Source organism: Petromyzon marinus, chromosome 11 (assembly GCF_048934315.1).
Source record: "Petromyzon marinus isolate PM22_M1 ecotype Great Lakes invasive population chromosome 11, UKy_Petmar_22M1.pri1.0, whole genome shotgun sequence".
Lineage (NCBI taxonomy): Eukaryota > Metazoa > Chordata > Hyperoartia > Petromyzontiformes > Petromyzontidae > Petromyzon > Petromyzon marinus.
The window spans coordinates 3,211,701-3,489,654 of record NC_133677.1 but is presented as its reverse complement, the minus strand read 5'-3'; the positions used below and the strand labels follow the sequence as shown (position 1 = coordinate 3,489,654).

At 45.1% G+C, this 277,954-nt stretch overlaps 10 protein-coding genes across 45 annotated transcripts; 4 read left to right on the top strand and 6 right to left on the bottom strand.

Annotated features, from left to right (window-relative positions):
- Positions 1-15,715: 15,715 nt before the first annotated feature.
- NHLRC2 (NHL repeat containing 2) lies at positions 15,716-60,624 on the bottom strand. Its single transcript, XM_032952328.2, has 12 exons — positions 60,432-60,624; positions 49,319-49,471; positions 46,374-46,638; positions 45,432-45,637; positions 42,741-42,862; positions 42,065-42,197; positions 38,311-38,404; positions 34,912-35,146; positions 29,738-29,860; positions 25,658-25,873; positions 22,332-22,536; positions 15,716-17,491 (listed from the first exon to the last, which is right to left on the bottom strand). Exons 1-12 carry the CDS (start codon positions 60,592-60,594, stop codon positions 17,226-17,228), a joined length of 2,181 nt encoding a protein of 726 aa, XP_032808219.1. The 5' UTR covers positions 60,595-60,624; the 3' UTR covers positions 15,716-17,225.
- Positions 60,625-65,076: 4,452 nt separating this feature from the next.
- LOC116941337 (uncharacterized) lies at positions 65,077-82,991 on the top strand. The gene is made up of 10 exons (XM_076066285.1): positions 65,077-65,541; positions 67,930-68,311; positions 68,751-71,704; positions 72,259-72,392; positions 74,430-74,548; positions 75,308-75,451; positions 77,515-77,660; positions 78,829-78,983; positions 80,912-81,053; positions 82,444-82,991. The coding sequence occupies exons 1-10, from the start codon at positions 65,199-65,201 to the stop codon at positions 82,629-82,631; spliced, it is 4,707 nt and encodes a 1,568-aa protein (XP_075922400.1). The 5' UTR covers positions 65,077-65,198; the 3' UTR covers positions 82,632-82,991.
- TDRD1 (tudor domain containing 1) lies at positions 80,388-103,165 on the bottom strand. Of its 17 annotated transcripts, none has more exons than XM_076066286.1 (23): positions 102,616-103,165; positions 101,428-101,469; positions 100,888-101,055; positions 100,093-100,189; positions 99,289-99,380; positions 98,739-98,865; positions 98,126-98,178; positions 96,651-96,708; positions 96,360-96,458; positions 95,913-96,101; positions 95,377-95,520; positions 94,315-94,480; positions 93,465-93,536; positions 92,506-92,742; positions 91,668-91,772; positions 90,683-90,853; positions 89,419-89,664; positions 88,436-88,555; positions 87,618-87,731; positions 86,824-87,024; positions 85,577-85,996; positions 85,341-85,471; positions 80,388-85,143 (listed from the first exon to the last, which is right to left on the bottom strand). In XM_076066286.1, exons 2-23 carry the CDS (start codon positions 101,451-101,453, stop codon positions 84,994-84,996), a joined length of 3,186 nt encoding a protein of 1,061 aa, XP_075922401.1. In that variant the 5' UTR covers positions 101,454-101,469; positions 102,616-103,165; the 3' UTR covers positions 80,388-84,993. The 17 variants fall into 17 exon arrangements, with proteins under 17 accessions (XP_075922401.1, XP_075922406.1, XP_075922405.1 ...); XM_076066291.1 differs by having other exon boundaries at positions 85,356-85,471; XM_076066290.1 differs by having other exon boundaries at positions 85,341-85,459.
- Positions 103,166-107,136: 3,971 nt separating this feature from the next.
- On the top strand, positions 107,137-114,313 carry FNTA (farnesyltransferase, CAAX box, subunit alpha). Its single transcript, XM_032952334.2, has 9 exons — positions 107,137-107,392; positions 109,268-109,353; positions 109,666-109,780; positions 110,213-110,317; positions 110,419-110,545; positions 111,185-111,333; positions 112,330-112,392; positions 113,254-113,443; positions 113,867-114,313. The coding sequence occupies exons 1-9, from the start codon at positions 107,289-107,291 to the stop codon at positions 114,008-114,010; spliced, it is 1,083 nt and encodes a 360-aa protein (XP_032808225.2). The 5' UTR covers positions 107,137-107,288; the 3' UTR covers positions 114,011-114,313.
- A 227-nt stretch (positions 114,314-114,540) lies between these two features.
- Positions 114,541-126,323, bottom strand: FHIP2A (FHF complex subunit HOOK interacting protein 2A). 2 transcript variants are annotated; one of them, XM_032952330.2, is made up of 18 exons: positions 126,012-126,323; positions 125,383-125,461; positions 124,272-124,441; positions 123,485-123,589; positions 123,214-123,336; positions 122,931-122,963; positions 122,413-122,715; positions 121,790-121,986; positions 121,063-121,177; positions 120,832-120,908; positions 120,236-120,428; positions 119,186-119,355; positions 118,431-118,574; positions 118,167-118,257; positions 117,882-118,025; positions 117,341-117,481; positions 117,087-117,190; positions 114,541-116,564 (listed from the first exon to the last, which is right to left on the bottom strand). In XM_032952330.2, exons 1-18 carry the CDS (start codon positions 126,153-126,155, stop codon positions 116,459-116,461), a joined length of 2,439 nt encoding a protein of 812 aa, XP_032808221.2. In that variant the 5' UTR covers positions 126,156-126,323; the 3' UTR covers positions 114,541-116,458. The 2 variants fall into 2 exon arrangements, with proteins under 2 accessions (XP_032808221.2, XP_032808222.1); XM_032952331.2 differs by lacking the exon at positions 122,931-122,963 and having other exon boundaries at positions 126,012-126,322.
- A 3,051-nt stretch (positions 126,324-129,374) lies between these two features.
- BRD8 (bromodomain containing 8) lies at positions 129,375-147,125 on the bottom strand. Of its 4 annotated transcripts, none has more exons than XM_076066284.1 (25): positions 146,982-147,125; positions 144,806-144,902; positions 143,967-144,036; positions 143,787-143,836; positions 143,336-143,458; positions 143,147-143,227; positions 142,998-143,062; positions 142,746-142,879; positions 141,934-142,134; positions 141,024-141,144; positions 140,307-140,480; positions 139,843-140,111; positions 139,427-139,708; positions 138,783-139,244; positions 137,999-138,442; positions 136,893-136,992; positions 136,119-136,162; positions 135,551-135,726; positions 134,228-134,320; positions 133,992-134,060; positions 133,586-133,763; positions 133,271-133,375; positions 132,785-132,884; positions 132,384-132,428; positions 129,375-130,670 (listed from the first exon to the last, which is right to left on the bottom strand). In XM_076066284.1, coding segments are annotated over exons 1-24 (3,462 nt in total). In that variant the 5' UTR covers positions 147,004-147,125; the 3' UTR covers positions 129,375-130,670; positions 132,384-132,426. The 4 variants fall into 4 exon arrangements, with proteins under 4 accessions (XP_075922399.1, XP_075922397.1, XP_075922398.1 ...); XM_076066282.1 differs by having other exon boundaries at positions 132,789-132,884; XM_076066283.1 differs by having other exon boundaries at positions 132,789-132,884; positions 139,427-139,705.
- Positions 147,126-150,814: 3,689 nt separating this feature from the next.
- On the bottom strand, positions 150,815-204,534 carry FAM184A (family with sequence similarity 184 member A). Of its 3 annotated transcripts, none has more exons than XM_032952339.2 (22): positions 203,775-204,534; positions 172,250-172,488; positions 171,461-171,590; positions 170,175-170,557; positions 169,490-169,640; positions 169,221-169,356; positions 168,811-168,947; positions 167,900-168,106; positions 166,231-166,350; positions 165,428-165,589; positions 163,970-164,091; positions 163,206-163,356; positions 162,438-162,479; positions 161,881-162,093; positions 161,389-161,542; positions 160,622-160,749; positions 159,148-159,332; positions 158,806-158,952; positions 157,897-158,014; positions 157,669-157,773; positions 156,982-157,244; positions 150,815-156,436 (listed from the first exon to the last, which is right to left on the bottom strand). In XM_032952339.2, exons 1-22 carry the CDS (start codon positions 203,928-203,930, stop codon positions 156,370-156,372), a joined length of 3,516 nt encoding a protein of 1,171 aa, XP_032808230.2. In that variant the 5' UTR covers positions 203,931-204,534; the 3' UTR covers positions 150,815-156,369. The 3 variants fall into 3 exon arrangements, with proteins under 3 accessions (XP_032808230.2, XP_032808229.2, XP_032808231.2); XM_032952338.2 differs by having other exon boundaries at positions 150,815-155,185; XM_032952340.2 differs by lacking the exon at positions 162,438-162,479 and having other exon boundaries at positions 150,815-155,185.
- LOC116941342 (E3 ubiquitin-protein ligase TRIM7-like) lies at positions 174,880-187,992 on the top strand. Of its 3 annotated transcripts, none has more exons than XM_032952343.2 (8): positions 174,880-174,961; positions 175,803-176,483; positions 176,606-176,701; positions 178,419-178,655; positions 180,565-180,587; positions 181,781-181,896; positions 182,478-182,701; positions 185,031-187,992. In XM_032952343.2, exons 2-8 carry the CDS (start codon positions 175,854-175,856, stop codon positions 185,454-185,456), a joined length of 1,752 nt encoding a protein of 583 aa, XP_032808234.2. In that variant the 5' UTR covers positions 174,880-174,961; positions 175,803-175,853; the 3' UTR covers positions 185,457-187,992. The 3 variants fall into 3 exon arrangements, with proteins under 3 accessions (XP_032808234.2, XP_032808233.2, XP_032808232.2); XM_032952342.2 differs by having other exon boundaries at positions 174,881-174,961; positions 175,814-176,483; XM_032952341.2 differs by having other exon boundaries at positions 174,897-174,961; positions 175,265-176,483.
- A 6,257-nt stretch (positions 204,535-210,791) lies between the features above and the next one.
- ARHGAP19 (Rho GTPase activating protein 19) lies at positions 210,792-220,237 on the top strand. 5 transcript variants are annotated; one of them, XM_032952352.2, is made up of 11 exons: positions 210,792-210,949; positions 211,689-211,951; positions 213,224-213,307; positions 213,647-213,856; positions 214,402-214,628; positions 214,725-214,811; positions 214,923-214,988; positions 216,641-216,922; positions 217,443-217,592; positions 218,164-218,247; positions 219,315-220,237. In XM_032952352.2, the coding sequence occupies exons 1-11, from the start codon at positions 210,807-210,809 to the stop codon at positions 219,369-219,371; spliced, it is 1,653 nt and encodes a 550-aa protein (XP_032808243.2). In that variant the 5' UTR covers positions 210,792-210,806; the 3' UTR covers positions 219,372-220,237. The 5 variants fall into 5 exon arrangements, with proteins under 5 accessions (XP_032808243.2, XP_032808241.2, XP_032808242.2 ...); XM_032952350.2 differs by having other exon boundaries at positions 216,614-216,922; XM_032952351.2 differs by having other exon boundaries at positions 213,221-213,307.
- Positions 220,238-220,487: 250 nt separating this feature from the next.
- On the bottom strand, positions 220,488-273,456 carry LOC116941344 (cytosolic purine 5'-nucleotidase-like). 8 transcript variants are annotated; one of them, XM_076066279.1, is made up of 19 exons: positions 273,146-273,454; positions 264,447-264,561; positions 262,868-263,035; positions 241,378-241,451; positions 239,233-239,350; positions 237,638-237,733; positions 235,414-235,505; positions 234,659-234,716; positions 234,263-234,356; positions 232,588-232,641; positions 231,695-231,778; positions 230,068-230,112; positions 229,038-229,145; positions 228,711-228,777; positions 228,228-228,398; positions 227,065-227,116; positions 226,437-226,497; positions 225,577-225,753; positions 220,488-224,918 (listed from the first exon to the last, which is right to left on the bottom strand). In XM_076066279.1, the coding sequence occupies exons 2-19, from the start codon at positions 264,539-264,541 to the stop codon at positions 224,619-224,621; spliced, it is 1,914 nt and encodes a 637-aa protein (XP_075922394.1). In that variant the 5' UTR covers positions 264,542-264,561; positions 273,146-273,454; the 3' UTR covers positions 220,488-224,618. The 8 variants fall into 8 exon arrangements, with proteins under 8 accessions (XP_075922394.1, XP_075922393.1, XP_075922395.1 ...); XM_076066278.1 differs by having other exon boundaries at positions 273,162-273,453; XM_076066280.1 differs by having other exon boundaries at positions 230,071-230,112; positions 273,162-273,452.
- Positions 273,457-277,954: the final 4,498 nt, after the last annotated feature.

The following is a 277,954-nucleotide window of genomic DNA, read 5'->3' as shown; positions in this document are numbered from 1 at the left end:
TAAAAACATTTCGTTTTAAAATTAAGCAAATTATTTGGCGACGCTGCATTGGCAGTGGCGCACAAGCACGTTTAATAAATAAATACTCGATACTTTCGTCAATAACAATGAAGCTAAAAAAGAAAAATCTATGACAGGCATGCGCTATGAAGAAGGCCCATTGCCCAAAACGTCACCTGTTATGTATATTTTCTTTTCTTTTAAGGCAATGTCATTGACGAATGCGTTGAAATTTGATTGCATCATTTTTTAAGTGCAACTGAAAATGCACAGAGCTTCTTTATTCAGATTAACGGCGCTTGAATTCTCAACGCTCCACAGCGTTGCGAGCCGGTCCAAGAGTAACAGAGAGGAGGAGATTACGCAAAACTCGGATCACGTTAACCCCCCCCTCCCCTCCACTTTGAAGCCGCCTGATCGCGAACGGTCCAAGTGCTTCGCGCACCGTGCCAAGCGTGAGCGACGCGGAGAACATTCGACGAAACATTCGTCAAATGTTTCGTCGCGAGCCACTGGCTTTGCGGAGACTTGCCAATGTGCCCTAGAGGGACCGTTGGCATTGTGGGGGAGGGGGTGTGGGGGGGCGTGGGGGGCAATGGTAAGAATTTCAGAATGCGCATTATCAGACGTGCGGGGGGGGGGGGGCGCTGGGACGCTTTAAAACCGTGGCACTGATTGTGCTCCTGAATGGGGGGGGGGGGGGGGAGCGTGTTACGGTGGATTACCTAAGCCACGCGTTACATCACTCGGCCTCGCCGTACTAAGATAGTTACCAGACTACCCCGAATTTGCTTCTCGTCTCAAGAGTCGTTGCCACGGTGTTAAGGGTCTAACGCACAGGGGGAGAGGAGCGGCGGGGGAGTCGCCGGCTCGAATCGATCTCCCGGCACGGCAGGTGAAACAACGGCGAGACTTTATTAGCCCCCCATCTACACCCCGCCTTCTCCCGCCCCGCCCCCCCCCACCCCGTCTTTGTTCACCCACGACAAAATACAATGGGCACACCACAGTCACTCGATCGACGGGTCACGCGTGGCGAGGTAAAGTGTGGGTACCTCCCACCTTTTCCAAGGCGTCTGAGCGAGGGTGGAAGAGTAGGCGAAAATACCCCCCCCCCTTCCCCTCCCAGAAGGACTCTCTGGTTTGAGACTCTCCCAGAAGTATGGGGAACGAGCGAGTAATCGCAGGGCTTAGCCGTAACCATCAGGGGAGAAGCGTTTGATGGGTTTTACCCAACGCTCGTCCTGGTGGTTGACGGTGGTGGTGATGGTGATGTCGATGATGATGATGATGGAGGAAAAATCTCGAGGCGACCGCGCAAATGAAAGCGCCGCGCCCTTTCTCGACAAAGCCGCGGGAGCGAAGCCGCTCTCTGCGTGCGGAGCGCGCGAACGCCGCCGAGACGTTGATTTGCACGGAAATTGGCCCAAACAGGACGTTCGCCAGCACATTCGAAACAATGGCAGAAATGGGCACCGTTAACGTACCACCACGGTCGGGGGGGTAGGGGGGGTTGGAGGAGCCAGGGGGGGGGGGGGGGGTAGAGGGGGTAGAGGAGCCGGGAGTTTGGGGAGGGCTACAGCGTCAAATTCAATATAGCAGCGGTAGTGGCAGCGGTAGTGGCAGTGGTAGCGGCAGCGGTAGCGGCAGTGGCGGGCGGCAAGGTCAGCCGTCAAGCCACGAATGTGGACGCAAAAGATTGTTCCGAGAAATGTCACCGATCGGCCTCCTTCTTCCACCCGGAGTCGCAACTTCAGTCTAGACAATGATATTTGATCATGTGCGATAAAATTGCGTTATCGTGTTCCCCCTGTATCAACATTTAGCATTTTAACCATGGCGACGTCGCGTCGTTCATCACCGTTTCAGAGTTTCGTTGCTTTTTTTCCCCCCTTCGAGTATTTGTTTTAATTTCCTGTCACATATTACGTGACCTTAACAAAACATAATCGTGACAAAAGGTATGCAATTTTACGAAATGTCTCTCTTATATCACTGTTTAATATTAATGATGCAATATACAATCTTGACGATTCATATTTTTTAAGATACAGCTGGAAGAAATGTCATTTTATTTCAAAGTGAACTTTCTCTTTGAGGGAAAATCAAATTACTTGAGAGGTTTTTTTTGCCCCCACGAGAGAACAAAAAACACTTGGGGGACGATGACAAGAACGGCAAAAACAGACTGCGTGTGCCAACCGCGATCGAGGTGAGGGTACGTGGAGAACTCTGCAAAAACAAAACCACCGGACAAAACTATTTGTAAGTGATCAAATTGAACCTGCAGCAACGTGCAAATAAGTCTGCGTGTCGAAGCGGGAGGAGGGGGGGTGGGGGTAACTCTAGAACTAAACTATTTTGTTTATCAGTTAAAGAGACTTTTCAGACGCCACCCGGCTACACATGATAGCTAATCGCAGTGGCTTTTATATCAACACACACGTGGGAATTTGTATTAGCAGCCAAATAAGCTAAGAGCATGTATCTGAATGCAGGCATTGTCAGGGTCTGGATTGAACCCACGATGTCCTGCACACCAGGCGAGGGAGATGACATCTCGCCATCACAGCAAGATAGGAAGGCAAGATAGGGAGGCTGCACTGAATAATCTTCCATGTTTAGAGGCACGGTCAAGAAGACTCCTTTCTAGGGAAGAAGGTGATCTCCAGGCATGCGGCAATGTATCGATTCATCAATGGAAAAACATCGATTCTTCCACTCACGATGCTTGCATCGAATTGTTCGCGTAAGCGCCGATTGTTGATGATTTATGCAAATCATCTGCTGTTGTCGCACTTTGCGTATTGGGGGGAGCTGTGCAACATGGGACAGGGGAGAAAACAAAACAAGAAACGATACAAACGAGGTGGTAATAATTAGATGAAACAAGTGAGTCTTGATTAGTTTTGGGTTAGATCGTGTCGGTGTAATGTCAGAATTCGTTTTACTGTACCCCCTCCACCACCCGACAGCGCGAATCCTATCATGCTAACGTGTGGGAAAATAAAAGGTAGAATGAAAGCAAAGCACTTGATTAAAATCATCCTCGTTGGGCCTTGGTTAATTATGGTAGCGGAGGTTTTTAATGCCATAGCGGGGAAATTCAATTTCGACGGCAATTGTTTTGTAAATGAAATTGAGTCAACATTTTTAGAGAACACTAACTTAGATTCTTGGTTCTTTCGGTAAAGTCACGTTGAAGGGAAACAATAAAATAATAAAATATATATAAAACAATTAAATTCTCACGACGTTTCGACTGCAACACAAGCAGTCATCATCAGGTGTGAAAACCAACGTCAAGAACATGTTCTTGCCGTAGTTTTATATATATTTTATTATTTTATTTTTTCCCTTCAACGTGACTTTACCGAAAGAACCAAGAATATGAATAACTGCAGTCACGAAAGCTTTAAATAAAAACACTAACTTAGTTTACTGGCAGACAAAAGAGCACGTCCCTTGAGCACATCTCTTGAAAGAGAAAAAAAATGAAAGACAAAGCCACTGAATGTGCCAAAGTTGGGCCAACATTGGCACGCGGATGGAAACGTTGGCCCAAACGTTCCACATTCAATGGGAAGGCATTTAAAATAAATACGCGGGCTAATCCTCCCTCCCCGAGACATTCAAATTTTCATTAAAACATTTCGATGTCTGCACTTGTTGAATGATGCGTGTTTAACTTTGCAGTTAACCCTGACATTTCGTGCTGGAATTAAAAAAAGTAAACAGCGAATGCTCATTTATTCACTTATCACATGATGAATAATGCAGGCGTTTGCGTGCTCGTGCGCGTGCGTTCGTGAGGGAGGGAGTCCGCACTGCTTGAAGGCCTTCATGAATATTTAAACCACGACTGCCTGTTCGTTCCTCAGTGGACATCAAGCTGATTTATGAGACTGGATTTGCGAAAGGTTTGTGGTAAATTGTCCTCCCTATTTTTTTCCGCTTACCGAACACGACCTCATGAAACCTTTATACAGCCGCGTTTGAACGAGGGGATAAAGGAGCAAAATCATATTTCTTACGCGTGCGGACCCATGGGCTCTTATCTAACACTGTGGGGCCCCCGTAGATAATTAATGACTTTCTCTCTGGAGAATGGGAAGCGTTAAGGCAAGTGGTTGCCACAACAGATACATGAGTGGCATAAAGAAACCCTATCACATACATAGGAAGCGTTATTCACCGTGTCGGAGTGATTCCGTTTTTTGTATTTTTTACAAAAAAAATTGGGCACGCGAACTCGGGAAGAGATAAAATGATCAAAGCACGAACGCCTCCACTGGAGGTGGACGTTCAGGACCACAATGAACGTCCTTCACGACAGCAGACCAATGGTTGTGACGGTGCACTCTTCTCTCGTGCAACAGCTAAACAAGTCTCGGATAAGCTCTCTCACACGACCGAGTCGGGCAACTTACCGTGGCTGGAGCTGAAAACACAGAGCAACGCTAAACTTTCATCAAGACCGTTCGGTAATAAGTCTCGAAAGCTTCGAATGACCCGAGATATAACTCCGTCGCGAGGATAAGAAGGTTACTCCGGTACTTTCAATAACCGGCTTACGGCACCTATTCATATTTTATTTCACAATTACATCCCCGAAATAACAAATATCCCTTGCCTTACATAAGACGGGCATTCGCAGCGGCGACCGACTTTATTGACGCAGGAGATCCCAGGACCGTGCTCCATCGCAGGCTGGAAGGCAAAGAATTACTCTCGTGACATTTCATGCTCATTACAGACATTTGGAAGTGTAAAAAGTCGCGGTATTTTACTGGAAATTTTTTATTTCAAAAACGATAGAACGGCGGGCGCACATTGACGTTGCCGTTGGTAACCGAAGACAATGGAGCGGCGCGCGTCGGGGCAGAGAACGGTGGGTAATGGAGAATGGAGACGTCTTCGTAAATTCTCGAGCACGCCGAATGAACATTACAGCGACGGGCAAAGTACGTGGCAGGACTCGTCTTGGTCGTTCACGAAACAACAACAACAACAACAACAAAACAACAAGAATGTTTGTTCTAGATTTGAAGCTTTCGTGACTGCAAGGATCCATACTCTTTGGTTCTATTCGGTAAAGTCACGTAGGTGTCCTCGAGACAGTCTGGTCCCTTCACCTGATGAAGGCCGCTTGTATTGTGGCCGAAACGTCGTGATTTTTGTGGTTTTATTTTTTACCTACGTGACTTTACCGAATAGAACCAAAGAGTAAGAATGTTTGTGTTTGCACCGGACAATCCAACATTCACGTATTGTCGTGTTTTGCTGTTGTTGGAGACTTGCAAACAGATGGCAATTGTTAATTGTAATATAATAATAAAATTGTAAAATACTAATGCTTTGCCATTTAATGGGGAAAAAATACATTAGGTGTAGCTGTATAATGATGATGATTATAACGATGATGCCCAATGTCACCAGAAAAGGTAAAACATTTCGATTCTCGAAAGTAAAATAAATAACGGAGCGCCGCGGGAGAAATTTGGCGTCTTTACGAGCAGAGTTTGGCCACAGCTTTGGGCTTTTCCCTCCACATTTAGAATCAACACGCGTTTAGAGCATTTGGCTGCTATAAATTTCCACATGATCGCATCTGAAAAAGAGCTATACAGCTCAGTGGGCCTTACCTGGTAAAATAAAAAATATATATCGTTTCATCGTTTAGTTTACAATTTCAATGCCAGCATCGGAGGCTCTGAACGGAAGCTGCTGCATGAAGCTGAGGCAGTGAGGCCGCAGCCAAAGGGCTTCCAATAATGAAGAGGATCACCGCCCGAAATGCGAGCGCGTTGATACTATTGCCGCCCTCTATGTATGTTGAACTTATTTTGCACCTTACGTGGCTAACCGTGCTAATAATCGGAGGTGATGAAAGCGAAACACGTGGTGCTTAACCCGAGGCCGTTGCACCACCGAGATCCTCTTACAATCGCTCGTTCAATTACCGACCTGATATTTTCTGCTCACAGGAGTATTTCTGCTCACAGGAGTATTTATGACAAGTTAAGGAGGGTCGAGCCTAATTAGTAGTTGGATGGGAGACTGCTTGGGAATACCAGGTATTGTAAGCTTCGGCTGTGGCGTGCCCGGGAGATGGCAAAAGAGAAATTGATTCTCGAATCTATTAATGTAGAGCTTTGAGTGTGACATCTTCACACGCCCGGGGTTTCTCAGGGTACTTCAGTTTCTCCCTGCACGCCAAAAAACACTTTTTTATCGGAATTGGCCAAGCATCCCGATGCACGCCCCTCCTCAATTGCCTTATCTTCTCATTTTATATTTATAGAGCTCCTTTGATCAATTTAGAATGGACGGAGAGTATTATCATTATTACCCATGACTACCCACAGAGCCACCGAAACCTCCCCCACCCCCCGGACTCACCCCCGGATATTTTGTGGGGCCTCCTTCACAGGCAGTGGAATCCAGCCCGAGGCATCACGAGAAGCCCGAAGCCTGTAACGCCAAACTTCGCGCGACACACGACACACGCGCGCGCAGATAGCAAACAAGCTCCACAAAGGTCACCATAAAGAGTAAATAATGAATGAAAAATAGGTCAGTGAAAAAAATCACACGATCAAATATATATAATGAATGCAAGCCCTGCACGGTGCTTACAAAGAGGCCTATGACAAGTAGAATAAAAAAATAAAGAGGTTGTAAGAGGCATGAAAGGGCATGTTCTGCAGCGTGGGGGTGGACTGCGAAGGGGGGAGAGAGAGAGGAAATAATAATAATGTTTTTAAAGTCCAATCCGCAACAATTCCCACATGCACGTCACCGCCTGAGGAAGATACATGTATATTGAACGACACGCTCCGCCCCTGCGGGCGTGGTACGGCAGCCGGGAAAATGTACACAGAGTGGAGACTGACTTTTGTGCCCTTCTCACCGAACCCCCCCCCAAAAAAAAAAGGTCGCTCGGATACAAACACCAAAAAAAAACGCCCCAAAAACAAAAATCATCGCCCGAGTACGCAAGCACGCACGGCAAAATGCCAACACCGCCGCTTTTCCTTACCCCGGAAAGTCGTCGCTACTCGGCAAGCTCGCCGTGTCACCGCCCTGCCCAGGGGGCATTCCAAGAGTCGAACGGGCACTTTCGTCGAGTGTTGTCGTTCCGACCTTCCATTCCGTCACCGGATTTGTTTGAGAAGATTTCAGGTCGAACTGGTGGTAATATTTAGTGCGCCGCAAAACGTTTTAGGCTCGAATCGGCACGTGCTGGCCGTACCAAACGCTCCGGCAATATCCGCAAGGCGCCCATGTGGAGGGAATTATGGTGAGGCCAAGCGGGGAATTATTACGCAATTGTTTTCCGAAACTTTCTTTCTTCGTTTTATATTCACTGATTTTTTTAATCATTATTATTAATCCCAGCATTTTCCAAATGACGATGTGCTTAGTAGATACTGTACGTATCTCGCACCTCCGATGAGCACGGTTGGCTTCGTACGGTGAGAAAGAAGTTCAGCGTGCATACAAACATGCGACAAGAGAAGAGGCAAAGAGGGTAGAAGCACGTAGAATAACGTAGAATAACGTGCTGTACGTCTATGTATGTGTATGGGTTTCTATGTAAGTCTATGCCAGTGTATATGGGTCTCTATGCAAGTCTATGTATCTCTTTCTATGCCTTCAGGTCCCTATGTGAGGGCAGTGGACGTGACTATTGGACATCTGTGAAAAATAGCTTTATAGCTCATCGGATGCCTCCAGTATAAAGATTATGATTCCACGATTCCAGAAGAGGCAGGGAATATGAGCGCGTGAAGAAAGACAATCCGCGATACCCAATCTCCATGCAGTCGTGGGACATTTGGCTTAGAAGAAACGCATCTAGGTACGGACAATGACTATCTAGGATGTGATTGGGTAAAAGGGACCTGGCCTAGATGGCTTGCTATGATGGCCTTAAGAGGGCTTGCTATGACCGTACCAACATAGTTTCATCTAGCGAAGCCGTGATTCCACTTTAAGCTCTGTGCCAATGTGCGCACCTGGGCCCAATGGTTCATTAGAGGGTTGGCTGCTTCCAGATCTGAATTGTTCATATGCTCCTTTCACACGGTGTGGTATTGAGATTAATTTTCAGGCTTTGTTTGGCAAGGCACTAAAGGCAGCGTGAGAGTATCATCATTCCTGTAGATTGAGAGCAGATTTAGTAGTGGGGCTGATTTATTGCGAGGTTGTGGCTCCAGTGACACAGCTATCATCAAAGTCATCCTCACACGAGCCATTTGTTATTTGAATTCTTTAAATATCTGTGTTTTGTGCCGTTTTTTTTCTACAAAAAAGTAGAAATTTTCATTTCCATTGGTTGTTTTGACTGTGCCATCAGAAAAAATGAGATGTTAATGTGTTTTTGATTAACTTAATCTATCACAAAAGCTGCAAAGTTGGGCTCCAGATAATAAACAGGACCCACTGTAGTGGACAGCAAGTTCCCAAAACAAATAAAAATATCTATTTGATGGACACAACTGAGAAGGACATCCAGCGTCTGTGTGCCTTGGGGGAGTCTTTTCAAGATGAACCAGCACTCCAAAATGATCAAAGAGAAAGGTGGGAGCAGGCGGGAGTTAGTTTGTAAAACTGATCTTAATAATGAGAAGCAACGTACCAACGTCTATAAAGTGGAACGATTTTTTATCAGTGTATATTACCCGCTGTTACGTACAAATAAGAGATATGGACAGTGTTGCAGGGCAATGAAACGAGAGGTTATGAGTGTGAAACGCCGCATGGAGTTACACCGGAGACATCGGGAAAGGAATACAAGTATGGCAGAACGAATGCCGGTCGGAGGCGTTATTATTATTGATCGTTATGAAGAACAATCAGGTTTACCCGCGACAGATCACTCGAACGGATGATTGCCGATTGAGATGAATGAAGGCATGGCAGCCACAGGAGGACCAGTAACCGTTGAGATGGAGGGATGAGATCGGCTTGTGTGCAGGGAGGGTCTCGTGGGATATTTGGCAACGCAAGACCATGAGAGACGGCCACAGCTTGGGGAAGCAGCAGTGGACTGATCATGGCTGACAAATAAAAAAAACACCAACGGAAGAACGGTTATTTATTTCAATTAAATTACGTGCGTACAGATGTACAAATATACTGCTTCATGCAATGTCAAACTGTTTAAAGAAAAACAAATTTAAAATACAGCCCAATCATCAATTTCACTGCCAATTGACGAGCAGTAAAAGCGATTTACCAGTAGAAATATGGGTTTATCGTTCGTTTTAGTATCCGGCGGTAAAAAAAATGGCCAACAAAAATGACTTGCGATTTTCACAGCCCAAAAGCTCTCCCAAAATAGGACTTGTAATCACAGCAATTGAACTCTAACCCAGCCGAAAGCCTCGACGGGATTTTAACATTTCCGTGACGGCCACACGAAGCGCGTTGTGGAAAGCGCTGGCTCCGTTTTTAAACCGGTGAAATCCTTCATTAGATCGCTGCCCCATTAGGTCGCGAGAGGCCATCCCTCTGCTAAGAGCGAGCGACTGCCCCCCTGCAAATTACGGTCATTATAATTAGTCCTTCCAAATTGGGCACACGTAAATGCGAGAAAGCAACCGCCTTAAAGTGACCTCCGTATTTAATAGCGCTCTTTGTTGTTTTGTTTTGAAGACTTGTCCACGTCGCGAGCGCGCGCACGGCGCTCGCGACGTGCCCGCCGGCGGAACGATGCGTAGGTGCGCAAGCCCCCCCCCCCCCCCCGAAAGAAGATCCGCTCTCTGTCGTCTCGCGACGAGGACGAGGGCGGCACGGGAGCGTGAACCCGGCACGAGGGCCCCAACTGTGGCATGGCAACTGCGGCCAGTTGACGAAGTTGTTTATTGTGAAGTTGTCCTTATCTGGAAACCTCTTGCACTGTATGCCGCGACTTTCGAAACATCTCATGTGCAAAAAAAAAAGCGTAATAAAAACATAAATTTAAATAGCAGACAGGAAGTCTGTGGTGATTACTCGTGCGGGGCTTCTCTGTTTTCCTGCACCGGGCGACTAATTATGCCCCGGAAATAACTTAACGGAAGATTAGATATAGCTTTGTGCGCGCGGCTGCTGTGTAAATGGGGACGGTTTGAATGGGGGAGGAACGCGTTTACATTGTAACCGATTATACTAATCGAAGACCCTGGGTAATTTGAAATGTAATAAATAGGCTAAAGGCGCAGCGCCGCAATGACTTGTTCACGCCACTGCTAGCGGAGGGGGCCTCCACTGTAGAGGGAACTCTAGAGATGGCATCTCTCTCTGGAGGGCGTGTTGACCGTTCCTGCCACCCTGGCCAAACGTCCGAGAAGAGGTTTGGAGAAGCCACTCTTTATTTCGCCACGCAAGACCTGCCTGATTGACCAACCGAATGAAATGTAATATCTTGTTAAATATGGCTTGCATCAGTAGAATTTACAATTAACGGTGTTGGGTCACACTCCGAATGAGTCATCGTGAACAAATTTGCGGGTCTTTATTTATGTTCTGTTCAAAACGTTCCCATCTTTATTTTGCCAAAGCCTCACAAACAGAAGCAATATAGTATCTGGATTATATTGGTCAAAGGATAATTATTGTTAATTCAATTGTTTACCCAGGAAAGCCTCACTGACTCTCATGGAATCTTATTCCAGAAGGGTGTTTCCATGCTTTCGCAGATGGGGGCCGACAATTGTTAGGTATATTCCAAGTGAGTCATTTTTGGGAGATTTTCCGAATTTTTGGACTGGCACGCAACCGCCTACTCTTGCGAATGACCTCATGCGATCTGAAACGGCCACTGTGACGCAGACGGCACGTGATTATTACCGTTAATACACACGCAGTATTAATCAGGGTGGCCGCTGGGCACGAACCGTGAAACTCTGCAGCAAGCGCTCCCGCCAGATCATGTCACCGCCTGTTACTATATATGGACTAAAATATATGTTTATTTTTACGTGGAGATACAGAATGGAGTTCTGCTTACATATTACTTCGCCTATAACGCTCACACAGCAGAGCATAATGAGTTTGTGTACAATATTGCTTTTTTACGATGAACAGAGTCAAATTGTTTAGATGAAGTCCTTTTTTCCAATAACATCAGTAACACAGCAGGATTTTCCTAAACAAATGTAAGTGGGTAATTTTGGTCTGCCAATCCAATAGGCTGATGGACGAAAATGATTTTTTTATCATTTATATGTGGAGCTAAAGAACGGAGTTCTGCGTACACGTACTTGTATCCCAAGAGGCTATTTTACCCGTGTCTTATTCACAAAGGGAGACTCGCAGCACCACTTATATTAAATAGATGAAGCTGTCTCGTCATAAGAAGTCTATTGGCAATAATAGCAACCACCGAGGATTACATATCGGTCATATTTACGTCGGCAGTGTTTACCCGATAAATGTATGCGATGAACAAAAGTTAAACAAGTGAATTAGAAAACTTTTTGCTGTTGTGAACACCTCTGAGTGACACAAAACCTCTTCAGTTCACTGCCTGATGGACCTCAATTCACCGTTATACCTATAACTTTCGTAGAAACGTATCTGCCTGTGAAAAGGCAAGCGCGGTTTGTCGAATTATACAATTTGCACAACTACCAAGTCGCGTCAATGTTTCATGAGAAAGCACGGAGCGCAGCAGCTGCCGCGGCGTGCTCGCTGTTGTCGTTCAACATCGTGAGAGAGTGATATCTGAACCGGTCCCCGACACCTACCCCTCTCACCAACGGACACCGACCGGCGCTTTGATAAGAACGGGGGTCAAAAACCAGAACAGCCCCCAGGACCGACACGGCGTCTTATAGGCCTTCATCCAGCAGTGGATTTAACAAAGGGCCGTGTAATATCGATGAACACATAGCCGGTGATGCCCACACCAACTGCAATGTAATACAAAAAAAAAACAAGCTCCTTGCCATAACAGTTTATGTCACAGGATCTTTACCGCACACTAGAGATGGTTGGAAACTGACAGAGTGCGTGGGATTGCATTTCATGGAGAGAGAGAGAGGTGAGTTTCACCTCCTCTCCAGTGTCAGAACCCGGCAACGGGATCAGCTATTCTACTTTTGTGCGCATGTCACCGTAGCCCCCCTGGCTTGGCTCTCAGAAAATGTTTCAAGAAAAAACTGCTCAGAATGCAATTAGCTACTTGGCAAAACGTTCAAATAACTTGGGGACTTTGTAGACCAAGATTTTAGAAGAAGAAATAGCAACTTACAAAAACAAAGATCCCCCGAATAGCCTTTACAAACTGTTGGGGCAAGTGCTGTTAGCGAGCACCTTTGAAGGCCTGCACTGTACACGAGGGGGTGGGTGGCCAGCACCACGCCCGACCGCCTTTGTTTCCCTAGTGGCGATGTTTACACACCGTGCCAGGTTACTCATTTGAGGCTGAGTCGACCTAGGGGAGGCCCAGGATCGGTTCAGATATTCGTCACCGATGTTGGCCATCAGCGGGAATCGAACTTGAGCCGTTGGTTTTGTAGCACAGCGCGCTAACCGCTGCACTACCGCTCCCACTGCAGTGCCTAAAACACACACACAAAATGGCACTGGCAAAATAAGCTATTTTAGTTCATGTGGCTCGAGCAATTAAAAGCCATAAGTCATGCCTACTTGATAGTTGCCCAGCATCCACTTTGAACACATTACTGTGGACGCAAGTGAAATGAGCACCAATCGGCCTGTCTCTACCCTAATGTCACGCCACCGTTCAGGGAATTGTGCGCGAAAGGTCACAAAGCTCAGTTTGGTCTGGTCCCACGGCCCCGCTCCCGACAAGCAGGGATGAGGCTGCAGCCTTGGCGTACATTTAATCCAACATTTGGGCAAAGCAGGACACTGCATGTTTGTCATTCGAACACGGCACATCTTTAGGATAAAAAAAAAGTCATTTGAATTATTTCGACGATGAATGCAAATCCATAATTTCTTACCCCCCCCCCCCCCCCCCCCGTTTTCGACTGATGGGAGATCAAGAGGCGAGGCCTCGTCTCATCACGCATTAATTTGTCTGATTATTTATGAAACCCCTTGTATGGCCTTCTGAGCTCGCCGCATTTGGCTGGGAAAGTGTTGGGGGTAGAGAAGGAAAGAGCCTTAACATCTCAGTGGATCACTTTTTTATAAACTAAAAGATATTTTGATTTTACCAGGTAAGGTCCACTGAGCTTTGTAGCTCTTTTTCAGAAGTGACCTGGTCATAAATGAAAGCTCAACGAAGTGGCTTATGTAGAAATTTCTAGCAGCCAAATAGTACTCTAAATGCATGTTTCTAAATATGGAAGGGAAAATCGGAAGACCCGGAGAAAAATCCACACGACCACAGTGAGAGAGACACGCAAACTCCAAATATACAGCAGGCGTCAGGGTTGGGATCGAACCCACGATCTCCTGCATACCAGGCGTGGGAGTTAACATCTGGCCACTTGCTTTCACATCGGGCACACACTCACACGCGCTTAAGGGGCACAATGCACCACGGCGCTCGTGCTCAAAATGGGCGGTTGTGTGTATCGCAAAATTTACAGTTAATATGTGAAAACATGCAGGCTTGATGCTGTGCAGATATGGAGCCGTGGCTTTTGGGGGGGGGGGGGGTGGCAGGGGGAGTCTCAGTGGGCAAAAAATACCAAAAGGGAGCCCCCCCCCCCCCCCACAGCTACGCCGAGATGCTTGGTCGACGAGTCAGCTGCGCTGAGAGGGGGCTCCGTGTCTCCACTTGAAGTTTGGAGGCGTGATTGGAACTCCCGAAGGAGCCGGCTGCCATTTCCCATTCGCACACCCATGATTAATTTAAACAAAAGTACTTGTGCGTGCTCTTGTGTGATTCAAACTTCCATGCATAGGCCGTACGAGGCACGGTTGCGTCGAGTTATGCAAAATGTGCGAGTCGGGCAGAAAATGAATCGAACAACGGAGGATAAATCCACTAAATTTCCCTACGATTGCCAACTTAGCGAATGCTCTGCGTAACAATTTACGGCCAAACTCTTTTACAAGAGGCTGAACAAGGAAAGTACTTTAAACACCCTTAGCCATACACGGGACTATGTAACCCGTTTTGTCTGAGGACGAGGGCTTGACCCAAAAGCGAACGTGGAGATCGCTTGCCTCACGCCCAAACGACCGGGCGCACGTGGAAATGTTTACACCCCCAAGAATGTACATTTGTGCGGCATGCCGTTTGGCGAACTTTACACCGGCAACACCACGCAACGCTTCTCACAATCCATTACGGGCTGCTTTTTCAGTTGATTTAACAAGTCAACAAAGCTCGCAGCGCTTTGCTGAAGCGGAGTCAGCCAAACACGAGGCAACGGCACGCCCCCCCCGCCGCCCCCCCCCCCGCCGCCCCCCCCCCCCCCCAAATATACAGTCGTACACCTGGGAATACACGCTGGCGACTTGTTGAAATGCAAAACACCCCACACGGCATGGCGCAGAAGTCGGGCACATGCAGCCGTGCCCGAATTATCCACGTACACGCAGGCGAATGCACGCGCACACAGATCGATGGTGCGTTCCAAGACTGCGTCGGCTGATTGGCCCAGCCTGTGCTGATACGGGGTTGTGTTTACAAATGCGGTTTCTCAAACCTCCTGTAATATTCATAACCGTGGTTCAAAGCCCCCGACAATTTGTTGGGGTCAGTAGTTTTATCAGATAGTTGCATGTGTGTGTATATTAGTGTTTTGTAACCGCGGGGAACGTAGTAGCACACTGGCACGGTTGTTTTTAGCGAACGGCTCGATGAACGCTTGTTCACAGCAGCCAGCAGCATGGTCTGGGAGAGCCTCCAGACAACTTCGTGGTGTTGTTTTAAAACCATGCTAAATCATGAGCCCAAATAATGAGATGTACCATGCATGCGTGTGGTGTTGCGCCATTCCTATATAGCGCAAGGCCGTTAATTTACAAGGGTGTAATTTTTGAGAGACAGGCGTAGCTTTCCAGTAGGGGGTGATGTGGTTTTCCCCATTTGGATACATGAGGTAATTACGAATGCGTTTTTTTATTTAGCAAAACCTGGACCGCAGCGAAGGCACGCACGGGCCTACTCGTTTTCGGATAACGTCGCCCGATCTTTAACATCCACTCTGAAAACAGAGGGCACGTGTTTTTTTTTGTTTACGTTTAACACGCCCGTTGGTATAGGCCGGTGTGTTGGGTGACATGCTCGAAATAAAAAAACACATTTTAATCTAAAATGATCATCAGCCGGCAGGGGCTTTTCCTCATTGACCAAGGGGAATTGAAGTGCAGGTCAATGAGATACGTGAAGCGGCAATAACAACCAACAACTTGCCAAAACAAATTTTACACGAAGGAATAGGGGATTAGGTTTCACCAATGAAATATACATTTTAAAGTGCAAATGCGCTGCGCATGGCGGTTTCAAAGTTTAAACTTCGAAAAGTGGCAGATAGGCGTCACAGCTGGCTCACTTTTCTTTTACCATCACCTAAATGTGTCATTTCCCCAGACAGAACGGGACGAACTGTCGCGCCAACAAGCGTGGCAGCGTTTTTGTGGACGACAGAAAATAAGAAAATGTATTTGGGGGATTATTTTTTTCTCTCTGAGTAAGCAACGGAGTAAGCAGCGGTGATTACGAAGTGCGACTGCCACACGGGACACCTGAAACATCACAATCTATTTAGCAAAATAAATTAAACGACTATTCGCAGAAGACAAACGCCATTTATTTTCACATTTTCCATTACAAAATCCTTTGGTATATTTTATTAACTTAATATACGTGTGAATTCGAAGAGTATATATAAAAAATGGCTAGTGTGCACCGCATATTATTGCAGAATATAGTGCACAGAGAAGTCATACCGTGTATGCGCCCAAAGAAGTATATCCAGGCTCAGGAACAATGCATGCCTGTGCTGGACCCAAGCATAATGAAAGCAAGCTTCAGATCCGAGCAAAGGCCGCAACTTTGCTGGCGTTGCCTTCATCGGCAGGGGGATCGGGTAGCATTCACTCAAGGTTACACTTTGTCAGATAATTTTAATTTTTTTCTGTACTTTGCCACCGATTCATTACGGACATTTAAAAAAAAAACCTGACAAGATATTTGTTTTGGCAACAAAATAGTCCAAAATAAACGTGATTAATTAAGGCACCCATGTCATCGACGTATTTTCTATTTCAGAACTTAATACGGAAAATTGGCTATGCAAACGATCTTTTTTACATGTGGCTTTTGAAATATATATTTGTACATATGATCTGCTTGTTTCTCGGCAAGGTTCGTTGAAAGCTCTAAACGCTGCATATTTTTGTCTAAAATTGTGCTGTGGTAATTGGCCGTGCATTTTAATCACACGTATGTACACCCCAACACATTCGCACAAACACATGCACGCCCATGCTCTCACGTTGGTAGAGATTTCTGCCAACTGGAAGGGCCACCTCCCCCACAAACCACCCACTCGTGAATAGAGGAAAAGTTGCCATACGGACAGACATGCATCGTTCAGGAATTAGCCCGGTCATGAAAGGAATACAATCATCTACCCACACAGACCCTAAAGACTCAGCAGCTTTGCAATCGTTCCAGCAAAAGTATATAAAACAAGCTTCAGTAACAAAGGTGAACTTCTGATAAAATATGAGTGATTTCATTTTAAAAAGTGTATTAGCCCCATTCGTCAGGCTAATTGGTAGGTTATATCTCTTCCAGATGATTGTTGACCATTCTAGTCATTTGGTTTCTGCAATGTGGCAAGTGGCAGCTGTGCTAGACAATTATGTGCATCAACCCTTTCCCATTCTGAGACCACTGCAATTTGCAGAGTAGCGAAAGTGGTTCAGCGTTAACTTTATTTGTTGTTTTTAATGACACTGTACTTACGAACGCACTCCACGACACAAACTGTGTCACACGCTCCCCCGCATGGTCTTGTGTGAGCTCGGTACTGATAAAGTTTTTTTTTCCTTCCGGTTGAAACGGAGCTCGAAGAAAAACTGATGACATACTCGCGCGTACGTCATCGGAACGGGAAAGGGTTCAGAAGTCACACGGACGCTGGCGGTGATACTGATCAACAACACAACCACCGACAATGCTCCCGAGTTTTACGTGTCTCCTGCACACACGGGAGAACCGCAACACTGCAGAACCACGAAGGTGCCCCCCCCCACCACGCCTCTCCACATCAGCCCCGTCCCAACAGGCCAGGAGCTCAGAATTGGTGCTCCAACCTGATGGCGACGTCCCCGCGACCCGGGCCGTCGGCCACCACCCGCAGCGGAATGCTGAACGCCACGCCGCCCATGAGGCAAGCGCCGCTTGCCTCCGCGCAGTAAAACACAGCGGCCTCCAGCGTGACGGTCGAATCGGCACCGTCCTGGCCCCCACGGGCCACCACGAGCAGCGGCACCGTCGTGTCGGCCAATGGACACGACAGCTGGCCCCTGGTCGACTGATTGCTCAGCAGCCACTTGGGACCTAGGAGAGAGACATTGACAGTAATGAAATCAAAAACGTGACTGACTGGTTGTACGGTTGTTTGATGACAGCTGCCTCCTACATGTAATTTTGAGGAACTCAATGGGCAAGCCTCCAAGTAATGTGGGTGGCACTAGCTTCTTGATCTTGTGGGAGGCCACATTTCATAACGCTATTTGCACCATGCCACGCACTGTTCAATACAATTGTTAACGCGGTGTGGGAGTCAGTGGGCATGTCTCGTATGGCGTAGCTAAGTGTGACCCACCCCTCCTTTTCCGAGACCTCTGACCGGTGTGGAAGATAGGGCCAAAATACCCTCGAGAGGAGCTCTCCAGAGCTCGCTCTAGTGCAGACCCGATATAATACCTGTATACGCATGGCATATACGGCCTCTGACCAATCCACACTGACGAGCATTATGAAGTATGGTCAAGTAAGCATCAAGCACTGCACGGTGGGGGGAAGCCCTCGTACAGCAGTATGTTTATATTTCTGTCTTCAGGGAAACGTATGCGCTAAAAGTAAAAATAATAACTGTCCAGCTTACATGATCAATAATTACCGTTGTGCAAAATTAACATCACATACATAATAAAGGTTTTTGGGTTAGATCGCGTTATTTATGAATGTGTCGTAACCCTCCACCACCCGACATGGCCAATCAGCAAAAAAGTGTCACGTTGACAAAAGACAAATAGTTCACTACTTTAGCCCACCGGTGTGTTGAAGAGTGAATCCACAACATTTACACAGCGGTGGGCTAAAGTAGTGAACTATTTGTCTTTTGTCAACGTGACACTTTTTTGCTGATTGGCCATGTCGGGTGGTGGAGGTTTACGACACATTCATAAACAGGGCCGGAGCCAGGATTTCAGGCCGGGGTGACATTCAACAAATTTTAATTTCATGAATGATAAGAGAGTCAGGCTGTTGAACTAAACGCCATCGGTTGGCGACACACTCTGACAATGCAGTTGTACGGAGTCCGCTAGACCGAGTGTCGTACACTTATACTCAGAATGTCACCCCTGTCACCCCCCCTGGCTCCGCCCCTGTTCATAAATAACGCGATCTAACCCAAAAACCTTTATTATGAATAATATTGGTCGCGAAAGCCTGCTACGTGTTAAACTAACATTACATAATATACTCGTACAGCAATGGTATATTCTTCGACAACATTTTAATCATCGATAAACATGATGCGCAGATGAAAGGATTTTTTTTCATGGGAAAGCAAGCAGTGCCCAACGCTTGAGCCAAATTGCTTTCATCAGGACGCAGGGAGAAAAATAAACAGAAACGCCGACTATATGGCAGGATTCGAGTTACACGGCTCAGATGTGGGGGCAGTTCATTGTTGAGAGTTGTAATTGAGACATATGCCCATAATCGAGCCAAATTTTTCAATAATCACAGCTGGAGGCTCCACAATGCTATACACCGAAGGGGCATGTTTAAACAGATAAAATTGGCAGTAATGCTGAAATACGCAATGAGATGCAATGCCGAAACTCTAAAGATGTCAACAGTGTATACCTGAGATGTGTTGACGATTCACCAATAAATGAATCAAAATAAATGTAATGCTTGCGATCCAGGCATCGAATTGTGCGTGTATCAATTGATTAGTTACAATAGATGCATATAATGCAATACGGAATGTTACCTTTGAGCTGATGAAAATTATTTAAACGGAACGAGGCAGAACATACGACATATCGAATATAAGAGAAATATAAACAAGGTAAAAAAAAAAAATTCAGTTCTTGAATCAAATTGACAATTCGTTAATGCACGAATGGTGACAGAACCATGTGTGTACATAGTTCTTATTGCAACCTTAGAGAGTTTACATATGAGTTACGCACAAATACCAATACATACACAAAATTAAATGCAGTACTGGATACATTCTTGCTGGCTGCATGCAGCAATCTTGCGAATGAAGATGCATGCAGTTGTCCAGGCATATATAGAGGTTCCAAATCGACATCGCATTTGCAGTGCAACAATTTCCTGCACATTCGAGAGCTGTGAATGGACCCCTCCGACGTTGCCCGTGCGACTGCCGTGCAAAAGGAATCTATTGAATTATTTTTCGGACAATTTCTGACGCATCATAGTAGCACCTGGAATTTCCACTGGCGCATATATGGTAGAAAAAAAATTACATTAATCCAGCAAAGCCAGGAAGGCGGGCAAGCCACGAACCCAACAGCGAAACAAATTGTTTGGTGAGAATGTATGCAAGGCTCCAACAATGCGGCCAAAGCCAGATGGCTTAATCACATTTCATCAACGCCCATGTGCAGAGCTCATCCGGCACAGCGGCCTCCACTCCCTTGTTCCTACACTACATTTCCATTTGCAGAGACATCCTATCCTCCACCAATGTTTAATTATTTACCCCTTCAGTTTTGTTGTTGTTGCTATTATTGTTTAGACTCTCGCTTCCATACGGCATCTGAACAGCAACCAACAAAAGAGTTTCTGCGTATGTTAGGTATGGTAATCCATTCAATGGGTTCAGGAGTTGCTTCATGTATAGCAATTGTGCCTACAGTTTGGATTTGTTATCATCTTATTGTATTACCGTTATTATAGTATTTTCTATATTAACTTTTATCTATGTATATTGAGAGTCTGTGCTCTTGACCAGAAAGTAAAAAAAATTGTGATTTTGTTTTTTAAAGCTGCCCTTTCGATTTCAGTGTTTGAATTACGACAAACAGCAGCCAATTTTATCACATTCCTTTGCAAACCGCACATTTGTTTTTGTGAAACTGTAACCGAGGCACTCCTAAAGACGCTAAACAATACATCTGATGTACACTATTTGGGCACTCAAAAAGAGGCTTAGCTTACTCCTTTTCGCTCCCTGTGGAGCATAAGGTCGCAACAAGCCCACGCCATGCCGGATGGTCTTTAGCAGCTGAGTTCTCACACCGCAGTATCGCTGAACGGGACAAAATAATGACCGATGTTCAGCAAAACTCCAAAAAGCTATTTTAAAGAAAATAATCAACAGAACTATCGATTTACAATAATATTTTTTGGTATAGAATAATATTTTCAAGTATATACATTTAATTCAATGTGCTTTAGCTGCGGCTTTGGTGCCGTCTCTGTAACGGTAATAACATAACCTTAAAAAACAAAAGTCTCGTGCTTGCACTACCTTTGCTTTTTAAGTTAAAAGGACATGCAAACATTGACATGCATCAGCAGCGGTATCATACTACGGTAATATTCAATTTGGTGGCCGGCACGTGGGCCGGCCCAATACGCGCTGGTGACGTCACCGCATCTATCTGCGTGATGACATCACCCACATCCAACTGCGTTGATACAATTCGCGCTTCGCAGCGCCGACTGTCATAATGCCTCTTCCACGCCCACCCTCCGCCTCAGTCGAGTGCCCCGCACAAATCCGTGGCCAGTCCTGGTTTATGTAATGACGAAAACGTATTTTAAATCAATTGCAGTACCCCACAATGACGATTTTAAAAATACTATAATTGAGCCATCTATCAATAGGCGTCTCGAGTGCGAAATAACAAGCAACCTATCATGCCATTCGACGTTCTTTGCCCGCTGTCCAGGTCGGGTCATGGCCTCTAAAAAATACAAAATGTGTGTATTTTGAAATGGGGAATTTTTTTGAAGGTAATTTTTGGTCTATTGTTAATCCGTCCACTTTTAAATGAAGAATAACAAGCGAAAAAATAGTATTACACCAAGGACTTTTTTTCTCCATAAAAACATACTTATTCTTACGCTTTGCAGCTGCATTGTAATTATGTATAGTTCTAACTCTAGCTGTTTAGATGTGTTAACTCAATACGTGGGATTAAATGCGTATGATTGTTTATTTGATCTAAGAATTGTCTATGTATTTTTTGCTGATGTCTGCTTGTCCCTCATTCCACTGATCATGTTCATTTCACCCCATATCGAAGTGTGTTCAACACAAAGTGTACAGTGTGGTACGCTCTTGTAGTGTGCCCTCAGGATCCGAACGGGTGGTATAAATCGTGGGGCTCGCAACGTTACTGCAAACGCCATGGACAGCGCACACAATTAGCCACGAGAATGGAGCCAAATTTACTTCCATTCAGGACAGAAACATCGACTTTTAGCCACCATTAAATGAAGAAAACTGCCGTTCTTTGGGTGCATCGATAGACCCGGTAAACACGAGCGTCCAACAAGAAACCATTATGGGGACAACAAAAAGAGGCCACTGCAAGGAATACTTGGGTCCACAAACTAACAGACTGGACAGACTTAAACAACTACAGCCAGCTAATCTGTGAGAATCAGGGCAGGGATAGGTGGAGGGAGATAATTATGTATGCGTGTATGTTGAACTTCTTTCGCCCTATACAAAGCCAACCGTGCTAATTGGAGGTGCGGGATGATGATCAAAGCTGCCAACACAGTGCGTCAACAAACTCATTGCTAAAACCCGGAATGGGAGATAGGTGGGGATGGATTAACAAGTGCATTGTAAATCCGGGTAGGTGGCGTGGCAATTAAAGCACAAAGCTCTTAATCGGAGGGTTGTGAGTTTAAATATCAGTCGGGCATTCACTCAGCCATTTATCCCTCCAGAGCTGACAAAACGGGTACAAATTTTGAGCAAAGCCAATTGTGCGGGCGTAGCACAGACTACATGCCATATGTGGAATTTCAAGTAATGGCTCAGAGCGCCGTAGACAGCTGACAAGCGCTGCCTCACGTTCGCTCGAGAGAGGCGACACGCTTGATAATTTGCTACGGGATCACAAAGGTGCGTCTCTCCTTGCACACACGCGCGGGGGTTTCCGCGCACCGAGAAGTTGCCATGCGCTGGGCGCTCCTGCCGTGAGAGCTGCCCCCTCAGGGAGACTCAGCGCCAGCACCAGCGAGACCGCGTGCCCGACCGCCACCACCACCGGCGCCACGGCATGCGTGGTGGCCGATCGCGGCAGCAGCGACCGCACAGGGCCGCTGTCGGACTCCACTTTGTCCACCGTGTCCGGAAAATGAATTGGCAACTGTCGGGGGGGGGGGGGAGGTGGTGGGGGGGGAGACAAATAAAGATTTTAGGGCCTAGGAAACAAATGTACTTATCCTCTTCATTGTTATTATTGTGACCAAAAACAATGTGAATGTTCTAAACAATCTGATAAAGTATTGAGTGCAGTTATAAGTCAGTTACATCTCAACGGGTCTTTTATGGCAAAGGTTTGAGTGATATTGTTTGTAATCACAATGCCACCTCACATGACCTAATATGTGAACTAATTTTTTTTTAAGTATTACGTTGGGAATTGCGTGTGAAATATGAATTATGCTTTTGTGTACTTCGAGGTATTTCTGCAAATGATGATCTAAGCTTGTTGATAAAATGACTATGGCTCGCTCTTTGCAAACAAAGAGCGAGCAGTGGAGTGATTTTGCGCACTGCACTATGAACCCAATTCCTGGTCCATGCAAACATCAGTGGGCAAGTGATATCCGAACCGGTCCTGGGTCCCTCCATCACCAACCCACAATGATCGGTGCGGTAAAGTTTGGTCAAACAACTCCCAGATTCGACACGACATAGAGAGGCCTGTCAATTATCATTATTATTACGAGTGTGCAAGTGGGTTAAGAGGTTATTTGGAGTGAGTGATAATACCGTAAAGAGAAACAACTTAAAACATTTTCAAATCTACACGATACAGGTGGACGGTACAGAACACACCGGCATGTACGTATGTGCACGGGTGTTCATCAGTTTAAAAAAATGATGGGTTCAGGGGAAGGAGGGGGATTAGTCTGCCAGATTTAGAGAAGATTAATGCCTCCAAAGCCACGTGTACAACCTAGATATACAGAAATCACAAAATAAGGAAATTGGTTCTCAAGATACCAGCGATAAATATTAGATAGGGGGACATTGATGGAAGCAAGTCCCAAAACGGGAGAAAAATCAAGCATGAAAACGGACATTTTTCTTGCAAAGGCCGCTGCTTACATTAATAACTCAACCAAAACTATGCCACAGACACCAACGAATACATTTCAAGAATTCCTCAAAGACCGAGCCTTCTTTACTATGTCCATTTTTTTAATGAATCACCGAGACGAGCAAATCCCATTATTCCGCCCCCCCACCCCACCCCCCTTACAATACCCCCCCCCCCCCCCACCAGCCTGCGAGTGATTCATGTCCCGGTATTTTCACAAGAGTGCTCATCTTTCGGTCCAGCACCCTCCTCAATGCCGCCTCACCAGTCCAAGCGCACCATACAAAACGATGAACTCTTTTGTCAAGAGACTTGTCACGCTTTGTAAACACGAACGAGATTTTATACGCCCGACGCCTCTAGCAGCGCGACCGTGATCTGTACCCGAATAGCATAAATAGGTGGCGGTCATGCCGGTGGCCTAGCGTCGTGGTCGGCATGGGCCCTGGTGCGAGGAATGAAACGGGCCGCGCCCCCCTACCCCAATCCTATACATTTATTCCCCTATTCATTTGTACAGTGAGGGAAGAAAGTATTTGATCCCCTGCTGATTTTGTACGTTTGCCCACTGACAAAGAAATGATCAGTCTATAATTTTAATGGTAGGTTTATTTGAACAGTGAGAGACAGAATAACAACAACAAAATCTAGAAAAACGCATTTCAAAAATATTATAAATTGATTTGCATTTTAATGAGGGAAATAAGTATTTGACCCCCTCTCAATCAGAAATATTTATGGCTCCCAGGTGTCTTTTATACAGGTAACGAGCTGAGATTAGGAGCACATTCTTAAAGGGAGTGCTCCTAATCTCAGCTTGTTACCTGTATAAAAGACACCTGTCCACAGAAGCAATCAATCAATCAATCAGATTCCAAACTCTCCACCATGGCCAAGACCAAAGAGCTCTCCAAGGATGTCAGGGACAAGACTGTAGACGTACACAAGGCTGGAATGGGCTACAAGACCATTGCCAAGCAGCTTGTTGAGAAGGTGACAAAAGTTGGTGCGATTATTCGCAAGTGGAAGAAATACAAAAGAACTGTCAATCTCCCTCGGCCTGGGGCTCCATGCAAGATCTCACCTCGTGGAGTTGCAATGATTATGAGAATGGTGAGGAATCAGCCCAGAACTACACGGGAGAAACTTGTCAATGATCTCAAGGCAGCTGGGACCATAGTCACCAAGAAAACAATTGGTAACACACTACGCCGTGAAGGACTGAAATCCTGCAGCGCCCGCAAGGTCCCCCTGCTCAAGAAAGCACATATACATGCCCTCTGAAGTTTGCCAATGAACATCTGAATGATTCAGAGGACAACTGGGTGAAAGTGTTGTGGTCAGATGAGACCAAAATGGAGCTCTTTGGCATCAAATCAACTCGCCGTGTTTGGAGGAGGAGGAATGCTGCCTATGACCCCAAGAACACCATCCCCACCGTCAAACATGGAGGTGGAAACATTATGCTTTGGGGGTGTTTTTCTGCTAAGGGGACAGGACAACTTCACCGCATCAAAGGGACGATGGATGGGGCCATGTACCCAAAACACACGGCCAAGGCAACAAAGGAGTGGCTCAAGAAAAGGCACATTAAGGTCCTGGAGTGGCCTAGCCAGTCTCCAGACCTTAATCCCATAGAAAATCTGTGGAGGGAACTGAAGGTTCGAGTTGCCAAACGTCAGCCTCGAAACCTTAATGACTTGGAGAAGATCTGCAAACAGGAATGGGACAAAATCCCTCCTGAGATGTGTGCAAACCTGGTGGCCAACTACAAGAAACGTCTGACCTCTGTGATTGCCAACAAGGGTTTTGCCACCAAGTACTAAGTCATGTTTTGCAGAGGGGTCGAATACTTATTTCCCTCATTTAAATGCAAATCAATTTATAACATTTTTGACATGCGTTTTCTGGATTTTTTTGCTGTTATTCTGTCTCTCACTGTTCAAATAAACCTACCATTAAAATTATAGACTGATCATTTCTTTGTCAGTGGGCAAACGTACAAAATCAGCAGGGGATCAAATACTTTTTTCCCTCACTGTAGCCCGGCGCCCCCTACAACCTCTGTGCCCCAGCGTGGCCAAGTTCCACAGCACAGCTCCCACCCCCCCTCGACGGCCAACGCCACGCTGGGCGACGCGGACACTCGACGGTGGCTCACCGTGGACACGGCGCTCGTATCCAGGTCCACCACGCACACGCGGTGGTTGTTGGTGTCGGCGACGTACAGCACCTTCCCGCCGTCGCCCACGCACAGGCCGCCCGGCTCGGCCAGCGTGTCGCGTCCCAGCGGGGCGGCCGAGGGGCCGCCGTCCGGGGATCGTCCCGACCCCACCAGGGTCACGCACGCCCTTGTGCTGGGGTCCACGGCTTTAATCTCCACAGAGGTGAATGAGGAACAAGACGACGACAAAAACAAATTGCAATAACAAAAGGATTGGCACGCACTGCCAAGCGAGGGCCTTCCCCATGCCGTGCGGAGTTTGCGAGGTTGTTGGTTCACACTTCACAACGCTGGTGAGCGCGGGTTGGTGAAGGCGGAGAGCGTAGACGTGGGAGCACAGAAGTACAGTACAACGATGGCTTTTGCTGCACTGCCATCTGGTGCCTGCCCATCTAAGCTGGCTCAACTCCGCATAACTTCCAAGATCTAATAAATTTGGGTGCGTTCTGGGTGATTTGGTAATAGGCAATAAAATTATATATTTTCTTTAACCAGAAAGGCTCACTGAGGAGTCTCAACACTCCATTTCAGGTGGATTCTGCATTAGGAGGCTTGGACAATTAAATTAATTAGTGTTTGACACATTGGAGGAAATTCGAGAACCCGGAGAAACCAAACATATGAGGGATTAACACACAAAAGTTCCGCACAGATAGATTAAACCCATCGCAACAATGTCATCTCCTCGCCACGCAGCAGTTCAAGCCTACAACACCAAGTACTAACCAGGCTCTAAAACACTATTTAGCTTCCGAGATGTAAAAACATCAGGTCGTGGAGGGGTATACATTGTTCATCTCAACTCAAAAGCGAGTAACCTCTACATAGCGAGTGTTCCAAAAGTAGCGCAGATCCGAAGAAAGGGTTTGCATGGTAGCCAGAAAATGTATTTTGTGTTGTTGAGTTGTATAGGTGAGAACATCCCGAGCAGACTTTCTGTTAACACATGGCATCAATGAGTTCATTTATAAAGCCACATGTTTAAAATTACAACGATAACAAAGCCAAATTAATCGCACATGCTCGAAAAACAATAAGAAATGAGAAACAAGAATGGGGGAGGGGGTGCGGGTACAATTGAGTTCATCAGCAAACACAATAAACAGAGAACATTCGTTTAGGTTGCATAAACCTCAGCAGAGGATCCCTACAATCACCGTAGAGTTGATGAAGAGACTATAAAAGGTATTAATACAAAATCAGATAAGTGTCAGCACTCATTAGGTCTATCAATGAATCCCACGATCTCTTGAGTCTATGACCATATATTAACCAACCAAATATGCATTGCTCCACACACCCAGTTTATCCTAGGGCTCTGTATATAGCAAAGAGTCACTAAAGCACTGTGGTTTTCAGGCTGTGACATTGAACAAGTAACGACACATCAATTCACCGGGTTTTTTTTGGTTAACTAAACACGCACCGAACGGTGTGAGAATCAATTTACTATGATTTGTACGCATTTTATGCGAAGTACAAACTCATTAAACATTCAGGATAACGGAACAAACGAGATGGTAAAAAAATAAAAATAAAAATACTTAAACGAATCGTGAACAAAATCGCAAAACATTTGCCAGTAACAAAATATGATCATTGGTTTTTTACCCTTTTATCTGGCAACAAAACTGACACTTTTTTTTACAAGTTTACATTGACCACAATACCTGCGGTCGGAACGCAAACAAAAAACAACAACTCTGATAATGTATGCACTGTCCTTGAAATTGATTGGTCCACACCCGAGACAGCTTTCTTTAGAGCCTCGTCTCACATGGTGTTGGACCAGAAGACGCCAAAAGGCGCACAACTCAAAGGCAATGCACCATAATTTGAGTTGTGCGCCTTTTGGCGTCTTCTGGTCCAACACCATGTGAGACAAGGCTCTAAAGAAAGCTGTCTCGGGTGTTGACCAATCAATTTCAAGGACAGTGCCACATACATTATCAGAGTTGTTGTTTTTTGTTTGCGTTCCGACCGTAGGTATTGTGGTCAATGTAAACATGACTCCTTGTAAAAAAAAGGTGTCAGTTTTGTTGCCAGATAAAAGGGTAAAAAAAAACAATTATCAAAATCGCAAAACTTCATCCAATCACTGGCATGGAGGTGGGTGAAAGTGAATAATTAAATGCCTATTTTACATCTACGGTGAGACTGCAACAACTACACGTTTGGCTCTCCGCTGTTTTTTTTTTCCATCGGGCCGAACCAAGCGTGCATTGTTCGGCAAGATGTCTGACATTTCCCTCCTCTTAGCAGCTTACGTTCTCCCTAAGTGGTGCACTCTCATGCAGCAGGGCCCTCTACTCAACCGCCGGCGCCCCTGGCGAAGCGTCCGGCTGTGGCTCGCATCCACCGCAAACCTCGCGTAGGAGGCAAGTGCCGCAAGGCACACGAATGGCCCACCACATCCCAGGGGGCTTTACCCCCACACCGCGTTATCCTATTACGCGCGTCAAACCCGACGAGTGGTGCGGCCTCTCGTGTGAAAATCTCTTGAGCCAAAACGGCGCAGCTTTGAGATTAAAAAAAAAAGTTTAGACAGCGCCACGGGGTGGTCCGGCTCACAGGCCTCTGCAAAACGCTAAGCGTAAATCTTACCTCACATGGGCATGGCCCAACCAATATGAGAGTCTCTGGGTTTAGTGTCTACTTTCGAAAATTATTTTTGTTCATACAAGTGGGCTGGGGCCCAAGGTTAATTTTATCTCCTCACCTACCACAGTGTTGGCCTCAACAAAGTTCATTTTTATTGCACTTCTTTACGGAAGGACTTGTGTAAAATGGTAGCTTGCATTCAAGCAGTGCGTAAAAATTAAGACCTACAGTGCAATTTATAAGCTGTAAAAGCACGTTTACAGTTGTTCTTAAATCACAACATTAACAGGTTTGGAGGACACTTGCACAGTAATGATTACAAACCTTTGCCATGTGTAACTCATTCCCACAGTGCCACAACAACAGCAGTTCAGAAACTCAAATTTAAACTTTCTGCCACAGTCAGGGTTGGGTCTCAGTGTAAAATAACACTTTCTCCTGCCTCCCCTGCATTCCAAACACATTACTGCTTTCCCACTAAATTGAGTTGTATTGAGACTACCCCGTTGGGCACTTCAGTGGGATGACAGTGGGAGGATTAGTGTGACAATATTAAGTTAGCAGTTTTTGAATTGGTTCATGTTAGTTTGAAATTCAATTTTCTTTACATTTTAAAATCACCAATTTTGCCAAATCTTGCAAAACCACTCAAGTGGAAATAACTTTATTTACCGTGTGCATGCAAAGAGGGCTTGTTTAAGTTCCTACGGCAACCTGAGCTTTTACCTGGGCTGACCTCAGAACAAGTCCTGATATGAGAGGCCAGCGACATCCCTCACTTAATTCAACTTCAGGACCATGTTTTGTGTGAATAACACAGCGGGAAATTTACAAAATGGATATATTATAGCTTATAGTCGCCTACTTTATCGCAACCAAAGCCTGCCTTAAAATTGCTTGTAATTATTACTAAGGTCTTTTTTTTTCTATGTACATCGATTCCTCACCCTCCACACCCGCTCACAGTGGGTAGAGAGAGGGAAGTGGTAGGGAAGGGCATAGCAAATGGGGCCAAACCCACAGAATATGCGGACACAGGCCCATGGCCTTAGCGCTGATCCTGTAAGTCATATGGGCAATTCCTAGGTCGACACAGCCTGGTTCGCAGTGGCCATTGAAAAATAGCATTCGAAACCCAGCGTAAAAAGCATTAATGGATCAAAGTAACTCAATAAATAAAGATTAATATTCGCCAGCCGCTCTTCCAATCACTGAGAAATTAACACCCCAGTGCCCCGGGGGGGGGGCTCACTCTCTGATGGTCTTAAATGAGCCACGACGTGGGGACAGCCTTGCCATCTGGCCCGTAATGTACACAGCTTTGTCTTTAGGGCTTTTCTCATCCTTCCAACACGTTTGATGGAAACCGCCGAGGACGCTGGAAGGCGGAGGGTGCGGGACCGTGCGACGCCTCACCTTGTGGTTGTAGGAGTCGGCGACGTAGAGCAGGCGATGCGTCGGGTGCCACGCCACGCCCAGCGGGTGCTGCAGTTTGGCGTCCACGCCCTTCGCATCCACGTCTCCAAACGCAAACAGGTTCTGTTTCCCCCCCCCATCACAGAGAAAGACGGTCGCTCAATCGATGCACCATCGAGGTCATCAAAGGAAATTGTTGCGCAACTTGTGCACACGTGGAGCGGTTGCGTGGTGGTTAACGCGCTTGCGCTGCGAAGCTGCCAACCCGAGATCGATTCTCAGGCACGGCCAACACCAGCTCTGGGTATCGTCTTCGTTGACCCAGTCTCATATAAGTAGCTTGTGCGATGTGTAAACATTGCCACTCAGGAAACAACGATGGCCTGGCATGGTGCTTGCCACCCACCCCCTTGTGTGCCGTGCTGACCTTCATAGGTACTCGCTAACAGGACTTGCCCGAAGAGTCTGTTAAGGCTTTAGGGGATCTTAGTCTTGGCTAAAAATAACATAACGGATACATAGAGCCAACGTTCAAAATCAAATATTAAAAATTTCAGTTTAAATTACTGTATGACCTTATTCTGAAACTGTTCACGTACTTAAATTTAAATGCATCTCCGTTTGCGCTTCCATTCCTGTTCAGCCAAAATAATTTAAAGACAAGATATGTTAAAAGAATATAAAACTTATTTTTTAAATATAGGGTTCCAAAAAGCTTACTAGTATTTCATTTTGCTTCATATTTATATGATCGGTTAAGACTGTTTAATCATGCACACGCTGGAAGAAGATGTACAATATTTGTTTTCAGGTTAACAATGAAGAGTAATTGAGAACTGCAGAAAATACGAATGCACTGCAATAACAAAAACAATATTACCAACGTTATTTCTTCGTGCAATGAATACTGCCTATTTACTCCAATGTTTTTTTCAACAAAATCATGAAAAGAATCACATTATCATTCACAACCCGTATTGCCAGACATAAGGCTTGATAATAAGCGTTACGTATTCATCATTTGTTATGCTGCCGCCAGAAACAATTGGGCATCACATCCAGATGCACACCGAAGGTTGAATTGACCCAAAACACAGAGCCTGACGAAGAACATTTCATTTTTCATTGCTATGAATATGTATGGGTGGGAGGGATAGAGAGGGGTGTTGCAGGGCTTTATTGCATGACTGACTCCGGTTTTAGAAAGCAATTTTTTACCATGTCCCTCCATTACTTGTGATGAAACCATTTTATATAACCATTAGCAACATCTGTATTTTACATTTACCCCTTGCTGTCATAGTACCCATAACCACAGCATTAATCTTTCCACGGCTGTGCAAGAATTATTTTTTTTAAACCCATGCATAAAACGTATAAACTTTTTATACAGGTGGCTTTTACAGCACTTTTCAATCCACTGTTGTAGAAGTCCTCCCCATATCACGTCAGTCATAGGGATTGTTTGACCATACTTAACCATGCTGGTCATTGGAAGTTGGTGAAGCGATGGGTTGGGGGGGCAGGACAGGATCAGTGCATATTTCACAGGGCCACTGCTGTTAGCCGTAGCCAGGAATCGAACTTGAGTCACCGGGGTTCAGCGCAGTGCGCTAAGGACTACGCAACCAGTCCACCAGGCTCTTGCACAGCGGGTAAGAAATCCACAAGTGCAACATCGACCTTAGTACGATGGTCCCCCCGAGACAGCTCAGGGATTACATCAGCAGAAGCATACACTTCTGAGAAATATATCCTTACAAAGATGGCCTCCCTCACGCTAAAAGTGAACAGGCAAATAAATATTCTTGGTTCTTTCGGTAAAGTCACGTAGAAGGGAAACAATAAAATAATAAAAATATAAAATAAATATTGAAATGTTCTGGGTGACTCAGGGTTCAGGGAATTGAACCGCCAGCACTGAGAGCCTCAGTTCAAATCCAGGTTTTAGCCGCCCATGATTAAACCAGGTTCTCAAGTGTAGTGAGATGATGGTCTTAGGCCAATTGTTGATGGCTGCACAAATTCTCACATTAAATTAGATTTTGTTATGCAATGTCTCAATGCCAGCTCAGAGATTTGAAATATACCTGGTTTGAGTGCCATTCCACTAACATTTCTCTATAGCAGCGCATGTGGCAAAGTGCAGTACTTCATTTGTGAGAATTTAATACGTCACTTGGAGTGATCTTAGAAGTAGTTACGCGAGATCTCCATCCCCAGGCAGTTGTCTAACACAGGGGAGGTTGTACCGCTCTGCGAGAATTCGGAATGGATCCTGTATACTCACGTCGTCATACTGCCAGAACAATTTGAATAAACTTGGGGGAAAATAATAATAATACAATTTTGATTTCTTCACGTGGCAAACATCTTGTAGAGTTCAACTACACTTTACAATGAAAAATTGGCCGTACAACTTCACGGTTGAATGTTAAAAATTGAACGTGGCTTAGCATGAAAGGCAGCGAGCTCATCCAGCAGATGAAGATAGGAAGTTTTGCAAACGTCACCATACAGTGCAACTGATTTATTTTTACATTTTAAAGTAAATGCTCGTATTTTTCTCAATAAATAATCTGTTGAGGCTACATTTTTAGCAATTAACTGCAACATGAGCAGACTTGAAAATGCAAACTGGCAAACGTTTATTCGTGTTCTATCACATGTCCTGTTAACTTTAGTTCGAGTACATCATGGAAACGGCTGCTGAACGCTAAAACTCTTCTCAAGTTTATTTGTCTTCTTAACAAACAAAAAAAACTTAAGCGGTAAAGACAGACATTGCCCATGATACTTACAGCACTAGGAGGCATGAATCACCACATTTAAAAGGACATTCAGCCTACATTTTCCTGCTGGCCAGAAAGGTTTCAGTCAACCCAAGCTATCGAAAGCATTCGTTGTCCAAAGCTTATGAGTGATGATGATGTAACAAAATGTTTTTTTTGTTATATAGATACCTACATTTGTATAGTCCATTTATTGACAAAATGTGTGTTGTTTTTTTTACGAATTGGCATGTTCCGTTTACGTGACAACCCTTACTAGTTTGGCTGTGTCGGGTGGTGGCAAATTTTAACGACACATTTATATATTTACACGATCTAACCCAAAAAACCTCTATTATAGAAAACATTTGACATGTCCCATAAAGGCACAAATAATGATACAAACTAATTCAATTGCAATCCTAATCACGTGCATTCTATTACATATGAAGGGTAAAAAAAAAACACAAAACGATTAAGCACATGCTAAAGCACCCATGTTTGTTTTCAGACAAGCTCCAATTCTAAACATTTAAGCGCTCGCACGGCAGGATTGCTTGGGGGAACAACAAAAAAAACTGAGAAAAAAAATCGCTAAGTACTGGGCACATTCATGCATTGGCTCACGACGAACTACTGAGCAGGGTCCCGCTAATGCACAAGGGCGCATTGATATACACCATTATCCCTGGGCCTGTTTAAAATGTACTTGCAGCTCTGTCCAATTTAACCAATCTCTATTTGTTAGCTACTCAGTCCTGTTGTCCCCTAACACAGCCCACGGCTGGCCACAAACCCCCGTGATTGCAGGTATCTAGGGATTGGCAGCCAGCCCAGGCCAATGCTTGCAGCATCACCAACTCAGTGTCACTCTTATTACTGGCCGCTAATTCTTTCACCCACCTGGAGTCAAATTTTCCCGGAAACAATCAGGCTAGACATCAATGTCCAGACAGGCAATCATGGATCGTGTCATTTTTTAAGACTGCCTCCTTTGGGCAATTGTGCAAATGTCCAGGATTTGCAGAGGAAACGGGTCTGTAATTTAAAGTTTTCATTGAAAATAGGACAAAATCATTCGCATATCGAAGGCCTTGATGAAACATTACAGATGCAAAGCAAAAAACTAAAATACAGCCAATTAAATTGCCACCATAATGTGATGTTGAATAAAGTTGGATTTTTAGTAGCTAGGAGCAAAAAAAATCGTGTTTTTTTCCCCTTTATCTATGTAAAATCACAAACAAACATAAAATAGGAAGCTGCTTTATGTATATAAACTACCCCGACGGTATTAATAACCAACTTGTCCTATGGAGACTATGGGCTTAGGGGGCTGTAGTTTAATTACACCACTGACACAGTGTACTTTATTTGTATGAAAAGTAAGAGTAAACATTTTTTTATATATATTGTTGAGAAACATGCTTTACCGCATATGGATTATTATTTTTGTGTTAGTTTTTTTTCTAGACTGAATATTGTTTTGACTATACTTTACTTTGTATATATCCGAGATCTCCCTTGCTTAAGAGACTTGAGCCTCAATGGGCCCTCGCTTAGTTAAAAATAACGGTGATGTACTGAATGTATAATCATCCCATGTGGTAGGTAAGGCATCTGGCCAACACAGGCATGGAAATTAATAAATTATGCAAAGTCCCACGCAGTCAACAATTGCCATCATCAATAACGTATTTGGAAGCAAGCTTAATTTCTCACTGAATATTTTCCATCTCAATAGTAGACTGGAGTAGGAACGTGACTAGTGGCCACAGCCATAGCAAAACCCAAACTGGATGCGGTGTGCCGAGCATGAAAATATTTTATGTAAACTCACCCGGACAGTCCTGGCTGAAATTTAGTCCCGTGTAACATAATTGGATCAACTCAGACTTCAAACATGAGTGCATCTGCATGGGCATCTTTCGCAAGGCCGAGTGGTAGCGCACTTACCAACTGTTTCAGAGGATCGTGGTTCAATAAATACATGCAGTGCGCTTCACAGCAGACGGTCAAAATCCCGTGCTGTTATTCTAAAAACAGTAGGCCATGTGTGCCGGCAATATGGTCCAAAATGTAAACGTTACCCACAAGTTACCTTTTTGTTGAAAAACCACGTCAACATCACCCCCTACTGGCAGACAGTATCTGCTAGACCAGGGCTTGGCAACCTGCGGCTCTTTAAGGACTGCTTCGTGACGTTATTTATTAAGGACCCACCGTCTCGTATCCACATTGCATTGCGGCTCCTGAAATCTTGAGTTCTTTGACCGAATTCGAAAACACAGTCTCCTCATTATTTTGGTTTGCCGACCCCTGTGCTAGAAGAACGGCACGAATACGAAGCGCACGAATGGTCTCGTGGGGAATCGAAAACTCATCTGTGGAGCGCGCAGTTACCATGGGGTCCCTCTCGCCTCCGACGAGCGCCTTGACAGCTCCATCGCGGAGAGACACGGCCCGCACAGTGCTACTCTCGCTGTCCGCCACGTAGAGGCAGCCACCGCCAGCCTCAGGGGCGAACGAGAGCCCCGAAGGCTGTGCGAAACTGGCCTTGTGTGGGTATGAGTTGTTCCGGTTCTCCTCGTTGCCACTTCCAGCCAATCGCACGCAAGTTCCTGCTTTGTGCTCCTGGCTGCGGAACGGGAAAATGCCAATGAACGATGGCGATGCCAAAACACACAAATACAATCAGATGACACACACGAAGCTCCCCGCTCACCCGCTCCCACCCAATTATAGCCATACAAACAGGAGCAGTTAGTGGGTACCCATTAAGGCTGCCATAATTAACACGTACGATTTTGATTTAAAGCTTTCGTGACTGCAGGGAATCATATTCTTGGTTCTTTCGGTAAAGTCACGTAGAAGAGAAACAATAAAATAATATTGTTTCCCTTCTACGTGACTTTACCGAAAGACAATAAAATAATATTGTTTCCCTTCTACGTGACTTTACCGAAAGAACCAAGAATATAACACGTACGATGTAAACTATGAATTAATGTGTCACTGTGAAGTGACACATTAACAAATTGATTTGATCGCCTCATAAAAAAATATCTCGCAAACTAAAACTTAGCGACAAACAACAAGGGAGAAGTCATGCTGGGCACAGCAGCCATGCTTTCAACGAGCCAAAGTGGAGTGACCCATGGGATAGGAAAATGCAAACGGTATCACATGGATGCGAGAGAAGCTGGCCAAATGAATCAAGTGCGTTCTCCCTTCGCGCCACAAAGTCTGAAGCACAAACACACAGCGGTGGTGCACAGATAATCGATCTAGGTGAACGGCCACTCATGCGATTCCCGCTGGGGTTTTAGCGCACATGGTAATAGGTACGCGCTCAAGAACATATGAGTGGTGGCCACCCTTTGTGGGCAAGAAGTTTAAAAGAAAACCAACATAAGACTTGAGCCGTGGCAAGAATAAGAGTCCCAAAACGCATCACATTTGGATGGCTGTGCAGTTTGTGCAAACTCTGACATTTTTAGAACGCTCTTTGCAAGCAGCAGTGATTAAGTTGTCTCGAAACAGCTGTGGGGGTGGCGCGGTCGGTGGAGTGGTTAGTACACTTCACTGTCAACCAGAGTTCGACTAGCAGCCACGACTCACATCAGTGGCGATTTATATCTGACCGATTCTTGGGTCCCCCCGTCACCAACCTGCACTGACCAGCGTGATGAAATATGGCCACAACACTTTCAACCGACAGTGTGGGGGGAGAGGCCCTCATCCCTTTGTGAATCAACAAAAGGCTGTACATTATTATTATTAAAAGCTGTAAGCAGCCACAACAATGTGGACCACAACAAATTGTAGAGAAACAAGCAGTATGGTCTAGCCATGTGTTAACGTAGCTTAACCATGCAGGTGTTTGCTGTTTAAAATCTCAAGGGGACCACACGCATAATAAACTGCATTCCCAGCGTGGCGGCGGTGATCGTGATAGATTATTTAGGCATACAGGGCAGTTGGCCCTTCACTACAAAAAGGCTGCAACGACATTACAGGCCACACAGACACCAAATACGCTTTATTTTTTTTATATACAGCATTAGGCCACCTGCTTCGAAAAAGAATGAAAACACGCAAACGTAAAATCTTATGCCTACCAGACATTTAAGGAGTGTACATTTTTGCAATGTATCTAAGCGTTGGCTGTGACGCTGGGGAAATATAGTCACATGTAGATCTGCAACTCGGAGATCTGAAGAATCATCCCCTGTTGAATAGTTTCCCTGTTGCACTCCCAACGGCACTGTGATGGCCTGGACTGGTAAAGCATTCCAACATGGCAGAGGTTTTTTTTTTTTACCTCGGCATGGATACGTTTAATAATACAAAAAAAATCAATCTGCCTTCATGAAGGTGGATAAAACAATCGTAGATTATGTCTTAATATTTATATGTATTTATTTGCAAATTGTTGAAAACAAAACTTTGATTCATATATCTTTTGATTAAAGGCCCCAACTCATCTCCACTCAGCGGCGAGGTCGTTCCTTTTCCTATGCTGCACCCTTGATTCTTTGGAACTCTTTCACCCTGGCCATCCGTGCTTCTGACTCCCCGCCCTCTGTTCCTTCTCCTCCACCAATGACTCTCTTCTCTTACAACAATAAATATAGTAAATAAATATAGTAATAGGTTAAATATATTCACCTCCGTGTGCCCCGCGATGTGCATGCTACTGTTTTGTACAGAGTCTTGAGATGGTTGCATTTGTCATAAGCATCGTGATCTGTTCACACCACCCCACGTCGTGCCATTCCTAATGGCCTTGCATTGCCACGATCCATCTCGCTCCTTCACTTGGGCTAATTTTAATGCTCCATCTCCACAGTGGTGATCCTATTTGGCATGTTCCCTCCTGTGACTTGCCATTCCATTATCAATAATTTCCTGCAGTTCATTTCCATAGGTTGTAATCATGAACGTGTAATCAGAAAAGCTGAGATGGTTAATATTTTACGTTTTAATTTTTCCACTCCGAGTTTGGGAAAATATCTTCGAAAAGTGCTGTGAATAGCTGAATACTCTTGTGATTTGTATTTTGTTAATTTATTCATGTAGTCTCAGTGTAGCTGTCCTATCTTTATGCATGTTCGATACATCTATGTTTTGATTTAAAGCTTTCGTGACTGCAGAGATTCATATTCTTGGTTCTTTCGGTAAAGTCACGTAGAAGGGAAACAATAAAATAATAAAAATATAAAACAATAAAATTCTTACGACGTTTCGACTGCAACACAAGCAATCATCATTAGGTGTGAAAACCACAGCAAGAAAAAAAAACTGCCACTTTTTTCCAAAAAATCTAAAACAATAAAATGTTAATAACTTTAATAAACAATACATTTTATTGTTTCATATTTTTTCTTTTTTTTTATTATATTTTTTATTGTTTCCCTTCTACGTGACTTTACCGAAAGAACCAAGAATATGAATCCCTGCAGTCACAAAAGCTTTAAATATTGTTGTTTTTAATCAACACATTCGTTTGTGTATGCTTTAATAACTGTGTCAGTTTCCACAGAATAAAATGCAATTTTCATAGTCCACAAAAGCCTTATGTAAACATGATGGTTTTTTGGTGTTTTCGAGACTCTGCTTGATAGTATGTATGCAGTCAATGTTGGACTCAGTGAAGTGAGGAGGAGAAAAAAAGTTGAAATCCCATGCGCTTAAATAGAGGTAGCTATTTCCATCATAGCAGGAGAGTTACGCAGTTTGAGCTTAGGCATCTGCCCCATTTCTTAAGGATTCTAACAAAAGCATTGTGGCCACGCTTACCTACTGCGGGGAAGTTTTCCGTCTGAGAGGAAGTATGCCCAGATCTGGTGTGTCCCAGCCATGGCAATGAACAGGACACTGTCGGGTTCACCATCTGCGGGGCAGTCATGAGTGCAGGAGACGCGGAAAGTATATGGGGGTGCAAGGATTCGACTCGGGAATCTATTATGTAACACTGCGGGGAACGGTAGTGGCCCATAGTGTCTCACGGGTGATGTGAACCCATTACATACAACACATGTATGTAGAGTTTGTTATCAATTTGCAACAGTCATTGAAATTATTAGCATAGAAAAATAAGTTTCGTTTTCTGCAATGGGCTCTTTACTGATCAGGGAGGTAAACAATCCGTTACTGATACATCATTAACATTATTTTTTACGTGTAAGCACAAGTTTAAAAAACGTAAAAGCCAACAAGATTTCAGGAATTTTAAACTAGTGAAATAAGTTACGAAAGTAAAACATTTAACTCATTTTATTGTTTAAAATAGTTGTTTATCCTCAACGCTAATGACAGTTTGTTGGAGGGGTAATTAGGATTGAGAAATTGCACAACTAATTTACATTTTTGGCCACTTAAAAAAAACCACACACTTTTCCCTCAAGCTAGAACACATTACCATTTGCCAGCATTCAATGAAAACAACATGCTAAAGGACGGAGCGACAAATAACATTCCCCATCTGTGCCCAACATTAGGAGCGTAAAAAGGTTAAGGCGGAGGTTTGGCCATGTAGAACGCACCTCCAATTAGCGTGGTTGGCAACGTACAGTGCGAAAGACGTTCAACAGACATTCATACACACGTAGAACGGAGGAGCACGTTGCAACGAAGGGGCAGGACAAAGGGAAGCGTGAAAGAGACTTAAGCAGCTATGGGTGGATACCAGCAGGAAGGACACGGAGGCGAATGAAGTAGACCTGAAAGAAGAGTGGACAGTGAGGACAAGGAGGAACCGATGCACTTGGGATGAATGCCAGAATGAACATGAAGATTTCGTGACCGAGGCAACGTCAACACCACATTGTCCCACCTACAGCGTTAATTAAGCCATCCATTGTCCTTGACAGCATTTAAAATGTTAATGATGATTAAGGGGTTTCTGCTGATGTTTACTTGTGGTATTTGGTCTATTGCTGAAAGTAAAAAGTCTGAAAATAAGTTTTTGGATTCATGCAAGCAGCGGAATTACATAACCATAATGCAAGTGAACATCAGTGCACATACTTGTACAGCTATTGTGGTAGATTTTTAAACTGCTTGCTTTTGTTAAGTTTATTTTATGAATTAGCTTAAAATATCTGTGTATGGCAGATAGGTATATTATTTCAATGTCTGGCTGCCTATTTGCAGGAAGAGACACATTGTGTAAATAAATAAATCAGTTGAATGTCGTTAATATAAACAATTTAAATCGTGTTTGCTACAGTTTAATAAGCATAAGCCGTATCTGTCACTTTACATTTTTGAATAATATACTGTTAAGTGAGGAATTCTATATTTTTGATGGTGACAAATAATCGAAGACTGAATATACGGTTTATTTGGCAACATTTTATTAAAACATTGCGTTGAAACGCCTTTAAAATCTCGAACAGTAAGTCCATTAATAAACAAAAAAAATCAAATGACGGCAAAAACGAATAACATTACAAAATAACAAGCAATAGGGCGCCCAAAATAGTCCCAGGAATAACATCAGATTACAGGCAAGACCCGCACACAAACGCGAAGTGGTACTGGAAATTTCTTAAACCAAAGCCAGAACAGCTTCGCCCACAAAACAGAGGCTGGGGGTTACTGAAACTGGGGCATTGTTAACACATCAATTTACAGCAACTCCAAAATACAAATAGTTCAGGTTGTTCTTCTACTCACATATCTACCAGCGGGGATTTTCTTGGGACGTTTTCGCACTGTATTGTTTTAATTGTAAGGCGACGACGGGAGTGCACGGTGCTGCAAGCAGCTGGAAATAAATAAATACGTAATACTTCCAGTGGAGGTCAAACAAAAAGAAGAGGGCGGGGAAAAAAAAAGGCCGCAGCATCAGCGGCGCGGGGCAATCGTGAAACGAGGAATGCTGCCACATGTTGCCTTCATAACAGGCAGCACGAGGCGGCTACGCAGCCTCTATACTGGTGCAGCCAGTGCCGCGACTAAGCCAATCAACTGTGTATGGATACGTGGCAAGAACAAAAACAATCGCTCAACTACCTTCATTTGTAGGTGCAGTTCGAAATGTGTAATTTTGTAATGAATAAATTCGATATCGCGGATTTCCATACATTTTAAGCATTGCCTTTTAGTCAGGGCTAAGAAGCATTTTGGGCCACGAAATAAATATACCCATACGCATAAGCACAGGTGGAAGATTTCACCCATTATTTAATGAGAACATTAAACCAATAAAGCTGTGACCTTTCTGGAATTACGGAGGCCCTGCTTAAAGCCTTCATAAATTAGCGAAAGTGCAGGCGTCTTTCACAAACGTTTTGTTTATTTTTGAAGTAAAGTACCCTGGGCAGATTTCTGAATTGTTGAGAGGGCGCATGCAATGCCATTGGGTCCTGAGCCAGCACTTTTTTGGAAGCCTCATTCAAATCCAGGCGAAGGGAAGTGAAGTAAGAGTTTCTGCTCAATCTAGAGGGAGATCCTTCTCTCATTTGACAATAAAACTCATTAAATGAATCACTAGCACTGCAGTATAAAATACAGAGGGCTCACATTTTGGGTTAATAACTTCTTGCTCAGTGGATAGTGCAGAAAGACTGACTTAAAATTTGATATGGCACTTTACACTGCGCTGTATAACTATTACTAAACTATACATTTCGATCTCGCTCTCTGTTGTAAAATGGTGCCATTGCTTAAATGTTAGCCTGTGATATATATGTTACAAAGCAGGAATAATGATGTCATTTTGTTTTTATTATTTGTACTGCCAACGCAGCTCCTTAATCATTAATTTGAAAACTTCAGTCATGTCCCATGGTCAAAGTTCCTTCACAAAAGATGCATTTTAATAAGCAATCTTAATATTTGTGGCTGGACTTGATTTCAAATCAAGATTGATCTCACAATCTGATAAGTGCACAAAACACATGTGATGTCGCAAGACGGCCAAAATTTGATGTGCTCGGACAAAGCTGGTGCCTGTGTCGGGAAGGTCACTCAGAGATCAGGTGAGCAAATGAAAAAAACATGCAAACGGCTACTTGTGTTGTGGCCGAAACTTCGTGAGAATTTTATTGTTTTATTTTATTATTTTATTCTCATGCTACGTGACTTTACCGAAAGAACCAAAGAAAATGAAGATTACTTTGGCGGACATCATGCGAAGAGAGCATGTCCAATTTTCCTTGGTTCCCATCGTTCATTAAAATAATAACAAACAAGTCAGTTTCCTCTGTTTTGAACAGAATCAATATTGGATGTTATGAAATATTAACCTCATGAGACAGAAACGTACAACATGTCCTTATGTTTGGTAATTTATATTCCCTGCACGTTGCGGCTAATAAATATATATATGATTCTTCAATTAAGATGAGGAAGGGTTGATATTATTCTAAATGTCAATTACTTTACTCAAGTCATATACTTACTGCTTTATTCATTATTCATCATCAAGGAAAAATGTTGACTTTGGGCTGGACGGAAATAACTGCGTACTAAAAAGAATGGCATTATTAAAGCTATTATTATTATTGTCGAAGTGTGTGCTTTGCTGAGCCTGCATGGAACAGACCTGCAATGCTGCCAAGGACCAGGTCCCAGGGGGAGCTGATTGGCTGCTTTAGAGCAGGAAGGCCGCCCTCCTTGTCCGTGCCTTGCGACCCCGTGCCGACGAGTGTACTCACTCTCTTCTCTGCCATATCCACCTGTCGTGAGAGACGTGGGCATGCAGTGACCAAAACAGTTCCGACAAAGAGAAATCCATAAGTTTCATTTATGTAAATACACGTACAGCCTTTCCGTTAATCCACTGCTGGATGAGGCGCCTCCTCCACGCCGTGTGGGTTGTGGGGGTTATTTGACTATCAATTCTAGATTTGAAGCTTTCGTGACTGCAAGGATCCATACTCTTTGGTGCTATTCGGTAAAGTCACGTAGGTAAAAAAATAAAACTATCCTTCGTCACGATGGTCAGTGCGTGTTGGTGAAGGCGGGGAGCGTGGATGTAAAAGCATATCAGCACAGCACGACTGATTTTGGCCTGTTTATAAATGGGAAGGAAAAACTGGAGGACCCGGAGAAAATCTACATGACCACAGCGAGAGAGACATGCAAACTCCAAAAATACAGGCATCAGGGTCGGGATCGAACCAACGACCTCCTGTATACCAGGTGAGGTAGTTAACATCTCACCACCGCGGCCACCAAACGTAGCTCATAACAAATGTATGCGCATGGGAGGGGCTTACGAGCCGGACGAGGTGGTTGTTCGTGTCGGCCACAAAGATGTGCTGGCCCCGTACACAAACTCCCTGGGGCGAGCTGAAGCGAGCCTCTGAAAATTCCCCATCCACACAGCCCGGCTCGGGATCTGGGGTGGGACCAGGTGGGTGGAGCGCAGTGATGGTAGCATCAGGACAAGTGTAACGTAAATCCAGGCATCATTAAGCGGGGTAGCGGACGGGAAACATAGCACACAGGCTCTCACACCCATTTAAGATTTTGGTTCAGCGCAAGTGCAAGACAAATGAAGTCATCACTGAGCACAAGTGGAAAATAAAGTGAGCGATTTTTTCAATTCCATAATTAAAATCCTGAAAACTGACTCCGAGCTGCATTGCTCCTGTGGGAAAAGGAACGCATACAAAAATGTGAAAAGTGCATTCGAACACTCTTTGTGTTGTGGGGTTTGTAGCAACAATAACAAATGCAGCTACGTTCATTGTGAAGGTGCATACATAACGCAATGGCTGCATGTCCATGGTAAGAATAAACTATTTATTTATAAGTGCTCTGATGTTGTATGCCGGAATGCCCCCCACCGGTCTGCCAAAACCTTCAACAAAAATCCGTCATCACAGAGAGATGTCCCTTCAGACTTTGCATTACACCATATTCTTTTTTACACTCTGCTAAATATACATGCAAGTATATTTAGCAGTAATCTTTCTAACATGATAAATCTACTGCAGTGCCTTTTGTTCACTTGTACCCAAGACTGGTCATCCGAATAAGCGAGGTACAACCTTAGGTTCCATGTCGTTTGGGACTTAATATCTCAAGCATTGACCCTGCTTGAGATGTAAAAATGCCCATTTGAAAGAGAGACAGTAAAAAACAAACAAATAGCTTTTGTCTTGTAGCTACATACCTACACTGGGTGTCCCAAGTTGTCAGATATGACTTTTAAGTGTTGTTGATAAGATTGTGTTTTTTTATATATATAGCCAAGAAAATCATTATGGTACACTAGTAGATATATCACTATGACATCAATTGAATATAACTTAAAAATAAATCAATTCAGTGATGTCACTAGAACCTGATTCAATTGAATGTTTTCTCATTAAAGCAGACTCAAATTCACATCTTAAAACATGGGACAAACTGCTCATTGGTTATTTCCGTAAAGTCACGTAGAAATAAATTTAATTACTTTACCGAAAGAACCAAGGAGTAATTCCTGCAGTCACGAAAGCTTCGAATCTATGGGACACACTGGTTAGACCCATATCTCCCACATCTGCATATTTTTGAGCTGCATCTTCCATTATATTTCCACGACTCACATTCACAACTTGCCTCCACAGCTGAACGAGCGGCAAAATTAAATGTGCACTTCCAATAATTTTATACGAAGTCCTCCAAAAAAAACCTAACCATTATTTTTCCACAGAACTGCTGCAATGGGTAAAGAGTGAAAGGACAGTGGGGGCGGAGGGGGGGAAACTTCATAAGCTATTTCGGCCTAAACTGCACCACTCCAAAGGAAATACCCGGCACCTGCACTGCGGGTACGCCAGCCATATCAAGAACCGCAGGTGTGTGAGGCCACTAACTGCACAGCGCGCTATTGTGCACAGAGGGATCGTTGCCGCCAAAGTTTTTTAAGACACGGCCAAGCGGGCAGGGCCTTAAGCGGCAGGATCGGAAATAAAGAAGAGCGCTGGCGTCGCCGACATGGGGAAAACTGGAACGCCGGGATCCCACGGAAGGAGAAAAAATAAAAAATAAACTCTGAACCAACGCTTAAACGCGTTCATCGGCGATCGGATTTTGTCAACGGGCTAGGCGACAGACACGGACCCCCCCGTACCTTGGCGTGAGACCGAAATCAAACGGGTGCGTACAGTGCGGTGGTGGAAAAGGAACACCGCGAGATTTCTGATAATCCCTCAAGCCTGCGCTTCCTGTTGTGCCGGTGGCACTGGGTCTGCAAAGAAGTGTGACTGACAAAGCGCCGTGAACATTGCGGCATGAAGTGGGACGAATCCAACAAAGATTCTGGCCGCAGTTTCAGCGATTGAGCATGCTGGCGCTTTTTTGTGCCATTCTTTTTTTTTTACTTAAGTTTTGGTAAAAAGAAAGCCATCTTTTGTGAGTAAGAACGGAGCGCATTAAAAAGCCATTAGTTAATGTTCGCAACATGTGGGTGTGCAGAAAAAGCACGCAGGATATTTTAAAATACCAGAGGTATTTTTCCCCAAGCCATAGTTTAATTATTGATGAGCATTTAATGGTATTGTAGTGTGACACTGCCCTCTGCAGATTTCACAAGTATTTCAAATGGCTATAAAAACCCGTCACTGCTAACGATGCTTTAAGATTTCATGATAACATTTGAAAATAATTCTGTCAATGAAAATGATGTAATCATTTTTTGGTGAGGATCATTTTAAATCCCGATGGTAGGGCCTTACGACTGCCCGACTCTTGCCAAAAATCGCACGCGGCCGATGTAATAAATACAGCCGTCTCGATATGCAGATAATCCCTCCGAACCAAACCGGCTTCAACGAGCTTGGGCATTCGTAAAACATGACGCTTGTGCCCACAACCCATTAGCGCAAGTCTGGCAATGAAAGGGACACACAAGCCATGCTGACCTAAATCCAGAAGAGAACTCTCTTCATCAGCCCCTGCCTTGCTCACAGCCTCACCTCCAACGCAGTGCAGCACTCGGCCACTGCTGTCCGTCACGAGGACAGTGTGGTGGGCCGTGTCCGCCACGACCAGCCTCTCCTCGCCATCGGCGTCGAGGCCACGCGTCGCGCACACCTTCCCCGGGAAGAGCAGCAGGGAGGGCGGGAGGGAGTCCTTGTACGGCTTCACTCCGACGCTCTTTGCATTCAGCTCACCCTTTTCTCTAGGGACAAAAACACCAACCATCATCATTTTTAATAAACCACTGTTTAAACCAGATAAGAGTGTATTGAAAGCCAAAGTCTCTTTTTGGGCCCGCAGTGCAATGCAATACAGCAATGAACAATAAACATGGTAAACACAACACATTTAACAACAATTGAGAATAAAGCAGTGTAAATATTATTTAAAGAAAATAATATTACGTGCTTTGAAGGACTTACCTAAGAGTATATGAGAATTGGTTCTCTGACAAGGTTTGTTTTGAAAAGTTCACCAACTAAAGAGCTTTACTGCTCCCAATAAAGACCTGACACAAACATCTGAACCCTATTCTAAAGAAACTCTTAAAGTTGAACAAAAATTAAATCAAATGCCAATAGAAACTCATACTACATAAAAGGCAGCAACAATGCCAGTCCAAATAATACCTCATAAAAGTGTCATCACAAAGATGCAGGAAATGTGTTGTGAACCATCTTTAGAAACGAAAGTGGAAGAAGATTCACCCTGTTTGCGTTTATAAGCGGGCGGATATCACGAGTTTATTTTCAAGCTCAGACACGGAAAACAGTATCCACTAATAGCGCCCCCCCCCTCACCCCCCACCATATCGATGGCAATCAGACATGCTCAAATTACCCTCTCGGTAGGCAGCAACTACCTTACCCAGCACTGCCCGCACAGCGATCAGCACGCCGCCCCCCTTTCTTCCGCCCAGCAGCTGAGTCGGCGCTCACCGGTAGTAGCGCAGCGCCGCCGACACAAACGAGTGGAGTGTGGCCGCTCGGCCCTCGCCGACAATCGCCAGCAGCGGGTTGGCCCGAGGGCCCAGCACCAGAAGCGTGGGCCAGCACGACACGCTCAGGTCCTGCCAGAGGCTGGCCTCTCCGTCACATGCCACGGGGTGGCCGATGGCGTGGCGCAAGACGGCCGCGCGCACGCTGGCCGTCAGCTTCTCGTGCGGGAACTTTGCCGAGTGCACGCCGACCACCAGCAGTCCATCTGCCGGGCGAAGGGAGGCAAGAGGTTAACATCACGGTTATGGCCAGATGTAAGGTCGAAGGTAGGGTTTAACGTCACAACTAATGTTCTGCTTTCTTTGATGCCATAAGATGAGACGAAGGAAATCGTATTCAAAACTCTTCCTGTGATGTGAGAGAATGGCCCAGAAAGATAAAATTCACAAAACTGCTTCTGAAGTCACTCCAATAGATCTATCACACCAGGGGCACAGATTGTTTAATGACCCGCAAAGAGTATTTTTTGCATGTCAAAAAACTAAAATGTTCAAGTTTCTGAGCTGGAATTTGGAAAAAATTTACAAAAAACTAATTTAAATGTAACGGGTTTTTTTTTTTAAGTCTAGGGTAACCAACAAATTGCGATATTTAAGAACCCGGTTTAATCCTGGGCATCTGCTCAGATTCAAACCCAGGATATCAGCATTGCCAGATGAGTGTTGTGATCCCTGTACTATCCAGTCACATCTGATAAGAGTTTAGCCGTTAATTCAAAGTTAAGTTTATAACCTCGAGTGAAGCTGCAATCGCAAGCCTAATCATAATGAAAAACACTCATGCACTGGGTATGCAATGATTGGCTGTCCAAGCAATTTGATCAATTGGCACTTTTCGTGGTAAAGTAATACAATTCAATTCAAGAGCTGATTCTTTTTGTACTACTGTGGTGAACGTATTTACTCAGTGGTGGTAGGGGTCACGTTAATCCATTGTATCGAACGTCAATTAATTGACAATAAATGATCCTCAAACACATGATTCAATGCAATTATCGTAGGTGTAAGAATCGATTATTAAGTAAAACTGTGATCACTGCATCATTACATACCTACATGTGAACACAGTAAGTATTTTTATGCAATTAAATTGAAATGTTTTGCTTTATCCATGGTTTTTTTTCATATATATTCCATGAAAAAAGATATCCGGTGTCAATGGACTTTGACCTGGTGATACAGGAATTCAATCACAAATCTTAAATAGAACTCAAAATCCCCACAACCACTGACATAAATTTTAGTAAAAAAGCATTTACCGTATTGTATGATTGACAGGCACAGACACTTTGGCATTGTTGCTTTAGAGGGTATATATTCGTATCATCCACTTGTGTTTCTATTGCTGACAAAACTTGGGATGCGAGACATGTGCCCACATGCAGCGATAACCACATGTAAGTCCATCCCGTCGAAACAAACAAACCAACCCCGCAATTCATGTTTGTCTTGGTAAAACTACGTGGCTTACCCAACGACATTATGCAACAAAAATTTATCAGAGGGTATTAAAGATCGACTTATTTCGGGGGCTCAAAAACACACCGCGAGACATCACATCATCAACACATTGTCATGTCACAACCCAATCAATTGGAGTTAATACAACCCAATCAAGTGGGTATAATATTTCTGGGCTGGTCTTTGGCGCATTCATCGGATGCTTTTAATAGACACGGGTGACGACTCCACAAAACCCGTCTTTTAAAGAGGGCAGCCTCCCACAACATCAGTCACCATAGCTATGCTTGGCTCCCGTTTGCTGCTGTTATGCTTGGACGCGTTTCACGTTTGCCTCGTCAATGTTTCCCTTTCTAAACATCCCTGAAAGCATCTCACTCAGGACTCCTGCCACCAGGCGAGCCCCTCTGTCAACACTCAGCTGTCACCCTTTGACGAAGAAGCCAAAGGGCCACGGAGGCACACCGCAAACGCTCCCTTTTGCGAATCCTCGCTTATCAACATCATCGCTCTGAATGCAAACGTCACCCTTCTTGCGTGGCGTTTTGAGCAAATGTCACTGCTTAGAAGACCACACAATTTCCACATGGCGCTCAGTACATGTTTACAATAAAATGCGTTGGCCAAATGCTTTTAGTAATTCTCAGCATTTTTTATTTTAATGAAAGTCTGATGGTTTTGTGGTCATATGAGACTGCGACTCATATCCTCGGATTATAGCACGTTGGTTACAAACGGTGGATGTTATGCAAGTCGGCCTCATAGAAATAATTAACCAATTATGGCCTTTTTTTGCCATTTCAATACGCATACCGCGGTCTGACAGGGGCCTTGTAAAAATAAATCGCTGTTTAAATGCCCACACGGTCGAACCGTTGCAGTGAGAGAAATAATAAAACAAATTCACAGAAGAAAAAAGGTAATCCATTTTACAACCACTGCATATTGGGTCTCCAAAAGTCAATTTCATAAAACACTTTACAGTGCATTAAATTACTTACCCTTGCTGAAAAATACATAAATATAAAAAGAGGTCACTGCATCACATCACTAGTTTGAAACGCAGCTGGAAAGATGGCAACTGAACTGACTTGGGTAAATGTGCCAAACTCCACAGCTGCCCTTTTACCATACCCACATTAACCTCACAGTACTCAATCTCATCGAGCAATGCCTGCACAGCAGAATGCAATGCATCAAGGGTCATGGTCACTTAGTAGGCTAGGCTTAAGGGGTCAGACTCAATATTTCACATTATTCCTAACCATATCCACAAACCCTAATCGTGATCTATCAAGGCGGCAATGGGACACACTATTCCCGCAGGCATAAAGGCAAAGGCATATCGCCTCAGGGCTGCGAAGCAATCAGGCTTGTGTGCGGACGTGTGGCGAAGGTGGCGATTGGCTGGGCATTAGGCAGCACCTTTCTCTGAGAACTTCTCCTCCAGGGCATGCAGGTCTGGGAGAATGTGCATGCAGTTGATGCAGCAGAAGGTGAAGAAGTCCACCACCAGCACCTTGCCCTGTAGGTCTGCGTGCAGCGAAAGAGGTCGCTCCACATTGACCCACTCCAGGTCTAAAAGGCGACAAGAAACGCCGGCACGTCAATATCCAGCACGGTCAGGTGGCCCGGGGGAGGGGGGCCCATGCTCATCAAATCTCCTGAGTCAGCAGCTTGGGATTCAAACAGCAAGCTCGGACGCCACGTTATTATGCACCAAAGGAATTATCACTGCCAAGAATACACACGGCGAGTGCTTGCGAGCAATTATTTTACTGCAGAGTGTGAAGCTATAAAGTAATATAGCACTTTTTTTAATATTTGCCGAAAGCCAAACACCTTGAATGTGCACGATCTTGCTAAATCTCAGATGCTAAGAAGATTTTCGAGACCTGGTTAGTATTTAAAAGGGTGACCAACAGGGCTTGCCAGATGTTGGAGACATGGAACTGCAAGGTGGCACAACGGAGTGTCTCTCCCTCGCATGGTTTCTTGCTAAAAATGCAGTGACATTGAAATGCTATATAAATCACTGCTGTATTGTAAAACCGTCCATTCATTTATGTAATTAGCCAAACCTCCCAATGCTGAACCCTATTTGAAAAAAGGACTTCAGACCCCCGAGATATTTTTTTGGATAGATGCTTAGCATTAAAAGTAATTAACAAATCAATGTTTTAACACATTCACATTATAAGCATTGAGATGAAAATGGGATGTTTAAAAAGATTAACAATGTCTTTGAGATGTGTAACAGGCTCTATTTGCTTGGAATAACAGTGAACCTTTACACTGGCTTATAACAGCTTAAGTATGTCAAGGGTGCAAGCGTAACTGTAACCACCACGAGCCAGCGACAGAAAGGCACATGGCTCATGCCCTTGGCACATTGCCAATGAGGCCAGGTTTAGGGTTTCTGGCCAGTGAACCCTGAACTTGATTTCAAAACGTCCAAAAATAAAAACCTACAAGGAATTTTAATTGATGTTAAGCAAGCTAAATGCCAATTAGGCAATATTTCATCTAACTAGCCTTTTTAAGGACATGATACATTTTTGGAAGTTTTTTTGTCTTTGATATTATTTTTACACAGTTAACAGAAGGGTTTTGAGAAAATCCTTGGGGATATCAATAGTGGCGTGACAGGTTCAATAGGAATGTAAAACCCCTTGCACTCTATGTTCTATTTAAGTAGGGGGCTGATGTTTATACTTAAAAAATATGTGGTATAGACTTCCATGATTGAATCCTCACAGCTGGTAAAACTGTAGCCATAAAGTACATCACCAGCAAAGCGAAATGTTGGCAGAGAAAAAAACTAATTGATGAATCAATACCTCTATATACGCACAAGAGTAGCAATATAAATATATACAGATACGAGAGAGGTGTAATTCAGCCAAACTGTCTTGAGCAACACGTCACTAAAAGCTATGTGAATACCCAAGCACATGTTATCGAGGTCAAGCCGTGCTAAAGGTATTTAAGAACACCTCATAATACCAAATCAATACTACCATATTGAAATGACCTTTCCATACACCATCTCCTACAAGGGGCGGAGATAGCAATAGCTGTCCACCTCAAGTCGCTAAGGTATATTCTCGTAACTTAATTTTTCATAGCTGAGCTCAAAGCAATACGATACCCTTTCCAAATTGAGAAAGCCTGCGGGCCAAAGTCTGGAATCGTTTGGTGGTGGGGGGGGAGGTGAGGAGGCGCTTATCAAAATCGTGGCGCGGTCCAACTTTCCACCGACCACGCAGCGACCTCACTGTGAAGACACAAGCACGCGTGCTCAGTACATGCCGTGAAAACCGGGGGAACTTACCCAAAGACATGGACCCGCACCCAAGCCAGGTTCATTAACCACCCTGAAAAATATGGAGCAATATTTATAGATATTTAGAGCAGAGCATTTTTCAACTCGCTCTTTTTTTTTAAGACCCTCGACTTCGATGCCAGTATCGTGGTAACTAATAAAGATTAATGAGCCAACCATTTTTGGGAGATGAAGAGTCGGGGGGGGGGGGCGGGCGGGGGTGCGGAATATAAATGGTAATGATGGCTTGTGTCACGTTGTTAACACTCTCAAGACAAGAAAAATTCCTGTACGTGCGCTATGCGCTGTTGTGCGTTGCACATTCCACCAGCCAGCAGACAAGGTCAAGAGCTATGTCAATGGGGTGACTCTTTTTGTTTTTCATTAATTAGCTCTTAGCTCTGTCGTCTGTCTGTAGTGGGGGGGAAGGACGGGACGGGGGCGAACGCAATAAATCTCGTAAAAAATGACCAAATATGAACTGAAGTTTAGCGTAATGTTTTATTGCTATTAGGGACTTACCCATTGGAAAAAAAAACCTGACAAATAAATGAAACGGCCGCCCAAAACAAGCACTGAAGGGATTCACCAAACAGCACAAAAGGGGAGGGAGCAAGCCTTGTCTCTCTCCTCCCGATGATGGCATGGCAGGTGCTGTCCTCTCGCGACATCAAAGGTCATGCGCCGCGTGACGTCATGTCATTGTGCAGCTTTAAATATAAGTTATCCGGAATGAAACACTTCTTAGGGGACGGTCAGATGTGCAACGTCGTGCTGTAGACACTTGCATTAATAGTTTCTTAAAGCCCGAGTGCTTCTCATATATATATTTTCCATATATTCTTATCTCGCTCTTTCCTTCTGTTTCATTCACGGGAACCCGCACTGAAGGCAGAGGGAACCACAGCGAATGAGGTGAATTAGGACAATACCCTTGTGCACGTGGCTACTACCGGCAGCCGAGGCCCTCGTACTTAAAACCCCTTCACTCTTTAGAATTCACACTGTGTAGGCAAAGCTTCAAAAACAATTACCATCACGACCCCACTCACCGACAGTCCGGGGTCAATAGTACAGTGCACATCACTGTGCAAGAGAGCACGCGTATACAGTATATACGTCATGACTGGCAGTCAAATGGGTTTGAAATATGTATTTTGAAAACTGTGCTAAACTAACGTCACTAATTTTTTAAGTCTTACCGTACCATAATCATGGTACACAGTAGTAGAATTAAGAGGTGCACCATGTGTTGTAAAATGGATTTTACCCATGAGCCTTTGGATGTTTTAAATGTCCTGTTCAACATTTTTACCACCCTTTGTATGAACAGTATTACAGCACCACCATGCATGATCTATCCACTGTTGAATGAAAGCCTTCTCAAGATGTCGCCATCTCTTACGGTCTTGTAATGCAACAATTCATATCCAGCTTTTGCCCACCAGCTGATTTCATCGCTCCACCTGTGTGCAAAATGTCCTCTCGGGCGTGTTTTCTTCTTTGGATAAATGTTTACAATAGATGTTGAGAAAGTACGTACACCGAGGAGATGGAGCAATCTAATCAGCCCATGTGCAACTACGAGGTGGAATGTTACATCACAAACCCATGAGATTTGGCGACGAATTGGGGAGGTCTTCATCCAGCAGTGGATTGATCACAGCTGCATGATGTCGATAATACCATGTCTAAATATTTAATGACTATTGGTACGGAAGTGCAATTTTCGGCAGCCTAAATGGTCTGTGAACTTGAAAAAAAAAGACAAAACGTTAAATGAAAACAAATAAAGAGCAGCAACTGGCATGAAGTAGCCATAGCAGAGAAGACTTTTCTCCAGCATCAACAATAATCCCTCTGTGACCTTTCAGATCGGTACCAGATGTGGCAGACACAAAACCACTCACTCCACCCACCAAATTCCTGCTAACAAATGAACCAGTCGTAAATATGTCTGCATCATAAACAGATCCCATTGCTGTCTCATGCACATGAAAAGAAAAAACTGAAAAAAATGCGTGACATGTTAACAACATCCTTGGGAAGAAAGTAAAAATATTGAAAGAGGAAAATTACAAAAATAAAAAAAACGACTGGTAAAAATGTTGTTCTTTTGAATAACGTGAGATTTTGTTTAAAAAAAAACCCAAATAAAATCTCTTTTTCTAAATTTAAACATTTTTAATTACACCCTCTGGACTGCCCGTACCCATTCCCTTTGAATTTACACAAATTTAACGGAACATTAAAGCGGGGTTGGCAGACTTTCCCAATGTAATTACAGCAATCGTGCCCACGATAACAGCTGCCTGCGTTATCAAACCGTTCATTATTTTATTACAGTTTATTACAAAAATTACATTATAAAATAATTCAAATGATAACAAGCAATGTGCTATACAGCACACAAGTGCAAGAAACATAGGAGTCTACGCCAACATTGCCCATAGTTTCTTTTTTGCCAAAATAAAATGTTAATTTACATTTCTTCAGTAATCCACTGCTGGATGAAGGCCTCCCGATGCAAAATCGTCATCGGGGTTGTTTTACCATACTTCACCGCATTGTACAGTGCAGGCTGAAGGTCGGGGCGCAGGACTGGTTCAGATATCACTCGCCATTGATGCTGGCTGCGGAAATCGGATCGTGCCGAAATCACCGTGGTTCAGAGCGCTGTGAGCTAACTGCTACATCACCGCTTCCCCTAAACTGCTGAACCTTATACTTGGCATCAAAACATAAATGTTTTGGAACTTTTCCACAATGTTTGCAATGCATAAATAATTCAACACTTCGGCCTGTTTTACATATTAAATAAACATGTTCTGACCCGCTTTCGGGAAATAATCTTATTTTGTTGTATATTGAGGGGGGGGGGGGGTTATGCCCTTTACGAGTAAAACACAATCTTCACACGACGAAAATACAACAAATATAATTTCAGATGCGCGCCTACTATTTTACTGCCAATTTTTATTCTGACAGGAAGAAGAAACATTGCCGTGTTTTCGGCACTCAAATACAGCCTTCCGTCAAGCACACCGTGGCAGTTAGTTTTCCGCATGAATTGGTTCCAAATCTGCCCAACTACAACCAACATCTCCGCAAAAAGTGTTATATTTCACTCAATGATGACGCCGCCGGCTCTCACTTTCCCCATTTGCTCTGCAAGCAGGCAGCAGCAGCATTACCTCGGAAATTGTTACGTTTAACAAAAATAAACAAAAACTATATCAATATCACTGTTTCCCTACCAACGACGATCTATTCAAGAGCCTTGGAGCGCAAATACAATTATTATGAACAGCACAACATCCACACAAAGAGACAGCCCCCCTTTGGAGAAGCTATTGAGGCATTCAAGTGCAATTTGTCATCATAGCCAGGATTGCTGTTTCCACTGCATCTTGCCATCTCTCCTCTTCTTGACACCTGACCTCCCAAGGCCTGCTCTTAAAAGTATCCACTTCCAGAGACTGACATTGAGGGTGTGAATGTTGGGCATCCTAAGTGATGCCCCGTGTTTCTTTCTTATCCATTAACATCCCACTGCAGGGCGAAGGCCTCCCCCCAATGTCTTCCACTCTTCACTATCACTTGCCACCTCCATCCAGTCAGTGTACTCCTCTAAATCTTCCAATCTTGCCCCATCCCATTGTCTGGCCCACTGCTCTTTGTCCTTTCTTCCTTGGCCATTCAGTTGTTGTGCACTTTGGAAAAGGTAAAGCCCTGGTCTTACTTTGACATGCCAACTGTTGGCAGAATGACTTCCACTAGAGGGACCTCAAAAAAGCCCCTCTACGGAGGATTTTTGGCCTACTCTTCCACGCTGGTCAGACTGTTTAAATATATCTAAAAGTCACCACTGCTACTGAAGATACGCATATGCGTTGCACGTTAAATCTAATACAGTATCAAACTAGATTCGAAGCTTTCGTGACTGCAGGAATTACTCTTTGGTTCTTTCGATAAAGTCACGTAGAAATAAATTAAATTAAATAATGATAGAATACGACGTTTCGATTGCAACACAAGCAACCATCATCAGGTACAAATGAATGAGAAAACAAAGTAAACTTGGAAATGTAATGCAATACAGCACAGAGAGTCGGCCAACATATGAGTCAACAGAGACAAAGACCCCCCGTATAGCTTTAACAGACTGTAGGGGCAAGTGCTGTTAGCGAGCACCTATGAAGGCCGGAACGGTACACGAGGGGGTGGGTGGCCAGCACCACGCCCGACCGCCTTTGTCTCCCCAGTGGCGATGTTTACACACCACACCAGGTACTAATTTCAGGCTGAATAGACCTAGGGGAGGCCCAGGACCGGTTCAGATAATCGTCACTGGGTGTTGGCCGTGAGCGGGAATCGAACCCGGGTCGCCGGGTTCATAGCGCAGCGTAGCGCTCACCGCTACACTACTGCTCCTCCTGTGTATCTCTCTGTGTAAGTCCCTCTCTGTTTGTCTCTGTGTGAATCTCTTTCTGCTTGTGTGTCTGTCTGTGTGTCTCCGTGTCTATGTTTTGTCTCTTTCTCAAATTTAGCAATCTTTGGAAGAACGTAATCAACCAGGTGGGGTGTTGACTGTTGTGTTGGCCGACTGTGTTGTATTGCATTGTATTTCTAAGTTTACTAGGTTTGTTTTCTCATTCATTTGTACCTGATGATAGCTGCTTGTTTTGCAATCGAAACGTCGTATTCTATTATATTTAATTTCTTTCTACGTGCCTTTACCGAAAGAACCAAAGACTAACACAGTATATTTTCCCTTTATTTAGAAATAGGTGCAGGTATTCCGTGACGTGACTATAGTGGTCTGTCCAGTGCGGCCAAGAATGAATGATTGGATGGGCGCCCGTCATCAATTCGCCACCACCACCGTTGCCGAAAATCTCAGGCAAAGAGCGCCAGCCCAATAAGCCTCTGCCCTCTTCCTTTCACTCGCAAAAACACAGGTCTCCCCCCCCCACAGACATTCACCTCCTCGTTCTCCATCACACTTCCAACACTCTCCCCAAACAAGCCTGCAGGAACAAATGCTCTCCTTATCCTCCCTGCAATACGACTCCCCCCCCCCCCAAGTCCGTGACGCCCTCTCACACTCACAACATTCGCCACAGCACCGAAACGTACTGACCTTACAAATGTGATTCGCCTTCACATCGCGCTAGGCTTGTATGGGAGAGAGCAGTTATGATTCAAGTGCTTGGAATGGAAAGTACCACTTGCAATCTGACAAATGAAGTGTTTTTTTTTGCCATTATTTTAAAGCGCAGTGGAAACAATGCGGAATTAAAGAACGATAAAAGTAATATTATACGGTATAGAAAGGTAAACTGCATCGTGTCTATTTTGTAACACATTTCAATGTGCACTAACCATATACGATTATTAGATTTTAATTGAAACTCTTCAGTTCAGTTTCTTAAGTGTAGTGGAAAATCCAAATCCAATTGTTCATATAATATAACTCATTATGTCTACGCTGTCAAACAATTTAATTTACCATCAATGAAGAAAATGTATAGGGGTCGTCCATAAATGACGTCACAAAGCTCTGCCCCCCCCCCTCAAAAAAAATAAAACATGCTTCAAATGGCTTTAAACTATTGTCATTGTAGTGCGTATTTAATGTGGCGCTGCACTCTGTTGTAGGAGAAAACATTATTAAAAAGTCTATTTAATTAAGTATAACGTGGTGCCTATATTTATTTTAAGTTGCGAATCTTTATGCGACGTCACATTTCTCAACCCCCCCCCCTCGCCCAGGTGTGTGACGTCATTTATGGACGGCCCCATAAATTATACAAAGGGCACCGTCGCGATTGATGTCGAGGGCAGAGAGTCTTCCAGTTTATCGAGTCGGATGTTACTTGGGCCAACTTTGATGCAGACACGAGCAACGTACGTCAGCAGCATTTAATCAGAGGGCATTAACCAGCTGCATTCATCAGCAAGCGTCCATTACTGCCTGGACTGCTGCCCGCTTTGCCAGTGCAGTGCCACGTGCTGAGGGATGTTAAGTTCTTTACGTTAAAAATAAACCAAAAATAATGTTGTACCAATGACAAACGCTGTGTGACTATGATCCAGCAACAACAACAACAAAAAATACCCAACTTGAGAACATCGCCACTTTAATTGCTCGCACCGTATATTTTTAAAAGTGCAACATAATCCATGTCGCTGTAGGAATTCCTTTCCTTATCCAGCAGAGGGCAGGAAAACACTTAAGCGTCCAATCCGGCTAATCATTAGTACTGTATACGTTTACGTAATTCCAGCTGGCAAGACTTGTAGCTGTGCTACATTCAGGGGATAACTATATATTCCTTAACTTGGCAGAAAGCGAAAACAAGTGATATTCTGTAAATAATGTATTTTCTTTAAATATATATTTTGCATATGGTAGTAATGAAGTTTAATAACAATGACAATCTTATTCTTTAGTTCTTTCGGTAAAGTCACGTAGAAAGAAAATTTATAATAAAAAAGAAAGTGAATCAAAATAATAAAAACTAATGTAGACTGTAGTCTGGTTCTTAATCATATTGAGTGTACTGGCAGTCTATAATGTAGACTGTAGCCTGGTTCTTAACCTGAGTAAGCATACTGACAGTCTATAATGTAGACTTATTCTTGGTAAAGTCACGTAGATAGGCTCAAAGAAAATAAAAAAACTACGACGTTTCGACCGCAACAAAAGTGGTCGACATCAGGAAAAGGGGGGTTAGCTTCTAAAGACAACTGCTTATAAAAGTTTGAAATGGGCATAGCCCAAATGTCAGCAGCCAATGACAATGCAAGTGGTGGGCTTTCCACCAATCAAAGGGCTGCCAGGCAAAAAAATTAGCATGTCAATGCAAGATCGCCGACATTCCCCACAGCGAGTGCGCCAACGCGGCGATGTTAATGTAAGAGATTAGCAAGTTAATGGGAGATCGTGAAGCAGCAGCCTCGAGGATGGCGCGCGAGGTAGCTGTGTTAGTGAGAAATTTAATCTGTTAATGTAAAAAATCAGAGAGCCGAAAATAACAACATCGAAAAGTGGTAGGATGGGAACATCACAGCCAGTTATGACTTAAACTGGTTAATAACGTCCTTCCAATGATTGCTCAGTTTGTACCCATCTTCTCAGTTTAAATTGTGCCTGTGTCTATATATATGGATGGCTTCATGAACGAATCTTTGTTGATAGCCAGTGGGTTTGCAAAGCACCTTCGTCTTAGAGAAATCTATTTCGTGTGAGCCCACCGCATTAAAACAATTATAAGCCACAGCCGAGGTATTGGTCCTATCGTGTTTCAGATCTGCCTTATGTTCACGAACATGGTCCTGCAGTCACGAAAGTTTTAAGTCAAAAATGGTCAATCTTCATCATTTACCATAACAAGTGACCAAAATTGGCATTGGTAAAAAAATGCAAAAGGCAAGCAACAGAAGAAATCTTGACAAATGAGACAGAAAACCAAAACAGAGCACTGTGTGTAGACATCATGCAGACCCACAGGAACATCCACCAGAGAGTGGATATCAACATCCGTCCGAGGTCTCAGTGCAGTGGACAATCTCATCCCAGACTCCGACTTGCAACAAAAACATCCCCAAACAGCCAGAGTCCTGCACCCCAGAGTCTAGCATCTCTACTCCTCTACAATCCGCCGCCGCCACAGGTGAGTGCTCTGCGTACCCCATGAAGCCTAGCACCAATCAGGTCTCCACTCACACTCATCAGGCATCTACCTATCCCCAAAAAGGACTCAACTCACAACAAAAACTCAACACATGCCTCTGCTCCTGCCCACCTACCACTCTGTAAATCTAATTCCACTCTTCAACCTACAATATCAATCCCTGTTCATCATCTGGCTAGCCACCCACCCTTCCTCGATAACACACACAAACAACAATAACCGCTTACATTCTAAACCAAATTCTGGTGCACTCTGAGATGATGTTAATAACACCCATTGGCAACAGGTCACGGGACAGATGGAAATGGTGTTATGTAAATTTCCCCCCACACCAACCCACTACACCATCGCAGCACAATATCATACCACACCAGCACACGATACAATGATGGCATACAAGTGGTCTTCATTGGAAGGCCCGTGGGCCACTGAAGTGGCCCCCCACAATATAGAACTATGAAACACCCCATCACTGCTGTCAAACCCCAATGGTTTCCAGGGTGTGGCAGCCCTCACACGGATGTCTTATCCGCGAAAGTGGTCCCCCTCTGAAAATTAGTGAAGAATACTGGCAAACCATCACACCACAGCCTTGACACCACACCAAACCATACTACACCAATAGGACACATCACACCACATTTACACCAAAGTCAATGCAAAACCAAACGTGTTTTTTTTTATATACAGTATATATCTTGAGTTGAAGCTTTGTGTGGAATTGGTGACCGGTCTGAGACTCTCTACACAGGCAGCTGCCTGGATTCAAATCCAGGATCTGCGGTGACAGTTGCGGTGTTATACGGATTGATGGACTTACATGACTGGCAGATGTTACTAAAAGTGCTCCTAAATGTACCAACTTGCTGTGGTTTAGCTGTCCGGCGCTCTGGCAATCTCCGTTCAACTAAAAGGAAAGCTGCTCCGGAAAACAACTGCTCAATAAAGAACTCACGATGAACTCGGGCTCGTGTCGTTGTCAATCAAATCTTTATTTGTTGTTTTGTGCCAATATCGCCCTCAATAAAGTAGGCATCAGCTGTGTTAGTTCGACCGTGGTGTGACAGATATAGTAATCGAGCAAGACCAAACGGCACCAATTGAGAAACCTCAATGTGTACATGTAATCACAGTGTAATGTAACTATAATTATATCCAGGAGAGCCTGAGTTTCAAGTATTTTATCAGGTGGATCCAACTACTTTAGGATGCTTCCTCATTTCCATTGATCAACAGAGTTGAATCACGGACGACTGAAACACGGATATGTTTCTTTCCTCAGAACTATTTTATCTCCCCGAGTCGCTAACTCATCTGCTGCTTTGTTTTAATGTCAATACAGTACAAGTTAAACATTTTAAACATCCAATCGACTTTGCGGTGCGGCCTACGAGCCCCTGCCGAGAAAACCGCAGGCTGGGCGGCAGGGAAACTAGTCGAGGAGGCGTCACGCAACTCCCCTCCGCCATCCCGCAACGTCCAGCGAATCTCTTCTCACGGCCTCCCAACTCACCCGTGCCAAAATCCGCGACCTTAGCGCCGCTCTCTGCGTCCGCCCTTTTAACGAACTCAAACATGAGGCGTTCCCTGTCTTCTTGAGACGCCGCCGCCTCTAAATCCTGCTCGAGCTGCGACTGAGCGCCGAGCACAGAGCCGATGGTCACGGCGGACTCCATTGCGCCTCGCCCTAAACGCGAGGGGAGGGACCGCGGCGAACGCGGAATGAAAAACGAAGGAAAAAAACCGTGCAGGGGGGGGGGGACAGTGGAAATTTTACGGAATGAAATACGAAGGAAAAAAACGTGCAGGGGGGGGGGGGACAGTAGAAATTTTACGGAATGAAAAACGAAGGAAAAAAACGTGCAGGGGGGGGACAGTGGAAATTTTACGGAATGAAAAACGAAGGAAAAAAACGTGCAGGGGGGGGTACAGTGGAAATTTTACGGAATGAAAAACGAAGAAAACGTGCAGGGGGGGGGGGACAGTGGAAATTTGCGGGATGAAAAACGAAGGAGAAAAACGTGCAGGGGGGGACAGTGAAATTTTACGGAATGAAAAACGAAGGAAAAAAACGTGCAGGGGGGGGGGACAGTGGAAATTTTCGGAATGAAAAACAAAGGAAAAAAACGTGCAGGGGGGGACAGTCGAATTTTACGGAATGAAAAACGAAGGAAAAAACGTGCAGGGTGGGACAGTGGAAATTTTTAGGAATGAAAAACGAAGGAAAACCGTGCAGGGGGGGACAGTGGAAATTTGCGGGATGAAAAACGAAGGAGAAACACGTGCAGGGGGGGACAGTGAAATTTTACGGAATGAAAAACGAAGGAAAAAACGTGCAGGGGGGGGGGGGACAGTGGAAATTTTCGGAATGAAAAACAAAGGAAAAAAACGTGCAGGGGGGGGACAGTGGAATTTTACGGAATGAAAAACGAAGGAAAAAAACGTGCAGGGTGGGACAGTGGAAATTTTACGGAATGAAAAACGAAGGAAAAAACGTGCAGGGGGGGACAGTGGAAATTTGCGGGATGAAAAACGAAGGAGAAAAACGTGGAGGGGGGGGGCAGTGGAATTTTACGGAATGAAAAACGAAGGGAAAAAACGTGCAGGGGGGGACAGTGGAATTTTGCGGAATGAAAAACGAAGAAAAAAACCGTGCACGCGGTGCAATGGAAATTTGCGGAATGAAAAAACGAAAGAAAAAAAGTGCAGGGGGGACAGTGGAAATTTGCAGAATGATAAAAACGAAGGAAAACACCGTGCACGAGGTGACGTGGAAATTTGCCGAATGACAAACGAAGGAAAACAAATCGTGCTCACGCAAATATGTGACTTTGTTACACGCTCTTAACAGCTGGGGGCGATTTGTCGATTAATAGTTAAACTTTTAGATCAGGCACTCCTTGACATACGCGATAGATGCGTTATAGATGCGTTCCTGGAATAGCACTGCTATTCAGTGGCCTAAAATAAAATGTTTCTCTCCGGATGACCGCTGCAAAGTATTATCTGTATTTTGATTTAGTGTGCTGATCTTAAAGGTGCATTGAAAAATGTGATACTCCAACTGATGCTCCTGTTGTTTGTGGAGTGACTCATGCAGCCAGCTATGGCTCTAGGGTTTGGTGTTACATGTTATTTATGTAGTTTATTGTTAAAAATTCGGTCACAGTTCCTATGATCACTGTTACATTGCATTTATGGCTTTATTTTGGTGATTTCTAAACGTTTTTTTAGTTTGGCCATGTTTTTGTTTATTGTAGTACGGAGTTAGACTGATGGCCTTAATCTAAGTTTTCTTGTTGTTGTTGTTGTTTGACTTGCATCCCACTGGGATTTTTGCACACAGCGTTGGTGTACGGTGCTATTTCAGAAATATTTTGATATTTTTTTCCTGTATTTTCTGTTTGCACAGTCACATAGTCACTTTAAGATGTTTTCTTGTTCATGTTTTTGTTTTTTTGTTTGTTGCGGTTGCACCCGATTCAAGAACCGAATGGCTCACAGGGCTATACCAAATAAATGAAACTATGAACTAAAATATGAGCGCACGTATCTCAAAATCGCAATTTTCCCGTAAGGAATAATGGCAAAAGAGGGGGGTTAAGGGATTTAACTCACACTCGCAAACATAATAACCTATATTATCCTAACCTATATCAATACAATACATGTACACACAATATGATACTTTAAATGTTTTTTAAATCATATAAACTCTAATGTACTCCCTCTAAAACTACAATAAAAGTAAATAAATACAGTAAGAAATACAAAAGCGGTGAACACAATGCAAGTAAACTTGACAGCGTAGATCCACACAACCGAGAGACGCGAGACAAATGGAAGAGTGCCTGTGGACATGCGACGAGCTGCTGTCCAGTAGAGTACCGCAATTGGTTGCTGGCAACGCTCTTGGGTCACGGTGCCAGGCTTAGGGGTGGCGTACGTCGCTTTGCGGATGACATTCAGAAAATTGCCTCGCGTATGTCAATAAAAGCTCAACATACAAAGCGCGCAGTAATTCCAAAATAGCGTACCAAAAAAGTGCGTAAACCAAGGATTGCCTGTATAAGAGGCCGTCCATAAATGACGTCACGCACCTGCGGAGGAGGGGGGGGGGGTCAGACATTTGTGACGATGTGTGACGAGGGCGGGGGGGGTTGAGAAATGTGACGTCACACCAAAATGCGCAACTTTAAGTAAATATAGAATTGTTATAACAACACCACTAATTGGTATAGCAACACTCCTGCAACATCAGAGTGCAGCACCACATTAAATACGCACTACAATGACAATAGTTTAAAGCGATTTGAAGCATGTTATATTTTGGGGGGGGACAGAGCTTTGTGACGTCATATATGAGGGGGGTCTGACTTTTTGTGACGCCGTGTGACGAGGGGAGGGGGTCAAAAATCGTCCAAAATCACGTGACGTCATTTATGGACAACCCCGAAGGCCAGATGCGACCCAAAGAAAGCAACGTCTGTTATCTTCCGGATGTTATTATTTTATTGGACTGTTTGACGCAAATTTTAAGCTTCGTTCGTTTAAAAAAAAGCTTTGTTTCGGCTATAGTCAGAATGTGATGGCACTAACAAATGTATATTTGAAGCTTCGCTAACTATTAGGATTATAGCCACTGAACTAATGTCTTTAGAGTGCTATGCCATAGTTGCCCCACAGTGATAAAGTATTCAGCAATTACCAGACAACCCATTGAGACATAGCAAAGACACTGGCGGTATATTCAAGACCAAGCTGGTGTTTGCGTTGCACATTCCCTATCAGTGAATGTGTCATCATCAGCCACTGTCTATCCACTACTGGATGAAGGCCTTCCTACGCCGTCGCCATTCCTCATGGTGCAGTGCTGCTGCTGCTGCTACCATCCATCTCACTCCAGCACAAGATTTGATGCCATGGCTCCATCTTCGCGGTGGTCGTGCTCCTGAACGAGCGGTCCTTTGCCTGCCATTCAATCGACAGCCTCATCCATTGGCCATCATCATATGCCGAGCAATGTGTTCTGACCAAGCCCACTTACTTTTCATAATTGTCAAGGTGTTTTTTTAAATTGTGTACGTTCAGTAACCCATGTCACTCTTTGCTCATTTGTGCGCTGTTCATCTTTATTACACTTTTTTGGCAAAAATATAACTGTGCCAGAATAATGTGTTCCTTTTTAGTTGGCATATTCCTTTCAGCGAAAGTATACAATTAATACAATGTGGACTCAAAATCACGTTTTTTTTTGTTGGGTGAGCAAAAGTAATATATTGATGTTACGGCTGAAAAACTTTCTGTAATAAAATATGCCATCATCAATTTGCTTTGAATAATATTCACAGAATAATTTTTATCAGTTTTCACGTGTCTATGTCTCATTAATGCGTTTTCCATATGTTTGCAAAGTATCCAAAGGTGAAAGTGATCAGCCAAGAGTGTGTGCTCTCTCTCACCTTGTCCAAGACGTTAGTCCAGCGTGGGACACAGCATAAGGCAAACTGCCTTCTAGAAAGGCTCTCTGGAGGTACCTGCAGTGGAGGCCTTTCCGCCAGCATAAATGCGTGTTATCTACCAATTTGTAATTTCATTCTAGATTTAAAGCTTTCTTGACTGCAAGGATCCATACTCTTTGGATCTATTCGGTAAAGTCACGTAGGTAAAAAATAAAACAACAAAAATCACGACGTTTTGGCCACAACACAAGCGGCCTTCATCAGGTAAAGGAAGCAGACTGTCTCGAGGACAGCGCTGGAGTGAAACACCGTTCATCATGCTAAGTCGGCCAATCAAATGCTAATTTTTATGCTAATTCCTTTGTCAAGGCACCTTGTTTCTTCGCACACAGCTTAAAGGTCGCGGTCTGAGCGTGGCTGTGTTTCACTCCAGCGCTGTCCTCGAGACAGTCTGCTCCCTTCACCTGATGAAGGCCGCTTGTGTTGTGGCCGAAACGTCGTGATTTTTGTTGTTTTATTTTTTACCTACGTGACTTTACCGAATAGAACCAAAGAGTATGGTAATTTCATATTACGAGAGGCAATACCACTTCAAGAGGGGCTCCTTTTCGTCTAACACGCACATTTTCTCTGAGACTGGATCATGAACCATGATAACGCAGCATGACGTGACATCCTCTTTCCACTGGGCGGGAATTCTTAAATTGGGGGGGGGGGGGGCAGATCTGCAATCCAGTTACCAAGCATTGTGATGCACGGTAGCCGCACACATAACCAGCCATCACTGCTAAACGTCCGATTGATATAGCACATCAGCAATGAACGACGACAGTGATTCCAGCGAAGGAGACATATGGCATTACAAGCCTCTCGTGAGGATAAGAAAAAGGCGCATTGGTGAGACCCACTGTCGTGAAGATCGGAAGAAGCGCATATTCAACTTTGCCACCACCACCACCACCACTTTAAGCCAGCCAAGAGTTTCACACAGCCGAGTGTTTAATTTCCCACCGAGCTGCACTGCACCTCCAGGATTTCTCGAGGATGGCTTCGCGAAAGACCTCAAGGGAAACTCAAACGCGCTTCAAATGCAAAGTGCCCGTGATATGATTAATACCCGCGCTGCACAAATTCAAAGTTCCGCGCCAAGCTCCCACTCAGGTAAGTGTTCATTTATCACAAGCACTTCATTACGAATTAGCATACAAGATGTGTTTTAATAGTATCTTCATATATTTTAGCACCATATATGCAGTATGGGCCATGTATTGGATATTAACCTTTTTATTTGTTCGTTTAGTTTGTTGTCCTTCCCCTGCACCTTCCAAAAGCACGGTTGGCTATGTAATGTGCGAAATAAGTTAAACACACATACATGATGGTAATAACACAGTAGCAGTAGTCGCTAAGTCATCAATAGGCAGTTTAGAATGTTCCTCCTGGTGTAAATAAGAACACAGATTTAACAATAATCATATAATGTATTGTTTCACCAACCCGCACAAATCAACACGGTCAAATGTGGTCAAACAACCCCCAAGGCTGACATGAAGTGAAGAGGTAGTCATCTTCCAGTGAAATGGCAGCGGTGAACATGAATAGCAGTAACATGAATAGCAGACTATCCTCTGACGTTTGTTGTCAGCCAGCAGTCTTAAAGTGTTTACTTTTGATCAGACTGCGGTAATCGCTGTGCCTCTACCTTCCCGCCAAGATGTTATCAACAGAAATAATAATCGGCAAACATTTCCCCTCGCAGCCAGGCAAAGCATTGATCCTACTTCCTCAAAGTGATAGCGTGTTCCTCATTAACAAAAAAAGCTGAACAAAACACAAATACTGTCATACATTGTGATGACGCCAGCACAAACGAGCGAATATGTGGAAGCTGCAAGCACTTAATGACGGTTGCGAGTGGAGAGAGTGAACGAAAGAATGAAAGTAAAATTACGAAGAAAGATGACCCATTTTTTTATTCTCTTGATAATAAAATCTTTGTATCGCTGTCATTGCATCATTCACAGCGACATCTTTATTAGTTGTAATTGTAATACAAATTTGAAAAAAAATGCAGTGACAGTGCGTCTTAAAATGCTGCACTATCACTAATAAAGATTAAATATCTTTCTCCATGTGTTTAACATATATGTTTTTATAAAATATAAAATGTATTCTTACATTCAGTAACATGTTTCCTCTTCCTCGCTAAAGCGTATAATGTCAACAAACTTGCATTTTTGCGTGTAAAATTGACCGAAGGACATGTGTTGTTCCAGGCAAATTAATATAAAGTAAATTGTTGTGATATATATTTTTCTTATTATGAATGATTAACCAGGAAATCCGGACTGAGTCTCTTTTTCAAGAATGTCTTGCGAAGTGATCGCAGGGGAGGGGTGATGATTGCCGTGTCTAATCCTAATCGAGTAATTTGTGGGCAGTTTTTTCTTTAAAATTTTGAACACTGTTTGTGCGCTCTGGCACTAGCACGCAATGGCCTTCGCGTTTCGAATGTTAAGGGACCCGGAATATGCACTGTGAAGCGAACACAGTAGATTTATTATTATTATTGCACACCGCAGTAATAACCAGAGCGACCACTGGATTCGAACCGTGAACCTCTGCAACACGCGGTGAACGCGATACCCCTACCGCCCCACATACAGACAAACTACGTGTACAGCTGGATCAGGGCATCTCCACGCTGTGCGGGGTTGTGGACGTTACAAGAAAAGCCAGGGTTTGTGAAGTCAGGGAGAAGGGACATGGGGGCATAGAAGGCACAGTCCATACAGCAACAATGGATTTTGCTGCATCTGTATACGTTAGTGGAAAGAAAACAGCTGCAGAGAAGGTCGGCAACATCATCTGTGAACACCAAAATATATATTATACGTGTCAGTTTTACTCTTGACTGATTACTGGCAATGAAACCTTTTCACACGTGGCATATCGCCGATATCCTGTGGCTGGGGAGAGTTATTTGTGTGCCCGACTTCGGGAGCCGCGAGGCCTTGCAGCAGTGGACAACGCGCTTGCAGGTGGCCATGCATCGCCTCGCTGCGCTGGTAAAAAAAAATTCAATCTACGTTTGCCTTGCCGTAGATTTATTTCCATGCGCGGAGCAAACTCGGCACGAGGTGCAACTTTGTACGATCGCGGGAGATAAAGCCAGGCCGATCGGCCAGCTGGCCGATTGCTATCTGTTCGTGTTTTTTAGTTTTTTACACGCAACAAACGACGATGAAAAACGTGCAATCGCGCCGTGCACATGAATTGAAAATAATGATGCAAGCCAGGCATGTAATGATTCACACTGCCCGCATCACCAGCGATCCAATGAATTGTGGTGGTTTGGAGTTATTATACCATTTAGGAATCACTTTTTTTGTTTATATCAACATAAACACAAATATGCCAAAACGATATCTCCTTGGTATAATATTAACATGAGTGCTAATAAAATATCAATGCTGAATATATATTAAAAAAATCTAATCTGAGTATTGATCTCATCTGTGGCACCGACGACCCTTGTTTTCCAAAAAGGTATTGAACGGACAACTCCACATCAGATTTCTCAACACAGCCATCATGATGTCACTCACGATTTAGGGGAAGCAAACGTCTCCTCCGACGGCTGGCTGCACGACATCACAGATCAAGGACACCCAACGGAACAGAACATCCACTCAGCGGAGGCCAGTCTGGTGCAGCTACGTGACAGCGCATCGAACGATGTAAACATGCGCGTACAGCTCCGATCAGCAGGGGAAGACTGCTGGAAGCAGTCGCCAATGAATAATAATTACAATAATGTCTCTTATGTTGAGACCCAAAACAGCAGCTGCGAAATGTCCCGAAATGCAACAGCCGATGACAGTGGCTACATGTCACCGCCTCAGGACGCCAGCTTCCTTTCTGTGATCAGGTACGTTTAACCCGGGCTGTGACATGTACAATATTCTATCATATGGCTTTGTATAACGTCTAAATGCGATAATGTCTCAAGATGCTGTCTGGGCAGCTGCTGATCTTTTTCAGTTAATGTTTTAGGGCATGATGCCTTATTTGAGGTGTGTACAATGTAGTTATTATTTTACCCATTTTCACATCTCCATCCAGCAGTAATAACGGCGACACCACGAATTGTATATCGTCAGCTCGCCTGTGGGTACTCGCACCACTGCCAAGACGTCTGGCCAGCGTGGAAGATTAGGCCAACTACCCTCTAGATGGGCTCTCTAGAACTCCGTCTAGTTGAGGCCCTTCCATCAACAGTTGTGCATGGATACAATTGCAGGACTGTACCTTTACCTATTTCGCCTTTACTTTTTTCGTCATTAATTTAAACATTTGTATTTTTTTAGGTCTGGGGGCAAGCACTCTAAACTCAAGAGATACAGGAAAACCAATGCGTCAACAAAAAGCAGCCCTCTCATCACATCTTCTCCAGCTTCAGAAACAAGGGCACTCCTCCCTGACTGGCGGGCTGACCAAAGGCCAGAAGAGACCATCACAGAGATTCCCGAATCTTCAATAAGCGACGAGGATGGCTCAGATGAAGAAGACTTCAGAAAGTTGTTACTAAAACCAAACTTGACTCGGTTAAAACAACATCAGATAAGGGACTTACAACAACAGCTGGTATCTTCTGAAAGGACAGGCTCCCACCTGATGCCTAGTAAATATGGAAATTGCAGGACAGGTGCCTTGGGTGCAGCAGTGTCCTACAAAGACAGTCTACTGCAGCTGCACACCCAAACACAGGGGAGGAATCGCATGCTGCAAGACATCACGGAATCGGTGTATGGAAATCAAAGCGTGGCAAGCTGCGGCCAAACAAAACACTCGGCTCCATCCTCTGCAATGCAAAACACACCGTTGGGACCGCAGATATGCGATAACTTCAGCGACTCCGATGATTTTGAGCAGTCGATGATGCCGAGAAGATTTGGGAGGAAAAATCCGAACGATCGCCAGGCAAACGGAGAGGGTAACCAGCAGCGGTCACCTGGAGCAGAACGTGATGACGAGGGCGCGTCGCAGCACGAGGCATCGCGAGTCGTAGAAATTGTCACATCAAACAGGCCCAATTTGCAGAGGGACAGCAATTCCCCTCGGCGGGAATCTGCAGAGCCAAGCCGGAGGAGCGAGGAGACGATGCCTCCAGCCTTTCGTGAAAATGTGGAAAATGATACATTTTGGCGAAAGGGTGATCGCAACATTTGCTTCGATTTGGTGGTGATGGAAGATGATGAGGAGGAGGAATGCACTCCAATAAATTCCCGGGCGTGCGGCAATCGGTGCACGAGAAAATACGACACGCTGACACAAAGCACCCAGACTTCACCGGACATCAAGAGCTCCATCGTCGGACGCCTAAAGCGACGCGGGCAGCCTGCGCGTGCCCTGCGCGGCGCGGCCACGGGTTCGACTCGGAGAACGAAGGGGGACAGTGCCGAGCGTTTACCCTTCTCTCCCATCTTGTACGCCGCTTCGTCGGACTTTTCATCGCAAGGCGACGGTTGCAGCCTCACGCCAACGCCCCGCGCGTCCGGCGGAGCGGCGCAAAAGACTCTGCCCTTCATTCTCTCGAGCGACCTGGAGCGGTTCCCGACGAGGGGAAACTTGTTTCGCGCGATGACAAACGAGGCCGCGCGGCCCCACGTGGCGACCCGCGCGGCGACCGTAAATTACCGCGGCAGCTCGAGAATGATGCGCGCTCTCGACGCGGCGAACGAACACGGCGGCGGCGGCGGCGGCGAACGCCCGCGGGCCGCCGTTTCGACTGGGCAGCAGCCGGCGTCGCGACGACCGATGGGAAGCGTTCGCGGCCCCCGTGGCAGGCGGGTCTCGCAAAACTGTCCGGACGCCGCTGAATTTGCGTCCTCGGCGGCGACGCGGCAAACGACGACCGCAAACGTCGACGGACGGCCGCGCCCGCGCTCGTCGTCCCGTCGCTCTGGGGCGAATTCGGCCGGCGGTGAGGCCGCGAACGAGCGCGGAGACGCGACCCTGCCGTCGATGGCGCAGGGCGAGCGCGACTCGGCCGACGCGGGCGCTGCGTCGCTCCCTGGCAGCACTCGATCCGCGCAGCTTCCAGGCGGTGCTGCGGTGGACGAGGATGGCGTTGCGAGTGCGCCGCACGCGACGGAATCGCAGGTCCTCAACCAACAGCGGCTGTCCACGTCGACTTACAGCAGACCTGTTCGGCGTGACGATGGGACAACAAGTTCGACCGAAAGCCTCGGTGGCACGGTCGCGCCACAGAGTCGCGGGTCCTCCGTGTCAGATCCGAGTGTCTGTAAAGGCGATGTTCCATCGAGTCCGACACGCGCGTCTTTGAGCGCGCACAGCAGCCGTGCACGGGCAAACGACCACTGGGACCATTCGTACAACGTCAGGGAGTTTGAGGTTGAAACTTGCGTCAATGCGAACCACGGCCAGATGAACACCGCTTCCTTTTATGGGCAAAAACAACAACTGAGGTCGCGTGAACTTTCGGGCAGACTCTCAAAGAACCTGCAGAATCGAACAGACGACAGCGCATATAAAACACCACCAGCTCAGCAGCCGACAGGGGGTCAAGTTGTTTCCCGGCTCAGGGCAATGATAGAAAAGGCCGAAAACAGACAAAAACAGATCAGCGCCATGAGCAGGATAACTCGGGTTCTAGAATTCCCACCAGGTCAGCAGAACGGTGGGCGGCATAAGAGAGGACCTGTGACCCAGCGGACCTGGGACACACGCGCGAACCCTGGCAACGCACACGAAGGCCACGGTAACGCGTCGAAGGAGGGCGCGCTGCTGTGGGCAAGTTACGGCGATGACGGTGCCCCACCGGCGATCGAGCGGGTGCCGGCTGAGGAACCGGTGGAAGAGACCGATCGCTTTGAGCGCGGTGACGCCAGCGTCTCGCCGAATGGAGACCGTGCACAAGTTAGCCGCCGCGCAGGCACCGACGTCGACGGTTCGGTCTCCGAGGTCGCAAACGTGAGGGCACGGGGAGGAACGTCGGCTTGCGGGGCGACGAGCGGGCAAAATGTTCCGGCGAGCGGAGGAGCCACGAGGAGGGCCCGGATCGGTGGCAAGGTGGTACGCAGGGCCCCGAGCAGGAAGGAGGTGGAGCGAAGGCTCCTCCAGAGCGGCATCAGCGTGGAGAGAATGGCGAACGCCGGGAAGGAAATTTCCACGTCGATGCAGAGGAGGAAGCGGGACGCGGCCACCTCTGGCACCTCGAACCGGGAGGGGGCATCCGGAGCCACGCGGGTGGCATCTGGAACGGTTGAAGGGAACGATACATTTACGAGCAAAATCCCAGGTAAAACAACACGTTAGACTTTCTCAAGACCATAAATCTATTACTGCACTTTCCTTCCCAAGAGATAACACACATATATATTTTAAAACATGTTCCCCTTCCATTTATACACAGGGAAGAAAAATATATTCTAAAGCGTATATACTTCAGAAACGTTCGTGCCTCCACCGCAATTGTTTACACAAACACTGCAGTAATGCACGCGCGAGAGGAAACTATTTTCCCGTCAGTTGTGGCCAGGGGTGGAGCCAGGATTTTCAGCCCGGGGTGACATTCAACAAATTTTAATTTCAAGAATGATTAAGAGAGTCAGGCTGTTGAACTAGACGCCATCGGTTTGGCGACACACTCTGACAATGCAGTTGCACGGAGTCCGCCAGACCGAGTGTCGTACACTTATAACGCAGAATGTTTCAGATTTTCGATTTTTAATTTTTTTTCGGGGGTGACAATTGTCTACCCTGTCACCCCCCTGGCTCCGCCCCTGGTTGTGGCGATGGTGTCACTTGTTGTTGTTGTTGTCTCCTTCTCCCGCTCTCTCTCTCGCTCTTCAGGCACGAGTTTCGCAGTGGACGCCTTCTCATGCGAGGCCGTCGCGAGCTGCAGCGCCCACTTCCTGAGCCACTTCCACCCACACGCCTACCGCGGGCTGTCGCGCTCCTTCGACCGACCCATCTACTGCAGCAAGGTGACAGCTGCCCCCCCCCCCTCCCCTCCCCCATGTAGCCTTAAGAGGCTGTTGGGACAAGTGCAGTTAGCGAGCACCTATTGTTACCGGCACGGTGGGTGGCCGACATCACGGCCGGTCCGCTTTTGTCTCCCCGGTTGCGCACGGTTACAAACGACCGCACCAGATACTCATTTGAGGCTGAGTCGACCTCGGGGAGGCCCACGACCGGTTTACAATTATTCCCCCCGACACTGTTATTGGTCGTGAGCGTGAAATGTCTGGCTCGGGTCGGCGGGTTCACAGCGCGGTGAACTCAACGGCGGCGGCAGCGCCGCAGCTGCACCAGAGACGTGGATTTGAAGCGGCAGGCGCCTTTTGATTCATGCATGCTGAGCTGTCTGTGCCTCGCAGGAACACACACACACACAAAAAAACCCCACAAGAATAATAAATAAAACCTTGTTGGCAGGTGTGATTTAAGGAAAACATAAAAAGAAAGCAGAGAAATAAATATGACGTTGTGATGCATAGTGCTGGTTTCTCCATGATGTATATTCACACAGAAACAACATCGGAACAAAGATTGCATCTTCAAAATTATTAAAATATAAACATTTTGAGCCAACTAAATTTTGCATATGTTCCAAGTCACGCGTGTCTTGTTTATTTTATGTTTTTTATTGTTGTTGCAAACACATTTTAATTTAAACACATCCTTTTTAAGTTATGAAAACCCATGCATTCCTTGCTAAATGGGATATTGAATCTCAATTGGCCTTACCTAGTTAAATAAAGGACAGTGAACAAATTAACAATATATGCTTATCAGGATTTGAAGCTTTCGTGACTGCAGGAATCCATACTCTTTGGTTCTTTCGGTAAAGTCACGTAAGTAGAAAATAAAATAAGTCACGACGTTTCGGGCGTAACACAAGCGTCCGTGATCAGGTGGGAAAGCTTTCGCCCCTGATGACGGACGCTTGTGTTGCGCCCGAAACGTCGTGATTTATCTTATTTTATACCTACGTGACTTTACCGAAAGAACCAAAGAGTATGCTTATCAGGGTTGTAAATATGCATGGACACATTCATTATTATCAGTTATTAAGCTCACGCTACGTGCCTCTCAACGCGTGCCTTAGAATAACAATTTTCAACGCGTACATGCCGTATGTAATTGGTTCCCTACGACCCTCTGCAGCCACCGGAGGCCGCTGCATTCGCAATTTGTGTTTACATAAATTATTGCTTTGAATGGAATCGCGAACCTCGATGGCGAAAAAATCCATTAAACCATGGGGGCGAATTGTCACATCCATAGCGTCGTCTATTGCGCCGCTACGACTGGTTGTTTTGCTGCTATTGTTTTTTGCTACCTTACCCAATCTTGACAAAACACATTCCTGCGGAGGGAGCTGGTAGGAACGTTGGGTAGCTCGGTCAATGGCCAGGGTCAACGGCGGCACCACGTGGTGTATTCCGCAAATATGCCCGACTGTGAGGGCGGGCACAAGCCGGCGTGAGTAGGTTAAACGTTGAGTTTTATAAGGGCACCACGGGGTGACCAGCCCCTCCCCACCCAGCCCCTCCCCTCCCACCCTCCCCACCCAGCCCCTCCCCACCCTCCCCACCCAGCCCCTCCTCACCCTCCCCACCCAGCCCCTCCCCACCCTCCCCTCCCCACCCAGCCCTTCCCTCCCCACCCAGCCCCTCCCCACCCTCTCCACCCAGCCCCACCCCTCCCATTTTTGGATACACAACGGACGGACACAATAATCCCCTGTGGGCTGGTGTAACCAGGAGGTTCCTACCAGTATCAACTTGCTTGCTTACCATTTTCTCTATTTTTCACTCCTGTCAATTTCTTTGTGTACTCTTTGCTGTTGTAACTCGGCTGACCTGCCCATACCGGACATCTGTGAAAAAGAGCTTCATAGCTCATCGGATTCCTCCTCCAGTCCAAATGAAGATTCTGATGCTGATCATGCGCTCCATCTCCGTGATGTTCGTCTCCTCCCTTGTCAATTCACTCCCCTGAACCCCTCCCCACCGTAGGTAACGGCCGACCTGGCGAACTGCAAGTTGGGCGTGCAGGATGCTCATCTGCACCGGCTGCCCCTGAACACCGTGTCCGTGGTGAACGGCGTGCGAGTCGTCCTGCTCGACGCCAACCAGTGAGCGAGGCCCCCACGGTCGAACAACCGCATTACCCGTGAGGGTTTAGACTTTAGAACAAAGGGGTCGGTGACCTGCGGCTCTTTAAGGGACTGCTTCGTGGCTTCCGACGCTATGATTGAAAAGTAGAAAAAAAACCCCTCCTAATTATTTTCGATAAACGGTTAACGTCTAAAAGCCCCAAAAAATATTTATAATGCGGCATTACAAGTCAGTGTACGTGTGCTGTTCTTAATACAGGCATTACATAAACAATGGTTTAACGTTATTCATTAAGGACCGTCTAGTATTCGAAATATTTAGGGTTTTTTTACCGAATTCGAAGAAAACTGCTATTTTTGTTATTTTGTTTGCCAAACCCCTGGTTTACAACCACAAGGGGTGCGGCACTTAAGGGCCCATGGGCCAGATTATTGGCCACAAGCATCGTTTCACATTTGGCTCTCCGATCGATGGGGGTTTTTTTTGCGTTGTTACGTACGTATGTCAAACTTTTTTCGCACTGTACGTAGCCAACCGTGCCAATTGTGGTACCCCAACGTTTCGCCAGCAGTGGCGTGAGAAAGTAATCGCGGGGCTTGCAACTCTACCCCCTGGCTCAGGGACCCACCGTCTCATATTCACCATAGTGCATTACAGCTCTTGAAATGTTGATTTTTTTACCGAATTCTAACCAAAAATGTCTCTTCTTGTTGTTTCTGTTTGTCGACCCCTGCCCGAGCTGATTGACGTGTCTCTACGTGCACGCGTGTCCGCAGTTGTGCCGGAGCGTCTATGTTCATGTTCCTGGTGCCCGACGGCAGGACGATCCTCTACACCGGACACTTCCGTGCGAGCGCTGCCATGGAGAGAAGCCTGCAACTCGCCGCTCGCCGCGTCGATGTTTGCTACATGGACACCACGTGAGTGCGTGCTTGCCGCCTGTGCAGTGTTGCCCGACTCGAGTTGCTTGCGAACGCTTTTGTTGGCAAAGCGGCGGCTACGTTCGGGCAATGGCCTGCAATGTTAGCCTTGCGGGCTCACACGCTGCACTGTTGTCGAGCTAACGGTGTGATAAGCCAGATAGATAGCGTGTCATATCACAATGGGTCATGGGACCGACTCTCCGCCCTTCACCAACCCGCATTGACCAGCGTGGTGAAATATGGTCAAATAACCCCATGAATTGAGGCGTGGAGAGGCCTTAACCAATTGGCGGAATGACAAGATTAAGTAACAAATTATTGTGTTCTTCCAGTAGCAATGAAGCAACTGGAAAAAAACTCGTCTGACCTTTGCGTATAGGTGGCATGTGGAGGATGTCAAAAATCTCATGGAAGGATAGGGTAAGGTGTGGAAAGACATGTGGAAAGCGAGTGCTTGTGGGTGTAATCAGGAAGAGAAGGTTGCCATGGGCGCTGGGTAGGAAGGGGGAGGGCAGGTGACCGGGACAAGCAATGGAGTGGCGCCCACAAGTCCGCGACCAAAGGGAAGACCAAATACAGGAGGTGGAACATTGAATGTTGACTGCCAACTTTGCAGCAACTGTGGGGCCGAGCGGTCGAGAGGAAGCAAGGTTGATGTGTGGTGGCATCAACAGCAGTGGCTATAATGACCTTGCTATACTTTGGGAGTTGGCATCCTAAGCGGTGACTAAAAACAGGGACACTTAAAGCGTCGGTGTTGTTGGCTCCAAACAGGCCTCTCACTCCCCAGTTGCCCAAAGCCTCCCGTCGGTGTTGTTGGCTCCAAACAGGCCTCTCACTCCCCATATGCCCAAATCTTCCCGGTCGTCCGTGTCCAACGTGGAGCTGGCAGACACGCGGGCGAGGCTTTCACTGGAAGGACGATCCCCCTGGTGAAAAGATCCCCTTGGAGAAATCCGATCAGCTATGAAGCTTTTTCAGATTACGGGGATTGAGGAGGGGGGGGAAGTACAGGTCACAACCACCGGTCCTCTCTACTCCGCCCCAGCGTGTAACGTTGAGGTGTTGTTGAATCAGACAATAAATGGAATGCTTGTTTTATAAGAAAAACATATATATCGGCCCTATTTAAATAGCTTAACATTTTGAGATTGATCTCCCAACCCCTCCCTCTGGGAAGTTTCTACACCCCCGCCTCTTTGCTAAACGTAGAAGCTCTTTCCATTTTCACTTGACCAAAGCACCAATCCACATCCATGTGCAGTTGCTACTCAATTTATATCGACAGCATAGACAGAAACCAAATCAGCTGCAACGTATCCGATCCCAGCAGAAGCTAAGCAGAATTGAGCCTGGAAAGTGTCTGGATGAGTGGCCCACCGTGCGCGAATATGGTTTGTTTGTAGGTTGCTGAAGGGGGCGACATCATTAGCGGGAAGCGATGCAGAAAAATCCATCGTACGCCCCAACGCACGCGCTCTCCGGCCCCATTGACCCGGCGTGCTAAAGTGTGGTCGAATAACCCCCGGCCCTCATCCAGCAGTGGATTTCATGTTGTGCCCGTCCACCAAAGTTAAATGTACTTCCAGTGGAAGTACACGTGGAGCACCGCCGCGTGGTTCCGGGTCGTATCTCGACCGACCTGCCCACCTTGACCTGCCGACTTGGGTGCAGCGGATCGACAATCGAGGCGCTGCACAAACGTGCGCAAGGTGCACCGCATGAGCCACGTTTGTGGGAATGTCTCGCTCGCCCCGGTTCCGCTAGGAACGCTCCGTCAGTCGAGGTTTTTATGGCTCGTCTGAAAACTAATTTATTTTCTCTTGCGTATATATCCGTCTGTGCAGGCGTTGTTCTCCTCTTAGTTTTCACGTTAGGGTTTTTGTTTTTTACCGGGATTGTGTTGTAAAGCGCTGTGCGAGGCACTGCGTGACCGGCGCTAGAGTTTCACTCACTCACTTCACTGTCATGTATCGCATTGTTGCATCGGGTCCCCATTACCACGGTGTCCTTGGGTGACCTCGGTGATAACCTCTGAACGCAAACGCGCCGTGGGGCAGATGCTTGCACCTGGAGAAGGAGCCGCCGGCACGAGAGGACGTCCTGCGCTTTGCGACGCGTCTGGCGTCCAGCGCGGTGGCCCGGAACCCGCGCACGATGCTCGTCTGCGGGTACCGTGCGCCGGGCGACGAGAAGCTCTGTCTGGGTGAGGTCGCTGTCTGGGTGAGGTCGCTGTCTGGGTGAGGTCGCTGTCTGGGTGAGGTCGCTGTCTGGGTGATGTCGCTGTCTGGGTGAGGTCGCTGTCTGGGTGATGTCGCTGTCTGGGTGAGGTCACCGCCATCGGGGCGTTGACCGGATGAGCGCCCCAGGGCTTTCCCGGCTCTCCGCCATCGCCCCTCGTTATCGCCTCTTTAAATTATCAGGCTGCTTTAAAAAATGTGTTAACACTTATATGGGACTTTCGTTTTCTATGGAAAAAAGAACGGATAATAATACCTTGTAACATGACAACAAATGTAATGTTAATAGCTTCAAAAAGTCAAAGAGTCTCCACTTGTTCGCGATCATTGTCAACACGTGCTGGAATCTTCTCCAGGTGGTCTCCAGAGCCCGGAGGCAGCAGCACATTCCTTTTGGTATTGTTGCAAATTCTCAGAAGTGTTAAAACATTTTTGAAGCACTCTGTAATGCATCTGTAAGAAGAGCACCCAACCTCCACCGCTCCCCACGAAGCGAATCTAGAAACCTCCTTGGAGGGGAGGGTAAAGGCGGATTAAGCTCTGAAATGTCAAGCTTTTAAAGTTCAAGTTTATTTTGTTCGGCCAGGTGAGAGCTCAAAAGAGACTAGGATGAGTCTCGTTTGCAAGAATCACCTGGAGCATTAATCTGCCAGTACGGGGCGATGATTGCTATATATGGTGCCGAGTGCCCATTGAGTAATTTAACAGCAACATAGATTCATGCAAATTTTCAACTTTTATAAACATTCATACAAAAAAATCCCATAATTGTCTGCGGCCTTCAATTAAAAATGTGCTTTTGATCCATCAGGTTATTTGCTTTCCAAATCAATAATTTGACGTTGTCAAGCAGAATTTGTTTAAGCAAGCAAACTCTGGACCAGTTTCAACATTTTGAGTATTATCAGCAGTCAGGCGTGTTAAATATATACTGCTGGTTTACCAGATGTTATTGACAAGGGTACGTATTCCGTAACGTACTAACTTGCACATTCACCTCAATTGACCCTCCTATACAGTTTTCGCTTATAAGTTCGCAAAGTTTCAGTCAACGTCGACGCCGCTGCCAAATAAAGTCTCGCAGCCGCTCCGCTGTCGTTGACGCGAATTCCTCCTCCCGGCCCTCGGGGCCAGCGTTGGCCGAGGCCGTGGGCTGCCGAGCGGCCATGGCGATGGAAAACTACGACACGTTGCAGCTGCTGGGCACGGGGCGAGCGCGGGACCTCGCCACCCTGGACTGGCACGCCACGCGCCTCCACGCGCTCGCCATCACTCAGCTCAGCTTCAAGGTCCGTCATCCCCCACCCTTCATCCCCCCCACCCCTCATCCCCCCACCCCCCCCCCAAAACCCTTTTCCCTCCCCACCGCCCCCCCGTAAAACAAACCCCCATTGGTCAGCATCCTCCAAAACGAGTCACTATTCGTCCCCCGGGTAAAGATCTTGTGGCGTGTTTCAATATCGGGGTTTTTTGGAGTGTTGGCGGGGTTGCCGGCAAATGGAACCAGGCTGCAGGAAAATTTTTACATAAACTCAAAATAATTATGGCATGAGAAAAAAGGGCCCTTCAAGAGTTGTCGTTGATTGATTTTGTCCGTAAAGGAACACGAGCATCGTGCTCAAACTTAACTTTCTTACCGTCTCTCGAAACAAGTTTTCATGAAACCACCTCGTGAACAACAAAAAACGAAACCGGTTGGGTTTTTTTTTAACGGAGCCAAACGAAATTGCGGCGTTCAAAACACTCGAATGAGGGCGCCTATTTCGGCAACGCTGTTTACTTTGAAACCGTTATACAACGAGCGCTGTGCTTTTGGTTGGGATCCAGTCACGGGGACTTTGCTTTTCGTCCGCTCTAATAAATCAACTCGCTGCACACACGAGGAGTTAAGAAAACGTGAAAGTGTTTTACCGAGCTACATTTCTCGAATACTGTAATTTTCGCAACCGCCGCAGACACAATCGAGCGTTCAAACACCGAACTCAAAAGCCAACGCCGCCCTCTTAAGCAACCGTTCTAATTTTACTCTCTGGACACTTTGTTTTTATTTAATGAATTAATATTCGATACGTTTGAGACCCATTAGCCAATTCTACGAGTCAACCGCATGTTGTGTGCCACACTATTAGGTTACCCACCGGGCAGCCTGGCATGAGTTATAGGTCCCTTGCGCTGTGATTTGGCGCAAAAAAAACAAAAACGGTAAGAGGGCATGTTATACACGTTATACACATGTGACTGCATTTGGTGGACGTAACTTTTGCGGCCGGGACGAATACCAGTGCAAGGATGCTGCACTCTGACTCAAGCGCGTGTGTACGGTCAACCTCATGGATCTTAGCACGAACATTACTACGCCTGGTACATCCCAAATGAATTACCTCCACTCAGTCGAAACATTACTTGGGCTGGGTGGATCCGCCGATGTTTCAATTCCACCCGCATGAATGTCCTCTTTCAAAATAATGTGTTTCATGAGTTAAGTCACACGGGGAGAATTTGCCCAAATCCCAGAGCCCTCTCGCCTCATTGAATCGTAGCGGGATTCTTGCCAGTTCACCCTGGTCAACACGACACGTTTCAATTTGTAAGACCGGCAATAGACGTTATATTTAAAATATATGCATGTATGTAGAAAAAACACAATCTCAGCTAAACACCTCATACGGAAGTCTGCACATGTTAAAGGACAGTAACTTCAACACCAGAATCTTTATTTAGACTGCAGGGGGAATCCGATTATATGAAGCTATTTTTCACAGATTTCCAGAAGGGGCGGGTCAGCAAGTTACAACAATGCCAAAAGAAACATAGCAGTGCTAAATACCTGATAACACCACGCTGGGTTTTAAACTTCAATAGTTACTTCACGATTAACACAAGACCACAGTGATGTAAGGACAGGTTTTTTTTTAACCAACGCTTTTTGTGAGAGGCTCCGTTGCACGGTACATCACTCTAACTCAGCGTTCTTCATTGGAAGGCACACGGTCCACTGGCAGGCCTTTGGCGCGGCCCTACAACAAGACACGAATGTGAAAACACCCCGTGAAGGCGGTGTGGCGGGATTCACACCGATGTCTCATCGGCGAAAGTGGTCCCCTTCTGAATATTAGCGAACAACGCTGCTCTAAATCGAGTGGCTCATGGGTGTGTGAACTTCGAAGAGAGTGGCACCCAAGTGCTAGGGGGTAACGGCTCCTTCTCTCCTTCTCAGGGGCTGAGCGCCCACTTGCGGAGGTTCTCTACCCAGTACGACTACCTCCTCGCCTTCAAACCCATGGCGCAGTGGGACTGCAAGGGACACTCTCGCCTCTCCGACATCCAGCCGCACATCGCACAGAACGTCATCATCTACGGTTAGACGATTGCGTAGTTTGGAGAGTTTAATTCATGGGTCTCCATGCCAATACACTAATCGTTTTTTACTTCAAAATAATCTCATTTTCCAGCTTCCTATAGGTTTTTTTGCCTTCGTGTTAAACATGTTTCACCTTTTTTTAATTTAAAGCTTTCGTGACTGCAGGAATTCATATTCTTGGTTCTTTCGGTAAAGTCACGTAGAAGGGAAACAATAAAATAATAAAAACATAAAACAAATACATTTTTATTATTTTGTTTCCCTTCTACGTGACTTGACCGAAAGAACCAAGATTATATTTTGATTTAAAGCTTTCGTGACTGCAGTAATTCATATTCTTAGTTTTTTCGGTAAAGTCACGTTGAAAAGAAACAACAAAATATATATAAAACAATAAAAAATTCTCACGACGTTTCGACCATAACTCAAACGGTCATCATCAGGTGTGTTGGTTTGCATAATTTTTGTATTGTTTTATATATATTTTGTTGTTTCTCTTCAACGTGACTTTACCGGAAAAAACTAAGAAAACCAAGATTATGTTTCACCTTGCAATCTTCACGGGCACGTCGATGTTCGTTAAGGGGTTTTTTTTCCCCCACAAATCAACTGTGAATACACCCAACAATGTGCAATGCTACTGCGTCTCCAAAAAACAATTTATTACGTCCCGTCAAAACACTTTTGTATGCAAGCCTCCCTGCGTCGTGAAGATTACAAGGTGTGCGTTTTGATCATACCTCACCAAGCTGGTCTTGCGGGTTGATGAACATGGGGTGCCCGGGAACGTTTCAGATATCACTCGATATTAGCGCCATGGCCAAGAATACAACTCAGGCCATCGGGTTTGTGGAGCAGCGTGTGAAAAAAACACTCCTCTGCATTAACCACACGTACTCGTGGTAAAACGTGCAAGCATGCTCCGACAACGTATGCATTGTCTTTGAAACCTATTGGCCTACACCAGAGACAAACTTGGCTCACCAGTGTTATATCTACATGTATCTACATATAACAGCTGTAAGTGCTCAAATACGTGCATTGTCTTTGTACCGTTCGCCTTTTGGCGTTCTCTGGCCTGACACTGGTGAGACAAGGCCATGAAGAAGGCTGTCTCTGGTGTAGGTCCGTTTCAAAGACAAGGCCATATTGTCAGAGCACGTTATTTTGCATGTTTTTGCCACGTGTAGTTAATGCAGACTTTAATCCTTGCAAAAGCTGTATCAATTTGGTGTTTGAACAGCTTTACACCTGTTTTATTGCCAGAAAGGGTAAAAACCCCGTTATTTTTCATTATATTTGATACTGGCAAAAGATCCCATAAAAGACACTCCTCCTCCTCTGCCCATCCACCCCAACCCACCCCATGGCGTCCACCGCACACTCAGGCGTGCCCTTCGTGGACCACAGCAGCCGCTCGGAGCTCAAGAGGTTCGTCCAATGGCTGAGGCCACGGAGCCTGGTCCCCGTGGCACCGGCGACGGCCCGCAGGAGCGCTGCCGCCTCGGAGGCCATCCTGCGAAAGTGGCTCTCCGACATCGGAACGTTTCCCGCTCGCCCGACATCGAACCCCTGAGAGGGGACGGCGGTCTGCGAGACAAGGCGCCCTTCTCTCTCTCGCTTTGTCTTGTGCTTGTTTCTGTATCTTTCCGGCTTTCGATTTGAATTGTTTTGTTTGAGATGGCCACACTCACGCGCACTGGCCGAATAACTTTTGTGGTGCTTAACGACAAAAAAGAAACGTGGGTGAGAGTGGGCCCCAGTAACGGGCATCAGTTGTGAATGATAGAATGGCACGTTCAGTTTAATAAGGAATCAAAATGTCCAATTAGGTTTTCACTCCACTTCACACTTGCCGTAGAAAAAAATGTCAATCTCACGTCTTTTTAGTTGACAACAATAATGCTCGCTGCAAATAAAATGTTTTGACATATCACCCTGTTGACATTAGCTTTCGAGACAACTATAATGATGACTTAAATTAAGTGTCCAAATACAAAGCCATCTCCAGCTGCGGTACCGAGACACTACATAATATACAGAGTAAAGGGCACACTAATTAAATTAAATGCGAAAAGCAAAAGAGGGAAATGAGTAAATTGAGCCAGTTCCATGACAGGCCGTGGCCAGGCTGACACAACCACCGCAATTGGTAATTGCATTGAATTATTAAATTGTGGATTAATGCAGCAAGGGGGTCATGGTTTGTATGCAGGAAGGAGGCGAGTCAACTGGGAAAGTTAATTATTTGGGCACTAGTCGACGAGAGGAAGAGGGTCCCCTACGTCCGAACCTACCGAGGGCGAGAGATGAGCGGTGAGAACAGCGAAAGGGGAGAGAATTCCAGACGACAGTGACACAAAACGAGAAGTGGCCTCTTAAGTTTGGGGGGTTGATTTTGTGTTTCACAAAGACGCAAAGGCTACTCACAGCATCGATATTTTTTTCGCGGGTGATCGATATGATTAAATAGCAGTGAGCAAGGGCCGGATGCGGTTCTTTTGAAAAAAGGGAGTCTGATCACGGATATCAACGTAACAATGTGCCTAAATAAGAACACACTTGACATGTATCAATAACATTTTAACGAAAGGAAACGTCTGAGAAGCTCACAAAGGACGGCTAGGGATGTACGCGAAGGATCACATTTATAGGAAGTACGCATTGACTTTACCGAAATAACCAAGAATATGAACACAAATCACTCATCGTACTAAAAGGGGCATGGGCAGGCCACACTGCTACAAGGGGAGAGAGAAGACTGCAGATGGAATGGCAGCCAAAGGAGAGAACACACCCAGCAGGAAAACCATCGCAGAGATTAAGCCATACGATGGGTTAATGGAAGGGAATGCAATGGATTGTTGCATCGCAGCACTGGCGGGGGATGCCAACAGCACGGGTAGCCCTTCATCCAACAGTACCTAGTAAACGGCAGATAGCGATAATAAAACCTCTTATGCACCTGTCTGGTGTATTGTCACATTCAGAGAGTCCAGCATAATGGATTTGTACTTAGCTGCTCGTTACCGGCGTGTGAATGGACCTCAGGTCGCACATTCAGTCCTCAAGCAGGAATGAATGCAGGACGATTGTACACTGCTGTCCATTGCTAATGGCCAGGGAGGTTGCTACCGCATTGACAAATGACAGCACATTCACATCTGCGACTACAGCACCCTCTAGTGGCAACAACAAAAGTGTTTAGCAGCAAAGCACGCCATCAAGACGAAACACTTCTTGAACGTCTTCACGCGATCGCGATGCTGTGTGGGGCAAGCAAGACGGCCCCCGTCAGGTTAAATAAATACAAAGGCAATAACTTTTTTGAACGAGTCAACGCAAATGTATTTTTTTTTACATTTCTGCTTGGCATCGTGCAACTGGACGGCAGATACGCAGGCAGAGGAAACAATGTAAATGGTGACAATACGAGACACCGGCAGGTAAAACCTACGATTTAGATTCCCTTCAACGTGACTTTTTTGTTTCCCTTCAACGTGACTTTACCGAAAGAACCAAGAATATGAATCACTGCAGTCACGAAAGCTTTAAATAAAAATTTAAGATTCTAATCTTTGACGAAACCGCTTACACGTGTCGCCTTGACCATCTGCCGCGTTGTTGGAATGGTCCTTCAACTTTCGGGCGAGAGGAAACAATAACTGGGATGTTAAACACTTGCACACAAACTCATTTGCCGAATCCTGCTTTGGTAAGAATAGTCACCAAATAATAATTTGTTCCCATCATATGTTTTAACAGTGACATAAGGCCCATTTTATTTGAAGTCTCGCACAAGGCAACCCATGTCTCATCCTTGGAATATCATCTCGTATTTCAAGTGCCATTGTTAAGTTCGCAGAATAACTCTCTGCAACAAGTTCAAAAACACGGGCACAAACAAAATGTTAACTGTTAACGATCGACAACAATCACTACTCATGGGCCTCCTCATCCAAGGCTCGCTGGATGAGCTTGACAACGCGTTCAAGTTTCCTCTTCGCTTCCACCAGCAGCTCCAACATATTCACGGCCTCCGTCACCTCGGTGAGAATCTCGGACAGGACCCCTTGAAGTAGGGTCGGCTGGCACAGAAGGTTCCAAACGCAGGTCAAAGGGGTCATGCACAGAAATAACTTAAGGAAAATGTTACCCGTAAAAGAAAAGTTCAAACGCAGTTAAAGCGTACAAATTTTTGATGGAAATCGTGAAAATTAAGCAATTATCAAACTGTTATGTGCGGTCGGTCAAGTGAATAGTCACGCCAGGTCAAAGTACCCACATTGTCTAGCCTCACCGGGTCATTAACGACAAATTCCTCAGGGACGACAGGGGCTTCAACCGAGGGATCGTCCGCACCTCTCGACTTCCATTCACCCAAAGCCAGCGCCACCGCCGCACCTACGAGATGCACTGCCGTCGCATTAAACGCAACGCGCGACGACACACTTTCAATTCACGAACAATCATCCGAACGTGGTGCAAGACACGGCATGGCTCGGCGCACGCAAGGGCAACCTTCAGCGACGGCGCCGGGTAGTTGCCGGTTGCACGCATCGGTGGGCGGAACGCCGGGGAGACGATCGTCCAGCGTCGTGATGGTCTCGACCGAGCTGCCATCGCTGACGGAGTTCGACCCGCACCGGACGCCGCACACCCGGACCGTGGACTCTCGATCCTCCGGCACGTCGCCAGGCCCGACCGCCAGCGTGGCTAGGCCCACGAGCGCCAGCTGGTGGGCCACGGACCTGTAAGCGTCGGGCGCCGCCTGGCTCGAGTTCTCCTGCTGCGCCGCCGGAGTGTCCTGCAGGTCCACGGGGACTGAGTCTCCGCACCGCGGCGCCATCACAGTGGCACGCAGGCACCGGTCGGACACGAGGTTGAGCAGCGCCTCCGTGGACTCCGGCGACCAAGAGTCAGAGTCGACGGGCAGCACGCCTCCACGCGCAAAGACGGGTAAATGTATCGAGGAAAAAAAACATCAGGTTAGACGGGCTACTGTGGTAAGTTTTTCCTTCCCCCCGCACCTCCTATTAGCACGGTTGGCTACGTACGGTGCGAAAGAGGTTCAACACACACATTCATTGTTGTGCCATTTCGAGCTCCTTTTTGCTCTGGACAAACATTTCCTAATGTCGATTTAAAGCTTTCGTGACTGCAATGATTCATCTTCTTTGTTTCTTTCGGTAAAGTCACGTAGAATGAGAATAAAATAATAAATTGATAAAATAAAATAACACAATAATATACACTCCAGCGCTGTCCTACCAGACAGTCTCGCCCCCTTCACCTGATGAAGGCCGCTTGTGTTGTGGCCGAAACGTCGTGAGAATATTATTGTGTTATTTTATTTTATCAATTTATTATTTTAGTCTCATTCTACGTGACTTTACCGAAAGAACCAAAGAAGATTTCCTAATGTGTTTTGAGAATTACCACATTCAAGCGCTCGATACATTTAAAATCCCCCGAATCGTTTTGGTGCTGTAATTATTAAACCCTGAGAGAAGCAGTGCACAGCAAGGTCACACTGTGGCCGAGCACACATTTACAAAACACGTAAATTGGGAACATCACAATATCATTTCAATGGGAATTCTTCGTGGCAAAATAAATCAGATGAACAAGCAATATTTACACACGACACCAGGTACTCATTTGAAGCCGAGTCGACCAAGGGGAAGCGCAGGACCGGTTCAGATAATCGTCACACAAGTACACGCGCGCGCGGACGCACACGTGTATGTGCACGCGCGTGTGTGTACTTGCTGGCGTTCTGTGGCGGTGCCCACCCGCCAGGCTGCAGCGGAAGGCCATGAAGGGGCAGCGCAGCAGGTGGCCGTCCCCGTCGAGGGGCCTCAGGTCCTGCACGCCCACCTCCTCGCTGTTGCCAAAGTCGGGGTACTCGACGCGCACGAGCTCCCCGACGCAGGCCAGCACGCGTGCGCGGTACCAGCTCCCGTTGCCTGAGGGGCACGGACGTCGGCGAGCATTCACAAAGACAACCGAGTGAACGGTCGGTCGGATGATGTGAACAACAGAGAGATGAGTGTGCGGGGGGGGGCGGGGCGGAGGGGGTTGGTTGGTCGTTCCAGCGAGGGAGCTAGCAAGGTGGACAGACGCTTGAGTGGGCGAGCGAGCGTCCAGTCAAATGATCGAGCAAGCGAGAGAGCGGTCAGTAAAACGACAGAAACGGGTGAGTGTATGAATAGTCCGTCAGATGTTTGAGTGAGCGATCAAGCAGTCAGTTGGACACTTGAGCGAGTGTATGGTCGGTTAAACACTTGAGCGAGCCAGAGAGCGTGCGGTCACTCAAGCGAGCAAGAGAGCAAGCAAACGGTCATTCAGACATTTGGGCGAGCCGTCAATTCACTGATTGGTCACGTGAGGTCAAAGTTCCACATTGCCGAGCCTCACTGGGTCGTTGTGGACCACAAGAGACGTTTGCGGCGAGCGAGCGAGCAGTCGCTCAGATTTTTTTGAGCAATCGAGTGATTGATCCAGTCAGCTGTTTGAGTGAAAGTGCGAGTGGTGAAGAGTGTGAGGCAGCGGCGCTTACTGCTGTAGCGCGCGCAGCACAGCTGCCCCGGCTTGGGATGGAAGTCTGGCTGTGGCTTCGTGCGGTCGCAATATGAGGCCACCTCCACCAGCACCTCCTGGAGAGCCTGGATTTCTGCGCCACCACATACATCGGGGAAGGCCCCCACACGGCGGAGATGAAACGACGTTCATCCTTTTGATTTAAAGCTTTCGTGACTGCAGAGATTTATATTCTTGGTTCTTTCGGTAAAGTCACGAAGGGAAACAATAAAATAATAAAAATATTAAACAATAAAATTCTCACGACGTTTCGACTGCAACACAAGCAATCATCATCAGGTGTGAAAACCACAACAAGAAAATTTGAAAAAAGTGGCGGTGTGAAAACCACTTTTTTATTTGAAAAAACCGCCACTTTTTTCAAATTTTCTTGCTGTGGTTTTCACACCTGATGATGATTGCTTGTGTTGCAGTCGAAACGTCGTGAGAATTTTATTATTTTATATTTGTATTATTTTATTGTTTCCCTTCTACGTGACTTTACCGAATGAACCAAGAATATGACGTTCATCCTCTCGGGGGTTTAGTTGCCGGGGTCGTACAACACATCAGCGTTCATGTTAAATTAAAGATCGTGCTTGTATGCGCCAGTTAATTTCATTAATATACGGTTTACCACTTGGCATGTGTAATCGTGCATTCCTCTCATTTGTGGGTATTCTCTAAGTACTCCGATTACCTCTAGGCACCTCTTTTCTCTTATACACGTAAGCCAGGCTCTGTCCCGGGGTAGTTCACAAGCATCAGGGACTGCACGGTCAATGGGCCACAACTCACCGTTGTCGACAAGCCGGATGCAATAGAAGTGACCAGGGTGCTGTACATCAGTGACCATGACGGAGAACTGGGCCCCTACAGGAAACTCCATGCTGCCTGCAAAGGTGGGGGAGCTGGCGACTGAGAGGGTGTGCGAGAGGGTGGGCGAGAGGGTGGGCGAGAGGGTGGGCGAGAGGGTGGGTGAGCCGCTTCTGTGAAGGGAAAGAAGAGAAAGTCACAACAGCTTGTTTTGTGCAAAAGCACAAACTTTTATCGTTGTCAGCTTTGGCAGCACCGCAGCACTGTCTCGCGACCCCAAAATCCGAATGTTTGCCTAACCGCCACTTCGCAGCTATCATCTAAGACAGAAACTGAAAAGTGTGCAAACAATTGAGAGATTTATGCTTAGAATTCCAATGAGACACGGAGGAGGAATATGTGAATTAGAGAACATACGCCTGTTAAGAGATATACCAATTGTTGAGAAAAGTAAACAGGCGTGGGCAGGATGATGGCCGGGTGGTGAAGACTTCATGAAGACTTCATGATAAGAGTGGCAGCGAAGAGGGAACAAGCCATGGAGACGGCACAGTAAAATGTTTTCGCGTGCAAGAGGACTCGAAGAGATGCCGATGACCTGGGGAGGCCTTCATCCATCGGTGGATCGATGACTGATGATGGCGAATGTGAAAACTCACCACATGGAAGACCTGGGGTTAATATTAAATTAACTGCGAAGGAACACAAGTGCATACACACCACAGGTGGCCCCACTAAAACTAGACAGCAGAAGTGATATCAGCAACTCCTCCACTGTTAACACTGCAGCATCATGTGGACAAGGAACTCATGATGAATGCTCAGCCATGGGAGTCAACTCTAATTACAATTACAGCGTCATTCGTTGGCTCAAGTAACAATCGCAATCATGTTGCGATTGGAATTCCTTACGAATTACAAATACAAGCACGATCGGGACTCCAGTTCGGCGAACAGGAACTCACAATGAGCAGTAGACGGAGGCGGCGAAATTTCGTCGGGCGCGGGCGATGTGGGCGCAGCCACTCCGTGCTTCACGAGCAACTCGGAGAAGTCGCACTCCGGGTCCTCCGCGGGCCCGAGTTTCACCTCGAGCGTCGACGTGTGCGCGTCGCGCGCCACCACGCGGGCGCGCAGGATCTCGCCGCTCACCAGCCCTGCCAGTAGCCCCGTCGACTCCACGCTCCACGCATCGCACACCGGCCGGACCCCTGCACGGTTGTACAAACACGTGTGTGTATATATGTGTATACGTGTATATATATACACACACACGTTCAGTGCAATATCCTCAATCACAATGAGCGATAAAGCTCTTTTTCACAGATGGTCAGTCGGGGCACGGCGTCAGAAAATTACAACGAAAATTACAAAAACACCACAGGAGTGCAAAGAATAATAAAGGTAAACAAATCACAAAAAAAATTGTAGCTTACCAGGTAAAGCCCACTGAGCTATTAGTTAATTTTTCAGAAGCAACCTGGCCACAAATGAAAGCTCAACGAAGTGGCTAATCACGTGGAAATGTATAGCAGCCAAATACTCTAAACGCGTGTTTCCTCGGGGAGAGATACGTCCGTTACGCGCCGAGTGTCTCTCAATTCCGTGATCTGTGCAAGACACACCCCTGTTCAGCCTTGCCGTCCGATAAAATCTAAAATAAAAAAAATACTGTTTCTTTACCGATTTATTTTTACTACCTATTTTGCTGCTGTTGTTCGTTGCGCAGGCTTGCACTTTATTTAACTTTGCTCAGTCGGTGTGAGCCGCTGAGGGCGTGACGAGTTTCCTTTCTCTCATTCCCGTTGCTCTACGCCCCCTGTACCATCCCCGGTCTGCTGTAATGTGCACAGATGCCTACTTTATTGAAGGCGATATTGGCACGTAAAGATGAATTTATTGACGGATCCATTTACAGGGAAAATTCGAGAGAAAATAAAATCTTGCTTCAAAGCCTCGACATGCTTACCAACAATCTCAATACAATTTATCAAATCGTCTTCTCCTCTGTAAGACACTCTCTCCGTAAGATATGAAACTAATAATGGAAAATCCACATTCCCATGACAATAACCAGTTCCTCCACTAGGCAATAACTCAATTAATTATACTCTCTTGAAAAAAAGAGTATTACTACTCAGTCAGACTTTCATGGACAAATATAAAAATACACAATTATTATCATGAATAAACACGACATTATTATTATTATCATCATGAAACTGGCACCTGACAGGCAGCACCGCAGGGCTTGGGCGGGCAACTTGAGCAGCGCATGTGGGATGGCCCGCAGGCGGGACACCTTTAGGCTCTCGCAGTTGCCAAAGTCCATGTAGCACACTTTCACCGTGTCCTCGCTTGGCACGTCCAGGATCATGGCTCGGTACCACACGTTATCCCCTGGGATTCAACGATCACGAGCGTCGTCATCTCGTCATTGACCCCCCCCACCCACCCCCGCACACCTGCAGCAATCGTCACAACCCGCCTCGGTTATACGAGGCAGCACATTCAAACCTACGCGCCTCAATCAGCCTCAAGGCTTCCGTAAGTCACGTGACTTAGATGCGGCCACTCGAACTCCGAATAACTCCCCTCTCCCCGCCCCCTGTGAAAACAGACGCTGCTCCGTGCAGCTCCCATCTGCTTGGTCCTTCCATCTATCTCCCTCTCTCGTCTCCCCTCTCACCCCCCACGGCTACATTATATTTATGACTCGACTCCCCTTCCCGTGGTGTGCAACGCACAATGCCTTTCATGCCTACGTTTACTTTTAAGTGGTAATGCATTTAAACAAGCACATTTAATGGGTAACATAGCTATTTAGACCTTTCATTATTGAGCTTTATTTCACAACATTTTTTTTATAACAGACGAACAATATATATGAAAATTATTCATCATCATCATAAAGCCATATAGGAAAATTATTAATCATCATCAGCCATGATCAATCCACTGCTGAATCAAGACCTCCACAAGAAGTCGCCATTTCTCAAGGTTCTGCGATGTAACAATCCTTATCGTAGTTTGTTTGTTCTTCCCCCCCACCTCACCTGCGATTATCACAAATGACTACGTACGGTGCGAAAGAAGTTCAACGTACACACATACATCGCGCTATATGGCGCCTCCGGAGGCTGCGATCTTCGCGGACCATACGTCAAGAGGCTACGTGGCAGTGCGTCGCGACCCGCGCTCGCCATGCCGCTACCCGAGTACTGCGCCGAGACGACTTGTCCGACACACGGCGATACCCTGGGAGGCTCCGGCTCGGAACCGAGGCACGCGACCATCGCCATCACCTTGACCAGCTCTTCTAAGGAGGGGGGGGGGGGGAGGGGAAACGGAGGGGAGGGAGCAGGAGGTGCCGCCGCAGGGCACTCGTTATCGTGCAGACTGAAAAAAATAAATGCGAGTTTTGTGCCAATGCACTACCTCCGTTGAGCTTTGGTTTAACTTTTTTATTCATTTTTAAGCCCGAAGCCACTGCTGGACGACTGTCTTCCCACACGGGTTCACCATGCCGACCAGTACGAGTTGGTGCCGGCGCGGGAGTCACCACTGGTTGAGATATCGCTCGCCACCAATGAGTCATAGTGAAATGCGCTAACCACTCCATCACTGCCTTGACCTTACCTCCCATTAATGAGCAGTCACAGCCTTTAGACTATGGAGTAATGTGGTCTGCAGTGCGATACCTCAACCTCCCCCCCCCTCCTGGCTTCACATTGCACTCGGCAAAAAAAACACAAAACAATTATATTATTGGTTCTTTTGGTAAAGTCACGTAGAAGGGAAACAATAAAATAACATTGTTTTATATTTTTATTATTTTATTGTTTCCCTTCTACGTGACTTTACTGAAAGACCCAAGAATATGAATCCCTGCAGTCACAAAAGCTTCATATCAAAGCGGAACAATTAATCACGGTACAGGTGTCAAATATATTCAAAATTGGTATGCGGAGAAACCAAATGATTGGAAAGTCGTAACATGCCTACCGTACAATACTAATACACCGAGGCTACGTGTCCTACACGGATCTCACCAGCAAACTCCGTGCGCTGGCAGTAGAAGAGGCCCGGATTGACAAGGTCTCCGACCACAACGTTGAAGGACTCTCCCACGCAAGGAAGTCTCGCGGCCACTCCCCTTTCTAGCTCCATGCCGGAGCTAACGCCGGCACCAACCCCACTCGCCTCCTCGTCCTCACCAACAGCCCCGGCGTCGGCAGTGGGGCCAGCATCCTGGCCTGGGCCGATTCCCTCGAGAGGGGCCGAGGGAGCTGTGGATGGCGCAACACAGCGTCGTACGTGACGGTGCTCGGTGATTACCGGCAGGGCTGGAGTCTCGCTACTCCGCTGGCTCAATCGGTGGCTGCTTTCTCTCTCTCTCTCTGTGTCAACGGATGAGCAAGTAGCCGCTCCTTTTGAGCATCAATCATTTTATGAGTATAGAGGTGTGCTCCTCCATTGGTTGAATCAGAAATACCCGTGTGTCGATGGCTACGAGAGGGAGCCCTTTGAGTGTCAATCATTTATGGGGAAAGTTCAATTATATCAAAAATGGTTCAATAAGTAGCTGCTTTTTCTGCGTTGATGGATACCAACAGCATGTTTTTAAATCATTAGTTTGAGACTATTTCTCCCAGTGGGCTGAAATATAAGTATCATAGATCATAAATGCTGTGTTTATGACACTATCTCAATTGTTGGCAGTGTATATGGACAGCACGATGATGCTTTGCTGCATTTTCATGGCCAAAAGCGGTAAAAACGAACCCCAGCAAATGTCACCCGCGCAAACTCTACGAGAATTAACGCCAGCATTTATAGAAAACCACAACAGTCACCGGTTTGCAGTGGCGGTGATGAGCCCAGGTAGACTTGCCAACAATGCAATTCTTAGTACACTTCTGATGTGGGTTCTTTATTTACACAAGTTGAGGCCACCAACTCCACTCACAGAACAGACACCGACAAGAAAACGAATCACAAGTATCCTCACCCGCGCTGTAGTTGGTGACGGATTCTGCAACGCAGATCCCTTCCTCCAGCAAAGACTCGCGTAGTGAGCGGCCTGTTGAGTCGAATTTGGACACGGAGCAAAAGAAATGTAAATTAAGTTAGCAGCACGGTTGGCATGGTGACTCGCAACCTGGGGTCCAACGCTTCGAATCATGCATACACGCCTGTCAAGCCCATACGGTCTACCTGCATTGTTGTACAGGGAAATTGAGTTTTCAGGTCCTTAACGGCGTACAGCCGTTTCAATACGGGCAAAAAAAGTGTCTATTTGTTTGCGTTTCTCCCTTGTGATGGGGACTTTGTAGGATGAACGTTGAATTTTATAAGGGCACGGGGTGACCAATAAGGTCTGACTTGGTTGTAATAAGGTAAGGCACTGATAAAGGCGTTGACAGGTATGTGCAGCATATTTGTCAAACTCCCAAACTCTATGGGTCGCGAGGTGGCCCGGACTTGGTCGTGCAACAAGCGGGTTTGCGAACCTGTCCGTGTGGACCTTTTGAGTGTTATCTCCTTGCATGGGTGTTTTTTTTTTTCCGGATACTGCAGTTTCCTCCCACTCAAAACAAACACTCCTCAAAGAACCTGCGTTCAAATCCAGACTTTGGCCACGTGCGATTAAACCGCAATTCATTGGTGGAAAAGGCCGAACATCCCAACGCAGAACCCTCCTAATATCGAGTCCTGCGGCTCAGTGAGGCATTTCAAATTACGACAAAAAATATTGTGCGCAGGCTGCATAGCCGCTTTTGCCTTTCTGAGGGTTGTGACCGAGTGAGCGAGCGAGCTGGCGGCCCCCCCAACCCCCCTACCACCCCCCTCTCTCTCACCGGTGATGGGCATGTCCAGGTCCACCATGTACGTCCTGGTGGGCTCGTCGTACTCCTCCACCCTAAGCACGCACGTCTGGTTCAGCAAAGACACCCGCAGCTGCAGCACGTCATCGCCCCACCCGCCGGAGCGGGGTCGCACCGCAGTCAGGCTGCACTGCAGCGTCTACAGGACACAAGACGCACATACGGGAGCGCATGCTTATACATCCAGCGGCGTTGACCTCGTTAAGGCAAGGCGCCTGGCACCTTGCCCTGTCCCACCGCAGCCTTGCCCTTTTCCGTGTTGCCTCGAGTTTGTATTGTGCTGCTGCGTCCACAGGAGCGCCGGGGGACTTAGGCCACACCCACTCTGCAAGACCACACACCCACCGAGCCGCTGACATGTGAAGGAGACCTCCAGATGCGCCATTCGGTACGTAGAGGACTCTCCGCAAGTTTTCAAAGTCCCTCCAGGCGGTGTGTGTAATCGGTGTTAACGTGTGTGCGTTGCAGTTTGTGTGTGCGAGTGGCGTGTGTGGATCACGTGCACGTGCAGCCCTTTTGTCACTCTGATGCGTGTCATTGAGGATACTTGACCATACTCCGTCATTCCTTTCGGTGCGGGTTGATAAAAAGACTGGCGACACCTACATTGGATCATAGACGTGAAGCACAGCAATGTCTTCTGCTGACATTGTCATCGAGTGAGTACCACGGTGGCGAGATGTTAATCACCTTGCCTGGTATACACGTCATGGGTTTTTGATCCTGGCCCTGACGCCTATATATTTGGAGTTTGCATAGTCTCCCCGTGCTCAAGTGAACATTTCTCCAAGTCCTCCAGTTTTTCCCTCTACATTTAGAATCAACATGCGTTTAAGAGTATTTGGCTTCTATAACTTTCCACATAAGCCACTTTTTTGAGCTTGCATTTGTGGCCAGGTCACTTCTGAAAAAGAGCTATGTAGCTCAGTGGGCCTTACCAGGTGAAATAAAAAAAATGTTTAGTTTAGTGTAACGAATTCACGAATAGGCCCTCGCTCCCCGGTTAAACAAGGGCCGTCGGTCCGCGTGACTCACGTAGGGAGGGTGTTTGCGGAACGCCTCTGGCGGTGGGCGCACGTTCTCAAAGGCCACCTCCTCCCAGCTGCCATAGTCCAGAAAGTAGGCGAGGATGCACCCACGGGCCTCGTCAACCTCCGACACCACCACACGGTACCACACCTGGCAGCACGACACCTCCGATTAGCACGACTGGCTTATGTACGGTGCGAAAGAAGCTGAACACTCATACGTACACACAAACGGCACCCGGAATTCAACCACGGAAAAAAATCCCCTAAACTGAATGCCTCTGAACATCACAGCACCTCTTGCCCAAACTCGTCCTTCAATACCCAATAACACCTTCATGTAGGTGTGCACATGAGCGGCAAAAAAATCGAGTGCATAAAAGGCCTGCTGCAGCGATTCAGAAGCCATCTCCCGCGGCCGTTCTGACTCTACGCACCGGCACTTTACTTACCGGCTGCGACAGCAAGTCACAAATTAATATTTCGTCATCGTCGTGACGGGTACAAACGGATTTCACGGCGGTGCTCGCCATCGGCCCTCACCTGGTCCTGCGAGAAGAGTGCGGCGCACACGTCCCCCTTCCAGGGCCGGTAGCCGGGCCGGGCAGGAGGGCCCCCGACCCCATCGGGGCCCTGGCACAGGGCGAGCAGCTCCCGCAAGCCGGTCTCCGTTCCCGAGGTCAATTGCTGCACGTAGAAGTGCCCGGGATTCTGCCACTCTGTCACCATGCACTGGACACACGTGTTGCGGTACGCGAGACTTGCAGCGAGAATACGGGCTTCACCGAGCGAGCAATGCGAACGGCGCGGTACGATAGCCGGGGGGCGAGTCCTGCCCGCAGTGGCCATGCAGCACACAAACCTTGCTGAATTGGCTGTGTCGGGTGGTGCCAGGTTTAACTAAATGTATATATTTACGCGACCTAACCCAAAAAACTCGGGGTGGCAGCGGTAAGAGGCGCGGCACTGCGAGTGGGAGACAACCAGCACCTGGATGGCTTCTTTGTGCGGGACGAACTGCAGGCCGAGGTCGTCCAACGATATCCCGGGGATGTTCCGCACCGCTGGAGTTGCGGCCGCCATCTGCACCTGCGGGAGGTGGCGGTCAAGCCAACAGAAAAGCGGGAGCAGCAAAAACTAAAAAATATTGTCGGAAATAACGGCAACGTAATGTAGTGTCGCGAGACTGTGAAAGATGGCGACTGTTTGGGGGGGGGGGCCTTCATCTCGCAGTGGATAGAACAATCCTGCTGCTGATTATGATGATGCAGTGTTACTCACGGCTGTTTTGAGCTCCACTTCGGCACCGTATTCTTCCACCAATTTCCCCAACGTACCACTGAAAAGTAAATAATATATAAATCTCTTCATGGCCTTGGCCCACCGTACCTCGCTTCCCTCGTCTTGTTTAATGTCCACTCCCGCCCCGCTCTCAATCTCTCCCACTACTCCTAACCGTCCCCCACTCCTTGTGCACAATCACCGTTTACGCTCCTTTTCCCAACTTGCCCCCTTGCAGTGGAACAAACTTCCCCTCCACATTAAGCGAGCACCCTGCCCGTCTCGTTTCCGCTCCTCCCTCAAGACCACCACCTCTTCTCCCTGGCCCATCCTTCCCTCCATCCCTAGGTACCCCCGTAATTCCCGTACCCACTATCCTGCCTCACCATATCACGTTTAGCTACCTTCATTGTACCACTCGTAACATTTGTAAAAAGCGCCTTGGATAAAAGCGCTCTATAAATGTAAGATATGTACAAGTGGATCACAACTACACAAGGATGCACAAGTTCGTGGCTCATGCTTAGCTGTAAATCTATATATTTTTTTAATTCGTTGCAATTTCTAGATTTTATTTTAATTACGCTATCAAGCTCGTGTCTTAAAACAATGTATCCTTTCGTAACGCTCGCTGAGCAGTGCAGAGCTCCGGTGTGTTCGCAGATATCACAGAACAACATTTGAGATCCCTTCGAGTGACCAGTTTTATCTAAACGCTAAACAGTATCCTTTCCCATATAGAATTGAAGCTTTCATGAGTATAGTATCCTTTCCGACACACCATCCTGCACAGAAATGCCTGTGGCATGACAGTGAAATAAATGATTTATTCTAAGAACTGGAATTCAGCAAACTTAAGGAAATAAAATGTAACTTAATTTATTTAGCGAATGCTTTTCCACGTGACTTTCACGCAGTTAAGAGCACCAGATACACAATGGAATATAAATAAACATACATATGTCGATGTAATACGCTAGTGGACGTCAGCCCACGTAGCCAGAGAGCCACGTGATAGCCTCCTTCTCCAATGCATGCAGGGCAAGCAGTCCGCCCGGCACGCCCTGCCGCACTTCACAGCAGGAAACGGTGTACGCCATTGTAAAATAATGTGATGGGTTTTCTAAATTAATTCATGATTGGGATGTGACCATCAACTTGTTCCATTTCAAGAACCAGTTTAATCACAGGTGGCTGCCTGGAATGGAGCGTAGAACCTCGGGGGTGACAGCTCACACGCTTTCACCCGGCCTGCCCTTGGGAACCAGTCCTAACGTTTTTGGGGATCATGCTTGCAAAAGCCCAGCAATGGCTTGGCTCTGTTCTTCCAATGGTCGTGGAACCCAGCACACAGTTGCAGCATGCTGCCACGCTCCTAGGCGTATACTATCCAATCCCGAGATTATGAGAGTCCTGCTGTGCAGGCATGATTCACAGGTCGCTGACATTATAATAAACAAGCGTTATCTTCTTACCTGCTGGCAATTGATGCCTTCATGGTTTCGTCCTCAAAAATAAATGATTCCTCCTTTGCACAAAAATGTTATCATAAATAAATTATGCAATTGCACTGAACAGCTCAGTAATAAATGTCAAAGAATGTATGCAAAATAATGCACAAGTTGTTCTTTGTATGGCATTGACATCTTTAACTTCAGCTCAATAATAAATGTTAAAGAATGTATGCAAAATAATGCACAAGTTGTTCTTTGTATGGCATTGACATCTTTAACTTTCTATTTTATGCAATTCTCATTCACAGGTCCTCTATCAATCCACTGCTGTATGAAGCCACCCCCCCCCCCCCCCCCCACAATGTTAGCCATGGGAGCTGTGTGACCATCCTGCCCCATGCGCTTGTCAGTCAACGGCAGGGAGGGGCCAAAGGACCAATCAAGATACCACACTGACCGCCGAAGGTATCCACGACAGTTTACCGAAATGAGCCCCACGGGTTTGTAACGCAATGCGCCGACCGCTATGCCACCACTCTTGCTTTCCTCAACTTGCATTCAAGATGCACGCACACAAAAAAACAAGTGTGCAAGCGTGTGTGTGTCAGTGAACCTTTGCATCACCAAGGCTCACCTGCCGCTTGTTGTAGGTGTCATTCTCCCGATAGAACGACACCTGCAGAGTGAATGATCCAATTTGGAAGTGGTTGAATCGGCGGATGGCGTCCATCGCCTCGCTGAGCTTCGAGAACACTACGAACCTAAAGGGACAGCGGCATCACTACAGGCAGGTCACTGCTGTTCCTCAATCAAGGTGGAGACAAATGTTTACTTTATAAAAAAAATAGAGATATTTTGTTTACCATTTTATAAACTCCACAGTTGCTTGGTATGCATAAACCAACATGCTCCAATCATCCTCGCAGAGGCTTTTGGTTAGCCATCGAACAAGGACGGTCACTGCATCGCGTGTTTCTGCGGCTGTCTGGAATGCTCTTCCTTCTGATATAGGAAGCCACTGGAGCTATGCACTTTTAAATCTAGAATTTAAAACTCATTTATTTAGAAATGTTTTTTGTATTTAGTTTGTTGACATTCCCCCCCCCCACCTCCGATGAGGACAGTTGACTACAAACGGTGAGAAAAAAATTCCCAACGTACATATATACATAGATACAACTAACCCGTAAGCTGTGCGAAAAGGTCCATGTTTCTTCCATATCTTTTTCACATAGAGCACATCTCCTGATTGGCTGAAAAGCTTCTTCATAGCCTCCTAAAACAAGGACATTTTATTTTAAAACACGACGGTATGGATGGCCATGCTTTAAAGCACCTGTTTGTCTTTATAAGCGTCTAAATATCAGCTTGGAAGCTGACGGGGTAGCTGTCAGGTTTAAATGAATTTGCAGATGTTCTAATAGGCATTTGTCACTCTGGTTTGTCTCTCCATATTTTGGAGAAGACTGATCTATCAATGAGAAGTCATTTCCAGCAACGCAGCTTCATAGTACTGTTAGATACGGGTCACCCCCCCCCCACCTCCACCCATTTTCATTTTTTTATTTGGGAGGTCTCTTAAAGCAACAGCAAAACCATGTAATGTATTTGCCTGCAATTCGGTGTGGTGAAACTCTTATCTATTCACGTTGGTGTGGAGGATTTCTATTTGCAGATCCTAGTATCAGCATCAATTACTTTCCATGTTATTATCAGGCTTGTTTAGATGGAGTGCTCTTGCCTATAACAATACCATCTGGCAACCCAATGAGATCTATAATTTGAAAACCAGTCCAGAGTTTTTTTTTTTGCTTAAACCAATGCTGCTCGACACGTTTGGAAAACCAATAGATTGGCTAAATAAAAATGTATTTCCATTTGATTTTGAAATACTGGGAAAAATTATGCTTCTTTAGGCTTTTACTCATTGTTGGGAAACAACCTCACTCCCAACTGCCTTGAAGACCACGCAAGACCGAACAACGTACCTCAGTCATTTCCTGCGGAATGCAGTTGACAAAAACTTGCATCGATTTTACTATTCTTGAGTTGGCCGTTCGATCAGGAATTCCATTTTCCGCCATGCTGGTTTTGTCAAGTGTTGGGATGTATAAGATTGGAGAAGAGCCCAAAGCATCATCAACACAAAACACAAAAGGTGATTTAATTAGCACGGTCTTATTTATTAAAGAAAATGTTCTAAATCATTTGTTTTCCTCTTCTACTGACATAGACTCATAAACACAGAAAAAGAATGAGCTACAGCATACTGTCAAAACATGCAGTTGGTTCCCCATAAATTGTTAATAAGCAAACCCCTCAATATTTTACATTACAGAAGGTTCCTCGTCAAACTGAGAGGTTGCCTGGAGATATACAATGTATTTGTGCAGCACAGCAAGTGGGTTTGTGAGCAAATCTGTGCAGTCCTGCAAGTGTTAACCCTCGTAAGCTTGGCTTTTTTCCAGGTGCCCTAGTTTCCTGCCACATACAAACATCCCTTTACGCTGGACTGGCCAAATATTCCAATATCAGGATGCTCTTGAATAAATAGCCTTAGGATTCAGTGAAGCTTTTCTGGATAAACAGAATTCGATACATTTTTACTAACTGATATGATGCAACCACATTGTCGCAGATATCAGCTGTTGGTCTAACCTCTTAACCCCTGACCTCAGAACCTGCACTGTGAGGCCTTTGTTATGGACTCAGCGCAACTATACCCTGCTAACCTGTTCTAGGAAGCCACATTTTAACATAAGGGAACCACAGTGCCCAGGTACCAGCTGTTTGCCGGCTGTGCCCACATCGGTAGTCGGGCTCCCGGTCCTCGGTTGTAGCAGTTGAAGCTAACATTTTTGAAATCTTCTCTCATGGGGTTCCACACATCCAAGTCCTTTTCCCCGACTCCTTCCTCGAATCTGCAAGTACAGCTTGGGCGAGGCCGAGCCCTTACGAGACCAATTCTCAATCGTGCATCCACTCCCTCCCTGTCATCATCATCACCCTCTTATCGTCACCCTCTCATCATCATCACCCTCTCGTCATCATCACCCTCTCAACATCATCACCCTCTCATCATCACTCACTCACTCCCGATATTGTGGTCCAGTCTATGGCTGCTTCTATGTCTCCTCCTTTTCGGTCCCAGTTTCCCATTCCTTTTCCTCTGATTCAAGAGCCGAATGGCTCACAGGGCTATACCAAATAAATGAAACTGAAAACTTTATCTTCCCTCTCACCCTGCTTCTTCTTTCTTTCCATACATCCGCTAGACTCTACCCCCCCCCCCCCCTTCTGACACCGTGGAGTGCGCTGCTCACCCGTTGGAGTTCCCCCGGTCTGCCATTTATTTGCGAGGAAGTCTGAAAGTACAAAAACACCACTTTCTCAACATCGACAGCATGAATAATAAGAGATGCCCACTCTTTGACCGCACGTAACCACCCTGGTCAATGCGGGTTGGTGAAGACGGGGGTGGAGGTGGGTGGGGGGGGGGCACTTGAAACCTTGGGACCAACGTTGGGCCAAACATTGTCCCCAACGTTGGGCCAAACTTTGTCCCCAACGTTGGGCCAAACTTTGTCCCCAACGTTGGGCCAAACATTGTCCCCAACGTTGGGCCAAACATTGTCCCCAACGTTCCATGCTGGGCTGGGGAATCATTGAACGTTAAGAGGTCAGTATAGTACAGTAACAAAAATGTATATTTCTCTAGTGCAATGCGCTGCATCTCTCCGTAGCCTCCGTGGAAAGCCCCACTTTTTTAGTTTAACACCTTTATTGTGCGTGATGGCGGCGGTGGCGGTGGTGGCCCATCCGAGCACTTTCCAGACTCATCTCCGCTTAGCTGGAGATGCGTGGCGCATATCCCGACGATAAGAAGCGGACGCAGCATCTCTTTGCCTGCCGCCTAAGGCCACGGGCGGAACATTATAACGCAGCGGGGCCAAGACACACGAGATTGTCGTTTATTAAACAACATCAAGGATGTACGGACGACACAAGCTGAATTTTAGATTTTTAAAAAATCCAATCACGATTTTTTTTTTGCCTTAAGATAACCTCCCCGGCACGTGGCTTGCAAGAAGACGTTAATGTTCGCGCGTTTAATACGCAGCAACACGACGCTGAAGACATCTGTCGCACAAAACCGCACAAGCAATAAAAAGGCGTAACAATCGCTAACTATCCAGTAGTTTTTGTTGTTGTTGTTTTGTGTGTGAACACTTTCACACAAAGCGAAGTTAAGCGTCAACGTCTGGCGCGACCATTGCCGCCAGAGCGACCCACGTGGTCAGAATGGCACAAATTTACCAATAAGCGATGTTGTATTTTTTAAATGTTCTTTCCTTTAAGCCGTTTTAAATTAAGGTTGTCAAGCTAATACCCCCCCTCCTCCAATTAAATAACAAACAAAAAAGACGCGACACGTGACCGCTGAAGTTAATGGATCAATCTTCCATAGGGGTTGTTGATTTGAGCAAGGTAACTTTAAACACAGCACACACCTGGCGAAGAGAAGCGATGGAAGACAACTCCACAGTGGAGCAGTGCGATAGAAGACGCAAGACAGAGGCACTGTGACGACCTGCAGTGTTGTCCGTGGTTGAGTGAGAAGGGTGAGCTAGTGGTTCTAGTGAGAGGTGACCTGCAGTGCGGTGTGGTGGTTGATTGAGTGGGTAAGTTGATGTGGCACCTGGGTCTGTCCCGAGACCTCCTGTCACTTCACGTGGCCACAGAGTGCACCTTGCCTGGCACAGAGACGCCGTGGTAACGCCACCGTCAGTCGCTCAGTGCCGAATGGCGGCTATTGGTGGTGACGCTGTAGTTGTTGGTGGTTGAGTGAGTGAGGGGCTGGTGTGGTGACCTTGCGGTGTGCTACGAGATTAAACGGCTCAAATGCAGAACACCCGAAGCCCCTTTTAGCGTTTGTAAAGAAAAACAACAAAAAAATGCCAAATTTGTTTTATTGTTAAACCAAAATAATATTGGCAACCCGAGCGCCGTCAATTCCACGTGGATTGGACGGAGCCCACGTGACACTTGGGATGAACCAACTTGCATCAACAGCGATTATCGATGCTGAACATTAATCGATTATCGATTCTGCGTACCAATCGATTATCGATTCCGCATACAAATCGATGCATTTCGACGATTACTCGACAACACTTTGCATTCGTTTATGTACTGCAATATGGTTAATATTAAACGATTGCAAACTATAGATTTTTTAATCGACTAAAATCAATGAAGTCGGTTATCGATTCGTGGATGTGTTCATTCGTGTGTATGTACGTTCGCAACAATGTTTGCTCAACAATGTTAAATAATCGATTCTTTAAACGAACGGTGCTCCATAATCGTTACGCCTCTCATGCTCTCATCTGTACCGTAGACATTTTTGGTACAATTTGATGAAAGCAAAAACCACGTTTAATAAAGACGAGGAATTCGTAGGGGTTGGTGGTGGTGCTGTAGTCGTGGATTTCCCGCCACGTCTCACATAAGTGGTGAGTGGACAGCTCACAGGGGTCGGTCGCCAAAACAACAACATCAACAATGTCCATTTGTTTCTAATTGAGGGAAAAAATATATATATATTTCAAGAAACAAGACGCGTGGTGAATACGAAACGGTGGTGGTCCTTGATACATTTTTGTCACAAAACAACATTCCTTGAATGAGCCGCAGGTTGCCGACCCGTGCCCATGGTAAACTGAACTTCTATAGAGAACTGGACTTCCATGGTGAACTGGACTTCCATGGTGAACTGGCCTTCCATAGTGAACTGGACTCCCATGGTAAACTGGATTTCCATGGTGAACTGGACTTCCATGGTGAACTGGATTTCCATGGTGAACTGGCCCCCATGGTAAACTGAAAATCCATGAACTGGACTCCCATGGTGAACAGGTGAAGACCATATGACGCCTTTTGGCGTCATCTGGTCCAACACCATGTGAAACTAGGCTCTAAGGAAAGCTGTCTCAGGTGTGGACCAATCAATTTCAAGGACAGTGCATACATTATCAGAGTTGTGTTTTTTATTTGCATTCCGACCGCAGGTATTGTGGTCAATGCAAACATGACTCCTTGTAAAAAGGTGTCATTTATGTTGCCAGATAAAAGGGTAAAAAAACAATTATCAAGACCGCTTGAGTTGCGATCGAAACATCGTGGGTTTTTTGCTTTAAATTTTGATTTTTGTTTTCTATCTACGTAACTTTACCGAAAGAACCAAGAATATGATTTCCTGCAGTCACGAAAGTTTTAAGTCTAAATTTGAACTCCCATGGTGAACTGGCCTCCCGTGGTAAACTGGACTTCCATGATCACAGGGGTCGTCAACCAAAATAACAAGAGCCATTTGTTTGATTTAAAGCTTTCGTGACTGCAGGGATTCATATTCTTGGTTCTTTCGGTAAAGTCATGTAGAAGGGAAACAATAAAATAATAAAAATATAAAACAATAAAATTATCACCACGTTTCGACTGCAACACAAACAATCATCATCAGGTGTGAAAACCACAGCAGGAAAATTTGAAAAAAGTGGCGGGTTTTTTAACGTTAGCACCACGGACAGCGATTTGACAGTTTGTTCAGATGGACGAGTCCATCTATGTTCGGAGGGGGGAGACGAAAAATAATGTATGCGGTCTGAAAGCCACCTTAAGCGTGATCAATCAATTAAGACCCGAAATGGTTGATCAAATCCTTCCAATGATTGCTAAGCCAGAATCTATCTTCTCTGTTGAAATTGTCTCTGTGTTTGTATATGTGGATAGCCTCATGAACGAATCTCTCATGGTAGCCAGATGGACTCGTCCATCTGAACAAACTGTCAAATCGCTCTCCGTGGTGCTAACGTTAAAAAAACGCCACTTTTTTCAAATTTTCTTGCTGTGGGTTTCACACCTGATGATGATTGTTTGTGTTGCAGTCGAAACGTCGTGAGAATTTTATTGTTTTATATTTTTATTATTTTATTGTTTCCCTTCTACGTGACTTTACCGAAAGAACCAAGAATAAGAGCCATTCGTTTAGAATTTCAAGAGCCGCACTGCAATCCTTAAAGAGTCACCGCAGGGGTTTGCCGACCCCTTGGATAGCTGCTGAACCGGTCTTAGAGGCACCCAACTCGTCCACACATAACCAACACACGCACGCACACAGAGCACCAAACATTCGTATGGCGTGATATTTCATGCTATGTTTGATTCGTGATATACTACATACAGTACAAGAATACGTTTATTAAATATGTTGTCGATTTGGGATTATCAAACATTGTAATAAATATAATTGCTTACATTCGCCAATAACACCGCGTGTAGCCTTAAAATATAACATACACATACAGTACAAGGCAAGGTTTCGGGAAATGTCCCTTCGTCCACATTTAGAAACATTAATTTCGAATACTTAGATTGCTTTCATAGACAAATGATAGCCACTTTATTGAGCTATCATTTGTGGCCAGGTCGATTCTGAAAAATCAGTTTATCGTTACCTGGTAAGATAAAACAATTTAATTTTATGTATTTGGTTGATCGTGATTTGTTTACCTTTCCTATACTTTGTACTCATATCGTGTGTTTGGATTGTTTGTTGTTGTAACATTCTGCCTTTAACTGGGACATGCGTGAATAAGATCTTTATAGCTAATCGGATTCCTCCTCCAGTATAAATAAATAAACCATTCAGATTCTGAGAATTCATAAATAAATATTATATCATGGGACCTTTTTGCCAGTATCAAAGTATGAAAAATAACAATAAGTTTGACCATTTCTGGCAATAAAAATGTGTTATAAGATGTTCAAACATCATATACAGGGACTCCTCGACCTACGAACGTTCGACTTATGAACTGTCAGAGATACGAATAAACCTGTCCGTATGTCCAAGTTGCGTGTTCGGACCGAGAGTCGTAAGTTTAACCGCCGAGCAACAGATGGCGGCGGTAGCATCTACATCTGCGGAACCTGAAGAACCAGTGGCATCTACATCTACGGAACGTGAAGAACCAGTGGCATCTACATCTGTAGAACTTGAAGAACCAGTGGCATCTACATCTGTAGAACTTGAAGAACTAGTGACATCTACATCTACGGAACGTGAAAAACCAGTGGCATCTACATCTGTAGAACTTGAAGAACCAGTGACATCTACATCTGTAGAACTTGAAGAACCAGTGGCATCTACATCTGCGGAACGTGAAGAACCAGTGGCATCTACATCTGTATAACTTGAAGAATCAGTGGCATCTACATCTGTAGAACTTGAAGAACCAGTGGCATCTACATCTACGGAATGTGGTGAACCAGTGGCACATACATCTGCGGAACGTGAAGAACCAGTGGAATCTACATCTGTAGAACTTGAAGAACCAGTGGCATCTACATCTGTAGAACTTGAAGAACCAGTGGCATCTACATCTGTTGAACGTGAAGAACCAGTGGCATCTACATCTGTAGAACTTGAAGAACCAGTAGCATCTACATTTGTAGAACTTGAAGAAGCAGTGGCATCTACATCTGCAGAACATGAAGAACCAGTGGCATCTACATCTGCAGAACATGAACCAGTGGCATCTACAGAACATGAAGAACCAGTGGCATCTACATGAACATGAACCAGTGGCATCTACAGAACATGAAGAACCAGTGGCATCTACAACTTTTATAGCCATTCCTCGTGTTTCGTGTACACTCCGTACAACATGTTTGGAATCGACAGTAGTAAAGTTGAACTTGCGAACAAATCGACTTACGAACAGAACCTCTGGAACCAAATTCGTTCGTAAATAGAGGAGTCCCTGTCGATTTCGTTTGCAACGAATCGCATTACTATTAATCGACGGCGTATTCGACCAATCGCGCGAGCTCTTCACCCCCCCCACCCACCCCCTCCGTAGCCGCAGCCGCGTTGACCAATCGCGGTGGCAGAGAGTTTTTTTTTCTGTTACGGGGTGGGGGGGAGTGGCTTGCTCGGCCCTAGCCAATCGCGCGCCGCGATGCTGGGGCCGGGCGTCACGTGTGGGTGGAGTAGGAGGAGGGAGGCCCTCGGCTGAGGAGACTTCCCCTGGCGACGGCGGCGGCGGCGTGCGATTAGCGGCTCGGCCGTCGACGTGCGAACTCGCCTCCAATCTCTCTCTCCCCCATCCCTTAGCTTGAGATGGACGCGCAGGAGGCGGCGGCTGCGGCGGTGGCGGTGGACGACGTGGAGAACTCCGACGACGAGGCGGAGACGAGACACAGGGCGGTGTACGTCTTCTACCGGTACGGCCTAGGACGGCTCCTCCTGCGTGTGATTGTGCAGTTTGTGTTCATTCGCGATTCCCCTCCACCCCGGGCTATTAATATTGCCTATATAAATTATATCCATACCTGTCAACTCCTTAACAGTGCCCCCTTATTACAGACCCATTCAGACCTTATTGGCCACCGCCGTGTTTCTTATAAATCTCAACGTGCATCCTACAAAGTCCCATGGCAAGGGAGAAACGCAAACAAATCTCAACGTGCACCTTACAAGGTCCCATCGCAAGGGAGAAACGCAAACAAATAGACAGATTTGAGTATCACAGCTGTCACAACCCGGTACGGCTTAGCCCGTATTTTTGAATAGGGAAATTGAGTTTTCAGGTCCATACGGCGTACAGGCCGTTTCAATCCGGGCAAGCTAAAATGTGTCTTTGTTTTGTGTGTTTCTCCCTCGTGATGGGACTTTGTAGGATGAACGTTGAGATTTACAGGGCACGGGGTGACCAATAAGGTCTGGATTGGTCTGTAATAAGATAGGCACTGATAAGGGGTTGACAGGGTATGCAGTATATTAAGGCCTGTTCCTGTGTTTGTCTCCGTCACACTCCACCACCATTCGTTTTGATACGATACATCAGGGGAGGTCGGTAACCAGAATAACAAGATAGAGAGAGACATTTGTTTCGAATTCGGCAAAAAACAACAACTCAACATTTCGAGATCCGCCAGTGCACTGTGGTGAATACGAGACACGGTGGTGGTGGTGCTTTGATTAAAGAACCACCGCAGGTTGCCGACCCCTGTTATCGATGATTTGTGTGTTACACTAACGTCTTTGTGTGTGCGAATTGCTGATCCATCCGTCAAACCTCCGTTTTTGCCTCCTTCGTGCTCCACGCCTCTTTGCTAAGACGCCTTCATCCTCGTTGAGCCGATGTCTTTTACCATCGTTTTCACCAACAATAATTTTACGTAATTCTGCGAGTTACTCTGTTTTTTTAGCATCTCCCGTCTATTATTTTTGTTTTAATATCGCTCATCTTACTCAACGCAAACTGTATTGTGTAGTCTCGTAAAAATGTTCTTCCCACCCACACTGTCTCAATGCACTGCCCGTTACTATGCTAAGTTACTGCATGATTAAAAGTAATAACATCCAATTGTTTCCCTTTCTCTCTAGCCATTTAAACCTGTTGCTTAGAGCTAGTCCAAAATCAGTAACTTCCTCACTTAGCGTTTTGCTGTCTACCAAGATATTATTGTTTACTTTCCTCCAAGTGCATTTGTCCTGTCATTATCATTGCCCTGTCCTCGCTTATTATTCGTCTACTAAGGATGTGAATTGTGTAGTAGCAACTATAAATCGATATCCAAGTTGTAAAACCATCCGATGGCTTCAGAGGATCGGGAGTGAAATCCACTCGTACCCTCGGTAGAACGCTTGCAGCGGGCAAGAGTTCACTATGTGTCTGTTGCACTCATTGTTGTGGTGCGCCAGTCACATTTGAGTTTATCGGTTTTTTTCTGTCTTTTCCTTTTGGGGAATAGGGAATTGCACCTACCGTGGTCAGTTCGGATAGCCGAGGGGTCGGCAACCTGTGGCTCCGGAGCCGGATGAGGGCTCTTTAAGGACTGCTTTGTGACACTTTATTAAGCACCACCGTCACGTATTCACCACACACTGCATTGCGGCTCTTGAAATGTTGAGTTGGGTTTTTTTTTACCGAATTCGAAGAAAACGGCTGCTCTTTTTATTTTGGTTGCTGACCGCTGGGATAACCCATTGCTCGTGGGGCAGAGCTTCCTAATGGCTGAATGGTGATGATACCCCCAATGAGGCACTTGTCGCTGTTAACTGTTAACACTGCTCACTGTGGGTGCCGTCTACAGAGACCGTGTCGAGTGGAAGGATCTGAAGCCAGTGCCGCAAGAAGAGGGCCCCAATGCCGTGGTGCAGATTGCTTACTCTGACAAGTGTGGGTTCCGGTTGCATTAACACGCGGCAGATCGCAATCCCTTACACACGTGGCCTGCTTCATTTAAATTATCGGTCATCTCTTTTTCGTAAATTGTGCAAATGCAGCCTGAGGCTTTTTAGAAACAAATATATGTAACCTTGCATTCATATATAGTTTCCTTTAAACGCTTATACCTCCATTTTTTATTAAGAGCTCGAAATTAATAAAGACAAAAAGGAAGCATTTACAGTTGTGGCAAAAACGCAACGTGGAAAACATCACTGTCCTCTTTGCGAGGAAGCTCACCTGAAGCAACGTGTCCCTTGACAGTCCAAGACGTATTCGATTACTTCCGCGCGGTTCTCAAGTGCGATGAGAGGAGCGAGCGTGCCCTGCTGCTCACCGCTGACGCCATCGCGCTCAACTCCGCCAACTACACAGTCTGGTGTGTGCTGCTCAACTCAGGCTCTGTACTGGCCTTCACTTATACATTATCATGAAAAAACTAATTTTATTCTGATACGGAGAATCCGGGTGGCAGGGGTGGGGTAGAGCGGTGCACATTGGTTAGCCCACCGCATTCTGGACCTGACAATCAGAGTTCTAAATTCCCAACCACTGTTAACATCATTGACGAGTGATATCTGTACCAGACGTGGGCTTCACCAATCTGTACTTATGATGGTGAAAGTATGGTCAAATAACCCCTATGACAGACATGGTGTCAGATGGCCTTCATCTAGCAGTTGGACATTTATCGCAACTCCAAATAGAGACATCATCACATGGGTGCAGTATTTTCCCATTGAGCCACCCATTCACTTGTGTGTATGTCTTGTAAATGTAATTTGAAAGTGTTATGGTGCATGTTTTGCAGGCATTATCGCCGAGTGCTTTTGCAGTCACTTAACAAAGACCTCCGGGAGGAGCTGGCATATGTTCAAGAGATTATTGAGGATCAACCCAAGAACTATCAAGTCTGGTAATGACAGTGCCTACGCAACACACAACTACCTGTGATTTAAAAGTCAAATGCTTTTAGAATTGCAAACTTATGCTATTTTTGTGATAACCCATCGTCAGGCATCACCGAAGGCTTTTGGTGGATTGGCTGAAAGATGCCACGGATGAACTGGATTTCACGGCAGAGATTTTGAAACAGGACGCAAAGAACTACCACGCCTGGCAGCACCGACAGTGGGTGATACAGGTATGGCCGCCAAGGTGCAGCAAGCAGCCCTTGCCCCCCCCCCCTTCCCCAGTTATCTATTTGTCGTTTACCATGCAGCTCTTCCCCTGCTTCTGATTGTATAATTGCTGTTCAATCATGAACCATGTTCTGTTCACTGCTAGATGAAGGCCTCCCAAAGCCGTCACCATCCGTGACAGCTAAGCGATGCACCAATTGCGTTAGCTCTTGCACACAGCTGATTTAATTGCTCCACCTTCCTGGTGGACGTACTCTTTGATGTTCCCTCTTAACTATTGCCATCCTTTCTAGCAATGTTTCCTGCCCAAGCCAATTTTCTTCAGTCAAGACGATATAATTTTTTACGTTGCTTTTCATTTTCAAAACTATTCTAACCTGCTTTTCGTTTGTCTCTGTCCTCACTTTCATCCTAGTTCACCTTCAAATACTCCCTGAGTATTATATCCATTTTCATTAGTTTAAAACACTTAACGTCGTTTTCAAACCCGTTGCGCGTGACTTTTGTCTTGCTAATTTAGCTTTGACCCCACGTGATTTCGAAGTATTTTTATGAAGCACTGCACTCATTCTCCTTCGGCTCATTTCCATGCAATCAACAGAATCAATACGATCGCGAATACGTTCCTATTTTCCCCGTAGGAGTTCAACCTCTGGGATAAGGAACTCGACTTTGTCGAGCGACTCCTGGACGAGGACCTAAGGAACAACTCCGCCTGGAATGAGCGTCACTTCGTTGTGTCTCGCACCACAGGCTACAGCGACTCGGCCACGCTGGATCGGGAGGTCCAGTGAGTTTTGCACCTTGTACACGTCAAATAACCCTCTCAGCTGCCACTGTGCCCTTAGGTTCTCTGCGCTGGAGAACCTCGTGGATGGAGAAGGCCTCGTGGCTGCGTCAGATGCAGCCATTAATGTCAAGACTTGGGCATAGGAAGAGAGCTCTCTTGGGCCTTTTGGCAGCAGGGACCTAACATATGCTGCCACACTCGACTGGTGCATTGTGCCAGCCAGGAGCTTTCTCCTTGCCTGCCTACTAGGCCTGTAATAAATCACCTCCCCTCTTCCTCACCCAGTTACCCTATGAATGGTCCTGATTCAGGCATCATAATTCAATTCCAGAATTGATTACTTTTCAGTTTTATTTTAACTATCTTGTTTAATATATTGTTCTGTGTCATGTACTTTTGTCCACTACATTAGCAAAAACTGTAATATTAAGATTAGCATGAATAGAAAATTATGTATTTTCACACATGATTTGATGCATGTATTAATAGAATTATAACTGCGACTATGGTGCAAGTGGTGGCTTTGCTGAAATTGTATTGGATGATAGTGTAGTGCCTACGTTTAACTGCTTATGAAAATAAAATAACATAACATTTTGAGCCATCTGCATTACGCATGCAGTGATTCACCCTTCCATGTAAATGAGACGTGTTTTTCTATGAGGTGACCAAGATTAATACAATTGTTGTCTAGAATTTGAGGAAGAATAACTTTTGTGGTAAATTAATTTTTAACAGGCAATTTAATATAAATATGGCCACCCACTTTTAAAATAAAAATTATCAAATTACGCAAATACATTAGTACCACTAATTTTTCTTTAGGTTGTACTGACAAGTTAAATATTTAATCTTGACCCATGGACGAATAACATGAGACCCAAAATTGAGGACTGGGCTATAACATGTATACCGGACGGTCCTTAATGGATATGTTTTCAAATATTTGTAAAATCATGTTTTTTTCATTCATTCTAATGGACATTTTTTCCACAGTTATACTCTGGGCATGATTAAGAAAGCTCCACACAACGAAAGCTCCTGGAACTATTTAAGAGGGTAAGGTGTTGCCTTTTTGACGCAACTGTCAAAATCATTCTGGAAGGAATTATAGGACTGCATTGCCAGCATATCACCAGATTAAATAGCAATGCGTTATTGAATTTAACATAAGCAATAAAAACATCCAGCACCATGACACAAGATAAAAATACATTGCATTGACAAAGGGGACTGTACATGTACAATCAGAACATGTGCTCAAGCTTACTTGCCATTTGTTATTCACGTGGTACTGTTTAATCCAGAACCAACTCGGCCACACAGTTCACATAGTTCAATTGAAATAGCTGAATGGACAGAGTAGCAGGTTATATATGTTTCACATGTACCTTTCATGCATACATATAAACATCCACATACAGTGAGGGAAAAAGTATTTGATCCCCTGCTGATTTTGTACGTTTGCCCACTGACAAAGAAATGATCAGTCTAATTTTAATGGTAGGTTTATTTGAACAGTGAGAGACAGAATACCAAAAAAATCCATAAAAAGCATGTCAAAAATGTTATAAATTGATTTGCATTTTAATGAGGGAAATAAGTATTTGACCCCTCTGCAAAACATGACTTAGTACTTGGTGGCAAAATCCTTGTTGGCAATCAGAGGTCATACGTTTCTTGTAGTTTGCCACCAGGTTTGCACACATCTCAGGAGGGATTTTGTCCCACTCCTCTTTGCAGATCTTGTCCAAGTCATTAAGGTTTCGAGGCTGACGTTTGTTATTGTCTCTCACTGTTCAAATAAACCTACCATTAAAATTATAGATTGATCATTTCTTTGTCAGTGGGCAAACGTACAAAATCAGCAGGGGATCAAATACTTTTTTTTCCCTCACTGTACCATACCCATGCTTGCAGCATCTTGGAGGAGAAGGGGCTGGCTCGGTATCCGAGCCTGCTGGAGCTGATTGAAGAGATTCGGGATGGGCAGGTGTCGGAAAATGTGACCGTGTCGCCGTACCTCCTCGCCTTCATTGTCGACCTGCACGAGGACCAACTGGACAGTGGCTGTGAGGATAGAGCGGAAACGCTCGCCACAGCACTGAAGGTACTCCCTCCTTCACACACTTGAAGATCAAGCTTGTACTAAAGAGAAACAAGGGTGGCTGGGCGGTATAGGTAGGCTAATACCGTTTCGGAGCACCGAGTCTACCATTGAAATCCTTGGTACTAATCTAGGTAACCAGCTGGTAATAAGATGGGTCCTCAAATTGATCTTAGCCTGGTTACCAATGACCACAAAACCATGTGGTTTTTCATTGGGCACTTCTGACTCGTTGCAGAGCTTATAAAGGGTGAACTCCCATTTGGATGGAAGTTTCTTCTGATCCAGGGTACAACTGCTCGCTTCGAGAGCTCCAAATTGAAATGTATTTGTCTCACGGTACCAACATTGCAAACTAATAATGCAAGGAGATTAACAACCTAAAAAAAAGAATGACGTCAATAGCATGCTTTGTCATGTCCCCAGCTGTGCGAGCAGCTCGCCGCCGAGCTGGACATGATTCGTGGCGAGTACTGGCGGTACGTCGCCAATTCCCTGCAGCAGAGGTTCGGACCCCCGGCCGCGTCAACCAAGGAGCCTTCGGCACGGCCTGTGCAGGCCACGGCTTGAACGTGACCACCTCTGGAATCATCTCCACGCAAGCTTTGAACAAATTGTTAAAACTGCTTTCGCCTGCCTCCCATGACTTATGTTTTATTCCCTTAAAGGTATTCTAAAAGTTGTGGCCTCTCTAACGTGGATCTTATTGTAAATGATTCATATTTAAGTCTGCACTTAGCTTGTACCAGCAGACATAGGAGTGGCAGGTGAAATGGATGCAGATTGTTTTTTTTGCAAGATCTAAAGATTTAAAACTTAAGGTAATTGCTCGATGTATTCAAACAATAAACAATTTTGCACGAGTGGAAGTTATGCAGGGTCACACTTTCAATTTGTTTTTACATTTGGTTACAGAAGTTGATAAAGAGCTGGTATGAATGAAAACAATCCAACGCAAACTGCCTCGAGGATCCCAAAAGCTTTTCACCTTATGCCCAAATGCATCATGTGGCTATGAAATGTCACCGTTAATTACGCAAGGCGAAATGCTGAGTATAAATATTATTTTGCGTTGAGATAGAAAAACACCACACAAGTAATACTGTACTTAATGATTATTGTTTGGCCCGTTTGCCTCAGCAATGTACAAGGGGAGGAGGGAAGCAGTGAACTTAACCTTAATTTACAATGCAGCTTCAGTTGCATCTGATAAAACACAGTACATGTGAAAATGCTACACAAACTTGACCTTCACACAGCAATATACATATGAACGTGTCATTTTGGACGTTGCAGGTACTTAGGATTTTAACGTAGTTCATAACTGTGCCCCAAATAAGTGGCACGCATGAACATCGCTTACTGGTTTATTGTTGCCAGATAACTTTTTTGCCATATTGCGACATGATCGAGACAAATTCCAAATACCTTGTGTACAGAGTATACAATTTGCTGCTGAACAGGTAAAGCCTTTTACGAGTTTGCTGTTGACATTTTTCATTAATTGCAACACCTATGTTTACATCTGGAAACTGCCTGCCAGAATCACAAGTTTAATATTCATTTCAAATCCACTGATGCAGGTTAGTTTCCATGACTGATCCGCAAGCATGACTCATTCTCACTGCATTAAAGCGAACGTGCCACCGATGAGTTGTGCTGCAAGTAATTTCAAGACCTCTGGGAGCTTTTATTGCATTTGTGTCTGTGCCCTATGAACATTAGCGCAGCATTAGTAACATTTAGAATACTGTAAAGTGTACAATTTCCGCAGTAACCTGCAAGACGAGGGGGAAACAATAAGCGACCTGCGTGAAGTTACACTATGTACTTGCTTAAAATTATCTACGTCAGTCAAATGGGATTTTAAGCACAAATACACTACATTTAAAGCAACTAAACACGAATTGCTCCAATAAAAATAATTGCTTTACATTGGCTAGGCTAAGTCCCCACAGAACAGAAATAATGCCATTACACCATATATCAAAAGCGTGTTTTAAATAATCCACATTAGTATGCTGTTTTGAACAAGTTCTTAATCCCAAGGCTTCAAACTTAAAAGCATCATGCTATTGTAATAAAACAAATCTTCCGCTGTGGCAGGCGTATCTTCCTCTTAAGGCCTTGTTAGTGGATCAAGTCCGAAAGTCATCCAATGTGCAAAGGCAAGCCCACACGCACAAAATAACATTTGTAAAAATATGTGAAGGAAAACCATCCTCAGGTAGTCTCTTCAGGTTGAAGCAGCAGAAGGTTAAACGCAGAGCAGCTCGGCAGCTTCAGTGGTGGAGAGGTGAGTCGAGTGGAAATTTGCATCCTGTGGCATTCGGTGAATTTGCGAAGCAGTTCCCCAGCAAGCTCAAAACCATGCACAACACAAGGTGGACAGATTTTCCTGTGCAAACATTCCTCTCCATGTGGGATGTTTGGAGCCATGTACTTTGGCGTCAAAGTGCATTTTTGTAAATGGAACGTGACCCCAAAACGCAAGTTCCATACAGAGCGGGCGATGATAGTATGCATTATGTACAGTGTTTTAAAAGCTTCATCGGCCATTAAAAAAAATACATGCCTCAATAGAATGCACTGGATTTCAAATGCCTGCTTAGTCCTGTTGTAAAATTGCAGACGAATGAAAGCACAACTTTCTAACTTTGGGGGGGGGGGGGGGGCGGGGGCAAGAACTCATTTGTATAACAGGTAAAAACAATATACACTTGTAAAACCATGACGAAGCTGAACACTACATTCTGAGGCATAAATGATAAAATGGTAAAGTGACGTTCTTTCCCATCCGCCAAAAGACAGCAGTGATTATGTAATCCACAACGGTAGGTCCTCTTCCTTCCTCCAAGCTTGGTTGAATGTTCTTTACAGAGGATGCAAAGTGTTTGGGGATCAGTAACTCCTAACGGTTCTTTACCAAACTTGAGTCCTACAAAGGAGGTGTCAACGTGCACACCGTCGACTTCATATTTTAAAACGTTCCTCTCTCGCGTTGCTACCAACGGGCTGTCACATGACGCTCGCGGCATGATGTTTGACGAAGGCGATGGCGGCCAGCTCCTTGCAGAACTCCTCCAGAACAATCACACCCTCCAGCAGCGTGAGATGGTCGATCCTGTTCGGTGCAAGCACGCAGCACAGCAAGGGGGCATCACCACTTCATTATATATAGGCATCGTTCGGCTACCTGCAGTGGAAAGCAGCCTCCCACCAACAACAACACATTGCAATTGCCAGCTGTGGCCAGAAGAACCTAGCAAATGCATATTGTTTATACCTGTCAAATGGAATTCCTCATATGAAATCAGGTGAAAATATTAACCATGTGCAATTACATGCACGGTCTGTTCTATTGGCACGTTGAACATTGGAAATATAAAGCCAAGGAGGGTTGAACATCCATAATACAAGTCTTTTGGGTTAGATTTTTCTAATCTAATAAACCTGTTTTATGGATGGGTTAGATGAAAAAACAACCCTGTATTATGGATGATATTGGTTGCGAAAGCCTACGTGTTAAACAGGGTTGAATATCTCCAGTTGCAAAGACAAGTAAATATTCTGAACAGTGACACTTGTAAAATATTATGAAATGGAAAATTTTACGAATAGATGGCCTTGTAGACAGATCACTCACGGAGATCCCTCGGGTTCGGTACCAAGCAGCCTCCTCCGCACCAGCATCATCTTCGAGCTGAAGTCTGGGATGCGCTGAATTCTTAGCATCAGATCCCCAACAACCTGCACAAAGACACACGGTCAATATGAAGTTCCGCATTGAATATCAAGCCTCCCTTCAAGTGAGCAAGTGTAACGCTCCGGTCACTCACGTAGCGAATGTGACCGAATAGCTAGGACTCCAGGGAGGTGCGGCGCGGTGCGTGCCCTCACCCGAACGATGACGGAGAAGAGGGAGCGGCAGCCGGGAGCCAGGTTGATGTAGGGATCCAGCAGGTACTCGTGCAGGTGGGGGTGTGGGTAGAGAGCCAGCTTTGACAGCACCGACGTCACTTGCAAGTTCACGTCGTATGGCTGCAAGAAGCGAGCGGATGTAGCAGGCATTGCAACGTGCAAGAATGAAATACATGTACATAAGATTGCCATTTGTCCATCTGCAAATTAGGGAGTCTTGACAAGAGGAACCAAGGAACTAGGGCATTTATCATGAACTATGTACTACGTGACTCCTGACTTCGGTTTAATGTTTGAACTACTTTATACGTAATACTATTTACTGCAGAACAATGTACGCAGCATACACACTTTCACATGTATGAATAAGCGTACAAAAATAACCAAAGAATATCGAAAGAGCAACTGGCCAACCAATCTAGGAAAAAGTATCCCTAGACTCCTATTAGGGTTTCCAGGATAACTACGCTTTCAATGCCGAGATTGTAAGTGCAGGTTTTCAGCTCGAGGGATTACAAACCTGGTCCAGAATGCGAGCCATGCGGTCGAAGAGCACCTTGAAGAACTGGCCTTCGAAAAACGGAGCGTCTAGGTTGCACCGCTCGATAGCCTTGGGTTTAACGGGCCAGTCCCAGTGCTGGCACGCCACGCAGCATTCGCGGAACTGCAGAGGAGGCGAGAAGGGAATCTGACTGCACACCCATTTTCCTTCTTTCATTGAACTTCAGTTAAGGTTTAGTCCATGTTCCAGGCGTAAAGGGAAAACAAATGCATTACGACGTTGCGCTGCTCTTTCAAGGCTTACCTGCCTGTGGGCGTCCCGGAGGTAGGTGTCGTAGCCAGAACCCTCGAGCTGGTACGAGGACTTGGCCTCATCAGGGACAAGGCACAGAAAACTGAAAATGACACGAGCCAGCAAGGACACAACTCCACGGGTGAGTTAAACACGTTCTGCTGCAGCACAAACTAGGCACGTTCAGAAATAGACTCTTTAGCCTTTCATTGGCACCTCGATAAGACACAAGTTCAAATGCAGGTTGCGACGACCCAGCCGCACGTTTGACCTCACCTGTTGACCACCTTGTGCACTTCGGTCTTTCCATCCTTGCCATGGTCGGGCGAGTGGACCGGGGAGTGGGAGAGCCAGTCGGAGCCCGAGAAGCCCTGGCCACCGGAGAGCATGTCGGCAAACATCGGGTCCTCCTCAAGGTCCCTGGGCCACACAGGGAAATTGCCCGGCCGTCACAAGCAGAAGAGCCCGCCCCCCTCCTTTTTCTCAATGCCTCCACAAACAGATGTCCCTCCTTAAGCTGTTCCACCGTGATGGTGTTGACCATTCGTGCAACCACCTCATGGAAATTACAAACCAGTTGAATAACAAGGCATTGATTGATATTATCGCATTCGTGAAACATGCATTGAATCGTGTGCGACAGTCTTGACTATATTTGTATTCATATGCCATGTACGCAATAGGTTTTCGTGACCCTTGCTGCGGACTACAGGGTGCTAAAGTCATCAAAACAGAATAAGACGGTAGGTGAATCGGTACAAGCTTAATATGAACTCTCCAAAAACTGCAGTGCACCTCCCAGTAAAATCACTCATAAAACAATTGTTAAACTTCACTCCCAAATAAGCTTACCACTTACACACAAAACCAGCCTGAGACAAGAGGGAACAATGACGCTACGCAGCTGCTTGTCATGTAATCGCACGAAGGCCTTCCCCCGACCATCTGCCAGGTCGACTGCGCCAGGATGTGTGCGTCAGAGGCCTCAGGCAGCGGGACGCGGCGTGTGGTTGAAACGGAGGCCAACTCACACGGCGCCGGCGATCTGCCCGTTCTCGGCTATCTCGTGGTCCTCCTGGCTCGGCGGCTTGTACTCCGTGTAGTTGCGCTCCTCCAAGTTGCGGAGAGCCAGGTTCTGCAGCACGTGCATCTGCGGTTTCTGCAGCAGCGTCTCAAACAGCTTCAGTGTCCCGATGCTAATCTGAGTTGGGGGCGGGGAAAAGAAACAAAAGAGTAACTGATTATGAAAAGTAAAGAACACCACGTGATTTTGTTTTCCTGTTCTGTTAAAGACTTAGTTTACTTTCATTAAGACTTATAATATAAATTTAGTGCAAATTGTGAAATTATGAGCAAAGCTAAGGCATTGTAATGAGATAAGGGTTCTTAAAAAAATAGGCCAATGCTGAAGCCATGTGCACATTGGCTTGTTGTTGAGTTACCATTCTGCCTATAAACGGTGGAGTATTCATAACAACAAAACTTAAATCAAATGTTATCAACTAATGATCAACACAGTGGAAGACCAAATCGCCTGGAATGTGCCTAATCTCTGCAGACCTCAGTACCTAAGCAGCATTAATAATAACAAACTCTGTTTTACAAAGTGCATTTTAAAATGGTAATCACAAAGCGCTGTACATCAGAGGTAAAAAAAAAATATATGATATAAAAATAAAACACTTGACACCAGTAAAAACCCCAATCACAATACAATAAAATCAAACTACAAAGGCAACTATCAGTGGAACCCAGGGAAGCTGAGATTGGTGAACATGCATAGCAGGTTGTTATAGGCTATAGGCTGACATGGTAGGCAGTACAGGGAAGTAAAGCAAAAATCCATTGTACTATACTTCTATTCTCCCAAATGTATACTCCCTGACTTCATCAAAGTGAAAATTACCAGTGTGGTGGTCAAATAACCCCCATGATCCACGGTGTGGCGAGGCCCTCATCCAGAGGTAGGATAACAAAGGACTGCACATGTACAACAAAACATTGCAGCTCCAGAACCACTGCTGTCGTATTAAGTAAGTCTGCGGTGGCTGGCAACGATGAGGTGTGTTTGAGAGGGTCACCTCGTCAGAGATGTGGTCGCAGCGTTCGATGAGGCGGTCCCTCAGCGAGTGGCGGCTGGCAGCGCCGGGCACCTCCGACCCGGAGGTGTCGCCCAGCAAGAAGAGCACCAGCTGCTCCAGCAGCGCCGGCGAGCTCACCTGTCGTGCCAGGCGAGTCAGCAGCGTCGTGCTCGTCAGGATCCCCACCTCGGACCTGTTTAGGGAACCGACCCGAGCCACAGCCATCATGAGAAATGGCACGGTTCAGAATTTTACGGTTAATCACGTTTGAGCAATGCGAGTTGGCTCGAGAGGTTGCAAGCTGCCAAGTTTATAAAAATGTCATAGTTATCTACATAGTGAACACATTTAGGGAATGACGATTAATATAAGTCAAAGAAATACAAATATATACATTATAAAGCTGAACGTTCACAAACCAAAAATGTAGTTTACAAAACTGTGCTGCAAGTGAGGCGACTCGAATACAGAATACATCAAAATGTTCAGTGCTGGTGGCTCAAGTGTTTTTGGTAGTCTGCACGTTACTGCGTATTTACAAGGGCCCCCACGTACAATTCAGATTCTAAATATGAAAATATACCCATGTGGCTTACGTCTGCATCAACTTTGGCTCCAAAACCTCAGTAAAATACTGCTCTCGGATGGTCGTTGCGATGGCTGTAGCAATTATCTGAAGGAGCAAAGGGAAATTTTGTTACAAACATGACACTACATGAAAAACAAATGTCTGGTGCAAACAGTGAATGGTAGAAACATGCTCCATGGGATATACGATCTCAATTTCTTTCTGCCAACTCGTTAATATAGAAAAAACTGGCAAATACCTGATGAGCCTCCTTTATAAGCTGATCACAGTAATCCAGCCAGGAAAGGAAGGAGATAAGTGCTCGCTTTCCATGGAAGGCCGTCATGTCTTCCTTATGGCTGTATGTGTCCAGCCTGCACACAAAGGAAGGGCATGCATATCTTGATACACTGCATGTACACCGTGCTAATCGGACCTCCAATTGGTTGGCTACGTCCGGTGCGAAAGAAGTTCAACATACATACGTACATTTACAGCCCTGTTGTCAATTGCTGGTTGAGGTCCTTCCCACATCATGCAAGTCATGGGGACTATTTGCTCACACTTCAACCAAGCTGGTCAGAGCAGGTTAGAGAGCAGGAACCATAGCTGTTGGAGTCGAGAGATACAGTAAAACAATGGATGTATCTACACTGCCCCTGCCTGATGCCCACCACATAGCCTCACATCCTAAAACAATGTGCTGTGCACAAAGCTCACCCATCCAAGCACTATCCAGGCTCAACTCTGTTTAACTTCCAAGATCTGACGATATCAGGCGCATTCTGGTCATAGGCCAATACACTACATCGTTACACAAGTTCCATCTCCGAGCCTGGAAACTACAGCTTCACCTTTATCTTTTGCCTAACAATGCAGGCTCTCCCATTTCAACACCTTCCTGCCCCGTCACAGCTGGTACTAACGTCACTGCCCCATGCTTGATTTGCACGTGAGACTGGGGGAGGCAAGCAGCGTGCACCAACCCCCAATTGACGGTCTGCAGCGATTCGAGGTCGAGGGGATCGAGAGAGGTCGGCAGGGCGGCGTGCAGCGACACCAGGCGTCCGGCAAGCAGGCGACACAGCGCCGTGTTGTCGGTGAGGCAGCGTGCTGCGGACGCCTCGGGCAAGCTCACGAGAAGCATGAGGCCCTCGCAAGCCTTAACCGCGATGCGCCCGTCCTGTTCCGCCGGGACACATCATCATCGTCGTCATCAATTAATATATGCAGTGATCCATTTATACATCAACATCAGCAGCAGCAGAAGCCATGACCAATCCAATGCTTGGTCATATGAATACCAATATCCGCCATTTTCCACTAAGTTACAGTGACGTCACCAAGGCGCCTGTGGTAGGCCAGGTGCACTTTGAGGCCATGTGAAGTGTCGAAGGCTCGCTGACAGGAGATCACAGGACAGACCCAGGTGCCATGGGTCGAATGACCGAGATGACTGGCAGATGCACCAGCTGTGCCCCCTCCTGTGCCAACTTGCTGCATTTTAGCTGCCCGGCACTCCGCTCGTTGTTTCTTGATGGTAGGCACACGCATAAATTGTTCGTAAATGCCACAGCAACAATTACGCAGAAAAGTGTAAGCAACTCACGGGACTATTGATGAGATTGAGCAGTGAATGCACCAGGTTGTACTCTTGTCCTGATGGTGCGGGCGACAATGCTCCTGAAGATGCAGTTGCACCCACTGCCACGGCATTCTTCTGAGCATTAGCACAGCCAGGTGAAGAATTTATCTCCTCAAAAGTCCTTTCATTTTGGCCAGGTTTTGAGTTTCCGCATTGCGTTGTGCTGCCTTCCGAACGAATGCCATCTGGTAGTGTTGTTTTGTTGTCCGTAAGAGGGCCTGAATTTGTTGAATTTGAAAGGGAGCTCGTCACGTTTGAAGATTTATTCTGAAAGTGCATAAAAAAACAACAATCATCATTACAACCAATGCAACTCATGATATTTGACGTGATGTAAAATGTTAATATAATAAAAATATGCAAAAGGTTATGCAAGTTTGTTAGAATTCTAAGCTTAAGGTGAGCCTGCTTCACAGCAATAGCGTGGATGCACGCCCGCACATATTCTTCCCAAATAACCGCGCAATTCCTGAGGTACTTACCACGTATGGGATTCGCAACACAAGCGTATCTGCCTACAGACGTAACATTTTAGAATGGAAAAAAGAGGCAAGGAATTCAGGATTAAAGGAGTGATAAAAGGGAGCATAGCATCGGTGAACAGTGGAGATTGAAGGAAAATGTGAAAAAGGCAAATCGGATATCTAGAGATATCTACTACGGACAATAAAGCATAGGTTTCAGAAAAGGATAAGTGTTCCTCATACAGAATAAAGATACAGCGCACTGTTGTTGCAATGTAAAATCGGTAAAGTCTGCACATACCTCCATAAAGAAGTTAACAAGGTAGGGGTCCTGCTTAAGCTTGGCGCAGACTATGCACAGGAACTGAATCTCTTCATTCTCCGTTGGGGCAGCCAACACTTCCCCACACAGCCGTATCAGTTTCTATGGGCAAACACAACACATCAATTTTTTGTTAAGCATTAAACACATCGTGCGCTGCCTTGCACACACACAGTGGCACTTGACTACCCAAAACGTTCTTATTTACGTATAGGGAGGTGTAAAGGAGAAATGACTGCACTTTGCTCACCAACACTGGGCGGTGGACATTTATGTGTGGCAGGATGGGTTGCTGGATCCTTCCCAACAGCTTTGAGAAGAAGATCAGCACCTGCTGCTTCATCCCAGGTGGGCACTACAGGTGAACAAGGGAAAAGAAATGTCAAGACTCGCGAAATCTCACGAACACAATTTAGTTTGGCATTGCTTTGAGACAATATATTTATACAGAGAATACCTACCCTGACAATTTACTGAGACTACAGTACACACCCTATATAATTTCTCAAACATAAAAAAGCATCTCCTCATCCCTTCAGCTCTAAATACGAGTCACTCCATTACTTCTGAGCAAAGTAAAATGTACAAGTCAGTAACTTGTTGCGCGGCTGTAAAAGCACACACAAGTATGTATGTATGTATGCATGTGAAACCTCTTTTGCACCGTACGTAGCCAACAGTGCTAATCGGAGGTGCGGGGGAAGGACAACTAAACAGCAGTTCTAAAGAAATGAGTTTCCAATCTAGATGATTTAAAAGTGCATAGCTCCAGTGGCTTTCTGATATCGTAAGGAAGAGCATTCCAGACGGCCGCAGAAGCGCATCTGAAAGTGTGCGGTGCGGTGACCACCGTCTATGTTCGATGGCTCACCAAAATCCACTGCGAGGATGACCGAAGTCCGCATGACGGTTTATGCTCCTTGGAATGCTCAGCAAAGTAATGTGGTTCATTTGAGGCAAGCAATTCGTGTGTATTACACAATGAGCGCGACCTTATATCACGTATTTAGTAATTCAAGTGATGGGTGAACACTGACGTCGGCGCGGCTCAAGGTGAAGAGCGTCTCCAGGATCTTGTGCTGCAGCAGGTACTCCATGCAGGGTCCCGTCTCGCCCGTCTCCCGCTCCGTCTCCTCCTCCGCCAGGATGGACACCATTTGCTCCAGGTGCGCCGGGATGTTTGTGTCCGTTACGGGGGCCTTGTCATCTGCGCAAAAATGAAAGGGGTCCAACGGAGCTGCATTATGCAACGTACATTGTTGTTGGAAGCAGCCCCTCCGTCCTTTAATTTGGAAACAAAACAATTAACCGCACTTACATTCGATGCGCATGAGCAATAGTTTACTGTACTTGCTAAGAAATCAAATGAGGCATTTATAAAACAACACCAACAGAACCACATTAACGTCTTGCAAAATAGGTAAAATCCATCATCCGAGACAGCACTACATTTGAGCCGAATGCCCATGACTTAAGGACCCTGACTGTTCCTGATCTTGTTAGAAGCTAAGCACAATTAGGCCTGGTTAATACTGGGGTAGAAGAATGTCTTATAATGCCTTGTGTTGTCGGCTTGGGATGCAATATGGCCAAGAGATGGGATTACAGCAATCGATTCTTGAATTATTTGCGTGGAGCTTTGAGCGTCACCTCCACCTTTCACTTGAATTAATCATGCGCGGTTTTACAATGTAGGTTTTCTGGCACATTCATTAATTGAATTGGCCAAACATGCCCATGCGGGATCCTCCCGAGTCAGAAATTACGCCGCGAGGTTTTCCTTGGTAAATACAGCGCATTACTATTTCCATTAAGTACCTGGTAACATTTAAGGGACATTTAATATTTTCACCGATTATGGCAATGTACACCCAAATGCCACGTTGCTTTTAACACTTTGGGAGTTACGTACCAAACGTATGAAGCCGCGACTTGCCAAAAAATACGGCTTGCACTTTTGGATTTGGCATAGCTTTTGAAACAATAACAAAAAAACACGACACTACGAGTGAACGAAGCGACAATCGGTGGTCGTGCACGTGAATATAACACAGCTTTACGAGAGCAAATATCCTCACTCGTACACGGAATGTTGTACAAGTGTCACGTAATGTTACAAAGGAAATTAAGACAACAGTGAATTCTGACCCGAGGTTTCGATGTAATAGTGCGTAATCGCTTTCCAGTGGTACACGAAGTCCTCTTGACGGGGCATGTTGGGGGCGAGCTAAGCGAGAGAGAAGAGATTAACAAAGATTAACAAAGATTATTGATATTAAACATAAACAAAGGGGACGCGGTAACTGCACTTGATTTTAAACGACGCACAGCGAACCGCATACAACGGTCACGACGATCTCGCGAAATTCCCGCAAGACACAACTGTAAATTATAACATTCGCGTATCTACAATATACACATTGCTTCAAATACGAGGGAAATAGAATATATCTATTTAAAAAAAAAATGCAATGACATCTGACAAAAGCTTACGTGGCTTCAAAGCCTTTACTCCCGATAGCGGCCTACTAGACATAGGCGTCGGCTAGCAGCCGCAACCGAGGACGGCGCATCGTCTCCCGGCCGAGCAGACAATCCCACACCGGTGCTAGGCCGCAAAGTCACTCGGGGGGTGGTGGTATTCCCGGCGACTCTAATTTAACGTCGACAATAAAACAATCACCGCGAATTCTCCCACCGCGGCCACCCGCCGCATCGCCGACAAGAGACGGCGCGCGGGCGAGTGACTTGACGGAACAAGTGGCGGCGAGACTCACGACTTCCACGGCATGTTGCAAGATGGTGGTGAGCTTGCTGAACATTTTCGCCTTCGCCTCGCGAATGTCTCGCCGAGACTTCAGCTTCTGCTGCACGAACTTCTGTTTGGCGCGGTCCAGCGTGAAGGGAGAGGCCTGGGACATGCGCGAGCGAGAGATGGTGTTGGGGACACGGCTTGGCTAGGAATGGGGCGTGTGGGGCGGGGGTGGTGATGAGCGGTGGATGAGAGCCACCAACCCGCACGCAGTTCGGGGAAGCGCCTCTCGACTGCCCCTCTCACTCAGCACGGCGCCCTCTGGGCTCCGAGTGAAAGGGAACCTCCAGCCACTCCACTCACAGCTTTGACCAGTGGTCAAAAATAGATTCTTTTTTTCTACGAGACTTTTTCAACCACTTACAGCTTTGACCAGTGGTCAAAAACAGATACTTTTTTCTACGAGACTTTTTCAACCACTTACAGCTTTGACCAGTGGTCAAAAACAGATAAAAAAACATTTACGAGACTTTTTCAACCACTTACAGTTTTGACCAGTGGTCAAAAACAGAAACATTTTTTTACGAGATTTTTCAACCACTTACAGCTTTGACCAGTGGTCAAAAACAGATACATTTTTTACGAGACTTTTTCAACCACTTACAGCTTTGACCAGTGGTCAAAAACAGATATTTTTTTACGAGACTTTTTCAACCACTCACAGCTTTGACCAGTGGTCAAAAACAGATACATTTTTTACGAGACTTTTTCAACCACTTACAGCTTTGACCAGTGGTCAAAAACAGATTTTTTTACGAGACTTTTTCAACCACTCACAGCTTTGATCAGTGGTCAAAAACAGATACATTTTTTACGAGACTTTTTCAACCACTTACAGCTTTGACCAGTGGTCAAAAACAGATAAAAAATTTATGAGACTTTTTCAACCACTCACAGCTTTGACCAGTGGTCAAAAACAGATACATTTTTTACGAGACTTGTTCAACCACTTATAGCTTTGACCAGTGGTCAAAAACAGATAAAAACAATTTTACGAGACTTTTTCAACCACTTACAGTTTTGACCAGTGGTCAAAAACAAGATACATTTTTTACGAGACTTTTTCAACCACTTACCGCTTTGACCAGTGGTCAAAAACAGATACATTTTTTACGAGACTTAAAAAAATTAATGTCAAAGGTTATTTTTTTTATCACCGTTTTGTATTTATTTGTTGCTCTCCCTCTGTGTTAAATGTGTTAGGGACCCTCCAACCACTCCAGTTTTGACCAGTGGCCAACAAGTTATTTTTTTTACTTGAATTTGTTTGTTAAATAACGTCCACGTCTTTGCTTAATTAATGTAAAAATGTACTTGGATTACCTTTTGTGTTTAGTTTGTTTATTTTGTTGCCCTTCCCTCTGGGCTCAATATAAAAGGGAATCTCCAGCCACTCCAGCCTTGACCAATGGCCAAAAAGAGATACTCTTAACGAGATTTTGTTTTGACATAACGCTCATATCTTTGCCTAATGAATGTCAATGCTTACTTTTAATCAACTTTTTGTGCATTGTCTTTGGGCTGTATGTCTTTTGGCGTCCTCTGGTCTAACACCGTTAGAGACGAGGCTCAAAAGAAAGCTGTCTCTGGTGTGGAACAATCAGATTCAAAGACAATGCATACTCTTTGGTTCTATTCGGTAAAGTCACGTAGGTAAAAAAATAAAACAAAAATCACGACGTTTCGGCCACAACACAAGTGGCCTTCATCAGGTGAAGGGACCGGACTGTCCAGAGGACAGCGTTGGAGTGAAGACAGCCAAGCCCAGGTCGCGTCCTTTAAGCTGCGAGAGGAAACAAAAAACGCCTTGACAAAGGAATTCGCATAAAATGCTGTAGAGGACCGGCACGGGGGGGGGGGAGTTTACAAATGTTGGTGTGAAGGGAAATAAGCTGGGAAACAAAAAACAAAAAACGCCTTCCAACATTATGTAAACCCCCCCCCCCGTGCCGGTCCTCTACAGCATTTTATGCGAATTCCTTTGTCAAGGCGTTTTTTGTTTCCTCTCACACAGCTTAAAGGACGCGACCTGGGCTTGGCTGTCTTCACTCCAACGCTGTCCTCTGGACAGTACGGTCCCTTCACCCGATGAAGGCCACTTGTGTTGTGGCCGAAACGTCGTGATTTTTGTTTTATTTTTTACCTACGTGACTTTACCGAACAGAACCAAAGAGTATGGATCCTTGCAGTCACGAAAGCTTCAAATCTATTGTGGTTAATGCATGCATGATTTACTTTTAAAAGGTTTCAGTTTGGTGTTTTAACATCTTAACATGTTTTGTTGCCAGAAAAAAGGGGAAAAACCTATTATCATACTTGCATTGTCTTGTCACTGTCCGTGTGTTTGAGCCATGCCATCGTGGATAATAGGCATAGATTTAAAATGTTAATCAATTATGATTGTCATAAACGGACATATGGTTAATCCCTATATTTATAAAAAATTCTGTTAAATATCTTGTTTCTGTGAATAGCCTGGGAGAGATCACGTTTGCTTGCTAGGCTAATTTTTGTATCATCACCATCTTCATGGCAGTTTCTGCTCTGTAAAGAAGTTTTGTGTATTTTTTAAATTTCAAACTAAAGTTTAAAGTTTTGTACATTCGTTCTGATGTATTACATAGGAAATTGTATTGCAGTTCGGGACTTACCTCATCGAGTCCAAATATTTCAATGCATTGCAACTGTCCCCAAATCAACGAAGATTGATTCACCACAGTTAATGTGCTGTATGAGCAATCATCTAACCCAAAGGCGTCCTCTTGTTAAACAGCATTTTTTTAAAACATCTATTCCACTTTCACCTTGCAGCGAGTGCCAGACTGGTGATCCAGAGCTGCTGGTGTCTGGTGGCTATGTTTTGTTGGCCATGGGTGGTTTGACCATATTTTACTTATATTCTTGGGTCTTTCGGTAGTCACGTAGACCCAACAATAAGAATACCTGCAGTCACGAAAGCTTTAAGTCAACATATTTTACTATTCTCAACAAAGCAGTGCTCCATTGAAGAAGCCATGCAAATTTAGACCAAGTATTTGTAGACATTAACCAACTTTTAAATTTTGATTTAAAGCTTTCGTGACTGCAGTAATTCATATTCTTAGTTTTTTCGGTAAAGTCACGTTGAAGAGAAACAACAAAATATATATAAAACAATAAAAAAATGGGGGCCTTCACCAAGCATAAATATAAAATGCAAATGGACACAATCTATCCACAGGTTTTAGAAAATAAAAAAAACAAAGAATATACTTTCTGGCTCAATTTTTATAACCAATAAGCACGCCAACATGCAAAGTGTTATCAATGAAATTATTCAGCACACACATTAGAATGCAACATTTATTTTATGCAATGTTGAGTACATTAAGCATATACATTTTGCAAATGAACGCCAAACAAATTTACACCATATTCTTGGTTCTTTCGGTAAAGTCACGTTGAAGGGAACCAATAAAATAATAAAATATAGAAAGCAATTGTTTTATATATATTATTGTAAAAAAAATATTTTATTATTTTATTGTTTCCCTTCAACGTCACTTTACCGAAAGAACCAAGAATATGAATCACTGCAGTCACGAAAGCTTTAAATCAAAATTTACACCATTTCAACAATATAAGCATCTCAACTTCACAGCCTTGTGTCTCTCTTCTAATGGTCCTCTCCAAATGTAAGACTTTAAAAAAATGTTCTGTACAAAACCTTAAAACTACAATACATCATACAATATTAGAAATAACCAAAAAAAATCGCTGGCTGGCACGTGGGGGTGGGGGCATACCATCATCCTACAGCGTCGAGTGGGGTTGGTGCGTACTGATGTCACACCACCCACCCTCCACCCCGGGCTGTGAATCCGGCACAAATGCGAGGGCAGTGCTCGTTTACATGAAACAAAATATACAGTCTCCCTTTCCCCTGGCCAATACTCAAAAGGGGCAGAGAAAACATATCGTAAAATATCTGCATGCCAAAATGAACGGGAGTATCTCCAGCTGCGTTGTGAAATGGTTAATAACTGTGGTAACATTTAAGATAACATTATGGTCATGTGGTTACATATTTAGAGTACTATGCAGCTTAACAAAGCCTTGGGAATACAGCCAATCAGCGGCTTCAAACATGTATCTATTATAGTTGAACTGTCACAAGTACATTTGTCTGATACCTACCAATGGATCCAGAATTTAATCAAATGTTGATCCTGTTGAAAATATCATGTGGGAAATGTAACTTTGCTAATTTATAATATTGTAATGTCAATCAGTATGTAATGAACAATACACATAGAATTATTAGTCAAATATGTTTGCGATGAATGGTTGCTCCACAGCTTTTACAATTATCTGTGAACATTTTTAACCTACAATGCAGATTTTTCCTCACGGGTTAAAACCTAGTGGGCTAAAACTAAGTTTCAAGGCCAAGTGGCTCACCGTTGCCAAGGCTGTACACATACGATAGAGGAAACTAAGTGAGAACTTGTCCTTTGTCCTTTTCGTGATGGCCTGGTGATGAACATCCACCAGCTGGGAGTAAAATAGCGACGAGCATCCTTCCCTACTTCTTCATCTTCATGTCAGCCTCAATGGCAGACCGCCGCCCCCTCGTGCCCACATCCTGGACAGAGAGTCATTGGCAAAGGTCAAGTATTACCTTTACAAACACCACTTGTGCGGTGTAACACTCTCAAGAGGGCAGGGTTTTGACTGAAGCAAGTGGATAATTGTTAATTTAGTTTTTTCAGCCTTTGATTAACATTCTGTGCATAAGACACAATTATTTGAAATATTTTGGGCTTTTAAAAATGCCGTACAAAACAAAAAGCATATCACACTCATACAAAATATACTTAAGCACAACACACATACAATCACTCTCAAATAGGCCTCGGCAAGGTAAGGTAATATACCCTTTTTACCGGGTAAATGGGTAAAGGTGTCGACATGCCAAGGGGTAAGGTTAAAGGTAGTGCGGAAGAATTACCCGGTAGGGTAAAGGTAGCGTGAAGTATTACCCGGTAAATACCTTGTTTACCGCTCGCTAAAAGCTCCGTGGCGCAGTTCGTGGCCTCTATTTAAAATTGGAATAATCGAGAGCATTCTATAAGAATAAAGCGCTCTACCTAGCATTTACCTGTTATAAACCTTGTTCATGTGTAGTACCCCAGTAATTACCCTGTAATCGGGTGTAAAAGGTAGGGTAAAGGTAGGGTAAAGGTAGGCTCGTTGCTTTTGACCTTTTACCTTGCTAAAGAGTAAAAGGTAAGGGTAGAGTGATTGTATTGTGGTAAGGTAAAGGTAGGGTGGTAAAGATAGGCTCGTTTACCTTTACCTTACCTTGCCGAGGCCTACTCTCAAATACAGTATATTTCGATACAATAAGCCGCCTTTCACCATTAATTGGTGGTGACGCTATCACTATGCTTGCGCCAGGCTCGATGCACTTAGGGGCCACATGAAGTCTGAAAGGCTCACTGGCAGGTCATGGGACAGACCAGTTATGTGTTAACGGATTGAGATGACCAAAGATGCACCACCTGTGCTTCCCAGTGTGCTAACTTTCTGTGCCTTTGCCACCCGGTGGCTCTGCTCGTTGCTGAGTGTTGCTCCTCTGCCCTCCATTGTTGTTGGAAGGCAATTGCCTCCAACTACCCAATTTCGCCCTTCACGAGCCTCCTCCAGAGGTTATCTGCCAGTCCAATCAGCTCCACATTCTTTTGTAACAAATCAGCCCATCTCTTCTCTAGCCTGAGCCATGCCTGTTTAGCCCGCTCAATCTGGCCAAACAGAAGCTGCGTGGGCAGCCAATAGCTGACCATGTGGGCTTCATGACCCAGCCAATGAAGCCTTGCCTGCCAGAGCTCATTAATGGGCCTGTGGCTAAATCTTTCCAAGATCTGGAAGCTCCTCACACACATCAAGTCTGGTTGAACCTAAAAGGGATCATAGGTAGGTCAGCCACAATATTTCAAACCAATGCAGATGTTCCTTTAAAGGGGTCCATGTTTTGTAACCAGTGGCCAAAAATACTTGGAGCTTTGTATGCAGAAATAGGCCAGGTAGCTTCCACACAGCGTTGAAAGGAAAATGTCACTCGACTAGAGCTGGTCATATAAACACAGTCCAGGTATAGAAACGCCTCCATTCTCTTCACAACTGTCCCATCACTCATGGAGAGTTGAAGGGGAAAAGTATTTGAGGCCATAAAATAACCAGGTAGGTACTTTGTTTTAGTGGGGGACCGATGATAAAAACCCCATAAGCATGCACACATTGCATGCTCACACACACAGTGACTAACAGAGTAGTGTGAACACAGGTGCATACTTACAAATAAGGACAGTAGGAATGCAGGAGAGCACATACTGAGGGTGTCCTGTGACGAAAAAAAGACAATATTTTACAGGACGTCCGGCAAAGTTGGGTAAAATGTTAGGTAAAAAAACATGAATTAAAATCTTTGCTCCAGCAGCTTGTGCCTCAAGCATTTCAGAATATATTGCTGCAACGCCAAGGAGAAGGGCATGAGAGAATTATTGGAATCATTCAAGACTTGACAAAGCATTTTTTTCTGGCTTTCGGTTATGTTAAGGCATAGACGGCGAGTTACATTTAATTTGCAACTCAATGATGCGTAGCTTAATTGCAAAGCAAAAAACACAAGAGAATTAAGAAATTGAAGCGGAAAATCGAAGCACAAAAAATGCATGGTATTTGATCGTGCATAATTACAAACATGTGGTTGCGTCAGACTGCCACCCCTGCTACTGCTCATGGAGAAAGCCGACGCTCGCGAGACGGCAAACCTGTGAGACAGTGTCTGCGCATGCACCTGTGTGCGACATACACAACCCACGCTTAGCGCATGGATATACACAGACGCACAAGCTATCGATCTCGCACAAGCTCACAACACACACACTCCACGCCTGTCCGTCCCCCAGCACCAGCCATGGGCCCCATCCGCTCACCCAAGCTGCCCTTATATTTTACAACCCAGACTTCCATGGCGCACATGCATTTGGCTGCAAAGGAGCATTTCATGAAGACAACACAAAAAGTGGTGATGAAAACAAAGGAGCAATTCAGTGTTTGTCGCTACGAATTTTGAAACATTCAAGAGAAAATATGCTGCTGTCTGAGGAAAAACACGTTTGGCAACAGGATTATTTTTCATTCAAGGATTCGTCAGATGTTTGCGATCACACTCATGCATACCTTCTCCAGGGATTCTTGCTTCTTGGCTGGGTCTCGACCCCGCAGAACCTTAGCGCCCACACTCGATTCTGACGTCTGCATAATCAGCTGGGTCGCCAGAAATTGCTGCTCGAAAAAAAGTGAGAATGTATATTTAGCAGTTTTTATAACAAACCTAATGCTGCAACAAAAGATGGACCTAAAGAGACCATCAATCCTTAAAAATACAAACATCCCATTAAAAAACAATGCCTTGAACTCAACACACTGGCAGATTTTGTGTGCCGTACGCGAAACCCACCGCACGCAGCGGAAGAGCCAGGCACGCGTCACTACCTGCACATGCTCCATGACATCGCGCTGCATCTCCACGGCCATGTGAAACACGTCGTGGTCCGAGCTGTTGTACATTATGGCGTTCTGGAACATGAGCATGACATCACGCTGGAACTCGGCCGTGGTGCGGATTGCGCCATTTTCAATGTTCTTCTTGATGGTCGACAGGTCCATAGGCCTGGGGGGTGCAGTCCACCACGTGAAAATAATTTAGAACATGCACGGATGAGTATGTATTCAAATGCGAGCAAAACTCATGTTGGAATAAGCATTTGAAGACATTTGTAAACATAAAAAGCGTTTGATGACTTTGTGAGAAATGTGATGCGAGAGGATATATGTAATGCTAATTCTGCAGCAATTTTATCCGGGTACAATCTGCTTTTCAAAACATGTGTAAGCGCACCTGTGGACTATGGAGTGATAGCCAGGGGCAATGTCGTTGGTCACCGGTTGTAAGAAAACGTTGGCATACCTGGAAAAAAGGACACATTAAGAGTCAAAATAAAAATCGTCGATATATCATTTTGTAGATGCAAGATATTTAAAGATATTCATAGGACACAGCCCACAATTATTTTGGAAAATGAGCACATGCTTAGAAAGTTGATTTAACAGAATTGTTTTGATAAGCACACTTACTTGTGGTTGGCCGCTGCCCGCCAAACCAGCATGATGGACTTTTTCCAAATTTTCTGAGCTTGGAGTGCTTCTGGGTCTTCACTGCCAATGGAGCTAAACAAAATAACAAGCACGTCACGATGCGTCAGCAGAAAGCAACGAAGACCTCGTCATCTAAACATCTGAATATTGTCCCAGAAAGGACCAAAGGGCTTTGTACAAGGCAAATGTGTTTTTTTTCACACATCCTCCTGTTATAAAATAGTAACATTAAACAAGCTGTATTCTTTAAGGTCTAAATGTGTCCATTAAAAAACAATAACAAATAGCTACAAAAGAATGACGTGAATTGATCATTTACAGCCATTTTTGTTCATCCACTGCAGGATAAAGGCCTTCCCATATCATGTGAATTGTTTGGCCATACATTACTGAGCTGATCATTGCCGGTCGGTTAAGGTGATTTACAACATTACCACCGATAAAATCTGCTGTAGAATCGTCCATGCAGCCCAAAACACTGATATACTAAGTTAAATATGTAAACCATACTTGGCATGGCATGAATTACATGATAGTGGCTCCCAAGAGCAGTCAGGAGTTCGTTGCCAGCCTCAGAAGCGACATGGTTGTGGAGGCACTCCAGACGATGGCATCAAGGCCCTGGGCAGGAACCCGAAACAGGTTAAGCTGAATTTTAGAGATTTCTGCAACGCAACCATCTCCTGACCACTCCTAGAAACTACGTTCATCAAATTAGTTGAATCCCTCTGTGCTGAAAGTGCCTATATTTTAACAGTGGGAATGTAATAATTGCAATGTCACGCACAGGTGGCAGGGTGACTAGAAAGAGGACAAAACATTGAGCTCACAAAAATGAAATTCTGTGTTCAAATCCAGGAAGCCACCTGTCATTAAAACCAGGTTCTTAAATATAGAACGTTGATGCTCTCAGCCAGGGCAGCGATGCCTGGACACAAAAACACTAACACAATAAATGTGGTTCTGCACTTGATTTGGGTAAAGTACCCACCAAAATATATAGTTTCTCATGCTACCAACATTTCCCTCGGTGCCAAAGCAGGTGGAGAAGTGTGCCTCCTATTGTGTGGATCAGAGGTCACCTGAATGGATTTCACAGGTAGCTCTATGGTATCCTTTTCCAAGGACCGTTCTCTAACACGAAGGTTCATGCTGCTCTGAGTGACATCTGAATGGATGCTACGTTTCATGACACCATACCGATAGCACAAATGGCATAAACTTATGGGAAAAATATTTTAAAAATTAAGAACGTTACAGTGGTGTGGAGCTGTGGTGATGGTGGGAGTGAGCGAGACGTACAACTGCGAGGAGGCAGGGCTGTTGGGCACCGAGTCGGTGAGGCTGGTGGAGGGCATGTGCAGCGTGTTGTGCATGCTGGACCCGTCCTCGCTCTCACTGGCTCCGTGCTCCATTACCTCCAGTATGTCCGTCTCGCTACGCTCCTCCTCGATGCTACCGGCCTCGCTGCCCACCTCCTGCGCGCAGGTGGTAGCCCCAAATGTCATTATTCATCATCAATATAAATGCATCATCATCATCACTTTGCTTGGACAGCTGGGGTCCTTTACGTTTATCCGTGAGGACCTCTGCGTAGGCCCTCGTTCCCAAGTCTCAATGACAGCAGCAGGCAAGGAGTCAAGGCCAATTTGATGTATCCAGGATGACGGCGACGGCGAGGTCTTGACCGGGTCAGGTGAGGGACGTCTCCCTAATCTGATATAAATGGTGCGCTTCGGGGATTTAGAAGCAGAAGATCGTTGCAATTATAAAAATATGTGGTGGACTCCACGTCACAGCAAGAGTAGCATTATTCACGCACATCCAATGTAGTTATGCAATGCGTGTGTGGCTTGCCAACTTTGTTCACCTTTTGCTGCAGTTTCACAATCTTTTTGACCATGCTTCTTTTATCTGTAAAATAATACAGAGAATGAAAAGCTGATGTTCTATGTTCACACGTAAAAGTATTAAGCACTCATCTACATTATTTGATACTGTCAAGAATCACTGCAAAAGTGCATCGTGTTATTTAAACAGAAGCATCTCCTGGTGGGATTAAACAAGCCTAGCTTTAACTAAATAAACCTAGAAACAACCAAAACCAAAAAAACAAAATGATCAAAAATTGTATCATTTAAAGTAGGATAAATCAATTCCCCATAAGTCAATGGGAGTTATATTGATATTATAACGCAAATTCCCCATAAGTCAATGGGAGTTATATTGATATTATAACGCAAAAAATAATTATCCTTGAAATTTGCTTAATGAAAAAAATGCTAGTGACCAATAGGTTTCCAAGCTCTTACGACTTTTCTAAAATCAAGAAATGTATTAACTATATAGTGACCAATATAATGATTCAACAATGATTTTTGGGTCAGATCGTGCAAGTTAACTGACGTCACCTGACGTTTTGGGCTTGTGCTCAGAAACTGGGTTTAAAAATGCATATATATACTTTGCATGATTAAAAAGCTGTGGAGCAATTTAATGCATGTATTCTTTGGGTCGAGAATTCATATCCATAGATTTCCATTGATGCATTTTTCCAGCTCTAAGCTACAGTAATAAAAGATTGCAAAATGTACAGATCAAAGCTGTGGAGTACAACGCCACGCGGTAAGGGATGGTAGCTCACTGGGGCGGCCTGGCTTCCTGCGTATGCCCAGCGGAGTGTCCTCGCTTGGCACCTTGGAGCTGGTGCTGCTCGCTGGAGAGGCTGGATCTGAAGGCACTGCCTGTGCCAACACAACAAGACGTACGATCATAAAGTTTACGCATAACCAGGTGATTACTCTTTTAGGACGTTTTAAGCCTCTTGTTTTAGCTCGCTAAACCTTAAGCCACACAAAGTTAGGGAAACGCAGGCTGGAAAAAGCATCGTTCAATTGGTAAAGGCAGTCTTAGACTAAGCATTCTCCGATAGCCGAGGAAAGCAATTAGCGGTTGGCACAAATGTGTCAGCCACTTTGTTTTTGCATAACAAAAATGTAATCCATATTAAAACACAATTATTAAAAATAGATTTCAGGGCTGAACTAAGTGGTCTGCTAAATCTTTTTTAAAAAGTCTTGTTTAAAAACACTTTAACACGTAGGCTTTCACGACCAATATTATTCATAATAAAGGTTTTAGGGTTAGATCGCGTTATTTATAAATGTGTCGTAACCCTCCACCACCCGACACGGCCAATCAGCAAAAAAGTGTCACGTTGACAAAAGACAAATAATTCACTACTTTAGCCCACCGGTGTGAATCCACTGTAAATGTGGATTCACTCTTCAACACACCGGTGGGCTAAAGTAGTGAATTATTTGTCTTTTGTCAACGTGACACTTTTTTTGCTGATTGGCCGTGTCGGGTGGTGGAGGGGTACGACACATTTATAAATAACGCGATCTAACCCAAAAACCTTTATGCATAAAAACACTTTAATAATACTTTCATAGCCCTTTGTCAATCATATGCTGGATGAAGGCCCCCTTTTATATGTTTCAACCATGGGAGTTGTTTGACCGTACGTCACCACCCTGGTCAGTGTGCGTTGGTAAAGGTGGGGCCCAGAGCCAGTTCAGACATGTGAGCCATGAGATTCAATACAACTCACCGGTTTCATCACACAGTGCTACCAATTTTCTTTAGTTGGTATAATATTTTGTCCAATGGATGTTTTAATGAAATAAAATTACAATCACTTAATCTGTACTTATGCAGCGACATTGGGTGGCAGTCCTGGATTCTTGCCTGCTCTTGCTTGGTCTCCTCCGGGTCTGGCTCATCCTTTTTTACTGTCACCTCGTCGTCCTCCTCTTCTTCGGGAACAATGTCTGGAATCTGGTGCGTCTCCACCTCCTCTGAAGCCTCAGTCGTATCCTCACACTTGTTTTCTACATCGACAAGGGGCTCAGTCTGTGCTGTCGCCTCCAGGTTAAGCTGTTCATTTTTCCTCTGTTCAACATCCTCTACCACGCCCTCCGTAGCTGGGTCTGCAGCTTGGATCTCCGTTTCATCCTTGGGTTGAGTTACAGGCGAGGTCGGCTGTGGGGACGTGTGTGCCTGGACTTTAGGTGATGCCAATTGCTCAGCCGGGGGATCAGCTGCTTCACACGTGACCTGGGGAACCGGTTCCACATGTGGAGACAGTTTTGCCGCTTCGACTGCTATTTCTTCCTTTACCTCGGGAGGCGGCTGTAAAAAAAAAACATAATTTAGTTGTTCCCAAAACTATCACTAGGTTCCAAGACTCCTGCACTAAAGGTTTGGCTAACTTCATTTTAAGGCAGAATCCTGCATGTAGCAGGAACCCAGAGTGCCCTTTAAAAAAACCTTACATATGCAGAGATAACAAAAACTCACACCGAAGTGTTCATAAAGCCACTTGCTGTTCCGTCATCTCCTGGTCACCTGTGCGTTGCAACAAAATATAACTGTCTGTGGTTAAAATACAGACAGGATTTTTTTATGCCAAAACAAACTTAAGAACACGAGCACTTGTGGATACAAAAGAAAAAGAAAGTGAAACAGGTACCATAAAGGGCTGCACCAGACTTGGCTTGAGCTCTTCTTGGCTGGGTGTGGGCAAGGGCGTGGGTGAAGTATCACGTGCAGGTGTGGGCATGGGTGTGGGCATCGGGGTGGGAATCAGGGTGGGCATGGGTGTGGGCGTGGGTGTGGACATCAGGGTGGGAATGGGTGTGGCCACAGGGGTGGGCATGGGTGTGGCCATAGGGGTGGGCATGGGTGTGGCCATCGGTGTAGGCATGGGGGTGGCCACGGGGGTGACTATGGGGGTGGCCACGTGGGTGGGTATAGGAGTGGGCATAGGAGTGGGTATGGGCAATGGTGTAGATGTCGGTATGGGAGTAGATATGGGAGTGGATATCAGAGTGGGCATGGGAGTGGTCATGGGAGCGGGCATGGGTGCAGGCGTTTCAGGTGGAGTAGAAAATATCTCCTTCGCCATTCCTTCTTCCTCCTGAGCAATCTGAATCTGCAGCAAAAAAACACAGCAACATTCACAACTGCTATTACAAATGTATATGTTGCAACTGTATACATTATACAAATGTAAGTAAAAACTCACGCGACAATGTCGTTCCAGAATTTAATTATTTTGTGTACAAAGTCCATGGCAATGCAATTTTATTAATGCCAGCTGCATCGGAGACGTACTTCCGGATGAGATGGGGGGCTCTGCTCCTCTAACAATGCCTTCTCCTCCTCACTTCCAAGGGGAATATCAATGTCCTGCTCCCCATCCTCCATCTCGCCGAGCACATCTCCATCTCCATCTCCATCGCCCATCTCGACCACCTCCATCGCTGCCTCCTCCTCCACTTGAGGCATGAGTGCCTGCTGCAGAGACTCCACCACCACCTCCTCCACTTGCGGCTGTTCGGTCAAAACCTCCGCTAGTGGCTGAACTTCGACCCTCGCTGCCTCTGGCACCACCTGCTAAAACGCACAAGACATTGGGCAGCTCTTGCACTTGGCCAACAATATAATCCGTCCTGCCTCATGCCAAGATGGATTCATGAAGAGCCTTTTATAGGTAAGACAATCTCAATGTGATTAGATATGACACTGACCTCAGCCTTGGGAAGCGCAGGGGGAGTGAGTTCGCTTTTCGGCTGTGGAATCTCCTCTGCCACCGTCACTGCTGGCACGGATGCTGCTGCTGTGGCGTCCGTCGTCAAAGCGGCTGCATTAACTTCTTGGGGCGCCATTTCGGCGGCAGGGGCCTCCACCGCCGGAGGGGCCGTGACAACGGTAACGTGCGCATTGCTCTCACAGGGAAGCAACAGCCTTTGTCCCACGACGGTGACGCTCATTTGTACGTCGCTTTCATTTGCTAAGACTGAAATACATGGCAAAGAATGAGGAACAATTGTAAGAGGGAAACCCGAAAAATTAAGATAATTCAAATATAACGTGAATTCAATAACCATGAAAAAATAACTCAGCCATGATAAAAAAAAATAATAAACTGCCATTGGAAAAATCACAATTTACAAATGTGCAAATAACATACATTAGAAATGCAATATTTTACCTTTGCCCGCTTCCTCCTGAGCTTGTTTCAGCACCGGACTGGGCTCAGGAATCTCCGGGATCCTGAGTGCAACCGCAGGCGCTTCCATTGGCGGTGTCTGGAAAACGGCGATTGTTGCAGGAATTGGCACTGCAGACAGCCCAGATTCCAGCAGTTTGGACAGAGTTGGTGCCACTGGATTATGAAAGGAAAAAGACCAAAAAGTGTAACCGACCAATAATATTCTTTATTTTATCAAGCAGCTTTCATATCAAACTATCTCAAAGCGCTTCATGTAAAATTAATTATATATGCTCAAGTATCGCTAAAATATAATCGAAATGGAGTAAAAGCCAATAATAACTACACTTGTCATATAGATAGAATGCAAACTACGATAAAATCCAATTACACTCAAAGTGTAGGTAAAACCCTTGCCAAGGGATTGCTAAACAGCTCCTGTATGTTATACTATTATACAGTATCCTAATAAGATGCTAACAGCCCTCCCAACCTTTTGCACAACAATGGTATAAATAACCGAGAAGTTAACTTCATCTGTTTTAATGTCAACATTTGTGTGGTGATGAGTTGGAACCAAATAGTGCAGAAGAATAAAACATCTCCAGGTGTTGCAAGGTAAGAGCTCCAACTGACGGCACAGAGACTAACAAGCAGAGGATTTTGTGAATGTGTCAGTGACAAAGTACTAAGTGTGTGGTGTGCTGTTGTGTTAACCTGCAGATGGAGGGCCAGGTATTATGGTATGGATAGGGGATGGGGTGATGGGCATTTCATGCAGAGGAACAGTATCAGCTTCAATGCCCGTTTCTCCAAACGTGCCCTCGCCACACTTCTCCTAGACATGGCAACAAAGACAAAGATGTGTGGTGTTTAGCCAACTTAATTGTTCAGACAATTTCTGTCGTGAGCATATATTCACGTGAGCATTGCTCACGAGGGGTTGGAAATGCCAACATCAGAACCAGACATTTTTGTATCCCTCGTGCTGATGTTGATGCACACACCAGGAACTAATTTCAGGCCAAGACAGCTAAGTGGAGACCAAGGACGCATGCAGATACCACTTGCCACTGGTGATCAAGTTTGTAACAGTGTGCAATGTGCCAAGTTGGCATAGTAGGGGGCACAGGCAGTGCATCGGCCAGTCATCTCAGTCAACCCACGGCACCTGGGTCCGTCCCGTGAACTGCTAGCAGGCGTTCGACACTTCACGTGGCCTTTATGTGCACATAGCCTGGCACAAGCGCCGTGGTGACGTCACCGCCACTTAGTGTCGAATGGCGGTTGTTCTTGTTGTTAATGTGCCACCATCTCCCACGATATATGCCAAAAGCTTGATTTAGCTTAATCAAGTGTTACAAAAGTGCCATACCATTTCCCATATTTTCGTAATAGCTATGAGGTTAAACAGAACATATACAAAAATAATAAACTACAGTATCAGTAGTATTCAAAGAAAACTCAATGTTCATCAATAACACTCCCTTATAATATAAGAGCATATCATGGGCAAGGGTCAGTGCCTCAAATGCCAACATATTTTCCATTTTTCCAGTATGCAGGGCATTGTTAATGCCAAACAAGGTGGGGTTTTTTTTGTAATGAGATGACGGTGTAACCTTACCGAGGTTACGGTACCGAAGGATGGAATCCCGTTTTTACGCAGCAGCTCAGTCAGCGGCGACTGTGGGGGGCTCGGTTTCTGTACACCTATGTTTGCTGCTTTCTTTGCTAGCGAATCGTCAACCCCAGGCGCCGCAGTGGGAGTCGAAGTCACAGGAGATGAAACTGCTGGTGTCATCACCGTAATGCCACCCAAAGGAGGCTGAATGAGAACAAAGAAACGCTGTTAGATTCTTGTTTCAAATCATCAGCCATGATCAGTCCACTGCAGGATGAAAGCTTCTTCAGGATGTCGCTATCTCTCAGGGTTCTGCAATATAACAATCCACTCAGCACTTGCTGCACAGGAGCTGATATCATCACTCCATCTTCATGGTGGAAGTCCTCTCAGGCGCGTTGCCGACTTCCGTCCGTCTCAACCACTGGCCATCAACCCTTCTGGTGACGTATTCTGGCCAAGCCCACTTACTTTTCTAAACAGTTTTTTCAAAACTACTTGTGACGTCAGCATTTTCAAATACAAGTTTATTGTTAATGTTCATAAATATTTACAAGTTATTATTCAAGTATCTCCTTGGTACATGCAGTTATCATTTTCTAAAGCGAAACCATTTTGGGAAAATGTGCGTATAATTTACATATCTTTTCACGGAAATTATATGTTCGATCTCATTACACTTACCACATTTTGGAAGGTGGCACTACCTTAAAACTGTTCAAGCATTACTTTACGATGTGATACCATGAGAACAAGAGTTAAGTAGCTTATCAACTCAAACTGAACGTATTTTACAGTTCAAATAATGTTCTTACTTGTGCCATAACCACATCACTTCCGGAAGCTACGTCAGGGCTTGGAGAGTCCAGGCCAGAAGTTGTGGGATCTGCTGACAAGGTCCGAATGCTAGCCAATGGTCTCTTGGAGGCATTTTTGATTGCCATGCGAGCTGTGAATAGCAGACACCAGAATGCATTGTCGTATTAAATGGGTACAAAACCTTCACACAAAAGAGTAAACGTTTAAAAAGCTTTTGCTAATGTCAAAATCAGTTTTTCACTCATTACCTTGATATGCTTCTTCTACAGCTTTCCTTTTCGCTTCCGCCTCTTCTTCATCTTGTTTCTTTCGACTGCAAATACAATCTGATTATTGTCACGAAACTAAACTGAGGCGGAGTTAATTAATATTAAAGACACGATAAGTCAAAACTCACGCGACAATGTCGTTCCAGATTTCATGCAGATTATGGTCCAACTGCCCGTTCTGAACCAGTTCCAATTCATGTTTTAATTTTCTGTTGGGGTAAAAAGAAAATCAGTCCCCCACACACCATGCTAACAAAAATGAGAATCCGTGTGTAATGGTGGTGGTAGAGGTTGGAGTGTATGAAAGCAGTACACACTTGTATCGGTCTTGTATGTCGCGAATGCTTTTTGTTAGCTCTTCAATTCGTTCAACGGTAAGCTTCTTAACGATCACATCTTCAATGGTTTCCACCACTTCTCCACGCTCACCCCTCTTGCGCCTGCCGTTCAACAGTTCAATGTTTCAGTCAATATCAAAACTGGCCAAGTCCATGCATCCTTCACTTCGTCGTTTGCACTAAAATGATTTTAGGTCTGTCTTGAACACAATTCATGTAAATATCACCGATGACTGACCAATACACACGCATTCTGGTGACACAAGTGGGATCCAATCAGGTAACCCCGGATTCCGTGGAATGCCTTACATAAATACAATTGCAGCTCGTGTCTTTTTTTTAAACGCCATACAAAAGATGCGGAATGTAAACATTTAAAATTACAATGTAAACATTTGGCAACTATTTTCAAGGTGGGAAAAAGTCTTACTTAGGTGTCTCTGTAGTTTCCAGTAGTTCAGAATACTGAGATGCACAGTGCTGCGGAAAGGAAATAAAATGTTTAAAGGCTTCGAAGCGTGAAAAACAACAAAGGGAATGCAAATGATCAAATAACAAATTGACATATAAACAAATAAAGGTAGAGTGTAACTATGGCTGCGAGTCTCGCCTTTTGTGAGAACCAGTCTGGAGGCCTCCCGGGTTCTGCAAACGGCTTGATTGCTCTACTTACGGAGACCCTGTTTAACGCACAGCCAGTCAAGCATGTAAGCACACACATTATTTTATTTTAATTATCATGTACCGTACACACTGGTGGATGAGGGCCTCTTCACGCAGTCAGGATTATTTTACCCAAATTCACTTTGCTGGTCAACATGAATTGTTAAGTGTGGATGTCGGAGCATAGTGGAGTACAACAATGGTTTGTCAATTTAACACGTAGGCTTCCGCTACGAATATCATCCATAATATAGGTTTTATGGGTTAGATCGTGTAAATATGAATGTGTCGTTAAACCTGCCAACACCCGACACAGCCAATTAGTAAGGTTTGTCACGTAAACAGAACATGCCAATTCGTTACTAGTAGAGCACACCAGTGTGTTGGAGAGCAAATCCGGAACATTTAGAATCGGCATGTTCCATTTACGTGACAAACCTTACTAATTGGCAGTATCGTGTGATGGCGGGTTTAACGACACATTTATATTGACGCGATGCAAGTCTGTGTCACCGCGCCCTTACAAATTGCACAATAATTTATGCAATGAATATCACGTCGCGGTCTGATTTTCGCTTGCAAGTTTCAGATTTACTGAAATACACCCGTCCTTGGACGGGCAAAAAGCTAGTGAACAATGGTTTGTGCTTGCGCTTTCCTCTGCTGTCCACAAAAGTCGGCCGCATATACCCACCCTTATATGACCGTGGCCTCAGAGCCCATGACCGTAGTTACGCAGCCTAGACTACGGGGGCTCCAAATGCAATAGCATCGAATAATACAAACCAGTTTTGATCGCCACTTCGCATGACGGAGGAGGCGAGGCAGAGTTTTTCCCGGATAGACCACTCCTCCTGAGGCCCCACATTTTGTAGCTTGTGTTCTAACGACAGGTAAAACAGCAGCGAGGATTAGTGATCGGAACAAGCATGCAAAGATGCGTGAATCACTCATATGCATCGAACTGTGTTGTGGGGGCATCAAAAATGTGATTTTCACGGACATAAATGCGAACTTTTCATTCAGGCTAATTGGGGGGAACGAATGAGACAAAACTAGACAGTACACTGACACATGAAAGTGCGCATAAGTGCCAGTAAAGTGAAAACAGAACGAGACAGCATAGACGTGACGTAAAGTACTCACAGTACAGACTACTAGAAACAGCGCACAGACAGGGAGATAAAGACACAGTGCAATCTCGATCTGAAGTTTTCGTGACTTTTTTTTGCCCATTTCAGCAATTTGTTTATTGCTGGGGTTGTTTCCACCTGATGACGGGCCACTAGTGTGTTGCGTCCGAAACGTCGTGATTTCATTTAATTTTTTTATACCTACGTGACTTTACCGAAAGAACAAAAGTGTAAAGATACAGTACAGTTTGAGTTTCATTTCAGTTTAATTAATTTGGTATAGAACTTGTGAGCCATTCGGCTCTTGAATCGGGTGCAACCGCAACAAACAAAAACATGAACAAGAAAACATCTTTCTACAGATAAGCCGATGGAGTGAAGACGGTACATGTGACACAGCAGACCAGAAGACAACAGAAAGGGAGGTTGCGACAGTACTGTTTAAAGCGCATATGAGACAGTACAAATGAAAAACAGTATGTACAAAAAAGGCAGTGCGGGACACAATTAGACGAGAATACACACCGGAGCGGGACAAACTAGGCCCATAATACACAGTATACAATACGTGTATACAAACGAACAGCAAAGGTTATGTAGGCGTTACAATTCTAGACCGCAAAGAGGAGACAGAACAGACGAGAGAGAGAGTAAATCAGATGAAGTTCTACGACAATGAGCGATGCTCTTCATTGCAAGATCCGCGGCCTACCGGCGGCCCCCTGGTGGCCTTTCGTGTGGCCCCTGACAATACAACAGGTCCCTGCAGGGTGGGCTGGTAGGTATATTGGAATTTTGCGCAATTATATTTTTACACCCCAACAGCACGAGATTTCACTTCGTTAAAGTATTGAAAGGGGACGGACGGCCGGACACATTAATCTATTGCAGGCTGGTACACTCAGTTTACAACTTCGTTCCTACCAGTAAAAAAAAATGAAAACACTTCTTGTATGTAGGCGGTGTGACGGCCTTCGACACTATTGATGTCTTAGCGAAAAGTGGCCACCACCTCTGGGAATGAGTGAACAACTGCTCGAGACGAGGCCTTGGAGGGGGCCAGAGACTGGAGTAAAAATTATACTGGCGGTATAGCTTATCATCGTTTTGAATGTACACGGTGGTCCAGACCGTCTAGTAACCCCCCCCCGCCCCCCCCCAATTTAATTCTGTAAAACTAAAAAAAGAAAGAAAGATTAATTTAAAACAGAAACGAATATGCAAAGGAACAAAAATGTGAGGGGTCAATGGGGGGGGGGGGTCACAATACATCTAGACCACCCTGTACAAACGAGACAAAATAGCCTTTACAGATGAAAGAGGGGGAAATACGACACATCCAAACAAACGAGGCACTACCAATGCGTAATAAACACCCTGAATGTTGTTAAAATAATTAAGGCGATTTTAAGATTTACAGCGGGAGAAATCTTAAGAATCGTACTGGCGCGGCTTTTGCAATAAGGCTTATTATACCGAGCAGAATTTTACCCAAACGCTTGTACAACGTAAAGCGCTTTCCTAAAACGACGGCGACTTATGAACAAATTATACGCATACCGAAATTAAAAAATATTTATAACGCGCGTAAATTTTAGGCGTTACGACGAAAAGCGATTGTGAAAATAAAAGCCTTGCGGGGTAGGCCTCCATCCGGAACGCGCATTTGATCGATTCTATTTAAAACCACCGACGCTTGATGCACGCACATTTGAGTTTTGTGTGCGAGGGTGGGAAAAGCAACCCTCTAAATAATGCGGTAAAAACATTTAAAATCGTAATGTTTTTAAAAGAGACTCCTAACGCTACGCGAGTGCTGTGGGACTCACTGCTCGGGCCTGGTCCCGCCATGACGAATGAGCGCGTCACGTGCTCGCTCCGCCTGAGCGACAACAAACTCTGCAATGTTAAACTAATGTAAAATATTATGTATATATTACAGTACTATGTTACACTACTATACATTATACACTACTATACATTATACACTACAATACACTACTATACATTATACACTACTATACATTATACACTACTATACACTACACTACTATACACCACACACTCCACTACCATACATTATACACTACACTACTATACACTACAATACTATACATAATACATTACACAACTATACACTACACTATACACCACACACTCCACTACCATACATTATACACTACACTACTATACATTATACACTACTATACATTATACACTACTATACACTACACTACTATACATTATACACTACTATACACTACACTACTATACACCACACACTCCACTACCATACAATATACACTACACTACTATACACTACACTACTATGCATTATACACTACACTACTATACATTATACACTACACACCTATACACTACGCTACTGCACACTACACTACAATACACTATACACGCCACTACTATACATTATACACTACACTACTATACACTACTATACACCACACACTCCACTACTATACATTATACACTACACTACTATACATTATACACTACACTACTATACATTATACACTACACTACTATACATTATACACTACACAACTATACACTACACATTATGAGACCTCCTTTGCCAGTAACAAGATATAGTAATAGGTTTTTACCCTTTTATCTGGCACAAAAACTGACACCTTTATACAAGGGATCATGTTTGCAATAACCACAACACAAGTAGTCAAAATGCAAACAAAAAAAGACAACTCTGATAATGATATACACTGTCCTTGAATTTGAATGGTCCACACCCGAGACGGCTTTTCTTAGAGCCTAGTCTCCACTGGTGTTGGACCAGAAGACGCCAAAAGGCGTACAACTCAAAAACAGTGCACTATCAGAGTATTGAAGGCTCGGGGTAAGCACTTATGATACCTCCTTTGCCAGTAACAAGATAAAAGGGTAAAAACCTATTACTATATCTTGTTACTGGCAAAGGAGGTCTCATAATGTAAGTGCTTACCCCGAGCTCTCAATACTCTGATGGTGCGCTGTTTTTGAGTTGTACGCCTTTTGGCGTCTTCTGGTCCAACACCAGTGGAGACTAGGCTTTAAGAAAAGCCGTCTCGGGTGTGGACCAATCAAATTCAAGAACAGTGCATATTATTATCAGAGTTGTCTCTTTTGTTTGCATTTTGACTACTTGTGTTGTGGTTATTGCAAACATGATGCCTTGAATAAAGGTGTCGGTTTTTATGCCAGATAAAAAGGTAAAAAAACCTATTACTATATACACTACACACTACGCTACTGCACACTACTATACATTATACACTACACTACTATACATTACGCTACTATACACTACACTACTATACACCACACACTCCACTACTATACATTAAACACTACACTACTATACACTACACACTACGCTACTATACACTACACTACTATACACTACTATACACCACACACTCCACTACTATACATTATACACTACACTAATACAAACTATTATTTGGGTCTTTCGGTAAAGTCACGTAGATAGATAGGTTAAAAGAAAATAACACGTAGTTTTTTGTTATTTTCAAGTAATTTTGTTATTTTCTTTCAACCTATCTACGTGACTTTACCGAAAGACCCAAATAATATGAATTCCTGCAGTCACGAAAGCTTTAAGTCAAGATTTAATACGAACTACACTACTACACAGTACACTACTATACATTACACATTACACTACTATACATTACACTACTATACACTACACTACTATACACTACACACGACTATACACTACTATACACTATATACCACTACTATACATTACACTACTATACACTACACACGACTATACACTACACTACTATACACTATATACCACTACTATACATTACACACGACTATACACTACTATACACTATATACCACTACTATACATTACACACGACTATACACTACTATACACTATATACCACTACTATACATTACACACGACTATACACTACTATACACTACGCACGACTATACACTACTATACACTATATACCACTACTATACACCACTACTATACACTACACTACTATACACTACTATACACGACTATACACTACTATACACTATATACCACTACTATACACTACTATACACTATATACCACTACTATACACTACTATACACTATATACCACTACTATACACTACTATACACTATATACCACTACTATACACTACTATACACTATATACCACTACTATACACTACTATACACTATATACCACTACTATACACTACTATACACTACACACGACTATACACTACTATACACTACTATACACTACACTACTATACACTACACTACTATACACTATATACCACTACTATACACTACTATACACTACACTACTATACACTACTATACACTATTATACACTACTATACACTACACTACTATACACTACTATACACTATACACTACTATACACTACTATACACTACACTACTATACACTACTATACACTATACACTACTATACACTATACACTACTATACACTACACTACTATACACTACTATACACTATACACCACTACAATAGACTACACACCACTCCTCTTTGGTTCTTTCGGTAAAGTCACGTAGATGAGAAATACAAATAATAATGAAAATAATAAAATGAAAATAACGAACAGTAACTAACAGTCTGCATCAGCAGCAGACCCAAGGCTTTCCCACCTGATGACGGACGCTTGTGTTGCGCCCGAAACGTCGTGATTTAATTTAGTTATTTTCATTTTATTCTTTTTATTTTTCATCTACGTGACTTTACCGAAAGAACCAAAGAGTATGGACCCTTGCAGTCACGAAAACTTAAACTCTAGACTACACACCACTAATAATAGGTTTTTCCCCTTTTATCTGGCAACAAAACAAGTGTTAAGTTAAACAATAAAATAAAATATTTTATTGTTTCCCTTCTACGTGACTTTACCGAAAGAACCAAGAATATGAATCCCTGCAGTCACGAAAGCTTGAAATCAAAATTTAAGGTGTTAACACCAAACCGAAAACTTGTACAAGGAATCATGTCTGCATTAACCACAATACTTGTGGTAAAAATGCAAACAAAAAACATACTCTGATAGTATATGCACTGTCTTTGAAACTGATTGGTCCACACACACCACTATTTTACACTGTAAACCCTTACGGTTTACCCCGTATTATTTTACAGGGAAATTTAGTTTTCATGTCCATACGGCAGACAGACTTTTCAATACGGGCAACAAAAACATATATTTGTGTTTCTCCTTTGTGATGAGACTTTGTAGGATGAACGTTGAGATTTATAAGGGCCACGGGGTGACCAATAAGGTCTGAATGGATCTAATAAGGTAGGGCACTAATAAGGGGTTGACAGGTATTGTATATTACAGTCCTGCATTTCCTCTTTAAACTCAGGCAAGTTTAGACATTATCTGGGTTATTAGTATTAATCTGTATGTATATTCTATTGAGTTCAGTACCAAACAATCGTTCAACGTTTTCTTTTTGCCCGAGTTTACAGCACAGTTATACATGCAAAGAAATTTTCAGGTTCCTTTATATACGGTAATTCTATCTGGGGAGACATAGACGAGTTTGGACTAACAGAGCAGTCGAATTTGATGTAATAACATTACTTGATTCCCCACACCAAAAACATTCACGAAAACAATTTGATTTTATTGACATCCAAACATACCATGCCGGGTAATTTTCTACACAGAACAATATATACAAAGTGTGCACTTATTCATTGAATACACGTGTCCACTTGTAGCAACGAGATAGTATATACATCGCATTTATCATCTTAGAATTGAGCAAAAATATTCAATTAATAACACAATAGATCAGTGGTGTCCAATACACCAAATACAATGATCCCCCGTATAGCCTGTAACAGACTGTTCGGGCAAGTGCTGTTAGTGGCACGGCACACGAGGGGGTTGGTGGCCAGCACCACGCCCGGCCGCCTTTGTCTCCCCAGTGGCGATGCTTACACCACAGCACACCAGGTACTCATTTGGGGTTGAGTCGACCTAGGGGAGAACCAGGACCGGTTCAGATAATCGATTCACCAGGAAGCTATGGTCAACAATTACAATGACAAAAAACATTTTCAGTAAACGAGGAAAGCTACTTTATGCGATCGTTAAACATTTAGCTTTACGCAACATTCCAACCGCTCATTAACTAGAATTTTCTATATTAACTTAACATTTAGCCAACAATACAACACACGAAAATGCATTCTAGCATTAACTCTAGATTTATGTTACTTAAGCTGAATGTGTGATTTTTTTTGGTACTTTTAACAACGGATGGTTATAGATTATAATTCAAATATCCGAGGTCCGCGTGCGTCTCAACCTTCAGCACACCACGTGACTCTGACCTGCGAGTCACGTGCCCGCCTGCAAGGAAAATATTGTCGCCCATGTGGCCAAAGCCACTAAACAATTTTTTTTTATTTTACCAGGTAAGACCCACGCCGCTATTAAATGCCGATGTTATTGTTCTAATTTGATCTTGAGATCAACAAACAAATCTTCTTGCGATCCAGGTGTGGACGAGGAGTGAAGTATTGGCCACTACTGCAACAGACCAACCGGTGACCAGACGATTTTCAGTTTTCCCCATTCATAACATGGTCAATCTCAAATTGCATATCCCCAGACCTGTATATAAACATCAGTTCACGTGTTGTATCGTGTATGCCATATGAGGCAAATAAATGTATTGTTTATATGTTACCATGACAGCCTCACTGATTCTCAACTCTTTTTCATGAGTTTAGCATTGGGATGCTTTGCCAACTCCTCCTCAATGAGCACAGTGTTTTTCACAAAGGGTTCGTGGAGTCGGTGGCGAAGTAGAGCTGGATGTTGACGGTCGACGTAAAGAACTGAAAATTATTTTGCCAAGCGGGAGGATATGTATTGAGAGCAAAGGGAGCCAAGGATGGATCCTTGTGGAAAAGCACAGCACTGGGGTTTCAAAGGAACGCGGTTCTTGTGACAGCCAAACCAGACAAGTACAGTGAGGGAAAAAAGTATTTGATCTCCTGCTGATTTTGTACGTTTGCCCACTGACAAAGAAATTATCAGTCTATAATTTTAATGGTAGGTTTATTTGAACAGTGAGAGACAGAATAACAACAAAATCCAGAAAAACGCATGTCAAAATGTTATAAATTGATTTGCATTTTAATGAGGGAAGTAAGTATTTGACCCCCTCTCAATCAGAAAGATTTATGGCTCCCAGGTGTCTTTTATAAAAGGCACCTGTCTACAGAAGCAATCAATCAGATTCCAAACTCTCCACCATGGCCAAGACCAAAGAGCTCTCCAAGGATGTCAGGGACAAGATTGTAGACGTACACAAGGCTGGAATGGGCTACAAGACCATTTCCAAGCAGCTTGGTGAGAAGGTGACAACATCTTCTTTGGTTCTTTCGGTAAAGTCACGTAGAATGAGAATAAAATAATAAATTGATAAAATAAAATAACACAATAAAATTCTCACGACGTTTTTTTGTTATTTTATTTTATCAATTTATTTTATTCTCATTTTACGTGACTTTACCGAAAGAACCAAAGAAGATGAATCCTTGCAGTCACGAAAGCTTTAAATCGAAAGGTGACAACAGTTGGTGCGATTATTCGCAAATGGAAGAAACACAAAATAACTGTCAATCTCCCTCGGCCTGTGGCTCCATGCAAGATCTCACCTCGTGGAGTTGCAATGATCAAGAGAAAGGTGAGGAATCAGCCCAGAACTACACGGGAGGATCTTGTCAATGATCTCAAGGCAGCGGGGACCATAGTCACCAAGAAAACAATTTGTAACACACTACGCCGTGAAGGACTGAAATCCTGCAGCGCCTGCAAGGTCCCCCTGCTCAAGAAAGCACATATACATGTCCGTCTGAAGTTTGCCAATGAACATCTGAATGATTCAGAGGATAACTGGGTGAAAGTGTTGTGGTCAGATGAGACCAAAATGGAGCTCTTTGGCATCAACTTACTCGCCGTGTTTGGACGAGGAGGAATGCTGCCTATGACCCCAAGAACACCATCCCCACCGTCAAACATGGAGGTGGAAACATTATGCTTTGGGGGTGTTTTTCTGCTAAGGGGACAGGACAACTTCACCGCATCAAAGGGACGATGGACGGGGCCATGTACCGTCAAATCTTGGGTGAGAACCTCCTTCCCTCAGCCAGGGCATTGAAAATGGGTCGTGGATGGGTATTCCAGCATGACAATGACCCAAAACACACGGCCAAGGCAACAAAGGAGTGGCTCAAGAAGAGGCACATTAAGGTCCTGGAGTGGCCTAGCCAGTCTCCAGACCTTAATCCCATAGAAAATCTGTGGAGGGAGCTGAAGATTCGAGTTGCCAAACGTCAGCATCGAAACCTTAATGACTTGGAGAAGATCTGCAAAGAGGAGTGGGACAAAATCCCTCCTGAGATGTGTGCAAACCTGGTGGCCAACTACAAGAAACGTCTGACCTCTGTGATTGCCAACAAGGGTTTTGCCAAGTACTAAGTCATGGTTTGCAGAGGGGTCAAATACTTATTTCCCTCATTAAAATGCAAATCAATTTATAACATTTTTGACATGCGTTTTTATGGATTTTTTTGTTATTCTGTCTCTCTGTTCAAATAAACCTACCATTAAAATTTTAGAATGATAATTTCTTTGTCAGTGGGCAAACGTACAAAATCAGCAGGGGATCAAATACTTTTTCCCTCACTGTATGTTTGCTACACCGACAGTACACGTGGTTATGGAGGTACACTGCGTACAGGCCTGTTTACAACATCGCTTTCCTGTTGATCTTTTTCATGCATTGACATTAAATTTCATAGTCAGTAGACTTGGCAGTAGCACGCTTGTTTTCTCTTCATACAAAGCATCAAATGCAACAAGAAATATTTGCTATGGCATTCAATTAAGAGCACCCACCTAATAATGTGCAAACGTCAAGCATTTAAATTCCTACCACTGCATAGTTATCCTTCTATAGTAGTTCACAGCAAAACATAATTTCGAACATTCTATTTTAAGGAAATATTAAATGTCAGCTGTACAAAACATTGAAGGTATAGCATCAAAATCAAACAGTCTAGTAACTTCAGTTAAGTGTACCGTAGTGTGTATACTATATTGGAAATACACTGATGTCAGATACCCATCTCCATGTGGATCACCTAACGTCGATGCAGAGGACCAGCTTACATCTATGAGTTGTGCTGAATTCAAACTAGGAAAATACATGACTTAAGGCATCAGCAGGGCTAAATTTCTCACGGAATATTATATTACAGCATTATGTACATTTTTTTCTCACTGAATATTGTCTGGGTCGTTAGTAGACTGGAGTGGTTACGTGATAGGCTAGTAGTCATGGTCACAGAGAAGTATGCTGGATGCATATGCAGAATCATCTCCTGGATCGCTGACCCAGACATACCTGGCTGAAATTAATCCCTGGACATCATACAATACACAATGACATCTGCATGTGTACATGCACCAAATATTACAGTGTGTTTTTATAAATATAAGTATTTTGTATGCATTATTGTTGTTTCAAGTGGTTAGATTAAACACACATACATTACAATGATCGACGAAGCAATAATACTGTCTGGCAACGAATAAAGTCCTTTAAGGTTTTCAATACAGCATTATGTAAAACATTTTAAACATACACGTCCTGTAACAATACTAGTTCTATTCACTTGAGCGTAACACTGCACATATTATCAAAATGACAATTTTATTATATTAACACATTTTTCAACGCATCTTTAGTTTTTTTTACACTATTTACAGCCCCCGATGAACACTGTTGTAGTTCATGCTTGGGGATTAAACCACGTAGAAAAAAGTGGAAAATCCCTGCTGATGCTGGGCGGCAGCTGGTGGGAGCACTGTTCAGAAGGAGAAATAACGTGTAAACCACTCCTCGCGCTGCGGGTCACATCCAACCTCCAGAGCGGCCTCATCCGGGATGGAGCTAAAAACGAAAGGGGAGTAAAGACAGACCACGTGTATGCACCAACACAGCACGTTCCGGTTAAAAACAATATATATATTTTTTAAACATAGCTTTGTAGCATGTTAGCATGACGACGGTATAGTGTTACACACCACGACTTGATTAATCGATATTAACTTGTGCAATGAGTAGAAGACCGAGCAAGAGTTAAAATGAATTGTCACCTTAAAACCAATATGAGGGGGAAAAAAAACACCAGCCACACCTTGCAAGCTGTTCATGCCCTTGCAGTTTATTGAAAAAGCAATTATCAAACCACATGCATTAACAAACTCCCAAACAGGCACTTTTGCATACCATAGTAGAGTGTAATGTGTTTTGGGGTAGTCAAATAATTTTTTGTTTTAAAAAACCCAACCCAAAAAGAGGTGAATAGGTTTAGAGCTAGCTAACGTTTGTGCAAAGTTACAACATTCAATACAGTAGCATATCAAAATCATTCAGATAGTTAAAATAATAATTTACAAGCTTCATACTCTGTTAATTTATGAAGCAATAAAAGGTGAATGAGCTTAGACAATGTAATTCACATAATGCGAATCACAGTAAAACATCATTTTGATGTTTAAACATGCACATGCACACTCAGGCATGAAAGCAAATAAAATATTTGTAGTGCTTCCTCTTTTGGCAGAAACTTAAGGGGGTGGTTCTAAGATAACACGGCTTAACCTTGACCCGTTCACATGTACCTTTTATTGGGTCATTGAAACCCCCAATGGAAGACATGCTAAAAAAATACGTGACTTGCAAAAGTGTCTTTCATTTGAACGAACACTTATAGTCAAATGCTTGTAACTGTTCCAGAGTTTGACTAAATTTGATGAGCAAAGCAAGTGCTTGTTAAAATAACAAAAAACTCAACTGCCCTGTAAAGGGAAAAACACACTTTAAAGGTGACATTTCAAACAATGACCCTTCTTGAAGAAGGGCCATTGCCAAAAACGTTATTTTTTTCCCACTTTAAGGCAGTTTTGTTGACGAATATCTCGAGTTTTTTGTTTCTTATTTGTGCTTGTCCATCACTGCCAATGCGGTTTCACAAAACATATAATAGTGCTTGTTATGGAGGCTGGGAGCCCAGGTTAATGGTGTGCAGGGCACACGTGCAAGCTCGTCTTCACAACGGACAAAGCGCAGGGTCAGGATGCAGGGGAATTCGGCTCAGCCTCCCAGCACACGGGCAGCGCTGGGGGCACCGCCCGGAATCTAGGGAGGGGGGGAAGGGCAGGGGGTAACGTGGTGGGTTTTGAGGCAGGGGAAGGCAAAGGCAGTTAACAGCAGAGCAATGCATGCATGCAGTCCGGCTCGTGGAGGGACCAACTTTTAATATAAAGGTTAACATATCCCACCACCACACACATAGAGCAGCAGCTAGTTTATTCCATCATCGCACTTTTGCATTCAACACAAGGCCTTTGTATCTTAAATATGGCCACAAAAAACACCGCAGGCGATACATCTGCACCAGAAGAGCTGGAGACAGAGATTCAAAGAAGGCCAGGTAAACACGTGCTTATCCTCTCCCTTTCATTTCCTCTAGTTCCTTACATCCTTTCAATCCAGTAGCGTAGCTATTGAATGTGCAGGCTGTACAACTGCACCGGGGCCCACGAGCCGCAGTGGCCCAAGTGCCGGGCTACGAAGAGGGCAAAAATTAGACAGGGGGCCGCCAATCTCATTCTCTGCATCGGGGCCCATGCCCCATCCACGCTATGCCGCTGCATCAATCTGTCTCATTCTGGGGCACTTACCTGAGCGACTTCTTGTGGTCGCCCGATACCATGGCTGCGGGCGGAGGGAGCGGGCGCGCAAGCGGGAACGCTCGCTCGTGCGTGGGCAGGCTGGGGATGGGGCTGAGCCGGCTCGGCCCATTGGAGAAGGCTGTCGGCAGCATGCTACCGCCGCCCTGGTTGACGGCGTTGCCTGCCGCCAAGCTGGAGTGCGCTGCCTCCAGCTGGCTCAGGTTTGGCGCGCTCGTGAACCGGTTGGGCAGCTTCTCCGAGCCCTTCTTTTGCTGTACGACGACACGCGAATGCCGCCACTCACACAGCCGGCCTCCTCCACGCAACAACGATGCCCCCCCCCCTCACAGCTTTGAACTTTCTTGAGTGTCATATTAAACATGTTACATTTTTTCACGTGTTATCATAAGCCAAAGGGATTTTGTTCATTCAACCTACTTTTCGAAATCAAATGTTTGATAAATGTAAAAGATTTGCAGAGAACAGGCAATGCATTTCCAGTCACTTAAAAAAATGATGTGGAAGAATGATGGTAAAAGCTGTGAAAGGCATTTAATAAATACAGTTCTACTGTTCCCTGTGTCACTAAGTACATTAAAGTGATTCATTTTATGAGCAACTTTGAGCCATGAGCACATGTATTGACTCCTTAAAATCCGAATAACCGAGTAGCACAGGAAAATGTCAAGAAGTTACCTTCATGAGAGGATTGATAACCCCAACAGTCGGGTTAGCATTGAACATCTTGTTGAAGTTCGTTTCCCGGTTCACCAGCTCCAGCTGGTAAAACTTCTTCTCCTCCTGTGGAAGTTCAACATTGCTGGGGTCGATAACATGCAGGGATGAAGGACAGATGGTTTATATATTTTTCATATGCATATATAACTGTGAAAATTACCACAGGAGATAGACACACAAACGCACCACAAGTTTTTTGATCAGCAGCTCACGGTCGGACAGAGATGCCCGCAGCTCCGAGATGATCGTCAGGTCCTCGGGACGAGGTTCCCTCCGCTCATACCGCTCCTGTGCCTCCTCGATCCTGTGCACGCACAAGCACTTAACGTCCCCTTCTTCGAAGCCAAACGTTTAATTTATGCACTGCGTGAGGCTCGGCTGCTTGGATTTTCCTTCTCCAAATACTTCTTGTCCGTGTTTATCTCGCTGAGTCCGGCTCACATATCTATATCACCCTCAGTCTCCTCTACTCCTGTGCCCAACACTGGTGGCATATGCAGAGCCTTTTTGATTCCATCTGCTTTGTGTCTTCTCAACGTATGCCCAAGCCATTAATCCATTGAAATAGAATCTTACACTCCACGAATCATGTAACGAATCATACACATGAGACCAGATGATTTGAAATCATATATATTTGTGCCACTTTAGATTCTACTGACTGATATAACCGTAGATTTTAGAAAGGCAAACTAAATAAATTATATTTTGATGCCAATTCCCTGAATTGTAGAAGGGACAGAATGTGACATGCCCATAAATAACCCTTTAAAATAAAATTATGCTACAATAGCTCGTGTTAAAAAAAAATATATATTCAGGATTGCATCAAGTTTATAATCAGCATCAGGATTTAACATAATCTTTCAAAGGTCGTAACGCACTTCTGCACAGTGTGTGGCTCACAGATCCCTTTGTATTAAGCAATACAAACAAGCGCGCCTTCCTGTATATCCACATATCACAGCTATTCACACGTACTGCATGACATTTGACAAAAGATATTAACACCTCCCCCCCCCCCCCGCCAAAAAACTCTACAGTCTTAACATTCAGGTGTGTTTGTGGAGGAGCGAGCACCAAGTAGGCACTCACGCGATCTCTAATACAGAAATCTTGTCTTTGAGCAGCTCCTGGGCTTGGTTGAAGTCTCCCAGCATGCTTTGCTTGTTGCGCAGGTGCTCCGCATTCAACCGGTTCATCTCCATCTCCAGCCTCCTGCCAGACTCCTGCTCTTGTACCCTGATTTAGTGAGTGATTAAAGCACCTTATAGGAAAATGATTAATCACTATCATAAGCCATCATCAATCCATTGCTGATTGAAGACCTCCAGAAGAAGTTGCCATTTCTCAAGGTTCTGGCTACGTACGGTGTGAAAGAAGTTCTCCATGCATATACATGACATAAAATAAGGTGTAGAACCGTGCGACTCTCACCTGATCTGCTGGTTAGTTTCACTCCTGATCTTCAGCACCTCCTGCCCCTTGAGCTCCAGCTCCCTGGAAATGCTGGCAATGTCACCCCGCAGCCGAGCCACCTCAGCCTCCAGCTGAGCCAACAACCGCTCCTGCTTTTGCCCCTCATCCCGCAGCCTCTCGGCCAGGCGTGCACGCTCCTCCTCCTGGGCGAGACAGTCCATGCGTCAGGAGCCAGACCATGCTACACGTCGATATTCATGTAAAATTCTTACAATTCTTGTCACTTTCCCTACTTAATTGTGCCATCAATGTCATGGAATGAGACGTAGTATCAATTCAAATTTCCCGCAGAGCAATGCGACCCTTTTTATTAGAGAACGGCCCACAGAAGCGGATATCACAGACTAACCTCCAAGATCCCTTCAAATTACCTTCCCACCCACTTTGCCAAAAGGAGTATTATTAGTTGAACGACAGTCAAACCGATATATTTAATTCTCAGAGCTGAAATGTAGCCAAATTAATTGCAGATACAAATGTGATGTCATGGCATGTTATTCTTATTAAGTCACCGTGACCAAACTAACAGCATACTAAGTGCATTCGTAGCCAACCGTGCTAATTGGAGGTGCAGCGGAAGAACAGCACACTAAACACAAAAAGCAGTTAAAAATAAATTTGTTTTCAGTCAAGCATCAACTCACAACGTTTGGAACCCCAACTTGAACCCAGTCGTACCAGCGCAGCACTCTGACCCATGAGCCACCTAGCCACCTTCACATTCATTCAAACGTATCGATGTATGCAGAGAGATTTACATTAGATTCACACTAATAGTATAATATATAAGATCAGCAAGGGTATGACGCGTCCATTGCTCTGACCAACCCAATGTGCTCTCTAGTGCGATAGGATTGTTTATCTGAACATGGAGCTGGGAATGGTGGGGCCATTTATCATGGAGCTGTAACACGTCTAAACGCACACACGACTTAATCCCAGTAGTTACATTAACAATAACTGTGAAACATCTAGAAACTCAGTGCATCATCATCAGCCATGATCAATCCACTGCTGGATGAAGGCTTCTACAAGCAGCTGCCACCTCTTGACAATCCTGCGATGCAAAAATTCATCGTGCACCTGTATGGATGTATGTATGTTAAACTTCTTTCGCACCGTACATAGCCAACCGTGCTAATCGGGGGTGCGGGCAAAGGTGTTAGATGGATTGTTCTATCGCACGGCCATGAGTTAGCGATGGCTTAGGGAAGCCTTCATCCAGCAGTTAATTGATGGCTGAAAAGCAGTAGAAACCCGCACGTGAACTGTTTTCAGCATTCCACCTCCTTGGTGGACGTGCACTCGAACGCGTTCCATTCCTTGGCTGCCACTCCCTCATTATGCATAACCACAGACGATCATGCACATGGCACGCAAAACAGATGTGGTGCAGCCCACGGAGAGAGAGAGGTAGAGGGCAGAGGCTGACCTTTAGGCGGGCAGCTGTCCGCGCTTGCTCAAGCTCGAGACGGATGGCCGCCAGCTGCTGCTGGTGCGCACTTCCCGCCCGCTCCATGCTGGCCACGTGCTGCTGGGACAGCTCCACGCGCAGCGCCTCTATAGGGGGCGCAAGCACCCGATGGCGATGTTCACACGGAAGAAGCAGGGCACGTTACGTGTGTAAAGTATTTAGCTGGGCCAGTTGGCGCACACCTGCAATCCAGCGCTTTGGAGGTAATAATTTGTATGCTCTGAGAAGAAGAGTCATTGCCCGAAAACGTCGCCTGTTACATATTTTCTTTTCTTTTAACGGTGTAAGTATACGCTTGTCTGCAGAAGCAGGAGAAATAAATATATTGAGAGGGCCATGTGCAGCGCTCTGCCACGAGGTGGTGCCTGTGAACTATGTGGCATTGCCTGGAGCGTAAAGGCTGGGAAGAGGAGGATATTGTGGAACAGGTCACATGACCATCATTATAGACCACATCATTGCACAAAACCACAGTGTAATCTCTAATAAATATGTACAAATGCTTTGTGTAGGTGCTCAATAGATTGTGACATAGCTACGGATTGGGAAGTCCTTCGTCTAAGTAGAAAATCCTACGTGTTCAAATGATCATGGATGCTGATGATGACTGCCTCTTATTTACGGAGAAGTAAAGTCTGCTTGTATGGGGTATGTCTGTGTATATATATGTGTGGATGGACGTGTGTGCACATGAGCTGCACAAATCGCACATCCGCGCCGCGTACCCAGCTCCCTCTGTTTCTTCTCCCGCCAGCGCTCCCGCTCCGCGCTGAGCTCGCCGTGGGTGCGATCGAGCAGGGTTGCCACTGCAGTGCCATGCTCTATCCGCAGTGCCGCCAGGGCCTCCTCGCGCTGCCGACCCAGACGCTCCTCCAGCTCCTGAAGCGGACCGTTGTCACGCACGAGGGATGCACCTCGTTCCACGTTCATGCACGCGTCGCGGTAAACAGACCGATCAGTAGCTTAGCCGTTAAGTGTGCAGGCGGTGCTTGTGCACCGGGGGCCTATGGGACAAAGAGGCCCAGGAGCCAGGCTATGAAAAGTGAAAAATATTCGATTGGGTGGGCAGGCGGGGGGTGCATTTAATGCCTTGCACCAGGGGCCCATACCCAACCATGCTACACCTTGGATTTCCAGGTGGCAACCACTGTGCAACATTCCAACGCAGGATGCGCACCCGTGCCAATAAACTGGTTTTACGCAGGGACGAGACTCACGGAATTTTTGCGCAATCTCTGGGCCTCCGCGGCCTGCGCGGCTGCCCGGTGTCTCTCCTCGATGGCGGCCACACGCTCCTCGTAGTCGCGCTGGGCGTCAGCAAGGTGCTCGCGTGTGCGTTCCCTCTCCAGGCCGTACTGCGCCTGCAGGCGCTGCAGCGAGTCCTGCGACTGCGTCAGCTGCAGCTCCAGGTTCTGCTTGAGCAGTGAGATCTGTCGGAAGTAATGAGCCATGTTGCGCACGTGAATGTCGGTCCCGGGTTGCTCACCTTACGGGGCCGATGGGAAATTCGCAAACGATCGAACGGGTGGACCAAAACATTCGTAATGAATGTAAGTAAAACCCATCGCTAATAATAGTAGCACAAACAAGAACAAATACTTGAACGGCACGCTTGAAGTGCAAATAAACATATCATATGCAATGCATGCAATTGTAGGCACATCAAATCCATGAGTGCGAATTAACCTGCTTTGTACAATGTATGGTCATGCAGGCTTGCTCATGATGCATTGCCCATGCACATGCCTCTCCCATGCCCACCGCCCTCACTTACGTTGGCAATCGCCTTCTGCAAGCTTTCCCCTAGAGATTTTCTCTATGCATCAGAAGGAAAACATGTCACTGCTTTGCACTATTGTCAGCAACAACAAAAAAAACAATTAAACACAATTTTACTTTGTTCAACCAGGACTATATTTATTTGAAATTGATGCATACCTGTATTTTGTTAAAACGTTATCAGCTATCGATATCACCAGTTCGGCCCTCACTTCTCAAATTGGGATGTTTCTCATTCGAAGTATACAGCAGTGAAAGGGGAGGAAATCAGTCCAAAATGACTTGCTGAAATATTGAAAAACCATCTCAAAGCAGGTGTAATAAAAATAGGCAAGAAAATACTGAATGCTGTTATCCATCGCGGGCATTTATAATTCCCGCATCCTATATGTATGTATGTATGTTGAACTTCTTTCGCACCATACGTAGCCAACTGTGCTATTTGGAGGTACGGGGAAAGGACAACAACACTGAACACAAAAAGCAGTTCTGAAGAAATTAGTTTTCAATCTAGATTTAAAAGTGCATATCCAAAGGAAGAGCGTTCCAGACGGCTGCAAAAGCACAATTACCTTCATGTGAATATAATAACAATCGCACACCTATAAGAACACCCCGATAGCTATGAAACTACCCACCTGCATGCTGAAATTATTCTATTGTACGTCCCACCATAGTTAGATAACCAAACTAAGCCTGACTGGCTCATTTTTAGGCATGTGGCGTGAGCGGTGTTTCCTCGGGCAAGTCGCCCGTTCGTCACCTGGTCAAGAAGGTCCTGGATCTTGCGCTGCCAGCCGTCGCGCGTGGCCGCCAGCTCCTGGTCCTTGACCTGGCTCAGCTGCTCCAGCGCCGTGCGCTTGCTCTGAGCGTGCTGCGCCTCCAGCTCCTCGCGCAGCCGCTCGCACTTGGACCTGGAGGCACGGGCACAACGCGGCAGCGCCAATCGCAAGGGGTGCCGCGTTGGCGAGATGTTATCCGCCTCGCCCGACGCATCTAGATTTGGAGTTTGCATGTCCTCCCCGTGGTCATGGTGATTTTTCTCCGGATCCTCTGATTTTTCCTTCAATGTTTAGAATCAATGGGCGTTCAGAGTATTTTGCTACTGCTACAAATTTCCACGTGATAAGCCACTTTTCTTGAGCTATCATTTGTGGCCAGGTCACTTGTCTGAAAAAAGGCTATGTAGCTCAGTGGGCCTTACCTGGTAAAAGAATAATAGTTGATAGTTGATAGACAATGCTTTGGCCGTGTTGCCGACTTTGGGATAAATAATAATATACTTTAATTTTATATAGCGTCATTCACATCAACAGCATCCCACAACACTGTACATTAATTATACACACACACACATACTGAGCAAATGAAAACCCTACTACTACCAAGAAAAATCTAAAATAAATCAACATACGTCTAATTAAAACACTGCCAAAGACAAACACATGTTGGAGAGTGTTACGTAATCGATGTATGCGGATACTTTTTTTCAAATTTGTTAAATATGCATCAGACCTGTATTCTTACCTCAAAGTCGCCTCCCATTTTTGCTCCAAGTCCCGAGTCACCTGCTCCAGCTTGATTTTCCTGTCCTCCTGTAGTGTGGAGACCTTAGTCTGATGCTCCTGCTTCTGCTCATCAATCTTTTTCTGCACATACACAAAAACACAAATTGGAATTTAGCCAAGAGTTGGTTGGGTATTACAGAAGACTAATGCACAGCACTATGCCAGAACTTATAAGTGCCTGTATTCAAGAAAACCATACTGCAAAGGGCAACACATTCCTGCGGAGGGAGCTGGTAGGAACGTTGGGTTGCTCGGTAAATGGCCAGGGTCAACGGCGGCACCACGTGGTGTATTCTGCAAATATGCCCGACTGTGAGGGCGGGCACAAGCCGGCGTGAGTAGGTTAAACGTTGAGTTGAATAAGGGCACCACGGGGTGACCAGCCTCTCCCCACCCAACCCCTCCCCACCCAGCCCCACCCCACCCAGCCCCTCCCCACCCAGCCCCACCTCTCCCACCCCCCACCCAGCCCCACCCTCCCCACCCAGCCCCTCCCCACCCTCCCCACCCAGCCCCTCCCCACCCTCCCCACCTAGCCCCTCCCCACCCAGCCCCTCCTTCCCCACCCAGCCCCTCCCCACCCTCCCCTCCCCACCCAGCCCCTCTCCACCCAGCCCCTCCCCACCCAGCCCCACCTTCCCCACCAAGCCCCTCTCCACCCTCCCCACCTAGCCCCTCCTTCCCCACCCAGCCCCTCCCCACCCTCCCCTCCCCTCCCCACCCAGCCCCTCTCTACCCTCCCCTCTCCACCCAGCCCCTCCCCACCCTCCCCTCCCCTTCCCACCCAGCCCCTCCCCACCCTCCCCTCTCCACCCAGCCCCACCCCTCCCATTTTTGGATGCACGACGGACGGACACAATAATCCCCTGTGGGCTGGTGTAACCAGGAGGTTCCTTCCTATCAGTATAACAATTTCATAAGAGATCAATTGAAATGACTTCCAAGGTATTTTGTGGTGTCATCAACTAAGATCATTCCTGTGAAAACGTAAATATTTAATTCCCTGAGAAAATTTGATGACGTGCTGACCGAAGGAGTTAATCAGAATTTAACGATTGACCCAAACTGTCCTTTGTCAATCTACTGTTGGATGAAGGCCTTCCCACAATGTGTTGGTCATGGGGAGTGGTTTACGGACTTCACCATCCTGTTCAGTGCAGGCTGGTGAAGGACATGGTGGAGGCAGGACCGTTTCCGATATCACTCGTCACTGATGTTAGCTGTGGCTGGTACTCAAACTCAGGTTGCCGGATTCATAGCACAATGCATTAATCAGTGCACAACCGCTCCATCCCACATGCCTATTAATTACAGCGCAATTCGCGTTAACGTTTTGAAAAATAAACAAGGCTAGAAAGCAACCCCGTCTTCGCGTGGCGGGAGAGGAGAGGCGGAGAGGTCGAGGGTCACTTGACACCTGGAGGGTGGCGGCCGTGGCTCGTGAGTTGTGCAGCTCCGTGCGAGCGGCGTCCAGCTCGCGCTGCAGCTTCTCAGCGGTGTCGCGTAGCCCGGCGATGTGGGACGTGGCTGAGCCCAGGCCCTGCTCGCCGGAGCGCACCAGTTCCTCCAGCCGTGACACCTGCTCCCAAACAAACATGGGGGTGGGGGGGAATCGGGGAGTCGAGGGGTCGGAGGTCAGCGGGAAGGGGGTGGTGCCCGGGGGTACCACGGCCATGTTTAGCTCACACTTGCTTCCGATGCCGACACCACTAAGAAACGTCAGCAAGATCACAGCGTAAAATAAAAAAAATAAATGGGCCTGCACTAGACATGAGTGGCACAGTTTGCAGACTTACCAGCCGTACAAATTTAAGAGGTAGGATGCAAATATTGTTACACTTCCACAGCATTCCGATTTTCAAAGCTAAATCATACCACTTTATACATTTTTTGAATACAGAATTTTCTTTGATGCAATTTTTGCTTTGCTATTGCTGTCCTCTGAAGTATTTAACAATCAGCATCCTGCCGCTGAAATTGGGAGGGTTGACAAGTCTAAGGTTGGCATATGACAAGAGACATGAAGTGAGTAATAAAGATAACTCTCGTCTTCCTCGGATTGCTGAACATTGTGAAGACTTGGGCAGGTGTCCTGATCAAGATCCTTCATCTATTAATATATACCATGCAACATAACTCATAAGTAGAAGCTTCCATTAGTTTGTATTATTAAATAGATACTTAATTTGTTTTCAAACCATTGTTGAGCACCGTACTAACCTCCTGGTTGGCAGACTGCAGTTTAGCAGTGAGCTGCTCGTGCACGCTGTTCTGCTCCTGAAGTTGGGCTCTCTCTGTGTCCAGCTGCTGCCTGAGCTGATCCATCTTCTCCTCCAATTCCTCCACAGGCATGGAAACACACACATATACACCCACATACCTCATTGAGCCCTGGCAACTTCGTGTGGCCTGGCAGATAAAAAAAAAAATCTGATGATCAGATTCCTCTTATAAAGTTAGGGTGCTACTTAAACGCTGGTGCTCGCGTAACATCACATATCCCACTTCCTCTGAGTGTTATTTCACCTATGGGCAGTTTCATGTTACTGCAGTGAACCGTGTGGACCTTGTTGTGATAGCCCCTCGTATGCATTGGGTTTTCTCTGGGTATTTTGGTTTATTTCCAAATGTAAAAAGAAAAACACTTTCATAGAATGTGACTTAACACCCTATTGCAGGATCCTGCTGGAATATAGTATTGATGCCCAGCGAGGCTTTCCCAAATAAATTAATATAACTGTTTTATGCAAATAAAGTCGCATGTGGTTTTAACGCCCTGGACCATTACCTTGGTAGTTATGAACTGTGAGTGCAGTGTGTTGGTATCTATACCACAGTGGCTCTTTCAATGGAAGAGGCAAGAGGGTTAAATTTGTATCCTGTTTTGAGACTGTGGCAGTCAAATAACATGTTCTAAAACCGGAGCACAGCAGTAGGCACTTAGTGCAACACACAGCGTTGCCGTGTGAGGACAGGTGACTTTGTTGGGTAGGTGACATCTGTGGGACACCACACGAGTGAGGTAATCCAGGGTAACATTCAACAATGCAGCTCAGAAATACACACGGGCGACCCAGTGTTGATTAAATAAAATTAAATGCCTCTGACCGAAACAAACCTTACATAACAATTCTATTGTGTTCTCGTCGCATGAACTTAACAATACATGTAAACAAATCGAACACGTAATTGTAACTTAAAAGAATGTGGAAAACTTTTAAAAGCTACTCTGGGAAGGTCACAGCGTGGAGGGGATGGTGATGTTACTCTCGGCTAGACATAGTGGCGCACTCCTGTGACCCAGTGCTTTGGAGGCATGTGCTTTGAAGAAGGGCAATTGCCTGAAATGTCACCGATTATATATATTTTTTTATTTTAAGACACCATTGTTGACAACTATGTTGAGTATTTTTGTTGTGTTTGCTTGTGCATCACTGCCTACACATTATCACCATATAATTTGTTTAAATTTTGTAAGCAAGGGTTGATGGTTGACGAGCTGGCCAGCATGTGGCAGTACAGCAAGATGGCATCGTGAAGCTGTCTGTGTGGGCATAACAGCGTTCTTGCCCTTTTGTGCAATTAATTCAGCTCACGTACGATTAAATACAATTAGATTAACTCCTATATCGCAGACCTGTGAATGATGCATGCATGTATGTTGAACATCTCTCGCACCGTACTTAGCCAACCACGTTAATCGGAGGTGCGGAGCAACGGGAAAGAAAAAAACAAAGGAGATGGGGACAGCTTCAAGAGGCCTTCATCCAGCGGTGGGTTAACCACGACTGACGATGATGATGATGACAATGATAAAGGCGATGAAGTGCCTTTAGATGTCTGCTGTAATGTCGCATCGGCCAGGCGGAGCGACGGTCGGCAAGCTCACCTGTCGCAGGGCACGCGTAGCGCCCTCCGCGGCACAGTGCGCCTCCTCGGCGAGCTGCCGGTGCCGTAGCGCGGCGGCGTCCGTGTCGGCGCGGTGCCGCTCCTCCAGGGCGCGCCGCTCCTCCGCCGCGGCCTCACGTGCGCGCGCCAGCTCCCGCTCGTGCCGCTCGCTCAGCAGACGCTTTTCGCTCTCCAGCGAATGCAACGTCTGAACGCCCATCGGTGGTGGGAGAAACAATGCACGGATGGGGGTAGCGAATTGGCACTGTCGGTCGGATACATTTTCTTGTGCCCTTGCATCATTCAAACAAAGTCAGTTTTTTTTTATTGTTTGAAGGTAATATTCCAGCTTATGAATACCTGTAAATGTGGAGGGTGCTGGAATTTCATGGAAGGTTAGTGTATGCCTTCTACAAACACAGTGGAAGGTGGACGCTCCAGTTGGCATAACCAGGTATTCGTTGCCTACGCAATTATTTATGATGATGAAAGTGTAAGCAATTTTGAAGTTTGGAATCGAATGTAATGAGAAAGCATAGTAGTGTGCAAGATGGGAGGCTGTAGACATGCATTGCAGTGGCACCCAAAGGTGCTAAAAAAGTATAATTTTTACTCTGGAACAACTACCAGATCTAGCAAAAAAAAAGAAATTATGGAGTGGTGGCATCAACAGCATTTCCGTGATTATGTTTTTACTTCTCTAATGGCCTGCTATTCTCATGACCCAATTGGTTCGTGTACTTCCATGATACTAAGTAATTCACCAAAATAAAATTGTACAGCTGCTTTCTAAGCTGGCTCACGTGATGATACACATAAACACTCAAACCTAACGATTGGCCTATCACTGGAAAACAATGCGGCGGTGCCGTGCATGCATCTTGTGGCCGTAAGAGCCTAAAAGGGCCCCACCGTCTCATGCTGCTTTAGAACTGTCCGCTCGCCCTCGGCCTGGCTCAGCTTCTCACGCAGACGGGACGCTTGCTCCACCAGGTCCCGTATGTTCGCATGGTCGGCCATCTGCGAGGCCTCCAGAGAGCCAATCCGCTCTGCCCATGGGAGCACACCGATTCACAAGAAACAGAAATATGGTCGCACTTGACCATAACCCAAAAAAATACGATTGCAAACACATGGGTGAAGGAATACCCGAGGTCCGTGACTTACAGTTTAAACGAAAGCTTGTTTTCACAATTCTGCTTCATGCTGGACTACAGGTTAAAGGCAAATATCTAATTATCATTTTGAAATTTTCCAAAAGGCTGCAGGTTGCATGAGGCTTTGCGCCAGGCGAGTGTAATGTTGGTGTGGTGGCCACTCACTGGCTCTGCTGAGCAGCTGAGCGGCCTGGTCCTGTAGCTGGTCTCGGACAGTGGCTAACTCCCTCTGGGTGTCAGCGAGCCGGGCCTGAGAGGAGGATGCTTCCTGCCGGGCTTCTGCCAGGCGTCTCTCCGCATCCTAAATAAATGGCACAGGGAACGCAGGCCAGGTGCGTTGCCATGTGTTTGTGGATGGCAAATACCACGGCATTGGTAAATATCATGGGCGCGAAGATCCCACGTGGCGCGCCTAATGAAGACCCCTCGTGTACCTGTTTGCCCTCGTGTGCGAGCCCGAGGTCCCTGTGCAGCTGCTCCCCCTGCTCTCTGAAGGTGGCGACTTGTGCTTGGTTCAGCTGAAGCTCGGCCCGCTGCTTTTCCATGAAGCCCCGCAGAGAGACCTCCCGTGCCTCCCAGCCACGCCTGCAAGCAATGAGCGGCGTGAAACGGAATGCCTGTGAGCCAGCACTTTTGGACGCAAAGGCGCGTGATTTTACGCAGATTTATCGCAAACCCGGTGTGTTGCGGAGTGTCAAGGAGACAGCAGTACAGCAAGCAACAGCAATTGACACATCATCACAGGCCTATTAGTTAACACATGTACAAAACTAGGCCGCTTGTTAGCAGGGTTGTGTGTCCCTTTGGGGGAGCGTTGCGCTACGAACACGGCGACCCGAGTTAGATCAACGTTCACGTCCAACACCAGTGACGAATATCTGAACTAGTTCTGGGCCTCCCTTGGGTAGAATCGGCTTCAAATGAGTTCCTCGTGCAATGTGTAAACATCCCCACTGGGGAGACAGAGGTGGCCGGGCGTGATAGTGGCCTCCCACCCCCTCATGTGCCGTGCTCGCTAACAGCACTTGCGCCCCAACGGTCTGTTAAGGCTATAGGGGGGGATTGTTGTCTTTTGTCTTTGTGTCCCTTGGAACGATCGGCACGGCACAAGTCGCTCACTGCAGCTCATCCGCGTGGGCCTGGAACTCCTGGCGCAGCCGCTGCTCGTGCTCCTCCCACTCGGCAAGCCGGCTCTCGTGCTTGGCGCCGCGCAGCTCCTGCAGCTGCTGCTCGTAGCCGGCACGCACTTCGGCCTCGCCCGCCTCTCGCTCGCCCTCCAGACGCCGCACCTCGGACGCCAGTCGCTCCGTCTCCCCGCGCAGACGTTCCCCCTCGGCCCGTAGCCGCTCGGCCTCTGCGTGCTCGCGCTCGGCCCGCGCGTGCGACTCGGCGGCCATCTGGCTGTGCTCGGCGTCGCGGCCCTGCTCCAGTTCCTGCAGCGCGCGGTCGTGGGAGGCCCGCGCCTCCGCCAGGGCTGCCTCTTTCTCCTCCTCCAGCCGTTTCTGGGGGTCGCACAGCAGCAATGAAGCTTGAGGGAGTGGGGAGGGGGGCGGCTAGGACAGTGTGCAGGGTTGTGAGTGCGGAGTTCAATTGTACCATCATTATCAGCCATCAACAATTCACTGGTGGATGAAGGCTTTCCTCAACCATCACCAACTCATGGCCCTGCGATATCACAATCCATCCAGCAACTGCACACGAGCTACGATACATTGTTGTCCTTCCCCCGCACCTCTGATTAGCACGGATGGCTACGTATGGCGCAAAAGTAAAAAATACATACATTTAAAATGAGGATATATTTATTCATATATTTATATATGTACATAGTTTAAAGATTGTTATTATACACCTAGTGTCACAAGGCAATGGGATATTTTTCGCAGGGTCCCATGATACAGTGATAGTAGGAGTGAATGGTCACTATCCTAAATCAAAATCCTGCATTCACTACAGACCTTAAAGAAGTGGAGTGTCGAACAAAACCATTCTTGAATCGATTCCCAAACCTGAATAGTTGTAACTCATCGTTCAATCGTGGAGATGGTTAACTCTTTCCCGTTCCGAGACTCCTGCAAGTTGCAGGGTGGGTCCCGTTCACCGCTGAATCTCGGAACACGCAAGCGGTTCAGCGGTGATTTAATTTAGAGAGGCGCAGCGCTGCTGTTTGTAAAAGACATTGTACTGTACTCACCACAGACAACCGTAGCAACACGACCGCACTCTTTGAGGTCATCTGTCACGCCCTCCCACATGGTCTTTTAATTCTGATTCCATTCGGAATCGATTCCGCTCCCATGACGTAAACGTAATCGGCACGAAATCGGAAGAAAAGCCGATGACGTACACGTATGTCATCGGAATGGGTTGTTAATAGCTCGGCCGTTAAAGTACACCGCGCTGACCTGCAGCGAAGTGAAGCCGAGGATCTTGGCCTCGAAGTCGCGCTTCATGTCGAGCATCTGCGTGGAGAGGGCCAGGATGCGGTCGGCATGCTCGGCGTCCCGGCCGGCGTCGCGCTCCTCCACGTGCCGCCTGCCGTACCGCATCACCGCCACGCCACACACCAACGGCTTCACTGGCAGCAAGCTTGGGGTGGTCTTTTTAGCTGGCGCTTTACCAGCTATACTGAGCGCCATTTGCAAAAGGTAATAAACACCTCCGGGGTCAAGTTTACTCTGTTATCATCACCAACATTATTATTGAGCCATTATACTCACGCCAACGACAACCGTGCGGGACGTGGGGAATTTTTTTTTACCATACTTCACCGTGCCAGTCAGCACGGGTTGGCGAAGCTGGCGAGCATAAACGTGGGAGCACAGAAGTACAATCCGACAATGGAGTTTTCTGCACTGCCCACTGCTACCCTTTATTTAGTCTCACAGCCTATAACAACCCGTTATTAATGGTGGTCTCCCATTCAGGCACTATGCTTAGTTCGTTACTTTTACTCCTATTGAATGCCCGGTTGGCGGTGGGCCAGGGTGCCACGCGCTCAGCGTGACGCCATCGCCGCCTGGGCCCGCAATGCGAATCCCTTTAGCACTGGTCGTCAAGCCCCGGGCAACCGTTCGATCGACGCAATTGCCCAGGTTTTAGAAAGGCTAAGTCTCGGACAACGGCACGCAACTTCGCGGCGAACCTCCGTTCCTTAAACGGATCGTCTTCACGAGCCGCCCGGCCTCCCTTGCCTGTAGGCCTCCAGCTGCTCCTGGGCCTGTCGCCGGAGGCTCCCCTCGCTGGCGAGCGCCTCCTCCAGCGAGCGGGCCTTCTCGCGCAGCTCCGACTCGACGCCCAGGCGGGACTGGTAGCGCAGCAGGCGGTGCCGCGTCTCCGCCGCGAACTGCTGCATCTCCTCGGCGTGCGCCTCGCGGAGCACCGACACGGCCGCCTCGTGCTCGTCGTTCTTGGTGTTGAGCGCGTAGATGACCTGCGGATGCGTCGGCAAAAAGTATATAAATATATATGTCCACGGGTAGATTACCTAGTTTGCAGATAAACCGTGTGTTAGTTTAACAGGGAGGCTTTCACAACCGATATTATCCATAAGGTTTTTAAAAATATATACTGTTTTTTAAATACTTTGACAAGAACCCAGCACAAGGTACAACCTGTAACAAGAGGGGGTGGGGGATTAATACATTTTTCAGGCTGAAGCCCGAACTTGGTGCTCCTGGGTTCTGGGAAGGACAGAACGTTGGGCACTCTGGCCTGCTCATTCAGGGACGATGAGCAGGAGCGTAGGTTATTAACAAGCGCCGGCTTAATTATGAGCTGCTCAAAACCTCATCGACGGTCAGTGACTCGGTGGACACATGACCGCAAACTGTGTCAGAAAGTATACAGACTACTTTAATAAGCAATGAAAACATTTTCACCCCCACTCGACGTAGGCAAATAATACTGCATACGTTTTTTTAAAACTAAATTACATTGGCATACGCCTGTAATCCAGCACTGTGGTGGCAGCCAGAGTTGGTGGTGGACCACGAAAATGTTGTGAAACTCCCTTCTACGTGGGTTTTCCAGAAGACAGGACAGCAAGTGGCCTAATCTCCATGCATAATAAAGATTTTTCGGTGAGATCGCTTAAGTATAAATCTGTCGTAACCCTCCACCACTCGACACCGCCAATAAGGTTTGTCATGTAAACAACGCGCCAGTTAGTTACTACTTCAGCCCACCTGTGTGTTGGAGAGTAAATCCACAACATTGACAATTTGAGTACGACGTTTTGCTGGTAATTACATCCAGCACCATCGAGCCATAGGCCAGAATAGTGAAGCAATCCACCTGTTTCCGGTCTTAAATAGAGCACGATGACATCATCTCTAAACCCATCAGGTGCAGAGATCATAGGCGGAGGGGGGGGTATTGTAATTATATGATAGATTAGTAATCAGTTAATTAGCATGTTTCCTCTATAAGGAATTGTAGTTGTTAGATGTATTTTCTTCTTCCACGCGTTTGTCCCACTCAAGTGGGGTCCGCTGTCCTTGCCAACCTTCTCTCTCTTTCCGCTCCTCGGGCCACCATGTCCGATCGCACCACATCGCCCCACTTCTTTTTTTCTTGCAAACATATTCAATAAAAACCCAATGCAGGATTTTTATGAAAAAAAAGTCCTTGGACTCTGTGTGGTTTTCTTTCATAGGGCACCATGATACAGTGAGTTATTCGACTCACTGGAAGAGTTAATGGTCATCACCCTATTCGAAATCCTGCATTCACTACAGACCGTAATCAAGCGGAGTGTCAAACAAGGATTCTTCAATCGATTCGCAAACCTGAATAGTTGTAACTCATCGCCGAATCGGGGAGATGACTAATAGTTACGCCGTTAGAGGCCACTGCTAATAAGTAATTATTGTATTATTATTTGGCCTCAAACGTATTTTCCAGTTGTTTTATAAATTCCAGATCTTCCACTTTGCACAGTACACGACGTTACAACAGCTTTAATTACCCGTCTCTAAATACTGTCGACCTCCCTACTCTCCCAAAGTGGCTCAAGTAAATCCTTTGAAAATATATACTTCTTGCGAGAGTAAAACACTTCTTCATCGCAATTTCACAACCTTCCGTAGTATACAGATTACTTTAGTGGCTAAATTAACAAAGCTTGCTACAACTTCCATATTCTTCCTTCCCGAATGACATCTGTGAAAAACTAAAATAAACAGGAACTCAAAAAAATGTACGATAACAAAAATATATCATTATTATACGTGTTAACAAGTATATTGTCTCGGAATGTTTGAAATACATAACATTTAAAAGTGAAACAATAAAATAATAAAAATATAAAACAATAAAATTCTCACGACGTTTCGACTGCAACACAAGCAATCATCATCTGTGTTGCAGTCGAAACGTCGTGAGAATTTTATTGTTTTATATTTTTATTATTTTATTGTTTCCCTTCTACGTGACTTTACCGAAAGAACCTAGAATATGAATCCCTGCAGTCACGAAAGCTTTAAATCAAAATTTAAAAGTGAATTAAGCAACTGTGAATCACCAGTCATTACACAAACAGCCATAAATATGTAATGTTTAAAATGCACGCTTGACGCTTTAATTAAAAATACGTGGATACACGTTATTTGCAACTATGACTGCATATTGATATTTAAGTGCAATAAATATGTAAAGCGAATCTTAAAAAAAAAAGTTGAAAAACCAAACTGTAAATTAAACAAAAACTTTAACTGCAACAAAAATAAGTGAACCTAGCAGCCACAATTCATAATGGTCCTCTGTGGCATAGTGGCACTGCAGAATGCGGAAGCAGTTCGAAAATACCCATTTCCCAACGAAACCACGAGAAAGCCCACGATACTCCGATAGGCAATCTCACACACACTGTTCCTCACCAGCCCAAGCTCAAACACAGCTGCAGAGTGAGTTGCACGCTACTTTTGTCCGAAAGTGACAATACAGCTATTGTATTGTTTTGTTCACATGTAACAGTATAGCGGGGTTTTGTTGTTGTTTCTATTCTAATATAATACACGTGCGCTCGGAAAGAGTGTATCAAATGCAGACTTATTTTTGCTGCGCGGTAGGGGACTGCGCTCTGTCGCACGTGCAACTCCGCGTAAAGCTATGCCGTCACAAACAATGTATAGTTGCAAACCTGCTGGGTTTTACTGTCTAGTAGTAACGTGCTTGCAGAGACTGAAGGAGGGATGGTGTTATTGCAGGTGGATGGAGAGAAATGCGACAAGTCGTGGATAAATGTGTTCAACCATACAGCGTGCTAATATTATTGTCTTCGAGGCAACCCATCGGCCGAGAGTCAAGTCCACATGGCCACTGCATTATTTCAGGAACATTTCGTGATATCTCAGAGGGCATGGGGCACTGACTAAAGTCCACCAGCACTGTCCTCAACAAACACACTTAAATAATTTCACTCTCACCATCTTCTGTGTTATGCACATTACTGTTGTAACTAAATCAACAAAGTATGCGACAATTTTCATATTCTCCCTTCGTTGCATGACGATTATAAATAAAAAAACGGGAACTAGAAATTACGGGAATTCGTAATAAAAATCTAAATATATTCTACGTGTTAGCAAGTACATTGTCTGCGACTGTTTGTAAAGCATAAAGTTACATGATAAATATATATTTTATTATTTTGTTGTTTCCCTTCAACGTGACTTTACCGAAAAAACTAAGAATATGAATTACTGCAGTCACGAAAGCTTTAAATCAAAATTTACATGATTCCAGTTTGTTTTCAGGGTCTATAACGCAGGGACAGCTTCTACCGGGAAGGCGAACATGTCCTCCGACTCAAGCGAGCCGCTCCAGTTTGACATAGAAGTGTCCGCTACCGAGGGAAACAGAGAGGCAGCGACGGTGGCAAAGTTGCCTCCGCCGTGTCTGGCCAGAGCCCTCGAAATCAGCGTCACGAACGACGTGTCCGGCGTCCAAAACCCTGGGCTGGAGTTCTTCTCTGACCTTCTAAGCGCCAACACCATTCCCGCCCAACCGCTCGAGCGCGTGGGCACAGACACGCGTGGAGCGTCCAAAGAGCCCGGCTGCCTGAGCGAGATCTGGTACGGAGCGCCGCCACCGCCACCGCCGCCGCCGCCACCCGTACCTGTAGCGGAGGCGTGCGACGAAGCGCCCCGTAGCGACAACGACGCGGAGAGGTGCGGCGCTGACGTGCGCGGCGACGCCGAATGCGTGTGGACCGGCCCTGCCGGGGACTCGGACGCAGACGCCGACCCCGGCGAGGGCTCCATGCCCCCGGCACCCTCGTGCATCGCGCGCTGCAGCAAGCACGGCGCACACCTGCGCGTGTACTGCGCGGACGATGGGCAGGTCATGTGCGTGCGATGCCAGACCTCCATGCGGCACAACGGGCACAGGATCCTGTCCGATGTTGAGGCAGCGGAAACGATGCAGGTGAGCGTGTGTGTCTGCGTGCGTTTTTTTTTTGCGCGCTTGTCAAGTGGGGGAAACAACGTTGTTGCATGTGTCGTCGTTGATTTCGGTTTAATGTTTCCACGTGTGATTGATGCGATCAGGCCTCCCACCACGATTGGCTGGAGAAGTTGACGAAGAGAAAAGAATGGAACATACAAATCATTGAAGCCATTAAGAAGACGTCCACCGAGGCAGCAGTAAGTTGAATCAAAGACTACTTAGATAATGGCCTTCAATTAGCCATTATTACAATATTTACACGCGGCAGCACTCAGTCAGCTATCCATTTGCTGTTGAGCTACATTAAGCTCGGACACTTGGCTTAGGGAACATTCCATCAATGTCCTAAGTGTCTATCAACTTCTGGATGAAGGCCCCCACCACGCTGTTATCATCCCTGATCTTGCTGCTGCACACAAGCAGATCTCACAACTCCATCTTATGTAAAGGCCGTCCGCTTGGGGGAACACATATGTGAGGACACACGTACCTAGGAGGAGTTATTTTGACGATGGAGACAATCAGCTATATTGCATGAGCAGGATATACCTACATACATGTACACGTACAGCCCTTTGCCAACCCACTTCTGGATGGGGCATCCCCACTCTGTGCGGGTTGTGGGGATTATTTTACCACACTTCACCATTTTGATTTAAAGCTTTCGTGACTACAGTGATTCGTATTCTTGGTTCATTCGGTAAAGTCACGTTGAAGGGAAACAATAAAATAATAAATATATAAAACAATAAAATTCTCACGACGTTTCGACTGCACACCTGATGATGACTGCTTGTGTTGCAGTCGAAACGTCGTGAGAATTTTATTGTTTTATATATATTTTATTACTTTATTGTTTCCCTTCAACGTGACTTTACCGAAAGAACCAAGAATATGAAACACTTCACCATGTTGGTCAGTCCAGGGTAATTAAGGTAGGAGCAGCATATACATCGCAGCTCAGTACAGTACAACGCATGTTTCTACAATGGCCCATGCTGCCTATCTATATATATAAAAGGAAAATTTGTGAATGTGTGTCTGTTCGAAATGTTTAGCATACTTTCCGACATGCAACAAACTTGAAATTTGGCATGTGGGTAGTTTCCAGACTGTACACCATGCAAAAAGTATAAAAATAAACTTTTGTATTTTTTTTGGGGGGGGGGGCGCAATAATGCATATATTTTGCAAGTGAGCTGTGACGTCACATCTGTCATGTCACAAGCATGCGGAAGCGTTACGCAGTGTGCCTGCTGATGTCACGCACCCCCCCCCAACTCTCCGCGAGTAAAGTGCCGTACAAATGTGTTGCAGGTCTAAGGCGCTCTTCGCGCAGCATGGGTTTATTATTTCTGTCGTTTACTGCCGTACGCACCCTGAAAGTTGTGTGTGTCTGCAGTAAGCGCGTGTATTTGTAGCTATGGACGCGCGCGCACGTGTGTGTGGGGGGAGTGGTAGTGTAGTGGTTAGCGCGCTGCGCTACGAACCTGGCGACCCGAGTTTGATTCCCGCTCACGGCCACCACCAGTGATGATTATTTCAACCGGTACTGGGCCTCCCCTAGGTCGACTCAGCCTCAAACGAGTAACTGGTGTGGTGTGTGAACATCGCCACTGGGGAGACAATGGCGGCCGGGCGTGGTGAATCCAAGTCCCGGGCGAAGCTGGGGAGTAAAGCTAGTAATATATGAAATAGCAACACCCCAACATTAAACAGGGGACGGACCACCACTCAGACATCACCGGACATATTACCGGACTAAGTACCTGCTGACCCATGAGTCTGAACAGAAGTGCCAATTTCCGACTGCCAGAACGCGAATGGCCGTGGCGAACTGGCGCCTCGCCGGCATGCGCGCCCCCCCCACGGTGCCAAACTCATCGCCGCGGTTCCACCGTTCTCGCCCCAAAGGAGGAGGCGGAGCGGGCAAAGCGGCGCGCCGGCGTGCAGTACCAGGCGCTCATCAGCCTGCTGGAGGACGAGCGGACGCATGTGCTGCGGCTCATCGGCGAGCGCCAACTCGAGCGGCGGCGCCGGCACGAGCTGCTCATGCTCGCGATCGCTCGCGAGACACAGGGACTACAGAGCGCCATTGATTCGCTGCACGCAGCCGTGACTGCACAGGCCTTGCCGCACCAAACGCTGCAGGTGGGGATCCCCCCAATCTCTAAAACAAACTAAATTATTTTCTATTTTACCAGGTAAAGGTGCACTGAGCTATATAAATAACTATTTTTCAGAAGTGACCTGGCTATCACAAATGATGGCCCAATGAAATGGCCGATCATGTGGAAATTTATAGCGGTCAAATACTCTAAATGCATGTTGATTATAAATGTGGAGGGAACAACCGGAGGACCCAGAGAAAAATCCACACGACCATGGGGAGAACATGCAAACTTCAAATATACAGCAGGCGTCAGGGTCGGTATCGAACCCAGGACCTCCTGCATACCAGGCGAGGGAGTTAACACCTCGCCACCATGGCACCACGCGACTTCGCCACATGTCTGTGCATGCAGCAAATCTCCAAATTTTCACTTTTATTTGTTGACATTCAGCCGGGCACGGTGGAGCAGTGGAGCTAGACTGTCTGTGATTGAGCCAAGCATTTTAGAGAGGCACGGGTTAGTTGACAACGCAGGGATCTCTGAAACTAACCTCAGTGCCGGGCTGTAAGGTGGCCATGATATGCCAGCACAGTAAGTGGCTTTGTGACACCCACGTGTGTAGAACGTTCAGTGTTATCACCGCAGATGTGCGGTGGGCTTTTCTCTGGATACTCTGGTTATCTCCCGCATGCAAAGTATGGCTCATAAAGAAATTGGTCCAACATCTCAGTGTAAACTTTCTTCCAATTAGACCCAGTCATGCTTTCCCATGATGCAAACAATATTTAAATTACCGGCTGCAAACTTGGATATTTCCATGAGGGTTACCATTTCCACAAAATACAATTTTACTGATATTAATGTTTATATTACCATTCATATTAGTTGTTTTGTTTCACTGCTGTCTCATTATGAAGCTGTCCTGATTACACGGACGCCTCTGTGCCCTTGCACATTCCATATTTTAGTAAATACCACGCGAGCAATTAAATGCTGGAATTCTTAGACGAATGTGTAGTGAGTTCAACTGAGTCGCAGACGTATACTTGGAGGCAACACATTTAACTCCAACACACGGGGTAACTTCTCCTTAACAGAATAACAACCTATGGTGGTGACCACCAGGCTAACTACACTAGTTACAACGTAACTGGTGTAGTTAGCCGGGTGGTGACCACTAGGCTAACTACCCTAATTACAATGTAACTAGCTACGACGGACCGGGTCCACAGCTTGGGTCCAGGTCCACGTGTTGGAGACTCGTTGAGCGGAGAACATAGAACGAAGACCAAGGTTTCTTCAGGATGAGCAACAACGCCGGTCCCTCTGGGAACCCAGCTTATATTCTCTGCGGCATGGTTGGTTTCTCCCTTGGCCACGCCCACCTTCCAGAATCCTCGGGAAGGATCTGGATGCTAACCACGTGACCACCCCTAGCCCCCACTTGGGCCCCTTTGTAGACTTAACTGGTCACGTATCCTCTCGGGTCAACCAGAGTGCCATGGCCTTTAGTAACCTCATTCCTAGGGCCGGCACTCCCACACCCTGTCCTGTAGGGTTGGCACTGCAAGCCAAGCATGGCGCCATCCAGCGCTATCCATCAGCGCTCACCGGGCCCCTCTAGGGACGGTACTACACCCACACCCTTGTGGTATCCGCGATGTCGTTACACCGCACGCCGTGTCTCTCTCGGGCAGGCACTGCACAGTGACATCCCGCGATGTCACTACAAACGTATCAGGAGTACCAACCGGTCATTTGTCTTGTCTGGATGCTCTCTACAATGTTGGAAACACAGCTATGCCATGCAATAGAACTAAGTGAACTGCTTATCATTTAAAAAGAAAACAATAACCTACTGCACTTGGACTATCACTTGTGCCCAACCAAACATATTGCTTTAGGACCTAAACATAAAATATAATCTCTGTGTGTGTATTTGACAGGCATTCAAGGCTATCCAAGAAAGGTAGGCCATGTTCTTTTATTTATTCAACCTCCCGCCTTCCTGTTTGTACTGCTGCTATACAAACGCTTCCTGGGGGTCCAAATGTTGGGACAGCTTTTTAATGCAAATATCACCCCTGTGAACCAAGTGTTGGTAAACATTTTGCACTTCGGTCGCAGATAACCTCTGCTCCACTTATTCATGCACCAGGCACCCCCTCGCCCACCCACCCCCTCGTAGGCATTGGGCAGCCCCCCCACTCCTCTTCTCCGGTCCGCCAGTGCCTGGTTTCTGTTGACGCCGTCGCATCGCGCGGTGTCAGAGTTACCCAATTTTCCTCTTTCGACACCCGGCCATCACGCCATGAGCACTGCCGGCTGGGCAGTCCTAACAGCTGTCCTCTCCAGCTCATTGCCACCCCCTCCTGGTGCCCAGGTCAAGTCACGTCTGTCTTACGTTTCCCCGTTAATAGGATGGTAAGTGGAAAATTGACCTGGCTTAAACAGACGTTGCTCTTGTTGATCTAGGTTTGTGATTCGTAACAATCACGCGGTCTGTCATCGGTGGAATTGTGTAGTTTATTTGCAAACTCAGGGGGGGGGTGAAGTGGTTAGAGCCATACCCGACAAACCCGACGACCAGATTTAAATTCTTGGTCATGGCTAACATCAGTGGCAAGTGATCTCTGAAATAGTTTTAGACCCTGCCACTTACACATCACCAACGTGTACTAACCAGCAATGTGAAGTTAGGTGAAACAACCCCCGTGACCGAATCATTGTGCGGAGGTCTTCATCCCGCGTTGGATTGATAAAAGGCTGAAAATTATTGATTCAAATTCTACTTATAACTCATTATACACCATAATGAAGGATCGTGGGTAATGCAGACTATGAATAAATAAACACACAAAATGCTGTCTCTCCATAAAATATATTGTTTTGGCAATTGGCCAATAGGTCTTCCAGACTAACGTTATCCAGGCCACCTAAATCTGTTGACGAGACTGAATAAGTCGAAGAGGTGACAAACTGGATTCCACCGTTTGAGTCCCATGCTTTGATGGCATTAATATTTTAATTTTACATGTAGCGACCGATTTTCGGCCTGTTTATTTATATTTTGTTTACTGCCACTTTGTTCTGCAACAGACATCAACTTTCATCAACGTTGTAAGCCACTTTTTTTTTACTTCGGCTCATGTTACCTTTCAGCTTGAAAGGCGTGGAAAAAGAACCACCAGACATCACGCAGAATCAAAACAACGGACTGCAGGCAGTGTTCGAATCTGAAGCGAAAATCTCAAAACTGCTCAAGGCATTTGAACCAAGTGAGTCCCGTAACCGTTGTACATTCTCTTCTCTGACAATGCTCAGTGTTGCGAAGCTGAATGACCAGTCTCTCCCCCGGGTCACAGTGACCACCTTGGGCCGCGGTGGCCAAGTTTAAAAAGGCGTTTGGACAACAAGGGGTGGAAGGTAAGGGCTGTGAAGGCAGCTGGAACGACTGTGAGAGGGAAAAAATGCCTTCAGGTGCTTTCCAAGTATGAGAGAGCTTCAGGTATGTGAGCTATTCATCCTTCGAGTTTGAAGTTATGCCCAAAATTTCCTGGAGCAGATAAACACATGATGCGCTTTGGCATCCATGACGGGTGCAATCATTGCACCATGCTGCTTCAGTGTGGATTGGTGGTGAGGAGCACCGATGTGTGAGCATAGAAGTAACAATACAACAATGAATTTTGGCTCAAACCCTGCACAGCTTGCGCACCTCCGATTAGCACGGTTGGCTACGTACGGTGCAAAAGTAGTTCAACATGCGTGTGTACAATCCGACAAGATCGGGCGCACTCCAGGTGATTTGGTTACAAAACGACAAGCATTTACATACAAAGGGAATCATCTTTGGCAGAGCTAACGGAGGTGATGCTTGACCCCGAGACGGCGCACCCCAACCTGGAGATCTCTGCGAACGGCGTGGAGGTGCGGTGCGTGCGGATGCGCCGAGACGTGCCCGAGGAACCGGGCCGCTTCCTCTCCACCCTCAACGTGCTGGCGTGCCGTGGCCTGCCCGCTCTCACCCACCATGGCTGCTGCTACTGGGAGGTGGTCGTCGCCGGCAAGACCGGCTGGACGGTGAGCATAAGCACGGCGCAGCCGTTCCGTGCGGTCAGTGATGAGTATTTCGCTTTTTTTTTCTTTTTTTCCAAATCGACTTCAATAAGTGCAGGGGTGGGGATACTACAAACCCACGGGCTGGACACAGTCCGCAACTTAATTTTACAAGACCCGCATCTTCATATCATAAGGCCTGCATCTTTATTTCAATGGGCCGCCAGTTATTTTCATATGCCCGAAAAATGCATTTCATACAGCCCCTGGACCCATGAAGTCTACCACCTTGAAACGAGCCGTAAACAATATTTTTCAATCAATTAACGCATCTGAGAAACACTAATTGGGTACTAGAGGGAAATATTTCTATCAGGTAACTCCGTTTATAATTTTAGTGGGAGCAGTCACTTCTGTCACAAATGTGACTAAAGTGTGTGTTAATGTGGTACACCAAAGCTTCTAATCCTCAGTAAGTAAACCATTCCACAACCCTGCTATCCTGCTATTGGTGTAATGAGGTTTCCATTCGGAACTCTCAAAGAGTGCATTGCTCCTTTGCAAAGAATAGCTTACGGAAGGCTGTTAGTTAACTTCTGAAAGTCCTTCACAAGGCGCTTTTTATCCTCAAACTGGGATGAGCACAGCCACAAAAGGAAATGTTCATTGCAAGGCAGTCAGACAAACATTTTAATATTTTCAGAACTGGAATTTAAATTACTTAAGTATAATGCAGTAATTTGTGACTGGATTCAAACCTAAAATCTTAGGATCTTATTGTTCTGATCCCTTATGGAAGAAAAAAACTAAGCAGCGGGAAGACTTTCTCTGAAGGAAGTTCCATTTGGGGGAAAATAATAATGTAAGCAAAATGGAATGCTACTGCATGGAATAGGAGCTTGCACCAAAATGGTGTGGCTTTCATCCAACTGAGAGGTGACATCTGATGATGGTGGTGGTTGCGGCCAATAAAAGACAAAAATAATCTGATGGACATATCTCTTTCTTGAAACGGATATGATATCAGGCTCCTGAAATTCTGATGGGAAACATTAAGTTGCACTCATAGAGTCAACGGCAAGCGAGAGCTATCATTTCACAAACCCGGCAGATGTTTTGTCACTAAAATTTTCATTTTTGCTCGTGTTTGTACAACGAATAACACACAAAAAACAAAGTAAGGCAGTGAATGTTTGAGGCTCACAGCCAGACTGAGGCATGTTTAGAATTATTTGAGTTCAGTGGTAATGTCCAAGGTTTAGAGAGTCATATGAAGCATACACAGGGACCATTAATGACTAAGAATGAAATAAATAATTTCAAGGGCGGCTATGCCGTGGACAAGCGCCTCATAGACTTGTGACAGCGAGTGTCCAAAGCAGCCCCCGTAAATCTTTCCTGGAACAAGCAAAACCAGTAGCCTCTGGGAGACCCATAACCGAGTGTGATCTCAAAATGCCAACAATGGCCACTAGATACGTGGCTGAAATAATGGCTAACAGAATAAAACCGGACCTGTTCATGAATGCACTCAGGATTGCCAGTGTATCCACTCAAAGAAGCTAGCCAAAAAAAAATGAATCTCATATGCTGTAGATACATACCTAGGTTGCATGTCATGGGCTACCAAAGCACTTGCTATATTCGTTAATTCGTTTCTCAGTCTGCTTGTCCAGGCCAGGGTCGAGGCACATGCTATGGAGCTTCATTAATGAAAAACAGCTTTAAGCACATCAAGAGTCAGTTGCTCCAGTGTGTCACTTTAGTGAAGACAATAAAATGTCCAAGCGGTGATGTCAAAAGAGTGAGCTAGTGAGTGTAATTCCTGGGCATGGCCAACACAAGTGCCGAGTAATATATGAAACACGTCTAAGCACTCCTTCATGACCACGTATTGACCAGTGCGGTGAAGTATGGTCAAACAGCCCCCGTGATCGACAGGTGAGGGGAGTCCTTAATCCAGCCATGGATAGTACAAGGCTGACGATAACGATGACGTCCTCAATTTCGTAGGCCTTGCCTTAAATGCTTTTAACGAATGTGAAACTTAACTATTTTATTTACCAGATAAAGCCCCCTGAGTTATTAGCTCTTTTTCAGAAGTGACCTGGCCACAAATGATAGCTCAACGAAGTCGCTTATCATGTGGAAATTTCTAGCAGCCAAATACTATAAATGCATGTTTCCAAATGTGGAGGGAAAAACCAGAGGACCCGGAGAAAAATCCACGCAACTACGGAAAGAACATGCAAACTCCGAATATACAGCAGGCGTTAAGGGTCTGGATCCAACCCACGACCTCCTGCATACCAGGCCAGGGAGATAACATCTCACGACCTCGGCGCCCCAACAGGTGGGCATGGCGTACGCATCGGTGCCACGCGTCGACTGCAGCCGGTTGGGCCGCAACTCAGGCTCGTGGGCGCTGGAGCTGCACAACGGCGTCTACACGGCGTGGCACGGCGGCGCGGCCGAACCGCCGCTGGCGCTCGCCGTACCCAGGCCCACCGTCGTGGGGGTGCTGCTCGTCGAGGGGGCGGGGACGCTGGCGTTCTTCGACGCCGCCAGCATGGCCCTGCTCCACGCGTTCCACGCCCGCTTCCTCGAGCCGCTCTACCCGGCGCTCAACCCGCACAGCTGTCGGGAGCAGCGCAACACGGCGCCCCTGAGGCTGGTGGAACCGGACCGCGCGCAGCACTCCGATTCCGCCGCCACCGCCACTACCGCCGCCGCCACGAAGCCATCGTTCAAGCTTGTGCTGTCTGGCCTTTTTAGCTGACTGTAGGCCCTAGGGATAAGATTTTTTTCTTGTTTAAACGTCCTGAGCAAGGGTTCGAAAGGCTCAAAACATGACTGAGCCAGCAACAACAGCACGATCAAAGCTGTAATAATAAATAAGAGTTAACACGAAAGCAGTGAAGTGGCTCGGGATGGAATAACACCATACCGAATCACTGAGCTCCACTGCTCAGATCCAGGGTCGAGGTTGTGTATTAGTTGCCTGTAATTAAGATGCTGTCCATGTAATTATAGAGTATAGATAGTCTCATATTGGTGGTTTTAACTTAATAAAGCTTATTCTAGTTGTAATAATTATAAATGTTCAGTTTGATTGCCATGTAGTAGAAATGAGGATATCTGTGTTGTTCTGTCACGTCACTTTCTAGAGACCATTCTCTACCAGGGCATGATGAATTGCTTTCAATAAGCGTTTCAAACGAAATTGCCTTTGTCTCATTGAAAGTCCCAATATCGCAAATGAAATATAATTGGGGAAAAGAACGGAAGCAAAGACATATGAATGTAGCCCAGGCGAGAGATTTTCGGCATTATTGGCCATCCATATGAGATTGTAGCAAAAGAAAATAATGGAGGCAATATTTCATGGGAAAGAGCTTTATAGCTCATCGGATTCCTTCAGTACAAATAAATATTCAGATTCTGATATCACGGCAGCTTCACATGGAGGCATCCGCATAACTCTGCCTTTTTTATTTCCTCTTCAATGATTTACCATCAGCTTTCTCTCTTTCATTACAGTCCCCATCTTTGTCTCCTTCACGCCTAATGGCAATAAATAACTTTTGCCAAATAAAAAAATGGGAGGAAACTTTATTTTAAACGGCTCCTCTTCCGCCCCCGATTGCTCGTGTTCTTTTACGCGATTCACACCACGCCGACGTGTGCATGTGCTGCGACACAGTAAACTATTTAAACTTTTTTACCAGGTAAAACCCACTGAGCTATACAGCTCTTTTTCAGAAGCGACCTGCTCACAAATGATAGCTCAACGAGGTGGTGCATCACGTGGAAAGGTATAGCAGCGAAATACTCAAAATGCACGTTGATTCTAAATGTGGAGAGAAAAACCGGAGGACCCGGAGAAAAATCCACACGATCACGGGGAGAACATGCAAACTCCAAATATACAGCAGTTGTCAGGGTATCGAACCCACATCCTCCTGCATACCAGGTGAGGTAGTTAACATCTCGCCACCGAGGCACAGTAGCTGACACACCAAGGCCTGTCGTGGGCAGGGGTGGACAGGAATTCCTGGGCCAGGATCCACTTACACGTGGATACAACCGACACTCAAGAGCCTCTCCTCCTGCCAGCCCACAAATAGACACACAACTGCATTGCAGCCCATAGGATGCAATATCACTGTACTCGCAGTTCCATGTGCTGTAGTTTATTTGAGACACTGAAGTTTCCCGACAGCCCAATGTAAAATTAAGTGGTGCAAAAATGTTCTATTTAAAAGCTGTTTACACCGAGCGGTTGGCTCTTACAGCACTTATTTTTATGAATTATGTCATGACTTCAAGCGTACAGTATTTTTATGCACCGTTATTGACGGTCGCGGGCGATTCATTACATTGCTGGAACGCGCTTCTGATTTCCCTCATTCTGTAATTGGCCACTGCCGCAATCAAACTGATGACTGGACAATATGAATCTTCTCCTGGCCTCAACGTTGAAATAAAACAATTGACGGAACTAATTAACAAATGTACGTCTTCAATCCACGTAGGCAGCCCGGTGTGAGCTAGTTGCTGGGTGAAAGCCAAGTGATAACGGCGTTCCGAGAGTAACTTACAGCATGGAGTGCCTGCTCCACTGGGCAGCCAGTGTGCATTCATGTGGGCCCCTGCACGCCCTAACATGCCTCAGCGTCCCCCCTGCCGAGCCCATATCTCCGAGCCCCTGTCAGGCCGACGTGAGTATCCAGGGATTATGAGGAGGTGGCGGGGATGGGGGTGGGTGCAAAAACCCACGGCGCCGGCGCCACCTTCACCGTGAGTGCAGAGCGACGAGACGGGCCATAAACGCCGCCGCCGCCGCCGCACCGGAAAATTTTGTCTTCTGGCGGCGAGCTGGCTACGAAATGAGAATGTGTGGGGGGGGGGGGGGGCAGGAGGAGAGAAACAGTTCTGTGTTGGTGGTGCGACGGCACTGCTGCTATCTCCACGGCCCACGGTGGTGCTCGTTGCATTCTCTGTGGCTATGGAAACTGGCCTTTGGAGGGCCACACCAGGTAAAGTAGCGTGCCTGTATGGCCAGCCCACTGGAGAGGTGGCCTTGGGAGTGCACAAACAAGAACGCACAATGGTATTAGTGAATACACAGACGAGGGTCTGTTTCACAATCGGAAAAGAAAATAACATTTTGATCTATCAATGTATGGTTGGGGCCATCTGGATCGATGTTTTAGATCTAGAATTTGTTTCAGTAGGCAAGCACTCGACAGATTCATATGTATCTTGTCTCGTCACCAGGCTGTCTCCCATTAAACAAATACTGACACATCGGATGGCGTTCAACTTGCCTACTTTACAGCCAACCTGTCAGACTGAAATACAGCAGGCTCTATATGAATTCAATGGAGCATGCCGTGAATCAATATGAACCAGACAAAATAGGAAAAAAACCCAACGTGCTTCCATTCTCTCGGCCGACACGACTTTACAGACTGTCAACCATTTATTCAAGCATGCAAACTTTGGACTCCTTTTGCCATTCTGGGGCTCATCAATAAGTTTGGGTGTTCGAAACAAATACTGCGAGTTTAGCAGATGCGATCGGTGATTTCTCTACATCCGTGGGCCATCAGCCCCAAAAACAACATTGTACAACACCTTAACGAGCACTCATGAAGCATTATTGGTAAAAAGAACAAACAATTCATCCGAAACATGCAGTATATATTATTTTAAATAATCCATCAGGCTGTCAATCAGCGATGGCTCGTTTTTACTGGAAGGAACGAGGAACGCACGTTATTAATTATGAGCTATGTATGACCTATGACCTTTAACCTATGGTACAAAAAAAACTGACCGCTAATTGCGATAGGTGGTGGCGCTGCCTGGAGGACAAAACAGTTTTTGCACTGAATGTTAAAAGTAACCGACTGGTTGGTGTAGGAAGAGGCTTCAGATCACTCATGTGATACCGTTTTTATGAAAGATAGCAGTTTTTTTTTGTTTTAAATCACCCCGTCCATAGAACGGGTTGGTACTGGCTTGTACTACATATACACAACAATGTATAAATACTGTACTACTATATACAGACTTACCTGCATATGTTTAAATTGATAGATATAATTACACGTAATGAGGAAGATTAAATAAGCAAACGTCTCGTTAAAAACTAAACATTTCGGTTCACGCTAAAACAGGGCTTTGGGATTCTGCCCAGTTCCAGTCATGTCAAGACATGGAAATTTTTTTTTTAAATAAGTGGGGGAAAAAAACTCCACTTTGAAAAAAACAACCCGATAACAAGAGTGAGGCCACTTGGCAGCAGATAGTGTTTCCCTGTAAAAGATAGCTGAGTTCCCGAAGCTCAACGGCTGCCCAGCAGATGCCGGGAAGCACAGAGCATTTTATTTATGTACAATAATCTACCTGACCAAGACAACAAGCATGAAGTGACGAAGCAACAATGATGTTGATGGTGGTGGTAATCGCTGTACTCGTGCGTTTAGTTTAACACGTAGGCTTTCGCGACCAATATCATCAATAATATTTAGATTGTAAATGTTGTGGCTTTGCTCTCCAACACACCGGTGTGCTGTACTAGTAACGAATTGGCATGTTCTGTTCATTGACAAACCTTAATAATTGGCTGTGTCGGGTGGTGGCGGGTTTAACGACACATTTATATATTTAAGCGATCTAACCTAAAAAAAAATCGTGTTTTAGTTTACCTGTACACACATTTGCATTGCAACGCCTTCGAACACAACATTCAAATGCTGCCTTCATAAAAAAATATATGAATTGTACGTGCAATTAAGAACGTCTGCATCTCAGCGCATTCTTGCGAGGAATGTGACCAACAGTTATCTGCAGAATTGTGGATTCTTTCACCAACAAGGAGGTATGCAAGTAGTTCATGAAAACCAAAATAAGCTTTTACTTAGTTACCTTAACAGACATACTGTTTCGTGAGCTCTTCTATCTGATTAAAGTGATTACTCTTCACAGCCAATAACTTGGCACAGACTTACCCAGCTCCTTTTGCAGAACTTAATGTTTCTTTTGCAGAATATATGAACAATGCTCCACAGGAGATTCACTTTTCAAAGTGTACTTTTCAGCAGGAGGTTTGAGTGCAATTTTTTTTAACCGTTCTGAAAAAGAAATGTGGGCAGTGACAACTGCATAAATATCTGCACACTGGGCTATTGTTCAGCCCCACGGTGAAAGAGAAGCTGTGTATGGACGCAGTGTGACTTGAATGGAAAAATCAGGTAATGTACATGAGATGTTTGGTGTTTTTGGGTTAGATCGTGTAAATATAAATGTGTCGTCAAACCCGCCACCAACCGATACAGCCAATAAGTAAGGTTTGTCACGTGTAAAAAAAAAAGTGTCAATGAGTTACTAGTTCAGCACACAGGTATGTTGGAACGTAAACCCACAACATTTACAATTCGAGTACGACTCGACACTTTCACTTGTTTGTTTATAAGTATATACATTGACAGTATAGATAGCACTGCAACGTAAAAATGAACATGGATTAAGATAATTAACTTTTGCTGAAAGTTTTTGTTTATTTTCATTTGATAAAAATACTTAAGTCCTCTGCATTACATGTTCCCCTAGAGCTCCTTTGTCAATCCACTGCTGGATGAGGGTCTCTGAATGTCGTATAGGTAACAGGGTGGTAATTTACCATACTTCATCACACGAGTCAGTGGGTTGAAGGTGGAAAACAAATATTCGAAGTACCATGCATTACATGTATAACAATGGATACTGCTGCACTGGCCTCTGCTGCCCCACGTTGCCCCAGAGCCTATAACAACTGTTATGCACAGTGGCCGCCCATCCAAAAGTCGCCGCCCATCCAAGCGCCGTCCACTCTCAACTCTGCTTAGCTTCCGAGATCTGATGAGATCGGGGCACATACACGGGGCGATATGATCTTGGGCTAAGCACGGATTAAGAATGTTTATTTTGGCTGAAAATTTGAGCTGTACGTGACTTTTTTTCCTTTTAACTTGAGCACCCTCTGCATCACGCACGAAGTAATTTAGCACCTGTCCAGAGTGAAGAGCTAAAAGTGACTGTAAGGAAATCGAATATTAAAAGCTGCCGTGTGCAGATCCCAACCGGTAACTTGGTTCACCTCACTTTACCCGCATCACTACGGGGTGTAAAAAATAAACTCCCTTCACAACACCCGGGGCTCAAAAGGTAACCTCATCATCCCTGCTGAGTGAGCCGAGAGAGCACACTTAGGGAATATGACTTCTTATTCAGCACGATAGGAGGTAGGCGGTGGTGGTGATGTGGGGTTAATCGTCAACACCCGCTTCATTGGGGTCACGCCTCGTCTGCAGTGTAAGGAATTCTTTTCTGCTCCCACTGTACACCAGACGTTGAACAAAGCTCTCGTCCAGCTGGGCGACAGCCCCATTTATCAAAGTCAAATCTTACACAAATTTATAGGAGGATTTTCGGCCTTTCGATGGTATCGTGCTCCCTATCGCAGACCGCCGCAAACGGGGATTATCGTGCACAAGAATGAATCGCCTGCGATGCAGATAGCACTGAGGTCGGGCCCTGCTGTCTGCTGTACATCTGCGCATTGTGAACACGGTTGGCTACGTACGGCGCGAAAGAAGTTGAACATTCACGCGTACAAGAGTCGCGTTCTTCCCGTGAGAAACCGTACACTCCAAACCATCCGCCCCCGCACTGGTCCGTGCACAGCAATGGACCGCGACCGTCACATGCTCGGACAGAAAGAAAGCTGGTGCACGCAACTTTGAAAACACTGTGTAACAATTTTTTTTGGTTGTTCCTGGGTAGTTTATTTCCTAATTTCTTACGCCTCAAAAGTACATAAAATGGCTATTATTCCGCACAAACTTTGATTTTGTGATCAGGACAGCGATATTTAGAAATTTACCTATTTTCCAGAACATTTAAGATAGATTCAGTGCTGAGTAAACTTGGAGTAACTTATAAAACATTTTAGTACTTTCCAGTAATATAAACAGTAGTATAAATACAGGGGCCTGAAGCCCACCAGTCCAGTTTCGTTCCAGCTGCCTAAGTGGATACATATCTGCATTTTTTTGAGATGGCATCAAGAGGCTGCAAGCATCCTGCAGACGCATTTTGCTCTGTCTGCGGCCAATTTATCAAGACAAGAGCGAAAAAGTACTCTGTGGAAGCATCTGCTAAGATGTGTGAGGCCTACAAGGCATATTTCGGCATGCCTGTCGGCAATTAAGACAAACCCTGGGCACCTCATTTCACTTGCGAGAAATGCAACAAAAACTCTGGAAGGTAAGGTGGACAATTGTTGCTAGGAATTTTATGTTATTAAATTTGTTTAAAAAAAATGTAATTGTAAAAGTTTTTAATTTAAAAATATGTTTTACAATTTTCAATGTTACTGAAAAAATATATATCATATATGAAAAATGTTGCGAGAATCTCTTACACATTAGTCTTGGGTGAAATAAATTTATTTTTGTAGGATGGTACAGAGGGGAAAAAGAGAGCCATGAAGTTCACCATCCCAAGAATTTGGCGGGAACCCACTGACCACTCAACTACTACTCTGCATCGTGGACCCTTCCAAACGTCGGACGGGCAAGAATGCACCTGCTATCACGTATTCGGACCTTCCTTCATCCATAGCCCCGGTGCCACACGGCCATGAGCTCCCCGTACCCACTCCTCCGGAGAGAGAGCAGCCGTCTTTAGAAGAGAGCAGCAAGGCAGAGAGCGAGGAAGACGATGCAGATCCAGATGACAATTTCAGAGGTGGAGCTGAGGAGAGAAACTCATACTACAACCAAAAAGACCTCAACGACTTGATCAGAGATCTTGGTCTCAATAAGTCCAATGCCGAGCTTTTGATGTCGAGGCTCATGCATTGGAACTAGATAAAATTGTGCAAGTCGCACATCACAGGAAGTGTCACCACCTATTTGCAGCTTCTTCACCCGTCAAGATGGGCTCTGCTTCTGCCACAATGTGACCAGTCTGTTCGAGGCAATTTGAATCGCCTGTAACCAGAATGAGTGGCACCTCTTCATTAACAGCTCATCCAAGAGCCTCAAAGCCGTGCTGCTCCATAATGGTAACAAGTACCCGTCTCTTCCCCTGGCTCACTCGGTGCACCGCAAAGATAATTTAAACAGCATCAAGACCTTGCTGGACACCTTGAAGTATGATGAGTACAGCTGGGAGGTCATCGGAGACTTCAAAATGGTGGCATTCCTGATGGGTCTCTAAGGCGGTTTTACCAAGTTTCCCTGCTATCTTTGCCTTTGGGACAGCAGGGACACCAAGGCACACTACCACAGGCGAGACTGGCCACAGCGGACCAAGTTCTCTGTGGGGAGGAACAACGTCAAGTGGGAGCCATTTGTGGACCCCCGGAAGGTGCAGATGCCATCACTGCACATCAAATTGGGCCTTATGAAACAATCTGTCGAAGCTGTAGATAAGGAGTCGGCAGCCTTCAAGTATCTTCAAGACTTCTTCCATAAGCTGTCTGAGGCAAAGGTCAACACCGGTGTCTTCGGCGGACCACAGATAAAGAAGATCCTGGAGTGAAATGAATTCCCCAAGAAGCTCACTAGTAAGGAGAAAGCGGCTTGGAACAGCTTTGTCACAGTGGTTTGTGGCTTCCTGGGCAATCACAAGGTCAAAACTATGTGGAGCTGGTTGAGACTGGTGAAGAACTACGGCACAATGAGCTGTAGGATGTCCCTCAAAGGCCATATCCTTGATGCTCATCTTGATCAATTCAGAGAACATGGGAGAGGAGCAAGGCGAGTGCTTCTACCAGAATATACTGGACTTTGAACGCCGCTACCAAGGACAGTATAACGAGAACATGATGGGAGACTACTTTTGGGGCTGATTCGTGAAAGTGATATACAGTATAATCGTAAATCTCGAAAAACTACTCACTTATAAATCTTTTGTAGTCATTTTTGTATTACTTTAGTATAAATACATGTTAATTTTGATTCCTATATTGTCTTTTTCTGACTTTATGTGACCGAAAAGACACAAATTCGCCCGTTTTCTCATTGAAAATAGGTAAATTTCAAAATATCACTGTCCTGGTCACAAAAACAAAGTCGGTGGGGAATAATAGCCATAAATTTCGATTTAAAGCTTTCGTGACTGCAAGGATTCATCTTCTTTGGTTCTTTCGGTAAAGTCACGTAGAATGAGAATAAAATAATAAATTTAAGAATAATAACCATTTTAAAAATAATTTTTAGCCATAAGCAATTACGAAATCATACTTACTACCCAGGAACAAAAATTGTGTTACATAGTGAAATCAACACCGTTGAGTGTGCAGCTGATATTTACTGCACGTCCACTAGACACAACCGGTCCAGAGGGAAAAAAAAAAGTTGCTCAGCAGCTCATGCTCAAATGAAGAGAGAGAGTATTCCCTTCCTCTGAAGCCCAGCAATGTCAGTCATGGAGCAAGCAAAGGTGTTGACGGGAGCTGTTGAATGAAGCACCGCCTTCTCTGCACTGCCTTTGTGCCAGGTGAATGCAATGTACATCATCAACCACGATCTATCCCCTGCTGGATAATTAATGGGCTTCCCACGTCGACACCATTCTGCATGGTCTTGCGATGCCAGTCCACTTATCCCCGACATCAGCTGACATTATTCACTTCACCACTATGATCCTTATCTACTTTAAATAATTGTCCTAGGCATACATATTTCTTATTCTTAGTTTTTTTCGGTAAAGTCACGTTGAAGGGAAACAACAAAATAATATGTTGTTTCCCTTCAATGTGACTTTACCGAAAAAACTAAGAATATGAATTACTGCAGTCACAAAAGCTTTAAATCAAAATACATATTTCTGTTGAGTTTTGCATAAGTGTCCCTAGATCAAATACTTCTGTTCAACAAACCTATTTTACCACTTTGCCACTGCATTGTGTGTACAGGTCCAGAATACATTGATGCCAGCCCTGCTGCTGAAACTATATACAGTACTGTACGAAATGGAGTATTGTCTAAAGCACATGCATTAGTCCCGAGCCTTAAGCCATATATGGCAATTTTCTAAACGCCCATAACATCTCTGGCCCTTGCTGTCAACAAACACAAACATTCGCCATTGGGATATACAACTCATAGTGGTTATGGATACAGTGGAAATGCCTTATCCTGCACTGTAGTCTCAAATATCAACAAGAAGATCTTTCAGGACTCTCAGAAGGAAACCATCATCACAAACTGTGGATAACCTGTTTAATTCTTACACTCTTCATAATTCCCTTGGAGAAACACAAGAATATATTGCGTAGAAACGCGACAAAATGACATGTGAATGTGCGACACCCTTAGCCTCATTCCAAAGTATAACATGATGAAAGCCACTTAACGAGTATTCCTTCTGGGTTTATTTGTTTATTATTTTTTTCCAAAAACTTTCAAATGAAATCTGTTCAGGTTATCAAGTTGAATGTTTAAAAAAACATACAAAAATTACGGGCTGGACTGACACAATTCCAAACATTCTTCTACTCGAGCAGGTACGAGGGCGCTTGACATAGAATGTGGTATATGCCCTCACCTGAGGATCCTGTTATGACACATGGAGACAACCATTAGTTCTCAAGCAAGCACGTGCAGGCGGTGGGCAGCCTCACGTGGAAAAACACTCGGCACTTCTTGTCGTGAAAGCAGTAGGTTAAGCCCATGGATTAAGACGTTTAGGATGCCATTAAAAATGTTTTTGGCAAACTTTACTGGCGAAAACGCGAACAAGTGCACATTAACAATCATAATAATAATAAGGGCAACAGCATTTGTAACGTGTGCGCTGACAGTGTTATTGCACATCTGCCAAGGTGGGTAAAAAATGACATGCAAGACATGAATGTTAATGATGACATTTATGGCAAGCAAAGCCAGCCAAAGCCATCACGCTTGGGCAGCCCTCATGCACGCTTACGTCTGATCGAATATTATCATTCTTTAAAGCTCATCCCCCATGGCAGCACAATTAGACTGCATTAAAAATCCAAGGCGGGCAGTGCAAAGTTGAATGGTACCTCCGTGATATAATGGTGCAGTGTGAGATAGATAAAGGTCAAAGTTAAAAGCAGCCGTAACCTCCCACATTGGAGAGCTGAATGGCGCTATTCTCACTTCTCAGGGACGAGGGAAGGGCACTGCCGGGAGGGGAAAAGGGAACTGTACAATATCAGTACAGCGGCGGTGGCGGCGGCATCAACAAGAATAGCGGTATTGTACCGAGGAGTTAGACAAGGGCTCGGTTGTGTGAACTGATATCAGCTCACAGAAAGTTTCCAGACATCAATGCAGTATATATGAGAAACATCTTAAATCGACATTCCTTAAAAGCCCCCCTTTTTTTTAACCATCCGAGATCTATCGCTGCAGCACAATGTAGCTGTTTTCCAAATGGGTTCATGGTGTGCAAACCCTGACTTTTTTTTGGCTTGAGACAGAAAGGTGTTGACCACACGAAATTCCACCATCGAGGAACCCATTCCGTGAAGTGTGGTAAAAAAACCCATGCACAATACGATGTGAGGCACCATTTGTTGGGGTATACAAAGTAATAAATAACAAGGTCCTTTGGGGGTTTTAGGAGAACTGCAGAGATTGCAGTCCTTTTAAACTAGTATTGCTCGGCACCAGATACTTTTGTTTGATCTGGTTTAGATTATTGTGATTATTTGGCTGCTGTAAATTTCCACGTGATAAGCCACTTCGTTGAGCTATCATTTTTTTGCCAGGTCGCATCTGAAAAATAAGTTAATTGCTTCAGCGGGCTTCACCTGGTAAAATGAAACAGCTTAGTTTAAATTTTGATTTAAAGCTTTATTGACTGCAGGGATTCATATTCTTGGCTCTTTCGGTAAAGTCACGTAGAAGGGAAACAATAAAATAATGAAAATAATACAATTTTATTGTTTTATATTTTTATTATTTTATTGTTTCCCTTCTACGTAACTTTACCAAAAGAACCAAAAATAGCTTAGTTGAAGTTGTATATTCTTTTAGCGATTTGTTTACCTTTCCTATACTTTGCACTCCTGTCGTGATTTTGTATTATTTTTGTTTGTAACATTCTGATCCGCCCCTACTATAGATCTGTGAAAAAGAGTTTTATAGCTCATTGGATTCCTCCAGTATAAATACTGTATTTTGATTCTGATAGTTCATGTTTTAAAAGTAATTCATTCTCCATTGATAATACAATGATGTAAGGAAATAATTGATAAATATTTACTAAATACTGTAATAAGCACTGAAAAGTATAAAACAAATAGGATTTAAAATTAATATGATCAGTAACAATTTTTCCACAATCAATTGACATATTGCAGAAGATCACAGCAAAGCTTTGAGTTTATAGTCCGTGAAGATTTTTCATCGAGCCATACATCTCTTATATACTCATATCCCCATTTAGTGGGAACATCAATTGCCTACGTTATATAAGTGGCCTCACTGTGACAACACAGCCCAAGCACACATGGCCATAATTCGCCTCATACAGCGGGGCATGTGGTAACAATCGTCAATCAAAATCTCCTTTGAAAATAACTTACTCAAAATTTTGCACCAACAACGAAAGTTGTACAGACCTTGCTCCAAAGAAGTTGACGTGACTTCAAAAAAAGTGATTTAATGGTCTTCTTTGGTTCTTTCGGTAAAGTCACGTAGACTTTACCGAAAGAACCAAAGAAGATGAATCATTGCAGTCACGAAAGCTTTAAATCGAAATTTGATTTAATGGTCGTTTAGCAAGTGGCCCGTTTCTTTTGATCGGAGGTAAAGCACCCCTGAGGTGCTAGAAAGGAAAGGCAATACTGTAGTCTTCACTAACATTGCACCTACGACATCTCTTCCATCAGCACAAGGAAATGAAATGGGCCTGTGTTTTTTTTCTCTCTCCCCTTTCTTAACACCTTAACTGCTACATAAGTCGTTCATTCAGCCGGTATTAAGGCACGCATGTTTCAAATACCACCCGGATGCTTTACCTCCCTTGGATTACCCTGACCTTGTGTAAAGCCTCCTCTGTTTATTCAGCAAATTTACCAAGTATAGCGTGCTAAAGTGTGCGGTGAAAAAATAAATGCAAGTATTCTTCTCCTTATTTAAAAAAAAAACATAACTGAAACTCTAGACCTCGTATTAAAAGTCGATTTTTTTCTTCAAATGGTTACACCAAGTGTTAAATTAACGGAAAAGTATTTTAATATCGCACCAACAATGCTGTAAATCTTGCCGCAGAACTACCCCCAACAGAGAGGCGTCCCTTCAGCACCCAAGAAATATAGTAGTTCCTGTGAAATGTCACACATAATGGCAGTAGTCTTTAAAAATATATAAAAGTTGTATGCTCAATCAAACATAAAAGAGTTCAAAAGCATTCAACCCACACAAGTATATGATTGAATGTTGCAGCTATGTACGACAACCGTGTACTGGCCACCTGCAACACAAATATGCATTTTTCTCATATTCAGCTGCAGATGGGAGGCTACGCAATCGCCATATTTTAGCGTTCTGCAGAACCAAAGCGAAGCCGCATCAAATATATAGAAACCCCAGCCCCTGTCCCTTGCGGTTTGTGGGTGCTATAATGAGCTCAATGAGACACATTTCTTCAAAGTCTTTGAGTTCTGTTTCACTTGCTTACACACCAAATCCTATCCAGCGCACTGCAAGCTTATTTGACACGTATTTGCGGGGGGAAGAAACGCAAGGCAGATACAGTGAGGGAAAAAAGTATTTGATCCCCTGCTGATTTTGTACGTTTGCCCACTGACAAAGAAATTATCAGTCTATAATTTTAATGGTAGGTTTATTTGAACAGTGAGAGACAGAATAACAACACAAAAATCCAGAAAAACGCATGTCAAAAATGTTATAAATTGATTTGCATTTTAATGAGGGAAATAAGTATTTGACCCCCTCTCAATCAGAAAGATTTCTGGCTCCCAGGTGTCTTTTATACAGGTAATGAGCTGAGTTTAGGAGCACACTCTTAAAGGGAGTGCTACTAATCTCAGCTTGTTACCTGGATAAAAGGCACCTGTCCACAGAAGCAATCAATCAATCAGATTCCAAACTCTCCACCATGGCCAAGACCAAAGAGCTCTCCAAGGATGTCAGGGACAAGATTGTAGACCTACACAAGGCTGGAATGGGCTACAAGACCATTGCCAAGCAGCTTGGTGAGAAGGTGACAACAGTTGGTGCGATTATTCGCAAATGGAAGAAACACAAAAGAACTGTCAATCTCCCTCAGCCTGGGGCTCCATGCAAGATCTCACCTCGTGGAGTTGCAATGATCATGAGAACGGTGAAGAATCAGCCCAGAATTACACGGGAGGATCTTGTCAATGATCTCAAGGCAGCTGGGACCATAGTCACCAAGAAAACAATTGGTAACACACTACGCCATGAAGGATTGAAATCCTGCAGCGCCCGCAAGGTCCCCCGCTCAAGAAAGCATATATACATGCCCGTCTGAAGTTTTCCAATGAACATCTGAATGATTCAGAGGACAACTGGGCAAAAGTCTTGTGGTCAGATGAGACCAAAATGGAGCTCTTTGGCATCAACTCAACTCGCCGTGTTTGGAGGAGGAGGAATGCTGCCTATGACCCCAAGAACACCATCCCCACCGTCAAACATGGAGGTGGAAACATTATGCTTTGGGGGTGTTTTTCTGCTAAGGGGACGGGACAACTTCACCGCATCAAAGGGACGATGGACGGGGCCATGTATCGTCAAATCTTGGGTGAGAACCTCCTTCCCTCAGCCAGGGCATTGAAAATGGGTCGTGGATGGGTATTCCAGCATGACAATGACCCAAAACACACGGCCAAGGCAACAAAGGAGTGGCTCAAGAAGAAGCACATTAAGGTCCTGGAGTGGCCTAGCCAGTCTCCAGACCTTAATCCCATAGAAAATCTGTGGAGGGAGCTGAAGGTTCGAGTTGCCAAACGTTAGCCTCGAAACCTTAATGACTTGAAGAAGATCTGCAAAGAGGAGTGGGACAAAATCCCTCCTGAGATGTGTGCAAACCTGGTGGCCAACTACAAGAAACGTCTGACCTCTGTGATTGCCAAAAAGGGTTTTGCCACCAAGTACTAAGTCATGTTTTGCAGAGGGGTCAAATACTTATTTCCCTCATTAAAATGCAAATTAATTTATAACATTTTTGACATGCGTTTTTCTGGATTTTGTTGTTGTTATTCTGTCTCTCACTGTTCAAATAAACCTACCGTTAAAATTATAGACTAATCATTTCTTTGTCAGTGGGCAAACGTACAAAATCAGCAAAGGATCAAATACTTTTTTTCCCTCACTGTAAACATCGGTGCAAGTGGCCTCTGCAGCTGTCGATTGTGAGCATTCCATTGCATGGGAATGTGTCCAAGTTCGCCGATTCAATGACTACCTTAGGTGCTGTTGGTGACCTCTTTGAATGAAACTATTGCATATGACATATGTTCAGTCATAAATATGATTTGCCTGTTTTTGCTCACCTTCTAAACCAATATATTAACGTCTCGGGTAGTGGGGGGGGGGGCATCTAGCGAGTAAGGCACACGCTGTGTCTTTGCAAAGTTTGGAATTTCAAGCCGGTTGCAAATCCAGTCCTGTAGCATACATACATTAGCCCCGTGACCCACAAAGCGCGCCGTGCTGTAAATAACGTTATCACAGTGAAACTCTACTCGTCGCGGTCACTATCAACCATGCAACAAAAAAATTGACCACTCTTGGCTGACCACTTGCCTGCCAGGCCCCATTGTCCAACAATGTTAACACACGCATTCCATGTCCACGGGGCTGCTTCTAAAAATGATCCCGCACGCAAGTGCCGTTAGTCCTGAAAAACAAAACTGTTGTACACAGTTATAGAAGATGAAGCATGCCATTCCGTCCGGTGCGATGGGTAAATACTGCAAGTGACGGTGCCGTGCTCAGCCAACGCGAATTAAACCATTAAATTGTGATGCTGTCGTCTCGTGTGGTCACGGGCTAAGAAGTACAAGATCCATGTTTTAATTGTGTTTGAAGACACGTTTTGAAGTAATTTTAATACGGGTTGTCAGGTCAGGGTTAATTTACCACGTAATGTCTTTCACTTCAAATACGCATCACGATAGCCACAAAGTCACACTTGATTTGAAATGATGTCAAGCAGCAAACGAACGCATTACCGTTTAATTACGTGTGCGTGTAATAGGGATTTAAATTGCAAATTAGTTCTGGGGGAAAAGGAAAAAAACGTTCAACATCACATGCAATCATGAACAACCATTAATTAGTGTACCAACAACAACCACAGCAGTCGAGTTTAATTGATATGGATGTTAGCGGAATCTGAACAAGGGATTAATTACGTGTCTCAACACTTAATTAGAAGTGATTTATATACTTGGCACCTGGTCAGTGTATTCATGAATTGTCTTAATTGCTTGTCAACTTGAAATTACAATTTAATTTCGAGTCACTCGTAATTACTGGACTCTGTGATTATCGTCCTTAATTAGACAAGAATGTCAAACTGAGAAGCGTAACGTGTGTCCAAGAAAAGGACGCGTTTGTAAAATTTGGTGTGAACAAAAACAATTAAATTATCTTTGGGGATTACATTTCCTACTATTCCCCATTAATTAGAACAGCAACAGCGCCGCAAACAACAAAGATGTTACAGTTTACTATTTAATATAATTTGTTGGCGGTAAACATAAAAAAATAGGGGCAAGTTTACAAAGCTGCGTAAAAAAACCGAAGATGGAATGTTTCAGTTCGTCACAGTCGACATCAAAACGTTGCGAGTAAGCCGCAAGATTGAACACAATTTAATAAACTCTTAACGTTTAATGCCGTTCATAAAACCAAAGGCGAACAACCATCGCTTCTGCGTATTTTCTCTCGAATCACAGCTCACAACCCCTGTTGCATCACAGCTCGGGCTCTTAAAAGGCACTCGGGAGATCTGCTCCTTGGAGAAATGCCGAAATAGAAGGCACCTGCTGATGATTATCAACTGGTTCCACTCAGAGAGGCGAGTGCTTGGGTACATGTCTCGTTCATGCCGACGCGAACAAGTGAAGTACTGCCAAGTTCAAGGCCGCATTGGCGGCTGCTGAGCTTACACGAGCTTACTCTTACACTTCTGCTTATACCTCGCACAATGAATGACCACGCAGGCATTTGTCGGCATTCAACCGCACAGTGTTGCCTGAGAAATACATCGGGTGGGCAAGACTAGCAAGAAAAGAAAATCAATATACCGCAGAAACATTCATTTACATTGAACGCTGTGCATGTAAACACGCATTCGACAGTGATGTGAATTCACTAAAAAGAGACCCCACTATATTTCGTACAATAATTACAGAAGAGGCTGCAGCAGAACAGAGTAAAAGGGTTTTAATGCACTGGTTACTGGAGTAACACATATACACTCTTACATTCGAAGTGAATCCATCTCTTAATTGAAGGCAGAGGACCTCTTATACATTTGTGAACAAACCTTCCTTGAGGTGAATGAGCCCCCTTACGTTTAACACTTAGTCGTAGGGCTTTCGCGACTGATATTATCCATAATATCGGTGTTTTTTTATTCGATCGTGTAAATATGTGTTGTTAAACCCGACACCACCCGACACAGACAATTAGTAAGGGTTTGTCAAGTAAACAAAACGTGCCAATTCGTTACTATTCTTGGCTCTTTCGGTAAAGTCACGTAGAAGGGAAACAATAAAATAGTAACATTTTCTTGCTGTGGTTTTCACACCTGATGATGATTGCTTGTGTTGCAGTCGAAACGTAGAGAGAATTTTATTGCTTTATATTTTTATTATTTTATGATTTCCCTTCTACGTGACTTTACCGAAAGAACCAATAATATGAATCCCTGCAGCCACGAAAGCTTTAAATCTAAATTGTATTCGTTACTAATTCAGCACACCGGTGTGTTGGAGAGCAAACCCACAACAACATTTACAATTCGAGTACGACGTTTCGCCGGTAATCGCCCTTAAGACCGCTTTTAAAAAAATACAAAGCTCTCTTTTAAAGCAGGATATGTTATAATCCTCTAATCTGCAATAAATACACCTCTTCAGATTAAAACTAATTATTAGGTGATGCTGCTGCTGTGATGGTCGTGGTTAACAGCAGCACAAATCACTACATTCTCAACACATTCGTCAACAACACATTGACTTTAAAAGGGAAAAATGCTGTATCTTTATTTAAACTAGGCGAAGTTTTGGGTAATGGTTCTTCTTCGCAGAACATGAAAATTACGTAATTTACGTTGTCATGAAGAAGGGCAATTACCTGAAACGTCCCCATTATATATGTTCTCCTTTAAGGCAGTGAAATTGATTAATGTGCTGAGCGTTTCTTCGTTTTAGTCTAAGTGACCTCCCTGCACTGCAGACTGAAGTTCTCCCTTCAACAGGGATGGGTCCTTCCCTTAATTGAGCTCCACCACCTATCACATCCTCACCACCTCCTCCATCTCCTCACCTTCCCCCACCTGCGAACGGCCAAAACCACCTCCTTGGCTTCACCACCTTCTCAACCCCGCCACCTCAACCTCAGCATCTCTTCACCTTCACAACCCGCATCACCTCTTTGAGCTCAACAATGTCTCGCTCTCATCACCTCGTCATCACCAATTCCTCACCTCCACATCAACATGACCCTCTCACCGTCTTCCTCAAAATATCCTTCACCAACACCGCCTCCTCACCCCCACCTTTGTCCTCAACATATTCAAGTATTTACTCCAATCTCATCCTCACCACCAGCTCACCAGCACCTCTTTATCCTCACCCTCACCACCCCTCCTCAGCAATGCCCCCATCAGCTCACCACATCTTCATCAATGCCACCACCAGCTGACCTCACCACCATCAACATCTCACCAGTACCACCAACCACTTCCGCTTCGTGCTCACCACCACCTCCACTTTGTTAACACCACCTCCCTGCTTGTCACCACCACTACCTCCTCACCACCACCACCACCTACAAGCTCTCACCTTGGTGAGCTGGGCGATCTTCTTGCTCATCTTGAGATGCATCTCCTGCCCGTACTCGAGGGAGGTCCCGGCGATTCGGGTCGACCCCGCTCCTCCTCCTCCACCACCGCCACCTCCTCCACTGTTGTAATACTGCCAGCTCATGCCCGTTGCCATGGCGAGTTAATTAATAACCAAATGTAATGGCCGGATTTAATGTGAATTCCTTACGGCAATTACAGCCGACAGTGACACTTCTTCTGCGGGTCCACGCATTGACACTCGTGACTGCGCGGCGATTAATAGAGATGCCGCTGTTTTTGGTTTGTTTGCGATTGCTGAATTACCCTGGGAACTACCGTCGCGGCTAGAGCGAGCATGAACGTACGGGTAACATTACTAAAATAAAACACAACTTGAATCATTACCGAATGCCCCGAGCTGTATTAATATCGACGTCCGCGCAATCTGGACGCATGAACAGGCATCACTTTGTAGATGCCAAAGGCTGCTGCTGCTGCTTCTTCTTCTTCCTACGCTTTCGCTGACGGTGTTGACTCTACCCGCTGCACCTACGTTCTGCTTGTGCGGCTGCTGCTGCTTCGAGTTATTCTATGACTGTTTCCTAATGATGCCTTGCCCCCCCCCCACACCTGATGTTGCCACCGGTCGCTGCTGCTGATGCTGCTACCGCCGCAGCCGCCACTGATGCTGCCCCTTGCTTCTTAACGCGGGCGCACGGACCTGGAAGCCGGAGTGGGTGGGACCACGCGACGAGTGGGCGGAGCACACCGCGGGGTGGGCGGGGGCAATCGGCAGTGGAGGTGGAGCCAGCGGGTAAATAGGCGTAGTCAGCACTCTAATGGGAGGGACAAGCAGCGAAGTGGGCGGGGGTAAGTCGTAAAGTGGGCGTGGCAAGTAGTGAGGGGCGGGGCAAGCAGTGAGGGGCTGGGCAAGCAGCGAGGGGGGGCGTGAAGACTCCTCCGCGTGTCGTTGCCATGGAGTCGCCATTAGCAACTGCACGCCGCTCGTACGATGTTGTGGTGGCCGGGTGGTTGGTTTATCGTGATTCGTCAAACTTGTCCACGTGATGTACAATTCAAGACTCTTGATTGGAAGCTATTTTACCGCCCCCATCCTCAACCCACAAGACACAGATAATAACAAGCTCAACACGATCGTCAATATCACTGCCTTAAGAGATAAAAAAACATGAACAATAAAGGACGTGCCGGTTAAATGGCCTTTCTTCATAGCACGTGGAGAGGCCAGAGACACGACTAAACCCGCCTCCCCCGCTGTTGCTATGTCGATCGGTGGCCATCTTTGGTAGGGAGGCGGCGTCCATTTATAGTGGGGGTGGATGACGTCATTATCACGCGGTTCACGTCACAAAACCCAAACGTCGCCCCTAAGCAATATGGACGCCGATATTGCACGCACCGCAGACTTGGCAATGTTGTGCTACGAAGAAGGGGCGTTGGCCAAAACGTCGATATTGCACGCACCGCAATGAATTGGCGCTGTTCAAAGGTTTTTCAGTTTTTTTTTCAATTCCATTTATTTGGTATAGCCCTGTGAGCCATTCGGCTCTTGAATCGGGTGCAACCACAACAAACAAAAACAATAACACGAACAAGAAAAACATCTTAAAGTGACTATGTGACTGTGCAAACAGAAAATCCAGGAAAAAACTGCAAAATATTCCTGAAATAGCACCGTACACCAACGCTGTGTGCAAAAAATCCCAGTGGGATGCAAGTCAAACAACAACCACAAGACAACTTAGATTAAGGCCATCAGTCTAACTCCGTACTACAACAAACATGGCCAAACCAAAAAACTTTTAGAAATCACCAAAATAAAGCCATAATTGCAACGTAACAGTGATCATAGGAACTGTGACCGAATTTTTAACAATAAACTACATAAATAACATGTAACACCAAACCCTAGAGCAGTGGTTCTTAACCTGGGTTCGATCGAACCCCAGGGGTTCGGTGAGTCGATCTCAGGGGTTCGGCAGAGCCCCCGCCACGGAGGTCCGGACACACTTGAATTATTGTGTAAATTTGTGATGACACACACGGCCCGCTTGGCCATCACTGGCTGCAGATGATCATGCTACACTGCTTGGCCAATCAGCGCTGCGGGGAATTTAGTGCGTACTCAGTACTCAACGTGTGACTGTTGTTGTCGTACGTCGTGTGATTTCTTTAATATTTTATCCATACTAACTATGTCGGGCAAAAGAAGAAAGTGGTCGGACGAATATGTACAACATGGATTCTCATGTATCACGGAACGTGATGGGAGTGAGCGTCCTATCTGCATGATTTGCAACGCCAAGTTGAGCAACTCTAGTCTTGCACCGGCAAAACTAAAGGAACACTTCTTGAAGCTGCATGGAGACGGGGAATACAAGAACACAACACTTGCTGAATTCAGGGTGAAGAGAGCCAGATTCGATGAAAGGGCCACTCTGCCTGCTCTTGGATTTGTACCTGTTAACAAACCGATCCTGACAGCATCGTACGAAGTTGCTTACCTGATCGCAAAGCAGGGCAAGCCACACACCATTGGTGAAACACTTGTGAAACCAGCTGCATTAAAGATGGCGAATCTGATACTCGGAACAGCGGCCGAAGGTAAATTATCCCAAATTCCCCTTTCAAATGACACCGTCAGTGACAGAATAGAAGACATGAGTAAAGACATCTTGGCTCAAGTAGTCGCGGATCTGATTTCAAGCCCGGCAAAATTCAGCCTTCAACTCGACGAAACCACAGACGTTTCTGATCTAAGCCAGCTTGCTGTTTTTGTACGCTATGTGAAAGACGACATGATAAAAGAAGAGTTTTTATTTTGTAAGCCTCTTACAACAACAACGAAGGCAGCCGATGTGAAGAAGCTTGTGGATGACTTCTTCAGAGACAACAATCTTTCATGGGATATGGTTTCTGCAGTTTGTACGGACGGAGCTCCAGTCATGCTGGGAAGAAAGTCTGGTTTTGGTGCGCTAGTAAAGGCCGATGCACCACACATCATTGTGATGCATTGTATTCTGCACAGGCATGCGTTGGCAACAAAAACCTTACCTCCAAAAATGGCAGAAGTATTAAAAACTGTGGTGGAATGTGTGAACTATGTGCGAAAAAGTGCTCTGAGGCACCGCATCTTCAGTGAGCTGTGTAAAGAAATGGGCTCTAAATTTGAGGTACTTCTGCTCCATTCTAATATTCGGTGGTTATCCCGGGGACAGGTGCTGAATCGTGTTTTTGCCATGCGTGTGGAATTAGTCCTGTTTTTGCAAGAGCACCAACACTGCCATGCAGATTGCTTCAAAAATCCTGAGTTCATTCTCATTTTAGCGTACATGGCTGATATATTCGCAGCTCTCAATCATCTCAATCAGCAGATACAGGGTGGTGGAGTCAATATCATGGAAGCGGAAGAACACCTGAAGGCTTTTCAAAAAAAGCTACCGTTATGGAAACGACGAACAGAGAACAATAACTTCGCAAACTTCCCGCTTCTGGACGACTGTGCAAGTAAGATCGAAGATGTGTCTGGAATCGGAGATATTTCTGTATCCACGGAACTGAAGCAAACAATTGCCACGCACTTAGATGAGCTTGCAAAGTCTCTCGACGGATATTTCCCTACAAGAGAGTCATATCCAGCATGGGTGAGACAGCCGTTCACGTTTGCTGTTGAAACAGCAGATGTCAATGATGAATTCCTCGACGAAATCATTGAAATTCAGCAGAGCCAGGTTCAACAGCAACTCTTCAGAACAACAACGCTCTCAACGTTTTGGTGTCGACAAATGAACAAGTATCCAGTTATTGCTAAGAAAGCCCTGGATTTTTTTTATACCATTTGTTACAACATATCTTTGTGAGCAATCCTTTTCGAGGATGCTGGACATAAAAACGAAGAAAAGGAACAGACTTTGCTGTGAAAATGACATGAGAGTGGCACTTGCCAAGGTGAAGCCACGCATATCTGAACTGATCTCTCAAAGGCAACAGCAGAAGTCACATTGATTTCCAGGTATGTAATTTGTTGTGAGTTTATACATTGTGTTGGTTTTATTCTTTGAACAAGGTAATGTTCATGCACGGCTCATTTTGTGTACCAGTAAAAAACATATCTATGTCTTGAATTTGAAAAAAATCACATTTTATTTTTTACTAAAGAGGGGTTCGGTGAATGCGCATATGAAACTGGTGGGGTTCGGTACCTCCAACAAGGTTAAGAACCACTGCCCTAGAGCCATAGCTGGCTGCATGAGTCACTCCACAAACAACAGGAGCATCAGTCGGAGTATCCCATTATTAAATGCACCTTTAAGATCAGTACACTAAATCAAAATACAGATAATACTTTGCAGCGGTCATCCGGAGCGAAACATTTTATTTTAGGCCACTGAAAAAACTTAGCAATGTTGTGCTACGAAGAAGGGGCAGTTGCCGATATTTGCTTTTAAAGGCCATAGTGTTATTGACGAATGTATTGAGTTTTTTTTGGTGATAATTGTGTTTGTGGACTCATGCCGAATTAACAAAATGATACATTTGCATGGTCTGCTGGGCTTTGTTAAAATACTACGGTGTATAACAATGATTAATGATGTGCTCCCAATTTCAAGTACTGCACACAGTCGTTTGTTTTTTCGTGCCTATAATAATGTTCGTGATTACGGTAAAATATAAGATGAGAAAATGAATCAATTTCAGCGACATTCCGCGCTGGAATGTGGCCAATGGCACCACTGGCTTGTCTGCTTAAGCGCTACGGGGCATAACAAAACGATGCGTGAGAATGAAATGCAATAAAAAAAAATATATCACGACAGTGTCATCTAGACCTATACCTTTGGTTTTATTCGGTAAAGTCACGTAGGTAAAAAAATAAAATAACAAAAAAATCACGACGTTTCGGCCACAACACAAGTGGCCTTCATCAGGTGAAGGGACCAGCGCGTAATTAATTAGAAAATGAGGAGGGATCCGACGAGCGATGAAGCTCTATTCTCTGGGTATTTCGGTAAAGTCACGTAGATAGGTTCAAAGAAAATAAATGAAAAAAACTACGACGTTTCGATCGCAGCACAAGTGATCGTCATCAGGAGGAAAAACGACGCGGCGAAGCTGCTGAGGCAGACTTTTAAAGGTTTAATAAGTAATATATAAAAAATATTCTAAAACACGCTTTAATGAAATGTACCGTACTAGTAATGTAAGAACTCCACGACTCCAGGAAGTGGCCCCGAAGCTTGCCACAACGTAAGGACAATTAGACCCAAGCCGAAACATAACATATACAAAATAATGTTTTAAAATATATAATTTTTATTTTTTTATGATAGAATATAGAATTGTCATCAGTATGACGTAAGTATACCAAGTTTGCAATCGACACCACATTGCGAAGTGGGTTTAAATTGAGTTACAAGATTTGAGGATACGACAACAGTTAAATAAAAGCGTGTAATAAATAACAATAATGAAAGCGTGTAAAATGGGTGTAGCCCAATCGTTAGTATGGGCGGGGCTAGTGATGTTAATTTGATCAAGTATTATGTTAATTAACATTAACATGCTAATCTATCACATTAACATAATCACAAAACCACCTCCGCGCCCTCCTGGAGGCCGCTCTCCGATTTGCCATTAACATGCTAACTTCTCACATTACTAGTACAGCACACCGCTGTGTTGGAGAGTAAACCCACAACATTTACAATCTCACATTACTAGTAGAACACACCGCTGTGTTTGAGAGTAAACCCACAACATTTACAATCTCATATTACTAGTACAGCATACCGCTGTGTTGGAGAGTAAACCCACAACATTTACAATCTCACATTACTAGTACAGCACACCGTTGTGTTAGAGAGTAAACCCACAACATTTACAATCTCATATTATTAGTACAGCACACCGCTGTGTTGGAGAGTAAACCCACAACATTTACAATCTCACATTACTAGTACAGCACACCGCTGTGTTAGAGAGTAAACCCACAACATTTACAATCTCACATTACTAGTACAGCACACCGCTGTATTTGAGAGTAAACCCACAACATTTACAATCTCACATTACTAGTACAGCACACCGCTGTTGGAGAGTAAACCCACATTTACAATCTCACATTACTAGTACACCACACCGCTGTTGGAGAGTAAACCCACAACATTTACAATCTCACATTACTAGTACAGCACAAGCGTTGTGTTGGAGAGTAAACCCACAACATTTACAATCTCACATTACTAGTACAGCACACCGCTGTGTTGGAGACTAAACCCACAACATTTACAATCTTACATTACTAGTACAGCACACCGTTGTGTTGGAGAGTAAACCCACAACATTTACAATCTCACATTACTAGTACAGCACACCGTTGTGTTGGAGAGTGAACCCACAACATTTACAATCTCACATTACTAGTACAGCACACCGCTGTGTTGGAGAGTGAACCCACAACATTTACAATCTCACATTACTAGTACACCACACCGTTGTGTTGGAGAGTAAACCCACAACATTTACAATCTCACATTACTAGTACAGCACAAGCGCTGTGTTGGAGAGTAAACTCACAACATTTACAATCTCACATTACTAGTACAGTACACCGCTGTGTTGGAGAGTGAACCCACAACATTTACAATCTCACATTACTAGTACAGCACACCGTTGTGTTAGAGAGTAAACCCACAACATTTACAATCTCACATTACTAGTACAGCACACCGCTGTGTTGGAGAGTGAACCCACAACATTTACAATCCGAGTGCGACGTTTCGCCAGTAATTATTACGTGGCGACATCACTTGTGAGCCCTTCACTCTCTCAAATTCGATACATTCTCTAATCAGAGTACGCCGTTTCGCCAGTGGTGCCATGATATTGGAGTTCCCCCCGTGTACGTGAACACAACAACAACACCACAACAAAAACAACAACAAAGGGGGAGGGAACGTTCTCTTTTGAAACTGCCCGTCGAGCCTCGCGATTGGATGAGCGCCCTGCAATGCCGTTGCTTGCTTCCCAGCCGACCAATCAGGGACGCGGCTGGGCCCTCGGCGACGTCACGCGGGCACGGGATTTGAAATGGGGAGGGGGGGGAAGGAAGAAGATCATGGACGCCACCGAGAGGCGGCCGCTGCTGAGGAGGTAACACGGAACGACGTGAGGGGGATTCCCTCACGCAACTCCTCTCGTTGTCCCCTCTGCCTCCAGTTATTCTATCGTTCTCCTTCTTCTCTCACAGGCGGTGGGGGGGGGGGGCGCTTGTTTCCCCTAACCCCCCCCCCCCTCGGGCGTGCACCGCCAACTCACGGGGTGGCTTCGCTCGCGTCTGATCGGTCCCCCCCTCCCACTTAAGCCGACGACTTTTCCCACAACTTTCTCTCTCTCTGTTTGTCTCTACCGCCTTGGGTGCGAGGGCCACTCTTTACACGCCGCCTGCTTCTCGTGTCGCCATAAACTTGGTTGTTTATCGCCGGCGTGGGAAGTGTTGCGCGGTGTTGCCCGAGCGCTTGGCCGTGCGTCAAACGGTGGTGGTGTAAGTTTGGGCGGGCGAGGGGGGGCCCTAAAGGGAGACACAGAGATACGGAGAGACGTGGAAACTCAACGTACACGGAATTAGTTGTTGTTCGTGGTGAGATAAACACCCAAGGTGAGGTGAACCAGCTCGTCCATGCTTCCGTGCCTTCGCCAAACCCGCGTGGTCCGCATGGCGTGGTCGAGGCCCTCGTCCTGACAGTAGATTGACGAAGGGGCCTGTACGCGTACACTTCTAAAGCGATCGTGCAAATTGTAACAAAAATAATAATAACCTGGGCTTTAAAGTGTGAGTTTGAGGGACGTTGCCGGCCACTCTCGCCACCACCCCCTCCCCTCCCCCGTGCAGTAACATCGTGATCAGCAACGAAGTGTCGGCAGGCGGGAGCCGCCCTTCAGGGCACGTCGTGGTCTCCAACCCCGACTTCTTCGTAGAGAAACTTCGCCACGAGTGGCCCGAGCGCTTCCAGGAGATGGTGGTGAGCGGCGTGACGCGACACGTCGACCTGCCGGGCACCGAGTTGGCGCAGCTCATGGGGGAGATGGATCCCCGGCTGCCCGGGAGCACGGCCACCGCCTTCCTGCGCTCGCTGCCCTTCCTGCGGAAGAAAGGTGCTGCCCACCAACCCACCCACCCACCACCACCAACCACCACCAACCACACACCCACCCACACACCCACCCACCAACACGAACGGCCAAGTACAGGCAGACCTTCGTGGGTTTAAAACGCTCACAAAAATAAGACTGAGACCAAGGTGGAGAAAGTACACGCTCGTGAGGGCGTATGTTTATTTTTAACTGGCGAGCGCTGCGTGGCTATAATAACATTGAAAAATATATAAATGTTTTTATGTAATCGTGACCACGAAATCGTGATAATCGAATCGCCCGGGGGTGCAGGGGGGGTGTGTCGGCTCAGAGCGTTCGTCGCTCCCATTGGCTGAGCGAATGTAAACAGAGATGGCGGTGGGGGCGTGTTCTCGCATCCGCCTGCTTGACCACGATGGGGCATTCAGGATGGCGCAGTGGCTTGCTTTACAAGTGCCGCGTTGACAAAAGCACCACGATCCTGAGTAGTGGCAATTCGTACAATTGAATCGATTGGCGGTGGCCCGGGTCACCACAAATTATTGGTGGGCCGGGCATAGTTTAAGGTTTTTTTTTCTGGGAGCATCGCTGGTACCACTACCCTGTCCTGCCGGAGGGCGACGCTGGGAGCGATGATGATGACGACGATGTCGATCCCGCCAGCACGACTGTGACCGCCGGCCGTACCGAGAGAGCGCCTGGTGCGCCATTGCCTCCAAGTGGTCTCGCTCCCACAGACAAGGGTGGCCGCCCCCGTAAGAAGCAGAACGTGCTGGGGAATGACCAGACCAGCATCCTGATGTACTTTCACAACAAGCAATAAAAAGCCGTTGCCACGCACAAATTTCCAGCAAGACCCCCTTTTTATGGGTGTTTTGCGTGTTTTTTATTTCCATATTTGGCGTGCGTATTGGGCTCAGTGACATCTCCCGTCTTCATAGGCCTTCTGGTTTCGGAGTTATGGAGGTTTTGGCACCCCCGGGTCACGATGGTGACCTGGGTCACCGCCAATCGATTCAATTGCTGGAGGGGTGAATCGTTCATTGCCATATACGTCTTGATTTAACCCCATTTTATGAATGTAAAGTAGATTGCTGCATATAATGTGATTTAATGTGATTTATTGTGTAATTGTTGACCAGGCTGAAATCTTCAGGTTGGTACTCTTGAGTGGCCTGGTTTAATCATAAATGATTGAAACCTATGTTTGAACCCATTATCGCAGCGTAGCTGGTAGATGCTCCAATTCCGGAGTCATCTGGTCACCTTTGTGTCGTTTCGTTTTCCAAGCAGTTGAAAAGGGAGCGGTGTTTGGCGCTCCGCTGACGGAGGAGGGCATCGCCAGGATCTATCAGCTGATTGAATACCTCCATAAGAGTGAGTACTGCAAGCCACGGGGCCCCTAATCTCCATCATCTTTAGCATCATTCGAGCATCTCAACACCCACTGCAGTCTCACACTTGCGCAGTTGAGCAGGGCTGTGAGGTGGCCAGGAGATGGCAGTAAAGAAAATGGGTTCATGAACCCCATCTGTGTTGATCTGAAGTGTACCCCCCATGTTTATGGGCACCACCTTTATGCGATATGCCATCTTCCTCTGACTTAACGTCATCTTCCTGTCTGACAACATCCAGTATCATTCTCTGTGCATTGCCTGAATTACTCGCATTTACAATCCTGCTCTCACGCATGCGTGCGGTGTGCGCCTGCAACAGACCTCCACGTGGAGGGCTTGTTCCGCGTGTCCGGCAGTAGCCTGAGGCAGCAGGCGCTGCGGGACTTGCTCAACTCGGGCCGCGAGGTGGACCTGGACAACGCCATGTTCCACCCACAGGACGTGGCCTCTGTGCTCAAGGCCTTCCTGGGAGAGCTTCCTGAGCCGCTTCTCACTCACCGCCACTACAATGCACACCTCAAGATCAACGGTAGCACATGTCACACAATACCCCTTTTTTCACTGCACATCCGAGCCGAGCCACTGCCAGACCCCCTCCCGGTATGGGTGGATTTCCACTGGCTATTTTCCGTGTCGAGCCAGAACCAAGCCATGATACATTTGAGTCTGGCTCAGAGCCAAGCAGGGGCAGGTATGGGGCCAATCTATTCGTTGCGTGTCAGATGAAGTCTGTGCACTGTGAGGATGCAGCATAACGGTGTCGCCGACATGTGGCTCGACTGGTTCATTACATATGGGATCTGCAGCACGGCTCCAGCAGTATAAAATACTGGTGCCTCCTGAGCCATGCCGGGTTGACATGGCACAGCCCTTGTTCCGGCTCTTGTATTTTTCTAGCGTATGGCCGAGCCAGGCCACAGCATCAATTTCTGAAGTGCCAAATGCTGTCAGTCCCCTCCATCCAGTCTGGTTGGAAGGCAGTCCTCCACAATATACGCATTCCATTCTGTACCTGTCTACATTCACAGTTTGGGCTATCCCTCACCTCGTCAACGGGTGCATGCCTCATTTCAGAGCTGACGCTGTTTGACACGAAGGGCAACAAGACTTCCGTGGTCGACAAGGAGAGGCAGCTGGAGGCGCTGCAGCTGCTGTTCCTATTGCTACCTCCGGCCAATCGTAATCTTCTGCGCCTGCTGCTCGATCTACTGCACCAGACGGCACGCCGGCAGGATACGAACAAGATGTCGGCCTTCAACCTCGCGCTAATGTTCTCCCCGCACATCCTGTGGCCTCGAAATGTAAGGGGTATTTGTGTAAAACTCTTTCCCAGGAACACTCAAAGCACTTTGAGATTTTATTGAACTTTACGTTTAATTATGTTTTTTTTGGTGCAGGTTACGGCAAACGATCTGCAGGAAAACATTGGGAAAATGAACAATGCAGTGGCGTTTATGATCAAGCACTCGCAAAAGTTGTTCAAGGTAAGGTTCGTGGCTCAGGCATTACAACCGTGAGCCGTAACAGACACAAGTGACTCCCAAGTCTGAATCACAACTGTCCAAGGTGAATTATATGGATTTTTTTTCTTCCAGGCACCAGCGTACATAAGAAAACAAGCAATGATATTTTTCCCAGATGCGTCTTACCTTGAAACAAAGGTGAGCAGCAGCTATTAAATAGCAATTTCACATTTCACTAACAGTTACAATACTTCAAATATGCTAGTAACTATTCACCCACCCCACGACTAGATGATTTCCGAATCTTGTTGTCCGTCTCGTTTTTATATTGCCTGCTTTGTTCTATCTTGTTCACTCCAGTAGCCAAAACATTTTATTTGCATACATACTAAATAATACATTATTTAGGGTGTCAGAGTGTAAGAATCGCTTTTACATTCCAATACATTTTTGTTGTATAAATGCAACTGCATCTTAAGATGCGATGAAGAGTGGGCATGTTTATTTTGTAGACAAGTGTGCGTAGGCAGAGGAAAAGGGAAGGCCTTGAGTCTTGACTTGAATAGAGCGCAGGGAGGCAATAGGAGGGCAGGGGCGACACCATGGAGGATCTTGAAGATGGTGAGTGCGATCTTAAAGTTGCTCCAGGACTGAATTGGTAGCCTGTAGAGGGGTCAGAATACTGGGGGTGATGTGGTCTTGTTGATGGGCATGGGTGAGACGTTTAGCAGCAGTGGCATTTTTTTTTATCATCTGGAGTTTGGAGATGAGGGATTTTGATAGGCTGTGGAAGGAGTTTGAAAGTCAAGTCAGAATGAGGGTCTCCAATAGCAATTATGCTAAGGAAATTGTGGACGCGGGAGCTGCTGTACAGATAGAGATATGAAGTCCTGCAGTTAAGACGTGCAAGTTCGATTTGCGATTGAGAGATCGGTGACAACTTCAGGGTTTTTGCCACTCTTTACCGAGTGGGATTTTTGCCAATCGGGAAAATATTTACCTGAAGAGTTAGAACCAAAGTTTAAACCGCATGAACGCAGGATGAGAGTGGACGGTTAGATTGGATTTGTGATATCAGCGGCGATGGAGTTATGAGAGTTGTCGGCTTAGAAATAGTGGCCGATAAAAACATCTGAAGATAATTTTTCCAAGAGGGAGATGAAATGGGAAGAACAGAGGGCCTAGGATGGAGCGTTATGGAACACCAATGCACAGGGTTTCTGAGATGAAGACAGCCCTTGTAAAGAAACTGAATGAGTAATTCAAGAGGAAAGATGATATAATTGTGCCATGAGATGCCTGCATTGTTTTGAAAATGTTTTAGGAGGGTCGAGTGGTCTATGGTGTCAAAATCATCATAAAGGTCTTGATGTAGGAGAATAATCTTAAGGTCTGAATAGAGAAGAAAACACGTAATTTAGCACATTAGGAGAGTTTCAGTATAATGACTTCGATAGAAACTTGATCTGGAGACCTGGAAGACAGGTATTTGTCCATTATACTGGTAGGAACGAAGTTGTAAACTGAGTGTACCAGCCTGCAATAGATTAATGTGTTCGTCCGTCCCCTTTCAATACTTTAACGAAGTGAAATCTCGTGCTGTTGGGTGTAAAATCAGCAATAGACAGCACAGAGACTTGTCCTACCAGCCCACCCTGCAGGGACCTGTTAAGAGAAGACTCACGTTAGATGTCCAACTTCCAAATGAGACATTACAGCTACGCAGCCTCAAGAGGGCAGCACTAGCCTGGCTAATGAACCCTTCCTGGAGAGCAAAGGCAGCCAGCTCACCACAGCCATGGTCACACACTCCGTGATGACAGGGAGCCGTGTTCGGGGCCCGCATGCAGGATCAAATGGAAGCAGCGGCAGTGGAGGACGAACCCCCCGTGGGGCCCAAGCGTGGCCGCCTCGTATCGAGCTCGCTCGAGCCCACGGAGAACGTGCAGCGGCGCACGGACGAGGCGATCCGGGACCTCTTCCGGCACGTGCAAAACATGCCCGACAGCGCCAAGAAGAAGAAGGTCATCAAACAGTTCAACAAGTACAGCAACGTCAGCACGCCCGTGACGGAGAACCAGGCGCGCAGCAAGAGGAGCACCCGCTCGCGGTCGTTCAGCGGCTTAATCAGGGTGCGCGGCTTAAGGGACGCGCGCGATTGTCTATTTGACGCTGTAGCCGATGGATCGGAGTCAATGTTAATTACCACAGTCTTTAGCACTACAATTATGGGTGGAATAAATTATTCCTTTTAGTTTACAGCTTTGTCAGTCCACTGCTCAAGGCCTCTTTCCCCACGTTGTGTTGGTTGAGGGTCGTTTGTGACTACTTCACACATTGGTTCATAATGTAGTGCGCTAACCTCTGTGCCATCGCTCCACCCGGCACTCAATTTGTATATGTACAAAAGTTATTTTCCTGATTTGCCGAATCATAAATGTATTTGTTGGAATTTTTTTTAGATGTAATTGGCCTTGAACATGCTAAATATAATTTTTATTGTCCAACTTTGCCAGTTTTTCAAACCTTTTGTGGTCGCGTATTAATACACAACAGGTATTTGAGTGAGACTGCAAACTGGAAGTCTAATAATGAGTGGGTCGGAACACTTAACCGACCTCGCGACTACTCGCGCACTTCCCTCTCGCACAGAGGAGGGTTCTGGGCGTGCAGTTTGGAATGGACAAGAACAGCGGTGGCAGTGGCGGCACCGTGACCCCTGGCTCAGAGCTGTCCCGCCGAGTTCCGTACAGCGGCGACATCACCCCGGGACACACGCCGACTCCTCCGTCCTCCGCTACGGTCTGAACGACGACCGTCATCGCTTTCCCAATGATCATGGAGGGCTTGTTCAGTGGCACACTCGGGCTAAACATTTTGGAGGGGGCAAATTGTGTTCCTACGAATAGTTAATATGTATATACACACTAGTGGGGAAAAAAAGGTTATTTTCCCATCCAATTTTAACATGGGTTTTGAGTTGTATTTTTTTAAGCTAATCTATTATAATTTTCTTGTTTTATGTTAAGACACATGGCAGGAAATCAAGCGATGTCACTGCTCAATTCGCTTCCATGTTGATTCTGTGATGTTACCACAAGTTCCGATGTTGCAGATGAAAGCCCGTTGATGAATTTTAACTTTTGGGATACAATGGGATCGTTTCAGTTAGGCCCAGATGCCACGGGGACTCGAGTTTTCTGGCCCAGCACCCCCCCGCCCCCCCCCCCCAGTGCCGGCATCAAACCAGTTTGGGGTTGCCACTGGCCATGCAAAAACAAGGCATTGGTGGAACTGTTTTGCATGCATCTGGGTTCCCTGTGGCGCTGGATTGGGGAGGAGTTGAAAACAACTACTGTTGTCCGTGCGGCAGGCGCAGCCGTGCACGGTGGCCGCACTTCGCGGGAGGCCCAAGCGACGCTCGCGCTCCACAGACGCGATCCATGAGGCTCGGCAGGTACCCACGCTCGAGCTGCTGGTCTACTCCTGAACGCAATGGCACCCCGTGTCTCAACGGTCCTCGCATCTCTGCCCACGCCCACCCTCCCCACCAGCCAGTGTACCCTGCTTGCTTGCGGTGCTGCCGGTTGCCACTGCGGGAAAATCTATTGGGAAAAGTTGTGGTGGCACACCGTTGCTGTGAATGTGGATGTTTTAAAATGTGTTAACGTGATTGCAAAGTGAATTTAGTGCAATGCATTTGGGGTGGTTTTTGGCTGTTAGTGCAATAAAGCTTTTTTTTATTAAAATAAAAATCGTCCTTAAGTTTGCAGTTGTGCAGTGGATGTTTTGTTTGGTGTTATGCAATCACAAAATAACATGTAAAATTTAATTTAGCCTATGACCAAGTGGCCTGGAATTGCCCGACTGCGTCACACCACGGAAGCGAAGCCTCTAGCTATTGGATGGGTAGTAAGCCTTGCAGAGGGCAGTGCAGCAATCTCTATTGTTTTGTACCCCCCACTATCAAGGTCAAGTATGGTCAAATAACCCTCACTTTTTCCATAGTGGTAGAAGGCCCTCATCCAGTAAAGGATTAACAAATGGGATTGGATATTTGATCAATTCCATGACAGTGTTTGCTCGATGGGAGTAAACTACTCAGACAATATATGCATGTAAAATAGTAACAAAGTTCTGCCGATACATTCAAGAATCCATTGCTACTACCATGACCGTCTACTTCAAATCTAAAACCTACACCTGGTATTCCCAGTGAGTCCTTCCGAGTAATAACTAGGCTGAAATTGCTTAGCTTGATCAAGCACATTCAAGTTCATTTGAAATAACTTAGCTTGCAAAGAACCCACCACGATATAGCATAGAAATAATAATTTTGCAAATATTAGTCCGAATGGGGTTCCGCTACCATTGTGCATAGAAACTCGGTATTATCAACTGCCTGAAATGTTTATCCATGCATACTAAATGTAGTTGTATATTCTTGCCAGTTGCTGTTTGTAGCAATTGACATCACATTCTCAACCCTTAATTTCTTTACCCCCCACGCTACCCCCTCCACAGAGTGCACCGGAGGTGCTGAATCTGCTCAACTCGCCGCTCATGGAGTCCTACATTTAGCTGGAGCCAAGTGGCACCAACGCCACCTCTCCTGCAGCTTGCCTATCGCTTGTTGAATTTCAGAAAGTGTTTGTATCCCAATGCGAACATTTTTAACCTTCTCCAAAGTAAAGACGTCTCTGATGCCATATTTATATATGCAATGCACTCTTTTTAACTAGGGGGGTTCAAATGTTTTAATGCTTTGAGGTTATTCTTAAAAAGGTCACTGGACATTTACAACCACTCATTTCTTTATGCCGTTTGGTTTAAAAGTGCGTGGCAATCACACATTTACCAGCTGTTGGGAGCGTACTGGAATTGATGGGATGTTGAGAAATGCGTACCTCGAATCCAAGTTGTCATTCACTCCTGTTTGCAGTATTATTACAGTGTTTGTGATACATGCAAATCACTTGAATTTAGTGTAAAGGCAGTGGGTTGCATTTTTTTCTTAGGAAAAGGTGAGGCTTGTGGATTTAGAGAAGTCTTTATTAACATCTCTTATTTTATTCATTGATACTGGGCTTAAAGGCCAAAGTTGTACTAATTGTTTACATGTTGTTTGCTGAGCCAGTGTGATGCGTCTTGAATTTATTTTGTATTTTTCCTCATTGGTGATCTACCATTGATCTACCTAGAGCCAGGGATTAGTTTTGTAAAGACCAAGATAGGAAAGGATGCATTTTATAATCAAAAGGTCCTAGAGGACAACACATATGGTAGATTGCCAATAACATTATTTGCATGTACAGAATTTGCAGAGTGTGCATAAACCTGTCAGTTACAAGTTATTTAAACCACTTCTGGAAATTAGGTCTCCAGAAGAGATTCATACAAAATTTTGCCTTATATGCTCATTAATAAATGACAAGATTTGCATTTGCGTTTGCTATTCACTTATTGGCATCCACTCACTGGATGTTTGTCAAAGGAAGCAATAGCCTGCCTGGGTTAGGCTACTGCACATGGTCCCATATACAAACTTTTTTCCACATCATGCAAACTTAAGTCTTTCCATCTCCAATTGTTTTTTCCCAACTTGGCTGTGGCGACTGCAGGAGTAAAAAAACGAGGAGGGTGTCGGGTGGCCCCCACTCCCAACAGGTCACCTACCCCACCAATACCCTTCACAAATAACTGGACAAGGTGTTTATTGGAATATGGTTTGACAGCACAGCACTAGGAAAAGAATGCAGCAAGGATGCCCGAATAACATTCACATTTTAAAAGTAGTAATCGATACTCTCAATATGCAAACATTTAGGCATTTAACAAAAAAATCCGGGTCAACAAATCACTTTCCAAAGCAATAACCACAAATGAATATAACAAAACACTACCTATTTAGCATGCAACAATTGTATAAAATGTTGAATTAAAGTGGCAGTTTTAATGTAACAAAAACACTGCAAAGTATATAATAGGTAAACATGTATGATCATTCACACCACGTGGTGCATAGCTTAGCACTCCTGCAGCAGCCACATGTGGGCTATGATACATTACAGCACACCGATCGGAATTAATGGGAAAAGAAAATCGTAAAAAAAAGTAAATTACAGTACACTTTTCAAACGTTCTTTTATAACCAGTCTTCAATACAATATTTGGTCACTGGTTAAGGGGGATATACATGAGCGCCGTCAGGAAGTGGACAATGTGGTCCAACGGAAAGGCATGTGGAGAACGGTCTTGAAAACGTTTATACGTGCTTAGGCCTTCGCAACATTAGGCTGGCTTCATTTGTGTCTGGAAGTGCATTTCCTGTTACGCGCTTGCTGTTGTCAAGTTGCATGGTGGTGAAGTGGGTCGGAGGTTCTTCTCAAGAAACCCAACCGTTTGGAATCCAGACTCCATCCATAGCAAGGTTCAGTCCTAGCCTTTCTTAAGCATGCATCTGTGGCAGCTAATGTTTTAATTTGGTGGAATCGTTCCAACAAAACAATATCCAAATGCCCAGGCCAGGATGTGAGGGAAGGTTTGTGCTTACGTGTGGATAGCACCAATTACAATGTAAGGATATTTTTAAGCAATACTGTATTGTAAAACCAGTTTTTTTGCATGACGCTCGAAGCAACCAGCGTCAATGGAGGCAAGGTCAAGTTTGAGGAATCTTGCGACTTAAAAAAATCAAGCGCCCTGGTGAGCAAAGCTGAACAAGGAGAACAGAGTCATCTCCTACGCCACCAGTTTAACATGAAGCTGCCAGCATCGCCTACCTTGAAATGGCCCCAGCGCTGGTGGAAACACGGATTCAGTTGCGTGGTCCTACGTATGGCCAAGTCGACGACTCATCTCTCGCTTGATATCAAGTCGACCAAAGCGATTGATTGTGGAAGGAGCGATGCAGCCGGTCCCACGTGGACGGTCCAGAGCTCCGCTTCTTAAGAGAATGGATTTGTAAAGCGGCGTCTCCGTGCAAGCACACCATGTCGCCGCCAAGTGGTTCACGATCCCGTGCGAGAAAGCAGAAATTGTTTCTGGATGTGCCGCATAAAAATCCTTGAGGGACGGAGAGAGGTGGAGATGCCCAAGAAGTAAACCACCTCGAGTTTCAAGAAAACCCTGGAGCTTCACATGCCTGTTTGTGCTCGTTATGAGAGGAGACTTTGTGAATACGTTGAAAAGTATTACCCAAACGAGCAGCTTTCACTGAATGGAAAGGAACTGTAGTTCAAGCAAGCTTTCTAATCATATCCACAGACAAAATTAATACTTCACTACAACAGCATGACTTGGTTCAAAAAAACTTGCCAAGGACAACTGACCAATATGAACATAAACTGCTCCACGATCAAAATCTTCCATAAGCGCACACTCATGCATATCCCCTGTTGCAGTAAGTTGCAAAATTAGACCAGGTGAAAAGATCACCATTTGAAATAAGTAAAATAGTGCGAATCAAATTTTAAGTATAAAACCGACTATTGAAACAGGAATATTTGGACTAAGGTATAACTTTGCAGCACTAGTCATGCATTTTTTTCATTATCAAGATGTATATTACTGTATTTTCTGTTATGGAATTATACATTTCTAAAACAAAACTGTTAAGGACAAATTAGAGAACCCACGTAAGAACACGACAGGTAAAACATGTCTGCAGATGCCTGCAACATTCCTTGTTTGTGTTGTTTTTTTTCACGCCCGTGTGCACTTGCGAAGAGGTACATGCTTTTCAGTCTGGACTGACATTACCTTGGGACCTACGCCAGGACATTTGCTTTAGCCTCCTCCCCCACCCCCATGCCTTCGGCTCTGCGTGCACCACCTCCCCTAACACAGTGCAATACCTGTGGGCCCGTAGGCTCCAGCCTGCCCTGGTTGGCTTGATCGTAATCTGGCCCAGACCAATGTGGCTCCCTTGGGTCTTGCTCTAAACTTGGCCCCGTCCATGAGGGCGAGCCAGTGGAGTGGCTATCGAGTGCGCAGGGAGTGAGACTGCACCGTGCCAACCAGGCTAAGCCACTGGGGTGGTGAGCAGAGGAGGAGGCGGCCGTGAAGCCGTGCTACTTTACTGTGGGCCCCCATACACAGTCGAGACAACCGATGAGATGAGCCTGGCGCAAGCGAGTACGTAATACGAGCTTAATACTGCTGCATCGCTGCATGGCCAGTATTGCACGATGGGTAAGCGCTGGCATCCTGTTTCATAGGTACTATATCCTCAACTGACAAAAGTGCACTGGCCGGTGACAACATGGGTAGACACTTTGAAGTAAGGTGACAAAGGCGGCTAAAAGGTGTCCTATCTATAACAATACACCATATGTACAACGTATATACTGCATACAGTACATATTGAGCTGCACACACTACACGCAAATGACCACTTGAACCAACCATTAACGTTAATAACCAAGGATTCTAACAAGTCTCAGTTTAGCAAAGGTAAATTGGTGCAAATGTATCGTACATGAAATAATACATATGAACCCGACATAGAGATGTATGCTTCGATGGACATTACCTCTATGAAGGTAACAGCACAACCGGAATCCTATTAAAAATAGGGTTTCTTGTCAACTTCAGTATAAAGTGTAAACCCAAACTGGAATTGCTTGTGCCGAGTTAAAACACCTTATCCCAAATCTTCTTTCTCAACGTATTTTTGTCACCCGCACACTGCAACGCCGCATGGATTAACGTGCAGCAACTGTATACAACATCACGTGTGGCAGAGTAAGGAAGTCGCCACGAGGGATCCTGGGTCCCATGTTCCTGATCGAGATGGTTCACTACCTGGTGTATATATGCTATTCAATCACAACCGCTGTATACACAATTGATGGCAAGCAGACTCCAATGGACATCCATGCCACGTGTGTGTACAGGATCACGTGATGCCCCTATCGGCCTCCACAGTTTCCGTGTGAACGGATACCCCATTGCAAGACGCCTTAAAATAATCACTTCCTTTTAGCTTAATTATATCATAACGCTCGTCCTTCCAATATTAGGAAGCCACGGGAGCTGTGCAATTTTAGAATTGAAAAATGCTTTTTTTTTATAACTGCTTCTGTGTTTAGTTTCTTGTCCTTCCCCCGCATCTCCGATTAACATGGTTGGCTACGTACGGTGCGAAAGAAGTTCAACATACATACATACATGACGTGTACCATGTAGTTTTACCACTCGCATTTAATTGCGCTAAGGTAGACAATACTGCCACAGCAAAACAGCTTTTTAAAACACCCAACACTGACAGATTCTTTATCAGTCAGATACACGGTGCCTATAATCACAGTGCAGAGAACGGCAACTAAACGTTCCATTGCAACTGCATTTCTAGCTTCACACCCCCATCAGGAGGCAACAAGTGTCCTGTGATTGGCCGAGCATGAGCGTGACCGCACCTACCCACCACCACCACCACCCCGTGCCCTCTACGACCAGTGGTCACCGGCACCAGCTTCTGACAAAAAACACATTGCTGCCATCACAGCAAACAGAGGGATGCCAGCCGTGCGCTCGCCATGAGTAGACCACGCTTGCTCACACCGCGGCAGGCTGGCATCGAGAACACAATCCGCTCCACACTGAGATCCCTCACCCGTGACCAGCGCCAATAGAAACCTTCAGAACCGCTGGCTCAAAACAGCCACGCGGGCAAGCAGCAGTTCCTTGCCAATTTTTTTTTACATTCAGGTAAACGTGCTTTGCTTGTCGTAGAAAAAAAAAATCCCATGTGAAAATCGCTTCGACCGAAACGAGCGTTTCCACGTTGTTTCTATTGACTGGGCTCACAGAGAGTGGTCGGCAAGCTTACTCTTCCTCCTCTTCCTCCTCCTCCTCGTCGTCATCTTCGTCGTGGCAGTGAGTGATCTCCTGCGGAGTGGTCGGGTGGAGGTGCGGTGGTCGCACCTCGCTGACCGAGCGCTGGAAGCCGAGGCGCTTCCCGTCGGTCGACTCGTCGCCGTGCTGCTCCTTGGTGCTTGGGCAGCTGGTGCCGCCGCCGCCGCCGCCGGTCATGCCCTGCATCAGCAGGCGGTTGCGCGTTGCCATGGGGCTCTCCGTCTCGCCCAGCCCATTGTGCACGTGCTCCACCGTCGATTCGTGAGGCATCTGCGGGTGAGCGGTAGAGAGCGCCCCCCCCCCACCACCACAGGGCCCCCCCGGAATTAGCGACGCCTCGAGACCACCGTAGCCGCAGCACACCGTCGAGGCGGCAGAAGCGACCGTGGCTGTGCACGAGCGTTCATTTGTGCTGCCCTCCCACCCCCGCTGGCCAAAAGTATAGAAGGATTTGAAAGTCCTATTCAGCCCTTTAGGAAGGCAAAGGGCACCCCCACCCCTGTGTTAGTAGAATTCTGTTTTATCTATTTAATATCATAAGATAAAAAAGCTGACAATTTAATAAATTCAACAATTTAATTCAGAATCAGAATATTTATTTATACTGGAGGAATCCGATAAGCTATAAATCTCTTTTTCACAGATGTCACGTAGGGGCGGATCAGAACGTTACAACAACAAACAATACAAAGACACGATAGGAGTGCAAAGTATAGGAAAGGTAAACAAATCACTTAAAAATAATTTTATATTACCAAGTAAAGCCCACCGAGGTATTAACTTATTTTCACAAGCGACCTGGCCACAAATGATAGCTCAACAAAAGTGGCTCTTCACGTGGAAATTTATAGCAGCAAAAAATGAAAATAATTAAATGCCAGACAGAGGTGAATGAAAAAGACAATAGTTTTGGAATGAGTGCACTCACCAGGATGTGCGGCGCGCGGAAGAGGTAGCTGAAAGGGTAGTAGAGCAGGTTGATGAAGGAGGAGGCGTACAGGTCGGCGTAACGCATCACCTGACTGGCAAACAGCGTCGGGCGCGAGCCACTCCGGAAGAGGCTCCCCATCATGCCGTAGCACATGTCCATGTCGTGCGTGACTTTCTGCCACGGCCGAGAAGGGAAGCGGACATAAAGCAAGGCACGGGAAGTGTTACCGTAAACCGCGTTGGCTTGTGGGCCCGGTACGAATCACCACCACGTCACAGTTTAATAATTAATAATCACAAACACAATTTATAACGCGTGCATATTTCACCAAATAAAATGCACTGTACGACCGAGAACTCGGGAGGATAGATAGTACAGAGATAGTACAGATGAGACAGCACAAATAAAACACGTTATAAAAAATCATGCAATAGGATGGAATATTTAACGACGTTCACGACGCGTCTAATTAGCACAATGAAAGCTGCTGGCAGGAATCATGGAAAATTACATTTGCAAATAGTCCTTTTTACTCTGGTTTGAGTCTCGAAATCTTGCGCTAAAGTTTTATCAACGTGGCCAGTTTTCAATGCGGTGGAGTCCCAACAAGCAACGTAGCGGAACTTTACACGACGGTCGGTTCACAATGGATCACCTTCACAGGGGTTACGGTGCTCCCATGCTACAGAAAGACAGACAGAGCTAAAGTAATCTCACAAAATTATTGGGAAAGCATTTACATATAATACATATGTCCCCCCGAATTGCATCATTGGGCAAGAGGAGAGTGGGGAATCGTTCCAAGTATAACGGGCCAAGACGGCTCATTCCTATCCGGTGTTCACTGCTCCACGGACCTTGATTCTCTTTTGCAGGGAGCTAATGTCCGGGCGCTCATTGCTGCTGCTGTCCAAGTGCCTGCGGGATAGAAGAGAACTCTCATGTGTTTCCGTCGCACGTGCAAGAAAACTCAAAATTAATTGTGTGTGTTTTTTTTTGGCACACGCTCGTCAAAAAAACAAACAAGTAAAAATAAAAAAATAAAAGTGCATCAGCGTCAGAGAGTCTGCTCTCTGACGGAACGAGGGCAGGTTAGGTTATGAAGAGATGTTTGATTGGAAAAGGGAGTGTTTACCCATGGCAGGAAAAGCAGCTTCACAGCCATTGGCGCTGCACATGGAGAAAACTTTAATGTGAGCCGACAAACACACAGCACAAGCAGGTAACATCGCTCCAAGCTGATCATTTTTTAGCACTTCGCTTAGCGTCAACCGTTAACTTCAAGTGTTTTAGTCACTGTACAACTTGAATCGACACGCTAGGTGCGTTGTATAAAAGTTACACTTTTTTCTTGAATTGATTTTTTTAATACATTTAACTCTTTACCACTGCTGAGGTTGAGTTAAATTTGGGACATTAATTGATTCATGCTTTACAAATTTAAATAAGCAACAAGCATTATTCTACTCCTCCTCCCGCACTTACTTGTAGAGTTCAGCGAGGAAGATGTCCAGACCCTGGAGCTCCTCGAAGAGGGCTGTAGAAAAAAATAAATACATTGCATTTTAAGACCAATCGCGGCACACGCTATCGGTTCGGCCCCTTCCCTTATCAATATTTAATCGACAATACCACGGTCGTTCTTATGAAATGCAGAACATGATAATGTCCACTCATGTCAAAGTCCCATTCCGACTCAATTCACAGTTGCCTTCTTGTCCGCAGTGCCATCGTTTTCTCCCCACGTGCTGCGCCAGACTTTGGAATTCCCCACCCATCACCCATTTTTCCCAAGTCCCTATAACCATGCTCAGTGTGTTTCGCTTCAATCTGCTATACAATCATCATTATACAAAATCTATCCACTGCTGGATAAAGTCCTCTGCAAGCTGCCACCATCCCCCACCGGCATAAGAGATAAAAATTGCTGGCCACTTCGCATTGTGGGCCTCTTGACCTTGCGTGTAGCAACAACGATTAAAATGCAACAGAGTTGCAAATTAATCTGTCGCCAACACCAGGCACAGTAACCGTTCATCGGCATTGAGTGACCCCCACACAAGCATTGCTGCGTCTAAATACCACAGCTGCCATTTGTTACTAAGTGGCGGTGATGTCACCATGGCGCTTGTGCCAGGCTTGGTGCACTATGAGGCCAAGTGAAGTGTCGAAGGCTCGCCGACAGGAGGTCGCGGGAAGAGACCCAGGTGCCATGGATTGATTGACTGAGATGACTGGCAGATGTAACACGGTGCCAACTTGCTGCGTTTTGGTCACACAAAGACAAAGATCGCCCATATAGCCTTAACAGACTGTTGGGGCAAGTGCTGTTAGTGAGCACCTATGAAGGCCAGAACGGCACACGAGGGGGGGGGGGGGTGAGTGGCCAGCACCATGCCCGGCCGCCTTTGTCTCCCTAATGTCAATGTTGACACACCACACCAGGAACTCATTTTGAGGACGAGTCGATCTCGGGGAGGCCCAGGATAATTGTCACTGGTGTTGGCCGTCAGTGGGAATCGAACTCGGGTCTCCAGGTTCGTAGCGCAGCGCGTTAACCGCGACACCACCGCTCCCCACACGCAGAGGCACACACGCACCCAGCTACCGTACCCCCCCCCCCACCACCACCGCCCCCCCCCCCTCACCGCTCTTCTCCGTCCACACGTGCAGCTCCTGCGCCAGCTCTGGAATGACCAGGAAAGTCCTCCAGCCCTGCCGCTTCTTGGACTTGAGGATGTCCCCAAAGATGTGGTCTCCAATGTAGAGGATATCCTTGCCCTTGGCTCCCAGAAGGTCACAGATCATGTCCGAAGATCCTGGGTGAGGACCGGGTATGTGCAAGTTAACTCCCATTGGCGCCGCCTTGTGAATGCTCGTATTGTCGCGTGGAGTGCGGAAAGAAAATGCGGGTGACGTGGTGCCTGTCGAATTTACTCCAGGTCTCCACAGACAAAAAAAACATTTCACGGATAATGCGGAGGCTAAAAGTGTGAAACGGGCTATAAAGTCAGTGACACGTACATTTTAAGAAACAAAATTACACGAATAAACAAAAACCAAGCTCCCGTGCTGGGAGTAGCTGACGCAGTTGGTATTTAAGGTCAGAACAGTCGACATGCCTCACTCACCTCCTGAGTACACGATGCCATGCTGCAGGGGCCCAGTGTACGTGCCAATCTTCAAATGGCCTGTTTTCTGAAAGCATGTACAAACGCACGCACACGCATCCTATATATAAACCGCAGCACATTTTCAAAATACCACTGAAATGGAATTCTGCACATTATATCATTTTAATATTAGGACGCCCTAACTTAAGCAAGTCGAGTAAACACTGCTGAGCACTTAAAAAAAAACACACACATGGAAGATAAAAAAAGACTCCAATACACATAGCCCAACATATGTTTGAGACCGCATTTGTGTGTTTTGTGTTAACACTTTGATGAGCTCACCAAGTCCACCTGGCGCAGTACGGTCCCCTCGGCAAAAAACAGAGGCTTGCGCGCGTCCACCACCGTCAGGTCAAAGTATGAGTGCCATGGGCGGTGGGATGTGCCGGGCTTCATGGGGACAGAGGTTGGAGCACACGTTTACATCACAAAATATGCACATTTTCATTGAATTTCTGTTGTTAAAAAACTAAAAAAAAACATGTTGGGTGTGTGTGAAAATGAGTGCAATTTAAGAGTCAACCCCCCCCCCCCCTCCCCCCCAAATGTGTTGGGAATTCATAGAGTTCATAGCAGTCCACTAAAGCGGACATGATGCATGAGATGGTCAAAATGGTCAAGTATGCTGTGGCGCTATTGCACTGTGCTTTTTCAAGAAGCCGCATAAATCAGAAATCCCGGTAATTTATTTCACAAATGCTTTCACAATGAAGGTGCCACCCCAGGTGAGTATGCGAAGATGCGCTTCTTTGTAGTTGAGAAACATTATTGTCGCGTAACTGTCACCCATATATATCTCTTAGTAAAAGCAGAGATTACATTCTGCTGCATTACGTAAATAAAAGTTTTACATTTTGCCAAAACGCCCTGAGTGACCACTTGTAATATTAATAGAATAAATGTCGATTAGCTTCGCAAAGACAACATTGAGAATAGGTTTTCCCCTTTTTTCTAGGAACAAAGAGGTGTTAAGATGTTAAAACACCAAACTGGAACCTTTAACAAGGAATCATGTCTGCATTAACCACAATGCTTGTGGCAAACAAAAAACAGTCTGATAATATATGCATTGTCTTTGAAACTGATTAGTCCACACCAGAGACAGCTTTCTTTTGAGCTTAGTCTCAAAACGGTGTTAGACCAAAGGACGCCAAAAGGCGTTTGTTTGTTGCCAGAAAAAAGGGGAAAACCTATTCTCATATTTTGGTACTGGCAAAGGGGGTCCCATGATGTAGAAACAACATTGTCACATTTTCAAGGTGAATTTGAGATTATGTGCGTTTCACAACTTGCACAATACATTGAGGCTCACCACCTTTGGGCCATGTGGATAGTCGAAGAGGTATTTCATAATTTTCTGCAAAAAGAGACGTTGGCAACGCGGTAAATGAGTTGAAACGAAGCCACATCTGTCCCAGAGGTACGTGGGCTCCGAGGAGTAATACATGCAAAAAAACGATAAAAATGCACTAATTCACTCATTAAAATTGTATCTGCATGTTAACTGTTCGTTTGACAGCAATCTGACCAAAAGTGTTCATTGCTGGACACAAAGTAGACAATATGTTTACATTTTTTCACATGGTCGACAGATATTAAACCCCACGAAACTCGCATCGTATAACCGCTTAGATAAGATATGAAATTAAACCATACGGTAATGGTCCTGCAAAGGATTTTCCCGCAAAAACGGACTATCTGCATTTGCTGAGTGTGACTGGAAAATTAAATACGTGCCCCAGCGCTCCTTTTAGGTGAGCATCGTTATAAAATACGCTGTGACCTGTCAGCTGAATATCCACACTTATCACGTAAAGTGTCACTCGATGGTCATCCAAAGGTCAAAGTAACAATCACTTTGACTCACCAGTTTCTGATTCCAATCCAATGACAAGACATATTGGGCCACCTTGTGGAACATTACATGGTGCGTTTCCACGGCCATGAGAAACCATAACCGAGCCGTGCCAGGCAATGTGAGCGATAGTTTATAAATCTGGGTTACCTTCAGCTATACTCAATACATTCATTCAACATTATTTTTTAAATATAAATACATCCCTAAGTTAAACTAAGCGAGAGATGCTACTCACGGTGCGTCGCATTTCTACGCTGACCTTGTGACACGACACCTACTTTTGAGAGCGGGCCCAACTAAACGGGTGTCGCTCCCGTTTCAAATTGAGCTACACGGAGAAGTACCAGCGGGCTACGCAGCGGGAGTGAAGCTGGCTTAGCCAGTTAAGATTCAGCTGGGGATTTAGCCCAAGCTGACTTGCTCAGTTCACGAACCAGCTCAGTCAGCTTTTAAGTGGACATACGAACGGGGTAGAGATGGGGTGGCACATATGCCAAAATGCTGGGGTGGCGGCACACATGCCAAAACGCTGAGGCAGCACCGATGAGATCTTTGGTTCAAATCCAGGAAAGCCGCCTGTGATTAAAGAGGGTTCTCAAGAAAAGTGAGTTGATGGTCGCCGCCCAGGAGCAAACACTGCACACAAAACACCGTCAAGTTGAATTTGGTCCTACAGTTAATTTGGCTGTGAGAAAAAAAATCGGTGTGGCCACCACTGTCTGACAGTCTCGTCCCCTTCACCTGATGAAGGCCGCTTGTGTTGTGGCCGAAACGTCGTGAGAATATTATTGTGTTATTTTATTTGATCAATTTATTATTTTATTCTCATTCTACGTGACTTTACCGAAAGAACCAAAGAAGATGAATCCTTGCAGTCACGAAAGCTTTAAATTGATATCCACTTCTATTGCATATTTTCCAACGGCAGTGCTCTGCGCGAGTTCCAAATGGATTATCCACCTCGTGACATAACATCGTGACACCAATAGCGCCAAAATCAGGATAAAATTGGGTAAAGAGACGAAAGAAAAAAACTGCAGTATTATGGAACATGGCAATGCGCCCACAAGAGGACACTCACGTTGGTGTAGTTGTAGTCGCTGTTTGTGGCCAGGAACACCTTTCCAACTTCCTTCATTCGACTGAGCAGCAGTGGAAGACGTGGCTGGAGGACAGCAGGATGCACGACATATTTAGTGCCACGCTCAATTAAACTTGGCTGAGTGCGTGTGGGGCTTAAGTGTGACATGGCTCACGGGCCAATTTTGGTTTGATTTGCATGGCAAGCGACACCTGAGAAACCTTTATCAAGTTCAGACACCAAACTTCATCTCAAGAGAGAATGGCCTTTAAGTTAGTGGTTGTAAAGATAGAGGTGCAGCCCTGCGATTACTTGCTCGTGCCACTGCCTCTCAACAGGGTATTTGGCCTACTTCTCCCACACTGGCCAGACATCCTGGTGGGGATGGGAGAATACCCACACTTTTATGTAACACACACGACCTGCCAATTGACAGACTACGGGCACTCATTCACACTCCTGGTGGACACAGGCGGGGGTTAAAAGAAACTTGCCCAATGTTTCGCTTCCCCACCAAAACATTGAATAGAACTGGAGACCCTTTAAGTCAAGTGTTGTAACCTTTGCATCACGGGCAGCCATCCCTTTTAAGTAAGATGTAACACAAATAACAAATAGTTCCTGTTTCACGGGTATGTACCTGGACTTTGAATCCTGGTCTGCCCAGCACGTGTTTGGAAACTATTTAAAACTAAGATATGTTTTCATCATGAAAGAAGTTACAAAGTTGTTACACAGCCCGGGGCACTGAGTTTAAGTACTTAGTTACAAGAGCTATTTGTTATTTGGAGTACACAGGCCTTTTAAAGAGAGCCGTTTGTGTTCCAGCTTTCCACTCCCCGCAAAAACAAATACACTCAATGTTAATCAATGTCATTTGCATTAGCACTCACCTCCTTGACCACATATTTTTCCAGGTTCTCCAGAGTTTTTGACTTTAGGGAGCCCTGCAAACGTGGCACAACACGTTACCAATTACGTTTCCTGGCAACGCAACAATGCAAAAGCCCTGAGCAGGGCACCATTGAAGACAGAGTAAAAAAAAATACAAGCAGAAGGTGGGTTCTAAGAAAGCAAAAGGCATGGTAACTGTGACCATCCGCACGAACCTCTGTCAATGCATTGCACATGTTCAGTGATATCACCACACTGCGTTGGGGCAAGTGCTGTTAGCGAGCGCCTATGAAGGCAGAAACGGCACACGAGGGAGTGGGCAGCCAGCACCACGCCCAACCGCCTCCCTACTAGCGATGTTTAAACATCACACCAGGTACTCATTTGAGGCCGTGTCGACCTAGGGGAGGCCCAGGACCAGTTCAGATAATCGTCACTGGTGTTGGCCATTAGCAGAAATGTTAGTGTAGTGCACGCGCTCTACACTAACATTCCTCCAAACAGCCATGGGTTAAGACCACCAACTCAAGAGAGTCAAAGGTCATCGTCGTATTCAACACTATTCGTATTGTTGACGACTTGCCAGGCTGTACCGAAGACATTTAAGAAGCAAAAATGCAGTGCCATTTGCTATGGCAAGGGCCACAGACTCAATGTAACGTTTATCTGCTTTAGTGTATTTTTTAAAAATATATATTTTCAAACCAGTAGACAATCAATATTGTGCAATAGTAACAGTTTGGTCCTTTTACTGGCAATGAACAAAAGGTGACACAGATTCGCGTTATAGAATAGCAGCATTTGCACTTCTTAAGCAGGTGACATGGACTGTTATCACAGCCGAGTGTATAGGGAAGGCAAAGGGAATGCAAAAAAATATGTGGATTGAGGGTTCAACTCAGGTGGAGTTAAATTGTATACACACCCATTAACAACAGCCACACTAGCGAAGTACTCTCATGTCTTTCTAATGCGCCTTGCACCTGAGAAGGTGGGGGGCTGGGCGAGTTTAAATGTATAAAAGGTGTGGCAAGGGACTGGATACAAAACGTTGGCAGAACTTTTGCCAAAATCGGTCAAATCAATTACGACTTTAACGGCCTATCTGTTATGGGGAAGCAGAGTTGAACGCGAGTGGCGTAGCTATCACGTATGCAGGTCATGCAACCAGACGGGACCAGATCTTTGAAGAGGGGGTAAAACAGGGGCGAGCACTAGACGGGGGGGGGGGGGGGGGAGGGCCATTTCATTATTTGCACCGTGATCCATATCATTAGCACGGTTGGCTACGTACGGTGCAAAAGAAGTTCAACATAAGTACAACCACGCTACGTCACTGTCGACCACACTACTAAACCATTTCCCGTATAGTTGAGAGTCGGGGGGGGGGGGGTTATTCCTTCCACCCCTCTTAGAATAGTTTTACTACAAGAGAATGACTCAGGTGGGGTACTTCAGCCCCTTGGTGTTAGTTAGACTTTTAACCCTTATTATTACAGTAAGACTTGTTTAAAACTTATTTAAGATTTTAGATTCCTATATGTTGAATGTATGCACCATCCTGCCAAAGTAAATTCCGTGTCGGTGTGAACTTTCATGGCGAATAAAACCCTTTGTGATTCTGATTTCTGATCGTAGGCGGCTGCCGCCGTGCGTCCCCACTGTAGCGCTCGCCTGCATGTGGACCCAGTCCATGGCCTCCCGTACGTCCTGGAACATGCTCTTGAAGGACATGTACAGGTCTCCATCCTTCACGCCCGTCTCGCACCTGTCGGTGGCAGCGCCAAGGTGGTGGGAGGCGCACGGTTATTTCGGCGCGCGATGCACCAACGCACAGGGACGTACCAGAAGCAAGCGATGAAGCCCTGAACGCTACGAGGCCGTTGTGCAATGAGAGGGGGCAGTGGCGCAAACTTTTACATGATAAATATCCCCCACGGACGCCATGGTTAATCGACAAGAGTAATTCTTTAATCGTGCATTACTGTGAAGTAAAATATAGTCTTGAACGTGACAATAATGCATAGTTAAAATCAGCCCCAGCTAAGTTTAATGGTAAATTAAACTCACCTTTTGTACCTCGCACAGTTTGTGAAGAAGTCCACTAAACAAGCGTACAGATACGTCTCTGCATGGTAAACAAACCAAAACAAAAGGTTAGATAAATCAGTTTAAATTATTACAAAACGATCAAACTAATTATACAGTATGGCTTACATTGCATTGTATATATACGAGTCATGTTCGCAATAACTAAAAGACTGGATTCTAACCACATGCAAAATGCAGAAAACAAATAATGAAAGACATCGTCAAAGCAGAGCATCGTATAGATTATCTCACAAGCAGACAAACACCAACCCGGCAAACCTGAGTGAGGGCACCTGAAATAAGCAACCTCTGCCCAAAGTGCACACACAAACCTGAGCGACCCCCAGAGGTCACTAACATGACAGGGTAACACCCCTGCAGTAAACACCATTGGGCAACGTATAACACAACTTGTCAGCAAGTCGTAAAGCGGCGCTGTATTTTGGAAGTGCTGGCAACTGAATTTTTCCACCGCTCAACTTTTCAAACCTTTGATGCTGCAGGCCTGACTTCACTCTGCAGTTAGCTGTCGCTAAGGTCGCGCTGGTGATTGTATTTGAACAGGATGGAGGCGCGTTATCTCAACCTCATGCGAACGTTGCTCCATAAAAATTAATTACCGTGGCTGGAAAAAGCCAATCGTTGGGTCCAATGTCCCACATTTAATTACCACCACTGCCAATGGACACGCGAGCGGTTACCAGGGCCCCTACTTATCACAGGTGACATCTCACCTGGCAGGTTGAAAAGCGTGTTGAGGATGTAGAAGCGCTCAGTGTCGTCGCGTTGAATGAACTTGTTGGGGTACTGCTCTCTTATCTCAGGCCTGAGTCACAGGAACAAAACAAAAACCTCATCAAAACAGAACTTATTTACTCATGCACCTGGGCAACACCTCCAGTAATTATACAGCTGCGCCTCCAATTAGCGCTGTTGGCTGCGCACGGTGCGAAAGAAGTTTAACAAACATACATACAGCCCTCGTGGAAATAGGCACATTTGTAGTTTCAATAGGGGAAACTCAACTTTAAAAACGGTCTTTAAATACATTGTAATATGAACCTTGGCTCAATATTGGTATATTACATTCATCATGTCGTATGACCGACAACACAATTGGCATGGTGTCGCTCCGGCAAAAGCGAGATTCTATATCCAGATGCGCGAGAATAATTTATATCATCAACCAATATCTATTCGCTGAAAGATGAAGGCGTGCTCTAAGCCACCACCATCGCTCATGGTCTCTCGATGCAGCAATCTATATAGCTCCTATACACGAGACAATTAATCGCTCCACCTCTGCGTTGGATATCTTCTCAGCGCGTTCCCTCCTTTGGCTGAAACTCCCTCATCGATATGAACCACTGGCCATCATTCCGTCTCGTGACGTGTTTATCCAAAGAATACGTACTTTTATTAAGTCAATGTGACTTCTCTAAAGTGTGCATTCGTGTCGTCCGATCCACACGTGTTCCTGTGTGTCAGGGTAATTAAAATAATGCACCAGACCATGCTTCTCCGTATGCTTTTAAGTTTTTCTTCCATTTTCTTGGTCAATATCCACAGTTCTGATCACTATGGCATGTGAAAATTTGGTCTTCAATATAAATATGAGCAAAACTAAGTTATACTGCATATATGTGTGTGCCTACGAACATGAGCGTATGCACATCTAGGGCAATTATTAATAGTGGACCAGGATCAAAATGAAGGTGGATGGGGATAAGTTGTACAGCTGTCGAAAAAACTAAATGAAAAGGAAAATAAAATTGATGTGTAATAAATAAAATGAGCGGAAGTAGCCTTCTTTTGACCCAAGGCCAATACAGTTCACAAGAATAAAAGCACCGTTTTTTGTTATATAAAGACTAGTGTGGGACTTTTGCAATATCAATCAAGCTTTTAGCTTACTGCAGCAATACAGTTGGTTTCTTTGATAAATCTCTCAAATACAGAGGCACACGTTTTAATGTTTTAGTTTTCCAGCTATTGTAAACGTACACTTTCATAGTAAAATGTCAAGTAAGACTCATATCAAGCACCAGAGCATAATGCGCACAAGAGGGCATATCCACCAATCGTCACCATTGCATTTCACAGGCAAAGCGTTCTAACTAAAAAGGCATGAAAGATCTCTTTTGCTGTTGTTCGCCTGCCAAGACACCGAGGAGAACAGTCAACCCGATGTCACTCGTGTCAGAGTACCACAACCCCGCATTTCAATTTGCATGGTCGTGGGAAATTCACGTCGTTGACGGGAGATTTTCAAAAGGTGCACTGCTTCGTGAAAAAGAACATTGGTGGGGCCGCGGCTGGCGAGAAACCACACGCGTGTAAGGGTAACCGAGACGCTTTGTAGGTTCGTTTGGATGGGCAGAGCATGTTCCAACGTTAGTCATTTATCTGAGAACAGTGCACGTCGCCAATGAAACGATACTCAGACTGAGCGACGCTGCGGCGGGACTGTAACACAAGAAGGCAGAACACTGTTCAAATGCCAGCAACTGTGGAAGACGCAACCCACAGAATATATCCGACTGGGTGTCAAGTTTCGATATTGCACATGATTCTCGTGGAACAAATGAAAACGAAAACCAGATTGGCTTAGATTACACTATGTAACGCGATTTTTGTCCCTGGGTAATGTTATTTTTTAATTGCTTATGCCTAAAAAGAAAAGAAATGGCTATTATTCCCCACAAACTTTGCTTTTGTGACCAGGACATTATGTGAAGGAATGACATAAATGCCCACGTTTTCTCATTGAGAATAGGTAAATTTCAAAATATCACTGTCCTGCTCACAAAAGCAAAGTTTGTGGGGCATAATAGCCATTTTCTGTACTTTTTAGGCATAAGCAATTAGGAAATAACACTTACTACCCAGAAACAACAAACAAATGTTGTTAGTGTTATGCAACATTGCCCACGTTGCAAAATGTTTTAATTCACTCACCCCTTCATAAAGTTGAAACCATGCACGCAGACCAGAATGTTTCCATATGCATCGACTTTCAGTAGGTTTCCAAACATAGCATCAAACACCAACCCCCTGTTATAACAAAAGCACAGTGCAAGTTAAAATATCTTGGACAAAAATAAACAAAGTATAATTCATATCATGCGTTGCCTTTCCATTCTGACTCCAGTCTGCCCACAGCATCGCATAGCTGATTACCGGGCAAACAAAGACAAGGCTGTCTGGGAACAGTTATTGCAGCAGCGGAAATATTTAAGATTTCATTCGGCCACGCCATCTTCACGCGTTAACAAAACAACTGCAAACGTGTCAGCGCTGACAAGAGTGCACGCAAAAAAGTATTATCTGTCAGAGGTGCTTTACAATCAAGGTTGGTTTTTTTAAACACATCAATGGTGAGCCACCAACATTACATCGGGCAATGGGCTGTGGTATCTTAATGCTGTGCTGTCATTCACACGCGATTTGTATATTTATGCTCGCGAGATCCTTGCGAGCAGTTGCACATCAATAGTTTAGATCAGTAAACCTAAAAAGGCAGAGTATTTTTTGTTCCCGGATGAGCATTTACAGATAATTTCAACGGCAACACCCATGTAATGTTATCCTTTTGCAAGGGATAATTAAAGCAAACAGGTGGCTGTAATGAGCATTTCTGGTACTCAGTGCCCAAACGTAATTGGGTATCAAGAGTAGTGCTTACTTGCTGCAATTGGAGTGGTGATTAAATAACATTGATATGTGCAAGCAGGTTGAAGGAGCTTTGGGGGTTACATAGCAACAGTTAATTATTCCACCAATACATATTTACAAATGTACCTAAGCTACCAACAACGTGACACCAGACTAAACTAATCTTGTTGAATATTAACAATCGTGGATAAAATGCCACGATGGATCAATCGAATGTTTAACAAAGAAAAATTTTCTCCCACGTGGCCAATTCCCAGGATAAAAAGTACAAGCTGAAGCTCTCTACCCTTCTTATTATTCACGTGGCTGATGTTGATGTAGAGCAGCAACTAAAACTTTACACTGATAAAGTATGAACTAATATCAACAACATGCATCGATCTCTGCTAGATTGGTTTGAGTTTAAACATGTTGAGGGTGAAAGTCATTAATACTCTTGTGTATTTTTAAATGAATAGTAACTTATTAAATTTCGATTTAAAGCTTTCGTGACTGCAGGGATTCATATTCTTGGTTCTTTCGGTAAAGTCACGTAGAAGGGAAATAATACAAATATTTGTTTTATTGTTTTATATGTATCATTTATTTGTATTATTTTCTTATTTCCCTTTTCCGTGATTTTACCGAAAGAACAAAGAATAGTAACTTATTAGTCTTTGTCCAGATTAACCGGTTTAACCAGGCAATGGCTTCGGTTTCTGAGCATGGATATCTTCAAAGCCGCCATTGTTTTCGGGGTTCAGTGATCAGTGTTCTGCAACCGCGCACGCAAGGGGTTCATTGAGTTTCCACTTGTGAAGGTAGCGAGCGAACCTGCCTTGCGATGTGGACCACTGACAGTACGGGAATACCCGGCGACACGCGTGTTTTGTGCTCGCCTGGTCGGGAAGCTGGGGTCGTATTCGAAGCTGAGCAGCTCCTGGGGATAGCCGATATTGACGAGGCGCTCCACCGTCAGCTCGAACCCCAGCGCCTCGTACTCTGGCGACTTGTACACTTTGGGGATACAGAGGTGGGGGTTTCACAGTTGGACCGCTGAAGATAAGGTAACCACCACGTCACACAGGAGGTGTGAAGTTAACGTGCTGCTATATTCGTCCGGTTGAACTTTAGAACGCTTAGGGTGGGTTCACACTGGACGACTGACCTTCTCCGAGTCAATAATCGTTTGCCCCAAGGTGGGTTCACGCTACTCTACTTGACACACGCAAGGGTAATGTAACGGCCACTGAAACTCTACTTAGAGGGACACCATGGGCGGTTAAAAGTGAACGTGATGCTATAGCAAACAGGGCGAATCCAAGGCAACTTCACATTTTTCGACCAACAATCACATGACGGCTAAGCGATCCTTTCTAGATTCAGTAATTTTACTGGAGCAGTCAACACCTGATGACGGTTGCTTGTGTTGCTTCCGAAACGTCGTGATTTAATTTATTTGTTTTCATTTATTTTATTTTTTACCAGCTGACTTTACCGAAAAAAAACAAAGAGTATGGCTAAGCGATCGTCACGCACCACATAAACCTCATAAAATTACAATTTAGTGGCATGAACACATTTCACATTACGTAAGGTACGTGATGTCACCAGAGACAAACAAAAGCATCACTCTGGGCAAAACAAGCATGGGCCGGTAGACGTTCAAGCACATTCATCATGATGTGCGCACGTGGTTACCTGTTGGGACACTTGACTAGATGCAGTAGATTAAAACACAATGGATCACACTGCTACCCTATCCTGAACATAAATGCGGTGGCAGCAGACTTCTACATAAGAATAATCGCTCTGGAGGAAAGTTAATTAATGACACGGAACTGCTTGCCAAGTTTGAAAACTTTATTTGATCCATGCATTCCAAGTATGAATTTCATCAGCACTCGCGGCTGTTTTTTAGGCGGGCCCTATCAAACAGCTCCGAAGTGGACCCCCTTGCTAAATGCCATCTACAATCTGGTGACCATCAGGGTGCTGTATACCTTCAAGCAATGCTTAATTGAGATTAACGGGGGCTGACTGACCTAGAACCCGACATCGAAACTTATGATGTTTAATGTGTGTGATGTTTCATTCTGACTTTTAATGTGTTTCACTAGAACCTGTTTGCTGTTACAATGCATTTATTTCACCCAAATCTTCGTTGCAAAGTATATTTCTGATTCAATCTACTGCTATGTAAAGGCTTCCCCTACTGCGTATACTTCACCACGCTCACTTGTCAGTGTGGGTTGGTGAAGGGACGAAGGCCCAGGACCAATTCAGATATCGATCGCCACTCATGTTAGCCTGGCCGTGAATCTTACCTGATCTTAAATAAAATAACTGTACTGTACAAGAAAGCCTGTAACATAATATACAGTATTTTTTTCGTTAGAATTATTTTGGTGAAAAAATATATATAATCCTCCACTTACAAACTAAAGCTGTAAGTAACCAATTGCATACTCCATATTTAAATGGAAAACAAAGTAGAACATTTCATACATGTTTTATAAAACCGGTTACACCCACTTTATTACAAGTTTCAATGTGGAGATGCGGTCCAATAAAATGTACAGCCAAAACAATGATATTTAATTACGTTAAAGGTAAGTGTATATTATCTAATGGAATACGACAGTCCTGCCTAACAATTACAGCAATGGCATCGTTATGTGGGGTCCCATGGGGAAATGTGGTACGCTATGTATCGTGATCAGGTAGCAATGCCAACTGTTATTTATTTCGATTTAAAGCTTTCGTGACTGCAAGGATTCATCTTCTTTGGTTCTTTCGGTAAAGTCGAAACGTCGTGAGAATATTATTTTGTTATTATTTTATCAATTTATTATTTTATTCTCATTCTACGTGACTTTACCAAAAGAACCAAAGAAGATGTTATTTATTTTTCAATGACTGCAATTTCATTTCATTATTCGGCAGACTACTTCTAAGTATTGATTTTTTTACTGTGCCGCACACCTTATCATGCGAGCCCAAGCCGTACACGCGTTTGTCTGAATTTTTCCAGCGCTTATTACCGGCTAGAGTGTAGTCCATATCAAAGCCAAAGCATTTGATTTTCTCCATGGCAAGGCTTCGGTTCACAAATACTCTGAAAAACACACCACCAAACAAGAGAACGATAACATCACTTTGTATTAATTCCAAGATCTGCTGTGGCATTTTACTCGTGTTGCTTCACTACTGAACTCACATAAACTTGGCAAATGATAAACCAGGAGGTAGATAAGTGTTAAAGGTAACACAATGAGCAAAAGCCTAAGAATAAACAGTGGACAATTGACCTTGGGCAGGCACACCTAGCCACATAGCCTTGCAACCGATCCCAAACAGTGCTAAATACAATCACCAACAAACCTGAGGGAATCCTCTTCTACCACACTCAGAACATTTTCTGCATGCCTCAACAAGAACAATGCTTGTATTAGAACCTTTAATTAATTCAAATCGGTCATTGCATTGATGAATTTTATAAACATTATAAACGCCACAGCCAAGTTACTAATATGATAATAGGTTTTCCCCCTTTTATCTGGCAACAAAACAGGTGTTAAGATGTTAAAACACCAAACTGAAACCTTTTACAAGGTATAATGTCTACATTAACCACAATGCTTGTGGGCATAATGCAAACAAACAATATACTCTGATAAAATATTGGCATTGTCCTTGAAATTGATTGATCCACACCAGAGACAGCTTTCTTATGAGCCTCCGAGCCTCGTCTCAAACGGTGTTAGACCAGAGGACGCCAAAAGGCGTAGAGCTATGATCATATTTTGGTACTGGCAAAGGAGGTCCCGTGATGTAGAAGTTACTCACTCCTGCACAAATAAAAAAAACGCCTGCTATATTTTGGTTCCAAAAATATAATTTTTTAAGCCTGCCACAGACTTTGAACTTCAATGCTCTGAGCGAATGTGTTGTTTGAGGGTACACGTGCTCACGATTTTACATGGACTGGGCACAGTTGAAACCCTTACCCCCTTGTCCACGAATGCAATCTAACACGCGTGAGTTTTCAAAGACACCGTGTAATTTGGTGGTGCCAGTAAGCTTGAGGCTCAATCTTCTTACGGGCATTAGAGGGGTCCCCATGACACTCTCTACCCGGTTAGGTTAATCTGTAGCAAAATTGGTTAATTGTCCAGAACCATACTTACGTAATCCCCCAAGTGGTGAACAATTTTGTACATTAGCTATTTAACATACTAACAAAAAACATATACGTTTCAAGTAAAATTGTTGTTCATGTATAATTACCAATCACATCAATACACCAACCAACTCGACCTACCTTTCAGCCATAGTGCTCACTTTAACACCCCCTGCTAACCACACACTCTGTGGCATAGTTCGCACCTGGTAACCGGCAATCATGAACACGGGCGCCACCACGCCTCTATTTCAATTTATTATGGATGATGTCAGCCTCCGAAGGGTGCCTATCAACAGCAGCCCCATCGCGAAGAGCCTACGTTACCCACCAGATGACTATCACCATCGCTGGAGGCGGCAGGGATTTGCTAAGATACCACCGAGTAAACGCTTTCAACGTCAAAAGAAAGAAAAAAAGATGAAAATCGAAAACAAAAATCGTGAGTCTCTCTTTTTCAAAAAACGCGAGAGAGCACCACAATTGCCATGCCAGTGACAATACGTTTTTGCTGGCAAATGTTCAGAATCACAGACGTCATGCCAATGTGCAGTAACAGGCACAGCGATACAGCTGAGCACTTCATAGTGACATGACAGTGGGCAGTGGAAATGCTGACTATTAAGGGATGCCCTTGTTTGCATCTGTGAAGCGTATTACACGTACTGCGCTGCTGTATATAAAACACAAATCTGCTTCAATGTGCCGTGTGCGTTAAATCGCAGAGGTTAATGGCCGAAAAGAAAAGAGAGCAGATTTCACAATGCTTTTATGGCCCATTTCCTCAGAAGCCTGCCCAGCGACACAGACAACGCAGCATTTAAATCGAGTGCAGGAATAGGGGGGGGAGTTGGGATGTTCGGGGAGTGCGGGAGCCATGGAGATGTGACAATCTGCGTCACACGACTAAAAAGGGTGATCTACGGTCGCCAGTCAGTGGCTCTGTCCATCGCAAGATGGAACCATCTTCTTTGACAAACGGAGCATTTGCCAACGGGTGGCAGTGTGCAAAAAGATGTTGCCACTGAACACTGCGTTTGACCCAGCCAAGGGGTTTATACACGTTAAATGGCAGACACACGGTGAGGTGGTCACGTCTGCCGTGCAGCAGCGGTTCTTGAGCACGAACAAAAAATCACTCCGATAGGCCAAGTATGACGTGAACAGCCATTTGTTAAATTGTTTAGGCGTCATGAGGTTTCGAGAAGGCTCCGTCAACAACCTGCCCGACTCTAAAGCCTCGTCATCTCAAGTGAGCTCCTGTTACAGTCAACGATTAAACCGCATGTCTGCAAACACGGACTGCCGCTTCAGACATACCGGTAAATGTGGACCGTCATTTTGCAACAAAATCAACATGAACCGTTTCCCCTCGGCGATTAACTGTGAAACGTAACGCTAGTTGGTTCTACGTTTGCACGCTTGGCGAATTTGTATACTAACAAGTCGTCTTAATGCGTGCTCCTGAATGTGTAAATGGGCATACGTATCCCCGTCGCTTTAAAGCGGTCACATACGGAGTGGGAAGGCGCAGAGATCTGAGCAAATAGGAGGGCGGCGCTGCTCGTGAAGACGATGGACGAATCACGTGGATTTGCACACAATGGACAAATCAAATGGATTTGCACACAATGAGTCATTTGTGACGCAATAAATGCTACCCACGATTACAGGAACTCGATGGGCTTTACAAAAATTACATAGTTCAAATTGTTAGGCGATTTATTAACACATTACACAAAATGAATCGGGCACACCTAGGTACGAGTAAAACCAGGTCAACTTGTTTTTCTATAAATTTTGGAAGGGCAAGAATATTACCAACTTTTTTTTTACACGATCTATGTTTTGAATCGACACTGCTATAAGGGGAGCACACACAGAGCAATCACTTCATTGTACCTGTGTTCAAGGTCATCCTGCATAAAAGGGAACAAATTATTAGCTCAATTTACATCCACGTCACAAATACAACATTTAGTGAAAAGCCAGCGACTTATTTTTTGCAAACTGACTCATATTTGCTAACCGACGAAACCATTCATTTTAGTTTAGTACGTGTTTGAAGTCAACAGTAGATACAATCTCCAAATTAAACAGCAACGTCTGCTATATTCTTGGTTCTTTCGGTAAAGTCACGTAGAAGGGAAACAATAACATAATAAAAATATAAAACAATAAAATTCTCACGACGTTTCGACTTCAACACAAGCAATCATCATCAGGTGTGAAAACCACAAGAAAATTTTAAAAAACCAAGAATATGAATCCCTGCAGTCACAAAAGCTTTAAATCAAAACGTCTGCTATGTAGATGATGAATGTACAGCCCAAGTAATATGGTTACAATGAAATTGCTGTACTAGTAGTTATTTATATTATTGGTTCTTTCGGTAAAGTCACGTAGAAGGAAAACAATAAAATAATACAAATATTGTTTCCCTTCTACGTAATAAAAATATTATTTTATTGTTTCTCTTCTACGTGACTTTACCGAAATAACCAAGAATATGAATCCCTGCAGTCACGAAAGCTTTAAATACAAATTTAGTAGTTATTTATCAAGGGTAACATATACATGTTACATCGTGATCATTCAAGTTACCTGTTACTAAAGCATGGTGGGGGGGTTGACAATTGGTACCAGCTGTATACAGTCACGATGGCATTACATTCACGAACAAAACCATCATTCATCTAATCTTTAACGACCACCAACAAAAGGCAACTCGGCACCAATTCACAAGTTTCATACGCATGCAGCACATTCGCACGGACAAGCCGCGATGTTTCAACGGCGAGTCGAATACAATTGACTGAATTCCACTTTTTTTGCGTTTCAATGTCTTTTACCTGGAACGGAAGTCCCTCTTGATTGTGCGATAGTCAACATGGTCCAGAGACAATTCATTTTTGAGGTTTAAATACTCTCTCTCAAACTGCTCGCATGTGTTGAAATCCAGCTGCAGGCTCTCTTTCCCAACGGAGCCCATGGTAAGTAAACAAAACCCACGTTAAAAATAAAAAAAACACTCGCGCTTTGAGGGCTCACAAGATTCTCGGCCCCACCGCTTTTGCCTAAAAAAAAACCCCCCCTCACAGCACGGACCGCTCGCATGCAGTGCGAAAGCACAAAGGTCTGTGCCGAAGAGGCCTTTTGTTCAGCTGCGTCAGATTAAGCCTGAAATCGAACACCGCCAGAGGCAAGCTTTGAGAAACGAAACGAAACGGCGGCGGGTTCGTGCGTGCTTGCCGGCTGCCGGCTAACGTCGACTGGGCCCCTTCTGACGAGCGTCTCTCGCCTCATCAACACGCGGCAGGATGAGCCGAGAGCGCCGTAAACAGCGCTCTTTGAGCACGCACGCCGTCACGTGATCCCCAACATCCACGGCAATGAGAGTGCAGCGCCCCGGACAAGCGAGGCTGACTGTGCAGGCGTTACACACACCCCCACCCCTATACAGCCCCAGCCCCCTCTCTCTCTCTGCCTTATCAGCATTACCCAACCACTGGCTCAACCAGCCCACCCACCCACCCCCCATCTGTCCCACACATTCGCCACCACTTGTCAGACAGGAAGGCAAGAGCGTGGTTGGGGGTGCCCCATCTCTTCCCAGACGTACATGGATGATGGATAATAAGCGCGACAGTGATTAAAGATCACTCACTGCCCGTTTACTCGAGTGTGGTGCCCCGACTTCGTTGCTAGGCATAGGTCGTTCTATTTAGTAGGCCAGATGTTTATTTTGTAACCGTATGTAACGTTGCCGATGACCAAATTGCCCAGAGCGAGCCCGGGCCCGGCAGGTCTCGGAAGCTTGTGCAGGGTTGACCCCTGGATAGTGCTTGGATGGGCGACTACCGTACACAGCAGGTGTTACAGGCTGAGCAACTTTGTTGTGGGCAGCAGAGGGCAGTATATAAAATATAGAATTGTTGTACTGTACCTCTATGCTTCCCGCTTTCATCAACCCGCCCTGACAAGCGTGAAGTGTGATCAATAAAGTGCCGTGGGGAAGCCCTATATGTACACTGGTACATGTATAACTCTGGCCTAAAAGGCATATATCTTGTATTTGGAATTAGTATTTAGTCGTAGACTTTCAACAGGACCCCAAGACTCGATTACGCTCTGCAAACTCAAATGAACATTTCCATCAAGGTTAAGTCTATTCGGGTGCGAATAGCAGCGCCCTTGGCAGCCCCCCCCCGCCTGCCAGTCATGTGTGACAAAAGTCGGCCACGTAGCCGGCACACAAACAGAACGCGCATTGTGAGCCCGGGTTACAAAAGATCGTGGAATTCGCCAAGAATGCTAATGGAGTCCAATGTTAGTACAGCCGGGAGAACCCCCCTCTCCTCGCCCTCCCCCCTAATTATGAAGTTCCCCGAACTAACCAACCCTGTGCCACCTTCTTTGGTTCTTTCGGTAAAGTCTCCCCTCCAGCGCTGTCCTCCAGACAGTCCCGTCCCCTTCACCTGATGAAGGCCACTTGTGTTGTGGCCGAAACGTCGTGAGAATATTATTGTGTTATTTTATTTTATCAATTTATTATTTTATTCTCATTCTACGTGACTTTACCGAAAGAACCAAAGAAGATGAATCCTTGCAGTCACGAAAGCTTTAAATCGAACCTGCGCCACCGGCTAAGCAGGCAGGGCGTGTGCTTGCGTCCCTCGTCAATGAACGCACGGCATGCACGAAAGGGCAAGCGAGTCGGCCACCACTCGCGAAGTGGGTCACGGAACGTAAGACGCCGAGATTCCAAAATTAGCCACGTCAGCAAATGTTGCATTCTCATTTGACCGTGAATGAGCTGTAAATAACTGCTGAAAAAGGAATTTTACAACAATAAATATCGTATCTTTATCCAGTGAACGTGGAACAAAGCTCTAATTTATCCTCCGCCAAAATGATGCATAATTGATTCGACGCATATTACAAAACAAAAAGGTCCTCTGTGCAAGCTTGTCCATTAATGTTCCCAAAAATGTTAAGATTTCTGTAGAAAAAAAAGTTTAATTAAACGCTGTAAAGCATTAAATATTCCATTGTTCTTCTTTTCCATTAAATTTTCTTCGTCAAAGGCGCTATTATTCAGAAGTCTGGATGAACGGAATGGTAAGATTGTATATATATGGCTTGGATTATTTATCATAAAATTTTAATGACATTTTATTACCTTTTCTAAAAACGACAACTATTGGCTTGCTTTGGCTGGCCAATTTCTTTGCCAGTCTTGTGCACAATGTGCTCTCAGGGAAGTAAATATCATCGCAGTTGCACCCATGGTGCACCAACTTCACCAACTCCTGGAAAGTACGGTCATCGCCGTGAACTTCCACGCTTCACACAACAACGCCGAGATCGGCCGTTCTTGAACATAAACTTCGGAGGGCTGACGTGCCGTGCCACCTTAACGCTGTCCTGTACCTATCCATTCTAACAACAAGCAAGCGGCCTATAGAATGTGTGTTTTACAAGTCTGCTGACTGCTAACATTTGGAACTTCGGAAACTGTGTGTATATACCAGAGAAATCCAGTGTGTTTCACAATTTTCTTGTTCATCTGAGAAATGAGGTATAATGTACCATCAACTACAATGTTTATCGACGATACACAGGTCGTTGTATCAGATGTTTTTATGTTCTAGAGGGGCTAGAAACAGCTGAAGTTTGTGCACAAAGATAGCCAAGTCTATGCTCATAACTTTACTCGCAAAAAAATCAAACAAATCTCGGCCGGCAAAAAAAATTAAAGTTCCAGTATTTGTTTTTGCACATTGGGACGGGAAATGTTTGCATAAAGGGGTTTTCCTGGTGACGAATGTAACACTGAATCTAACTTTGAAATCTGAAATAGAACACACAAAATGTTACACGTGCTTGTGTTTGAACATAGGTCAACAACAATATTCTGGAGGTAGAATGATTTATTTTTACAACTTCATTTTTCAAGTGCTTATTTAAAGGATGTGACACTGAAGATGAGAATATATGGGCAAAGCTAAATAAATTTATATCCATTTATAGATACCCCTATTGAACTTTAATGACCCTTACTTTTTCCCAACAGGAGATTGAATGTTGTGAAAGCAATGGCTCCATCCATACCTTGCAGAGTGTTAAACTATTTAATAAAGACATTGATATTGGTGGACGAAATGCAGAGGTTTATAAATAATTTGCACTCTATATCGCTCTGTATAATGCACAATTAAAACAGCTTTTGCGCTAACATTAAACTCATCTCTGCATCACCAACATGCCTACAATTCAAACCAGGAGTAACTTCTCTTGTAAGCATCTGCAAGAGTGGCAGTAAAAAAAGTATGGAAACGCTGCATTGTCGACAAGCTACTTCTGTGACTCTCAGCCTTCAGCCCCTTGCAAGTGCTAATATTTGATGACATTCAGCCATTGCAGTGCTGAAAATGGGAAGAAATTGTCGAGGGAACTCATAAATACCCCATTCTGGATCCTACCACCCCACCTTCCTCCGCTATAGCTGGATCGTTTAACACGCAGGCTTTCGCGAACAATATCATCCACAATACAGCTTTTTCTTGAGTTAGATCGCGTAAATGTGTCGTTAAACCCACCACCACCCGACAGCCAATTAATCAGTAAGGTTTTGAATGTGGAAAATGAGGGCTCATTTAAAATGATAAAAGGATGTTATATATTCATTCGGTATATTCGCAGACCTTTTACACAAGTGTACGAATGTTTTTCTCCCACGTACCTTTTGGGAGTTCGAGAGCATGATAGACACTAGCTTATTAAAGATATATCAAAATAAAAAAATTCTACCCGCCGTTAAAGTTGTACCTTGTTCCTTCCGGAACACACTCTTGCCATGGCTTTCCGGGTGGTTCCGGCTCATTTCCACCCCTGTTCACGTGTTGATTTGAACAAATCGAGCTATCAAGCCAGAAGGAATGAAACCTAGCAAAACACTGCTTCAAAATCATCCGAGAAAAAAAGGGGCTTCATAGCTCATCGAATACCTCCGATTTAAATTAAGATTCTGATTTGACACGGAGATTACACCCGCCAAGAATAATGCTGCAGGTACTCATTTTCGCAGCAACGCCTGTACGGCGTTTGACATTTGGCCCATCACCCTTCCTTTACCTACAAACTGGGCTCAACCTTCTCACTTCCCTAAATAAAACATAGGAAGAATGTTTATAACGTAGTAAAAACACACTCCCGGGAGCTCTGGCAAAATACCTCACTTATATTTATCGAAGCGGCACACACACATTATGCTTTGCAAAACACACATGCATGGCCGTCCAAGATAGTGGTGGCACCGCGTGAAAGTTAATCGTGCGGGATCAAAGTGATGTGCCAGCAGTCTACCACACATCGGGGGTGACGTGCCAACACTGATGTGCTGAACCTGCCTCGACCACCCACACTGCCACCCTTCAATGGTTTCCTGGGTCTGTGGTTCGTGTTTATACAATACACTGTATGCACACGGCATACAGTGGCAGTGATTCGAGCACTGCTCGATGAACCCGGCAACGCAAGTTAAATTCATTACCGTGTGGTGTTTTATTTCTGAAACGGTTGTGGGCAGGCTTGCCCACACCACTTCACCATACCACACTGGCGAGCGTGGTTAAGTATGCTTAAACAACACCCACAACCAACACAGTGTGTGTGTGGAGAACTTCATCCAACAGTGGACTTACATCATATGTGTGTGCATATAACGAATGGGTTGTTATATGCCAAAAGTTTTCACAACATGTACCTTTTTTTTCTGTGGAAAGACACCACTTGGGGATGGAAAAGTTTAATGGTGTTTTCCCACTTGGGCGGCAATCGTGCAATTTTATTTAATAGCATGTACACTGCGCGGCTCTCCAATGTTAGCACTTAGCATGCATGCTCACACCCCATTAGGGTCTATATTAACGCCCGTCCTTTTAGCGCATACCAGCTTGACCCGTACGAAGAGAAAGAGGACTCCTGTGTCAGTGGTCCACTGATGCCACGATATTTCCACGGCTGCAAGCTAACCCGGTTCATGAACCTTTAAACTGACGTGTGTGACGAATTTATTTCAGCGTGCGCACACACACACAGACGCATTATTAATTTGTTAAGCCAAGTGAGAACTCATGAAACAGCGGTAACTCTCATTTGAAAGTTTGACCTGGGTCGCCGGAATTATAAAAATCAAACCCCTGAAATAAAGTACATCAACGAAGTAATTAGAAAACCGAGCAAAAAAAATAACCGTATCACGTGAAAATTAGAAAATATTTGTACAAACCTCTATAAATGCATAAAAGGTTTGTACAAATATTCACAGTTTTCTCACCGGCACCGGATTTGTCTTCATGTCTCTCTAAAACGTGATACTTTGGCCGGAGACATATATAAGCTTCAAATCAAGATTAGATAATGGGGGTTCACGATTGTGGCTGTGGAGCAAATAGGGACACAGCAAAAAGAAATGCATATCCATCCGAGTCATCAAAATTACTAGTTTCCCCTATAGGGAAAATTAAACAACAAATAGGAACATTTAAAAAGATAGATTATTGTTCAGCATAGATTACATAGCCAAAGTATATGTCAGTCAGCAAATGTGCAGGAGCTATATGGATTATTGCATCGCAAGGCCGTGAGAAACAGAGATAGATTGGAGAAGCGTTCATCCACCAGCGGATAAGAGCGTGGCTGCTGCTGACGATGGGAATAAACATTAAACCTCGTTTAAAAAACAAATATGAAAGCTTCCCTCTGGCTGTGGAGGCGAAAGAGTGAGAAGGGCCAGGTCCCCACAGAGCTGCGGGTCTCTTGAAGTGATGGGACAGGAAAACAGCCATATGGAGCCATTCTCCGAATGGCCCAGCACAGCTTGAGTCTGCTTCCCCAGTGGTTGTGGAAACACAGCAATTGGAGGGATACTGAAACGTGCCTTGCCACCCCAAATACGTTGCAGTTCCACAGCCTACCAGTGAGGTTTCGACATTTTCAGCCGATACCGAACGTGCTCATTTGGTTTGGATTATAAAAAAAGAAAATCGATAAAGCACTATCTAAATCACATACTATCCCAATAGGAGCAAACAATGAGCCTCAGGACATTATGTGGAATTGGTTACCGAGTAGTGAAAATCATTAACTTATGAAACATTTACAAGTCAAAATTTGGTAAAATTGTCTGAAATGGCAAAAAAATGTGCACTGCACTGACCAAATATGTCTTATCAATCCTATGTATCTCGAGAACGAAGAAAATACGTGTTATTTTGTTGAACAATTTCTTTGTCTCACAAAAACATGTACCAATGCCGTGATGGTCAGCTTGCTCAGGGGTCAGGACCACTGAGGACCACTGAAATCCTCGGTTTGATTCTGAGCCAAAGAGGCAACCCATGATTAAGCAAAAAAAAACATTTGGTGATACAGTATTCCATCGTTATTCACGAACTTGCCATCTAAGATTGTGCGTTTCCACGAATCCCATCTGGAACATTACATGACTTGCATCGAGAGAGAGAAGTGATGAGAGAGAATGTGATGCGATAAAGTGATGAGAGCGAAAGTTATGAGATAGAGAAAAAGCAGAGATATCGAGAACTGCTCAAAGTTTTATAAGCATCTGCAGACGTTGCGCTTACGAGATAAAACTTCTATAAGCTTGAGAAACAAGTGCAGACGTTGCCTCCATGCGCGTACAATATGCGAGCAAGTATTTCATAGCTTATTTAAAGTAATTCATTCAAAAGATAAGTTTTGTAGGCCACTATCATTATCCTCGAAATTTGCTGATCACAAGCATCTCCGGAACGTATCCCTCGTGAATAACAAAGGTATAATACTGTATGGAATTGGAAGTGGAACAAAAACACGAATAACCAAAAACTCAACACATTCATCAATTCTAGATTTGAACTTTTCGTGACTGCAAGGATCCATACTCTTTGATAAAATAAATAAATAAAAAATTTCCTCCTTTATTTCATTTTTTACCTACGTGACTTACCGAAAAAAAACAAAGAGTACATTCATCAATAACACCGCTTTAAAAGGAAATATATAAAATAGGTGACGTTTCAGGCGATGGACCTTCTGCATAGCATGTAAATGATTAAAGCAGGTTCTCAGCTGCAGGGAACTGCTGACGTTTCACTCAATGAATCCAGGTACAACGGCTTAATGATACATAGTCTTTGCATGGCATTTAACAAGTGTACCTCGAGTTTGAATTGACTTAATTAAGCGACACCATCTTCTTGGTTAATTATCTGACAAGGTGTTATATACACTGCTAGCTGCGAGGGTTCCATCCAAATGCATTTTTTGTTTCAAAGCATAACATGTTGCATGTCAATCCGTGTGTATTGTTCACCCGTTGTATCTGTATTGAGTGAAATATTATTGGGGGAGGGCAAAAAAAAGTCAACGGTACAAATGTTTTATTTCCTATTTGCCGACAGGCAGACCAGACAGTGATGGTCATATTTTGAAGGGACGAACATTTGAACTGGACTCGAGCGCGCACACAAAAAAAACGCTGTCCTGGAGAACAGTTCACCAAAATACATAGCCGTTTGTAATCTGGAAATTTCACAATCAAGTGAGTGACCAGGTCAAAGGGCAAGGTTAGAGGAGCTTCGGGAATGATGCCTACAAACCTCAACGAAACTAGGCTGGCATGGCAGACGGAGGATATCAGCATCACCACGTGGGTCCTCGTGAATGAGTGTTGTGTAAAGGAGGGGGAGAGCATACCCACCCCCCCCCCCCCCAAGCAAGTACTTAACTGCCTGGACACATTGAGATGATTGGCAATGTTCTGAAAATCAGAACAAACTTTTTGTATTAAACAATAATTTGGCATTCCTCCCAAAGGCGGCCAGTAAACGCGACCAAAACATGACCAAATGTACAGTTGGCAACGCGAGGGAAACTATTTTGCGCATGTAATTATACAAGACATTCACGGTGTTTAATTAGATCTTCTCCTCTCTGGCATTTTTACCACGAGGAACCTTCCTGGTCCTCCTTCTGCACTCAATGTCATCCTGGGCCATCTCCCATCCGCACACAACAGTCCTTATTATCCTGGCTCACCACTGTGAACCACCTCATTCAAGCCCTGCTTCTCCATCTCTGCCCTGCTGCTTCTATGTTCATTCACTCTCATCACCCGAAGTGCTTTTCATCTACATCAAGCATAATGATGTAGGGTAACAAGTACTATTGTTATTTTACATATAAAAAACATGAACAATTAAACACGTGTTTCAAAAAAAATAATCAAAATAGATAATGGACTGGCCATTATCAATCTACTGGTGGATGAAAGCTTGTCCCTGCCATGTCAACAATGAGAGTTTGACTGACCGTACTTCACCACATTGGTTAATAAGGGTTGAAGGTAGCAGGACCGAGGACCGGGCAATATACCACTTGCCGGGAATCGAACTCAGGTGACCAGGTTTATTGTACAGTGCGCGAACCGCTGCGTTACTATTCACACCCATATAAATTTTTAACCAGTGATATACGTAAGAATATATCCACCAAGGGAGTGTGAAAACAACACCTACAGCGTTTGCGCAAGATCGGCAGGGCTCATGCAGACTGGCAGAAGTGCTCTTCAAGGCCAATATCGTAACGTAACGCTGGTCAAAGCCATGCTACGAATATCTGAGGAGACTTGCCACCAACTCGAAATAAAACCAACAGTCCCATATTTGGTTGTTTTCTATATTTAAGCAAAGTAACTGTATGGTGACATAAGACCAAATGCCTGCATGCACGATAACAAATAATCCTCAAGGGTAATCAAGCCCAAACACTTACATTTAATCATGCCTGCTGTCAATACTAAAAGATCCACAATTCCCATAACGTAGCATTGGGTTGGTAAATCCGTGGACAACATGGGCATTGAATGTCAAGAGGCGTCCATAGCAGCACCCGACTCTCAAACATTAATGTTAAAAAATACGGCTTGCTGACAGGACGCTAGGCTTGTCTTACCGGCCTCCAACATTGCAAGCCAACGCGAGCGACAATTTGGCATGGCAATACAAACTGGACAACAAATCGAATTGCAGTCCACGTGCATGCTAAGATTCCAACAATAAAAATAATAATGGAGAGCTGCCACTGTGGTGATATTTTTTTCTCTCACTTTCCTCTCCCCCCCCCCCCCCCCCAAAATGCATTATATCATTCGCCGTCCATGGAAATTGTGCGGAGACCGATGTTGTTCCACAGTGGGGATTCTGTGCACGGCATTGCATGTGCTTGGGTTTCATGGTCAGTAATAGAACAGGGCTTTTTTTTTTATGCAGTAATCCCAGGAAGGCTATGATAAAAGATAAACAGAGGCCACTGGGCCAATGAACGGGTGGCTAAAAAATAAATCTTAGCGTCACCATGGCAGCTCTGGCGCAAAACAATTCTGATCATTGTTCTTGAAAATAATTTTAGCACCAATAAATTACTGTGGACTCTGGGATACATTTCGCAGCCAAATTATAGAGTGCACACACAATACATGGTATAAATTCATAGCATAGATGCAATGTTTTAAGAATGATGGTAACATTTTTTAAAATGCCATGGAAAACGAGTCACTCCTATGCATTTACAGATGTAACAGAAGACTACAATCACTGTAGGAAAGCATGCAAAACATGCCCAAATAAGCCCCAACACCCAACGCCAATCAATTAAGAATGATTTTAAAGCAGTTCCATTGCGGGCATAATTCAAGTTGATTGTGAAGCATCCTTCACGGACTGCATTTGTCTAAATACACCGCAAACGAGAGAGCTGCTCTTCTGTTGACAAACATGCTGATGACATCTCCAAAACCCAATGTAAAAAAAAGTTTACATGAATTAGGCGATTACAAGCAAAATATATATTTTTTTATATAAAAGACCTAGACGAACAGAAACGAGCAATCATTGTTTACATCCGCACCTCCGACTAGCACGGTTGGGTACGTATGATGCAAAAGAAGTTCAACGTACAAAGTTACATAATTAATCATGTAAGGGATGTCAAGCTGTATGAATTTGATCCGAAGTCAGCATGAAACGGCCAACAATACATTCCTGGCTCCTAAACGTTCACGGTGCAGCAAATGCTGGAACATATCAACGATCTGGGCTGTGGGATTCAAACCATGAAACTAGAGCAAAGAAGGCCATCGCAGCTTCCCTTTCCACAGCAGTGCCACTGTTTACGGCTGCAGTCAACCCTGAGAATGATGGCGCTCCAAAACGAAATGGCGCAGAACCCTGGCTCACACGATGACCCAGCTCGCCCATGGGCTCGCTGCCCTTAGCCAAGTACCACACGAAACCTCAGTGAAGGGCATACAAATTACAACCGCTACTCCAGAGAGGACTCCTGCTCCCCGCCAGTGGAAACTATTCTGTCACATTGCTGACATAATGAAGCTTGAACGTTTCAGGGTGCCTGGTCACTAAATCTACGTGTTTGCGGTTGTCGGCAAGTACAACCACAAACAATCCTTTCAGTGGTAAAGAGGCCATTCAAATTAACATTCGGCGACATATCGTACTATGCTGGTTTCAAATAACGTTTTAAATAGTTTGGGGATAAAGCGGCCATCAGTTTGTAATAAAAGTTATTTCCCCACTGACATAGGACCTCCAAGTAAACCATTTTTATGCAGCGTAGCTAATGTTGTGATGCATTCAGATTTACATACACATCTAGAAAACACAAATAAGTGTGGCCATGCTTGCTTTTTGCGGCGGCTAATTACATTCCAGTAATATCACAAGCGTCAGACACACAACTACAGTGAGGGAAAAAAGTATTTGATCTCCTGCTGATTTTGTACGTTTGCCCACTGACAAAGAAATGATCAGTCTATAATTTTAATGGTAGGTTTATTTGAACAGTGAGAGACAGAATAACAACAAAAAAATCCAGAAAAAACGCATGTCAAAAATGTTATAAATTAATTTGTATTTTAATGAGGGAAATAAGTATTTGACCCCCTCTCAATCAGAAAGATTTCTGGCTCCCAGGTGTCTTTTATACAGGTAACGAGCTGAGATTAGGAGCACACTCTTAAAGGGGGTGCTCCTAATCTCAGCTTGTTACCTGTATAAAAGGCACCTGTCCACAGAAGCAATCAATCAGATTCCAAACTCTCCACCATGGCCAAGACCAAAGAGCTCTCCAAGGATGTCAGGGACAAGATTGTAGACCTACACAAGGCTATAATGGGCTACAAGACCATTGCCAAGCAGCTTGGTGAGAAGGTGATAACAGTTGGTGCGATTCTAGATTTGAAGCTTTCGTGACTGCAAGGATTCATGTTCACCAAGGTCCCAGTACCTGACTCCATAACAATAATTGAAGATTTGGTCCAACATGGACTGAACCCTGATGTTCCTGCGCTGTCAGGCACTGCCTCACCAACACTTACTTAACCTGGAATGGCACCTTCTACAAACAAAATGAGGGTATACCTATGGGTTCCCCCTTGTCACCAGTGATAGCCAATGTTTTCATGGACAAATTTGAATCAGACGCCATCCAGACATGCACCCTTCGTCCTTCGCTGTGGAAGAGATATGTGGATGACACTTTCGTCATTTGGCCACATGGCCTCCCAGCTTTGAACCATTTCCTAGACCACATCAATTCCAGACACCCATCCATCAAACTCACCATGGAAGTGGAGAAAGATGGCAAGCTGCCATTCTTGGATATTCTGTTTGAGAGGAGGACTGATGGCTCGTTGGGACATTCTGTTTACAGGAAGTCCACCCACACAGATTCATACTTGAAGCCTGATTCCCACCACCACCTGGCTCAAAAGAATTCTCTCACCAAAACATTATACCAAAGGGCTCATTGCAATTCTGACCAACACCACCTGGCCACATCAGGCCCTCAAGATGAACGGATACTGTGACCGTACTATCCGCTAAGCTGTCTCTCCCACCATACAGAAACAACCACCTGATACTCCGATCAAACCATCACACTGCCTTACATAGCAGGCGTGACCAAAAAGATTTCCAAAATTCTAAACAAACACAAGATCCAGGTCCGGTTCAATACAGTACACAAAATCCGTGATCTGATCCCATCCGTAAAGGATGTCATTCCTGACTTACAGTACTCCGGTGTTTACAAATTGAGTTGTACCTGTGGTGACTGCTATATCGGGGAGACGAAACGACATATTTCTGACCGAATTCGCGAGCACAAATCAGATTTGAAACACGGCAGAACGAATTATTCGGCCATGGCTGATCATTGTTTCAACACAGCGGGTTCTCATGACATTATTTTCTCCGATACCAAAGTCCTATGCAAACCTCCCGGTTATTACGAAAGATATGTCCATGAAGCCATGCAGATATACAAACATAGACACAACTTCAACCGAGAGGATGGTTTTAAATTGAGCAACTTTTGGAAAGATGTCATCAACCAAGTCAAACCTTAGCTGGCTTATAATTATACAGCCATTTACGTTTATACCAGTGGTTGTACTCGCCCCCGTGCAGCGCACCATTGCTCTCCCCCCGAACCCCCTGCAGCATAACAAAAGGTGGTTTTACGTGCTAGTGTACCACCACCTCCCCCTGAACCCCCTACAGAATAACAAAAGGCAGCTTAACTTAGCCCCCCACCTCCCCACCCACGTCCCTTCTTGACTCCTCCCCCCGCCTTAACCTGTATATAAACCCGTGTGTCTCAGAGCGGTTCACTTGACAGTTGATTTTGCTGTGACTGTTCCACCTGAAGACGGAAGCTTGTGTTGCCTCCGAAACGTCGTGATTTAATTTAGTTGTTTTAATTAATTTTATTTTTATTTTACCTACGTGACTTCACCAAAAAAACCAAAGAGCAGTTGGTGCGATTATTCGCAAATGGAACACAAAAGAATTGTCAATCTCCCTCGGCCTGGGGCTCCATGCAAGATCTCACCTCGTGGAGTTGCAATGATCATGAGAACGGTGAGGAATCAGCCCAGAACTACACAGGGGGATCTTGTCAATGATCTCAAGGCAGCTGGGACCATAGTCACCAAGAAAACAACTGGTAACACACTACGCCGTGAAGGACTGAAATCCTGCAGCGCCCGCAAGGTCCCCCTGCTCAAGAAAGCACATATACATGCCTGTCTGAAGTTTGCCAATGAACATCTGAATGATTCAGAGGACAACTGGGTGAAAGTGTTGTGGTCAGATGAGACCAAAATGGAGCTCTATGGCATCAACTTAACTCGCCGTGTTTGGAGGAGGAGGAATGCTGCTTATGACCCCAAGAACACCATCCCCACCGTCAAACATGGAGGTGGAAACATTATGCTTTGGGGGCGTTTTTCTACTAAGGGGACGGGACAACTTCACCGCATCAAAGGGACGATGGACAGGGCCATGTACCGTCAAATATTGGGTGAGAACCTCCTTCCCTCAGCCAGGGCATTGAAAATGGGTCGTGGATGGGTATCCAGCATGACAATGACCCAAAACACACGGCTAAGGCAACAAAGGAGTGGCTTAAGAAGAAGCACAGTAAGGTCCTGGAGTGGCCTAGCCAGTCTCCAGACTTAATCCCATAGAAAATCTGTGGAGGGAGCTGAAGGTTCGAGTTGCCAAACGTCAGCCTCGAAACCTTAATGACTTGGAAAAGATCTGCAAAGAGGAGTGGGGCAAAATCCCTCCTGAGATGTGTGCAAACCTGGTGGCCAACTACAAGAAACGTCTGACCTCTGTGATTGCCAACAAGGGTTTTGCCACCAAGTACTAAGTCATGTTTTGCAGAGGGGTAAAATACTTATTTCCCTCATTAAAATGCAAATCAATTTATAACATTTTTGACATGCGTTTTTCCGGATTTTTTTGTTGTTATTCTGTCTCTCACTGTTCAAATAAACCTACCATTAAAATTATAGACTGATAATTTCTTTGTCAGTGGGCAAACGTACAAAATCAGCAGGGGATCAAATACTTTTTTCTCTCACAGTATGTCATCAACATTTGTATGTGCACTACCACTGTATTTATTTCTAACTAAGGTCTGTACAATGTAATTTCCTCCACATAGAATTAAAATGTACTTGACTAAACCTAACAAACCTATTCCAGCATTTTATGGTAGAGCGAACAATTGGGTAAAGGTGCCTATTGTGTTTGGATTACAGAAAAAAAACTCCAAGCTATTTAGCTTTCATCCTTTGATTAATAATTTATTGGTAAAATATATCTTACAGTAATATCTAAATTACCATGAATAATTACTACTTAATTAACACATCCTACCATGAAAAGTTATTGTTTTGGCAGTACTTGCTATTTAATGGGTCCTAACATCACTGGGAGATGCACATGATGGAATATGGTTGCAAATGAACCAATTAGTTACACACAGCACATTGCCAAATCGCGTGAGCTCATCAAGAAACAAGGACAGCAAATTCAATCTTGCACAGCCAGTCTCAAAAGATGATTCCATTATTTACCACCCACAGAATGTAAACTATGTCACCACAGAAGTCTCACGCCATTGTCCGCAGAAGTGCCCGAGCCACTCTGGCACGTGTGTGTGCCGTGCCCATTACTGTCCGTATTCATTACAAACGCCTCCAACTTTCACATGGCATTCAGCATTGGAAAAATTCTTTTTTACTTGACCAGTGTAAAGTTATTTTAAAATGAACATGATCAGTGCAGAATGTTTCCCATACTGTTTCCAACCAAATTCTGTTAAGTCATGCATGAATCATTTTAAGCTTTTTAAATACGACTCCACCGTGGCGGCTTGTCCAGTCAGGATAATCCACAAGGTCCAATTAGGTGGTCAGGAGTTTTAAATCTATCTGTGTGGAGCGTTGAGTGTTATCCCCTTGTGTGCATGAGTTTTCTCCTGGTACCTTTGTGTCCACCCATGTGCCAAACACTCATTAATGAAATTGGCAAACATCCACATGCAGAACCCGCCTTAAAGTTCTGCGACTTTGCTGAATAAATGGGCATGCCATTAATATAAATTAGTGACATCACTCTGTATATAATTGACAGCTCATTTTTTACGGCACCCAAAGTAGAACACACGGACAATTACTCCGATGAGCACGGTTGGCTAAATATGTTGAAATAAGTTCAACATACACGTACACACATTGCATTCTAATACATTCCATCATTAAAATGTACAAAGGGGAACCGGGATGTAATGAAACTGCAACAAGTATGAAGTCACAGTCGGAGTATACAAACCTGTTGGAATGTATTTGTAACTGTAACTTTAAAAAATCATGTTTCCGTCACAGAAACATGTATTTCTTTGACTGACACAGTAGCCAAATGAATGGCTTAACATTGGGATGAATTCATTGTTTCATCACACTGCATCACAAGCCTAGATTTTGGTGCATTAATATCTCCGAGGCTCAACATAAGCCCATGCCCAAGCTGGTTTTCCAGCAAGCACAGCCTTGCCCTACAGATTTCATGAAAATCCGCACGTAATTAATCACAGCAGAGACACGAGATGCCTGCAACTTTCAGCACCTGGAGGGAAGCCAGCTGTTGCGTGCAGCGAAACCAAATCCAGCAAGGCCCAGCTTTGGACTTCAGACATGCAGCATTTCTAATGGGGGCTGTACTGTCATGCCGAAAAGAGATTCTAACATTTTCAATAAAGTGACGGGAATAAATGTTTGAATGTAGAGTTCATTTATTTACTGTACGAAAATAGATCCTACTAAGAGGTCAGCACGATGGACTTGCAATCTAGACGTCGTCAATTTTCGTACCCAGCAGTACAAATAGGTACATCACCCTGAGTCTATCTGAAGGTCGCGTGTGGTAGTGTAAAGAGTGTGGGTACTCCCACCTCTTCCAAGATGCCTGGCCGGCATGGAAGAGTAGGCCAAATACCACCTCCAGGGGCGCTCTCTCTACAGCTTCTATTGGGAGGCCTTTCTGTAAGCGACAGTGTAAGTAAGTTATTTCAGGGCTGCACTATTACCTGGAGCTTTTGCATGCACACTATTCCACTGTACAGCTAGTGCTGTGATACAGACCGAGAAAGCACGTAGGGACTCTCGAAAGCAAGTGATACCGAGTCAACGTGAAATGGGGTATGACTGATCGCGTGCCAAAATGCCTTCCTTATGACGGATGTGTAACGGGCGGAGCGTTCAAAACTTGAAATCGCACAATTAAGGTGCTAGGTATCTGTGCAACAAATCTCTTCATAACATGACCAATAGCGAATAAACAAATGTTAAATTCCCTGGAACAAAGGGTGCTCTTTTAAACATCTAAAAACAGATTATTTGGTCATTATCCGAAACCTAAGACGAAGGCACCACTGAGATGACAACAGCTGCATGGGGCTCATGCAGCTGTGGGAAAGCTGATGTCACCTCGAAAATCGAGATACACGATCAAAACTAATAATAGAATGGCTGATACCGTTAAGATCAGATACATCCGACTGTTCCAGACGTGCACGCACACAAGGCCCTCTCTCTCCCATTTTGGTCCTCCTTTGCACGTCTCCTATTCCAGTTAGGTGGAGGGGAAAATACTGTTCATATCGAATTCCTTTCCAATAATATGGAATCAACGATTTGTGTTTAGTTTGTTATCCTTCCCTCCCCCACCCGCACCTCCAATTAGCACAGTTGGCTATGGACGGTGCGAAAGAAGTACAACACATGATAACAATACATGTAAATCCTTTGTCAATTCGCTGCTTGCTGGAAACCTGCCCCGTGCTGTGCAAGTCATGAGGGTTATTTGACCACACTTCAATAGGGCGAGATGGTGAAACCACATTTTGGCAAATAAAAATGTACTCGGTGATGGCTTTGTGGATTGTGAGTTATAAATAATAAAGCAACACACAAAAACCGGTTTAACTACCAGAACAGAAACAAGGTGAGGTCCATAAAATACTCCGAGCGTTTTGGACAATTCCCAGCAGAATTTGTTTACACAGGCAAACTTTAGACTGAGCTTGACTTTCTGAGTCTCATCTGCAAGCTGCGTCTTGTTAAACAATTGCCACTAGATCACCCGGAGCTATTGGCAGTTGCCTTCCACATACACCATGATGCCCAGTCATCACAGTCGAGTAAAAATATACAAATGTACTCAACCGAATGGAATAGTATGTGTGCAGCTCATAAACAGATATATTTTTTCTTAATGCAGAATCAATTATGTAACCAGGCGACTCAGAAATTAAGACTGCCAAGCTGGCACTCAACTTGGCTATACAATTAATATGGATGAAATCCACGACAGAGAACTTAAAAGTACCAGTCTTTTATTTGACTATCATACTTAGTAGCAGGGCAGGCAGGAAATTGTAGATCAGAGGTAACGTGAAGAAGCGATTTCAAAAGTGCCCCCGTCACATCTGCATCCATAGACCGTTGTCTAACATGGTGGGTTGCACCGCTCTGAGCGAGTTCCGAATGGATTCTTCGTCTAATGACATGACGCCGATGGCTGAATTGGGATAAAATTAGGAAGACAAAAAAAAGCATGGAAATATAAAACTGTTCAGTGCGAAAAGATGCTCAACCAGTAGGCAACTAAAATCCAAACAGTTCACTCTGCAACCAGCATTCCAAATGTTTTAACGTCTCGTTGCAGAATTCCTTACCGCACTTATGTGACACAGGGTGAGAAGGTAACTGCTATCCTGATGCGTTTAAAAAGAAAATACAACTTTCATCCTGACGTGCATTCCTGTCGAGTTTTCTCTGAGCGAAAACCGTGAGCAATGCTGCAAATGAACCCTAAACACACCATTTTTCTCTTCCATTCTCGTGGCACCATGTGACCCTTGTTAGCCAGACACATGTGTGACCCCCTGACCACGTGAAAAACAAAGGCTCCGGTTGAGCCTGGACAGATTTAGTCACGTACACATTCACGCCGGCTTCACGCTGAAAATCGCTCGGTGAAGCCAGGGTCTAACGTTTAAACTAATATGCTTCAGACTACGTTGGCATGACTTTAGAAGTGCTGCTTCAACAAGTACAACAATTGCGCCTCTTCAATGTTTATTTACATGAACAATTTTAGCAAAAGCTGGTATTTAAACATGTGAATGCAACCTCAGCTTTTTGTATTTACTTAAGATTAAATGACATTATTATTACAATTATATAAAATTTCTTCACGACCTAACACACAGACAAATATAGATCATTGTACTGGCTCAAAAAACCTCGTGGTTTTAACATTCTATGCATGTTTTGTCTTGAAATTCACATCAATCGTGAACGACATGTACATCTGTCAACGTGTTTCTGGAGGTTGTGCATCGAGATATACACACCGCAAAGATGATGATGATTATGACGAAGGTGATACATTGTAAATTAAAACACCACCATACATTGACTGTTTAAAGCTTTAATCACACCAAGCATTAATTGTATGAGCTTTAAAACCAGGTGCGCGGCACACGTTCGCATGGGTTGCATTCGTATGGAGGTTCACAGGGAGAGGTCTAAATAGAACAATCCAAAAGGGGCAAAAGACGTGTGTTAAGCAGATTCTCAGAGGTAAAAGCTATATTAAGGAAGTTCTGGAAGGATATTGGGAAAGAGGCCAAGACGCACAAAAAAAAGCTGCTTGATGACAAGTGTGTATGGTGAACTTCTTTCGCACCATACGTAGCCAACCATGCTAATTGTAGGTGCAGCAGGGGGGGGGGGGAACTAACTAAACACAAAAAGCAGTTCTCGATATGAGATACAGTCTTAAAGGAAAGAGGTTCATACCATGAAATGAAGAACAAAGCGCAATATCAGATAGGATGGAGCGTCAGCCACAGACCTGCCATTAGCACAGGACGAGACAAGGAGAGCTCCTGAGTTTGTGGATATGCAATTACACCATGCTGTACCTGTGATTTGCCTCTCGCCGATACTTTTTAATGTTGGCAGCGTCGATGCTGTGCGAGAAATCTGGCAGGTTCATCTTCTCGTTGCACGTAGACATGTTTTTCAGCAGTTCTTTATCTGTTAATTGAAATAGCAAACAGGGGGAGCACAGCGATTTGCTTGCGTGAATCAACTGAACAAGCATTGTAATGATACCAATACAGTACAGCGGCGGCCTTTGCCATATTTAAACATCATAACAATGTATTGTGTAATCCTGAGTTATACAACATCGTACTCCCATTGTATAATATAGAGGAAAAACTTCTGCTGTTTGTGAGAATCCACGTTCAGCCACGCGGGTAGTTTATTTTGAATTTGAATCCCTGCCTCGAAACGCCAGATGAAGAGCAAGCAGAAGCTCAGGAACTCATTTGGAGGGCATACACTGTTTTCCGGCAGAAAATGTTCCACGACACGAGCTTCAAAAGCGGGGCCACTATGCCCTGGGAGTACCACCCTCACGTGTTCATAATTTACAATGCGATTTCCCCCCCTGTAATGTCCCGCAAGCTGGTGCTGTTTAAATTAGTCGGCCACCATCCATTACGCCACAGTCCAGTACTTTCACTTCAAAAAGGCTGACTCGATGGTTATAAAGGGGGGTGGGAAGCAATTAAAGCAACCATGACAGGTGTTGTTTTTTTATGCAGGTGCAGATGTCCCCACAATAGTGAAATTTTGGTAGGACATTGTCATTAAGATTTAAGTCTTTTTTCACCCTTCACTGTATGGAACCACATCCATACACATGATAAAATGTTTTTGGTTGAAAATGTATATTCAATTGTTATCCCATTTAAGAAGATGTAAATTGGTATGCATACAACATTGTGAATATACGTTTAGTGGCGAACAACATAGAACTAAGACCAATGCAACACAATCATAATCTAATACGCCGGGGTCTGAGTGTTCAGTGCACCCCTAATTTATACACAAAACCCTACCATAAGAGCACATTCCCTCTGCAATATTAAAAGATTAAGTCCAGCATGAAAACTGTACAGACCCACTGCAATCACTTGCACACACCAAAATTAAAAGTAAGCAGATTTCACTCCAAAGAACTCATGAGATATTGATTTAGCCATTAGGATTTGGCAATCATTGGTGCTTAATGTGCCACCAACCAGAGAGACCATGATTCGTGTTGGGCAGTCAACAGCTTCGTCCAGAAAAACAAAGTACGGGACGACACTTTTCTCAAGATGGACTCGATTTTACAGCATATTCTAATTGTATGAAAAAGATAAGCATTACGTAACCACAACCTGTGACGTTTTCACGTTTTGTGAAAGCCCGTCTTGTCACACCAAAATTATATTTTAAAATGTGCTCGTCATTCGTATTACCCTAGGCTGCACTACGTACTTGAACAAGCAGTGCAGTGGCCACACAAACAAGGTGCATTACTGGATGAGCACACGTTAAATTCCCCACCGCATAGCACAAAACCGCCTGCATTCCAAAATACACTAGACAGTGGAATTCAGAAGAACCTAAAAATGAAAACGATAGTACAAATGAAAACTACTACAGTATACAGCAAGTGGTGCTATGTGTCAAGGCATGGCACAATTTACTGATACGGCTTTTATGAAAAACTTTGAAAACAACACTAATAAAATGCACATTTTCATTTAAAGCTTTCGTGACTGCAGGAATTCATATTCTTGGTTCTTTCGGTAAAGTCACGTAGAAGGGAGACAATAAAATAATAAAAATATAGAACAATAAAATTCTCACGACTTTTCGACTGCAACACAAGCAATCATCATCAGGTGTAAAAACCACAACAAGAAAATTTGAAAAAAGTGGCGGTTATTTTTAACATTAGTACCACGGAGAGAGATTTGACAGTTTTTTTCAGATGGACAAGTCCATCTATGTTCGGAAAAGAGGAGGGGGGAGACGAAAAATAATGGATGCGGTCTGAAAGCCACCTTAAGCATGATCAATCAATTAAGACCTGAAATGGTTTATCAAATCCTTCCAATGATTGCTAAGCCAGAATCCATCTTCTCAGTTGAAATTGTCTCTGTGCTTGTATATGTGGATAGCCTCATGAACGAATCTCTCATGGTAGCCAGATGGCTTACAAAGAACCTCTGTCTTGGAGAAGTTAATGTCATGTGAACCTACTGAATTATAACAGTGATCTGCCATGGCCGAGGTGTTGGTCCTACCGCGTTTCAGGTCTGCTTTGTGTTCACGAATGCGGTCTGAGACATGTCGTTTGGTTTCTCCAATGTAACTACTAACACAGAGGCAACTTAGTTTGTCGACGCCAGGGTACTGTATGTCCGGAATCGCATCTTTTACAGACGGAACCAGATCACGGATTTTATGTAATGTGTTGAAACGGACCTGGATCTTGTGTTTATTCAAGATTTTGGAGATCTTTTTTGTGATCCCCGCAATGTAGGGTAAAGTGATGGTTTTGAAAGGCTCCTCAAGGGGATCCTTATTCATGGTTGGAGTGATAGCTTTGCGGATTGTGTAGTCGGAATAACCATTAGCCTTAAGAGCTTGGTGTACGTGCTTGAGTTCACTGGCTATATGTTCCTGGTCAGATATGCATTGGGCTCTATGGTGCAGAGTCTTGATGAGGGAATTCTTCTGGGATGGATGGTGGTGAGAATCCGGTTTCAGGTAAGCATCTGTATGGGTAGCTTTCCTGTAGACAGAGTGGCTCATTGAACCATCAGGTCTCTTTTTTATTAGGGCATCCAAAAAAGGTAGCTTGCCATCTTTTTCGACTTCCATGGTAAATCTGATGGCTGGGTGTATGGAATTGATGTGGTTGAAGAATTGGTCTAGAGCAGGCCAGCCATGTGGCCAGATGACAAAAGTGTCATCCACGTACCTCTTCCATAAGGTTGGGCGCAGAGTGGCAGTCTGGATGGCGTCAGTCTCAAATTTCTCCTTGAAAATGTTGGCTACAACCGGAGAAAGAGGGGAGCCCATTGGGGTGCCCTTAGGTTGTTTGTAGAAAGTTCCATTCCAAGTGAAGTATGTATTGGTTAAGCAGTGTCTTATCAGGGGGGGTACCTCAGTGTTTGGTTCATCAAGGACTTAACACTGAGGTACCCACCCTGGTAAGACACTGCTTAACCAATACATACTTTACTTGGAATGGAACTTTCTACAAACAGAGGGCACCCCAATGGGCTCCCCTCTTTCTCCGGTTGTAGCCAACATTTTCAAGGAGAAATTTGAGACTGACGCCATCCAGACTGCCACTCTGTGCCCAACCTTATGGAAGAGGTACGTGGATGACACTTTCGTCATCTGACCACATGGCCGGCCTGCTCTAGACCAATTCTTCAACCACATCAATTCCATACACCCAGCCATCAGATTTACCATGGAAGTCGAAAAAGATGGCAAGCTAACTTTTTTGGATGTCCTAATGAAAAAGAGACCCGATGGTTCAATGAGCCACTCTGTCTACAGGAAAGCTACCCATACGGATGCTTACCTGAAACCGGATTCCCACCACCATCCATCCCAGAAGAATTCCCTCATCAAGACTGCACCATAGAGCCCAATGCATATCCGACCAGGAACATATAGCCAGTGAACTCAAGCACGTACACTAAGCTCTTAAGGCTAATGGTTATTCCGACTACACAATCCGCAAAGCTATCACTCCAACCATGAATAAGGACCCTCTTGAGGAGCCTTTCAAAACCATCACTTTACCCTACATTGCGGGGATCACAAAAAAGATCTCCAAAATCTTGAATAAACACAAGATACAGGTCCGATTCAACACATTACATAAAATCCGTGATCTGGTTCCGTCTGTAAAAGATGTGATTCCGGACATACAGTACCCTGGCGTCTACAAACTAAGTTGCCTCTGTGGTAGTAGTTACATTGGAAAAACCAAACGACATGTCTCGGACCACGTTCATGAACACAAAGCAGACCTAAAACATGGTAGGACCAACACCTCGGACATGGCAGATCACTGTTATAATTCAGTAGGTTCACATGACATTGACTTCTCCAAGACAGAGGTTATTTGCAAGCCATCTGGCTTCCATGAGAGATTCGTTCATGAGGCTATCCACATATACAAACACAGAGACAATTTCAACCGAGAAGATGGATTCTGGCTTAGCAATCATTGGAAGGATTTGATAAACCATTTCGGGTCTTAATTGATTGATCACGCTTAAGGTGGCTTTCAGACCGCATCCATTATTTTTCGTCTCCCCCCTCCTCTTTTCCTAACATAGATGGACTCGTCCATCTGAACAAACTGTCAAATCTCTCTCCGTGGTGCTAACGTTAAAAATAACCGCCACTTTTTTTAAAATTTTCTTGTTGTGGTTTTCACACCTGATGATTGCTTGTGTTGCAGTCGAAACGTCGTGAGAATTTTATTGTTTTATATTTTTATTATTTTATTGTTTCCCTTCTACGTGACTTTACCGAAAGAACCAAGAATAAAAATGCACATTACATATATTACTTTTTTTTAATAACAGTAGCGCTTCGATCTATAGGGTTTATTAAGATTTGTTTACGACAACTGCCAACCTACACCCCCCCACAGATAGAGACCTATGTTGCACGTCCCTCTGGAATGATGAACTCACACTTGGGCTCCTGGGGAGGAGGGCAGAGTCCACTGTTAAACCCGGCAGCAGACGTAGTGCAGAAAACATGCCCAGCAGGCAGGGTTTGGTATTCCGTCATTGCACACCACGCTGACAACTATTTTCCATCACCAGACCCACCGATGCCCTGTAATTAACTTTTAAAGCTGCATTACCATCCACTTCCAAGTATGTATTTAACTTTTACCAATACTAGGTAATCACTCATTCCAGGTCATTCCATGTCCACACCCAATAATGTATACAGGTGCACATGTGAAGCCACTCGTAGATGAGGGCCTCTCCACACCATGCAGGCCGTAGGGGTTATTTTGACCTTACTATAACCACGCTAGTGAGTGTGTTGGTGAAGGCTGGGAGCATAGAAGTGCAATTCAAAAATGGATTTTGCTGCATGCCATCTGGTGCTCATCACATAGCCGCAAAGTCTAAAACAATCTATTGTGCATGGTCATCTATCTAAATGCTATTCAGGTCTAAAATGACTTAGCTTTCAAGATCTAACGAGATTCACACTCAACAGCGTGTTCAGGTGTTTAAATGTGCATGTACAAATACCATCACAGGGTGTACAAATGTCAACATGGCATTTAACATCAAACATTTATATCAGAGGATTATAAAGGATTAAGTGTTGTTTTAGGAAGGACACAAAACATTGTCAGAATTCTAAATAAATAATCAATGTATCACCTTCACATATATGTCCCTCCACATAAATAAAAGCATTTGTTTTTACTTCCTGTAAACCACAAGATCTTCTGGCATATTATTTGTATTTATATATTGTCCACAGAAGCAAATTATTATTTTGTGTCAAGATTTTGTGAGGTTATGTAATCTAAACATTTACCGAGAGAATGCGAATAATTAAGGCATGTTTGTGCCATAAGGGGCACGTTATTTAGTTCTATCTTTGTTTCGTTATTTAGTTCCAGTCTATAGATAATTTGAAGGTTTGTTATTGGCACCGCAGGTTTGGTATGAACCCCATGATCTGGGTTTGTTTCTTGACCACAGCTAACATCAGTTATGCACTTTCTGAAAGGCTCCCAGTGCTCCCGAATTCAATAGACCCAAAATGAAAAGCGTTGTGAAGTATGATAAACTACCCCCCTAGCCGACAAGGCGTGGGGAGGTCTTCATCCAGCTGCAGATTGACAAAGGACTTTGACAAAGTGTCTCATTCCTTGCAACAGCTTCTTACATTCACGTTGCTTTCTTTATAAATGAAAGCACATTTTCACCATGTCTAATAATTAAATGTTCCACAGCTTTACTGGGAAGAATTGGGAGATAAAACCACTGAATCAGTAACATGTGGCTCAGAGACAAGAGACACACATACTGACCACGATGAAACTAATAATTATAGAATGTGATTAAGAATTAACCAGACGGAGTTTGATGACATGGAAAACATGCAGGCTGTGCTAAATATCATTCCTAATTCCACCTCAATCACATGGCAATATCATAATCTTTCCCAAGAGCTGTCACACCGGTTCCAAAACCACAAGTGGTTTCCACCTGAACACTCATTCAGCAGATGCCACACTTGATGTGTCCATCTATGACAGCCCAGTGCACTATGACCCCACTCAAAGAAAACTAGGGGTTATCACGGATAAACGCCTGACCTTCTCAAGCCTCACGTAAAACAGATCTGTGAAATTAGCAAATCAAGAATAACCCTGTGACCGAAATGGCCACGAAAGACCTGGAGTGCCTCAGCTTCTTCTTCGTCGTCTCTCCGGTCCAACCTATATAGTCTTTTCCCAATATTCTGCACAGGCCACCGCTTCTGGTGTTGGTATTGCCAAGTCTTGAGGAGTGCATTGTGGTGCCGAAGGGCATCTCAGGAGGTGACTCATTGTTTGCTTCGCCTGACAAGCACATTGTTCGGTTGTGCAGAAGCCACATGATTTCATGAGAGTTGCATCTGCCGAAACCCACTCTGTTTAGGCTCCAACATGCGAGCCATTTGGAATTGGAGCCAGATGCGAGCTCCTCACTGGGGATGATTCCTCGCCGGCTCCATTCAGCAGCCTCAGCTAATGTACTGCGAACCGCCAACTTAAAACCGACCTCCTCAATGGGCCAGAGTATTGTGTTGAAAGCCTGGCCCAGGATTTTGTATATAAAACTGCTCGATGCACAATGAAATACCACAATGCGCAACTATAACCAGAACACATCATAAAACCGGAATCCTCTGCCGTCCTGTTCTGGCAAACATTCTGCCACCAAATATCCGCAGAGACATGCAAACTGCAAGGGGCGTTTTACACGGGTTCTTGTCAACGACAACCATCAACTGAGGCCCTAACAATGTACCTCGCTACCGACGCAAGCCCCGATCTCCCTTCTGGGATTGCACACTGTCACCATCCTATAATCTCACCCAGATCCAATGAGAATGCAGGCGAACAGAGTGGAACAATGCGGAGATCCAGAATAAACACCAAATTTTAAACCCAAACATCGCATCACCTCGTTTTCTGACATTCCTCGTAGACACTGGTGTGACCATCAACTGCAACGCAACATAAACACGCATTTCCTTAAATGGAATATTAAAGACGAGCCACGATGCGACTTTGGCCATGCAACCCAAACCATAGCCCATATAGAAAAACACTAAAGTCTGCGCTCCTTCATTGGAGGAAGAGTAAAACTACACAAACTCTCCCCTGAAGCCCTCTCCTTGAGAGGAGAGACCTCGACATTGGGGTAATTTAGCTCATGAACATATTGCCATTTGCGATAAATAGAAGAGCGATATCGGAACCAGCCCTGGGCTCCAGTTTCCTTAACCAACCCAACACTGGTGTCGCGTGTGGCGTCCTTCATCCAGCAATGGATTCATAAAAGGGCTAAACACTCTTTGTTCGGGGGAAAAAAAGAGTCAAAATGTTTTTTCCAGGCTTCACCTTAGCTTATGTTACACTTGCTATTTATTGCAAGTGTAAACACGTTCGTTCATAACATCGTGGCCTAAAATAATATAACTGCTGACGTATCTGACAAATGGTCCCTTGTAAACTAGGACTCTTATCGCAACCTGATTATTTACCTGCTAACGTACGCGTATCATTGTTTGCGCTCACACGCCCATACCATAAAGTTATACAGGGACTTTCCAACCACTCCATGTCTCCATTCTTGGCGTGCGTTCGTGACGAGGCTCCGAGAAAGCCAGACTAAAAGGCAACTGCGCAATTCTTGTGGCTCTGTTGTTACCGCCCTGATCAAAAGTCTAAGACCCCTTTCGTTATCGTTCGGCAATTGTGTTGTGGGACGCAGTCAGGACTGAGGAGCGCGCGGCCTTTTGACAGCGCTTGCGATTGTTGCCCGAGGCTCATTACCAGTCGGACTCGGAACTCTGCTTACGGACTTTGCTGTAAGGTTAAGACTCGCCCGAATGCGTCGCCTGTGTACAGGGCTGCGGGGTGAATTGTTAAGGTCTAGACCGTTTTTTTTCTTTAAAAGTCAACAACCTTCACGTGCCAATGTCGGGCCCGTTGGCCCCAACTACACGGAACTCGACGGGAACCTGGCCAGGCCCGTGCACGTGGCATCGGCGTCTCCAGCATACTCTTAAAGCCGACACTTCGTTCGAGTTTGCGTTGTTTGTAATCGGTAACAATGAACTACCGTCATCAGAATCGTCGTGACGAGACGACCTCACGATTTGAATCACGCAACAAAGTCTCTTTCCCCTCCCACCCCCCCACCGTAAAGATAACGCAATTATATTTCGCAACACGGACGCGCGACCGCCGCGTTCCATTGGCTGCGCGACTCACCACGTGACGCCCCCCCGGCCAACAAGGAGCGCAACAAACGGGCGAGGGCGCCTATGCGGGCTGCGAAATCTAAAGCCGACCGTTAAAACAAAATAACCCAACACGCGCGCTTTTGCGAGAAAGGCGCAGACCGGCGGTGAGAGAAAGCCGCGGCTTCGTTGCGCTCAACGAAAAGTTTGACGACAACAATAATAACAATAAGATTTAAAAAAACCCCACCGCGCTTCCCGCTCACCGCTCGACGCGACGCCGAGTCCCGTCGTCTTTTTTTAGGAGCGGTCAGTTGTTGCGGCTTCTTTTTTTTGGCAGTTTCCGCCGCTCGGGGTTTGTCGGAGCTGGCGGGGGCAGTGACCTCAGAACAGCAGCGCGAGACGGCGGCGGCGTTCGGCGGCAAACAAAAAAAAACCTCGTGGGGAGCGAGAGCGCTGCGTCACGTTTACGGCAAACCGGTTGCGCAGGGATGGCGTCACTCCGCGTTCGGTGGCGCGTTGACGTTTGACGCTGGGGTTGTGGAGCAGTGACGTCATTGCACTGGTTTGGGGACGAGTGGCGCGTCTAGTCGCGCGTGGGGCACGACGTCACTTGTCTGGTAGTGACGTCACGGCGTCACTTCGTGTTTTGTGGAGCGTCGTCGACGGTGGGGTTGTTGAGCAGTGACGTCACTGCACTACGTTTGGAGACAAGTGGCGCGTCTCTCGCGCGTGGGGCAGGACGTCACTCGTACGGCAGTGGCGTCACGGCATCAGGTTGAGCAGTGATTGCGTCACTCCGTGTTGAGTGGAGCGTTGACGATTGACATTGGGGTTGTGGAGCAGTGACGTAACTGCACTGGTTTGGAGACAAGTGGCGCGTCTCTCGCGCGTGAGCCGGGACGACACTCGAACGGCAGTGACGTCACGGTCAGCTTGTGGGCGATTTCGCTGTGTCACACAAAACATTGTTCCTGGGTACTAAGTGTTATTTCCTAATTGTTTATGCCTCAAAAGTACAGAAAATTGTTTTTATTCTCCGCAAACTTTGCTTTTGTGACCAGGACAGTGATACTATACTCTTTGGTTATTTCGGTAAAGTCACGTAGATATTAAACAAAATAAATATAATCAGACCAGAACAGTGATATTTTGAAATGTACCTATTTTCAATGAGAAAACGTGTGCATTTGCGTCTTTCGTTCACGTAAAGTACTGGTCACAAAAGCTTAAGTTTGTGGGGAATAATAGCCATTTTCTATACTTTTTAGGCATAAGCAATTAGAAAATAACACTTACTACCCAGGAACAAAAATTGTGTTGCATCGTGATTTTTCACACTCGTGTGGAGGCAGTGGCGTTACTCCCTAGGGAATTCAAATGTCAATCTCTTTTGGTGCGTCACAGGGGAGGGAGAGAGGGGGGGGGTACGTGACGTCACTTGTGCGGAACAGTGACATCCCTTGTGGAGGAGTTGCGTCACTCCTTGCTGTGTGTATTTTTTTACAGGAGTGCCCCTTGCGCACCGGGATGTTTGTGCCACCGGGAGAAACCCCACGCCCTTGAACGTCTGCACAAATGTGTTTCCTGAAGCCCACTTGTCTTGTACCTTGGCCACCACCCAAGTCTGGAGGGTTTGAACATCTTAACATCTCCTTGTTTTATTGCCAGAAATGGGTAAAATTTGTTTTCATATTTTGATACTGGCAAAAAAATGGTCCCGTTTTGTAGCTTCTCACCCCGAGCTATGGATGCTCTGATACGTGCATTGTCTTTGTACTGTCCGCCTTTTGGCGTGGTTCTCTGGTCTGACACTGGTGTAGACCAATCAGCTTCAAAGACTGCCATATATTGTTATCAGAGCATGATTGCGTGTTCACCGCAAGTACTGTGTGTGGTTAATGGAGACATGCTCCCTTGCGAAAGGTTTCTATTTGGTTATTTGAACATCTTAACACCACCCCCTGTTTTATTGCATACCTGGAGGGTTTGTTTGGTATCATTAGACCTCCTTTGCCAGTACCAAAATATAATAATAGGGTTTTCCCCCCTTTTTTCTGGCAACAAAACTGAAACCTTAGGAATTATGTGTGCATTAACCACAACACACTTGTGGTCAAAATGTAAACAAAATACACACTCTGATCATATATGTGGCATTGTCCTCGAAACCTTTTGGCGTCCTCTGGTCTAGCACCAATTGAGACGAGGCTCAAAAGAAAGCCGTCTCTGGTGTGGACCAATCAGTTTCAAAGACAATACATATATTATCAGTGTTTTTTTTTGCATTTTGACCACAAGTATTGTGGTTAAACACATGATTCCTTGTAAAAAAGGTTTCAGTTTTGTTGCCAGAAAAAAGGGGGGGAAAGCCCTATTATTATGGTTTGTTTGGTAGTTTCACAAATCTTGTGTGATCCACCGACCCTTGCCTCCGAGATTAAAGATCGCGTGCCACCACAGCCATTTTCACTCGGTGCTGAAGACAACTCGGAAGCCGAGTGACAAGGCTTACGTGAGGCCACGTTCATAACAACGTCAATTCGTTTCGTAAGGGAAGCATCGCCACCTGAATTGGAACGTTTTGGTTAATGTTTGTGATATTTTATTGGGGGGGGGGGGGGGGGCACTGCGTGCCTTTCCAAAGCGTGTTTCACCGGACTTATTGATTCGTAGGCTTTCGCGAACAATATTGCCCGATGATGCTGGATGTAATTACCAGTGAAACGTCGACCTACTCAAATTGTAAATGTTGTGGATTTACTCTCCAACACACCGGTGGGCTGAAGTAAGTAAACTAATTGGCGCGTTCTGTTTACGTGACAAACCTTACTGGCTGTGTCGGGTGGTGGAGGGTTACGACACATTTATACTAACGCCATCTAACCCAAAAACCTTTATTATGAATTGAGTGACTTGCTTACCATTTTCTATATTCTGCACTCCTCTCGAGTTTGCTTACCATTTTCTATATTCTGCACTCCTCTCGAGTTTTGTTGTTTTCTTTGCTGTTGTCGCTTGGCTGACTCCTGCCCCTATTGGGCAGCTGTGAAAATTATCTTCACAAGCTCATCGGATTACTCCTCCAGCCGAAATAACGATCTCATTCTCATATCCTAACCGCGCATCGAATGGGATGTCACGCAACACTGCCATCTGCTGGCCACCTCGGCTATAAGCCCTTATACAAGCCCTGTGGTTTTTCCAAGTTATGTACTGGACAGTCCTCAAGTGATCCCCTGGCAAATGATTATTGATGTGGTGCTCATCTCATATTTTTAGACAGCCCTGCAGAGCCAGTGGTGGAAATTCCACATTAATATGGTGGGGGTAGAGTTTTTCCATAGGACGACCACTGTTGACCTATCCGCAAAGCGGTACAGTACTTATACTCTTTGGTTTTTTCGGTAAAGTCACGTAGGTAAAATAAAAATAAAATAAAAATAAATTAAATCACGACGTTTCGGAGGCAACACAAGCTTCCGCCTTCAGGTGGAACAGACACAATAAAGTTCGCTGTATCAAGTGAACAGCTCTGGGACACCCGAGCTTATATACAGGTTAAGGGGGGGGGGAGGAGCCAGGAAGGGACGTGGGTGGGGAGGAGAGGGCTAAGTTAAGGGGGGGGAGGAGCCAGGAAGGGACGTGGGTGGGGAGGGGGAAAGTGAAGGGAGGGGGAGGAGCCAGGAAGGGACGTGGGTGGGGAGGGCTAAGTTAAGGGGGGGGAGGAGCCAGGAAGGGACGTGGGTGGGGAGGGCTAAGTTAAGGGGGGGGGGAGGAGCCAGGAAGGGACGTGGGTGGGGAGGGGAGGGCTAAGTTAAGGGGGGGGAGGAGCCAGGAAGGGACGTGGGTGGGGAGGGGTGGGCTAAGTTAAGGGGGGGGAGGAGCCAGGAAGGGACGTGGGTGGGGAGGGGCTAAGTTAAGCCCCCTTTTGTTATGCTGCAAGGGGTTCGTGGGAAGGGCGATGGCGTGCTGCACAAGAGCAAGCACCATCCTGGTAGAAACGGAAACGGCTGTACAGTTATCAGCCAGCTAACGTTTGACTTCTAGATTTGAAGCTTTCGTGACTGCAAGGATCCATACTCTTTGGTTCTATTCGGTAAAGTCACGTAGGTAAAAAATAAAACAACAAAAATCACGAGGACAGTACGGTCCCCTTCACCTGATGAAGGCCACTTGTGTTGTGGCCGAAACGTCGTGATTTTTGTTTTATTTTTTACCTACGTGACTTTACCGAATAGAACCAAAGAGTAACGTTTGACTTGGTTGATGACATTTTTCCAAAAGTTGCTCAATTTGAAACCATCCTCTCGGTTGAAGTTGTGTCTATGTTTGTATATCTGGATGGCTTCATGGACAAATCTTTGGTAATAACCGGGAGGTTTGCAGAGTACTTTGGTATCAGAGAAAACAATCTCATGAGAACCCGCTGTGTTGAAACAATGATCAGCCACGGCCGAAGAATTCGTTCTGCCGTGTTTCAAATCTGATTTGTGCTCGCGAATTCGGTCAGAAATGTGTCGTTTCGTCTCCCCGATGTAGCAGTCACCACAGGTACAACTCAATTTGTAAACACCGGGGTACTGTAAGTCAGGAATGACATCCTTTACGGATGGGATCAGATCCCGGATTTTGTGTACTGTATTGAACCAGACCTGGATCTTGTGTTTGTTTAGAATTTTGGAAATCTTTTTGGTAACGCCTGCTATGTAAGACAGTGTGATGGTTTTGATCGGAGTATCAGGTGGTTGTTTCTGTATAGTGGGAGAAACAGCTTGGCGGATGGTACGGTCAGAGTATCCGTTCCTCTTGAGGGCCAGGTGTACATGTTTTAATTCACTGGCCAGGTGGTGTTGGTCAGAAATGCAATGAGCCCTATGGTATAATGTTTTGATGAGAGAGTTCTTTTGAGCCGGGTGGTGGTGGGAATCAGGCTTCAAGTATGAATCTGTGTGGGTGGACTTTCTGTACAGTACTTGTACAGTACTTGTTCTAAGTCAACCCCCAGCCAGGATTCAAACTCGCAACCTTGAAATTGCAAGCCATTCACTCAACCACT

Excerpts from the sequence above, each read along its gene's own strand:
- NHLRC2 (XM_032952328.2), bottom strand. The coding sequence starts at position 60,594 with ATGGAGTCCGCCGTGACCATCGGCTCTGTGCTCGGCGCTCAGTCGCAG. Across the intron at positions 46,639-49,318 it reads GGAGAAGTTCTCAGAGAAAG|ATGGACTGCTGGTGGTCGGC; the intron begins GTGCTGCCTAAT and ends TTCGCCCGGCAG. Across the intron at positions 38,405-42,064 it reads GGTCCTTGGCAGCATTGCAG|ATGGTGAACCCGACAGTGTC; the intron begins GTCTGTTCCATG and ends ACTGCCCCGCAG.
- LOC116941337 (XM_076066285.1), top strand. The coding sequence starts at position 65,199 with ATGAACGACGACAGTGATTCCAGCGAAGGAGACATATGGCATTACAAG. Across the intron at positions 77,661-78,828 it reads CGACGAGAAGCTCTGTCTGG|CGTTGGCCGAGGCCGTGGGC; the intron begins GTGAGGTCGCTG and ends CCTCGGGGCCAG. Across the intron at positions 78,984-80,911 it reads TCACTCAGCTCAGCTTCAAG|GGGCTGAGCGCCCACTTGCG; the intron begins GTCCGTCATCCC and ends TCTCCTTCTCAG.
- TDRD1 (XM_076066286.1), bottom strand. The coding sequence starts at position 101,453 with ATGGCAGACCGGGGGAACTCCAACGG. Across the intron at positions 96,102-96,359 it reads CGCACAAAGAAGCCATCCAG|TGCATGGTGACAGAGTGGCA; the intron begins GTGCTGGTTGTC and ends ACGTGTGTCCAG. Across the intron at positions 91,773-92,505 it reads CCAGCGCACGGAGTTTGCTG|AAGAGCTGGTCAAGGTGATG; the intron begins GTGAGATCCGTG and ends CCCCCTCCTTAG.
- FNTA (XM_032952334.2), top strand. The coding sequence starts at position 107,289 with ATGGACGCGCAGGAGGCGGCGGCTGCGGCGGTGGCGGTGGACGACGTG. Across the intron at positions 110,546-111,184 it reads ACCGACAGTGGGTGATACAG|GAGTTCAACCTCTGGGATAA; the intron begins GTATGGCCGCCA and ends TTTTCCCCGTAG. Across the intron at positions 111,334-112,329 it reads ACGCTGGATCGGGAGGTCCA|TTATACTCTGGGCATGATTA; the intron begins GTGAGTTTTGCA and ends TTTTTTCCACAG.
- FHIP2A (XM_032952330.2), bottom strand. The coding sequence starts at position 126,155 with ATGTCCCAGGCCTCTCCCTTCACGCTGGACCGCGCCAAACAGAAGTTC. Across the intron at positions 119,356-120,235 it reads GCGACCACATCTCTGACGAG|ATTAGCATCGGGACACTGAA; the intron begins GTGACCCTCTCA and ends CCCCCAACTCAG. Across the intron at positions 118,026-118,166 it reads TCCGGGACGCCCACAGGCAG|TTCCGCGAATGCTGCGTGGC; the intron begins GTAAGCCTTGAA and ends CCTCCTCTGCAG.
- BRD8 (XM_076066282.1), bottom strand. The coding sequence starts at position 147,003 with ATGGCGGGACCAGGCCCGAGCA. Across the intron at positions 143,063-143,146 it reads ATCTGGAACGACATTGTCGC|TCGAAAGAAACAAGATGAAG; the intron begins GTGAGTTTTGAC and ends TTGTATTTGCAG. Across the intron at positions 139,709-139,842 it reads CTGCGCTTCCCAAGGCTGAG|CAGGTGGTGCCAGAGGCAGC; the intron begins GTCAGTGTCATA and ends TGTGCGTTTTAG.
- LOC116941342 (XM_032952343.2), top strand. The coding sequence starts at position 175,854 with ATGTCCTCCGACTCAAGCGAGCCGCTCCAGTTTGACATAGAAGTGTCC. Across the intron at positions 180,588-181,780 it reads TTCAAGGCTATCCAAGAAAG|CTTGAAAGGCGTGGAAAAAG; the intron begins GTAGGCCATGTT and ends GTTACCTTTCAG. Across the intron at positions 182,702-185,030 it reads CCGGCAAGACCGGCTGGACG|GTGGGCATGGCGTACGCATC; the intron begins GTGAGCATAAGC and ends GCGCCCCAACAG.
- FAM184A (XM_032952338.2), bottom strand. The coding sequence starts at position 203,930 with ATGGCAACGGGCATGAGCTGGCAGTATTACAACAGTGGAGGAGGTGGC. Across the intron at positions 161,543-161,880 it reads AGAGATTGCGCAAAAATTCC|GAGCTGGAGGAGCGTCTGGG; the intron begins GTGAGTCTCGTC and ends GGTCCGCTTCAG. Across the intron at positions 155,186-156,981 it reads GACCACAAGAAGTCGCTCAG|CTCCATCCCGGATGAGGCCG; the intron begins GTAAGTGCCCCA and ends TTTCGTTTTTAG.
- ARHGAP19 (XM_032952349.2), top strand. The coding sequence starts at position 210,807 with ATGCCGTTGCTTGCTTCCCAGCCGACCAATCAGGGACGCGGCTGGGCC. Across the intron at positions 211,952-213,220 it reads GCCCTTCCTGCGGAAGAAAG|CAGTTGAAAAGGGAGCGGTG; the intron begins GTGCTGCCCACC and ends TCGTTTTCCAAG. Across the intron at positions 213,857-214,401 it reads TGCACACCTCAAGATCAACG|AGCTGACGCTGTTTGACACG; the intron begins GTAGCACATGTC and ends GCCTCATTTCAG.
- LOC116941344 (XM_076066279.1), bottom strand. The coding sequence starts at position 264,541 with ATGTCTACGTGCAACGAGAAGATGAACCTGCCAGATTTCTCGCACAGC. Across the intron at positions 234,357-234,658 it reads AACTGTGCGAGGTACAAAAG|GTGCGAGACGGGCGTGAAGG; the intron begins GTGAGTTTAATT and ends TGCCACCGACAG. Across the intron at positions 226,498-227,064 it reads TTCCTCGCTGAACTCTACAA|GCACTTGGACAGCAGCAGCA; the intron begins GTAAGTGCGGGA and ends TCTATCCCGCAG.